A 269,843-nucleotide genomic window follows, 5' to 3' on the forward strand; every position below is an offset into this window, starting at 1 on the left:
TAAGTAATGGAACTTTCTTTATGGTCTTTGCTTTGTTGTGTTTTGTCTGTTAGTTGTAACTTGTGTTGCCTTAACCTCTTAGATTTTTATACTTACATGTCTGTGTTTCTATAGATTAATTTTTAGGATGTATTTTAATGACTTGTTAAAGCCGTCTCAATGTGGGATGCTGCAGATACGTTTCTACTCTGGTCTTGGATTCTCACTCTGGTGCCCACCCTGCTTTGTGCTTGTGCTGTCTGTGGCAACTTGTACAATTGTGTTGTGAGAGACATCAGATAACCCTGCCTGAAGACTAGTCTTTCCTTTTTCCTGGGTTAGTATTCCTCTGGATCAGTTAATTCCCCTCCCTTCAGGAGTTACTGTTCAGGAGATGCTGAAAATACCTCACTGAAGGTGACAGGGAGCGAGGGATCAGCTACTTTGGCTGGAGCCTGCAAGTAGGTTGGTTTAAACCTCAAACCTCATTTTTAATCTTGTCCTTTTTTGCATGGTTTGTATGATTCTTTTTTGAATTCTCACATGTTAAAATAAATCTTGATGCACTGGTCCATTTGTCTTTTACCTGTTTTTTTTTTAAGTGTTATTTGTTACTATATTTTCTATTTTTCTTCTGCACAAGCATTATTTGTCCTTGTTATAGAATATATTTTATTAATTGTCAGTTATTTTGTGTTCCTTTATAGTTTATATAATCTTTCCAAGAGATTCTACTTACCAGTGTCAACTTTGTTGAATTCTGTGTTTTGAAGATTTTTGTTTTAAATTCTGCTGCACTCCCTTTTCCTATGAGTGTGAGACTCAGTGCTCCAAAATCTTTTTCACCCATTTGAGACTGTTTTCACAGTTCTTCAAAAAGTTAAGGAAGTTATTCCAGAAGTACTTGTTCAAAGATGGAGAAGGATAATCCCGCCTTTAATGGTTAGAGTTGTCATGCATCTCAGATAGAAGAACTCATTTGTCTGAGTGTCGATGGTGAAATTAGAGCTTTCAGATAAGGTCGCTTAGCATGAAATTCAAGTAACCACTGAACAGAAAGTTTATTTAAACAGCTTATGCAGATCAGCTCTAGAAAGAAATGAAGAAGTGACCCTGACAGTAAGATAAATTCAGTCATGGATTCTCTCAGTACGTCTCTTCATACAGGAAAGGAATTTCTGTAAAGAAATGAAGCTTGTATCTGGCAGTAGCTTTGGATTCTGCCTGATGCAGTGATGAATGATGAGGCAATTGAGAGGGTTCACCATCTGGCAGACATTTGCGTAGTTTGAAACATCTAATACTTGATCATGTTTAGATAAGTATTCTAGAAATTAGAAAAAAGACTCTAACTTGACAGGATATATAAATACTGTAGTTCTTCGAGAGTTTTTTGTTGTTGAAACACAGACACTGGTGGTAAATCTGAGGTTCCGTAAGATGCTTTGTGCCAAATAAAATGTTGTTATAACTTGCTTCCAACTGTTCAAATAGGGTTTGTGCACATCTTGAGTGATTCTTAAGAGTCTGGCTGTTTCCTCCTTACTGTTTGCCTCTGGTTCCCTGGGCAGAAGAAAGGTTTAGAAATCTGATGACGACACGTTAGTGCTCTGTTCTTGTACTGGTATCTTCTGCTTGTTTCTGAGATAAGGCACTGTGATGAAAAATTAATAGTGTGCGTGATACGGGATAAAATAAAGAGGAGTTAATAAATGTGGATTTCTTAGGGAGCATCTCCCTTATGAGGAAAGGCTGAGAGAGCTGGGACTCTTTAGCCTGGAGAAGAGAAGGCTGAGGGGAGACCTTATTAATACAAGTATCTAAAGGGTGGGTTGAAGGAGGCTGGAGCCAGGCTCCTTTCAATGGTTCCCAGTGACAGGACGAGGGGTAATGGGCACAAGTTAGAACACAGGAAGTTCCGTTCAAATACGCGGAAACACTTCTTTACGGTGAGGGTGACAGAGCACTGGCACAGGCTGCCCAGGGGGGTTGTGGAGTCCCCTTCTCTGGAGATTTTCAAGACGCGCCTGGATGCAGTCCTGAGTAATGTGCTCTGGGCACTCCTGCTTTAGCAGGGGAGTTGGACTAGATGATCTCTAGAGGTCCCTTCCAACTCTGAAAATTCCGTGATTCCGTGATTCTCTTCGAGGAATTGAACTGGAACAAACTGTAGCTTATTTACTAAAAAAAAAAAAAGCTCTTTGTTTTTCTTTATTGTAAATGGATAGTTGCAGTATACAAACAACTTCCCTCATGAATCACTTGTTTCCTTAAAAGCTTGAACTGGGATTATATTGTTTAAACGCATTTGTTGGGGTGATGTGAGCGAGATGATCAATAGTTTTGCATGCACTTACTGTGCCAATTTATTTCTGTAGTTTACTGTTTCCCAAGAATCTCTTACTCAATGATTGCTTATGCCTTAGATGCTCTGTAAATATTTATTAATTTGAATTAATTAATGTAATTATTTGGTTCTTGATTTTTTTTTTTTGTGTGTGCTGAAACATCTTTTGTTTAGGATAGATAGTCACCATGTATATGTAGCATGTAGGATGGAAGTTGGAGAAATAGCTATAGATGTCCCAGCATAGCCAGGGAAGAATGGAGGATTGTCAGGCTGCCTCCATTTGCCCTTTAGTTGTCTTGAATTACCTTCTGTCCCGGTCCAGTAGCAGTTTGCCCATGGAAACCACCAGTATGTGTTTTGCAATGTTGTGTATCTGTTTGTCAGTCTCTGCACCCATAATCTTGGCCCCTACTGACCATTCACCAGGTTCCCTGTGAAGCTGCCACAGCATCCTACATGCTGAATTGCATTTGGCATCTCTGGCAGCAGGCAACTTCTCTAAATAATCCCCATCTTTACCATGAGACCCATCCCCTACTTGCACCTCCTACAGTCACTGCTTCTTCCCACAGCATCCTCAGATATTTATCTAATCATCTTTTCCTTGACAGCCTAGAGTTGAAGGGCTTTCTAACTTACTACGTCATGTGGTGGTTCTGATCCTTCATATGCCTTTCCTTAGACTAAATAATTGTGTTTTTTTTTTTCTCTGAAGCTGAATTCCTGCTGACTTCAAAAAGAAATTATCTTGAGTAATGATTTATAGGGTAAACTGATAATTAATACAGTTTTGTAGTGTTTGATTATGTTGGATGTTTTGCCTAGACTGTTGTAGACTTTAATCCCAGATGGCTGGGCAATAAGGAATTATTAAACATTATTATTAATTATTATTAATACTAATGAGAACCAGGTTGCACTTTCAGTCTTAAAGTGTATGCAGCAGTGTGGGGAAAAAAAAAAAAGTAGACAAATCAGTTTTGTGTGACATGTTTTCAGAGTTAATGCATTTTGTGAATGTGTGTGCTGAAAGGTTGCCAGATTGTTTATTTTCATTATTCATTTGTCTTTGTTGGCTGACCTCTGCATACAGGATGATTCACTAACGCTGGATCTAGTTTCTTATATTTTTACTTTCCTTTACTGATAGAAGGAGCACATTACATTTCTGACATAACTTAAGCCTTGTAAAATGAACCAGTGTAGTTATTAATGGATTTCATCAGCTAATCTAGTGGCTTTAGAAAATGTCAGGATGTGTTGAATACAGTGCAGACGTAGCTGTCTGCTTCACTTGCTTTTATATTCAGGTTTAACTGTGAATCTGTGTTGTGAGTTGCATGTGCAACAGGAAGAATATGATTTTGAAGAATTTCAGCACTGTTAGTATATACAAATGCACGTATATGTTTGTATGAGGATTTTATATGAGGATCTAGGCTTTGGCCACCCATATGCAGATAGGCAAGTAAGGGAAGCCACAGCGAGTGATAATTCTGCAATTTTACAGTAAGTTACAAAATACTGTGTTATTGGTCAAGCTCGTGAGTTTTACACTTGATAGCATTTATAACACTATGTTAATGTATTTCACAACACGTGTAATGAATTCCAACAGTTTAAGGAATTTGCTGGGCACAGTGAATTGAAATCCGTTCATTACAGTGAAAAGCAGAGACTGAGAAGAGCGTAGTGGGGGACACATGAAACCCTTTTCATCTGTTCAGCAGAGCTGCAGCTTCAGATATTTTTGCAGTTGTTCGTAGATCAGAGGCTCTGCCATGGTGGTTTTTACTTGCTATGTCATGAGATTTTTGCATACTTGTTCACTAGATAACTTTTCTTTTAGTCTGTTACGGTCAGGGTACATTTAGGCATAATAGCAAACGTGATCTAAACTGAAGCTACCACTGAAGACGCATGGTGCCTACCAGCCATTCCTAATATTTCCTTTTTGTGGAATATAGTGATGATGTGGCCACAAGGTGAGTCAGTTCATTTGGATGAAAAGAATAGTTTCCTGACAAGTCAACCAGCTGGATCAACTTAACCCTGTGGACTCATGGTCTCTAGATGCATGCGATGGGGGAAACGGGGACTGCAGATCAAGAGTGAGGGGAGAAGCGAGTCTGCCAGCTTTGGTGGTAGCTACCTGCTAGATTGACATAGCTGAAACATCAAATTTAATTTGCAGATTGCAGAAATGTACAAACCAATTTAAGCAGCATTTTTGTCCCCTCCCCATGCTGCTAATTTTCTCCCTTGTGCTGTTTTAGCACGCGTTAGTACAACCATGTATGAACCGGATTGGGAAAATGATCTAGCTGTGAAGTAACTTGAGGAAAAAATTCTTGAGATGGATCAGTTTCCTATCATGTTACAATGGCCACGAGAGGAAGGGAACAGCTGGACATAGACAGGGATCTTCTTAGGCAGACATTATTCTTGATGAGATGGATTGCAAACATAGGCCTGGATTGACAGAGAATAGTGATGCTGGTAGAGAGAAGCAGGTGGACACGTGGCCTCTGGAGCTGAGGAGACAAGTGACCGACAAAACCACTGATGGGGAAGATTTGAGAGAAAGTTTCTAGAGAAAAGAAAAAGATCTGAGAGAAGCAGTTTGAGGAGGACACGTGTGGAGACACTTTGTAAGGGAGGTGTGGGAGAATGATATTGAAGGAAGGAGGACTGTGGAAGAGCAGTCCCGGCCTTGGAATGAGCTTTGTGGACAGAGTCATGGATATAAATGGGTCTCAGATTTTAGCAGCTTTCTGTTTACAGAAGCAAATCAGTGATACTATTATTTTTTTTATAAAGTTTCTCCATAAAGAACTATGTAAAAAAAATTCAAGTTTACACGCATGGTCAGTTTTGTGATCTCAAATACATTGTGTGATGTTAAAGTTGCATAATGATGTTGGTTTTTTTTGCCTTGAGGAGTGATACTGTTTTGATAGAATTTCATTCGGCGACCAGTGTAATAAGCAGTATATTCTTTGCAGTGACAATGCATTCCATTAATTTTTATTCTTGGCTTAGCAATATAACAGGGAGTACATTTATGAATATGTTTTGGTGGCTTGTACTTTCATTGGATTGCCTGGAAGTTTTCTGATGCAAACAGGAAAGATGAATTGGTAGACTGAGGTGTTTTAATAGATGATAGAAATTCTTCAAAACTCAGTACTGAAGACTATTGCTAATACATGTACGTATTTTATACCTTTTACAAGGCTGATATAGCAACAAAGAAACTTAAGAGAACAAGAAAAAAACAGCTGCTTCTCATTCTAGCTCCTCCTAGATCTTTCTGCTTTGATCAGCATCATCGTATGTATATTTGGACTCGAAGGCACAGAATGGTTGCCAGAAGAAATAAGATGGGAACGCTTCTAGATGGATTGCTTGCAGTTTTCTTCAAGTGTGTAGTGGCAAAAAGTTACGTAAGCTGTTATCTGGGGATTTGAAGAGGAAGGAGGAACAGAGAAGAGGGATAGGAAATGGTAGAGTAAGATAATTGCTGAGGTACTTTCCTCTTTTCTGTGTGTATGTAAGAGTGGTGTTTTGTTTTGATTTTAAAGTGAAATAGTCAAGATTAAAGGAAGTGAACTGAAATGAATTTCAGGGTAAAACTTAATGATATAGGGACTATCAGGGAATGTAGCCTTAAATAATTGCTTGGGTGTTGGTTTCTCACTGTATCTCCTCTACTGTTGAGCTGCCGCAGTATTTTTATAGGGTGCTCTGTGAACTGTGTTTGTAACATGACTCCAGTTTAAGTCCTGTCCGTGCCACTCTATCTAACTACTGCTGTCTCCTTCTACACGACTTTCCTATGAACTGTAGCTTTTATTTTCCTTTCTGGTGCTAAATCTCTTGTACAGGATCCGAGTTTCCCATCTTGACTCTCCTCTGGCTGCTCTGGCATGCACACGCGTTTTGTAATGCATGGAGAATGTAAAACTTGGGGCTCTTTGTTCTGTCTCTGTCACTTTCCTTTGTGACCCTCCCTGATCTTTTTCTGTTGTTAAACCAATAAAATTGCAATCTTGTTTGAAATACTAAATTGCAGTTTTGTTTTTCATGCATTTACTATAGTTAGTCTGAAGAAAGAATGCTGTTCACGGGCTAGTGAATTTAGAAGCCATGGATTTATAGTGAAATGTAACTTTTCTTAAATTTGGTTTTCCTTTTTGGTGAGCCTGGAGGAAAAATGATACATTTAGTTACACTTTTGCATTTCATTGTGTGAGAAAATAGCATATCAAATATCCTATTAAGGGAAAGAGTGTGCTTTACTTTTTGCTTTGTGCCAAACTGTTTTTGGATGAAGATTAGTAATCAATAAAAATGAAAGCCGACACTCTGAAACGATTTAAAATAAAATTGTTAATCATAGTTACTTGAGAAGAGTATCAAAATAGGTTTTACACTTTAAATTACTTTCATTATTAAGCTTTCCTGATTTTATCTCTCCCATCATTCCGTGTTGTTTTATCAACTACAGATGATTTAATTACTATGTGTAGCTAAACCGCAGGAATGGAATTGAATTGAATTCAAGAAGGTATTCCCTTCTGCTTATGTAGATAATGCCTGGGTCAATGTTTGTTTAATCAGTTCAGTAATCAAGTTGCTGTACCTAGCCAGTGATTTGCCTCAGTTTTGTGACGTGTTTTGCTACTAAAGCTTCAAAACCATGTTTTCATGCTTGTTTCTATTGAATTTAGCCTGTCTTATTAAACTTTGGCCTTAATTTAACTTTCTGCATTTTCCCCATTTTTAATAATACCCTTAATGCTTGTAAGCATTAAATATCATAAATTGAAATATAAGTCTATTTTTAAAAATTTTAATTCACTATGATTTATTTGGGTGTGTCTCTTTTAGTCTTCTGTTTCCTTTGTTGAACACTCTGTAACCTCTTATTTTCTGAATCCATGACTTAATTCTACCATGCTATTTGCAGGAAAGAAGCTGAGAATTAGTGGCAACGTTGAAGGGCAGGTTAACTTTTTAGCTCAAGGCATATAAGTAAAGGGATCAAAAAGATTATTGATAATATTTCAGTCTTTTACCCTACTCTGCCTTCATGCTTTTTCAGTCAGAAACTTCTGGCAAAAATACTGTATTTTCTTCGCGATTTCATGGTAACTTAAAGTTTAATGAAAACAAAAACCACGTAACATCAAAACAGTTGTAGTTGTGATATGATAGATTTCAGTTCTGAACAGGAAAATAATTAGTTTTAAAAGACAGTGTAGGTTTAAAAAGGATTTCTTTCTTCAAAATGTTTTAACTAATCCTGACTACAAGTCAGAAAAATTATAGAAAAGATATTTCTTTTTTTCTCTTTGTATATATCTTGTATATTCAATTTCAGTGCTACAGCTTCAGTAAAATTAGTTTTCTGCAGTCACATAGCTTTCCATAGTGAAGATAGCTATTTAAATATGTAAAACATGACTGTGGCTTCCCTAAATTGTAAAGTGAGACTTTAAGACAGATTAAAATGTGTATTTTGGAATTCTGTAGGTCTCAGTATAATTAACTTCTGTTGTTTTGTATTCCTTCTCTTTACATAAAAAAAAATTCTGTCTGTTGTAGTTGTGATTGTGGATTTTATGCCATAGATTCTGTTCAATATATATATTTTTTTTCTTTTCTTTACAGAAAACCAACTTTTTGGATGCCCTATGGGGAGATGCATCTTTGACATGGATTATGTGTTTGGTCGTCTTCTACAACCTGAGGCAACAGTGTGTGTGCTACCAATGATAGAAGAATTAATTGTGGCAAGAGACAATCCAAAGGGCTATGTTGCAATAAGAGCCTGGTTTAAAAATGTTTGTATTTCATGCCAGTAATCCAAGGCTGGGAAAGCCTAGTAGCCCAACAGTCGAAAAAAATACTTTTTTTTAAAACCCAGTTCAAAACCAACAAGTAGTCAATGTATATTTTACTGTGTTCCCTGATCATTTAGCACTGAGTCTTTTATTATGCTGAAATCATGGTGTGAGGATTGGTAGACAACGTGTCCCCCCTCTCCCCATCCCCAGCACGCATCTAGCAACTAAAGACTGTGTCAAGATGACCTCTGAGGAAATGACAGCCTCTGTTCTTGTCTCTGTGGCACAGGGTAAAGTGATACCTGCTCAGTCAGCTGGAGATGAAAATACTGAAAATGCTTCGGACACCAGTGTTATAAAAAGACATGCTGCCAGTCCGGGAAGGCAAACCACACATGCTCTCTCATACCTACACAGACTTAAAGAAGAAAGTCTGCAGGGCTCCGTGCCCAAAATATTCTCTCTGGCAAAAGAACAACTGACTAATGACAATAGTAATGAAAACTTCTGGGAGAGGACCAGCTCCGTCCCTGATTCAGTGGAATTTCTTAACATTAACTGTAACGTTGTACAGAAAAGCTACAAGAGTAATATCCCCTGCAGCCAGTTGTATAAATCTTGTGATTCTTTAGCAGGGGGAGAGGCATGCCTGGAAACTGGAATTCCTGTTTCACTGGAAAGAGCCATGCTTGCTCAAATTCAGTTGCAAATGAACGGACCTTCGTTAAGAAGCCAAACGGCAGTAAATAAGAATGACAGCAACGATACTGATAAAGTGGCCTTTTTTCACTTTCATTGTGCTAGTGAAAGGCATATATCAAAGGCTTTATGCAGTTTACACAACGGCTTCATTTTGGATGACTGCTTGCAGCCAGTAAGTGTTGGCGATGGTAGCACCACTGGGTCCCCGGCCTGCACTTGCAGATTAACGGAGTTGACGAATAATTGTGAGAATGAAAATGGGCAGCAGTTGTATGAAGACGCTTTAAGGGATAAGTATTTGTGCCTGGAAAGAGCACCACGAAAGGTTAAAGTGGCATGCTCAGGTCACAACTTCTGTGGAAATAACTTTACTGGAAGAATGCCCTCAAAGCCCTTTCTGAGCCATTTTGAAGACTGTAATGATAACTGTGAAGAAGAGATGGACGAGGATTTTTTTAGAAACAAAAAGGAACGTTCTACTTTATTAATAAGACGTTTCTGTAAAAATGATAAAGAGGTTAAAAAATCAGTTTATACTGGAACGAGAGCAATTGTTAGAACTTTACCTTCAGGGCACATAGGAACCATTGCTTGGAATTACATTCAGCAAAGGAGAAACAACAGTGGCTTGAAGCTTTCTAGGATTACAGCAGAACAGCTAACTATAATTCAGTCCGTAATAAAATGGGACTTGAATTCCTTTCTTGAGAAGTCTTTATGGTATGAGGTAAGCTTTTCATAGTGTGTTGTTTTTTTTTTTTTTTTTTTAAAGTGTTGATACCCTGGTGACCTTTTCGTTCAAAAAAAAAAAAAAAAAAAGCCTCAGACTAGTAAACACTTACTAACACTGAATAGGATATTTCACTTCACTTAACCAGGTTAAACCTCATGTTGAAAACTGCTTTTTAGAAGAATGTCTTCTCATCCTTTAAAATTAATTTTGGTTTAAAATAGGCATGGGGTAAAATGTATAATTTTATATATGTATAAAATTTATACATACATACGTATGTATATATATCTATATAAAATGTATGTAGGTACATATTTGTACATACATGCATGTATAAATTTATATTTTGATATTTATATATAAGAATGTAGTATACCTATATCTGTAGATATAAAAATATATACGCATTTTATAGATACTTTTATTTTAAATAGAAAATGTATATAATATGCATCTGTATTTATAAATATATATGTAAAAATAGATGTATTAATATATATTACAGATATACATAGTTGAATATATATGGCATATATGTGTATATAAACTTTTGATGGATATATTAATGATATAATAATTCCATGGAAGAAATTGTATAAAATGGTAAGTGGCAGTATTAGATCACAGTGAAAAACTTTGTTGCTCTAAAAAAGAAAGCGTAGTATTTTCCCTAACTTACCAATATTTATAATGCTTCTACACTTGCAAATAATGTTACAAAACTACGTAGTAGTTGAATAATGTATATTAATGTGCTGATAACACCCTGATTTGCATTGTCTTATATTAGATTATACAAAAAATTCAAAGTTTAGAATGAAATCATGAATGCATAAATTATTATTGTAGGAATGACATCGCACATCCTTAATAACTTATTTTGAGTAGTAAAAGATTTTCTGTAAATAGTTGTCTATGGAATCTATAAAAGAGATTTTCACCACTGATTCTCAAGGATTCATCTGAAATGTGACTACTGAGAAAGAAAGGCCAGCACACAGCAAGACCAACTTTCAAGAAGAGTAAGAGAAGAGAAGTTTACTGAGCTTAGAAAAAAAGGAGGTGTGATTTTTCTTTTAAAATGTGTGCATAAGCTCTAGGGAGAGGAAAGTAACCAAGGTAAAAGAGAGTGTGGTCAGATAAGCTACGCTTATAAACTTGTCCTGAATAAATGTAGGTTGAAAAATGGAAGAAATTTCTAGTAGTGCTCAGCAGCTTTCAGTAGGACTGAAATGGAGGTAAACTTACTTGTACAGAATCATTTAGGTTGGAAAATACCTTTAAGATCAGGGCAACTTTAAGGGATTGAAGCATCTCCCTTATGAGGAAAGGCTGAGAGAGCTGGGACTCTTTAGCCTGGAGAAGAGAAGGCTGAGGGGAGACCTTATTATGGCATACAAGTATCTCAAGGGTGGGTTGAAGGAGGCTGGAGCCAGGCTCTTTTCAATGGTTCCCAGTGACAGGACGAGGGGTAATGGGCACAAGTTAGAACACAGGAAGTTCCGTTCAAATATGCGGAAACACTTCTTTATGGTGAGGGTGACAGAGCACTGGCACAGGCTGCCCAGGGGGGTTGTGGACTCCCCTTCTCTGGAGATTTTCAAGACGCGCCTGGATGCAGTCCTGAGTAATGTGCTTTAGGCAATCCTGCTTTAGCAGGGGAGTTGGACTAGATGATCTCTAGAGGTCCCTTCCAACTCTGAAAACTCCGTGATTCCGTGATCATCAAGTCCAGCAGTAAACTTGATGAAATGGATTATATGAAGTTCTGTTGTGATAACAGAAGAGTAGACTTGGTGGCTCAAGAGCTCCATATCACAATTGAGCCCTCCAGTAATATCCTCCTATCCTTCTAGAAACTAGTATTTTTCTGTTGCAATAGTTAATTGAAGAGTTCTATGAACATGTGTATGTCAGGTTTTTGTACTAGGTTGCAAAGCTTTGTGGCGCTGTTAATTATTGTGATATTCACTGTCCTTATCAGTGGAAGAACAAACTTGCTGGCACAGCACATGCCCTCTGTGGCACATGGTCAAGCTCCCATGAAGGGATGAATGTGAGCCATGCATATACCTAACACGATATCTGCTTAGTACAGTTGTATTACCATTATAAGCTTTTTTTTTTTTAGGGAGAAAAAGTTTTGTAGCTGAGATCTAGTGTAATTTTCATTTATAAAGGTTTAAAAATGGCAGGATGTGTTTAGGTTTCGTCATCGGGCATTTCCAGTTTGACTTGGAGTTCTTCAGCTTTGAACATGAATGCCTGTTTCACCACTTTCTACCACTGCTACATAATACTGAATGTTTAGCATTTTGGGGTATGAGGGCTTTAATGTGAAGATTTTTTTTCTAGTACGTATAGAAACTCAGAAATACATGTAATGAATACTCACTGAATAATTATTTAAATAGGAAAACTTCTATCTACAGATGAACAAAAGATTAACAGGCACAGTAAAGCACTTTGTGTGATTACCATGCACAGATTGTTTTCTCATGGTCAGAAAAAGCTTAAAAGTTTCTAAATCTTTCTTCTTCCAAATGGTGACTACAAATATTTTTCTTCTTATCAACCTCTGTGTTCATTATTATTTTTCTGTTATTTTAGAGTCAGATATTATTTCTGAAATAATGTTTCTATGTGTTTATGGCTTATTTAGCATTTTATGTGGTTTTTACACAAACATAGAAATTAACTCAGTGGATGTGACATACATGTGGACCTGTTGAACATATGCACTGGGTTAAAATAATTTAATGAATTATGAGCATTTGTAGGAAGCTTTCATGCTAATAATCAAAGGAAGAAGGAGAAAGTAGTAAATGAATGTGGTGATTTGTTCTTTCTTTCCCCTTATCTCACCCTTTGAGCATGCATTCTGTTTGGAACAGCTAAGTGAACAGTAGTTCTGTTCTTCGAGGGGAAAAAAAAGTTGGAGAAATTAAGTTTTCATAGCAGTACTGGTGTAACATGGAACAATAGAGACCTTTATGTTTTAAGTAGGAAAATGTGGGTCTCATTTGTGCATATCCCTTACATAAAAATTCTAGTGCTAATAAAGGAAAGGCACTGAACTGTTGTCTTGCTGAATATATTTTTTTTCTTTCCCTACATAGGAAGGTGGGACTGAGGCTTTGGAATATAAAGAAAATACATTAAATTATATATATTTTTAATGTAGCATATGATTACTGTTTATAGATATTTACATGCAGATTTAGACTTCTCTACTCTGGATTTAATGTATGTGTTGTATGAAGAGAGATTTTTGTTGACCATTGTTTCTAATTTTGCATGTAGCTTTTGTAGTGCAGTACTTACCCTTATCAGATGGATGTGTGTAACATGACTGTTGTATATATTCATGAGGAATTTGCTTGTCTGTGTTGGAACAGTGGAAGGCCCTCACCTTGGTTGATATTAAAGATGTTGCAAAGATTTGCCACAGGAACAAATAATGAGAGTGCAAGCTCTGGTGTCGGCTTTGCTTGGCCTGATGCAACCTGTCCACCGCTTGGTTCAGCTCAGCTGCACCATATTAGCAATCTGACTAATTACAAAAGTCAGAGTTTCTGGAATGATTGAACCATCTGTGTCTGTGAGATGTTAGGTTCACAGTGCTGAAGTATGCTTCCTTTTTTCCTGACACGATGGTGTTTCTGCAGTAGTGGTAATGTAATATTACAAAAGTAGCCAGGTCTGCCGTTGACTAAGATACTAAATTTGAGCAGCTCACTGGACTACCGCAGGGTGTTTCTCTCAAACCAGGTGAGTGTCCTCAAGATCTCCAGATGACAGCTGCAACAACATAGTTGCAATGCATGATAGCTCAATCCTTTAGTTCAACTTATTTTGTAGGCGTCAGTACCATCTTTGCTGTGTCATTACATTCCTGATGCCAGCAGTCTGAGCTTTAAGAAGCAGGAATTCTGCTGGCTTGCTTAACTCTGCTCAGATAGAAGTTTGCGTGCTGATGTATCTTCCACTCTATATAGCTGCTAATGCACAGCTGAAATGCCAAATACTGAGGCAACAATGAAGAAAACCTTAATTGCCCCCCCATCTGTGCCCAGAAAGAATAATAATTTTATTATAGATTAAGTGTAGAAGTGTTTCATAAATACTTTAATGATTTGGTAGAGTGGTTCAGCATTCGTTAGCATCAGGTATTTTTTTCCATATAGTGTCCATAGTGTTTTTATGATTCATGTGTAAAATCAGTGTGATGCAAGGATTTTTTGATTATGCATGGCTAATGTAAGGAGTCTTATATTAAGATTTCTTGATTCCTGTGAAGTTGAACTATAGTCAGTTGGTGGAATCCGTTAACAAGCAGTTAAGGAGAGAAAAAAGATTTGAAGGTAAAAAATTGTTACTATCCTTTTTTATTAATGTGATACCTAAAATAGTCATCTTGGATAATACTTTTAAAGAAACAGAGCCGGGCACAAGTAGTTTTCTGTTTAATAGGTGGTGTTTTTCTGAATATTTTTTTTGTTTAGAATTGATTATTAATTCTGAGTACATTCAAAATTAAAATTAATATTTTTTAATTAATGTAAGTGTTAATTTTAATTCTGAACCTATAGACAACTTAATTTCTTCTGCCCCACTTTCCCCCCCTCCACCAGAGGTGTATCAGCAGCTCTAGTTAGTGTATCTTTATGTTGCATGCTTTTCTGGTATTTCTGAAAATACAGGTAGATTGAGTGTTTCACTGTCAGTCATGGAGATAACATCTGCTTTGATTGTTTTGCCAACCAGTTGCATTAACTAAATACAGGAGCAGTTTATATCAAATGCTAACATATACTTATGCTTATGAACAAAGGAAGGGTTAGTAATACTGTATATTCAGAAGAACATTTTTTTGGTTGCTTTTCTCAGGGGTTGGGTTAATTTTAACCTTTTATTGTTAATGTTTTGTCAGAATGAATAGTATAAACCCCTTTTTTATCTAGTGTAGTATCTTGGAAGACACACTTTTCCGGTGTATTCAAAACATAATTTATATAATAAAGAGGCCTAGGTTTATTCTTAAGAAGTGAAACAAAAACTTGAAAACAACTGATTTACCCTCTGTGCTAATGATAATAAGAAGCACCTGTGTTTCACTCAGATGACTGATCTCCTAGAACAGACACAAAGCTTGTTGGAGTGGCCACATCAAATCACCTGGCAATGTGACTCTTACTAACAAAGTTTTTCTGCCAAACTCTTGTAAGATTAACAACCCGCGAAGCAGCCTAAGAAAGTAAATTCTTACAGGCTTTCACTTCTCCATTCTTTTTAATTGTTTCTGTATGAATTTCATTTGCTGTGATACCATCTTTCTGTGAGGACTGCGGTTTTTCCACAGGTTTTTCCTTCTTGCTCCACATTTAAAAAGATGGAATTCTTTAAATGGACTTTTACTCTCTTCCCTCCCGGTTTTGCACACATACCCAAAATGTAACACTGTTCTTTATGCTAAAGTTTATGCTATACTTGTACTTTTATTAAAAAAAAAAGATAGTTTGTGATTCTGTATGGTGGATTGCAGACAGATTTAGGGTTTGAGATTTTTTGTTTTTCCATTTTGAAATAAAATTTCTGGTCCAACGTGTTGAAAAGAATTTGCAGGAAAAATGACAGAAAGCTAATAATTTGCAAGTGGTTGGGGTTCTCCTCCACTCTAACAATATTTTTTTTTTTTTCTGACTGTGCATGAGTATTTTGCCTGTTACTGATGTTGTCATGTTTTTAGACATAAAGGTTTATGTGTTAAAGTAGGTGGGAGGTATGGATGAGCTGATGAGCTGGTTTTTGATCTACCTGGACCCTGTGTTTCTTTTTTTTTTTTTTTTTTTTAGCATAAGAGTTGCAGTCTTTTGTTTAAAGAAAAAAGTTCATGAGCAAAATTGACTATTTGGAAAAAAAATCAGGGAAGCAAAAGAGAAGCCAAATAGGCATGAAATTATGTTTTCCCTTCAGTAAGTGCTGTAAAAATAAATTGAACTTTCTTAAATGAAGCTCTGTACTTGTATTTGCTTTGGGTTGAGGTACTCCAGTTTTAACGGCTCGCTTTAAAAATAGAAAATTTACCCTCTTTCTGTAGAAGTAGTCAGTTTTATTACCATAATGTGTGATAGAGTTAGAGATAAATCTCTTAATACTTGGTATTATTTTCTAGTTGCCTCATAGCTTTAACAATTTTGGGCCAAATTATGAACAATAAGTTTTAGCTGTGAGCACACTTAGGTATTTAGAGCCAATAGTGTGGGAGTCTTGGCAAGAGCAATATACTATGCCTTCAGTTTTTCCACATTTTCTGACTTTCCTTCTAGTGACTGTTCATTAGCTGTAAAGAAGCATGAAGATCTGTTTTAGAAAATCTTCCTGCAGCACATTAAAGAGTTCATTTTAGAGTGTTAGAGTTGGACAGTCTTCTAAATTCTTTCTCAGTTGAAACTAAGCTATCTCTAATACCTATATGAACTGTTGAAAAGTTTGGGTTGTTTACTCTGGTATGAGTGAATAAAAACTGTGCCATATAAACATCACTCTGTTGGTGAGTGAGTAATTAAAATCTGAATTGATGAGATTTCATATACGTTTTAGTTTATCTTGCTTTTCTACAGTCTTTCAGGATCTTTTAAAAAGAAAGTTTTCTAAAATGAAATAAGCTTGGGTTGACAATAATTGGTGGGCATACATCTTATTGGTATGAAATTTCAAGAAGGACTTACAGGAAAAATCTCTACCGTAAAGTTACACTTGCTACAATATCTAAGGCATTCTCCGTGAGATATGAGGCTGTTTGGTTTCTCTATTCGTGAAAAGTGATTTGATATTTGATATAGCATGGTTATGAGCCTCTGGTCACGAAGAATTTTGCTTGAAAATACAGACTCGTGACAGCTTAAAAAAAGGAATAGCAATTGAACATAAACCAGCTGTTAGGTACCATCCAAGTACATATGAACTGGAGTATCAAGGGACAGGAGAGCTCTGAGGGTGCTCCCACACCACCAAAGCTAATAACATCAGTGCAGCAATTGCAACCAGGGTGACTCAGGGCAATGTGACAGCATACAGCTTTCAGCAGGAATGTCGGAAGTGGGGCAGCTCTAGAAACATAAACATTCAGCCCTGGCATTTGTAGCTACTTTATTCCTTTTTTTTTGGTTGTTGTTCTCCTAATGATTTCACTATAAAATTATGTAGTTAGAAGCTATTCCTTACGTGCAAAACAAGTGTATTTGACAGTGCCTGTATTTTCCTGCAAATTGTGTGAAAATATCAATTTAAAAAATATTTTGAACTGTAACTAGATAGGGTAATTTTTGAACTGAGCTTGAAGACTTGCTTTTGAGATGCACTGATCAATCCCCTAGCTGAGTATGAGAGAGAAAAATATGTTGGATTGGCTTGTGATCATTCTTACTTACAGATAATATTCTTGCCTTCCTATTTGTATGAAGTTCAGAAGAGTCTTTTCATCTCTGGAATTACAACACTTACTCTAAAAACTTAAGATTTCCTTAGTATAGCAAATCATCAAAGATATATACCTATAGATAAGTTTGCTGTCATAGTATGGGAATGTGCAACAGTAATGAAATGTTTGTTTTTATCTTGGAATCAGCATATGTACTTGTTGCAGGACTCTGAATAATCTAATTAACTCTTGTGAAAACAGAAGCTTTTTCTCTTTTTTTTTTTTTTCTTAGCTTTTCCAGTAACGGTAATGCCTGTTGACTGTTGCCAACATTTGGACTTTGAATCCACAGTAAAATAATGCAAACTTTTTAAAAGATGATTAAAAATGATTCCTATGTATTCTGCATGATTTTATTCTCCTGACACTGTAAAAATTGTTTTCAATAAATTAAAACAGATAGAGAACTTCATTAGGAAAGTGTGGGCAAAACAAAGGATGTATTATTAGCTGTTCTAGTTTAATGTTACAGCTGTCTTAGTTCTTAAGGTGTTCAGGAATTCAAGTATTAGAGAATGGGTGAAATCTTGGTCATATTGTAATCTATTTAAAATCTCCTATTGGGATAAATGTTACTTGGAGGGAGAAAAAGAAACGTGCAAAATGGAGCTATTAGCTTCATGGGAACCATAATTTTACATCAAACATTTTAATAAAGAGACGTATGCCAAACTTATATTAAGCACTTTTAAAACTAGTTTTAAACTAAAAAATGTTGTCTGTATAATTATGTGTAATGCATATAATTCAGGTGGGATCATTAACTTGATGTATAAAACTTCCTTCAGTACCCTTCAGTTGCAGAAGCTGTTATTTACTGTTCATGTTACCACACTGGTTGGAAGCCTTAATTCTGGACTTGAATGTGTTGTCCTAGCTGTTTTACGAACAAGTGATGATCTCATCTGTTCTAGAGACATAGAAGCAGTTGTTAGTGAGCTCACTCAGGTTTTGGAGAAGATAAACTTCTCCCAGACACTCTCCATATGCTGTGGCTAAGTTTTCTTTTATCTCAGCAGGCTTAGTAGCCTTGTGCTGCACTGGAGTCTGCAGAAGAGACATATCCTAAGTTCCCAGGGGGGGCGGGGAGAAAAACATTTTCCCACCAGTTCCAACTGTTAATATTTGGTAATCTTAGAGTTATATGCATAAGAATAGAGAAAAAACAAGTTTATTTTTTTTTAATGTATGTGGTCAATCAACACTGAAATACTTCTAGGCTGAACAAAGGTCTGAATGATAATTCTGAATAGTTTATCTTTCAGCAAAAACATAAGAATGTATCTGAGCCGTGAGTTGTTCTCGGTGTGATTGTGAGTTGGATCAAGAAAAAGACCCCTAAGAGAAAACTGTCATCAGTCTTCTCTGTTTTAAATGAGGAATTTATCTTGAGTAACTTTGCAGACTTAGAGCATCATGCTGCAGACTTGAGGCTCTTCTGACCCTGTGCATGTGTAAGACATTTTATTTTATATAAGCACGTTATGGTTTCCATGGGAACCATAACATTGAAGTTCCTGTCTGTTGTTTACAATCTTGGGATTGCACTAGGTGGCTTGTGGGTGTAAATGTTAAAGGGAAAAAATATTTCATGAACCCTCAGAATATTTCCCTTTTATGAAATTAACTTGTATTCTGGCTCACTTACATGTCCTTTTGAAACTTACCTTACTGAAAATACAGTCAGAGAGAACTTCAGGAGTGCAAAATCTTTTGTTACGTGAAGATTTCATTGTCATCTAGTGATTTGCCATCAGCATAAAGGAGGCTTTGGTTTCCTAATGCCAAATCACTCAGCAGGTTGAGGCTGTAGAAAAGATAGATAGAGGTTATCCACAAGCAGGAAATATAACATGGATCATATTTAAAACACAGTGTATTAATATTCTTATTCTCTGGTAGTCCACAATTAGACGGTTTTTTGTTTCTTTCCTTTTTTGTCCTTTAACCCACAGGTTGGAGACTGATTTTATAATAATCTGAACGCTTCCTTTGAGCAACAAAGTTCTTTAGGCTTTCATCTTTAGTAGGCATTTGTGAATCATTGCATATTTAGTTTTGCTTGCATAGTGTTTCTTTGCCGTTGGTTTGGACAAACTGCAAATCCAGCCTTTGTAAATTATGATCGGTTCTGAGTAATTTTTTCTGGGTTTGAACACATTTCTCATCACACTTCAGCTTTGACCAGCTGTTTCCTGTTTTTCTTCCCAGTGGTTTAGCTGCTGAGGAGATAAATGCATCAATGGTTTGTTTCACAATTAAAACTACCTTTATAAAATGATGGAAGACTAAAATAAATAAGTTGGACACCGCTACAAGTAAAGTTGGTGTACCTAGATCTTTCGTAGATTACAAAGCTTTTGCAACACCGGGAGCTGTTTTGATACAAGAAAATTAATCCCGCATCGGGAACACCAGGGTGAAGCTTTGTGTTGGCAGTTTGGGGGGGTGTGATGGAATTTTTTAAGCACTTCCAAATTTTTGTGTTCATGTAAGAAGAGTTTGATTTATCTGATCAATGATCTATATAATGACCTGACCATTACATCCTATTTGTCCTGTTCAAGCTCCGTACCCCTGTTTTTTGGGCTGATTTGGATAGAGTATATATTTTGTAATCATACAAACTAGTTTGGAATTTTAGAACTGAGCCTGTATATGTATTTTTGCAGAATAAAGCAGGGCAGGTTTACCAGGGAAGACAGGGAGGAGCTGGTATATTACCTGTCTGTTAGGACTGGCTTTTGCAGTACACTTTGTTTTGTTTTGTGCATGGTGAACTTAGTCCACATCCACACAGATAGCAGCTACGTTTTGTCCTGGCTTCTGACATCTTTCTTCAGGACCTTTAAATGAGTTATTTACTAACCTGAAAGGTGTTTACATAGATAGAAATGAAAATATTGCCCCCTGTCTTCAGAATTGAGGTTTTACTAGGTTGGATTGTGGAAGGATCACTTGTTGCGCCCTTTTTTTTTATCCTAGTGTAGCAGGCTGTTCTGTGGGATCTAGCATCACCTGTCCCTTGCTCTGCTTTAGTCCTCCCTGTGACCTCAGTGGTCTGATCTTATTTAGTCTGCACCCTCTGGCATGATAGAAAAGTACATAATCAGAGACAGCTGATAGTGCATCAACTCCCATGGTCAGTGATCCTCCCTGGATTGAGGTTTTTAAATATTCCATACCTGTTAGGTCACCGAGTAACCGAGTAGCAGAGGAAGAGCTTGGGTTTTGTCTGTGGTGAAGGTCCCAGCTCCAGAACCTTAGAGCATGCATTTATTCCCCTGGACACGGTGCTGTATTGCTAACTATTTTTTTTTTTTTTTTTTTATCATATATAGGCCTTGTCCATACCATTTTTAGGGCCCTGCAGACTTCTACAAATGCCAGCCTTAATAGCATTTGCCTCAGGGTATGGTCCAGCTCTCGACGTTTGAAAGAGACTCAGCCCTGCAGCTTGCACTGTATTCCCTGTGGCTTTTCCAGGCTCCTTCTCCCCAGGTTTCTTTCAGTAGGTGACTCCAAGATCTGCTCTCTATTTCTATGCTTCCTGAACTTTGAAGTCTCCATGGGGTTTCTCATTAAATTCCATGTGGGGAAGAGGGGAGTGTTCCCCTCCCCACCTTGAAAACTCTAGTTTTTTGTAACTCCTCCTGACTAGTTTTGCTCTTGTTACTTCAAGCCTGTCAGCAGCAGTCTGTTCGTGTTCCCTAGTGCCATTCTTGAACATACCTTCAGCTTGCTTACTCTTCCCTAGGCTGGTTGTCTTTATGGGACCTCCTTTATCCTTCAGTTTTATATAGAGAACAGACTTCCCAATGTGTTTATTTCCCTTTAGTTCTCTACTACTAGATAGTATTCACAATCTACTCTTCGGCCAAGCCTGATAGTTAAGGCTGAAGTTCCTTCTCCATGCAATTGTGTGGTCTTAATGGGCACTCCTGCTTCTATTAGCCTTACATCCAGCTTTGCTGAGCTCATACAGATTTACATGTGGCATCTCTACCATTTATAGCTATTATATTTCGGTTTTAGCTCTTTTTGGTCCTCTTCCTTTCCATGTTTTTTTGGGGGGATTTTTTTTTTTTCCTCAGTGAAGGTTACTAAACAGCATTTAAATTTCACATTGGATGATTTATATGCACATGGTTGTAGTATTACACTTTTAGAGTGAAATTGGCTTTCCAAAAAGCTGGTACTTTTGGCTGATGTTAAATATCCATTTCATCAAACTATCATAGAAAATAGTTACATTTGTAACTTTTTTCTTATTGTACTCATCAGGAAAAAAATAGGTATTTGCTAATTAGTATTAATATTAGGCATTAATGACCAGGTTCCTCTGATCCTTGCTTAATTTTAGTTTCTCCAGTCTGCAAAGAAACACAAGGAAAGCAACAGCCAAGATGAAAGCAGATTCACAGGAAATACCCATGTGGTTGTGACTCAGTGGATCCAAGAGAACAAAAACTGAAAAAACCCTTTTTCATTGAGTAAAAGAAGTGGAAATTGATTTAACAGTACTGGGTGGAATTTGCTAATGAGATATGAAAGGTAGTTAACAGAAAGAACTAGTGAAAAGGAGCCAGTGTTCTATGAAAAAACTTGGAAGGAAAATAAAAGAGATAGTTGACAAAGAGTCCTTTGAGTTTTGGAACTTTAAAAATGTAGAGAGCAAACAACAACAACAAAATCTTATTTCTAAACCTAACCAGAACTAAAGGTTTTACTGTTTTCCTATGGAATTAAGACATATATAAACCAGTGCTAATACCAGTAATAGTTATGTGCAAAGGTTGCACTTTAAGTAGAAATATAAAGAAAATTAAAAGAATTTGGAGAAAGGTTGTTAGTCGTCATTTGATTTCTAAACCATTATGAACTGAGGCACTCTGGCAAGGCTTGATATGATGAGGCCAAGCATGTGTGGCAAGGCTCAGAAGTTGGGCTATTTTGCTAGCTTCTTGGGTTTTTAATTTGATGATGTTTTATAGTTGGTTTTTTTTTTTTTTTTTCCCTGGGAATATTTTCTCCTGTGGAAAGTATCTGATGAAAATAACATGCTTTTTTAAAATGGCTGTTCGTTTAAAATTTCAAATCTGCAAGCAGAGTTACCGAGTCTCAGGTTTGATAAAAATCCATTTCAAATTCTTATCTGGGCAACAAATGAAATTAAATAATGAAATAGAATGAAACTTAATTTTGGAAAGCTTAGAATAACAAAGTTTCTTAGAAGACTAAACTGAGGTATATCAGAAAATTCAACACTGCTTTTGATATTCTCTGTGCTATTGAGTCTCTGTGCTTTCCAGAGACTTAGACTTCTACCTCTCTCCCAGAGAGGAGGGGCAGAGCTTCCAGATTTATCTTGCTCATATATTACCAGCAGTACTTCACATGTGCACATGCAAGAAGAGTTTGGTTGCTTAGGTGACATTTGTGTGTCATTAATAGTATGTGCACCACAGCTTGGAAAGCCATGACTGAGTCGATGATTTGGCCGCATCAAATTTTCTAGGTTTTGACTGAGATGAGATTATTTGCTTCATGTCTGTTGATAAATACTATGGTGGCCCAAGTCTACAACAATCCAGACCAGAGGTTGGTTTTGTTTTTTTGAGAACAGTAGAAAAAGTTGACATTAAATGTAATTTTAAAAAAGAAATCAGAATGAAAAGCCCCATAAGCATTGTATCATCATCCTGTAGTCTAACTTCTGCCTCAGCCACGTCCATATTGCCCTGTTTCATTGCCTCTCTCTCCTCTGCACTACAACCTGCAGTGTAGATAACTTTCAACTTCAGATTTTGAACTGTTGCCTTCTTTGCTGTGGTCCTCTTGTCAGGCATGCTGATTTCATTCAGCACTTGGAGTGGCCTGAGGGCATTTAAGCCCAAGGTGCAACCCCACTAAAGCCATGGTTTGCTGAAACCTTGCTGACCTGGGCAGAGTTGTTGCAGTGGCTCACACCCCCTCTGCTTCCACCAGATTTAAAAGGCGGGAGGAAAGGAAACTCTCTTCCTCCTGTTAGCATACCTGCGCTGCGTCTCTTAGACTTGTCCTGAATCACATCCTAGAGTTTCTGTCTGTGCTGTTTCTGCCTGTGTCAGCTCCAGCTGCATGGGAGGGAATCCCACAGCTGTACCAGGGATCTGGAGCGGCTGCAGCTGCTAGGTGAGCAGGGGCTGGATGGCACAGTGTGCCTGCAGGATAGTAAAACAAGTTCCAGTTTTCCAGATACTTATTTTTGAAAAAACCCTTGCCATGTTGTTAAGCAAAAATCTTGACATTAATGTCTTCAAGACCCCTTAAGACTGGGAAACAACTTCTTAATGAATTGTCAAGGTTACCATTATGGGAATATAAGTAGTTTGGGGTGTATTTGTCTAGAATGAATCAATCATTATTGTGTAACATTGAAAGTCATATTCTTTTTTCTTCTAGGTATTTGCCTTATTATGGTTATTATTTTTTTTTCCAAGAAGAAAAGTCCATAAAATGAAAAATAGATTAGGGACTAACAAGTTATTAACTGGAAATCTGAAACAACACTGTTTCTGTAAGAAACCACACTTTGGGTTTTTTTTTTCCTGCAGTTTCAATTTCTGTACTTTCCTAATTTTTAACTTACATATTGTATAAGCAAGCAAACACTATGAACACATCACTGATACCAGTTTTTCTCTAGTACAGAACATCTGCTTATTGAGGAATATTAACTGATTTTCTCTTTCATCTGGTCTTCTGTAGTTAGAGGATCTCCTCATTAGTATGTCTGTTAGCACACGCGGTCCAGCTGTCCACATTTATTGACACAAGAATGAATGGTGTAAAAGAAATTGTGTTGTGTTTCCTGCCCGAGTCCAGTTTGATCATAGGACTTGCTTGCATCAAATGGCTTTAGGACCATGAGGCTTTGTAGACCCCTGGTTCAAAGGCTGGCCTACTTGCTAATTGTTGCAAGTTGCTACTGTCCAGCCAGCTGTTGATGTGATGTCTGTCATGGTGCCTTTGTCTCAGCCGAATACCATGGATGGATGCAAATGATCTGACTGAGATCAGTCAAAGAAAGCATGGAAGTTTGAACTATTCTTTATTAGAGCTGACCCCCCCAAACAGGAGCGAGACGATGTGAGAAAGCTTTGTTTATACAGGAATTCTCATTATACTTTTTTTGAAGGTAGAATTCACACCTTAGTACTATTCAAAAAAAAGTTATAGCCAAAACTTTTAAGTACAGACATTTAAGTTAGACACCAAAAATTCATGATAGGTCTACTGGATAAAGCTACCATGATTTTAGAGATTCCGAATGCCTTGTATTTCTCATAAGCAGACCAGCAATGTTGAGAAGTCTTAGGGATTTACAGGTTTGATTTTAGAAGTCCCGATTGAAAATTTGGGCCTAAATTCCACTGAAACATGCCCTGAAAATGTTGACAAGCTTGCTTGCTGTTTGACTACAATATCTGCATAACTGTCATCACTGATCACACAAATATATATTCAGTTCATAAGTAAGTGAATATCTGATATGATATCCATAATGATAACATCTTTGTCTTGCTGCAGTCCTTTTGACAATACAATTTCATTAGAGAACCTGGACAAACTTTAGTGGTAGAAGAATCCTTATACTATATTTGTGCTGACCCAAATCTCTGCAAGGATAGTTTTACAGGTGTAACTTTCCTGGTAGAACTGTATTACCATGTCCTTGCTAGGAGAGAAAAGGCTAAAGTTTTAAAACACCTCATAGATAACTATGGATATTGTAAGTGTGGAAATTCATTCATTTTTTCCATACCTTGATTACAGTGCATAGCAGTTCATTTGTTGAAACAGTATAAATTCTAAACTATTATTGAAACTTGTACATTAGAGGAAAAAGAAACAGGAAAAGTCTGATCTTCGCCCATGTCACTGAAGTTTGACTATATTTGAAGCAAAATGTGAGGCATATGCCATCTGGTGGATAGAATTATTAATACAGTTTTATTGGTAACCTTGATATATTTAACAAGCAGCTTTTATTAACGTTTTAAATCAATTTCTGTTCCATGCTGTGTTATCACTTTTACTTGGCACTGGTGGATATTTCTTTAGTCAGAAGTAAAGGGAAAAAAAAAAAATCTGAAAACTGAATTCAACACAAAATGGAATTCCAAACTTGGCTTTGGTGTGTGATTAGTGAACTGGATGCATGGAAGAAAAAAACCCCGAACCCAAATGACAAAGTAACAATTTCCCCCCACTTCAAATATTAATTCTAAAGGTTTAAAAATGTGTGCCAGTTAGTCAAAGATCATCTCTGATACACCTTTCTCAAGCCCCTGCCTTATTGCAAATTATGGTCTGCTTGACATGGTCTTTGCAGAAAGACTGGTTATTGCTCTAGGTCTGCACCGACAGGGCAGGTGAGACTGGGGTAGCCTTTCAGAGCCCGTAGACTCACATTGTACAGCAGCTTTCAGGATCTATTGCCTGCAGGTCAGAATTTCTTTTTGCCAGCCATTTGGGCCACGGTTTTCATCAAGTAGCATTCTGTACAGAAAGCCATGTTTTTAAAAAATGTTAGACTGCTAGTAGATGTGAATGTAGACATGACTTGGTTATTTTAAAAAAACTAGATTAGGCAGATAAAGTAAAGAGTATGACCAGTGTTAAATATTTTTCTTTTCACACAATGGTGCATGGGTGCATGACTTCAGGATATACATTTTAGGATAGTTTACAGAGTAGACATAGCATGGGATAACAGGCAGACCAGTCAATGTATATTGCGTATTGAGGAATCGAACATCCTGTTATCCACTAGAAGACTGATATTGCAGCTCCCTCTAGTCTAGTCTGATCAAACCTAATATCATAAATTTATTTTTTCTAAACTTATTATTAGCATATTAGAAAAGAATTGAAGAAGTATAATGTCGTTCATACTGTGATTTATTACAGATCGGATCAAATAAAAGCAAGTTTGTGCTTATAGTCTAAAAAAAGTGAATTATTCAAATACATTGTAATTAATGCATGCGTGTAATGAAATTGTTATGTCATTGTTCCATTAGCTAACGTAATGGCAAGGAGAGTGCTGAAATCCAACACAATGGAAAAACCAGGTAATGCTATTGCTTTCACGTGCTCCTGATTTCACAGAGCTAGTTCAGGTGTCTGCACTGTGCTGCGCCACATTCCCAGCTCTGAAGGTTTATTAGTTCAGTCATGGTGCACAAACAAGATGGAGATTTAATTGCACATGGAAACATTCATGGTTTGTTTTATTAGCGGCAGCAACTGGCTACCTTAGAAGTATTTAAAAAGATTCTTTTTGACAGTAAATTTACTTACAGTAGACTCAACAGACTTAGTATATGTGACTCCAAACTTCGTGGCTCTGTTATTCTTCTTGTAACTAATTTATATCTCAACATTAAAAGATAAATAATGTTTAAAAATCCAGAAGAACAAGTGTTCACGTTATTTGCAAAAATTACAGTTGAAATGTTTTTGCACTGTAGTATAACAGAGCTTCTTTCTGAACTAAGCTGCTTTGGCACTTTTCTGTGTCGAATAGTTCATGAAGGAACAGCGCGTACGAGCTCACCCCGCTTTTAACTATTTCACTGGCCGGGAAGCACATGTTCAGTAGAGCGTTTCTAAAATGGCTGCAGGTTTATACTTCTTCACATGGTCCTGTATTCTTTCGGAAATGTATGTATGTTACATAGGGAGTAAATTATCTGGTTTGTGCTATGAATCTTACTGTGTCTAAAATGTTTAATATTATCATAAATGGGCTCAAAAAGCCCGTAGCATTTCAAAAGGTTCAACAAACACTGATGTCTAAAGTTGCTTTGAAAAGATCCTTTGCCATAAATTTTTAAAGCTTTTTCCACATGCTGCTGTTGTCTTCCCATGAAATGCTGAATGACTCCTACCATGTTATATTAACAAAAAAAAAAAGTATTTTTCCCAATTTGATTGAATGATGGTCAGTCAAAGGAGAAATATAAGTGAATTCTGGCCCAAAACAGGACAAGAGATTAAAAAAAAAAAATAAAAGGGGGGGTAGATACGCTTTCCTAATGTTTAGTGGGGTGAGGGAAGTGTTTTTATGGTGTTTAAAAAGTATTCAAGGATTCCTCTAGGCAATTCATGCTGAAGCCCTCTTCCACTTTCATTGAAAAGCTGGGCAGAAGTTTTCTTGTTTTCATTTCCAACTTAAGAGCACGGTTAGGGAGGCAGGTCTTTTTCCACCCTGCAGGACCAAGAAGAGGAGTTAGGTCTTTTCACAGGCTTTATGATGCCCTGTAGGTCAATTAGTCTAGGTCTCGCTTTTTATTTAGAAGCATAAGGTCCATGATGCATGTGTCAGACCTTACTTTTCTGAGATTTTTTTCCCCTTTACCATCTTGGTAATCCTCTCAAAATCGTTTAAAGTTGGGTTTTGGTGTTTTGCTGACTTTCTTCTACAAACCAGACAAAATAATCTTTCCCTGAGGTGAATTTGCCCATCATGGAGCCAACCTCCCTGGCTTTTTGTGCTTATATGGCTTGAACAGAGATATTTTCTCTTGGATAGTCTTGTCATGACAGTTATGTTTATGTGAATAGAAACAAAAAGATTTATACCGAGCAAATTATCTGAATATAAAAGATTTATTCAATTTGCTTTGTTTTGTTGCTTAAAATATCCTCTGTATTCATGTATATATTTGAAAAACATTTTAAAATCTGCATGTATGAAAATGTTGCTCTTGGCAAAACAATGAAAAGAAACATTTTTTCATTTAAAGAACAGTGAAAACACTAAATAAGATAGATTGTATAAAAGAAAAATTTAAAATGAAATTAATATTTTTTTCAATCTTCACTGCTATGCATTTCAAACTAGTTTAGGCTTTAAAGTCAAAATATTTACAAAAAGTTAGGCAAGCCTCAATACAGCCTGTGAATTTCAAAAAATATTGGAATATCTCTCCTTAAAGCCTTCACGAGCAGATTTTTAAATGTTGGATATCAGATTCGTTGTTGGAAAAAACTGACTGCCCATTTTACTTTCTACTAATTGAATAAGATTGTGGGCAAAGGTGTTTTGCTTGTTTGTACCTTTGTCATGGCTATAGAAAACAATTTTTCTACCAGTAGGTGGAATCAGATGAAAATCTTAACTATTAAACACAGTGTGTAGCTCTGTTTTCTGATCTGGCCAAAAGAAGTCATCTGAGTAGCTCCAGTTTTGAAGTTCACAAATAATAGCAGCTTTTTAAAAAACATTTAGCTCAGAAGAATACAAATTAGGTTGACATAAAGTTAGCATTTATATTTAAGAGTAGTGTGGCTTTGCTACTGGTTCCCTACATGCACTTTTGGAGAGTACTCCTGGATGGGTTAAAAATGTTCCATTATTATATGATGTTTGCCGCTGTCAGACTGTAAAACTTTCTTCTGGATGTGGTCTTATAGTCATGTTCTGGTGTTTTTGCATTGTCTGAGTGAAAGAAAATCCTGTTGTTTGTTAATATCCGTAGCTGTCCAGGCAGTTTCTTCTGGGCACTTTTTTTTTTTTCCCCGTAGAAATTTAGAATTAAAGTCTTCAAACTACAAATACTGACCTATATGTTGCAGAAAATAAGGTGCCACATACTTAGGAACGTTTGAACTTTGTAGACACTATTCTAGAAAATCATTCTGATTGTCTTTCTAATTTCTTAGAATGAGGTTTATTTTCAGACCACTCATGAAGAAAGTTGTCACTATAATTTCTTTGCTTTATATGAAGGTTTCCCAGTTACATTGTGTGTATAAAGTTTTGGCAGTGTTGATTCTTTGTTAATTTTATGTATCATTATTAAGATAACAGGATTGTCATATATTTGTGTCGCTTCTGAAAAATCTCAGTTCGCGCACAAAACTCAGTCTAAGAGGGACTGATTTGTGCATCAGTTTATCTTTACCCAACTCACTGGAAGAGGTATGCGATCCCTTGGAAAGGTCAAGCAGTAGACAGTACAGACCTGTAATTGTGGCAGTTGAAGGAGAGTTGTTCAGTGAAGAGGGAGATATGGGAAGTTACAAGTTACAGATTTTCTTTCACTTACTCTGAAGTGAAGACTTCAGACTTCTTCCTCTGAATAGTTCTTATTTTGGAGATGTTATTTACATACTTATATTCTCCACTTTTGCTGTGTTTGTAAAACTGTAGCAGTATTATGTACTGATTTTGGGGTATAGTTTTCCCTGCTCCTGGGCATTTTGGAAAGTAAGAGAAAAATTCACCTACCCAGCACTAGTAAAACTTTTCAATAAACTTTAGAAATTAGGAATTATACAGGAAAGAAAATATTAAGATCTTTAGTGACAGACATTTCTGGCAAGGCTTTAACGCAGACTTTCCACTTGGTCTTTGTCAGGTAAGAAAAGTGCAAGTAAGGCTTCAGTCTGTTTTTCTGTATTCCTCTAAAATGGTCTCCTGAATTTTTGTCTTCCTTCTTTTTTACCAGTAATTTTATGAGCTGGAGAGTTCCCATTTATGTTGTTGGAGGAAATAGTTTTCATGGGAATGTTTTTCTCTTTTCACCGAGGAGAAGCTTTCCAGGGATGGTTTGGATCAAATCATACAGAATATTTGTGATGAAAAGCATAAGTTACTGGAGCTCACACACAAAACAGCTCACGCTTTCTCAGTGAAAGGACTGGAGTACTTAACATACTGCAAATGCATGTCTTGGTACAGACGTAGGTTCCAAAATGTCTAAAAAGCTAAAGCCCTTTGGGACAAACCTACACAGACAAATTTAATGAAAGGTATGTGGGAGAACTTGTAACACCAGAGTTCTGCATCTGGGTTTTTCTGCTTTAGGACAGACTTGTCAGGCAGACCAAAGAGGGTATGTTGGATGTTGTCTTCGTTTTATTTTATTTTTTTCTTTCCCCCCTTTTTTTTTTCTTCCCCCAGGCTGTATACTGTAATACAGTTCCTTGCAGATATGCGCTCCGTCCAGTTCCATTCATAGAGAGAAGGAGAAAGCTAAAGAGATATGTATTTAAAGATCTGTAGGAAATATGGAGTTTGCTTCCATGCTACAGCACAAATTTTCTGCTCTTTGCAGTGTCAAAGAAGGTCACTGTGAAATTAAAGCTATTTTGGAAATGACAGGCTCTAAGAGGTCTTATAGTCAGTCTTCAGCGGAGATGGTTTGTTCTCTTTGGAAGGAGAACAAAGCTGAGTAATACTGCACCTTCACCTTTGTGTCAGGAAAATCCTGCAGCTGGGGAGAATGTCATCTTCTGCTAAAGTAGGTTGCACTATTTGTGCCTCATGTGCTGGCACAATAAACTCTAAACTGTCATCCCTCAGGCATTTTGCAGTGGTTTGTTTACCTAAAATTCCTTGACATTATTGAGAAAACGTAGCTTTTCTTCCTTGGACTGGAAGAACAACAAGTAACAAAAAAGCTGTTGATGTGGGTTAGAGGGAGCAACATTGTTCATCTGTTGGATTCCACAGATGAGTGGAATCTCTTGTAAATCTTCTCATACTATTAGGTCCGTATGTTGTGGCACTGAAAAATACACGAAAAGTGTATTTGACAGGTTTTCTTGCTAACCCTGCGCTAAGAGAAACTGAGCAAGGATGGTGCCTGAGTGCACCTTACTGGTGCCTGAGTCCTGACTGGTTTAGGCATGTCAATACTTGCGTTGTGTCCTGCATGCAATACTTGGTGTTCCTGATGAGATCTTAGAAACAGTTCAGGCCTGAAAACTTAAATGAACATAGACTTGTCAGCCTCCTTCTCACAGTCTTTTTTTTTTTTTTTTTTTTTCTTTCTCTGTCTAGGGAAGCACTTTAGGGTGCTGTGAATTTAGTTAGTTCAACAAGCCTGTTTGTGTAGAGAAGAATATGTTTGGGACCATGGGGACATGATGATCTTTAACGCAAATGATAGAGAGCATTACCAAAGTATACATGGAATTTAGATAGTGTTTTGTTCTTCTGCACAAACCCTAAGTCCCCAAAGAGGAAAGAGAATTTCATTGTTTATCTGCCAGAAGTGCACTTAAATTGTATTTGAACAAATCCGTTAGATTTTTGTTTTGTTGGGACAGCCAAGAACAGATTGGCTCTCTTGAAGTATTTCTTTGCATATTGGATCATGCTGCACATTAAAGAAGCTTAAAAGAGTAAAGCAGTTTCTGTACTAGATGGTATCAGGGTTCACCCTATTTGGATAATGACGTGGTCGTAGGCACTTAGAATGAAGATTTTTATTATGGACTCCAGCAGTTAGGAGTTTTCAGTTCAAATTACATCTCTTGTTCAGGCACTTTGTTCTAATTTTTCAAAGAACACTTTTGCAGTGATTGTAGAGTATTAGCTATGAAAGAATGTGAACCTTAGCAGCATATAATATATAGGTAAAGCTACAGATTCTAGGGCTGCTTAGCTGAATCCATTGTATGTTTTTAAGCCGTTATTTTTTACTTTAGTAATGTTCCTTATCAATTACCTTTTTTCAAAACCATTTTTGCTAAAAAATCCTCAATGTGTCCTTTAAAATGTTCATAGACTTGAAAATGTCAATACTTTATGATCTAAATGCCCATACATATTTGCCAGCAAGCTTCAAATTTATCTTGGAATAAATTCTCTTGTAGTTAAGAAAAGCAATTAAAACTACTTATCTGAACTTTATTATATTCCCTAGTTTGCTTAATTCAGAACGATTGTTGTTCCTATGCTTTGCAGTGGAATTAGAATCTGGCGCTGGGACTGGAACGATTATAGTAAAGATGGGCATCTTTTCATTAATATCTCCCGTGTAAAATGGGAATTCTTATTATGAAGAAAGAGGTTTCAATGAAATGAAGGAACAAGTTTGTCATGCAAGATGTCCATTTTCTAAATATTAGCAGATAGAACATCTGTAGACCTTTCTCTCTGTTTCCAGTTAAACATTCAGCAGGCCAGCTAAGGAAGAGTAGCTGGGTTTTGTAACTTGCAGTTGCAAGATGTGTATAATGATACGGGAATTTCTTTGAGGAGCTAATCAGTGCTGCAAACCTCAGCATGGTTAGAAGTGTATTCAAAACGCTTTCTGTGGGAGAGGTATTTTTAAATATGATGTGATATGTCTCTATCAGAGATTCTCAATTTTGACAGATGGTCTTCAACAGAGTTAATCAGTAGCTAGAAAAGAGAAAGCGGAGTGTTATCTACCTACTACGTTGTTCTATCTAGAAACACGCTCATTATTGGGCATAAAGTGGTCAAAGCAGAGACTTACAACTATCCTTCTCATTGATTACCCACACAGACTCTCCTTCCAGCATACTTTTTATGTTGCCCTTTTGCTCGAATGTCATTGATTGATCCCTATTTCCAAATAATGTAATGAAATTGGTGTACGTGGAAGAGGTGTTTACCTCGTCTTTTCATGCTTGGGAATTCCATATAAAGACTTCTGTCAGTTGATACCATGAAAAGGGGTTGTATTCTAGACACAAATCGTAACAGAAAAAAGAGCTAAATTTTAGAATATCTGGTAGTTATGCTTTATCAAGCAAAAGTACACTTTCCCTGACAACAACAGGTAAGAAATTTCTTCTGGCTCCTGTACTTGAGGAAATAAACCACAATTTGGTATTACGGAATTTGGGTACCGAAGCAGGTGTAATAATGTCAAGGCAATACCAGAAAATCAGTGGTTAGAGACAGACAAACTATTTTGTCTAAAGAGCAGTTCTCCTCTTTTAGTAAAAGTAAAGTTTCTGTAGAAAAATAGATACAACATGTTCCAGAAGGCCTTATTCAACAAAAACATACTTGTGAAATTGTCTTTGCTTCTAGAACAGTGAGAAAACTGTATTGTAATGCCAGAGTTTACAGTACTTAAAATGGCTGTAATGTAGTGATCTTTGGAGTGTTTAATGACAAGGTTTTGTGAGTTTTTGCAAAATTTTTGTATAAACTCAGCTATTTCCTGCTATTTTTGTATTACTTGCTAGATGACATGTTATATTTAATAATGATAGTCCTGATCTATTAGTACAATACTGTTAAAACATTTGTTGCAGTTTTTTTCAGAAATCATTGCATCTGTTTTCTGTGTATAGAAGTCATGAACAATGGTTTCTGCAATGTACTCCTTTTTTGTATTTATGGGTATGTTAATTATTGTAAGAGGAGACCGAAGGAAGCTATCAGTTTTTACTGATAGTTGGATGCTTTGCATGTTGTTTACTTTCCTGATGTGCTAGCATGCAACTGTAGCGTATATTTTCATAGTTTTTCTTCTGTGTTAGTTTTTCCATAACTGTAAGGGACGGTATTTTAAAGAGAATAAGGGGTAAGGCATGTCATTTTAAAAATGTTTTCAGAAGATATGCAGCTGTGACATTTACTGCACAGTTTCTGGTACTCAGTGGCATTCCTACTTTTATCATCATTACCTTTATCACACATTTCTTCTTTTTTTTTTCTTCACTGACCTGTTATTCTCACCTATTGTTGCTTTTCAATCAGTGTTTGTCCACAGATGAAGTTATTCGAGATTAGTGTTTGAGGGTAAACTAAATAGTAACAAGGCCCACTTCTGAGATAAAGTTACCCAGGTTACCAGGTATGGATTTATTCAAGTTTATTTGAAGTGTGACCCACTTTAAGGGATCTTTCCGAGGAGCCTAAGGCCATGAAGCCACAAAATACCCAGTGTGCTGTAGTAGATCCATGTTGGCTCCTTCATCTAGACTTTATTCTAAAAGAAAATGGATTTATAAGGCTGTCTCTTTCAGTTCCTGCACTAAGAAAAATTCTCTTTCATCACTTTGTGTTCCTCTGCGACCTTTTTAAAGTAGCGTACAGTCACTCTTGGAATTTTTCGGTCTGCAAAAATTACTTGTGAAACAGGCCTTTCCTTTCCAAATTGTGCCCCCTTGTGAAGAAATACAGTGAGTCAATAAAAAAGGACATCTGCAGCATTACAGCAGAGCAGTGTGCAGCAACCTCAGCAGTATGCTTGGGAACTGTTTCAAGAGGACAGTAATTAGAAATAATCTTCTTGGGTTTATATAATTTGGCTCAAAGGTTTTTTTCCTATTAATCTGTATATTTTCTGCAATAATGTAATTGTATTAGTAGCTTAGAGATGAGAAAACTAACGTGGAAAGAATTATTTTACTTTCACTTACAATGGGTTTACATCATGCCAGTGACATTAGTTTCTGTATTTATAAATTCATTTTAGAAATTACTTAATTGCTAACATTGTAAAATATTTTTCTGTAAATTCATACAATCCCAGGAGTCTAAGGCAGTGCTTTCAGATAAATTTAGCATTGCATCATTTCATTTGCAGTAATCTAAACACAAACTCCAATATGTCAGCAAAATTAAATATTAAATACTTCAGATTTTATTATCTTTGTGTCTGTGGTTAAACTAAAATGCTTATGGAGGTTTTACAATGAACAGATTTCCACTGACTTGGAAAAGTAGACTTGTAGGAGCTGCAGAGGTGAGGCAGCACCATGTGAAAGGCAGCGACGGGATTAAAATTTGGCAACGTACTTCTTTTCTCTCCAGGCTCTTAGGCAGTCTCTGTAGACGAGAACAGACTGTCATCTTGCATTGCTGAAAGCTAACTTGCAGTTTCTGCTTGTGTCTGCTTGTTTCCATTTCTATACAATTTTGTCATTTTTTCCTACCAGTTGATACGATGTGGATGTGGATATGGTGAAACACAAGGGAAAAAGGTATGGTTCATGTAATATAAAATCTAAAAAAGTTTTTCTTACTACAGGAATAACAAGAAGGCTTTCCTTCTTCAGAAAGAAGAATGTGGTGCTGCAGAAAAATATATCCTTGGTATATTAAGCAGGATATTTCTTACTGGAACTTGCTTCTTTTCCAGTCAGTACTTACCCTGCAGATGTAAACAATTAGTAATTTCTAAAAGTCTGTGTCGTTTCCTTTTTATTTAAATTAAGCGTACTGTGTGTGAATGGTTACTATCTTACTGTGTTTAATTGATTGTAAAGCCACTTACAGGATTGTAGTAATTGAAGATACAAAACTTGGATGAACTTCTGTTTACTTGTTTGCTTATTATTGGGTTCTAACTCTATAAATAAAAGTAATACAGTTACAGGCTTTTCTTTTTCTTACTTTGTTGTTTTGATAACACCAACTTCATTAACTGTCTATAAGTATTTTAAAACCCCCAATGAGTACCTCACTGTTGATGTAAATGGATGAAGAGGGATTGAATGCTTGCTATTTTTTAGTAAAGTATATTGAAATCATAAAGTGAGTATATAAGATCTGGTTTTTTGAACATTCAGTAAGAATATAAATGAAAGCAAATTCTGTACCTGTCACTTCACCCAGTGTATTCAATAGAAAACTGTTCAGCAGAAATACAATCAGGATAACATTTGATTATTATGTATATTTTTATAAACACTAAAAATATTGTTTTGTCTTACTCTCCCATCATATGCACTTGAAAATAAAATTACAGGCAGCTCACTATACACTAGTGATAGTAGTGAGGGAAATGTTTCCTTTTCTCAAAATATATGTTATATTTTTAAATAGTTGAAAAAACTTGAAAATTGTGTAACGTTCAAGTGTACTGGACTAGTCTTCCTGTAAAGTACTGTGTTTCAGGAGTTTAAACTATGAACAGTGCTTTCGACTTGGCCCAAGCAATTTATTGTGTAGGTTTGTTAATGAGGAATCCAAGTACCTACTTGTAAAAGTAAAACGATAATGTTCTTTTTTTGTACGTAAGCTCTGATGATTAGAAAGAGTAAGGTGTGATGGTTATACTTAGTGAACAGAAACTCTGCATTTCTGTGACAACTTGTCTTATTTTCACATATAGCTGGAGGAGGTTTGTGCCTCTGAGCTTTTGTAGTTTAGACTTGTAGCTTTACTATGTTAAAAGAAAGTAGGCTGGGAGCATTATGACAAAGCTTTGAGGTCTTTGGTAAAGGGTCCAAATATCTGATTTTTTCCTTGTGTTGCTATAAAGTGATAAAACAAAAGGTAACTGAAGGTTGATACATTATGAATAGTGTTAAAAGTCACGTATACTGTGATAATGTCTGGCAGTATTAGACTGTGGGACTTATTTTCCAAGGAGCCGAATAAATGCAGAGGAAGATAAAATTCCTGTTTTAAAGTGTGTACACAGTGTTAAAAAAGGAGAGGTGTAGGTTATACAGATATAACATATTATTAAATGACCATATTGATAAGTAGCATGTATGTGAATATGGACTCTCGCTGATGTGTTAGTAAGTCCAGAGGAGTAACACTCCATGAAGAAAGCAAATACACAGGTAGTGAGTCAGGAGATAAAAAAAAGAATGACTAGACTAAAGTGTTAGAGTCACACATTTGTCAAGTACATAGTGAAGGAGCAGAGTTATCAAAACCATCTTAACTTAGTTTATGGAATAGTATTTGTTACTATCTTTATTCCTCCTTACTTCTCTATTAATTTTGATAGAGGCCGTGACACTTAAAAAGTGTCATTTTTGTATCAGTTATTTTAATAATACTAAACTAGTGCCCAAACTTTCTGTCTTAAATTTTGATAAGCAACTAAACTTCCATCGTTGCTTCATTTTCCGTTTTCATATGGTCTTTGATAGATAAATCTTCATATACAGATTTCATTGTAAAAGAATGTATTAGTACAGTTTGTAGAGCAATTTTAAAACAGATTTTAGTAGTATATGTCCTGAATGGAAATTACTTTTTTCCACCACAGCATTGCCCTTTTCTATGCTAGTATTATAATAGGTTTATATATTTTACGTAGATATGGGGTTTGATGAGACTTCCGTTACTAAAAACGTATGAAAACTACCATGGGAATAGATTGCCGCTGATACGCTACTGAGAAAATGAGTCTGGAAATTTTCTCTGCTTGTTTATTCTGTATTACAGTAAAGATCTATTAGATCTATATAACCTTTATAATGTATTTTTTTGGTTTTTTGTCCCTGATGCCACTTTAAGTTCTTATTGTAGCACTATTTGAACAAAAAAGGCTTCCTGCTTATTCTCAGAATGATACTACTGTGACAAAAATGCCTTCTAAAGATCTTGGCAGTGTACTTGTCAAGTTTAGAGTATTTGAAACTTCAGTAGAATGTTATGCTACTACTAGAGTTTCATGGAAACATACAGTGCTTTCAAAATTTTTCTGTCCTTCTATGATAATTATTTAAAATAAGAAAGCAAACAACCATTTTTGCTTGGGAATTAACTGAAACATCTACTCTGCATTTTCCTCCCTCAAGTGCACGAATACTTTATTATGTACATGAAAACTTGGTGCAGTTAATTCAAAACAAATCTGTACCCAGCTCTCCCAAAGCTTTTGAAGTTATTTCTCACTAAGATGAAGCTGTTGAAAAAGTTTAAAAAATCCTAAATTGGACATGTGTAATTGTAGATAAATAAGTCAAAGTTTTTTCAAAACCGTTGTGATGGTATGAAAGAGAAGTTCGTAATAGGAATCAATGTTTTATTCTTCATATTGAGAGGTTAAGCATATAAGTACGTCACACATGTAATTCAGTGTAACATAACTGCAATTTATAAAAATGATTGCACTGAGCAGTGTGGCTATGAATTTTGGTAAGGAAACTGTTATATACACAAAGTTTAGTTGAAGCTAATGCTAAAGCAAAATAAATCTCACGGATGACTAAACTGTAGTCCCTGGGTCTCTAACAATCCCCAAAGAATAAGGAAGGCTAATTTAAAATATTTTTGTTCTTCTGGTCTTAAGCCAGATGCCTTCAATTCTGAAAATCAAGCCTAAAGTGACATTCCACTCCAGTGGGAAAAGAAAGGAGAACTTACACTCTGGTCCTGCAGAATCGTATTTGCTTCATTAACAATTAAAAAGTGTAACTTAAATACTGAACTAATGCTCTGTCATTCCCACTCCCTTGTTTGGTCACTCTCTCTTTTCGCTCACTCTCTTGAAACAAGCATATTTACTGTAAAAAAAGGTCTTTTAACTGGGATGAAGAAATTGGAACTTTTGAAAATTGCAGAATATTAGATAATCTAATTTTGTGCATTTCAGGCAAGTAGAATTGAACTGGAAATACAATTAATGAGTCATTGTCCCATGTTTAGATCTTGGAATTGGCTTCCAAAAATCCATTTGGAGACAGAGAAATAAGCTCATCAATTTGAACATAATCATAGTGCTACTATCATTTCATCTTTTTAGCAGTTTTGAATGAAATTCAAAAACTCTTCCAGTAGCAATTACTTCAGTAAATACAGTTTCATTCTAGTATGCACTTGTGTTAATATAAGTATGGCTATTAGTGTGTCTTGGGTATCCACCATCAAAGTTGTGTCATAAAATAAAAACAATATGTGAAAATTGAATGTGCTGTGTTCTACAGGACAGTTATTTAGTTTAAGGCAGCATTTGAACACGCCATCTGGAAACAAGGAAAAGGGGAAATTAGTTCTTTAGGTCACTGCATTGTGTATTAACCTGTTCACGCTGTCTTCTTATCTTAAACTTTCCTAAACTTTAGATACTTTCTATAGATACAGCATGGTCTTCCTTAGCAGCTAATGACTAATGAAGATGAATAGTGTTGAAAGCACTACATTACTGATTCAAGAGCCCAACATCAGTAAAATTGCTTCATTTTACATTGCTGGATTATTGTGATTGCTTAGTTTTAGCCAAACTGTCTTCTAAAAATTTACAAGGTAGCCTTTTTATCTTTTAAGTATTGTTATTAAATGTTCATTTTGAGCAGAGATGAATGGAGAGTCAATTTTTATCAGTAAATTACGATTGAATGTGTGATTTAAAAATTAAGTTCAGAGTATTGATATTCTGCTGTTACTTTGGGCAAGGAATGGTGCTTTTTCTATTTCTAGGTAATTTAAAAAAAAAACACCCTTGAAGTGGAAAATGCCTCTTTATAGAACAAAGTTATTTTGTTTCATGAAATCATGTTCTTTAGCCTGACCTAAAAGTCTATTAAACAATTCAGTCATGAAAACTCTGAGAATTTCCTGGCCCCTAAGTACTATCCAAAATAATCTTATAATTATTCATGTGACCCTATGAACCCAACAGCTGAAGTACAAGCAAACAAATAGGCATGGATTCGGTGTCTACAAAATTAGAAAATGAGGACTAGATTTCCTGTGCTAAGGAAAACGCTCCAAGTTGCTCTTTTATTAGCTATATGTCATGGGTAGGATGCATAAATTATACAGCTGTAGTAATATGCTACTGATCTTTTACAACAATATCAATTGCAATTGGTTATAAATGAAAATATTTATAGATACAGATAAAGTTCTGTTGCACTCTGTTTATGTAATACTTATGTTTCTGACTGTAGATCTAAACTATAGAGTGTTTCTTATAGGTTTGGAAAGGATATTTCAGTATCCTTTAAATATAAATCCACAACGTATAGTACAATAAAATCCCAATATGAGTCTTTGATACAAATAATATTGATTGTATAAATGCAAAGACAGTTTTATTACCTGCACTTTGTCTTTGAGCTTTGACACGTTTAGCCTGAGCTTGAGACCTTCATAAGCAATTTTAAGCAATTCCTTTAGTTGCAGGGATGGAACATTGCACTGTGTAAAAACTGAATTAGCCAGTGCTGTGAACTTTAGCCCCTACCATTGATTTTCTTTTGACTTTTAATATCAGAGACAGAGGAATGGAATAGACTGTATGCTTTCTGAATCAGTGATTTAAGTATATGCATTAATATAATACTTTAAAACAACAGCTAAAGCCACAGTTTTGCAGACATAATTATAGCTAACTTTGGCAAATAGATGAGATTGTAGAAACAGGATGACAGACCAGATATTTAAGGGCTGGCGAGACATTATTTTTAGGTGTTGTGTTTGGTTCTTTGTTTTTAAGATGGTCTTGTTGACATGAGATATCTTGTTGTTTTTTTTTCTGTACTGTGGGTTACACCTCAAACTTACTGCCAAGTTGTGGTTCAGAAATAGGTAACTAAGCTTATCTTTCGAAGTTGTTTAAATAATCAATTCATGTGTGGGGGGATGGAGTTATATTTAAATGTGTGAGTTCTGTGGAAGCCTTTCCTCCAATGGGAAGATTACGGTACAAAACCATACCGATTTCTGCCTCTATCTGATGTCTGTGGGGTTTTTTGTTTGTTTCTCACTTAGAGAAAATCTAGACTCGCCATTGCGCCATATATAGAATAATAGTTGAAAAAAAAAAATAATGTGAAAAGGGGGCTGTTGGATTCCTCTGCGTTGAATGCCCGGCATTCAACTGTCTTGAATGATCTTGTCACACCGTCAGCATGAAAAAGATGAACGTGATGCCTGTTTGAAACCTTTAATGACCTAATTACAATAACTAATTTATGTCCCCTTTGAAGCAAGTAATACTTTAAGGATGTATTACAATTTTCGGTGGCTTCTGTGGTATTTCTTACTATTTTTTACTTGCGTTTGGAAAGCTCGGAGATCTGTTTTAATAGCAGCATCCCATTACGGTTTGATGTTCCAAAGACCTACAATGAAAGGTGGAATTTACAATGAAGATGTTCATCTCTCTTGAGTTGAAATTATTCAATGATGGCACATTTAATATTCCAGCATCTAAGTGGTTTGGCTGTTAATTATTTCAGTCTGCTTTATGACACGGAGTTTTAATCCTAATTACTGTCTATTTCAGATAATGTACTTATCTACAATGAAACTTCTATTCTCTATTGAAAAGTCAACCTGCTAGTTTTTTTGTTTTAAATACTTTTTTATAGCACAACTGAGAAGTTTTATATGAATGGAATATCTGTGTTTTTCATCAGTTAGAAGTATCAAAAGTCATTATTAAAATATATTTTAAAAGTAATATGATTTTAGTAGTATGATTTTATGCGTGGTGCATATACTTTTGTGTTAAAAACTCAGTAGGCAATTTTGAAAGCTTATAGCTCAAGAAATTCCGATCCATGTGATCAGGTGTTCAAAGACGTGACCCATATCGGATTAGTATGACCCATATCGGACTAGTAAAACTATCATCTTCTCAGTAAATAAAGATGTGCATTAGCTTAGCAATTATGTTTAGAATAGGTAGTTATTTTTAGAGTAAAGTTGAAATAACAGCATATTGTTTGTAAGTGAATTTGTTGATAAATGTTTGGAGGAAGTAAATAAGCAGTCATTTAGAAAACATAAAGAGAATACTGGATGCGTGAAGAATTAACAAGAGTAGAACAGTTAACAGATATTTAAGTTGGAATACTAAGTTGAAAAGTACTAGAAAAACATAAAAATTATGATTTAAACAGAAGTCGTTAGCAAGAGAACTTAGTAATCAAATAATTAATAACTATTACAAAAAATATTTTTTCACATATACTTTTGTGCCAGAAGAAATATAAATAGCTGACCTGACTGACCAGAACGTGATATTTCTGGCCTTTTCTGGGTAAGATTACAGAAGTCTCTCTCACTGGCAAGAGCATTGTTTCACATTGCTGAAAAGTGAAGAGCTCCTATGTTGTGTTTGGTGTCATCCTTTCATTTTCTCAATCAAATTGAAATTTCACGTACTTACAAACAATCTTTCAAATGACAGTTAATTGATGTCTATTGTCAGGCTCTGTTTTATATTTTAAGATGATTCTTCTTGGTAGTTATTTGGATCTAAAGTGTGTTACCTGCCATGAGAAGTAACAAGCACAATTTTACTATTCCTTCCCCATTGAACTGTTGGTTCTTTAAGAGCAGGACTTTCTGGGGGTGGAGATGCTGTGGTTAATCTGTGACCCATTTATATCACACTGCTTTTTCTGTCTTCCAAATCCGTGAAGTCCATCTTTCATTTGGTGATGGCTTTAAAAATAACGAGTACTGTTACCTTACAGAAATGGAAAAATAGTAAGTAATAGCAACCAAGTTTTATCAAAAGTGAAAATGACAACTTGTTGGAAGTTTGGGCCTGCTATTACCATTTCTGGTCATAAGTAAGTCCACCTCTCAAATGTATTTGTGTTTTTAAAACTGTATCATTATTTTCTTATGACCACGAATGAAGAGATTTCCCTACTGAAGACATTGATCATGTACTAGAACTCAATGGGGATTGCTGATATTATTTCTGAGGAATGTTGGGTTATGTTTAAGGAGTGCCTCTGCAAGATGGTTTGATCCTCATTAAGTTCTGCTTCTTGAAATGATCTCATCCTTAACAGGATGCAATTCATAAGAAATATTGGCTGGTGAGGTAATGCACATTCTGTAATTGCAATTGAAGCTGTAGAAAGTTCACAGAGCATTGGGTAATGAGTATTAATATTTGGGCACATCTGTGCTTGTTCACGCTTTTGGCAACCGGCCAGCCGCCACTGATACTGCTCCTGTGTTACCAGGGTGAACTCATCTGTTTTCCTGTGTGTCCTCTGCTCTCTGTGCCATGTTGCCCAGTTACAACTTACTCTGTGAAATGTGGTACACCGCAATAATTGGTATTGAGTAAGTGAGCATTATGGCTCTGTAGCATGGTACTCTGTCTTGTGCTCTGTCCTGGCACTGTAAAGATCCACATCTTCCTAATCACTGAAGAGAGAGCGAAAGTTTGAAAAGGCTTTGAGAACAGGCATTGCAACAAGGATGTTGATGAGACAATTGCTGGGAGGGTGACCAAAGGGAACAGGTCACTGCAGTGTTCTATCTAAATTATTAGAACCTGAAGCTCATTGACAGAAAAACAAAGGAAAATATTTGGGCGTCCCACAGTGACTGTAACACTAGATGTTATTAGAAAAGCCATGAGCAAATTAGAGTTTGTCCCAAGTATGCTGGAACAAGCATTAACTCCTGTGATGAAGAGGTGTCTGGAAACCACTATTCCTTTCCTGTGATGTGTTTTTTCCTTCGGATGTGTGGGGGGGAATGGACAGACTCTGCTGCACACACCTCACCTGCCAGTCATACACACGCTGCTGCAGGGAGGGCAGCTTCTTTTGGATTCAGTAGATTTATTCCTGTTGTAAGGAGAAAGTGAAAGTGTATGCTCGACTGTATCTTGGCATTGTGACCCCCATCCTCCCAGTTTCTGAGCAGTGAGGGCATAACATACAGTGTTTGCTTTTACTTGCTACCTGTAATTGTAAATTATGCAATCAGAGATCCTTTTTTTTTTTTAAATCACACTCTTTTTAAATGCATTGAAAAAAATGCAGACAATGCTATTCCCCCCTCCCCCACACTTCATTTTACTGCATTTCCTTTCTTTACTCTTTTACCTGCTCCTGTTGACTGCATTCTAAGCATCCTCAGTGCAATGACACATAGGTTCTTTCTACCTCAGCTGCCTGCTCAGAAATCTTCCCCTTTGTCTTTTCTGATGCTTCCATGCTGGTCTGCTGCTGTGGTAAACAAGCCTTTCCATTTCTTGCCTTCTTAAAGTAGTTCCTGGTTTTCTTTGTAGTGTCTGAGACAAAAGACGACCATCACTGGTGAACCACACCACCCTGAACATGCCTGAACGACCCTATAGTAAATAGTGCATTTGTGGAGTACTGGGCAAAATTGAAGCACTATTGGTTACTGTGTGTATGTGTTTTGAGCAAGGTTTTCTCCCTGCCCTCCTTCAAGAGGGTACACTTCAGATTGTACCATGGCACTGTATTCTCTTACTTTCTAGGCATTTTTTCAAATACAAAACAGCATTTCAGCAGTCTAAGGATACTTTAACGAATTTTTCCATGATGAAAATTAGCATCTCGGCAGTCGAGACACTCTGTTTAAGCACCATGTGAAAATACATCGAGAGCGCAAGATATGAGCAAATTAAGATGTCGAGAACACTGTTAACCACTGATGTTCTGAACAGTCTTTGCAGAATTGCATATATTTCACTGCAGATACGTGTTTATAGCTCCAGCTTTCTTGCTGATGAGTTGCTACTGCAGCTCTGAGATTACCAGATCTCCCAAGGCTATTCTTTGTCATCCTGCCATGCTGTAGCGGATGGTGACCATGTCACACTGTGCCAAAACCGTTCTTTACTGCTGTTTCTTGAACACAAATGCAAACCTGCACTAAATGGCTGTGTTTCAGCAAAAGTTCCTTCAGGTGATGACAGTTCTTTTTTTCCTGTTGGTGAGGCTGCAGGCAGGCTAGATGGCAAGTGCCATTGCTGAATCTGCTGTCAGTTCTGCTTTGCAGGGCAGTCATTGGCTTGCAGAGCCAGCTGAAGGGTGACATTCAAATACATCTCCAAAAAGCGCTGAGTATGAAGAAGGGCATCCTGATATGTAACCCGTTATTTTATTTTATTCTTAATCTGGGATGGTTGTTAATACTTTAAAAATGTTGCCCGTTAGCCAAAAAAGATGCTGGGAGAGGATTCGTGGGAATTTTTGAGCTTGACCCCAACTTGCAAAACTGCAGTTGCTTCCAGATAGCTGTTTATATTTGCCACAGTGTACCTAGGGAGAAACTCTGCTATAGAGTGACATGACAAACAAGAAATCATAGAAGCTTGGGACAGGTAGTGAACCTAATGCAAATTTGAGTGGCAGTACAATTTACTAAAGCTTGTGGATGAGTATTTGTCATCATCTACTGCATCTTGAATAGTAAGTTAGGAATGGAATTTAATTGACCGCAGATTTTATCCCTTGCCCTGCTTGTCTTGTAAAATACCAAAACTTAGTAAGACACGTAGCCAAAAATTTGATCAGCTGTTCTGGTGTGTGCTTATTTGGTCAGAGGCTGATAAGTGACACTAAGAAGATTGTTTTCTAACAGTCTAAATGTCTAGCATTTGTACTCCAAACACTGAAAAATACTTATAAAAAAGCTCAAATTACCTCAGTGTCTCAAAAGTGTTTCTGAAGGCCTCACCTATTTGATTGCTAATGTGAACAAGACATGTCGGTGAACAGAGCTAAAAAATAGTCCTGTTAGAGCAGACCTTTCTGCTGTTCACAGCATCATCTCTGTCTAACACAGTAACATCCTTTCGCTTTGAACAACCTACACAACTGTGTGAGATATGGGGCTCTGGCCTGTGTCTCTTGAGAATCTTAAGTACATGATAGAAAGACAGACAGGTATATACACTATTCTAGACATACCAGAAAGTGCTTTCAGTGTTTGATGGATTTCAGTTCTAATCATTGATACGTAATCAGAAATTGTTACAACAGATTCATGTTTTAGAAAGTCCATCAATTAAAGATTTCCTTTTTCCTGAAAATCAGGAAAGTATATGTACTAAACTTGTGGCACCCCATTCTTTTTCTTCTATGAAAGTCATGTAGGGAGGGTCAATCTTTGATCTTTTTGAGTGCAGAACATTTGCAGTGATGCACATTTGAACCCAGTATTGGAACTCTTGGAATCCGTACTTAATACATAATAACGTGAAGCTTCTGTCCTGAAGCAGATTAACTGTCCTGAAACAGACAGAAAGTGTAAAGTTGTCTATGGTAACTTTATCAATTTGCTTAAAAAAAAGAAAAAAAAATCATTTGTGTATATTTGCAATTTTGCCAGATTTGACTTTTTGCAGGGGAAGTTTGAGTCATAATGAAGTTGCATACAGATGTTTGTTAACTTGCGGTTCAATATTAATTTTTTTTTTCTTTTAGGCATGTCTTTCATCTACATTTTCTTGCAATTTAAGCAAAGCATTTTTCAAAATGTTAATTGGTGACTTTAACAGGAACTATAGAAAATGCGATGCAACCATTTTTGCTGTACCTTTTCAAGTTTTCTTCTATTAAAAGGATTTTTTTCCTTTGACATTGCAAACATCCATCCATACGGAATCGGACTTCTTGCTGTCTTCTTAACCAAATTTTGTAGTGAATTTCTCTGCAGAGATGCCTGAGTTTTATGAGAGCGCAGAGAGGAAGTTGATGAAGGAAGCACTGTAACTAGATTCTGTAGTGCTGTAAGCAAATAAGTATCAACAAGCAAGTAAGCCTTCTCAGAAATGGGATCTCTGGCAAACACAGTGCTGAGAAATGGGTAATTTTTTTTGGAGCTAGCTTAGGTCAGAAGGCTGCAGTGCTTTTCCAGAGCTGGGCTTCAGAGCACTGTCCAAGTGTCTTTGTACCTGTAATGTTTACTCAGAAAAGATAATTGTAAATGAAGAGTGGAGAATTGACTGTACAAAATGGTGCGATTCACTTCTCTTTTTGCACAGCAGGAATTATTTTTGAAAAGATGAGCTAGATTAAAACCACAGTCAGTAATTAATTCTGTATTGTCTTAGAAACCTGTATGAATTCACATGGCCTGACTTTAAATCCTAGATCAGTGGCAGACCTTTTTTCTGAGATTGGTCTGATTTTCAGCATTTCTGCAGATCCCAAGTGACAGTTGTTTGTTCCAACATCTTTGAAAATCAAGTGGTTAGCAACTTAGCGTTGTTTGGAGAGTAATTAAGTGACTAGTTCTCTCACAGTGAACTAGATAAAGGGATAAATGTTAAAAATAATTATGTCCAGAATGGCTTTTGCAATTGTAGCAAAAAGAAATGTTCCTTGGGCTATGGCCTTGCTCTTGTTTAAACAGAATAATGTTAGATGGTATCTTGAGATTAATTAGATGAACGATTTTTCAGGTGAGAATGTTGCAAAAAGTAATTATTAATAGAAATTTCATTAGGAAATTTGTTTATTTCCACTTTTAAAATAATAGCATTTTTTTTTTCAAAAGGTGATAATAGTAAGGAGTATTAGGAGAATATTCTTTCATTTTTGTTTAAAAAAATCCCAACCCCGCAACATCCTTAGAAGAAACTGGCCAGTGGCAAGTGCTGGCTCTAGGTAGGCAACATGTTTACAAAAATTGTCCTTTAGCAGTGATCTTGAAACATCATGGGCTAAGCAGTGTGGGTATGGTCATAACCTGAATGAGATAAATCTGAGAAAAACCAAGGTCCTTCAGAAAAATGATGCGACTAGCAGCATCACCACTATTTTTAAATTTTATTAAATAAATACTCTGAAGTGTGATGCTGCAGTGTCATTGTGGAGGACATAAAACTGAAGTATTGACTAACTGTGCATTTATGCCCGATTCTTTTGTTCTGAGCAAATTCTTATTCTGGTGTGTTTCTTCTTCCAGCCCCCCTCCCATCCACCCAAGTTCACTTTACATGTTCCTTTGTTTCTGCCCAAAGTGCTTTTTTAGTAGCAGACTGCTGTCATATTCCATGTTATAGATATTCAAATTACACTGTTGTGGAATAAATACATGTAAAAGTCACTGGAATGGTCCTTGGTCATGACTTCGAGGAGATCACTGCTAGCTTCATTTGGTTGACATTAATGAGAGTTTTCTTCTGAAAAACATGCAGTGCCAAAATGAAAAATCACCATCAGAATTTACTCATTTTATAAAATTTTTTCTTGGAACAGAACAGATTTGGAAAGAGCAGCATTTCCTGTGATGTTATTAATTGTGTTTAGGCTCGTATGTTCTGTAAAACCTTTGTGTTTTCAAAGGAGATATTTAAGTGATCTTCAAGACATACTGTCCTGAGAGTTATTACTTGTTAAAATACCATTTGGGTTTACAGGCGTTCAAATTGGCTTTAAAAACGTGCAACAAATGAAGGCTTTGTGTCACAGGAATGCTGTGCACGGGCTGTCAGCAGCCTTCCATAATAGAAATGCTCTGTAGGTAACAGCCAGGAAATCACTGTGGTGCATAGTACCAACCGAGCATGTGTACGTATATATACTTCGTACGTTTCAGTGTTTCATTTTGATCATTCAGGACGTATTGACGGAGGTTTATAGAAAGAGTTGGGACAGATGCCGGTCAGAAACAATGCAGTGAATTATTAAAGCCCCATTAGGGCCTATTTTCTGTTAATTTTGTAGCATAGTAGCAATAAGCATAATTTTTCGTGGCTATTCTTTACAGCGAACTTTTTGGGTACACATATTCTTTATTATTATAATAAAGTTAGAGAAGTTAAGGCTGCTTCCTAATAACATAAATCTTTGGTCTGTTCTCAATTCCAATTTCTTGATTTCATATGCACCAAGCAGCTGCTAGATATTTGGCAAAATGATAACATGCTAAGCTAAGTACCTGAGGCAGAAAAAATATGAAAAGAGAAACAAATAAAAGATTAGAGTGATCAGGAAGAGATGCGTTTAAGTAAGAAATCGGAACAGTTATTTTTATGAACTGCTATATCCAGTAATTCCAGTACAGCAGCACCCCTGAACGGCAGCTTCATTTTGGGGTAATAGCTGTCATAAACTGTAGGGCTAAGAATGGCTATGGTGTTTAGGTTTCTGCCACTTTTGCATAGTAAACCTACAGTAATGTGTGTGGAGAAAAGGACATAATGCAATTTGCAACAGTAGTGATGATGAAACAGAAGAAGAGATTATAAGAGAAAAATGTGAAATAGTTCCAAGGCCAGCATGAGTTACTTGTTCTTATAGTTATTTTTAAAGAATATCTTAAGAAAATGTCTGTTGTCACTGTAAGAAAGTTTTATTGCCTGAAGGTTATCAATAAGTTAACTTGTGGATACCATTTTAAGTTATTAGAAGCAAAACTGGAGGTTTTTTTGAAGTAAAGTTTTGATGATTTATTGTATACATTATTAAGAGCGAAAAACCTATTTTGTTTCCATTTATTTTCCAAATATGGACTTGGTTATAAAACTACAAGGATGGAATTCTTCCTGAATTTAATCTTTATTTTAATGCTGGTTTTCATTTTTGAGTTGAAGGACAAGTTTTTCATTAATATTCTGCAAAATTTTGTGTTGCAAGTAATTTTTATTTTCTTTTTACTTACCATTAAAATATCTTTAAAAAATAGAAGAAAGTAAATCTATCAAAGCCATAATGTCCTCTCATTGGAATACCAATGTGTTAGTATATGGAGTTACTTGTTTCAGCTCATTTGCTATTTTAGAAGTAGGGGGCGGGGGGTAGGGGTGGGAAGTATTAGAATGTATGCTTTTATTGTCTAAAGTAAATCTTGAGGTACTATAATTGCATATGTATTTTACCATTTACATGTGTGCTCATTACAGTGGTATAGATAAGAAAGTTCACCCTAAACTCCTTGTAAGTGTTGGTACTTTGTACTACTTAAACAGAAATTTGAAGTATGTTTAATATGGCGACGCTTTTAGATCCAGATATTGTCCTCAGTTTCTTGTGAATTACTGCTCGATAATTAGTATGAGAGATACCACAGCATCAGACTGCAGATAGCTTTGAAATCTTTAATTTGATATGGAAGGCAAAAGTGAATCAGGAGCGATATACCCTTGTGAATCGTTGTTTTTTTACAGTTAGGTCTCAGTTTAGCACTGCATTTTACTCTTTCTGGTTCACATTCATTTTTAATTACAGTAATCATTCTTTGGTAGTGATATAGATCAATGCAACTGCATCTGCCAGGATGAACTGTAAGCCCTGGTTTGGAATCAACTTTTTTGTCTCCCAGGCAAGATTAAGTTTCCCCAACTGTCTGGTGCAGTCTCACCGAAAGGTGATTTTCCCTATCAGTTACCTGAGGGATATGTTCCTATTCTGATTGTTTCAGTTCTTTTCAGTGGCTGGTAAGTATACACTTTGTAAGTCTGTATTTTTTTGTAACCTCATCTGTGTGCAGCAGAAGTAACACATTCAGAGATTTAAAGCATCGAAACAAAAAGTATTTGAAAATGCTATATGAAGCGCAGTCTTTGGAGACAGCTAGTGCCCTGAAGTCTACTTTATACAAAAGAGATTAACGCCATTATTCCATGTATAATCTCTCCAGCAAAACAGTCGCCTATTTCTGTCAACAAATGGTTTCTTTGCTTTGGCAGCTGAAAGAAATTTTAGTTGTGTAGGCAACAGAATGTGTCTTTACAAGTTGCAGAACCCAATTTTAAAAATATTTGGGAAGGTAACCGCAGTTTTGAGAAGTTAAATTATTTTCATTAACTAAATATTTTTTTTTAAACAAGCAAAAAAGACTAATTATGTCTGCTACATGGGACACATTCATAATCCGTGCATAAGGCAGGTTCACTATTTTACAGTACACCTTTTGGAAAGGTGTGTCATACGCACATCCCACTGTTCCTTGCAGACACTTACCTGATTAAAAGGCCTCCAGATAACCTGCGCTCTAAGAGGGCATTTTCTTTCTGAATAAAGGTGGAGATAAGCAGTGTTCTTACTGAGCATCTCGGAGTCCATAAAGCTGTTGTATACCAAAGAAAAGAAGATGAAGAGGCTTCATATTTCTAGAAGCCTCAGACCAAATAAATTTTTTTGGGGGGGGGGATATAGATACCACAGCGTTTCACTGTGTAATGAATCACAGAAGCCATATTTCTGATGGAATTGAGTTATAAAAGTCATAGTCAAGATGTGAAAGATTTTTTTTGAATTATTTTATGTTAATAAATATGTCAGTGCTCTTTTTCAAATCATTGAATTACATTACTAGTTAATAAATTATTTTAATTTGAATAAAATTTAGTTTTCTCCAATAAATTGTTAATACAAAAATTAAAGCTAAGAAATACGTACTTTAAGAAATACTGCATTGTATTTGATTTTCTGGTTTATGGCAAAAAAGACTAAGTAAAAAAATTGCCAAATTTTGAATTTAGTAGCTGAATCAAAGCTGCTGCTATTCTCCGTTTCTTTACCAGGATGAAAGAATTACATCATTGTTCACAGCTTCTGTTGGTAGAGGGTCAGATAGCTTGTGGGAGCAGGGCATTCGAACCCTCTTCGCTTACATGGCAGGGTAAATGCCGGGGTTAGGGCAGAAGCGGAGGTAGGCGTGTGCGCATCCCCGTGCCGGGAGCCGCTTCCCTGCTTGGTGACATGGCTGGGCACATGATGAGGGTGCCGGTGCCACAGACATGCGGCGTGCACAGGCTGTGCAAACAGTTTCTTATCATTTGACTGAGCCCGCGTGTGCTTGTGTTGTAAGACTGGATGCGATTTCTGCCATGTTGATGCATAGCTGTATTTTGTCAATGTGTGGGGAAGGCTGGCAACAAGAAAGAAGCCATTAATCACAAAAAAATTAAGCCATCAGCTTATGTCTTGGGCAAATCTAAGGACTGTTGGGGAACAACCCCATGAAAATTGTCTCAGCACCTGTCCTGGTAACAGTTATAAGGACCTTTCCCTATGTTAATTTTGAGATTGGTAGGTTACACTTTATAATTACAAAGCAGAGATCATTGAAACAAATTATTAATGTTAATCAGTAAGTCAGCATACAAGAATGCAAAGAATCAAGTCTCTCCTTGTATAGTAGATGAAAAGATTTCTTCCAGATTCTTGCTTTGATCATTAGACTCTTTTAAATAAGCAAACATTACTTAGTTGCTAAGCCACAGACTGAAGTTCATTAGTGTGTTAGCACAAATATTGGAAAAAGAGTACTAAACCAATATTAGATAGAGGACCTGTGCGTAGGCTGGAAGTAATGCAATGAACGTGACACCAGAACATTTTGAAAGATTGCTCACAGTGATTAAAACCGTTTCTGTTTGCAAAAACCCGCCCCACTCAGCAAGAAAAAGTGCAAACCCTGCATAGATCTGCTTTTCTGCTACTGATATCTGTAAGACTTTACTGAAAGTATAATAGGTTTAATAATTTTGTGCATATTCTTTATTTTAAATGTTGCCCAGCTGTATTGATGTGGCATTTTTTTGTCTAATGGAGGTGCTTAGGACTGGTTTTCAGTAGAATGCTTGTAACAATAGATCAAAAACCAGAATACCATCTTATTTAAATAGGTGATTGGGAACCCAACTCAAAATCTTCACAAATCAGGTTTGGATTCATAGATATTTCAGGTTTAATGCATAAATGCAGTGTTTTAACTCTGCCTTTTTGCAGAGACTGTTGAACTTTACAAGAAATGATGCTACTTCGGAATTTTTTGATGTTCAGTTTATTATCTTAAGTAAATGAACTATCAGTTCATGCTTTTGCATTCTTCACAGATCTTCGATACAGTGAGAGAAGAAGAAGGAGCAGAAGATATTTTTGAATATTTTCCTCATCTTCTGAGAAAGCTCCCAACGTTTGATACAGACTGTATATGCAAAGGTGATGGTTTTTGTGTAAAACCATGTGTAACAGGTGCTTACTGTCAATATCGTGCCACTTCACAGAGGACTGCACTCTCTAACTATATAACTGGTGCTTTACTAGAAGCAACTACATCATTAGGAGCAAGAAGTGGTCTTTTAAATATCTCCGGAGGATCAACTGGAAGAACAATGCTTAAAGGTAACGAAGATTTAATTTTTTTAACCTTGTCCACTTTAAGTATAAGGGTGTATTGCAAAATATATAATACTATATAATACTCTGTAGTTTATATACTCATATATGAAGTTAACAGATAAAAAATATTTTCATGTTTTCAAAGATTTTTCTTTGCAATCATTATGTGTCATACTGACTAGCTATGTTAGTTTAATAAAGTAAAAATGCATGCAAAACTCAAAAAATTCTTATTACAAAACAGACACCTTTTCAGTTTTTTTTTCTGTTTAGAAACATTCCTGTCTGCATCCGAATTTAATGCCTAAGTCATTGTTAAGGTGTTCCTTTGTGTAGTATTTCTCATTTACCAAGCGCTTCTGCTCATGAGCTGACTTGGTTCAGGACTTGAAAAGAAATATAGACTCTACTCAGTTATTATTGTTGTCATTATACAACTAGCTGTCAGCATAGCACTGTGTGGTGAGTATGTACAATTCGTTACTGATTTATTGTTGGTCTTCTCCTGGATCCATCATCTTTCTAGTATTGGATTATTTCAAATAACATGGGTATTGTCTATGTGGAAAATGCCTATTGGAGGATGGATGTTACATACTAACTTTCCATGCTGATCATCTTCATATGCAATAAGAATACTATTATGTGATTTAGTTTGATGATTTTTGGAATTGAAACAGGACAAAGGTGTTCTTGGTACAAATTCATTGCATTAAAACAGGGTTTTCTACAGAATAGTAACTGCATTTTAAAATCATTTTTAATTAATGCCTAAAATGCTTCACATACCCTCATCGTCTGTGGAAGACAGAGGTATGTACAGTACGGTGTCCTATTTTGGTAAGGTTTTTCCTTTTTATTTTGTTTGGTTTTTATTTGTTCCGGGCAGATGAGTGTTTTAGAAAAATAAACACGTACATTCCTGTGACGGGTCTGGAAAGCAATGTTGAAAGAGCTGAGTGGTTTACTTGGTGGTGCAGCGTGGTGGGCCTTCTTCCTACAGAGTGGGAGAAGAGAGCACAGAGTTTTGATACCCCAGACTTGATGAGACTCTAAGGGTGCTCCGTCCCCTGAGTACAAATGTCAGCCTCCCATGGGGCATGTTGCTGCAGTGCCCGAAAAGCCCAGCTGGTGACTGTCACCATAGAGCTGCAGGCTCCACCTGAGTTCTGAAACTGGAAGCAGCAGCAGTAATTAGCTGAGGCTCACTGGCATGCTAATATGGTTGTATCATTTTTGTGAAGCCTGAGCTAGTGACTGCACGTGTGTGCTCTGTGTACCAGCGCACTTTGCACTAGTTTGGGGATCTCTGCGGTACCTGTATTGCATGGTGTATGCGTCTGTTGTCAAATCCTGAGTCCAAGCAAGCGAGACCTTAAAGAAAAGGCAGAGAGTTGCAATTGCACAGGCAACCTGTGTAGATAGTGGAGATATGAGTTACTGTAGTGGTCTAGGTGTGACTTACTGTAGTGGTCTCTGTTGAGGAAGAGATGTGCTGCAGATTTAGAATATTGAAGTTTTCTGGATGTTCATGATCAGGTACATCACAGTGATTTAATATATCTGAGAAATGACAAAGGCATCACTAACAGAGTCCTCTCTTAACAACATTTACAGAGTGTTACTTGACGATGTTATTAACGGAGACATTAGTAAGGAACCCAACAGTATCCTGAATTCAGAGCTGCGGTTGTCATTCAGAGGTGTGTACCTTTTAAGAAAGAAAATCATCCTGTCCATGCAGATTGATTAAAAAGGTTTTTTTCATCTGTCCAACATCCTCTCTTACTGTTGGATTTTATTTCAAATGTAAGCTAATCTCATCGAAACCCGAGAACTTTTAATTGGCATTGATAACAACTCTGTTGTCAAATGCAATGGAGGATTTGTCACTGGATACAGCATGTGATTGTAACACTTCACTTACTAGTTGTTTGGAGGTGTTGAAAGGGAATATGTTGATCCTATTATGGTTTAATAGTTGTTGTGGTTTAACTCTGATAGGCAGTTAAGCACTATGCTGCTGCTCACTGACTCCCCCCGGAAGAGTAAAAGTGTGAAAATCCATGGATTGAGAGGAAAACACTTTAAAAGATAAAGCGAAAGCTGCTCATGCAAGCAAAGTATAATATCCATTCACTACTTCCCATCAGCAGGCAGATGTTTAGCTGTTTCCAGGAAGGCAGGGCTTCATCACGCATAATGGTTGCTGGGGAAGACAAATGCCATAACTCCAAACGTACGTCCTTCCTCCTCTTTCCCCCAGCTTTTATCACTGAGCACGATGTCGTATAGTATGCAATATCCCTTTGGTCAGCTGGGGTCAGCTGTCCTGTCTGTGTCCCCTCCCAACTTCTGTGTGCCCCAGCCTACTCGCTGGCAGGGCAGCATGAGAAACAGAAAAGGCCTGATGCTGCGTAAGCACGCTCCAGCAATTACTAAAACAACCCTGCGTTATCAACACGGTTTTGGTCACCAATCCAAAACATAGCACCATGCGAGCTACTATGAAGAAAATTAACTCTGACCCAGCCAAAACTGGTACAATAGTGAAGGTGATGTTTCCATCAGCACTTGCGGTTTATAGACCTCCAGAAACAGTTCAGTGTGTTGTGGATTTCATCATTTCTAGCAACCTTTCTCAGACAAGACAATAACATATCTAAGTTAAGAATATCACATGTTGCAGAGAGACCAGGGAGATGAAAATGAATATTCGCTTTGACAGTCAGAGGTTGTGAGTGCCCATGTAATAATTTCAGTGCTGTGCACTGCCCTGAATTAGTATCAGCAACAGGAAATTAGTGTTATATCTTTTAGGTTAGGTTTCTTCATGTTGCTCAACCTGTTGAAGAATGGAGGGAAGACACCTTCTCCGATTTTGTTTCCACTGTTTTGATCAAGAATAGCAAATGTTTCTTGTGACTGTGTTTCACAAGCTGTGACAGGACACGTTTTCAAGTGTTGGCCTGCTCCCATAAAAACTTTAAGTGTAGGTTTTCACGTCTTTGTATTTAATTTATTTTTTAATTTTTGTATTAGAACGCGTCTTACAGTTTTTCCGTTAAAATTGTACTTGAAAAAGGATTTGCAACGTGGGAAGACATCATAGTACAAGCTAAGGTCCAAGTATAAAGGTCCTGATGGAAGTGGAGGAGAGCACAGATGTGATGAAAGAAAGAAATTATAGATGTCTGGTTTGTGCAGGGTGGCGCAGTGTAGAGACGCTTGACCTGTTGCTGACTCATTTAGACCTGAACAGGAGTAACCTCATGATGCAGGGAAATCCCCTATAGCGGTTGGTTTGAAAACAATATAGGCAGCCCCAGTTAATAATCCTTCAAAATATGACCCTTTCTGGTGATGGCACTAGCTGAGACGGTGGTAGTTGGAGCATGATTGCTCCATACTTCACTGTACAGAGGCAGGCATGCCCAAAGGCAGAAATTATACTGATTCCTTGAAATAAATAAAAGGAACCACTAGCAAATGAAAATGTCAACACCAATAGCACTGACATAGGTGAAACTAGAATGCATTGTGAAAACAAAAGATTATATAAATTTATTTTAAAATACCTTCAAAAGTAATTTGCAATGTTATATAAGCATAAATAAAAGAATTCTTGAACTAGCTAGTAAGTGTTCTGCCACTTCACAAATTTGAACTTAAACTTCTTCTGTCCTATAAGTGTTGTAATAGCTACAACCGTTGTAAATAAAAGCTGAAAGAAGTGGTGAATTATTATGAAGTAGTTATAGTAAAATATTTTTGTGGTGGATCCAGTTCTAAAGATCTTTACCTTGTAAAGATGCGCTACATAAAGCTGGTATTGAACACTTGCTGTATTGCAGGTTACTATTTAGTGTTAGACAAGGACAAATACTTTTGTATGTTAGAGTAAAAATTGGTGTAAACTTTTACTGAGGCTCTGAACTGATGGTAAGAGGCAATGTCAGCATCAACTTTCATCGTCTCTCTCTTCTTCCTGGGTTCTTGTTCCTAGAAACTGATTTTACTTTTTAAAAGCCTGTAAAAGAGGAGAACAATAAGGGGTAAAGTTACCTTGGCCTAGTATTGCTGCCGAGTGCTTCATTTTGTCAAATCGTGTCCCGAGTTAGAGATTTCTAAATTGCCTTAGATATCTGTATATGTATTATGCGTATTTGTATATGTGTTATGCACATAAGTTCAACGACTTAATAGGACTTCATCAAAATATTTACCTATAACATAAGTTTACAACTGTGTTTAAAACATGCTGTGATTAATATTTTAGATTTTAATGCCTGTATACGTTGTCATGAATTTTATTTAAACATATCATTACCTTTGTGCAGGCACTATGCAAATATATTCTCAAGTGTAAGTGAATTCTCTTTTTATTTGATTGAAAAGCATGGATTATCTGGGTAATTCTAGTTTTATTTTGTAAAATGTTTGGGAGTATAGGAGGGTTGTATATGTGTCTTATTCTAAAATTACCAGTGACAAATGATTTGAAGAAAAAGGTCTTTTAATAATGCATATGAAACAAGATTTAGTTTAAACGAGTTATCTTGCAATTAAACATAAAATTGTAGGCTTTGGTGTACTGGATTTTCAGACATTTTTTTAAAAAAATAAGTATAGTTCTTTCTGTTCCAAATTAGGAAACGGCTTGGTCAAACCTTTTCTCAAGGTTGGGGAATGTTGTCTACTGACCACGCTCTTTTGGAAGTTTTTTTCTTATGCTGTCACAGAAACATGACATGCTGGAGGTCGTAGAAACTAACAAATGTGTGACTGTACTGAGAGGAAAAGTTGAGTAATCCACCTATGCAGTTTTTTCAGTGAGGGTGATAGCTCTCTTGAGAAGAAGTTTCATGTCGTTAAATGCATGACCGAAAACTGCACGTAATGAGCATGTGGCTGGGGAGCAGGTATAGAGCCTTGTTGCTTCCCCTCATGCCTTTCAGCTTTGGGGGAACTGTATTTTTAGTGCCTTTTTTTTTTTTTTTTTTTAAACTCAGTGGTACTCAGAATGGTATCAAAGTGCTTCACTCACACAAGCTTTTTACTTATTTTTTCCTAAAATTGTGAAAATATACAGGCGTCCCTATTTTTTGTCTAGAGCACGCTGACTTACTGTCATACCTTATCCAAAACAGTTAAAACAGCCAGCAGAGCGCAGAGCTCTTTTTCTACCCTCTCATCTAGTCACTGAAACCCCACAATAGCACATGGAACATGATGTATGGACCTTTACTATTCAGACTGGGAACAGATGCTTTTTACAGAGGTGAGAGACTCTCAGGGAAAGTGCTCGAAACTCTTCCTTTTCTCTTACCAGTAAACCCAACCCCACCCCCCTAGTTTGTGGACCTGTGTAGATCACTAGTACACCAGTATGAGGGAAAAATGAAGTTTTTATGGTAAGAAAGTCAGTAAGCCATTTGGAAAGTTAGAGCTCAGACCAATAACTTAAGTTCACTCTGAAAGCAGTACAAAGCTGATGCACAGGGGACACAGAGTGGGTGGACTACTGAATTCCACATTTCATGATTTCTGAATTGCTCTAAGGGGCAGCCCACATACAGAATGTTGCAATATATCCAGTTTTGTGCCAAAGACATGTAATGTAATAGCAAGGTCCATGTCAAGTAGATGTATGTCTATATGTAAAACCATTCCTCAGCTTTGCTACAAGTTAAGCTTCAGTACAGACATGAAACTGTGGACACAATGTAGACAGTTGTCAACTGTAGGGTAATTGTTACTGCACTCGGAATGATTTTCAAGACAGTTCTTAAAAAGCTTCAAAAGTGGAAGTGAATTTGTTTATTAAAACCAGTCTGTATCGGCTAGTCTTGAAAAGATCTCAAGGGCTGTCGGATTTATGTTTGGAGGACCTCTTCTGGACCAGACAACATTCCACTACTTTTCCTTCAAAATGTTTGCAATTCCTGGAGATAAAGTTCAGCATTCTCTTGCATAATCCCTTTAAAAAGGAGCCAATTACTTTAATGGGGAGTATCCTTCATGATTTAAAGGGAAGACTTCTCAAAACTTTATATGCTCTGTAGTTAGGGATTTTATGCAGTATCTGCCCTGGAAATAGGGATCCTGCAAACACAGAGTCCTTAATGCTGGGATGGGCTTCTGGTTTTATGTCTCCCTAGCACTAAGCACATCGTGAGTTCTTCATGTTCAGTCCTTCAGGAATTATTTAGTGACTTGAGCAATGAACCTTACAGTCGCAAGTAGTCCAGCTCCAGGAAATACTGTTCTAAGGTTTTGTTCGGTAGCTAAGGACCCTAAATGCTCTGAGTCCCCAGGGCTGGAATGGTCTTGCGGGCAGATCAGCTGCCAGTGTTGTTAGTTCCAGAGGAGGTTTCCAAACATACCAGACATCCAAAGCCAGAATTCCCAGTCACGTGGATCTGGGACTGAGAGTCTTTAAAAACTCATGTAGGCCCGCTCTGTAGGAGGCTCATCTCTTGGGTTTGGAGCAGTGAGCCTGCAAGCCCTGCTCTCAGATGGCTCACAGAGCTTCCAGGCTCCCGACTGAGGAGCTGCAACTCCTTTCCCAGTAGCACAGGGACAGTCTGAGAGTGGACTCCCGGGAACCACAGATGCCTGGAGTTCCCACAGCTGGTCAGTGACATTCACATCCTTGTCAGCGTCTTTGTTACTACAGACAACATAATTTTAATGTGTGAACACTGAAGACATTTCAGCTGCCCTGTTTTAGCACCTCTGTATGTAACTCAGAATTTCTGGTTAGTAAGAAGTTTTGAGAATGTCTTTCAATGGGATTTGGATTGAAACCAGATTTCTTCCTGTAGAAAGGAAATCCTGCTTCTCAGCCTGTTTGGTTTCTTACAAATTGATTGTTACAGAAGTTTTTTCATAGTTGTTAATGGGCCAGAACTTTCACTGGAATCATATTTGTAGACTCAGTCATTGTCAGAGTTCATGTGGTGTTGACAATTTTTTTTACAGAAAGTGAAAAAAAGGTTTGGGTCTTTCTTAAATCTTAAGGAAGGAACTAGGGTATGTGAAAATATCTGTGCTTTGTATTAGATGCCTGTGTCCAGAGTCATTGCTGGAAAGAAACTTGTACCCTTCCTTCCCTGTGCCTCTGCCCCCGAACCCCATTACAAGGGTAACTGCTATAGCTTTGTAATCTAAGAAAAAGTGACTAATCTAAGTGTAAAGTGTGAGAAAAGTAATCTAAGGAAAGCAAAAAGAGGTGTCTCAGGAGGGAGCAGACAGCAAAAATTTCGTATCACTATTCTTTTCACTTTAGCATCTTTCAAAGTCTGATGCCACTTTCTTAAGTGCTGCATATCAGACTACCTCCTTGATTACTGTAGTTTATCTTCCAGAGGACAGTTACTCAGAACTTGTTGAAAAGACAGCAACAATTTTTGACCAAGAACAGAAGGAAACTAATTTGTTGTGAACATGCAGGCAGACTATATTGATTTTAAGAAAACCCACTTCATTAATTCCTCAGTATTCAGAGATTACCCTTTTTCTGTGATCAGACTTTGCCATCAGGAAAGACGGGCAGCAAAAAAGACCCAAGTCTCTGTGGCTTTTCCCACTGCTGTTTCTTATACCCTTTGGACAATGCTTATTGTTACAATATTGGTGAAATTCCATCATCCCTGAAGCTGGGGCAGTTGTCTGACAGATGTATGTCAGAAGTCATGAGTGATACAAGCTTTATGTTCACAGATGGAGGAAGGCCAACGTGATTTAGCTGGTCTGTGGTCTGCTTAATCTTTGGGCCCAAAGGTTGAGACCAGCTGAAGTGATGGATAAAGCCAAATGATCTGAGATTAAGACCTGAAAAGATGAAATGTGTCTCAGGCTGAGAATCTAAGGTAAGGAGATGGGTCAGGCAATACGCTGTAGGAGGGGAAATCAAATCCAGAAGATATGTCAGACAGTAAGTAGATAATGTGGCCTGAGGCAAGGGTGTGGGTCAGGAAACACAGGATTTCATGTTACTTGGTTGACTCCAGGACCTAGATTAGGAAGACCGGCAACAAGTGCAGGTCATTTGGTCAGGCAGAATTAGGAGTGACATGGCAGGAAGCACAGATCAAGGCTGAGATGGCAGAAAGACGGAGAAAGACTTGGGAGGACACCTGTAGCCAAGGGACACCTGGGACTGTCTGGAGCTGGCTACAGTGGTAAACTGGTGGAAGGGAAAGATCACTGCAGTGTCTGTCCCAGGCCTGTCACCTTCTGGTCAGGTCTGGTTGCAGCCAGGTTGGTCACAGCAGGGGCAGTAGGAGCAAGACTTAAGGAAGAACCTTGCCAACATTAGTTTAACAAAAACTTCCTTTAATCTAATGTGTTTAATACATTCTGGGCACAAAGAATTAAGCTCTGCCAGCATAGCTTGTTTCATCCTTATAGTCATCTTTCTGGCTTCAGTAAGGTATATTACTGCAAGATGAAAAGATGCATAATTGATCCAGGGAGTAGACTGAAGTTAACTAGTGTAATTAATCTAAGTAAAAAAATTACAGATATTTCAATCTGTTAAATTGGTCCTTTGGACAGAACAGGTATCATACTCCATGGTAAGGAAGGTACATGTTTGTATGGATCTGGATATCCTAACCAGTGTATAGAGCTAAGCAGTTAAGAAACAGAACTGAGTTTCAGATTATTTTGTATACGTTTTAGTTCCAATAATATTATGCAGTTTGGTACACTGTTGATTGTTTACCTTGTGTAGCTGTGTTTCTGCTTACAGCAATATTTTTGTTGGTAGTCTATAGCTACTGTTTCCACCAGCAGAAAAAAGAGCTTAATTCATAGAATGAGTCTGACTGTGCTATTAGAGCTTTGTTGTGAGGAAGGGAATGAAGGACATACTAATGTCTGTAGATGAAGGCTGGGAGCAGAAGTTTGTGCAAAGTGATGTTAGTTTTAAAATCAAACTTATTTTTTATGAAGATTAATTAGTCTTAAGAAAAAACGAAATGGGATTCTAAGTGCAGATGGTTAATCCCTAAACTGCTTGTTATGGCTTATTATTTTAAAGGTCTGAACATTTGTTTGAATGAGCCTTGTAAAAGTAGTGTCCATGGGAACTTAAAAAGTGCAGAATGGAACTTATTCTGTATATTTATGTTAGCATGTCAATCATAAGCAAAAAACCCCAAGGACCTCAAGCCTCAAGATGACTCAAGAGTCATCTCTAAAGATTCCCTTGAAGTTTTGTTTCTAAGAAACAAATTAGAAGAAAATCAACTTTTATAGGGTAATAAGATTTTATTTATATCCAGACACAGTTTTGGGGGGTTAAATTCTAAGATACACTGTACAATTTTCTATCTAGAATCAAGAACATGCTGATTTTTTTCCTTAGGTTTTCAGATATATGCTTTTATAATTGTGTCCCCATGGCGTTCCTTATGTTATCTTATTTAACATGAATTCCTCAGAAATCTACACGTGCTAGTATTCAGCTGGAAGTTGGAAACAGCACTAAATTGTCATTCTTCCAATTAAGAAAGAATATGCTGGTATTGTCAATGAAAAAATAATGGTGGGTTGGCCGGTTTCCATGATCATTCCTCCAGTAGAGGTTTTTCAGACAAGACGTATATTCACCGTATAAACAAAGTGACTCTAAGTGTACCGCTCGCCTTCCAATTCTGCACGGATCACTCTCCGACTTCCTGGGGAAACGGAGAAAGGTTTCATGTGCATTGTTTTTCACTCTTGTGTACTCTAGCAAATTTCATAACTAACTTTTCACTGATGTAGTCCTGCTGCTTGTAAAAGTGATGTAAACGGTGTGTAGACAAAGCTAAGGTTAGAACGAAGAAAAGATGTGATAAAAATGCCAGAGCCTGATAATTGACGGCTGCTGGGATCAAGGCAGAGTTTTGGTGTCTATGTAGTTTACTAACATAGATGCAGCCTGCAAGGCTGTGCTGTCTTAAGTCCTTCTATTTGTAATTTCTTTACGGTTCATCACACTTCTGGAAGCCTCAGGGAGGTTTTCTTCTTCCTTACCTCTCAAAGAAACTTTTTTGGATTGTTGCCTAAGTCATAGCCCTTTGTCCCATTAAAGCTAATGCTGTTGCCTTTTATTAGAGACTCTAGTGCAGAGCGCATAATAGCTATAAAGGTAAGGCATTTGCTAATAAAGAAATCCATGTCGTGGTTTTTGTAATGCTTCAGCTGAAGTTTCCTAAAACAAAACTAACTCCGTTTATTGCTCTTGGCCTGTTTAAACAACACTGATATAAATATAACTTGTACAAAAGCTTGGGTGTAGGCTAACTTATTTCTTAATATATTTAAAGACAAAAATCCAGCAGAATTTAAATCGCTCATGTTTATAACTCTGCTGTCAAAATAAAATACTTTTAGTTTTAGCAGGATGTATGCTCATCCTTAATTTCTAAACTTCCTTCCATTCCAGTCCCAGTGTTCCAACTTGTATCTGGGGAGGTGGGTAACCTGACCTTTCAGTGAGCCAGCCAAATGCATGTCTTCTTCATGGCTTACACAAGGCATGTCAGTTATGCATTTTGCCACAGTTTGTAGCTTTAAACTGAGCAGCTGTTGCCTGACTGTTAGTTTGGACAAGTGCAGCGTGCAGACTTTGTGTGGTATTGGAAGTACCTGCTCTTCTGGCATTTTCAGGAGGAATATAAGATTTGGTGGAAGACGCTTTTGCTGGTAAGATTTGCATTTCTGTGACCCATAGTACACAGTTCTGATTATATGTAGGTAGTTAAAACAAAGCGATGGTTTCATTTCCAGAGTTAGAATTAGATTGGGTACGGGCGTTCTAATCTAGTGTTGGATCTATAACGTCTGCATTTAATAAGAGTGCTTTGAGGACACTTAAAACTGTTGCTAGGTGGAAAATGAAATAGGGATTTAATATTAATAATAGGAATTTAAAGCCCTCTCTCAGTCTGATGTGTGTATTTTGTATTTCAACTTCTTTGAAATGAAATGCAATATCAATATTTATAAGTAATTTAGGTATACTTTGCATTTATTCGGTTCACATTGCATTATTTTGATCTGTAATTATGTTGTGGGACTTTCCTTTGTTTCTTATTCTACCAAAATCCTGGACAAAATATGAATGTCAAATATAATAAAAGTTTTTAAAAGTACTAGAACCAGGTAATTATTTTCTTCCCTAAAGTTTATAAATGACTCAAATGTTACAAGTTAGTAACATATTTTTGAATGTAAATCCACTTCTGCTTTTTTTCTTTAGCAAGCTTCTGTTATTGGATCTTCAATATACAAGTTCGTAACTTGTAACCAATTTGTGTTTTGTGGATGCTTAAGTCAGTTGATTTTTTTTTTTTTTCCCTTTCTGAACAACACGAGTGTGCAGCAGCAGATAAAAAAATGTTTTGCTACTAATTGGTCATAAAGAAACACCTATATTTACATTTATTTTGAACTGGCATGTGTGACTTGAATGAATGTTCATAAAATCTTAGTCTGTGAAAGGAATGTCTTTTATGTGCTAACCCTCCCATTTCCCTAATCTAGCTGTTGGCTAAAGGCTATGACAAACATTCACCATTCAAAGACATAGTATCCTGTTGCAATAGAAGGATTGTATTGGTTGTCAACACCTTTATTTTCACCTCAGTGATTTAAGCAGCACAGAAAAAAAAAAAAAAAAAAGCAGCCCTGATATGAAGTGTATCTGTATTAATTGCAAAATAATGGTGGTTTTAATCCTTTTATTCAGTCAGTGATAACCAATCACTGAGATACCTAGTAGGATTACAAGAAATGTAAGAGGGAAAATGATGTTAGTTGCTATTTCAGAAATGTTAAAATTATAAATTCAGCTCAGACCTTGCCTTTGATAGGCTGATTTGTGATGGTTTTAGCTTTGATTTGAGGTAGAATGATGTAAGCGTGTTCTAGAAAATAAGCTGATATGAGAATTTTTGTTAGTGCATAATTTGTTTAGTTTTTATTTAAGGGGCTTCATATTGACATTGTTTTCTAATGTTTAAATATTCACTTTGGAAATAGTTGTTATGTATAAAAATGCATTACTGTGCATTTTAATAATTCTGAAATAAGTAAACTACTAGTGAGGTTTATCAAGCGCAAATTGAAAATATTTTGCCTACAAAATACCAAACAACAATAAAAGAAGTAGAAATACAATTTGATGCTAAAAGTACCTTGAATTGGTTCTTGTGATTAATTTTAAGGACTTTGCACAATTCAATATTTGTATCCTTCATTTCCCATGGACTTGGTACAATGTATTTCATGCACATTTTCAGCTTTCTTTATAAAACGTTCAGACCTAGAAAGGGGATAGATCTGATGCTGTTGCATTAGGTCTCCTTTCTCCTTGCCTCAATCACCGTTTCAATTTCTCTTTCCTCTGATATTTTGGAGTAAAGCACAGATTTTTGACTTAACCATATCACCGCAGGCAGAAGTGGTGTCTTGTGAGAGCATTTTTCTTGGGGGAGGGAGGATCTCAGTCTGGAAAAACTATAGTTTTGAATGCCTTTTGATATGTCACTGTTAGATGAAGAAGATTTGATCTGAAGTTGTTCACCTGTATTTGCTTGTGAAGAATTAAATTGCAAAGTTCTGCAAAGAAATTGAACAAAGATTTCTTTAATGTGGATATTTCCTGATAAAAATGGAGTAGTTATTGAAGTATCATAAATATGTATGACCTTTTCTAAAAATTATTACAAGTTAGTTTGTTTGTTTGTTTTTTCTTTTCAAATAATTTGCTCTTCTACTGAGTTTTCAGAAGTTGTCAGACTGGAAACAAACCGACCCTGAAAATGTCTATACATAAAGCCATTAAACTACACGAGGGTTTTGTTGACTATAATTCGTTTTGTAGAATATTTTTAAGTAATACTACCATTTCCTACTACATCCAGCTATGGAGCTGCAGCCACTGGAACTGTATTGAGACTTCTGCAAATCTCAGAAGGGCGTAATGTGCCAAGCGTCCGAGTTCATTTTCACGTGCTCAACCCTCCTGAGCTGCACAAGGTCATGCTAGAATTTGTAGGTTAAAGACTTGATAGATCTTTTTAGAGATCTTTAAAACATCGTTTTTATTGGTGAATAAATTAAACAAAAATAGTGTTAACAAAAACCACAATAAACCATTACGGCATTAATAATTCAAGCTAAGAAACCAGTACAGTAACTAATTTGAACTTAAAAAGATAAAAAATGGTTAGTGTGGTCAGAATAGAATGCTTTTGGCATATTTGCTGACAAGAGTTACATCATAGTAATTGTTCTGGCTTTGTGTCGGTGTAGGCACTTGCTTGACTTAGCAAACGTAATTAATATTTAGTGAACTTATTTGTGGTGTCATACATTAAAGCACTATTAGATAGTTTTATTATTATTTAAGCTTAATAGTGTCTTCAAGTTGAGAAAGAAAATGAACATTAAAAGTAGAATTTTCTTCTAGGTTTCAAATCTTCATAATATGCTGCTTTGTAATGGCTGTGAAGTAGAAGGAATCAAATTAAATCACATAGTTCTTGAATATCTCATAGGTAAAGGATTTGTGAATGCAAAACCTCCTAAAAGCTGTCATCAAACCATTCAAATATGTGCATGGAACAGAAAGGAGAAAGAGGTGCTGGCTTCAGGTACTGGTTATATTGAAGATGGTGGTAGGTAGGATTTTGCATACAAGCGTAGTGTTCGGGAAGAAAAAACTGCATGAACTTTCTGTAACCATATATAGAGTGAATTGCTTTTAAAAAGACAACAATTTAAAATTCCTATATGCAGAGATACAACTAGAACTGTGTCTATAACTGGGATTTCTATTTGCTCCCAAAACCAAAAAATACGAGGCTTATTTTTTATGCAAAAGAAACAGCCAATCCCCCCCAAACCCAAAGCTTCTTTTGAACATCAAGAGGAAAAAATAGTCTTGTTTTGTCTATGTGGAATTACATGATTTAAAAAGAACAAGTATAGATCAGCTTCAGAATGAAAAGTTGATACTTTTAATATTGAGAATATCACTTTTGCAAAGGCTGTCATCTGATTGGCCAAAACATTTGGATAAATTCAGTATAAATTCATAAACATTTTAGCCACACAAGTATGAAATAATCTTACCCAAAATTTTGTGCAGAGATTCAGCTTTTAATGTACTCACTTTTGCAAAAATATGCTGTTTTAAGAAGATGTCTTTTATGTATAAAATCTTATATCTTTTAGAAAACATAAATGCTTTCTTCGCATTTTCCATGTGCCATGTAAAAAGCCTGAAAATCGTAGTTTTACACTTACATTTTATTTGACTTAGAGCAGACTCTTGCAGACTACATTCCTGCATATTTGATCTCTTTCTCATATGATTGAAAGTTAAATAACTGTGACCACGTTGGGTGTCAGAAACAAAACAAAACCCCAGTATTTGCATAGTTTGAAAATTCACTACATTTTTTTTAAAAGAGAAACAAAATTGTTCTTGCTCTGTTACTTTTGGCCACCACAATGAATGGAAGTTACAGCCACTTGTTTGATGGTAGAATAAGGTTAGTATTATAATATTTTACTTCTCAGTAATAGCTACAGTAACAAAATTGACGAAATCATGAAAGTAATGGTTTTCTGATTCTACTGGGCAGAAAATTATATCACTTTTTACGTCAGTGTGGGAGGACGGGTGACAAACAACCTGCAAAAAAGCACTTGTTGGTTACAGTGCATCACAAGCTGCCTGTTGGTTAAGTATGCCGTGTTCTGGTAATATGTTTGCTGTTTTATTGGGAGGCAAAAATAAATCAGTTGTATGTGAAAGGCATGCAGTAGTGCTTTCAGTCTTGTCATAGCTGACTGTCCAGCTTCAAGCACTTCAGAGAAACGTTCAGGACATATATCATAACCTTCAGATAGATAATAATTACTGTAAGGAGAAAGTGAGCAGATGTCCTTTATGTCTACTGGGAGTGCGACAAGCACTGGATCTGAACAGCAAACACCTCACTGTGGGTATCGTGATAGAAAGGAGATTTGACAGAGGAGGGGTCCAGTCAAATTGAAGGACTTTTTTTAAATGTCACTTGGAGAAAACGGACACAGGTAGTATTGGCTGGCATAACTAGCAGGACAAAAGCAGCAAAGGTGGCAAGAAGAGAGATGCGTGTGACTGAATACAGAGGGACTACTTTCAGAAAGATCTTACAGGAAAGGGAAGGCTTGAGAGGCAAAAAAAAAAGTTTAGTGATTGCATAGGTGAGAGCACATCAAATTTTAAGACAGAAGGGCAATAAGAGCGTGTTGTTTGGGAAAGTAAGACAGCTCACAAAATTGTACAGTGTAATACCAATGGAAACCTCTAGCTATAGTCTGACATCCTTTTAAGATGTCATTTACATAAACCCAGTTGTCTCTATTTTAAGCTCAGTAGCTGAAAGGGATCAGTGCTAAGGTACAGCCTTCAGAGAATGCCTTAGAACCATCATCCACGTGCACAGCTTTTTCCAGTGGTCAGTGATGCTTGCAGTCAAAGGGAGGATGACTTATTTCTAGTTTGAGTTTGTCTGTCATCAAGGACTGACTATTTGTTCTTTTTATGCCTTTTTTCTGATTGGTTAAAGTCTTTAAAAATGGACATATTTCCATCACTGGAGATGCTTACATAGGTACTACGGTCAAGTCACCTCTCAATTCTTACTTTATCTAACTAAAGTTAAACATTCTGATCTAAATCTTTCCCACTGTACCTCACTGTTCAAGCCTGGGATAATTTTATAGCTCTCTTCTGCATGCTCTGTGGTTTGTCTGTGTCTTTAAAAACACTGAAAAGATACTGCATTATTGGTATCATCAGTGATTTATGTGGGAGGACCTGTTTTTGCCACCTCCTTTTTTTGCCACCTCCCCCTTCTGAAAACTCATAGAAAGCATTTGTTTTTAGTGTCCCTTCTTATTTTTTCAGAGCTGTTGCCTTCAGGAAAGCAGAATTCAATTCCATACACAGGATCTGCCTTTCTTGCATCTAGAATACTTCCTATTACCAGTAGATCTAAAATGTGTACGTTAACATGCTACTTTTTGCTTCACTCTTAACATGATAGTTTGTAATGCTAAACTGCCATGTAACGATCCTGGAGTCATTTGGGTTGGAAGCGACTGTGCTGGTCGTTTGGTCCAGCTCTGCTCAAAGCAAGGCTGACATGTTTTATTCTCCTAGTTGTTTTGTTTTCTTACTACATGAACAATATTGTTGACAAAGCTGGCCCTAATTCCATTTTAAACCTTAACCCCAGTACCAGTAGCAATGGCACCACAAGGAAGGGAAAGAAAGAGAACTGTTAATTTTTACTATGTACTTTGAGAGAAGGAATTAGTTGCATTTGAAGCCTTGAGATTAGGGGAGATACCTTAAAATCTGAGGAAGTAATCTCGGAAGGTACTAATTTTGAGGTTGGTTTTGGATAGCAAAATCATCAATTTTGAAAGCTTTCATGGTAGAAAAGGACTGCAAACATGTTTTCCAGTATAATCTGCTAAAGCTAATGACAAAGACACAATTCATTAAAAAGTCTTGTGACTGTTTAGAAGAGCTTTTATGTAGTAAGTGTACTAATCCTGTGAAACCCAAATGGAATAAATACTTTCACTTTTACAAGATAACTAGTTACACCAGTATAACAAATATAGCTATGCTCTGTTGCTTGAACACAATCTTGTATAACTGTATCTTTGTTAATTTATCTTGCACTTAATTCCCAAATGACATGAACTAAACAAAAACAATTACAGAAAATAATTGCTTATAGCAGGATTTTAGTCGAGCAGAACTATAGTAGTTCTATCTGTAGTAGTTCACTAGTGAGCCTGTAAAAAAAGCTTGCGTGGGTAAATAAATACTTGAAGCATTTATATTTGAGGTAGGAAGAAGAAAGTGAAATTGAGGCAAGTCGTAGATGTTGAAATCTCTGTTATGAAGTTAAGGCTGATTTATTAGTTTATGTAGTCTATTGTTTTACTTCTTTTGGTTGCTAGACATGTGCCTGCCCTGTTTTCTGCAGTTTGCTGTATTCTGCTAATCCCTCTATGGCTTAAACTCCTGAGTCATTGAACAGATTGGAGTTCTAAGGCTAAATTACGCAGGCTCCTCCACTCTGTAATTTAAATAGATCCGAAGGAAAGAAAACAAAATCTTTTCAGTTTTAACTTCTCAGCAGTTCTTGTTATTGTGCTGAGTGCTTTTCATTAAGCTACCAGGACTATAGATACTTTCTTGGACTTTTTGCTTGGACTTAAAGCACACCACCATTCCCACTGAGATAGGTACATGCTTTCGAACAGCTTTTGAGGGCAGCAGAGAGTTTCAGAGGCAACTTACTAGTTTATTTCTTTTGTGTCTGTTGGCCTGGTTAAATCAGGACTATTGGAATAAACCGAATTGAGACAGTTAGTAGAAACTGAAGGGAAATTTCATAAGCCAAACAGGCTGTAAAAAAGTGGTAAAAAAAAAAAAGGCGATGTCTCAAACTGCAAATCATACAAGAAATTATTATTAATCTTATTTTAAAAATGAATAAATAACTAATTGAGAGATTAAGATATTTGCTGTAGATTTTCAGGAAATGTGTCACTTTCTCTGAGACCAGGCCCATGTCATTTACTCATAAGACTCTACTGTTCAACAAATAATTAAGCTTGAAATATGTTTTTGCTCATTCTCCTAACAAATTTGCAGATCAATTTTTGCATACTGATATACAGCTCTAGAAATAATTTAACCAAAGAAATTATTTAAAGTTACTGGATCTGAATGTTAAATAATCAAAGCAGCAGTATCTGAAAGAGTTAATTGGTGGTTCATGTTCTGCTCTCCATTATGAGTGTTTTATGTGAGCGAATGCAGGTGCTTAAGTATATTTGGAGCAGCTGAGAATCTTCTGCATATTTTGTTGATTGCTATAATCTACATGAATTTGAGAATTTATTTAAATCGAATTTTTATAAATTCATATACAGTTGTACGTTTATTCTGTCAATAAGTGCTTTGCTTTCTGGTACATTTTCAAATGTTCTAGTTTGTTTATACAGCTGTGTTTTTTGCTTAGTGAGGTCTACCTCTTTGTATAGGAGTAGCAAAAGTTTCAAGAATTTCTAATAAGCTTAATTTTAGGTCACATCAGTCTTCCATGGAAGTTAAAAGATGCCCTAGCATTTGCAGACTTTTATATACAGGTGAATTTTCCTCTTGACTTTAGTAATTTAAATGTGTATTTATGAAGATTTACCTGCATGTGAACAGTGCACGTTTGCTGACTTTTTTCTGAATATACAGCAGAGAAAACTGTTTTAATAGCTCATCAAGAAAGATGTACAGAAAGATTTAAAACGTGTGAGACGTTGCATTATATATGACATCTGGATGTTCAATCAAAATGTTATTTTATTTTCGGTTATTTGTTTGGAATACTAAATATTTCTCCCGAAAAAGTATTTTAAATATATGCTAAGAGCTTTAATTTTATACAGAATACGGGTAATAATTTCACAAATAGAGAAATCCTTTTGAGCAGTTATATAATCACAAAGAATAATACATTTTCGTAATGTTTGTTGTGTATCCATTTCTGGAGTTCTTGGCTGTACTGTCAAGGAGAGCATTTGGTTTGATGAATACTCTTTCTGTCATAGTTGGATGTGTTGAACATTAGAGTCTGTTGCTAAAACACGTATGCAAATTTTGCCTTTGACCTGACAAGTAACTAGCTCAGTGAGTTACGTGTTAACCCAGCTAAACTGCTTCTTATATGTAATTTTACAATCTACGCTAAATTCTGGGTAGCCCTCAGTAAATTCCATGGATACCTGGTAGCTCACCTGGCCACGTCTGTACTGCACAACAGTCGCGGCTCTCACTGGAGTGGTGAGGTAGCCCTGGATGGCCGGATCCTTCAGTCACTGGTAGAGCCACTGAAGTTAAGTGACCTTGCATTTGATCTGTTCTATATGTCAATGGAGGGACTTTAGAACCATATTGACCTGGGTTTTGCTGAATTTTATTTCTTCTTTTCCTTTTAAAATGCCTCTCAGCATGCTTTAAACTGGGCTTCTGGCACAGTTTTTGTGATTCCAGAAACCTTGCTAAGAATAGCTGGCTAGTAGCAATACTTTCTTAAAAGAAATACTGGCGTGCTTTAATACTTATATAATATCACAAACATGACTTACTATGATGGGAAGTTGTAAAATCATGTTAATCCTTTATAAAAATAGTATATTAATTTCCTTTAGCTTCCCATCATTCTCCTGGGAAAAATGAGCTAGTTAAGGATGTCTGCTGTTACAACACTTTTGAAAGTTTTCTGGTAATTGTTGTAATTAGATGTTTGCCTTAAAAGCTATCTTTTAAAATTACCTTTTAAAATTTGGAAATTGGATTCTAAAATAAGGGATAGCTGCTTTCATTTAATTTTGTAAACTCATTATGCAATCCTTTTCTTTACTCAGTAAATTTAGCTATGGTAATTGGTCTTTACCAAATAGGTATTGTACTACACTGGAAACTTGCATTCAAATTGCAGCTTAGGAAAAAATGCGAGATGAGGGGTAACTAAGAGGGTTGCTGCTATTCTAGACGGAAAGATTGGTTTTACTTTTCCCAAGGTAGAGGGGGAAGTAGTCTACACAAGAAAACAGCTGAAATACTTCCCTTCTGAAACAAAGCTGTGGCAAAAATTTGATTTTATTCCTCTGTAGTCACAGGCTTTCCTATTCTCAGGCTCGATTCCTGACATTTTTTGTACATTTACAGTAATCTAGTTTTAATAGATACTATGGGTTCAGTAATGAGCTTGGAAAAAACCCTATGTCTGGGGGAAGAAAAAAAGAACATATACTAATCCACCCCAAACTAAAACAATAAACATGCATTAGGAAAGCTGCCTGTGGTTCCTCCTGCACTGATCCCTTTGCATGTTGTGTATTGTAGTTTTATACATGAGATACTCTCCAGGTGTCTTTGGCTGCCTGCATTGGCAGACACTCTTAGAGGTTCCCACAGCTTTCAGCTAGCGTGCGTCTCCAACTGCTTGTTTCTTCGGTATTGCAGAACGCATGTGGAAGGAACATGTTACGTTACTGTACTATTTTGAAACTTTTCTTTTAAAGTATTTGTTGAGTAACAAACTTTTTGACCTGAGAGCACGTCATCCTTCATCATTCTTCTCAACTTTTTGCATCTTTTTTAAACGTACGTGTCCTTGGTTCATTCATTTATTCTTCTAAGAGAGTGTCTTATCATATTTTCCTCTACATAGTGAATTTTGGACTCAGAGGTGGATTTGCTGCACTGTAATAACTATTTCTTTATAGTAATATAGAATTCACTATTCTTATTAACTCTTTGTTAAGTACTTTCTAAATTCTGGTACTTTCTATAACAGCACTTTGAAAAGCCCTATAACAAAAGTTTTATGACTTTCCAGTACATTTTTCCGACTGATGCCTTAGTACATCCCGCTACCTTCTCTTTTATGTTTTAGGGCATTTCTTTAACATACACAAAGTTATGTTTTTGTTTAAATACAGATATATTTCCTGTTGTGTTTTTTTAATATCAAAAAATCTTGGATATCAAATTAAATTATAGCTGATGCAGTAATTCTCCCATTCACAAAATGTTCTCATCATCAAGGAATATTCAGAGCACACAGTAGAGTGAGTAACAGAATCCTCACCAAAGCTAAGTGGTGAGGGTGTAGATCAAAGGATTTCTGTTAACAGTTATGCGGATAAGAAGTTGCATTTGTATTATTCAGTGTAATATAAAAAGAGTGAACAAGGTTCCTTAGCAGATCCCACAAAGATATTTTGAACACAATTGAATGATGAACAGTATTTGCTGTTAGCAGTTGTATTCTCTGACCTTTTTCTGTGAAATAATTATGTAGAGGACAAATCTCAAACAAACTAGTGTTACGATCGGATTCTTTTTAGGTAACTGCTAAAAGCAGGCCAGAACGATGAAACCTCTGAATTGATCAAACATTTTTCAAGTGTATTACGTTCCTGTAAAATTCTTTCACTGCTAAGCTTCAGGGCTTAAATCAGGAACATTTAATCAAGTGGTGTTGTTTTTACTGGATGTGACTTGGATTAGTTTTGTTCCAATAATCAGTAAGAATAACAACGAAAATACCTTATGCAGCAGATTTGCCTCCTTTGGTTTATGTGGAAAACCATGCACAGGATTGTCTTTTATATAAAGCTTCAAAAGGCAAGAATCATTAATCATAAAGACTACACTGATCAGATCTTACTTAATTCTCATGTTATTCTTTGACATAGTTATACTTTAATTTCTCAGATTGGCATCTAGTCTTCATCTTGTACCGCTAACACGAGTGGCAGTTCTAGTATTTGCTTCACTTGGTATGACACTGAAACCATAGTGAACATTCTTGTTGGTTTTACTTCAAAGTACTATATTTAATGATTGTTTTCCAAAGTGAAACAATTTTCATTGAAATAATTCTTTCAGTTTAGGCATTCCTATTCTCTGCAGTATTTGGGTAATTGGACAAGACCAGAACAGGCATTCCTCTTTCCCCTCCATCCTTGAAGGGTCTTTTGTCACGTGTGATCTGGCCTTCAGGGTGAGGCCAAAGTAAGGAAGATGATGTTTGTTACAAAATGTATTTCTGAGCGTCTTAAAGCCAAAAATGCAATTTGGGTCTGTGGTAATTGTTAAAAGTTGTGCAGCCAAGGAGCAAACTTCAGCAGATCATTAAATGCAGGGATTGCTCATGTGGAAGACCCAGTGCCCTCAGGCTAGAAAGGAATGCCTCAAAGCTGAGGCTCTGAAACATTGAAAATATTTCTTGTTGCAGATTTGCAATTATTTACATTACGACTGCTATATTTTACTTTAACTACAGTTTGTATAGTCTTTCAAATTTAAAAAGTGCCTAACACAGCAAAAGAAAGTATGAAAAATCGAGATCATGAGCCTCTGCTTTAATGGGTACCTAACTTAATACGTATTCTTTTTGATATCCTTATTTTCCATAGGCGTATGCGTATTCCAAAATTACACTTTTGTTTAACTTTTCTCCTCTCCTATTCTCACTGATTCATAACAGAGTTGTTTTATTCTTAAAACTGAAAAATTACGTAATTTCTACTTCATGTAAATGAAAAAAAAATAACTAATTTTGATCCATCTTGATCAAAATACTCAAATATTGGAACGTGAGCTGAGATTCTTGCATGCTGTTTAACCACTTGGTATTTCTCCATTGCCAAATTAACTCAAAGTTGTATGCATTTTAATTTAATTTTGTTCTGTCAGTGCACAGAAACTCCTGCTTTGATTTTGGACGAGCTTTGTACCAGTTTTTGTGGGCGAGGCTAAAGCTTGGGTTCTGCTTTAACTCAGGCAGTAACTTGTTCATTTTGCAGTGAGAATTGCACAGTTCTTTTTCTAGAGCACTCTTTTCTTCCAAAGTCAACTCATAAATCTTCCCTTTTGACCATTTCTTTCTTATGTGCTGGAATTTATCTGGTAATTTATATATACATTTATTTAGCATTTGAACTTAACATTCCATTTGCTATGCTGTATTTATAGCCGGTATTATAAAAGGTCTCAAATACAGATGCTGCGTAGAGAATCCTCCTGCTGGTGCGTTGCTCAAGTCAAGATTCCACCACCCTGACAACTTTTAGGAGAAAGATTTGTGAAATGTGTGCAAAAATGGAATATTTCTGAAAACATCTCCAGGAGATTGGCAGAGGAGAGGATTTATTAGATAGGATTTCATTGCAGGAAAATAATGAAAAATCTGAAAACAGTTCAACAGCAGGTGTGGCAGTATCATAAGACTCTTTTCAGTCTTTCCACATATGTGTTACACTGTGATATAAAGATGTAGATTTACAAGTCGGCCGTTATTTCCCTTAATTCCTTCAGCCAGCCTTCATGATGAAGCAAAGAAATCTGGTGTCTGCTCTGGCACAGCGCGGGCTGCAGCCTGCCACAGTAAGACACATGGCGTGTGGTACCAAACGGCTTTTGAGATCTAATTTTCAAGCAGCCGATCCGGGCACTTACTGTCTACCGAACTTATAATTAAACCTTCTTCTGGCAGGTGTTCCGAAATCAGGATATAGTTTCATGAACTATAGCAATAGGTGAAGGTCCCCTAAAATAGCAGGGCCCGGGTGGCCCATTGCCAAACATGTAGACTGGAAGCAATAAGGCTGCTTTCTGACTAAACACGTAGATGGTGGATCTCTTCGGACTTTTGGCAAATCATCTCTCCTTAATGTCTATGAACATGTCTATGTTCAGCCAAACCTTGCATAACACTAGGTGCCCTTTGTAGCTGAGGTATCTATTTGCTGCTGTGGTAGCCTCGGAGTCACTTGTTAGGGCACTGCCTTCAAAGCTTATTATTTCAGGTGCAGAAGAAATGTTTGGGGGCTGGGGTTAACCCACAATATTACACTGATTCTTACGCGGATGTTCTGGAGGCGTTGCTAGTCATCCTGTGCCTGCGCGAGGATGCAGTCCCAGCTCTTTGCTAGTTGCCTTGAAATGGAAAGGAGTCAGGAAATCAGCATCAAGTGGGAAAAATTTTGTTCTGAGATCTGCTACTGGTTTTGCAGAGTCAAAATTACTGTTACAATGCAACTGTCTGCATCTTTTTTTTTTTCCAGTGAGTATACAGCCAGAAGCAAAACCAATGGATCCATTTATTATGGACAGGTCTGTGATTGTTTCTATCAGCTGTAGCCAGTACCAGCCAAACTGGATACGGAGCAGGAAATGGTTGGGTAAATGTGTTGACAGTGTATGGTAATTCAGAGAGGAGCAGCCAAATTCTTCTTTTGTATGCTGCAAAATATTTCCGTGAATGACTCAGGCTAGCGGAGTGGTAAAAGCCCTGGGATGCACTGCCAGAAATCTGAGCAGCAGTGTAGATGCAATTACACAGGGCAGTGTGTAGCTGTATGCTGGGAATGATGGGAGGCAGGCGCAGCAGCCTCAGGTGTGGTGAAATCATGGTGATACTTTAAATTCCTTCCATATACTATGTCAGTGCTCATATATATAGTTTAAAACCAGCGTCTTCTGAATCCAACCACAAGTAGGGTTTAAATGGGTTTTCAAGTTCCTACTTACGGATAGGAAATTCTGGAAAGTACAAGGATTGTTATGTAATTGTTAATTTAAAATTAATAGATTTATAAATCCTTCATGTTGATCTTCTTTAACTCAGCTTTAAAATCTGAATGAATGTTTCTCTGTGCATAGGCTTTACTCCCTGAAAGTGTTTACCCACAACTTTTATGGTAAAAAAAAAAAAAAAATTCTTTTGCATGCCTATACATCTCAACTGTCCTCATGAGTATATAATTTGTTTAGTCAACTTAAATTTGTTTCAAGTCAGAAATGATATAGGTAGGTTGTATCTCTAACTATACAGTACTTTTCATTTTTTTCTGGGATTTCATTTGACTCATGCTATAATTCTGAAAGATAAAAGAGAGCACACACGTAGTTTTCAAAACTGAACCCTTTGCCATCCCCTAAAGCAAGAAGTGATTTTGAGAGTAAGTGGTTGTTGTTACAAGCACTCCATATCTTTCTGTTTGCTGATTTCCACTATGCAAGTCAGTTCATGAGTCAGGATTTTGTGGTATATAATCGTAATTTAATTCAATTATACCTCAGCATGGTTGCTGCCTTTTCTTTAAAATCCTCTCCAGAGGTTTCATAACCCTATTCAACAATAAAATCTCAGCCTCAATAGAAATATCTGTGTTACAGTTTTGTAGTGATCTATTTCCAGCAAAATTCTGTTCCACAGGTGATTTCTACCTTTTTCTTTTTTCCTTTGTACTATAGAAATTATTGTTCTTTTCACCTGGCCCATTGTGGTGACTTGCTGCTGCTCCACCAGAGAAGATCACCTTCTCCAATGTCTTCCTATTACCATGATCAAATTAAACTCAAAGCAGGTATTCTAAAACTAGCTGTGAAGTTTGCTGTTTCTATTCCAAACCTGAAAAAGACCTTGTGTCCCCAGAGTGTGCCTGTAATATTATTTGGTCTAAGAAAGGATTATTTTCCACATAGACCCTGGCTAAATTAATCTTTTCTTCAAGTCATCATCTGGAAATCTTCCTTTGTTCAGAGTATTATCTTCCGCTTACTGACGCTCAGGTCGTACTGAACTCCAATTTTATGGAGCGTAAGTACCCTGTAGCTCCAGAGCTCCCCTGCTAATAATTTACAATGCATGATGATATGCAGTTTTAAGAGGTAGCTCAGAGTGCTAGATTTAGGGATATGGAGAGAGAACATGTGCATCTTCTGATTCTTTGATTACTTGACTCATTAGGAAATTCGAAGAAGAAATGTGATCTGTTAATTTCAGTGGTTTCCACAGTTAAATTCAACTTGAACTTGATCCTGTTCAGTGGCAAGCTTCCCACTGAGTTTAATAGCAAGCCCTTTGATACTGGAGTGGGTTGTTTGCAGTCAAAATTGATAATGGTGAATTCATGTTCATTAAACGAGAGAGAGATATGTTTTTAATTATACAGAAGAGGAACAGGAAATTAACAAAAGCTTGTTGGTTTGGTTATTATGGTACTGAGATATGTCGCATCCAAGGGACAGCAAAACAATGCTATCCCAGTCATGCTTATCTGTATCTGAAGCTGGCGTTCAATTAAACTGTCATATGTCTTCTGTTGGGGGGAGTTTTTTTATTGTATTTTCTGTCTTTTTTGAACAGAACACTTCTGTATTATATACGTTGATAGTTGTTCACCTGTGGCTCTTTTTCAATTTTTTTCCGTGGTCTGCTTTTATTTTCCTACTGTAAACATAATCCATACGTTCTCTTAAGGCATACGAACAGTTTGAATGATGTCTGTAGCGTGGCTTGTTAAAAAGGCTTCTATTATAATCCATTTATTGCATTACCTTTTAATATCAGCTGAGAAAAAGAATCCCCTAAGATTTTTGTGTAATTTCAGTCATGGTAGTATAATTTCATGGAAGCAAAGTTTGTTACCAAAAAAGCAACCGAGTTATAAGATGTAATAATAGGTTGAAAAATTACTTTTACTCCTACAGCTATTGAAATCTGTTTTCTGCTTTGCAACACAGAGTTTGCCATAATAAGAGGATCTTCTCCCAGTAGGCTTGTAGAGAATGAGCACTTTTTTAGTGATTATAATTTTCACTTCACCACTTTCAGACTGCTGGGCTTTGAACGTACAGAGAGAATACCCCCTCCCTCCCCCCAGTAAGTGTAGAAAGAAAAGCAACCTAGAAATAAAACTAAGACATATTCCAGTTATTTCTCAATTCATCAAAATTTGTTAAAAGGCAATTTTCATCTTTTTGGCAGTTTTACTCTTTTGAGATTGTGCTTAGTTAAGAAATACGGTGGCTTTACCCTGGGTATATTCCCATATGCATAGCACCTACAAGTATCAAACGTATGAGTTGTTGTGTTTGAGCTGGGATGAAAGTAATTCCGTACCACTGGCCTTACTTGGTCACAATTCACATGGAAAGTGATGTGATTTTATCAAAGTACAAATTGCACAGTTGGCAACTGTAATTTTACGCCGGATTAGCACTTTTGACATTGGTGTGATTACAGTTGGGGCTGTATTTATTTTCCTTCTGTCTTTGTACGAATTCCACGTACTTGCTCAAACCCAATCCTGAATTTCTGCTTAGAGAAAATTGATGGCAGCAGCCCAACATTTATATCGTAGTGTGTATTAATAAATTATCTGTGTGCCTGATGAAATATAATTTAATAAATAAGCACCTTTTAATTTTAGCTTTACAAGAAATAAGGTAAACTTACAGATAATATTACTTTTATTGTTAGGACATATCATATGTGTCACCACCAGAAGAAAACAATTTTCAAGGCTGTCTTGAAACGTTTTTGTATTCACACACTAAAATGCATGCACAGTTTTTACATACTTATATACTTGAAAGTTATTTTTTCAGTATAGTTTTTATAAAGCCTATACATATATAAGATGTATGAAATTCTAAGTTTTGTAGTAATAAAGGCTGAGTTAATTTGAAGTTAATCTGTTGATAGAAGAGCTGCTTACTAAACCTTATAGAAAGTTTTTTTTAAAAAAATAAAAATGAGTACTTCTTGAGACAGTGCTCTTTAGAGCTTATGACAAGCCTTGGCTGAGAAATATGCTGAAGCAGGCATTCTGTATTTTTCTCCCATTCTTAAATTGATTATTCTTTTGTTAGAGAGGACGAGACCTTTTTGTTTCCATGTGTATCAGTAATGATTAAGTCAACCCATGAGTCATTTTTTTAAAGCTATGCAGAGGTTATCTTGTTTTGATTAATAAAAGCAGTGCTTGCTATTTAAAAGATTATCTGCTTCAGCTGTTTATCAGAAGGATAAGCAAAGCTATCAATTCCAGCTTTAGACAACTTGCAAATGAATAGTCAGGGTCCTCATATTCTACTAGTTTTAGCAACAGCTTGATGCGGTAGAGCACAAAGAACAATACCGTTTATTGCAGCAGCTAATGTTAGCGAGGGTTGTATCCTGCCTTAACCCTAACAACAAATTGTACTGTGATTTTGGCCTGAAAGCAGTTCCATTCTGCAAGTTAATCTAAGGAACTGGTCTCTCTTTGAAGCACAGAAAGATACAATCTATTTCCTGAAGAACATAAACTGGCCACAGAAAGCTAGAGAACTTGTGGATGAAACTGGTTAGGGAGTTTTATAGCAGAAGCAAGAGAAGTGCAGATCAGTTCCTGGTGTGAAAAATGATAAAAGTCTTAGACACGAAAAAGAGACAAAAACGTGGTCCAGAGAAAAGACTAGTTAGAACAGGCAAATCAGAGAGAAAGAAAAAAGAGCAGGCTCTTGTGCAGAGCGTAAATCATGGAGGGCGGTGAAGCTGAGACTGAGTATCCTGGCTTTTCTGTGATAAAACACAGAGGACCGGAATGCACTAAGATAAAAAAAATGAGAATCTGGAGAGGAGAAATATGTCAACAACCACGACTTGCAAAGATGTGAATTATGGATGAAAGAAGTATTTCTAGGTGTAGAAACAGTCAACAGAAATAAGTTATGTTTCTACTTTTTCAGTATTTATATCCATGCTTTAGCCATGAGCTATGAGCCTTTATAATTTTGTGTGGCCTGTACACCTCTCCTTGCTGCACTCTTGCTGCAGCAGCTTGTTCCACGGACTCTTTTATTAAAGATGCAGCACTTGTTTAGTTCTTCCAGTTTAATGGAGAATTGAGAAATGCCAGTTTGAAATTAAGGTTTTTTGAATCAGGAGGAGTTTTACTTATTTTTCGATCTTTTTCCAAATCCAGCAATACCAGTGGCTGATCTTGTTTAGCTTGTGACTGGAATCATCTTGGCTTAGCTTCCACAAAAAGATTTTCTTTTTGTCAGCTTCATTTTTCTGTTAGAATGAAACTGGCTCGTGAAGCTGTCGTTACAGAAGATGATGCTATCTCTCAGGTAGTTTCATTAAAGGATTTAAAAATCCCTGCATTAGCTTTCTGCTGGACTTGGTCAATGGGCGGTCAATCTAGTGAAATAAAATTCAAATGAGGTATTCCCAGTAGTTTCTGGCAGTCCGGAAATACATGTTGGAGCCACCGCCTCTGGTCACTGCAGTGTGTTGAGCCTTGTGCTTAGATGGGAGAGGTTATATTAAGTGCAGCAAGCAGGGCATTGGGGAACAGCTCATCTTTACTCACGTATTATCTCTCTTCCATCGGTTACTACTTAACTCTATAAGCAGTGCCCAGTCATGCCTTCCTTTCCTACTATATTGATAGATATAAGGTGTTTATAACTGTAGTTACCAAACAATGCTGAATTAGCAAAGTACCAGTATTTTTATGGCATTGCATTGTCCACGCTGCTTGCTGTCTTGTCTCCTGCGTTAGGTGATCACCTGCAGCCAAGCCATGATCTGACCTGTCTGATCCAACTGTCTTTCCTGACTTCAGCTACAGCTTGATAGCATTTGGGTTGTGTTAGTTGCTGTCTGGGAGCACATCTTCTGGTGCAATTTCATCTGAAAAGGATCCAGTTTATGTGCTCCAGGACTGTAAACTAAAGCGCAGTAAGTGAGGATGTTTGGGAGATTCGCTTCAAAAGTGCATTTGTGATCTAAAATAAATTAACAATGTAGACGCAACCTGTACACCCTCAGTTTCAGTAGTGAAGCACAGGAGAGGCTGGTACAGGCTGTACTTTCTCTGCCTTCTCCTGCCTTCTCCTGGCTGGCAGAGCACCTTGTATTTCCCAGGAAAACACTTGAGTGGGAAGAGCTGTCATGCATGGGGAGTCAGGGAGGCACTGTGACTTCTAGGCAGCAGATGTTTGTGTCATGCTTTCTGTATCCTCCTCTTTCTGAGAAAATGCTGGTTATGACAGTGACAGTTCAGTCCGTATATGCAAAGCACTATGCAAATACACAGTCCCTGTAATATAAAATAAACATTATATTTTGCATTGTTTTTATTTTCGCATAAGCTTCTGTTCCGTGGAAAAGTCAAGAACAGTGCAAATGAGCTTTAAGAGCTGTTCCTTATGAAACCTTTCAGAATTGTTCAGCACAGATTGAAATAGAAAACAGAATTGGAGTCTCATGTAGAATCAAAGCAAACAAGACTGAAAGGAAGCCCAGAAGCTCACTGCGCTTCACCTGCTGCCCAAAATATGTCAGCATGGTGTTCTTAACTGCCTTTTTCCCCCCCGATCTTCCTTGCAGAAGTTTCAGTGACAGCGATTTGTTGATGTCTGCAGATATTCTACAGCACTACTTCACTATCCTTCAAGTTATACCTGTTCCCCACTATGTAACCAGGGTATTGCTTGTTGCAAATTAAGTCTCTTACATTTTTTTCCTCGCCAGTCTAGATACAGAAATAATTACTCTTTGGCTCTATCAGAAGCCTTTTATGTATTTGAAAATTTCTCTGTTCTGTTAGCCCAAAGGCTTTATTTAGGGTTGCTAAAATTTATCTTTTGACTTTTAGTAGAATATATTAAAAAGGGCAATTTTCTGTCTTTTCAACTTCCCACTGATTGATAATGTAGTTTGCCTAAAATGAATGTAACAAGGGAAACCTCATATAGCATATTTTATGTTTATTATAAGAGTATGAATTGTAATCAGTCATTATGAACTTGGGGGGTTTTGTTTGTTTTGGTTTGGGCTTTTTTTTTTTTAAGAGAACAGAAAGGATATTTGCCCCCTCTGTGAAATGACAGTTTATTGATATAAAAAAAAAAAAAAAAATTGACGTAAAAGATAGATCTGGAGTGTACCTCCATTATGTGTGCAGAAAACCTCTAAAGTTATTTCATGAAGCAATGCAAAAGAATCAACTCGTCCTGGGAAGGAAGAAGAGTACTGAATATACTAGTATGACTGTTTATACATTTAAGTAATTCTTGAAAAATTATTGTTCAGAGAGCCCATTCTAAACTTATCTAGTTGGAAGACTCATACTCACTGTTTTGGAATCATTGTGATGATGTTTCAAGCTTCCCACACGGTCTTAGGAAGCTTGGCTTCTTCCTTCTTAGGAAAAGTTTTATTTTTCAAGGGACATCACTGCTAGGATAGTATAAAACTACCGTGAATCTTTTGTACTAACGGATAAAACATGCATACTCCCAAATACAAGCATTTTTCCGGAGGAATGAAAAATGTTTTGTAACTTTGGACATCTAGTTTCACCATGCGCTCAGATCGGGTAAATTGTATCTTATAGAAAGAGGAATATGAAGAAAAATGCTGACCACATGATCATTATACAGTATTTCTTGTGGCAGTAGAGTCCCAATGCCCTAGTCGAAGTCTCCAACCCCTCTGTACTGCGGACTCACGTGGAGGCAAAACAGAGCTACACCCTGCCCAGATGATGCTTTTATTTGAAGTTTTGCCACGGCAGCAGGTGACTGAAGCAGGCATTTGGATAAGTCAGGAAGTGAGCATGTTTTGGCAGGTAGCTTAATCTCAGAAGCCTTAGTTACCAGCTATCTAGCTAATATCACATGTAGTTTTATAGACATATGCAGAAAGACCCCAACTAAAAGAACGTATTAGGTTGTTTAAGTATAAAGTGGTTAGGATATAGTGTATGGCTGAATAAACGAATGAACAGTTGAACAGAACAAAAAGAACAAGTTGTCTAGCTTTTGCACAGCCTGGCCCAAGAGTTAAAGGCGAAACATAATAAATTTTTTATTTGTTTTGTTTTAGAACGTCAAGCGTGTACATCTATGGCCAGCTCCAGCGTCCTTCCCTCCAACGTGGCTGGTATCAGCAAAGAGCTGATCGAACTGCAGCACCTCATCCAGTTCCCGGAGGAGGTTGCCAGCATTCTGACCGAGCAGGAGCAGGAGCTCTACCAGAAAGTCTTACCCATTGACTACCTCTGCTTTTTAACCAGGGATTTGGGTAATGCTGAATGTCAAAGCAAGCTGCCGTCTATTAAAGCTTCCATATCTGCTACTATTCTTTCTTCCCCCAATGGTGAACATAATGCTGTAGAAGATCTTGTGACAAGGTTTAATGAGGTAAGCCAACATTTTTAAATTACTTTTCATAAGGGTTTTTACCCGATTTGTGGGTTAGTTATTTCCTTTATCTCTCAGAGCTGAATTTAGCTGTAATGACAAATTTTTGAAATGTAAGTTAAGATGACCAGGGGATTTAGCTAAATAACTTCCACTGAATTTAATAGGAGTTATGTGAGCGATTTGCTCAGTGAGTTTGGAAAACTGCAACCTAAGTTTTTCCTGCACATTGTAAAGTAAACAGGAAGAAAAAAATTACAGACTTCTGTTTCTTTGTATTTATACTGACAGCATGAGGTATACTTTCAGTCAGTTTATTATTATGTTCAGGAGCTGGAGTTTTATTTATTTGTTTTGGAGTTTTGTAGACTAAGCATGATCTTAGGAGTCAGCACAGAAGTACTATAAACTAGAAGTTCCTGTATTCTGTATGACATAACTACACTAATCCACACTTTTTATTTATTTATTTAATCGCTGTGTGTGTCTTGACTGTTGCTATACAAAGAAGTGCCATTTAACATGACATGTTTCTGTAAGCCAGTTCATGAGTTCTTTACTTAGATTTTGCTTCATTTTCAGTAAGGTGATCTTCTGATGAGTTTAATAGAAAATTGATCAAGGATCAATTTTCAAATCAAAACGTGGCTGGTGCCTAGCTGGAAAGGAATCTACCTGCTGACCCAGCCAGAGTCCTCTTTCCTGTGGTGCTTCTCTTACAGTGAGCACCATAGTGAGAGCAGTGGGAAAAAGGTGGAGTGGTCAAGCTCTAGTGTGACCTGGTGAGGCACAATGCCCAAGCAGTTTGTTAGGGCGTTTTGTGCTTAGCTGTACAAATTAGATTTACCATCATGTGTTCTGACACTGAAAAGTCACAGGATTGAAGAGCAAGTAGGTGGTGAAGAAGTCTTGTCAGAAATGACTGAGACTAGTCCACAAAAATGAGAATTTTAACATTAAAGTTACCTTTTGGTAAAATAGTCAACGTTATCTTTTAGTATTAGAGGTCTGACTTTGCAATTTTTGTAGTCTAGCATTACTTGTGTGGTAATGCTACAGGATAATTTTTCATATAATTTGAATTAATTGATGAATATCCGGTGCGTAGATTGTATAATATTTAGTGCAGTGGATTATTTTAAGTATAATCTGGAAGAACGTTTTTAAACATGGATGTTATATGTTTAAATGGAGTTATTGTACAATATTTACTGCTTGTAATAAATCACTGTTTTGCTATCTGCTTTATCTTATGGTGGAGTATATCAGTTGCCATAGCCAATCGCAAGCGTGAACTTTCAAAATGTCTTTGTTTATAAATGGCAAGAAAATTCTTGTGCAAAGAGTCATGCTTTTGTTGGCAAAAGTTAATGAGCACTTGCTGATGTTTTTGGCATTGCCTATAGAAATTCTGAAGTTTATTTATAATGTGGGAGCCAGAATGACTTTTAGGATGACAGGCTTCTGATACCTAATGGGAAGAAAAGAATTTCATGCCATTGTTCCGTTAAATGAGCTATTATAGTATATAGAGGACTTTTCATAAAGCAATATGCTTTTTAGTAATTTTTCTGACACTTACTACATATTCATGAGGAACGCTTTATAACACTTGTTTAAAATGACAGTCAATAATTGCTATTTTGTTACACAAAGGAACTTCTTTATTTAATAGAAAAAATACTGATATTTTCATGGAAACTTAGTTTGAATGAGGACTGCAGGAGTATTATAAAATAAATTAATAATTAAAAATAATGAAGATCAAAATATTTTCAAATTACTAAAATATCTTTTTAAAAGAGAGTTTAAGTGAAAAATAGGGAAAAAAATTGGTCTTGTTGAGGTAAATTTTACTACTGTTATTTACTGTTTAAATTCCAGTAACTCCCAGAACCCCCCGTTCATGACTGAAGGTGAAAACTCCCATTGACTGCAGAGTGCAAGATCACGTGGTAGATATTGGGAAACATCACGTGGTTCCCTTATATTTTAAATATGCTTGCTGTTACAAAAGTGTTATTTTCTAGGTGTGAATGATTTAAATGTTGTTACTGGTGAGATACACTGAGTATGAATATCTTCCAATTATTTGTGTAAACTTTTCTATTTACTATTGGTTAGTGTTGCTTAATATGAATTACAGTATTTACACTTCAACGGGGTCTCAAAGGTATAGGAAAGACTTACACGGGAGAAAGCACATCTGGTGAGTGGGCAGCCTTAGGCGTTTGTCATGGACATAGTCTATGAAGATTTGCAGAACTGAATCAGAAATAAGCCGCCCTCTGCAACAGGTCAAATTGATACTTGAAGACAATTAACACAGCTGAATGTGCAATAAATAAGTGCTGTTATTTTTCCTACTGAATTCTCATTTGTGGAAAAGCGTAATGGTGGGCATACTGTCTAACACTGGATGAAGCCTGTAACGTGCATTTTCTTTTGCTGTATTACACGGGTAAGGTGTTTTGACTTAAAGTACTGGAAGTGATTCAGTGATCATGTTCATGCTGATGATCCACCAGGAACACTTCATAGCATCTTTTTTCTGTAGAAAGGCAGCATGATAGTAGCTGGAGCTTTTGCCAACTCCAATGTTTCATTTTATCTGTATCTTGTTTTAACATCTTGAGAGTCTTGCAAGATTCTGAAAATTATGGGTCTCTGAGTATTACAATGGAAATGCATTTCTGTCAGATACTCTTGTTCTGAGATCACAACATTGTGAGCCTGATGAGGGGAGCTAAAAAGCGTGAAAATGATTAAAAAAAAAAATCAGAAACCAAATTAAGAAGTACACAGTGAGAAATCTGCATCACAAGAAACTTCACGCACAAGGAGAAAAGTTGCGGTTGTGCCTCAGGCCAGAAGGACTTCGCTTTGAAGTGGGGTGTGTGAGCCCTTTCCTTGACAAAGGTTGAATAAGCTATTGGCCAGCTGGACATTAACCAGTATCTTAGTGTACCAAGTGACAATGCAAAAAATAAGTAGTGATAGGTGGTATAAATTTAATTTGTGGGCCTTGCCTGATTTTTTTTTTGTTTGTTTTGAAAAAAGGAGCTCTATTCCTGCTTTAAAGGCGAGGTAACCAACTTAAAATGTTAGGAGAGCTCCTTTGTTACTGTCTTTGTGGCAAGGTTTCCACAGCCTGCTACACCTTGCCTGGAGCCACACAATTTGTTTTTAACCTGCAACAATCAGAACATAGTTGTCATAATGTCAGTGTCTGCTCGGGGTGTCCTCTGTATTATGGACGAGGCACGATTCGTTTACCCCTGGCAGCTGGGATAGCCTTGCCCTGTTTTGCAGGGCTTTAGTGAGTGCTTTGACCTTAAATTCAGAGGTACATCAAGGAACTCTACTGTAGCTGGAGACACCTTTATTTCTCACAGATACTGGATGAAACTAATAACTGAGTGGCTTTTGTTTCTGATACATTATCTTAAAAAAATAAACAATGAAGATCGGAGAAATAGATTATTAATATTCACAAAAGATGAAAATCTCTAGATCCTCTTCATGTATACATTTTTTCTTTTCAATGTCAAGAATAATAGGGAAAAAAAAGTGTAGTAGTGTAAGTAGCGTAGAGACATGAAATATGGATAGCACAGATTAAAGCTACTGTCAAGTGCTCAACAAATAGTAGCACAAACATACAACTGGCAAATCCTGTGCTGCTGAGGCTGGGAAACAGAAACTGCCTTTGTCTGAGAAGGGCATGGTTATGGCTTAGACCTGACATACAATTACTAGAGGGGATTCCGGCATGATGTATTTCCCTGTGTCTTTTCTTGTCATGGGTTTCCAAGTATCAGTTTATTCCCTGCTGTTTTAATCGAGGTGGCTGCCATGACAAGGAGCTTGAACACCCAATGACTTGTTTCAAAAATACGTTGTGAAAAAGGTCAGTAATGAATGATCTGCTTGAATCCCACAAAAATGGATGGAATACATTCTTGGATTGTATTTCATGTGTATTTTAAAAGTTTTGGGTCATTCCAGCTCTCAAGTCTGTACAGAAATTCACAGGGAAATAAAATATTCACAGGAAAATATGAATCTTATAATCTGGTAATGCTGCAGTTTCTCTGCAGGATTTACTGTCTCTGATGAAGTTTTCAGACAGAGTTTATATGATATATAATCCAGTCACTAAAGAGTTGTAATATTTACATATAGACATGTTTTGTTCAGGCTTCACTTCCCTAGAGGTACTACAGAAAGACGGTAGACGTGGTGGAGATTGCCACTGAAGTTTAAATAACTTCTGTAATGGTGCTATAGAAAGCCTGGTCACTACTGTTTAAGAAATAGTTCATACAACTAAAGTTAAATTTAAAAATAATCAAATAATTAGAGGACTTTTCAACATGTTGAGTAGATGCAGTAGGCTTGTAAAAGGAAAAGTGAAAAATGATGGATAACCACAGAAGGATGAGAGATGCAGACAAAAGGTATTACTGAATTACTATGATTACATGCTATGCTGCAGAAAGAGTATAGACTACTATGTAATAGTTATCAGGTATTTAATGAGGAAGAGAACAGAATTGAAAGAAACGATACCATACTTCTAACGGAGTTGAAATACACATATTTCAGAATTAATGAAGATAAATAAATAGGTTTGTTTAAGAAGAAATGCATCTCAGTGTTCTGCAATTAGCAAGGTGCTAATTCCCATGTAAAGAACAGATCCAATCAATCACTTCATTGGGGTAATATCATAGCGTAGCATCAAACACTGAAAACCAAACAAGGAATTTTGTGGATTTAGAAAAAAAGAGAGAAAATTATATGGTGTTCACCTGTATCTGCAGCTCTTCTGGGCAGTGCGTGCACTATTTTGGACACCTAAATGTGGCTGAAATTGAAACTATTGGAAATGTTCTTTTATAATACTGTGATTAAAACGCAGCTTTTTCCATTTGTTCCTAAATCCTGAAGTTTAGATCAGATTTAACAAATATACAAAGTCCAAGGAAAAGTTAAATTAGTAAAGGGAGAAAGTTTAACTGCTACGCTTTTAAATCCCAGATATGTTCCTAAACTTTCATTGATTCAGTGCTCATCCTCATTTTCTAGGATGGCAGATTGTAATCTCAGCTGACATAAAGTATCATTGTTTTGATTTCTTGTCTCTGTACTGTATAGAAAATGTAACAAAAATTCTTTGTAATATTTCAGAAGACATTTAAAGGAGAAACTGAAAATGTGGAAAGTAACTTTGCTGTTTTTACTTAGTGTGTTGTGAGAGAATTGAGCACTAGAATGAATGGATCCCGTTGATTTTTCTCTCACTGTCTTCTTGCAGCAGCTTGAAGTTTCAAATGGTATGGGTGCAAGGGAATGATATTTCTGTCTCTTTAACCTATTTGACCTGAAATTCTGTTTGTGTTATACATTTTGTTCCTCTGGGTTGTCTGTTTCCTTACCTGTTAGTATCAGTAGTTCTGTTATTTTATAAATGTCTTGAAGAAAACATTGTTTCAGGTACTCTGAATGCATTTGGTTTAAATTTTCAACAGCAGGTGACTAAATAAGATTTTTATGAAATAAGTTTGGTAGCATATTCTAAGTTTGTTTAGATTCTGGTTTTATTGCCAAAAGACAGTAAGGGAAGCCTTTTTTTTTTAAACAATGTACTTTTCCTGTATTTTTAAAAGGTGTATAGTTCCAAACTTGGAAGTGTTGAAATATAGGAATTAGCATCTCTCTAAATCTTTTTCAGATAGAGAAGACTCTTTCGGTATATTTTAAGGATGCATGTTGTCTGTGCCACACATACACAGATAATTAATGAGGGTATTTTGCTATTTGTTTTTTATTTATTGTGAAGATTTTGGGCTGCATGCATTCAGTATCACCAGCTATAAATAAAGCCCATAGTCCTAACGGTTTGATTAAAACTGTAGTTATGTGATAGTGGAGACTTGGGCATGACATATACTCATCAGCGAGACACAGCTGATATTTCATTTGGTTCTAATAATATCAAATTGATCATAAAGTCTTATAAGAGCAAGGCAGTGAATCAAGCTGAAGACAGGTATTCTTTCCTGTTACTAAATGTAATTAAAAGCTGATTGTGAATTAGTGGCTAGCGTGGGAGGAGGAGAGTGAAATACAGTAGCATCTAGCTTTGCAAAATCATTGGCTTTTGGATTCTCTAAGACTGTGCACATAATAAAAATAATAGTAGTCATGAATTTTCCTGCTCTGATAGAGCACTGACTACCAGAAATTTAGTTTTCGTGGACGTATAAAAACTGTAGGAGGAAACTGTTAAGGAGATTCTGCAGAGTTAGCAGAGCCCTGGTAGCTGGGAAGAGATAAGGAAATGGTACCTAAGGGTGTTTTAGGACCCTGAGAACTGTAACAACATAGTTTTTTCCGTCTGTCCTTGTTACCTGCTGTGCCTTTCTCCATTTAGTTCTTTTCTCTGATTGCTGTATGGTATTATGAGTTTGCCCTGCTTCTTTAGCTCGAGTGCCCTGTGGTCCTTACTCGGTATCATATCTTTATGATATGCCACAGTCTTCCAGGCCATCTGTTTCTTTTTCTGTGTCTTTTCTCTCCCAGACTCTTGCACGTTTATGGTTTTTACTCCTAGCCACTCTTCTGCCTCTCACCAGCAAAGCAACCACAGAAACCGAAGTTCAATATACATGTTGTAAACATTTATGTTTCTGTAAACAGTTTAAATAATTTCAAGCATTGCTCAATATAAACATGAAGAGTCTCTTGTAACTTGATCTTTCCGGCCGCAGCTTCAAGTAAAAGAAAAGCAATACAAACTTAAAAAAACCCAAGGCATTTATTTTTCCACACTGAGATATGCATATGAAGCAATTGTGATGTCTTCTATTGAAAGTTGCACCAGATTGAAAGATTATTCAAACAGCTGTCTGAAGGTAGTCCCATTATGGAACTGAAAATGCAAAATGAGAAGTTCTATATATAAGGTGGTTTTTTGGAAAGATTGAGTTGCCAAAAAATAAGCTGAGAAGGTAAAAATGTTTGAACTGCTCCAGTATAGCACTGCTGCTGGGGTGGTTCCATCATTTGCCAAGTCATTCTTATATTCAGTAAAGTTAATTAAAAATATGGCTATTTAGGAGACTAAATGATGATGAGAGTTTTATTTTTAATGGTTTAAATTTCTGAGTTTTCTTCATTGTTCATTCAAAACACAAATTTAAACCCTGACTAGCAAAACAGCGACATATCATTTTACTGAAATAATGGAATGTAAATAAATATTGCGCTCTGTCTCTTAGTTCAGCATTTTTTTGCAATGCCTAAATGGGTTTGCATAATACTTTTAAAAAGATTGTGTTTGTACAAATATTAGACTGTTTCCAGTCCTTGTTTGGAATAGTGTTTAATCCGATTTAAAACGGTAAATGTTCTTTGTAAGGTTATATAATTTCACTCAAGCATGTAAAGTGAACCATCTGTTCGTAAGGTAATGCAATTTAAAATACTCAGATTTAAAAAATGCATCTGAAAATTACGTTGCGTATTATGCCATAATCCCAACATTTTAATAATGAAATGTTAGTGTAACCTATGTAAAATAAACCAATTCTGTGTTATATACTGTGATCCTTATATTCGTCAGTATGCAGTGATGGGTTTGCGCACAGTTCACAGTGCAAAAGAACTGATGGTAGCTAATGCTATGTACTGCTTGTGTTCTAACTAGCCTCATAAATATGAGTCTGCTCCTTATGGTTTTAAAAGAATAATATTCCTCAACAACACTGTTACTTTGCAGAAGGAGTTTGTAATGTTTTGAAAGATGGATTTAATTTTTTGTTTAAAGAGGGAGAAATCGCAGTACACTGATATACTAAGAATTCTGCTTTAAAACAATGTAATGTGCTATAAATACTGCATGATATCTGATGAGGGTTATTGTTTTACATGGATTATTCATGTTCTTCAGATTTTACTTCAATTTCTTGATTTTTATCAAAAAAAATAATTTAAAACCAGAATGGCTTGCTTAAATGGGTACAGATTGTCATGCTTATCCTTTGGATACCTGAAAAATCAACTTCTTGTTTTGTATTCAGAGACTTCTCGTACACATGCTTTATTTCATAAGTATTAAAAATTGCTTGCTTTCTTACTCCAGTGTAGGCAGTAAATAAGTCAGCTGCGATTTATTATAGAAAGACACCCGTGGCTAATTTGTATGTGCTAGGTGTTAGGGAAGGTATGTACTGTAATCTTACTTTGTGGTAAGCCAAAAGGTTTTATTTTACTTGCTGGCAACGGCAAGTCTACCTTCAGGTAGACAGTTGTGTTTGCTGATTTCACCTCTGGAAGCTGCATCTCTCAAGTATTATGAAGTTCCTAAAAAATGTAATATAAAAATAGAAGACATCATTTCTTCCATGTAGCATCACCCACTGAAATATGTAGCTTGGGATTTGCTGTAAGAGCCTTATAAACTTAAGAGCTGCGGAAATGAGTGTAAAGCAGTACAAATGACAAAACACTGGGCTTCACAGGTGGAGATTCTTACTAGCTTCCTCCCTCGATACCACTTCTGCATTTACATTCTGCTAAGCAATAAATTAATTCCCATTCAAAAAAAATCATGGAATACATTCTCTAGCAGCTATTTAAGGGACAGTAAATCATTTTTTATATATATATATGAATTTATAATAATCTTGCATATTAGAAAACTAAAAGAAGAAAAGGAGTAAAGTAAATCCATAGCAAATTTAGGGATCCAGTTAATAATTCAGCAGGCAGCACGCTCTGTTCCATTGTGTGTACTGCATGGAGGAGGATTGCTGTAGAATAAATGGTGAACAGTCCTGTAATTTACACTTGTAAGGAATTTAAGGTCATGTGCCATACCTTGAGGATCAAGTTCCATCATGGGTGTCTTTTATATCCTTCATATTCTGTTAGTAAAAGCAGCTGAGCATCAGTAATAAGCTGTATCCTGCCCCTGACAAATTGGGATATTTTTGCCTGTGTAGACATGACTTTAAATCAGTGGTAGTTCAGGCAGTCAGAAACAACCTCATATTATTTTTTGAATGTTTGATATAGATTTCCCATGTTTGAAAGTTTAGGGTGGATTTATTCACTTTTCGTTAATAAAATGCTGTAAGTTTTAAAAAAAGTATCCCTGGTATTAATTCTGACAGGTGACTTATAGGAACTTTTCTGTCTATTTAATTACCTTTTTTAAAAAAAATACAAATTAAAAGGGAATTCTGAAAATCAGTGCAGAAATCTCTGCAGCCTTCTGGGTATGTGAAGTCCTGAAAAATGAAGCTTTGTCTATCCTAAATAAATGCATTGCTACAATTGTGAAAAATTCCAAGTTAAGTAAGTTGAAACATTGAATGAAACTTAGTCACTGACTTAAAAGTATTCACAGAACGTTTGAAGGTTAACACTGAGTTATAATATGCCTTTCCTAAAAGCATTAGCAATATTTAAGTTGAATTTATTTGAAAACTTTGATCAAAGTAAGATAAGCCTAAAAACCTTATAAAAAGTTTACTGAAAAGAATAGATTTAAGTGCAGTTAAAATAGTAAGAGGTGATATATAGAGAATGTCAATAAAACTAAAACTATACAGATCTTTATGTACTACTGTGCTTGAATTTGTTGCTCAGCTACGAACTGCATTGCCCAGACATCTGATGCAGATCCTGTGTGCTCAGACTCAGATTCGGAGGAGGCTCCTGTACCTCTGAAAATTTCCAATTTAGGCTACTTTACAACATATTCAATATTAATTTAGCACAATGTTGTCAGTGCTTCTGTGTAGTAGGTCACCAAAAAATACTTAAATCTTAACTAAGTATCTATTTGATTTGATTTTGTTTGTTTACTACTTAATATTAATATGTAGTAATCCAGAAGGACACTCATTTTTATCCATCTGAATGAAAAGACCGATGTTATTATCAACGTGAGTGGATCGTGTTTCAGTTTTTGACTTTTCTTATGTCTTGCAATCGTGGATTGTACAAATGAAGCCAGGATACATTTTCTCATACTTTTCAGACTCATCAGCAGTGCAGCGGAAATCTAATTATAGGTTTGCTGTGATGATTTCTGTTCTGAAGGGAGTGTAAAAGGAGTTACGTAAACAGAACTATGTAAGTTGAGTGTGGAAAAAAAGTAAACTAAGGCAATAATGATTAATATGTGGATATATAGATTGTGATCTGATGTTAAAGTGATAGCTAACACAAAAACTTGGTCCAAAAAGCGTTACCGCTCATGCTGATGAATACTTGCAATGTTATTTTGATCTTCTTGGCAAGGCTACTGCTGTGTGCTCTTTTGGCTGGGGTGTGCTGCCCCTGGTCCCGCAGCAAGCTAGTTCAGGCAGTGCCAGAGCTGTGGAGCCCTCATGCTGCTGTAAGGACAGCCTGATGATAAGGCAGCTGGCTACCTGGTGCACCTCATCCTCAGTTTGGGTGCTCCTCGGGTGTGATGCAGCTGGGGAGGTAGCTCTGCAAGTCATCCGGGAATGAACTGCTGGAAGAGGAGGTCCTGTTCTGTATCCAGCTGGCTGAAGTGTCCAGAAGTCACTGCCTGCTTCTGGTGAGGACGGAGCCTTCCTTTGCTCTGTTCACCCTGCTGGAAAGCCCCTCGTAGAGGTAGAGATCACACCAGGTTTTAGTGACAGAGAAACTGTGCCACTCCAGGATACTGTCTGTGCTACTTACTTGCCAACGTGCCTCAGGGTTTTCAATTCAACTTCCGGGTGATTTCCGTATTCACCAAGAAATATGTATGTATACAGAGTTGTTGCCTGCTGTTGTGTGAGGTGCATCTAGCTCACGTGTACACGGACAACATTTGGGGAATCCCAATTCTGAACTTTCGTTTGAATGAAGATCTTGACAATTTTGTTATTTCTTGAACACCATCTCTGCAGAGAAAGCTTTATGCATCCCAGGCAGGAAAAGTGTAGTTTATGCATTATCAGGTATTTTGGGGATCCAGTGGCAGCTATACAGTCATTTGAGAATGTCGGTGATTCCTATGGAGGCATTCCTTTGAGGATGTACTCTGGATTGTTCGTATATTTATCAATAAATCACAAAATTTGTGAGTATGTTTACTAAGTATTGTTTAATGAGCATAGGTTTTAACTATTAAACTTAAGTTTCCTCTAAGTTGTCAAACATGATTTTTTGTGAAAATCACAGTCCTTTCAACTTACCTGAATTGCAGTGGTGTTTGTACATTGTTCCTTTTAGCTATGGCCGCTATGAATAATCATCTCAAACTAATGCCATGCCCAAGCTATTTCAGTGGGCATTTATTTAGAATATTGTTCTTCATTATAAAGTTATTGGATCCGTCAGTTCAGTCTTCCTGAGCAGAATAAAATCTTCAGGGAGTTCAGAGCTGGGAAGCGACCTCAGTCAGCGGAAGTTCAGCTTTGATTTTTCTGCTCCTTTAAAGCCTACTGATTCAACCAGATTCTCCCGCCTTCAAAACTTCTGTGAGAAAAATCCTCTGTGGCATATTAAGTGGATAACTGGGAGTTCTGCTTATTAATTCTGTGTTTGTTTCTTAGCTGGGCTCCAGGAGCACATTTAATTTTGGGGAAATGCCCCCTCAGCTCTGTTATCTGACTGCATTCTCCTCCCTTTCCAGCTGTCTTCACTAAAAAAAAATCTAGGAGAAGAAAAGTTTTGCAGATGTTAGGCACAACACTCGGCAATAATCTCGCTGAATGAAATGAGGTGGCCTTTGTTCACAGCTCCTTTCCACTGCTCCCTCCTGTCTGACAGTACTGTTGCATTTTAATCATCCCTGTTCTGTTCTCAGGCTGATGAAGCCTTCTAAGAAACCAGTTTTGGGGTATCGGGCTATTATGCTTTTAGAGAAGCCCATAATCCCCCTTTCTGGGGGCTGTATGATGCATTCAGATTAATCAACCAACAATTTTTGAATAATTCATAGAAAAACTTGATGGAGACCTGATGATGTTCAGACCCACCAGAAAGGACAATTTATACTCCTGGCTACTGCTACATATGACATAAAAGAACCATAAGTTGAAACAATCTGTAGCATATGTAGAGGAACAATTCTGTTTCATTCCTAAATTCATCAACATGTAAAATGATATGAATGAAATTTTCCATTATCTGCATCTTATCCCAGCCTGCTCCTCACAATTTTCCTGATCTCCAGAAAATACGAAAATACTGACATTTTTAAAGCTGGCATGTTCGTTATTTTTATTGAGTGGGTTGTATTTTTAGATGCTCAGTTCTGCCCCTTATTCTGCTCAATCTATTATATCTGCCTTTGCCCATTCAGTTTTAAAATTTAGAGATTCAGACAATTTCTTTCTCTTTGTTGTTTAATGAAAGATTTTTTTAAAATGTTTTCTACTCTTCCTGTAAGTCTATTCTTGTCCTGCAAGAGGAGTGAGCAGAAGCTTCATGGGAGACTACTGCCTTTTGCACCCTTATTTTGCTCTTACATATACATATGCCATCTCGAGGCTGCAAAGGCTTGTTCGCGCTGACCTTCGTAATTTTTTGTTTGCTTTTACAGAGCATTTGTAAGAGTTCGTCATAACTGTTTATAGCGGTCCTAAACTCTCTATTAAATAAAATTTCAACGAGAGACTGTCCTAGTTTCGAGGTCGCTTCTTAATGGGGAGTCTGGATTCAATTGCCTTTATAGACATTCTTTATCAATTCTGATACTGTTTTCTCCTGACATTACATCTTTACTACCTTAGATGAAAACAGATCTATTTAGAATTATATTATTCTTTAATATGTTTAAACACATATTAATCAAACTGTCATTACCACACTTGGTATTTCATACCACACAAATACTAATTTTTTTGGTGAGATTGCATGTTTAGCATTTGCATTCCCTAACAGAGCTGTTTCTGGAAAATGGGAATAATATCCAAAACCAATATGTAATTTTATTCCAGCATACACAAACAAATCTGTGCCAACCTTGAATCACAGATTTAACTGTTTTGTTTCACAATTTCTGATCTTTTTATGCATTTAATTTATTATCTTTTATTCTGTTTTTGCCCTCATTTGACATGCAGTACTCTGGGTGTTTTTTATGTTTTTCCATACCTTCACGCTCTTCAGGTATGCACTTCATTGTTGATTCAGTTTTTACATTTTGGAAATAACCAATTGAGCACTTCAAATAAAATTTCAACTAAGCTCAAATCTTGATTGATTTGGGCATTATAAAGGTTAAATAGTAACTTAGATTTTTCATATTCTTTGACTGTTCTCCCTCTTTCAGGAGTGAGAGGCTCAGAACACTGTGTCTGTATAGTCTTGCGTAAATGGAAGCCATTATGTATTTTTATATATTTTTAGTGTTTTTTTTTGTTGTTGGTACTAATGCATTTACATTTTATTTCTCATGCTTGTGTTTTTTAAATAAAAGTCTATACCCCCTGGGGGGCTGAACTAACATTTTCTAATTTTTATAAGCCTCTCCTCACACTGGTATTATCTGTAAACACTTGAATCCTTCAGGACCAAAAAATGGAACTCAGTGTCAGTAAACAAATCACGTTTATTGCTTCCTAAGTGTTTACACAATGACAAAAATCAAGACCCCGGGGAATCATATTGTAAAAAGGAACAGTTGGTTTAAATTAGGTTTCCATGTGAAATATAGCTACTTTTTATGGATGTTGTGGGAACATAAACTGGAAAGAAAATCTGCACACTGATAAAATGAAGGTTTGATTTTTGTTTGTTTAAATACTAACAGAATCATGTACTAAGTTAATTTCTGATTCTGACATTAATTAGTTACCAAACAGAAGCTGGTAGTATGGTGACACTTAGGAAGGTGGGGGGTTTTTTGTTTACTTCATTTGTCATCTTTCCAATAGATAATGTGAATTATTTTAAATGTACATTGCATATAGGAATTAGCAAATTTGTACATTAAATCCAACTACCAGGTTTGTGAAATTAAGCAAAAATAAAAATTCCAATTTATCAACTTTCACTGTCTATGATGTAAGAACAAGGGTTATTCAGTGCGAGGCTGAGATTTGTAAGCTATGTTAATGAGAATTTACACTTCAGATCTCTCTGGCAGCTTTAGAAATCAGTGCTAGCTTAAGCTGTTAATTTTCTTCTGTAGCCTGAATGTGTATTTGGAATATCTTATATTAAGATACAGTAGGTTTTTGTTTAATATAAATATTTCTAGAGTAGTTAATGATTTAAGTGTTGTAACGTGAGTGTGTCTGTGTGTAAGGTGTGTTTGCAATGCGTATGTGATTTGGCCATGAGTGTATGAGTAGTTTTAACTCATACCCTCCTGATGGAAGGAAACCAAAAACCCCACATTATCCATCAAGTATGCATGAATATACTCCAAATGACATTGCTTTGGCTGACTGTACTGTCCGTTTTATTTTACAAGGTGAGCTCGTGGGTTACCTGGCTGATCTTGACTGCAGGTTCTATGGAGGAGAAACGAGAAGTCTTCTCATACTTAGTACATGTGGCAAAATGCTGCTGGAATATGGGCAACTACAATGCTGTAATGGAATTTCTGGCAGGGCTAAGGTACTGGCAACTCTCCTTTTAAATGGCTTTTCAGTGACAGATTACACTGCAGCTTCTGTTAAGCAGATGTCTCTGGAGAACAATGGGCTAGACAGAAATCCGTGGCTAAATCACATCATCTCACCCCATGACTTTCTAGTAATCCCTTCTGGAAAAATGAAGCATGCTAAAAGCCTTCTTTTTCAAAGTGCTCTAGAGACACCAACGTTTTTTCCTGGTACACGCTAAATAAGTTATGTTAGAAAACATACTTTTTTTAAAACAGAAAATTATAAAATGTGCAAAGAACATGGGAAAGCAGCTGTGTTTTATCTAATCAACTAAAACTAATGTAACTTGGGGTTGGAGTTTCCAGAACACAAGCGAAACATAGTCATGGTACCATTCTAAAAGGGTCAGTCCTAAATTCTGAAAAAAAAAACCCCAACCCAGAACAACAAAAAAACCCCAACAAACCCAAACGAACACCTAGACCTCTTTTTTTTAACTCCTGCAATATACTTACACTGACTGATGTTGGTATCTCATGCTGTTACGGTCTTATGTAGGCAGACCTGCAGTGTCTTCAGGAGAAAGACAGAGTATGGGGTTAAAGAGAGCTTGTTGCTAGCTTTCCTACGGAATTGCAGGTTCATACAGGGCTGGGTGAGCAGGAAAGCAGTGCCTTTGCACAGGCAGTTCGGGGGGTGGCAAATTGGACTGAACAGAGAAGAGTTAAGATCAAATTTCCCCCATCTTTTGGCTCTGACCCTTCTCGTATATAGTGTTTGTGTAACAAAGCTTTAAAGTGTTTGTATTGTCGCTCTTTGTGGTTTAGTAAGGATTCTCATTGAGCTATTTGTTTACATTTTTGGTATATAAAACACATTTGAAACACTCATAGACACAGGGAGTCTTTTTGAGCAGAGTGTATCCACAGCGTCCAAGCCATGTAAGTCGTGAGGGAAAATGCTAAGCAAATTAAGGGCTTAATTTTATCTCTAATGCATTTGTGCAGCACAAGGGAAAGAGAGCAGAGGAAGGCTAGTGCTGATTAACAGTGTTTCTGGGACAGGAACGGAAAGTGGGGTTAAGGACGTTCTACTCTTAGTATTTCTGCAGACCTTTTGGTATGTCTGGGGCCAGGGGTGGGTAGAAAGGCCATACCATTGCGTAGACATACAGTTCAGAAGGCAAGAGACCTCCCAGCAGTACTCACCGTCCTCGGGGAGCATCAGGAGCTATTTGTGTTTGAAATCAAAGATTCTTTTCATCTACAGCACTGCATTAGTGCCTGAGAGCATGAAAATAAATAATTTATTTTGTAAGTGAAATGGGAAAAAAATCAATGTAAATTGTTTTAAATACATTTAATTTTTAAAAAATACTTTTGCTAAGTTTATGGATTGTTCATAATAGAACTAAAGGAATTTGTAATAAACCAACTGGTTTATCTTTATGCCATTTTCTTAATCTCTTTTTATTTCTTCCCAGGGCCTAAGAAATTTAAGTTAGTGACAGAATGAAAATGTTGGAAAGCCTGCTCAGATGTCTTATGCAGCTGGGCTTATATTAAAATGTAAAATGTTACTCCAGTAGTTCAGACTGCTTGTTTCTCCTTTTTAGTTTTGTTCTTTAATAATTCAAAGGGTGGGAAAATGGTCCATCAACCAGAATTTTCATAAAAATAATGGCCTTGATTTCATGAATTCTTTTCTGAGTAGTGATGATAATTACCTCTGTTACATATATGCTGCGAGTGTTGAACTCGAATGTAAATGATTTTAATTTTTTTTAATAAATGTTGTGGTCTCTTTTTTGCAATAGGTCAAGAAAAGTTTTAAAAATGTGGCAATTTATGGACCAGTCTGATATTGAAACCATGCGAAGTCTGAAAGATGCTATGGCACAACATGAGTCCTCATCTGAATACAGGAAAGTGGTCAACCGGGCACTCAATATTCCAGGCTGTAAAGTCGTTCCTTTCTGTGGTGTATTTTTAAAAGAGCTTTGTGAAATTTTGGATGGAGCATCAAGCCTCATCAGAATCTGTCCACGATATAACTCCCAGGATGAAACATTAGAGGTAGATGAGATTGATATTCTAAGAGGTTGTGTTCATGACCATCCAGTGCTGTATTTTACATTATTTTATTTTATATTATTTTTATTTTATATGAATGCATTCTCAAATTAAAGTTTTCTAAAACAGACTGTTACAAGATTGTTCAGTTATATGGACCTCAATTTAATTCCCATAGTTACTGTAGCAATTTAGATGTGGTTGTTTATACCTCGTTTAATATCGGAGTACTGAGAAATTAACTTTAGTACCAAAGGATGGTGTTTATACTTTGGGTAACATAAGTATGTAAATCTTTAAAGATATAACTCTTTTTTGTTAAATGCTCTGACCTTCCACTTAAATCATTGATAATTGGAAGGTTTTCAGTTCTTAAATATGGAATTCAGAAGCTCAGTGGATCAAGCTTCTTCTCTGTGTTAAAGAAGCAATTGCTTTGAGTTTTATCATTTTGGTTTTAAAAGAAAAATGCCCCTGTTTCATGAAAAGATTAAGACTGAGGCTTTTAAAAAGTTTTCAAGAGTTATTGTAACTGAAGTTACTTGGTTTATGCAGTGATTTGATCTGTTTAGGATTTGAAGTAGGTACAAAATCCCATTAGAAGCTAATAAGAAATATATCTTAAATATTCATAATTCTTGTTAAAATTTCTTCAGTGAGAAGTAGGTGACGTGATACTCTATTTATTAGTATACTAATCTTTTAGATATCTCTAGTTTGTTTCAGATTACAGTGGACAAGATAATTTCTTGCAGCGAGTAGGCCAAGATGGTTTAAATAATCCAGAAAAAGAATCGACAGCAAACAATATCTTTCAAACTATTCGGAGCTGCAATCGCAGTTTGGAATCTGAAGAGGGTGAAGATAATTGTAGTGAAGGGAGCGATTCAAGAAAAAACTCTCTGAAGGACAAAAACCGGTACCAGTAGGTGTCATTTTATTTTCTGTCATCACCTGTATATTACATGTTTTCAATCTTTAATTTCCTTTTACCAAGGTTCGCTTTTAGAAATAACATCTTCCCTTGTATTTATCCTCTTCTGATTCAGAACTTTTCTCCCCTGCAGTTATGCTAAGTATCTGACACTCAAATACTTGGAAACTCTGTGTATAGTTATATTTTCTCTCATGATGTAATTACTTCCTCTCACGATAAGGGTAAATCCTTTTCGTCTTACACATACAGCTTTAAAAATCCAGTGTTACGATTACAATTTTGATCTGTGGTGACAGGAATAGCACGAGGACATATCTGTTATCAGAGCTCAGAACATTACATTCTGCATGCTCGGGCAGTGTTCTGCCCTCTTCAAAAATAAAGGTTATTTATTATCCTTCAGAAGACCTCTTCTTTTAAGGACATGTTCGTTTGAGGCTTTTAAATTATGTCCAGAAAACATTTGTAAGTTTGTACACATTTTGAATTTTCAGGTTGCTGTAGTCCTGCTATTTTGCACAGAAGTTTACTTAATTGTGCCCCGTGTAAAAAGGCCTAGGGTTCAGTAATCTCAGATTCTCACTTCAAAGACCTGGTATATTCTCTACTATTCACCAGCAAGAAATATGGTAAATGCAGAGTTCAAGACATCACTTTCGCATCTCGAATGTTGCTTTGCAGTGAAGTTGTGGGCCGTATAGGCATAGGTTGGTCAGCTTTAATCTAAGTAACCGTGTTAAGGTAACTTCAAATTAAGTAACAGAACTGTACTTTTCAGAGCTGAAGCTTGCATAAAAGAGCGCGCTTAGGTCACTGCTTGAGTTGTTTTATTGATAACATGTATCAGAAATATCCATGTGTTCAGAAGCATCCAATGTATTTCAGCTACTTAGACATAAAATCTGATAAGTGACTGCCTAAGAAGGAACCTACCATCTTCCTGTTTTAAATGCATTTATTTCATTAACATGCAATTCTAAATTTCATTTCAGATAAATAATCATTATTTCCTGAAAGAATGGTTTCTAATAGAATTATTCACATCTGGCTTTAGTTGCTTCTGGAAAGGGAAGCAGTAGAATTAAGCCAAGAAAGGCAGACCCACTTCTCTGTCCATTTATGTTGTCTCTCGACTTACTTCTGGTCAAAGACTTTCTTCCAGGAATTACTTTTGTTAATAAATATGCTTTAAAATCAGCTTGCAAATCACAGTTCAAATGAAGAATAAGCTAGGGAAATCAACATTTCGCTTGGATGAACAAAGTAGAATTTAAATATAAAGAACAATATAGAGAAAATGAAGTTCGCTTTGTTGTGTGTTTATGAAATCAACTCTTGGTAAAGTAGTTATTTATGCTTTATATTTAAATATAATCTAGTAAGTTCCACTCGAAGTAGGAATTAAATGCAAAAAAAAAAAAGCTCATATGACACTGAAATGAAAGTTTTAAATTTAAATGAACAAAACTGCAGATAGGTAACTGAAGTTTCGTTTCCTGATTCAGGCTGCTAACAACTCAGTTATTAGTATCTCTAGTTCTGGTGCAGTAAGTACTGATTTTAACAGTATAATGACTTGTAGAAGGATACCTCTGAAAGTATTAATTTAGCTCAAGTACCTCATAGACTTTGGAAATTCCTTATTCACCTGCCATCTCTCTCCTGGGCATTCAGAGAGCTGGGTGAGGCGCAGGAGCAAATTGCTGCAGGGGCAGAAGGGCCGTATTCTGTTGTCCCTGTTGTATGGAGGCTGCAATGTTTGGTTTATTTTGAATGCTATGAACAACTAGATTTCTAAGGAAGAAGCTTGGGTCTCTTTCTTGTGAGGCCTAGGTCATACTTGCATACAGTATTATAAAATCCAAATATCATAGTTATGTATTACCTGATCATTGTAGTATTGTGATTATAAAGCCAGAAAAAAACACTGTATAACATGTTTCTCATTACTTTAAAATAGCAAGAAAGTTTTTCATTTAGTTTCCCTTTTGTTGATTTGGATTAGTATTGTGGACCGTGAACCCACCAAAGCTGGCAAGTTAGTTTGATTTAAGAAAATGAAATCATTGAGTAGTGGGTATAATTACTTTCCCGGTTGTGTTGGCGAACTCTATCTTGACAGTTCTCAAATAAATAAAGGTAGGTACGAAAGGACAAAACCCCTCAAGTTTGAAATACATGTTTTGTAGAATTGTTAATCAGCTGACCTATTAAGATACTCTAAACTTCGATGCATCGGTTTATTAGCCTGATCTCATCTTCATTTCTAAGCTTTCCTAATTCCAGTAAATATATTTTAAAATAATAGGGGAAAACCTCAAGTTTTTTTCTTTTTCGTATCCCATGCAATTTTCCCCTCTAAATCTGCAATCTGTTTTAATGTTTCCTTTATCCTTTCTTTTCATTTCCTTGCATCTCAGTGCAGCACATGTAAAGAAAGCTGCTGATTCAAACCGAGTTCTGTAAGTGTATCCTCAATAATTGATAGCTGTGTCGCTTTTGCCAGCTCCTGTCGGAGGTTATGTTTGTATGTCTGATTACGCGTGTGCTTGGCTTACCTGCTTCTTGTACATTTTGATCGGCAGCGTGCCAGTGCTAGCAAATGGGAAGTAAGGCATGAACGAAGCTCTGCCATTGCTGTCTCCACTATACTAGACTCCTCCAGCCGCGCACGTCTAGGCTCAGAATACGTTTTCTAGCATTTTTGCAGAGACTTATTTGATTGTTTTGGAGGCGCGGGGGAGAAAGAGCTGCTTTAGTTGTTTGTTTAATTTGAAAATCTTACTCTTGTATAGTACATGTAAATATTTTAACGTACATATGTCTGGTAAGACTCTGGTTAGACAGTTTATACCAGCTCCGTTAGAATGCATGACCTTTATTTTTAGGAACATTTCTTAAGGAACTAGAGCTACAGTTAAGGCTGATACAGTCATTCTGCCTTTGTCAGTCCCCTCACCGCAAGCAATAATCCTCAGACTGTTGACCACTTTTTGCTAAATTTGGTGGAGGGGTGGAGATCTCACTGATTAGTAAATTCATAGAGGAATGGGTAGAAGGGATGTCTGGAATAGGGGAAAAAATGAAAGTAGTTAGTGCCCTGGGTAGAGAAGAGTTTGAGGAAAAGCTAATGGTTGACTGTGCTGTTTAGCTTAGGGAGATAGTATATGTGACTTGGAACAAATCACAACATGAATCATCTTTTGCTCAGCTGGTAGGACGTGGGCAGGAGCTGAGAGCGCTGTGGCGATACAGAGGGGAAGCGCTGAGGGTATTAGGACAAGACACCTTGAAGAATATGCAGAGGAAGCTGGTTTGGATTTTATTGGCCAGATATCCTTAGGAAAATGCGCTTCATTAATTCTGCTGTACACGCAACAGTTTGCTCTTTTTTATGTTCATTAAAACAGTATCAAAATATTGAACGTTTGTGGATTCATACATGTTAGAAGCTTCTGAAGGGAAGAAATTTTATTTAAACTACCTCATTTATTAGTTCAGTATTGTTGCTCTGTATCTACCGTTTCTAATTATGGTCAAATATTTCAAAAATTTCGGTTGCTGCATAGAAGTTTCATGCTAATGTTTTGCTTAAGTAAAATTAAATTTTCTAATGGAAAGTATTCGATAAAATTCTTGCTGCATTCTTGTGAGGAAGGTATGTATTTTAACCACTATTTTACAAGTGTTAATCAGAGAATTACATAATGTGAAAGGTCTGCACATTGAATCAATAATAGAACAGAGATTAGAAGTCCTGTCTTCAATCCACTAGATCCTGCTAACAGTTTTTCCTACAGTATTTGGTGTTTCAGCTGAAGTGATCTTATGTTGTGAATTTAGAAACTGGAATCCCTTGGCTTTAAGGTCCAAATAGACAGTTTTTATTGATAATGTAGTGTTGGAAAGTTCTAAGAAAATATAATTATGCTGTTACAGGAGTTATAATTAATTATAGCAGCATCTATTAATTAATTCAAAATTGCAATAATGTAAATTTCAATAATGTAAATTGTAATACTGTAAAAACTTCGTATGTTCCTGTAAATCCAAATTATATAGTGACGATAGTATTCTTTTTATTTAAACTACAGCAGAAAAAATATTCATCAATCATAGCATAAATCACCACATGTAATACTAAATATAAGCATCTCATCTTCATTCACATACAGATTTATAATCGGAGATCTTTCAGATTCTGAAAATGATATATTTGAGCAGTTGAAGGAGTGGGACACAAATTCAACTGAAGAGCAACAAAAGGCTTTCTGCCATGGGATAGAACTCATTCCCTGGTACGTGTTATCCATCAGGGCTGATGTCCATCAGTTCATGCAACAAGGGGCAACCGTCATTCATTATGACCAGGAGACCCATCTCTCAGCACGTTGCTTTCTTCAACTTCAGCCTGACAATAGTACTTTGACTTGGACAAAACCCACAACGGTTTGCCCTGCAAACGCTAAGGCAAAACTGAGTGTGCTGGGTAATACTGCTGAGCTTGGCAAATACCAGTTTCTTGGTAATACTGGACTGGTGGAAGGTTTTTTGGACTTGTTTTCAGCCAAGGCTGTATATATGGGACACTCTGGCATTGATATGCACACCGTGTGTGTTCAAAATAAACTTTGTAATATGTCCCTTGAAGAAAATGGTATAACACTACTTTATGGACTTCAGACTACTGATAATAAGTTGCTGCACTTTGTTGCTCCAAAATATACTGCCAGAATGCTGTATGATGGCTTGCTGGAATTGACTAAAGCTGTAAGAAAAATGAGGAGATTCCCTGATCAAAGACTACAATGGCTACGGAAACAGTATGTCAGCCTGTACCAGGTAAAAAATGCTGTGATTTTGTATAAGAAAAGATCAAAGATGTTAACAACTTAATGTAATGCAATTAGTTTCTATTATAAGCAAGCTATGATGAAAGGTGAGCACCAAATCTCCAACTTTGTAACATGGCTTAAGTCAGCAAGCTCTGATTCTCCACACAATATTCTGTCAAACCTTGCATGTTTTCAATATGCTGAACTTATTTTTTTTTTTTTTTTTATTATGAAGCTCTTCATATGTTTGGAGTTTTGGAATAAGTATTTTATTAAAGAAAAAGCAATGACTGTACTTGAAAAGGCTGCTGAAATACCGAGTGATGAGAGTTAGGGCCAAAAAAACCCCCAAAACAGCAAACAAAATAGCCCTTTGGTATTCATACAGTAATTAAAAATTGCCTCCTCTTGATGTTTTGTCTTTTATTGGTTCCTTAGAGATGTCTATATTATTGCTTAAGAAAATGTGTCTGTTCTTATTCTCATTGTTTTGTTAACGCTGAGGATTTTTGTAGGAGGATGGAAGGTTTGAAGGCCCAGCCTTGGCTCAGGCTGTTGAACTGTTTGGAGGCAGACGATGGAGTGCAAGGAACACAAGCACGGGAACTCTCACGAAAAGCACCGAGAAACCTAGTGTACAGAGAAACAACACTCTGGGAATAAGCACAGCTAAGAAAAAGAAGAAAGTACTCATGAGGGTAGAATATTTTGTTATTCATGTATTTTGTTGCTTATCTGGCTGATTTGTTTCTTTCCTACAGTTACTGTGTAGCTAACTGTATTCTGAACCAGAGAAAAGAAGTCAAATGATAAGTTTAAAACTGCTTATGGCAGTTTCAGGTTTTGGGCTTATTGTTTTCCAGTAGTTTGCATTTCTTTTCTCATGCTTGAAGCATTCTCAGGACACATGGACACTGGGGCTTGCAGAAGGGGACAGAATCTTGTTGAGACCTTTAGGTGCTATCTCAGTCTAAAGGTAAAATACTGGTAATAATAAAAATATTAAGGTGCAAAGTGATGTTTTGAGGCTGGTATCAATTTCTGTGATCCTTGGTGTTTTCATGTTCCCCAAAACACCACCACAGTTATTCTGCTTCAGGTTAGCACACAGTTATATCTTATGTAGGTAACAGCAACACTGGACTTCGTCTGGCAGTCCTCTCTCTTCCTGGACTCAACCACTTTCAGCAATAGCCAGGAGAGAGGAAAATGCAGGGACCAGCAGCTCTACACTATCCACACGTTCTAGCAGGCAGGCAGGGGAGATCCTCAAATGACAAGATCCATCCACTTTGTGGCTCCTGTGCGCCAGCGGAATAGTGTAAAACCAGGCGCGCCACTTCAGAGAGGCATGATCGTTGTCATCTTCTGTGTCATGTCAAACTGAGGTTAACACCTAATTGTCCCACACTTCACTATGTAACCTGTTAAAGTTGTCTCTTTTCTACTGGTATCAGCCTTACAGGACTCTGTTTCATATGTATTAGCTGATTTATCTCATGATTTTGTTAAGGATTGCACTGATAAAGAAAGGGAATAATAGTGTTTTCGGGATGTTTATTGTGGTTCTCATTATTTCTAGGGTGAAAGTGGAGAGGCCACTGATGATGAAATGGCAACTCGGAAGGCAAAAAGCTGTAAGGAGTATCGTAATAGAAGTGGTTCGGATCCTCAAGATATTGATGAACAAGAAGAATCAGGTAGACATAAAAGTCTCTCAGGGTTTTGCTCAAAGTCTTTTTATACAGACATTTTTTATTGTGTTAAAAGTACATTTATGATATAAAACTACTTTTGCAGTTGAAACTCCAAATGCTACAAACATTTGAATTAATTTCTGTAGTTCATGATTTTTCTTTCGTTTAGTTTCAGTAGCACTTCCTTTCCATTCATATTAAGTGGGTATATAAGTGTTGTTCAGAATGTATCTTTTAGACCGTCTTGGGACAAATCTAGAATCCCTTTAGCGTCTTACTACGTGTTAATGAATTATGATATAGGTCTCTTGGACAAAAGCATTTTTATTGGGCCAGATGTTGTAATTGTGCTGCAAACTTGTTTTCTCCATAGATCAAAATATTATTATTAATGCTTCTCCATCTAACAACCTGCCATCAAGAAGAGCTCACTCTCTGACAGCATCTGGATCTCCTAATTTAGGAGCTACAACATCTTCACCAGCAAGACCAGTGTCCTCTCCTGTGATGTCTTCGAGCAAGAGTCAGTCTAGGTAAGGACAAAATCAATGCTTTGATTTATAAAGAAAAAAGTTACTGTTACTTAGTTATCATCAAATGTGGTTTTTGTGCGAAACTGATGAAATCTGACAAAAACAATGCCAGAAAGGTCATTAGCCTTTTGATAGGCATCTAAAACTCATAGTAGAACAACATAGAACATTTAAGCTGAAATACTATGAATCTGAGGATGGCTTTGTAGCAAGTCCCTGAGCAGCACACTTCAGATTATGTCTGTTACAGAAGCAGATTGGAATGCTGTTCCAAAACTACACAAATACAGAGTTTAACTCTTTCTCCAGATCTTCTCCAAACCATAGTTACAGACGCCTTCTGTGTATTGAAAGTCAACAGAAACGTTACAGATATGTGAACTGAAGTTCTGAGGTTTCTCAGCACAAGTAATTTCTACCTGGGGGAGTATTAACTTTTGCTAACATTTCTGGTGATGATTGCAGTACTGTCTCGGGGAATTGGAGGAACAGATTTGAAGTCTTTCTCTTACAGGCCTCTTCTTGAACATTCATCCTTTTTGTGTCACTTAGGCAGTGCAAAATGTTATGCTGTGGTTGTGCACTGACGTATTGTATTAACTCTATAAATGGTAATCGTGGTGGTGGCAGTAGTTGCAGTAATAATAATATAACAATGATAATATGTCAGGGATGTGAATGGTACTTTATGACATACAAGACGACTGTCTCAACAGAGGCCACGCAGTGCCTTTTAATGGAATGAATACTAAGATATGGTTATGGGTATGAATCTTGGGGTTTACAGGAGAGCAGTGGTAAACAATGGAAGAGATTACTGCTGCTGGTAGAGCATTATTTTTGAAGAGACATGTCTTGCGTAATGGTTTATGTTGTGTATTTCTTAGGGATATTTTTTTTTTTTACACTTAAACAGCTGGGTTTGGCAATAGGTAGGAGTAGTAGAGCCACCTGTGTATATCTGTGGTTGGCTGCTTCTCCTTTTAATACTGCTTTCTGAGACTCTTACTATGTTCCTTACTTTTTGTTCTTTGCTGTAATTCACAACCATGGGATTGAACATGCCAGACTAGGATTTAACTCTGTAAGACATTTCTCTTACTGTTTTTAAGGTTTGGAACAGCTTTCTTTTACATTAAACTGAAGAAATACTTCTTTACTATCTCTGAAAAATGTTTCTCTGTTTTGCAAATCTGCTTTTTGCTTTTATGCCAAAATAATTGTTATTCTCTAAATAAGATTAAAAGGCTCAATGGAGAACTTGCATTCCCAGGGGAAGGACAGCTAATGTTCCTTTAAATCCTCTCAGTCCTGGGTTTCTGTACAGATCCCTGTGCAGTTTAGCACTCTGGGCCTCCCCAAGTTATGACAGGTTTTCCCTGGCAAAGTTGTCTGGAAACTCCACAGCATCGCTTGGTAGAGCTCTTCTCAACTTGATATGACCCTTCTTGCTAGAATTTGCTCAGGATACAGCTGTATGGCTGTTTCATCTGTCCTGAGGAAATCTTCCTCAGAACAGAATTACATGTTTTATCCATTACCTTGACCCAGTTTGCATGAGCTGTTAAGAGACTTGGAGCACTGGAGAGAGTTTTATTCTTGGTATTTACCCTTTGGACCCTTGATAGGACTGAACTGTGTTTGCCAATTTTCATGTGCGTGAGCACTTCACATGTGCTACAAGAAGGAAGTATCTGTAGTGCCTCAACTGTGATCCGTAAGTCTAAGCTATCAAATAGTTGGCGCTCTGCTTTGCTGCAAAATCCTGTGATCATCCACCCTATATGTGTATTAATTTACTCCTGAGTTTTAAAGTACTCCATCTGGTTGCCTCCAAGGTGGAATTTAGGTGCGGTTCTGGGAATATTTGCACCAGAGACTTCTGTAATTAGATAGTATGGATGGAGAGCTTACCTGATCTCAAACCATGTACAATATACTGTCCTGTAGGACACACTCCCAGCAAGCTTTGTACCTTCAGGCAATCCACCCACAGTCATGACATGTCCTATCGCTTTGAGTTACATTTAATAAATGGCAGTCTGTCAGGCAGTAACGTTATTTCAGCCACTTCAGATAGAACACGCACCAAAACCAAAAATGGTGTCTCAAGAGACAGGCAGGCATCGTGGGGTACCAAACCAGACCTGAGCCAATTGCTGGGCAGTGCAGAGCAATGTCAGCTTGAGGCTTTCTGCCCCACTCAGAAGAAATGGCAGGACGGATGCCTTTAGCAGTACATACGGAGGAGCAGACTGGGGCAGTGGTCCACAAGCTGTGGTACGTATAGACTACGAACAGTGCAACATTCTTCCTGGAAGCTGCTGCCCTTAACAGCACTGATACACAAGCAAAGTAAGTTTGGGAACCCACACAAGTTAAACACAGACATCTTTTGTTTCTTTTTGCTCCAATTTTGTTGTCAGTTCCTCACTTTCATAAAAATCAAGTTATATACTTAGTTATACCCAACCAGTTTTGTCAGCAGCATCATAAATTAAGATAAAATGATGTATCTGTTTTCCAAAGTAACAGAAAGTTGGAATGACCTAGATAATGAAATAACCTAGGAAATATAGGATCCACGGGGAGTGCTTGTACGCATTTGTATCGCTCTGGAGAGATTAGAGACAACAGAGTTTATTAATTCAGATTAGGATCTGGAAATACACTCAAACACTGACAAGGCTTCATAGTTGGAAGCAGTGTTGGACATGAGCTGGTTGTGCACATTAGGTGAGTGCACGATCCCTCACAGAACCCAGAGCTTCAGAGAGTGGGGAACAGAGCGTCCCACTGGACTGCACAGAAGCCTTTGCAGCACAGAAAGCTGAGCTGGTAACAAATGATTGTTAGCTGCAGGGCAGCAGCTAGGAGGAGGAGAGCAGGAGAGATTTCTAGTTCCTTTTCTCTTTCTCTTGCCATATAATATGTGCGTTAACTTTATCTGACCAGTAAATTAGATCAATGTCTCCACCAAGTGAGAAGCACTAAATAAAATAAAATTTCTCAAAGTGAAAAAAAATCTAAATATAATGATAGCAATTTAAAAGAGGAGGATCTGGCTATCTTTGTTGTACATTTAAAATAATAATAATAATTCTTATAGGTAGAGAACATCTATAACTCACAACCTTGATATTCCTGACCTCCTTACAAATAATTTATGTTGAGAATAAATCCTTGTACAATCCAGATGTCTGGATAGTTTCCAAACACAGGTAGCCTGCAGCTGTCTTCTGTCATTCTTTCAAAGCAGATGTATATCCAGCAAATTCCCGAGTTCTGTGGAAATCTAGTGCCTTCTGTAAGGTGAAGGAAGCAGGGGAAGGGGTGGCAATGCCACTGGGAAACAGATAACAGGATATGGAAAATGAGAGATGGGGGCTTTTTTGTGGAGAGAGTAAGTTGGCTTTCTCATTAGCTGTATACAGGTGTAATCCAGACTGCTACTAATTATAGTTTGGGTTGCTGGTGGTAGTGGGGTTTTCTTGAGGTTTTTGGCTTTTTTTTAACAACCTGCATTGATTACCCATGGAATGATTGTGGAAGATACTCTTTAGTGATCAGATCTGGTGAAACGCTGAGCATTATCATCTGCTGCTGGTCTTCCATTTGGTACTCCAGTCTGTTTTCTGGAGTCGAGAGACTTTCTTCATCATGGTTTATTTTTCTTGTCTGATAAAAATGTTAGGAATTATTTTAGCCAAAATGTTATATGCAGTATGTCAGTACTTGCCATAGTGATGTCAAACAAATTGAACGTTATCAACTGAAGTAAATGGTATTTTTTTAATACTTTTAAGTCACATTCTATTTTCAACTGCATGCATCCATCCCAGGCCAGGAGTGAACTGAGGAATCTGATCTAGCATATTTATGTAAAAAGTCACCTGCTTGCAGCAGGTGACTGTAAATGTCTTTGGGAACGCGGGACAACGAGCTGGTTCTGTTTTTCCATCACAGCTGTTGGAACTATTTGTACTGAACCTGATGGCAGAATTCATAGATGAGTGGATTTGTAGATCTGAACATTACAGAGCAATAAACTCTGACACATGGTCACCTAGTCTGATATTTTGAAGCAAATACTGTAACTTCTGGGGTTACTTATGGTTTAAACCAGACAATTATCAATATTTGTGCTGGCTGGTTAGATCCCTCCCTCTTCAGGATGCTGGTGCTGGCAGATCCCATTCCTGCAGTGTTTAGGCCCAGGAAGGGGCTCAAGAGCTCAACCCATCATTGCAAATTAGTACATGAAATTCACTGAAGATTTTCCATACTGCTCAAGGGATAGTTCAAGTCAAGGCCTAACTACACTTACTAGTGTAAATCCTCTAGTAGCCTAAAGATTTTGATATGTGGATTTTGGAAATGTACTGGTTCTGCTTCAGAAACTTTGTTCAGCTGCACAACTTAGGTCAACAATTGCAATTATAAAGAAATTGGTTGGGCTTGGTATTACTCAAGTCAACTAAAATAATTGGCACCAAACAGCTAGTTGTTTCTGTGATCATTTTCTGCCTTGCTCTCAAGAAATTCAGTCTGCTTTCCTTCCTTCAGCCCACAAAGCTGAAAGGAAGAAATCATTAGAACCTCATTTTTAGAAGGAAATGGCCTCCACAGGCTACTGGCCAAACCTAGAAGAAGAAGAGGGCTGTAGCTTGATATGTCTTTGAGGTATCTGATGATAATCCTGACTGTTCTTGGGAAGTATCTGGGAAGCCCATGGGCTAGGAAACAGTGAGAGCTGAGTGCCAAGGAAGTGGAAGGGTTATGCTCCTTAAAATCTGCGCCCTTAACGCTCCCAGATATAAGAAACCCCAGGTACCTAAGGAAAATACTTGTTTTTCTTGCATATCCAGTCAGAATATTACTATTTTATTTTGACAGCTTTAAGGAATTCTACGTCCGTTTTATTTTTCCCTTAGCAAATCTTCAACAAAGCTCATAAACAGCCTGCACTACAAGAATACTGGCATTGTTTTCTTTAAAGGGAAAATGAGAATACTTTCATTTGTGCCAGTTGCATCAGGACCTTTTGCACATGGAAGAGTTTTAAATAACGTGCATATACATTATTCTGGTGCATATACATTATTCTGGCAAAGTCTGCAGCTGTCTTGAGGGAAAAGAATGGCTGCCATAAAACAAGAAGTCACAAACTGTCATTATGCATCTTAGAAGATACTGCTTTATTTGCTTCTTCCAGATATTGGTAATAAATGCATTAAGGAGAGCATGAATAAAGTGTTAATGCAGTAATGTGTAATATTTCAATAAGTAGAAATTTAACGTAACCAAACTACAGCAGTCTCTTTCTGATTTAGCACATGGAGCAGCAGTAGCTGGCATGGTCGTGTTAAAGGAGGAATGAAGGGGTTTCAGAACTTCATGGTGTCTGATAGTAACATGACTTTTGTGGAATTTGTAGAGCTCTTCAAATCTTTCAGGTAAAATGTATTTTTATTCTGTACTGATCTCCTTCATCCAAGTTTATAAAAGAGCAAAGATTGAACTTCTCAAATCTTTTCTCAGTGTCCGTAGCCGCAAGGATCTGAAAGACCTTTTTGATGTCTATGCTGTGCCTTGCAATCGATCCGGTTTAGAGCCCGCTCCACTTTACACTAATTTGAAGATTGATGAAAATAACAGTGGATTCCAGCCTGATTTAGGTTTGTTAAAGAACAAAATACAGCTGTTAAACTGCTGAACAGCTTCAGTTATTGGCCTTAAGAAAAAGTGTCTCAGTCAGTCTCATAAAGAACTATCCGTTATAAGTTTGAGGATTGCTGCTGTACATCCACTAATACCTAGTTAGCAGGATGTAAGACAGGTTTTTTGTTCAGAAATTAAGGGGAGGGAAAGTATTCCTGTTTTACATAAGCCAGGTATATTTGTAACTGGTACAGCGGAGGCATAAAACTTGTTGCTGCTCTGGAAGGGCTAAAACACTGAGCAGATGTAGGGAGGGGCAATGAGGAGGCTGAGCCCTGTGTCTCATTTGGTTGGTTTTTTTCCTGTCTGGTTTCCTAGTAGATCTGCTTTATGTGGGACAAGGGGGAAGGAAACCTCTGTCCCCCTTTACGTTCCCCAGTTACCATCATCTAAGTCTGGAGCTTTGTCCACATTTAAAGAAAACAGTCTTTCTGCCAAGAAGCCTGTGGGGATGGTACCGTGCAACTGGTATATAGGACTGGACGAAGATAAATGGTGATTGCACAGGAAGGGTATGGGGTTGTACACAGCGAAGGCAAGACTTTGAGGCTGTACGTGGTGGTGAGAGGAAGCAGGAGGGTCCTGGGTGACAGTGTGTGAGATGGTGTGAATCCGTGTTAAAGGTTCCGGGATTTTGTTTATAGTAATTGAACACTTATAGTCCATTCCCGCTGTTTTCATACACCCCTTAATAGTCTTTTTTTCTATTAGTGAATAGAAACAAGATGGTTTTGTTCAAATTTACTATGTCAGTCCTAAAATATTCAGTCATCTGATGTGTATTATATATTGTATTACATTCTATACAGTATATGTAATACTTTTTTTTTCTTTTAAGATTTATTGACTAGGAATGTTTCAGACCTTGGTTTGTTCATTAAAAGCCGGCAGCAACTATCAGACAACCAGAGGCAAATATCTGATGCTATTGCTGCTGCCAGTATCGTAACCAATGGTACCGGCGTTGAAAGCACATCGCTGGGAATATTTGGAGTGGGAATCCAGCAGCTAAATGACTTCCTAGTGAATTGCCAAGGAGAACACTGCACCTATGATGAAATCCTCAGTATTATCCAGGTCTGTAATACAAACATCTTGCAATTCCCTTTACTTGAACTCTTGTTACTTCTGTTTTCCCCACTAGCATTGTCTGCCTTGTAGTCAGAATAGCATATCTGTGTGGATATCTCCTTTCACACTGATGTTGCCACTACAGTTTACTTGAATTTCAAATTTAACACTGGGCTGTAAAATTGTGCAGATGTCCATAAATAAAAAAAAAAGTCATGCGAATAAACAGTTTTATTGGCTGTGTGTGCTTTATCCAGAAAGGGATGTCACCACTTGGGAAAAGTATTCATGACAGTGTGTTGTTTTCTCCTTCTCTGTGACCACCTTTGATAGAGATTAACTCTAATTTCAAACTTAAAACCCCACCATTTCCGCATATTTTTATTTTATTATGAAAAATTTTGGAGAGCAAACGTGGGTGTTTTGTTCCCTTATGTACAATGGCTGAAGTGATTAGAAAGTATGTAGAAAATTTTGAATTCCTCCAAACATCCATAATCAACATACTCCAAAATTAAGCCTCCACTTAGCAATTAACAAAGGCTAAAACCTGTGTATTTCAACTATCAACATGTAATATAAAATTGCGAAGTTTGAAAGACAGAAATTCTAAAGCAACATCGTTATCATACCACAATTCTCTTTAATTTGAGATGGTGCTGTGTTGTGTTTAAGTACAATACATAGAAGGATGCCTGATTATAGATCCTTTTTAATTTGAGCTTAAGTACTGACTGTGCTTTGAACAGGACATTGGATTAGATGACCTCCCAACATCCTTTCCAACCCGAATGATTCTGTGATGTACAATTACACAGAATCACAGAATGGTCAGGGTTGGAAGGGACCTGTGGTGATCATCTAGTCCAACCCCCCCGCCAGAGCAGAGCAATGAGTCTTAGCATGCTTGTTTAGTGATTTGTAAAACAAGCATGAGCATACTGCAGGTACCTAATTACTTTATCCACAGAAAGACTCGTTTTACACACTAACTGGTTAGTTCAACGAGCAGACTACACTATGAAAATATGAAAAAGCCTTGTTTCTAAGAGTTGTTATTATAGATCTCTTAAATTTCTTCCTTTTATAGAAATTTGAACCCAGTGTGAATATGTGCCAGCAGGGGCTGCTATCTTTTGAAGGATTTGCAAGGTAATTGTTTATGTGTTAATTTATATAGGTATTAAGATGACACCAGTGTATTGATGTTTGTATGTTAGTCACAAAACCTCAGTGCAGCGTAAAATTTCCTCACATCTTCTCACCTCTAGATTTTTGATGGATAAAGACAACTTTGCCTCCAAAAATGATGAGTCGCAAGAGAATGACGAGGACTTGCACTTTCCACTGTCATACTACTACATAGAATCTTCCCACAATACTTACCTTACTGGCCATCAGCTTAAAGGGGAGTCCTCAGTAGAGCTCTACAGCCAGGTATGCAGGATTGGATCGTTGTGTAGTTTTCAACATGAACTTGTTTGTTTAACTGGCAAGTCTCAGAAACATGACCTTTTTGCTTTGAAAATCTAGATGTCCTAAACCCCTGCTTGCAAAACGTCGGAAAACATGATGTGTGGGAAAGCTGCCTGTAAGCACAGTTGTGCTCAAATGCCTTTTCTAAGGCAAAAAAATTGGTTTAGTTTGAGATTCATAGCATTTAGACACCAGTCGGTCTGACCCAACCTACTAAAATTAGACTTTCCCACAGGAAAGACTGATCTAATATTTTAGTTCATTCAGATGTCAAAAACACTACTCAAATACTGTACATTGCACAGCAAAGACAAATTTCAAATGGAACTATAACTTCTCAAAACATTACTTCTAGGAATATTCCACAGTTTTTTAGACTTTATACCTGTTTGGTGGTGAACAGGAAAAGAACTATTTCTTCCTGGGGCTTTTGGTTCTGTGTGTGTTTGTGTGTGTGTGTATATATGTTTTTATATATATTTGGGTGTCTCTATTTACCAAATGCTACAGAAAGCATCAAACTTCCTGCGAGTGGTGTTTTCATTACTCTAAATATTAATGACTCACCATTGAGACGGGCTTGTCATGGGTCCATGTGCTGCTTCTCCTGGAGTTATAAGACAGAGGGGTGAGGCTGTGTTAAGAGTGCCCAAATAACAGGATTGCATTGAATAATGCAATTGCAAAGGAGGTTCCTGTAGGAGTACTGCACAGTGATGTGAGTATTGTGTTGGTAATAGATGGGAAGTGAGATAGAGCTCTACTGGCTCCAGAATTTGCATGATGCAGAAGAGCTTCTTCCTGTCCCTCAAGTTGTTGCCAGAAGCGAAGGGGCACTTTGTTCCGGCTCAGTGTGTCTGGCTCTCACAGAACTGGTGGTGTGCCAGCTACGGACACAACTGCCTGAAATCTAATTATTCAGGTTTTGAATAGGAGAAGTAATTTTTCCTTTGTTTATGAATGTTTTTGCTGGAAATGGTTTTGATTGTTAAGATCTTTGTTTTCAGTAATGCATCTAATTGTATCTTCCAATGATAGGCATGCTAAATATTGGTAGCCATAATAAGCATCTTATAAGCATATTATAATAATAAGCTGGGCTGCCAACAAATGGGTTAGCTTATCTTTCCCTCCATCCTTCCTTTTTGCTTTCTTCAGTGTTTTCTAGCAAGTAAGGCTTTCTAAAATAAATAAATGAAAAAGTAAAAGATGGAAGGGTGGCTGTAAATTAGCTTAATATCATTAATTAAGATGGCCTGGCACATTTCCATTCTAACTATCCTCATGGAAGTTGCTCATAAGGCACTATTTTCAGACCTTCTTCCATTTAAAACAACAACAAAAAGAACCAGCAAGCAAACTGCAGATGCTTTGCCCGTAAGCTGTCATGGTAGACACCTGGAATAAATCGCCACGTTACTTTACAGCTGCCCTGTAATATACCATGAATTTCAAAGCTTTATGGTACTTCTTCTAAGAATATAAACGCTTTCTTAATTTTCCCACTCTTTCTCAACTTAAGGAATGCGGTTAGCTGGAGACTCTAGCTTCTGTGGCTATGTTTACTCCACAGAGATTGCTCTTTCCAGCACTTTTGCTGAATCACTGGGCTTTCATTTAGCTCCGCAATGTCTGTCTTCTGCTTTGATGGCATGAGGCTGTGGCTTATATGTGCTTACCCTGTTCAATTGCATTGTAGGTTCTTTTACAAGGCTGCAGAAGTGTAGAACTGGACTGCTGGGATGGCGATGATGGGATGCCTATCATTTATCATGGGCACACTCTTACTACTAAGATCTCTTTTAAGGTATGCTGGTAATTGCACATAGAAACAAAAAATGAGAAGAAAATCAATAACTTTTTCTCTTAATGAAGGAAAACATTCACCTACTAGAAAAGTACAAATCCTAATGGGCTAAATCCGAATAGAATATGAACTGTGGAGTATGTCAGGCATGAACTCCTCGATTGCAAACATGCTTTTCAAATTAGTTTTTGTAACATATGTACTGTATTTTTCTGTCCTTTTTATTGTCAACGTAACTAGCATAAGTAGCTGTTACCAGTTCTGCTGTAACAAGATGCTAGGTTGATCTGTAGGAGCTTGTTTTGAAAGCAAATTGTCAATTCTTTCTTCTTAGAGGGGAAAACAGATGCCTTCCTTTCTCCCCTTTCAACTAACAGTAAGTTAACCGAATGCTGCAAAATAATCACATGTTCTTTCAATGACTGCCCTTTCTCACAGGAGGTAGTTGAAGCTATTGATCGCAATGCATTTATCACCTCTGACATGCCAATTATCATATCAATAGAAAACCACTGTTCGTTGCCTCAGCAACGCAAGATGGCTGAAATTTTCAAGGTAGGCCATAAATTGTGGTAAATTATTCTAAACACGCGCCTTGGGATTTTCCGTAATATGTCATATGTTCTCGCTATTTCAGAATGTATTTGGAGATAAGCTGGTAACGAAGTTTTTATTTGAGAGTGACTTTTCTGATGATCCCATGCTTCCTTCACCTGGCCAACTGAAAAGAAAAATCCTGCTTAAAAACAAGAAGTTGAAAGCCCATCAAACACCAGTGGATATATTGAAACAAAAGGTAAAGTGCTTCCTCAATAGCAAGCAGTGAGACCTGACTTTTGTTAGAAATAGTTCATTTGTGTTTGAAGTTTTTGCCATTCCAGCATGTACAGCAGAATAATCTAATGCATATTCATGCTTGGAAGACTCACAGTGGATTGCAACACTTTCAAATAAGTAGACAAGACATAGTAAAGTACAGATACAGCATAACAAAATTTTAGATCATTTTAGTTTTATAATACTTCATAGTATTATGATTAGCACCACATGCTCTATGTGATAAACATAAATGAAGTTTGAGTCTGAGGCTATAACATTTGCTATTCATTTGTTGAGAAACAGTGATACACATTGAGTATGTGTGTATATATACAGTATGTAGTAATTTTTAGTAGAATTCTGCTTTGTTTCTTTTTTCGTATTGAAGCCAGGCAAATACTCTCTTATTCCCTTTTTGGGAGGACTCTGCTATTCAAGTGGTACTCATACCTATATGAGAAATTTTTTGGTTTCTAAAAGTAGGGCTGCATCTCTGATAGCCTCAATTTAACAATGTTTATGGTTAGTGAGCAATTAAATTGAATCCTTGAACACTAACTGCTTTTCCCCCAAATGTAAACACAATTGAATTAGAATTGAATTCTTGTATCAGAATAAGTAAATCACACTGATTGTACCAGTATATGGACATTCTCCATCCTATAAAAAAGTTTTAAACTGTTTCCAAAGCAGCATACCTCTGACTGGAAAAAGGCAGTTTGCTTGAATAATGTGCAAAGTGAACATTTTCCCATAACTGATTAGGTTTCATATCTTATTGGGTGTTTTTCTACCACTACAAGTTTTTTTTATATTCAAAACCTTAAAATAGTATTTTGGTTTGATCTTAACAGTCTTTCTTACTTCTCGTTATATATATTCAGTGCTTTCATATAAATAAAATAAAGAGGCAAACAGTGATGAAAACTCCTTTGCTTTTTAAAAATACTTACCAATAATGTAATAAGTGGTTGTGTTGCTGTAGGCTCACCAGCTGGCACATATGCATGCCCAGGCTAGCAATGGGGCTAGCAACCCCACACCTGCCAATGAAGAGGAAGAAGATGAAGAGGATGAATATGACTATGACTATGAATCTCTCTCTGATGGTAACAATATATATTTATGTATTTATTACAGTGCTGTTGTTAGAACTGTAGCAATAAGGCTCGTAAATATTCTAATTCAGGAATGCTGTAGGTAAGTTGATCTTACCTTGTGAGAGGAAGATTTACTAAACATCCTTGGCAGCACTTTGATGCAGTAGTCTATAATATTGTGAAAATAATTCTGGCTGCGTAGAAGACTTGAGTTGGACTTTAACTCCAACCATTAGATGTTGTAACCATGCAGTGTATGCTAAATTTTAGTCTTTATATTTTATAGCATTTATATTATGCAAAAATGATTGTGTTCATTGTGTACTCTATGTTCACCTGTATTGTCTTTCATAAGGAGTTTAGACACCTGAAAGCTCAAGGTTCACAACAGATTTAGCCCTTGCATCTGCATGACTGCCATTAAATCGACCTAAGATGCAGATTCTCCAAAGTCCTCCTTGGTTACTGTCTAGCCCCAGAGCCTCCTGAAGTACCTGTTTTAGTTACGCTTTCGGCATCAGCTGTTCACTTCATGCATAAGGGTAGAGAAGCACTGAGTCCCTGGCTTGTTCAATAAAGATGGCTTTATTAAAGCTGCTCAGTGAAAAAAATGGCAAGGCATGCCTTACTGACTTGCCTTGTAAGTTCATGTGCTGTCTACGCTTCAGCTATCCTAGACTTCAGGAACTGGCAGTTTAGCATAAATCCACCTTTAAGTGCAGTTTATAGATTGAATGTAGTGATTGACATGCCAGAGATGATAAAAAATACTGTCGTTAGTAACTTCCACTACTTTCTTAGCTCCCCGGTTCAGTCAGACATTTGATTCAACTACAGATGAAGGACAGAATGTGCCACACTGAGGTGGCTGAGCTGAAGTCATGGATTTTTTTTGTTTCTCCTGCTGCAGGACCAGTAGATTCCGGTAGAGCAAACAGCTGGAGTCAGAAATATTTAATCCTCTCAAGTTTTGTCAAAGGACATTTGTCAAAAACCCTATGCATGAATTGAACAAGCTGGATGCATCTAAATGGGCTACTCATTGTTTTTAATTAGTAATTTTCAGAGAATATCTCAAAGTTGATCACAATGCATTTACCCACTGAGACGGCAGTGATGGTACAGGTGATACCAAGCTCTTTAGGTGGTTAAATGCTGCATCATTGTTAAACTCCATAAACGGATCACAAAACCGACCAAGGGGACAAAAAATTACAGATGTGCTTCAGTGTAGATAAACATAACGTAATACATTTAAGGGAAAAAACTTAAACCTTGCTTATGTGATTCGAAGCTCAACAATGGCAGTGTCAATTTGGGAGATCATGGAATTATTGAAAGTTCTCTGAAATCCTCAGCTTGGTGTGCAGTGACAGCCAAAAGATGGGGATGATCAGCAACAATACTGAAAACAAAGCATCTTTTTGCTTCTATATAAAACCTTAATGTGCTGCAACTTAAGTTCTGTGTCCGATTCTTGCCTCCAGATCTCGAGAAGGATATGGTGGAGCTAAGGAAGTTAGAGACAAGGGCAACCAAAAAAGTAAAGGGAGTGTGGCGGTGGCTTGCACGAGCCTGAAAAGGCTGAAATTCTCCAGCTGGTAGAGAAGAGGACTGAGGGGTGAATTTGAAGCAGGTTTACTAAATCAGGAAGTGGTGGATAAGGGGAGCACAGAACTGTTACTCATTACGTCTAGGAGGTGCTCAGTAAAGTAAGAGGAAGATCAGTCTAAAACAGGTAAAATAAAAAGTATTTCTTTGTGCTGCTGGTTGTGAACTTCTGGAATTTGTTCCCATTGGAAATTGTGGAGGCAAATGGTAACAGATTGAAAAAAGGATTGGACAAATTCATGGACAGGTTTATGAGCAAATGTTATGGGTAGAAATGTGTGGTCCAACATCCCTAATATTCAGCAACTGGGGATGTTGGGGTGGTACTAGGGAAGTGGAGCATGACTAGTGGCTGGATGCTCTCTTTAAATAGCATCTCCCGTTGCCACTGTCAGAAAGAGAATGCCGAGCTAGATGGACCGGTGAACAGTAAAGTACTTCACTCACTGAACCTCTAAGGCTAATGGGTACCTGTTTAAGTTCTAGGTGCCATGTTCAGAGAAGATGTAAGGCTCGAGAATGCTTGCAGCATAGGACTTCTTTCCTGTTGGTCTCTTACTTACATTACTTGCTTCTGTGTTTAATGATTTAAAAAAATAGTCACAAAATTAATGAATGCAGTTCAGGACCTGATACTGCTTGTGGGATAGCAGTATTATTTGTGCTAATATGAAAATTTACGAGCCGATGCTGCCTTCAGTTGCGCTTTGCTAGAAAGTTGGTCTAACTGGCTTATTGAGAGTACTCCTTGTGTGGGACAGGGTGGAGATAGTGTAGATGTAAATTGCTGTGAAAAACGTAGACCTTTGTTGTCAGACTTGCCGGGAAAGTATTGCAAGCTAACTGCAGGAAGTGATGTTTGAGCAACGTTCTAGTGAAGAGAAGGTTTGAGCCATCGGAAGCTAGCAAGAAACATTCGCACCTTGCGAAAATATGAAGGAATCTGCGGCATGGTTTAGTGCTTTATTACAATGATTATTCTTTGGGATCTTTAATTATATTAATATTTTGGCAAAACTAATCCAAGTAATGGTCTGTAAACTTTCTAAAAGATTTTCAGTTTTATTTTCCGTACTGATACATTAGGTTTGTGTAAGGCTAATAGTTTTACAACTGACACTTAATTTTCATTTCTCTGGCTGTAAATCTTAATTTCCTTTACTCTTATTCCCTTTCTGACTCCATTTCCCTGTAGCTGATGTCCTTAATGCTTCTCCTGCTCCTAACAGCCAGGAAGGTAAAGGCCATTTGGTTGAGCATTTTAACTGCATGAAATCATCACTGCATCTCCAGCCTGTTCAATGTGACAGTGTGACTATATGGTTTCTACTTCATATTAAAAATGCAATCAGATATTTTTATGTGGCATTGTTAACTGGTCAGGAACTGTTAGAAGGTTGCATGTGTGACACTGGTTATGCATAAAAAGAATATGGTCAAAGCATCGGGAATATCAGGAATGAAATAAAACCATTCCTTTTGTGACAGTGACAATGTTTTGGTCCAGAAAGACCAAATTAGTAGGTGGATTATTCTCTGATAAATATGTAGCTTTGAAGAAAAATTTCTATAGATGTAAAAAATGGTTGTTCATGGTGAATGTAAGGAGAGGAAAGCCAAAACTTGTTGTACAAAGAGGTGTACGTATTTGATGTGGTTAGTTGTGTTTGGACTTGAGCAATTCTTTGTTGTTCAGGAATATCGGTTCTTTTCAGATGGCAAGCCTCATTCATTCGATTATTTTGTTTTAACCATCTTCTGAGCACAAAAGGATGGGCTTTCGCAACATATTAACCAAAGCCGAGCATTAAATTTTTAAGGTAGAAAGTTACTACTAAAAGAGAATGCTTTGACCAGTAAATGCATTATTTTGGCATCTGGTTATTCAGATAAAATTCACAGCATTGTCCACAAATATTATTAATTCAAATTAAGTTTCCAGTTGAAACTTTGGCTTTATGTTTATTAAAATCCCCATTAATTTTTAGATAACATTCTTGAAGACCGACCTGAGAATAAATTATCAAGTGATAAACTGCAGTTTGAATATAATGAAGAGACTGCCAAACGAATAAAGAAGGCTGATTGTGCTACTTACAATAATAAAGGAAAGGTAGTTCTGCTTTTTCCCCTCTTTCTTCTCAGCCACACTTTGACATATAACCAGCTTCAAAAGGATTTGAGCAGTTTAGGTAACTGAGACATTAGATAGCAAATGCGCTTTAATGAAGACAAATAGTAGAAAGCATGGAAACGCACCGGAGAACACAGATCAAAGAGAACAAATGCTCAACATACTGTTCAAGAGAAGTCCTCAGAGGTTATTGTATATACAGGCTGTTTGGCTGAAAATTTTAACTGGTGTTGCTCTCAATGGAAGACTCCATTGAAGCTAGATCCAGAAGTTTATTTAGAAATCTAATATCCATTGATATCGATGGAACTGAAGATTTCATCTGAATCTTCAGCATCTGTGTGTATCTAAATAACTTTAAAATACTGCACTATGGTATCAGATAGCCACACTACCTTTTATTGAATCATCTGACAACTGAATGAGTGTGTTGCTGTTCAGTAAATTGTAGCTTCTCCTGAACACAGATTTTTTGTCTAAATGTTTGTAGAACTGACTCTGATTGAGGCCTTTTCACACTACCGCAGTGTCAGCAACAGGTATTGAGGCATAAACCTGCAAGCGGACATGTGTTAGGTAAAGACAGCAAACCATATAGGAAGAATGAGATAAAGGATTGTAAGGGCATAAGTAAGAGTACTTTCACGTTGAGTAATTTTATTGTTGTATGTTCTTGGAATTGTCACTTAGGTTTATGACATGGAGCTGGGTGAAGAATTCTATCTTCCACAAAATAAGAAGGAAAGCAGACAGATAGCCCCGGAGCTATCAGATCTTGTCATTTACTGTCAAGCTGTAAAGTTCCCCGGTAAGTACACTGTCCTGTTTTATCGCTTTAAGCTTTGTAATTCTTGGAGACATTATGTTTATGTTTTGAATTAGTTAGTACAAGCATTTTCAAATTGAAGTAGTCGAGGAGCTTTTTTCTCGATGATTTGGTAATCTACATAATAATAGCTCCTGGCTGAGAAGTAGTATTCATAAATTACGTGAAGACATATTGTTTGTCATATTAAAATGTTTACAAAAGTGAGATTTGCCAGTCTTCACAACTTAGGCAACTGCTTCATTGCCAAATGACAGACGACAGAAAGCTTTGTTTTAAGAGCTCCAAGTTTCCATGTAAGGCCCTACTGAATTAGGAAGGAAAATGTTCTTAAAACCTTGCAGGAAGAGCTTGTCACATTTCTCTAAGTGACCTGTTTAGTGTGTTTCACCTTTGCCTACAGCTGCGTCTTCTGTTCTTTCCTAAGTGGATAGGAGAGGAGAGGAGCCATTTGGGGGTTAAAGCAGCCTCCTCGTGGGGTGGGTGAGGACAGCTGATCGCACACTCACACACTCGCTTTGTGGAAGGGGTTAAGGAAATAGGAGGGCCGTCTTTTGTACAGTAGGAAGAATAATGTTTGCAGAGGAAAAAGAGAGGGAGTTACTGGGCTGGAGATCACCGATAGTTACTTGTTCGGTACTGAAACATGAGGTTGAGTATGTTTTGGCTCATACTCTGTACGTAAATACTTTTAAATTGAGAATTTATTGTTTATTGATGTGTTTAATGTTTTGAATGAAAAATCTGCTTTTTAGTGGAATGGTTCTCTGTGGAAAAGTTAGCAATTCTGCCAAATCATGATCTTATACAAATAGAACTATAATGAGATTAGAGAAGCTAACCAAACATAAAATAGTGTCAAATAGGCAAGATAAACATGCTGAAAAATGGAGAGACATTCTTTTATAATCTTCTATAACTTTAAGAATTGTAGGTGTCACTTGTAAAAATAATAACTTCTAAAAATTCAAATCTGATACTCTTTTTGATGAAATCTGCAATGAGATATCTTTCAAATAAAATATTTTCTTTTCAAGAATGATAGTCAAGATTAAATGGGCATAGTTTAAGTTGTTCCAAGCATTTCAGCACACAAAGAAGTTCTGATGTTCTAAGAAAACTTTAAAATATTTCAGCTTTTTAATGTAATTTCAGTTATAAAAAAACAACCTGCTTTCCTTATTGGGTTTGTTCCTCCTGCTTTAAAGGGGACATGAATAGAACAATTAAGAAAATGAGTTCATTTCACAGATGAACACATGAAGCTGTAGAAATTAGTTTTCCAACAAACTTTGTCTCCTTTGAGACAAATACTGCCTTCTCTGCAAGATGTGTAGACTTCCATGGCCACCATGCTACCGATTGGATTCCTCTGCGCAGCTGGAGGGCGCAGACATTGTACACTGCCGTACCCCGGTATTGTCCATTAATAATGAGAACAAGGCTGGTAGATCCATGACTATGTAGCTCTATCGACTGCATTCCTAACCAGCTCAGAAAAATGCAAGAATTTTGGAAACAGTGAGGGCAGAATTCATGTCAGTGGTTGATGAATGGTGTAAATATTTTATTTTTCCTGTCTTCATATATTTCTATTCTGTGTTTACAGTTGCCTATGTCCCTGAATGTTTGTCACTGCTTGTGACACTTACCCTAGCCTATTGAGTACCACAGACTTCCCTAACTCTCCCTGGTCAAAACAGAATTTGTCACGTGAAGAAAATAACATTTCTTGTTTATAAAATCTCCGGTAACAAGGAACCCACCACAGCTCTTGTTGTTTTAGTGGGTTTTGACCCTTAGAGTCCTTGCTTAACTTCAATTTCAGTCTGTTGGATATCACCATACCATTATCTTAGAGGGTAAAGGTCTGTTCTTTTGGGTTACCCAAGATGAGGGCAGTGAAGCATACTGGAGCACAGTACTGCTATAACCCCCTGGCACATGGCTGGTTGCCGTGGTGCTGAGGATCCTTACACAATGAGTTAGAGAAAGTTGAGTACGTAAAAACAGGATCTGCACAATCAAGTGCAGAGAGCAGGGAGTCACCTGAGCTAACCAGCATGAAATTCCGTCTCCATCTCCATTGTATCAGACTACCTTTCCCTCTGGTATCACTTTTCAAGAAATTAAAGTGAACATAAAAAGGGGCACCCTACATACAAAAGTACCGTAAATTCTTTTTCAAGGTCTGCAAACCCGCAGACTAACTGGCTGTTGGTCTGAAACGCATGGTGAGAAGGTGACAATTACAGTTTAACCTGTTACTTTAGCATGGTTAGAATAAGAAGGACAGGGGAGTTTGCTATCCTCTGGATTAAAAAACTAAAAGCAGTAAAGCGGTGTGGTTATATCTAACACAAGAGACGGGCATTACATTTTGTACCTCGAAGGATATGGCATAGGAGTTGTAGAGAAATACAAAACATTTACACTGTCATTATGGTAGTATGGTAGGATCTATGTGCAGTATGGTGGGATCTAAGCCTGCTTTGACTGGAGAGTTGAACCAGATGACTTCCAGATCCTTTCCAGCCTCCATTATTTTATGAATTTATGAGTCTGTGAATAGGTGATGCTATATTTTGGAGTCACGTTTAAATTGGAATGAAAAATGGAGCTTGTCTCTGGGTGGAGGCATGCCACATGCAAAGCATGGCCCTGGGAAAAGACTGAAAGAAAACTCTCAGCTGAGGCTTACCCTATGGCCATCACCTTGGGTTCAGTTAACCCTGGTGTTTTGATTTGCACTCTCTGGTGATTTATGAGGTTAGTCTGTTCCCTCAGTGACTGTCTCCACAACAGGATTTTGAAACGTGGATCTTGCTTGCCAAATCCATTTGATCCATTGAAAACTGGGATTAAATAGTGCTGGAAGCACACAGTGCATAACTCCTCGTTCTTCTAGTCAGTACGTATTCCTTGATCTCGGCTTCTACCATCTTCTGTGGTTTATGTGTATGCTTTGGCCCAAAGAGACAGTACGTCTCCAACGCTGAAAACATTTATGTATATCCGAAATTGTACTAACCCAAGCAGTTCCATTGAAACTATCAGCGTAATTTTACTAAGTACATGTAGACATGCCATAAAGATTGAGAGCTGAAAATTTACAGCTGTGGTGAGACTTCAGTAGAAGAGAGTCCAATGTATCCTCTTTGTGATTTACATTTGTAGTTGAAATATTAGTATTACATCCAGAACTGTCTTTAGACAGGTGTGAATCGACGTGAGTTCATGAGGGTTGTTTTATGAGTCACAGTTAGGCAAATAACAGTGTACTTGCTTTGTTATATTTTATAACACAAGTACATCTTGGGTCTCTGAGAGCATCCCACACCTCACTGCTGTGGGCCTCAGAATAACTATTGGGCTTTCTGGTTTTAATTTTGGTCTGCCATGTGCTATCTCCAAGTCAACAGAAAGAAACTGACCATAAGGGGGATTAAGTCCGTTTACTTCACTGGGATTTAGGTCATGATTTTAATGATTATTTTGCTAGAATGCATATGTTTGAGTCATAGCTCTACTAGAGCTTTCCACCTCCACTTCTAGTACATATTGGCCCATTAAATGCTTAATGGATTTTGCACACCTGCCATGTTTCCTGTTACTGAAATACGAATTGTAAACAGAAGAAGAGAACTCTGAAAATGTCTTGAGGTTAAACTGTTTAACCAACAGGATTTGGGATTTTTCCTTTACATTATATCTTTAAATCGTATCCTGCATTTAAGTAATTATGTAGGTATCCTATCCTAGATGAATTCCATTATATTCACTGCTGTACAGATTTATTGCTTCTGTAGAAAGCAATTTTTTTTTTAAATTATTCTAAGGATTAATATATTGGGGCTGTTACTGCAGGTTTTTTTTAGTATTAATTAGGACCCGTTTGGTAACTTGAGACAGAGCCACTACCTTCCTCAAGCCAAGAAGTAAAATGGCGAAAAGTTATGTCACAGAGATAACTGTATCTTGTATTGCTTCATATAAGTTTTTATATACATTAAATGTATAAACATATATAATATACATATATAAAGGCATGTACATATGTAAAGATGTTAAAATTAAATTATGGAGAAAAATACCCTGCTTGCCCTGTGTACTATATAACAGGAGTATTCATGCCTTCAAAAATAATGTAAAATATGATGGAAAATGTCATGCCCTCTTGGTCATGTTTTTTGGCTCATTTATTTTACATTTATGGGAACAGGCTTGTCAACTCTAAACCCATCTGGCTCTAGCAGAGGAAAAGAAAGAAAAAGCAGGAAGTCCATTTTTGGCAACAATCCTGGCAGGCTGAGCCCTGGGGAGTCAGCTGCTCTTGCCAAAGCATCTGGAAAAGGTAAAGTTAGCATCTTCTTTCAGCAGTCACGTGGAATGACTGTAATCCAACACATGTACCAGACCAAGTTGTTAAAGATCAAATACTTTACAATGTGTAAGATGTTGAACTTTGGAATGTTTTTTCGTTAGTGCAGCAGCTATTACAGTAACACTATTATAACTGAAATGTTGAGTGTGGAATGTTGAAATAGGATTACTTGGTCAGGAATATGAAGGCCCTAATTTATAAACGATTCAAAACTAACATGTAAGTGATGTATCTTAAAGTTTGTGTTTTAAAAGGTATGAATGAATATTTTCACAGAATCACAGAATTTTCAGAGTTGGAAGGGACCTCTAGCGATCATCTAGTCCAACTCCCCTGCTAAAGCAGGATTGCCCAGAGCACATTACTCAGGACTGCATCCAGGCGCGTCTTGAAAATCTCCAGAGAAGGGGACTCCACAACCCCCCTGGGCAGCCTGTGCCAGTGCTCTGTCACCTGAACCGTAAAGAACTGTTTCCGTGTATTTGAACGGAACTTCCTGTGTTCTAACTTGTGCCCATTACCCCTCATCCTGTCACTGGGAACCATTGAAAAGCGCCTGGCTCCAGCCTCCTTCAACCCACCCTTTAGATACTTGTATGCCATAATAAGGTCTCCCCTCAGCCTTCTCTTCTCCAGGCTAAAGAGTCCCAGCTCTCTCAGCCTTTCCTCATAAGGGAGATGCTCCAAGCCCTTAATCATCTTAGTTGCTCTTCGCTGGACTCGCTCCAGCAGTTCCCTGTCCCTCTTGAACTGGGGAGCCCAAAACTGGACACAGTATTCCAGTTGTGGCCTCACCAGTGCAGAGTAGAGGGGGAGAATGACCTCCCTCGACCTACTGGCCACAAAGTACAAATGGAAGGCAGAACTGTTGGGCTGGGTCCAGAAAAGGGTTTTTAGTGTCTGAAGTAGGACTTCATTGCCTAAAATTCAGCCAAGTCCAAACGCGTAATTTTGCGAACTCCCATGTTCCACCTTGGACGTATTTAGACTCCTCAGGTGATTCAGTTTGTGAACTTGGAAATTGTACTTCTGTGTATGAACAGATATAAAGAAGTATGAAGGAAGTACAGAAAAGGTTCTGGAGCAGGGATGAGACCCACATCCCCTGCAGGGATGAGACCCACATCCCCTGCCTTTCAGGTGAATGCCATAAGCAGAAAGTTGTAGCCTTTCTTGTCCTCATTTTCTGGCTCAAGAAACGTTGCATTTCTTTTCAGCCCAAGGGCACGGCTGCAGTTAGGTTCCCTTCTAGAGGCCAGTGTCCTAAAAATGAAGAAGTCTAGTGCCTGATTCTAAAGGATATAAGTATTTTGCTGTCTTTGTCTCCTAACTCTTCTGGCCTCTGTAGACTGCCTGTTAGCAGACTTAGCAGATGGGTTTCAATCTTGTCTCCCTTCCTCATGTAAAACGTATAAATGAGAAGAATGGAATTTTATTCAGGCAAATGCCAATTAAGTACTTATTTGTGAAAATGGTTGTTAACACTTCTAATCACAGTATCATTTCAATACTTAAACATTATGTTTCCTCTCATGGATTGTTCTTACTGTATACGAAGGAATGTGACACACTAAGAAGTGTCATTTTCCGGGTTCACCTGGAAAAATACTGATTTTTTGGAGTCTCTGGATCTGCAGCAGTAACTCGAAGGTACTGTTTATTTTCCAGGTCCTTTTGATGTGATGCGGCAGACCTGGGAAGATCCGTGCTCTCCTTACAACTCTCCAGCTTCTCTCAGCGCTATCATAAGGACGCCCAAGTGCTATCACATCTCCTCCCTGAACGAGAACGCTGCCAAGCGGCTGTGCAGGCGGTACTCTCAGAAGCTGATCCAGCACACCACCTGTCAGCTCCTGAGGACCTACCCCGCTGCCACGCGCATCGACTCCTCAAATCCTCATCCTCTGATCTTCTGGCTCCACGGTGTACAGCTCGTGGCTCTTAACTACCAAACAGATGGTATGGATACACAAACACACATTTTAATACATTTTAAATGTAAAATAAGTCCTTAAACAGTGAATTTGTATTTGATGTTTGCTTTTACCTGTTGTCATGAGGGAATGTACCTGTCTGTGCGCCCCAGCACAAGCAGGTTCATACCGTGATAATTTGGTCCTTGAGAGCAGCGATCCCAGAGTTCAGGAGCTTTAGGCCAGTGCAGCAGATCTCCTGATAGCACAGAAGTGCCTGGACAGCAACACCTTCCATTTTTATTTTTATTTTATTGCTGAAGGTTGTTTTTTTTCCTGCCAATTCAAGTAATGGTTATCCCTTTCTGATAATTTCAAGTATAAAAAGGTACTGAACTATTTTTTACTTAGAAGTACTGCCTTGGATGCTGGTTTAATGTTGATGAAACATTTTTGGATCATTTTCTATCCTATCTTGTGTTCCTTCACCTTTTCAATAGGGGATCCATTAGGTCACCTACAAAGATACGCAGTCAATGCTTTATCATTCTGCAGTTCAGGATAAACACCTAGAAAATTCTCAGAGAATAGGTGTAGGCAAGCCCGACAGTTGGATAAAGACAAACAAAAAGGGACAGAAAAGAATTAACTCTTCTTATAGTTTTATGTAGTTAAGTATTGGATAGATTGGATACGTAAATTACAGCTCTCTCTGAAAACCAAGAATGAATTGATGGTACACAACTAAAATTAAAAAAAAAAAAAAGAAGATACTTAAGATGTGTCTTTACCTTCACCGTTACAATTTTTCGATTGTACCATTGCTCTTTGTCAGTTTTGGCTGCCTTACTTTCACAGATCTTCCTCTGCAACTTAATGCGGCGATGTTTGAGGCTAATGGCGGCTGTGGATATGTTTTGAAACCTCCTGTTCTGTGGGATAAAAGTTGTTCAATGTACCAGCAGTTTTGTCCATTAGAAAGAGATCTTGATAATAAGGAGCCAGCTATATACTCTTTAACAGTAAGTACATTACAAAGGGCTTTTCATACAGCCAAAGAGACAAAGTAGACGTTTAACTGCAGTCTTTAACCAGCATTACAGTCATGCTTCTGTATGAAAAGATTGAACCTTTAATTGTTGCTTGTAGTTCTGAAGGTCAGCATAACTAAGAGAAATTGGAGGGGGAAGGAGCAAATAATTATCTTTATTTTGTTTTATTGGCTGGCTTGTATCCATAGTTACTTTCACTGTTTCCTTCACAATATTTGTCAAAACCCGGTCCTGAAAGCATTTTCTCTGGGACTACACAACTGTGTAAAATTACACACGTGCCTGGATGTTTCACACGTTTGTGAATGCTTGAGAAGCTACACAAAAAGCCATTATGGAAAACTGTAGTGAATCTTAAGAAAATATTTTTTTAAAGTTATATAAGAAGATCTATAATTCATGGATTTATGGCCAAACAACATTCTAAGAAGCTAGTTCCTTCCAGGAAATGTTTCAGAAAAGTGAGATTCTTAAGAATCAGAATTCTCCCAGCTGTGGTAACTGCACACCTTATTCTTGTGTTGTGTATGCCAAAGCAAGCCAGAGGTCAGTGCCATCACCCCCGAGTAATGGAGAAGAAAATTTGATCCTTTTTGACTACGTTACTGGTACATTCTTTCTGGATTAACTTTCAGATGCCTTGAATGGTTACACTCATGATGTATAGTGTATTTTTTTTCAGAGGAAAGATACCATAGCAACGGCATGGGGAAGGGGGGGTGAAGCGGCTCTGTGTCTGAAATTACTGCCCTGGCAATTACAAAAGTAGGGGAGCGTTGTAATTAAATCAGCATGTTAACAAACTGTGCTTGGGAGTGTGATAAACAATATTTAGCTGAGAATCACGGCAGTAAAAGAATTACTCCACTAATTGGTTTCTCTGTGTACTCCTCGGCTTCAGATTGTGTCTGGACAGAACGTCTGCCCGAGCAATAGCACGGGCAGTCCGTGCATCGAAATCGATGTGCTGGGGATGCCTCTGGATAGCTGCCATTTCCGGACGAAGCCCATTCATCGCAACACTCTCAACCCCATGTGGAATGAACAGTTCCTTTTCCGGGTTCACTTCGAAGATTTGGTCTTTCTTCGGTTCGCAGTTGTTGAAAATAACAGCTCAGCTGTAACAGCTCAGAGAATCATTCCCCTAAAAGCTCTAAAAAGAGGTACAATATAGTTTGTAGTGATACCCAATGCCAAAATGGTCCAGCAGATTCCTGGACTGAATCCTGCCGGAGGGATATTTTTAATCAGCTGGTTGCATTTTTCTAGAGGAGACAAGGGAGCAAATATCAGACAACACACTTTGCCCTGGCAGTACGATGCTGATCTAATCGACTCCCTGAGAGCTGGAGGCTGCCCCAGCGACTTGTAAAAAGTCAGATCCTGAGCTGTTGCAGGGACTGGGGCATCTTGCACGCAGCTGCTCTGATCCCGAGCTGTGGCCGTGTGGTTGTGTTCACCTTCAGACTTGCTGCTCCCTCAGGAAGCGTGGAGTGATTTCACTCCCTGCCTTGTCCTTTGCCCTGCTGTTACTGGTATCACTGGGCAGAGGGGGATTGCACTTCTTGCAGCTGTGGCTGGAAGTGAGGGGAAGGAAGGGTCGGAAAAGGTGAGAGAGAAATGAGAAAGCATCATTAATTCTGACACCTGGGGGAGGGAGTTTCCGTATTGCCAGCAGGTCTTCAGCAGGACGGTAAAAATACTTTCACGTTCGCTTCATGCCACTGTAATACCACACAACAGTCTTAGCATATGAGGAGATCCCACCATAGACATATATTTTCCCAGTGAGAATTTGTCCTTTTTTCATTTATATTCTAATATTTAGCTATTTTATATATGAATATATTGAGTATTATGGCGAAACAAAGGCAGGCAGCTATATGAGCCGCTCAGCAGTTGGGTTACACTGTTGTACAGACAGAGAATGTTAATGCAGTGTTATTACAGTTTAAATCCTATAAGTATGGCAAATTGTAGCTATAAACATAGCAAATTCAAGTTTTCCACTCATGAAACTAGGATGTGGCAAAGTACTTATAGAAGGTTTTTTTCTCTTTAGGCTATAGACATGTCCAGCTCCATAACCTGCACAATGAAGCATTAGAAATTTCTAGTTTGTTCATAAACAGTCGGAGAATGGAAGAAAGTCCCTCTGGAAACACTCTACCTGCATCTATGGTAATTTAATTATTTTTTGTGAATGCCGTGTATTTTTGTCTTAATGACTGCTATGGTCAGAAGACTTCTAGAACCAGACTGTTCAAAGATGTTAGCCTCTAAACCCGCACATTTTTCAGAAGTACCTTGCCTAATTCTTTTGGGTTTTGGTGGAAGTAAGATTTCCCCACCCCACCTGGCTGAAACTGTGGGACGGTAAATCTTTTCAAAGTCTGGCTTATGCCTGAATCATCAGCAATGCATTTGCGACAAAAAAAGAAAGATGAAAATTACCAACAGCTTTGGAATAATGAGAGTAAAATTGAATTCTATTACAGGGAAAGATTTTGTATTTACATAAATACATATTTTAATATGTGTGCATGTGCACATCTATATGCTTATATGTACAAATACATACACATACAGATGTGTGTCTAATATATATATAACAATATGTACGTATGCATGCACGTGATGTGTGTTTTTTTTTAAATAGCCCTTAAAGTTAGGTTACCTGGATTACTTGTGGTTTAGTTACATTAAGCATATATTTTATCGTTTTGCTCGTTCACAAAGTGTTAGATAAAACCTCCTGAGCTCCTGTGTGTGCAGATGTGTTGCAGATGTTCCCTTCCTGTGAATACATGCCAAATGCGTATCTTGGTAAATTACTAGGGCAGAAAGGAAGAACATAAATGGTTTGGAGGGTAAAACAAAGCTATAGATTTTCATCCAGTAATTCGTACACTGAATTCAAATAGTGTGAGCGCAGCTAGAATGGATAATGTGTGATGGACGTCTGCCCTTTGTCCAGCAGCAGTTACATACTCTCACTGGAAAACTTCCTTTTTCTTTTTCATCAGCTTCAGGGTGAGGTGGGGTCTCTTGGGAGGTTGGTTTGTTGGGGTTTTTTAATGCCTCGATCTGTAGTATAAGAGCCATATATTAGCTGGATGCCTTTGCTTTGTCAAGGTGTACACACAGTACAGTTTCTTTTAAGTAACCTAAAATTAACATGCGTGTGTAAAAACATTCAGTAATCAGTTGAATGTTGTCTGAACAGTTGTTTAGCATGGGGGAAAGGAAAGCTGCTGTGACTTACAAAGTGACAATTCATGGAATTCCAGGCCCGGAGCCTTTCACCGTTTTTAATGTAAGCGGGGGGACCACAGCTGCACAGCTGCTCCATCAGGTATGTGCCTGCAAGAATCCCCGCTAACATCATTCTGGCCGTTTGTCTCCCTGCTTTTCTCACAGGCAGGGCCACTGTAGTTCATCCATCACAGCAAGGAGGTGCTTTAGAAACGTGCCACTCTGGAATTAATTACATTGCAAACACAGAGTATCATCAGTGAAATTTTCCCAATCTTGGCTTCAGAGGATGGGTTTATAGTCTTAGAGCGTATTCCCTCCGAGTATTTTAATCTTTGGGCATACGCAGATGAGAAGAACAATCTTTCTGACCACCGGAGGCAGTGGGCTGTCCTTACAACAAGGGCAAACATTTCTGCGCAATTCTTTGAATTTGAGCACCATAGGAATACAGAGTAAAAGTTAGAGGGCTAAGTTCATGAGTAGAAAAACCAGTTAACTCAACAGGGATTGTTATTCTAGCAGTGGGAAAAGACTGTACTGTCCTGGGATTATGAATAAATTGTCTGGCCAGCCAAACAGGACAGAAATAAGCTTAAATAGTACTGCCTTGTCTGGAATCGTTGAAGAGCTTGGCCGGGCTAAAGAGAACAGGACATTACCCCGGAGTAAAATATCTGAATAATAAATAGCACATCAGAAGTCTTGCCTGCACTATCAGAATAGTTATTGATTCTTAAAGCTTCCTTATTCAGTCTCATTTATAACTACTAATTATGCAGTGTTTATATTTAGCATTCTAATTGCTGTGTGTTTATTGTGGTCTGTCTTAGCTCTTGGCTACCACAAAAGGCACCGAGTCATGTGCTGCAGACTATTTTCTGATGGAAGAGAAAAGTTTCATATCTAAAGAAAAAAGCGAATGCAGAAAACCACCATTCCAGAGAGTGATTGGTCCTGAAGAAGGGCTAGTGCAGCTTTTGAACAGTTGGTTCCCAGAAGAAGGATACGTCGGAAGGATTATCTTTAAAACCCGAGAGGAAGTAAGTCTGTTTTGATAAATTGTTATTTACAAAAGTAGCTAAAAATAGCTGTTAGGACCAGGAGACAAAAGGCTGCGGTATTTGTTTTACTCCTCGGCGAGTAATGTCAATGCTGTGTACATCATTTACAAACAAACATAACTCTTAAGTGAGCACAACTAGACTTTACACACCTGTGTGACACGAACCTGACTTCACTCAGCTCTGGGATCAGCTATGTGCTGTTTAACCATTTATCGCTTACTCAGCAGGTCAATGCCACTAGCTTACTGTTTTGACTGATAGTTCTAATTTAATGTAAATCTAGATTTTGACGTGATAGGAAATTAACATAAAGGAAAAAGGACAGGAGTTAATACCAAAAGACCATAGATAACAGACCTCCAGACTACAATTACCAATCAGTGTAGATGTCAGCAACTTCTGCCCTGTTCAGAAAAATTGGAAAGGATTTTAATATTAAAGAAGTCTAAAAACCTCAAAGGTTGATTTAGGCTATCATTATCAATGATAGCCTAAAATAATAAAATAGGTGATTTCTTTTAATTTAAAGGAGGAAGATGGAGTGATTACCTCAGTTTAGACTACCAGCAAAACATCCACAGCTTGAAAACATGCTAGTGCCCAGCCTTGCGAGAGAGAAACAAAAAAGCAGGAGAAAGACACTTTATGATCTCATTTTCAGAGGCACTTCCTTTGGTCAGTTCAGCGTATAATAATGCTTGCTTAGTCTGAACATAGTAATATATGTTCACATATGTTTATATACACAGATTTTACATACACAAATGACAGAGATCCTTTGGGATCCTTTGAAATGAAAAAAATATTTTTTTAAGATTATTTTGATTAAGCTTCAGATTGCCATATTACACAAATCCCTATATTGTTTTCCTCCGTTTTGAATATTTGGAGCAAAAATTACTATTTGTTTGCAGACATAGTAGCCTACTTAATTCAGTTGACTCAACACTTACATTGGCAGTGTCTGTGACCACAAATGTGTCACTGCCAAACCCCGTTCCTTCAGAAAATATGGGGTAAAATCTGTCTTAGTGTATGTGAAAATGGTGCTGTAGTTTTGCCCTGCGATGGTAGCACCTCAAAGCATTAGCTGCAATTTTGACTCTTTCTGCAGAGAGCAGCCTCAGATCTTGGTGCTAGGAATCAAGCTGCAAATTTGCACAGAAAAACAAGGAGTGAGTGGGGCCACTTGTAGGGTGCGATAGGCAGCCCGTGTTCCCAGCTGATGAATTCGCGCTATGCTGCAAGGCTTGGAGCGAAACGCATCATCTGAGAGAAGGTTCAGAGAGGAATTCTGTCTAAAATCTGCAGTAGTCACAGAGCCTGAAAAAGGACAGAGAAGCAGCCTTCCTCTTGTGCCACAGGAAAATATTCGCTCAGACTTGCTGCTCTAAATTCTTTTAGCTGTAGTGCAGGAGCAAGGAGGCAAAAGGACACTTTCCACCATCTCCCATCTTAATGCCATCACTGCACGACTAAACATAATTTTGCATACATAAGGAAATAAAGGTTTAAGTGATCATTTTTGTGTAATGTGGTACTAATAGGCATATGCCTATGTCTCCATTCCTTGCCTACTACGAAAGGTATTTTAGAAACAGGTGTTTATATAGAAAAAGAAGCAATAGTGGCTTGTCAAAACTCTTATATAGAAGAAAATGAAATGGAGTTGGGGCAACAGCAGTCTCCAGTTTTCATGCGATTGATAAAAACCTTTTGTGACCACCAGCTATTAGTTACCTCCCTGAAGTAAATGAATTCGTCTCTCCTTTTTTCTGTAGAATTTAAATGAGAGAAACATCTTTCAAGAAGTGAAGGAAGATGCAGCCATCAGCTCTGAGGATGACAGTTTCTTTGTTCAGGTACATGATGTCTCCCCAGAGCAGCCACGCACCGTCATCAAAGCTCCCCGCTTCAGCACAGCTCAGGATGTCATACAGCAGGTAAGCACCACGTTTCTGTCTGGTTGGTCTGGAACATGTAGGGTGGAGGTTGGTTCCACACAGGATAAGGTGGGCTTTGTTCTCAGCACTAGCTGGGGAATCAATTGGTTTAGTAACCTGAATCTGAGGGAACGCCTTCTTTTTTGTCTTTTTTTTTTCCTGCTTTTAAACAGACTCTTTGCAAAGCCAAATACTCCTACAGCATTTTGAGCAATCCAAATCCAAGCGATTACGTGCTCTTGGAAGAGGTGACGAAAGAGCCAGCAAACAAAAAGTCCTCGACATCTAAACCATCTCAGAGGATTCTCTCTGATCAAGAGTGTGTGTTTCAGGCACAAAGCAAATGGAAGGGAGCAGGAAAATTTATCCTTAAACTCAAAGAACAGGTTCAGGTAAAAAAATTAAACAGGTTGCAGCAGGTTTTATAGATGGTGTATGATCAGCTTAATGGGAACCTACTGTCAATGGGAGGGAGACACGACTAGCATGACGCCGGGTGGGGAGAAGACTACAGCAAAAAGCAGAGTCCTCTTTTCTCTGTGCCTCCCTTACTTTTTTTCTTTGCAAAACTGCATCAGTTACATCCAGTGACACGATTCCCTCACAGCCTGCAAATCTCATCACAACCTTTACCTTTTCCTACAGCTTTCTGGTTTTCGTACTCTTCTGGCTATGCATACCATGGTCCCCATCACAGTAAAGCAGGACTATTCAAATGGGCAGAACTTGAAAACTACTGGCATAAAGTCTCCTTTATTCCTGCCCAGTGAAAATGTTGTTCTGTTGCTGTACCTCAGGCTTTGGGAAAGGGCAGGAGGAGCTGTACTCTCCCTTCCAGCAGATGCCACCAATCCACGGCAGTTGTTGCTCTAAAATAACTGTCATAAGCACAGATTTTTATACACATTTATACCAAGTTTCCTAAATGTATCTTTTGACAATGCGTAATTTTCAATTAATTTATTCAGAACAATCAGAAGAATGTGCTCGGCTATGAAAGCACAGCCGCATTGAATTTCAAAAGGAAGGCCTGCTTAGAACCGCGCTGTGTTTTCGTGTTAATTCCATATTTCACAGCTAACAAACAGCCTGTTAAACCACTTCTACAATCTGATCTTTTTTTCTTTACAGGCAGCACGAGACGACAAAAGAAAAGGCATTTCCTTTACCAGTGAACTCAAGAAGTTAACCAAGTCAAGTAAGCAGTACCGGGGATTCATCTCACCACCTCTGCAGGTGTCCCCGGACAGTCCACAGAGCAAGGACGAAAGGTCTGCCTGCAGTTTGACTTACAGTGACATTATGGAATAACAACCACCACCGCCTACAGTACAGTCTGTTCAGGTATGAAATAGTGATTCTGACTCTGAGCAGTCATTTAATATGTGATTTACACAGCATTTCTTTCAAAGTTGTAGTTGGTTAAACCATAGTGAGGTAAGGGACTGACAGGACGGTCCATGAAACCTTACACACCAGTGTGCACAGGCGCAGTAAGATGAGTAAGACCAGTTATTTATTATGGCATTTGCTATGGTGAATCAGACTGGTGTGAAGGCTGGAGTTTCACCCACTTTCTCTGCCCATTTAAAAAACAAACCCAAAATGTTGCATCCTGGTTGATTTTGTAGTATGCATCTTAATCAACTACCCGTGCTTAATTAACAATGTCCTGTTAGCCTCTTGCTCTGGTCCAAAGTAAATAGAAGTATCCTATAGAGCATTTGTTAGTTTTTATTATATGCATATAATAAAATCACCAGGATTGACAATCTCTTTTTTAGCTAAAACACACTTATAGTGTTAATTTCTCTGGAAATTTTGCCAGAAACGTTTAAACATTTTTACTGTTGTTTCTGTATTTCTTCCATCTTGCTTGACTTGAAACAACAAATGAAATACACAACATAAGACTGTCCTGTTTATATGAAGATAGTACATGTAACTCGTCCACCCACGTACACTAACCAGATATTTGCATAGAGCTACTACAGCATTGAGATATCATCTGAGAAGTTACAGCTTATTGTAAATGAGCAAAACCTTTTTCAGTGTTGATAATCCCGTCTCACATATGGCCAATTTAAGATTGCATTTTTCTTTCCACATACACATAATTATTAAAGCATTATTTGACACACACTGTCATACTACTGTTAAATCATTAAATTAACAGAATTCAAATAATACTTTCATTTGCAAAATATTTCAAATATGAAGGGACAAATTTGATCATAGAACACCTTATTTCTAGGCTACTTTAAAAACCCCAAATCATCAATAAAATCTGAGTTCAAGAAAAGCAAAGTAAATTATGGAAAGATCCCAGTCACATTCCCTTTTCTTCTGCATTTGTTCTCTCATTTTTTTGAAAACTGGAATTTACATAACTGGATCCTTCTGCAGTGCCTTTGAAGGAACCTGCTGCGGTCTGAACTGGTCAGCAACTGTGCGCTATAGATGCTTAATCCAGGCAGTGCTGCTGGATTAACATCTGGGATCTGGGTGTCCTAAGGGGGATGTCGTAGATTGGAAAGATGCCCGGCACCTATCGGAAGAGTCTCCTCTTCCCAGATCTTCACATCTGCAGAGTCTCGATAGGCGGATAAAGAAGTTTTCTTGGACTGTATGTTGTAAACAAACATATGTCGTCTCCCCCCCCGCCTTTTTAAACAAAAGATAATTTTAGCTACTTGCCTCTAGGGAAACTGAAGGCAGAGAACCAGAGAGTTCTTTTATGTGTATTATATTAAAATAATGCACTTTTACCTGAAGATTTTTGTTAAACACTGTGTTAAGTGATTGTAAAGAGATTTAAATATACTGTAACTTCCTTTGCATGTCTGTTTAACTTTGGTGAATATACACAAAATGCTCAAATTATTTATGGTTGTTTATCTACTTTAACAAAATGTACAAACATAATGTACAAAAGCTAAATACACCTAACTGGTAGTGATACTTTGACAAGGAACAACATTTTCTTCTTATAAATTCTAGTTTTCCAGGCTTGTGTTTAAAGAGAGAATATTTATTATCATGTTCCAAAGTACATGCCGTTGTATAATATATTTATCATACGCTACGTTTTAGAAAATGCAGAATTTTTACCTCTCTCTGGATTTAGAGGAAAAAACGTTTGAACTTTCCTGGTTGCTTCTTTTCAGCACAAGACATTTAATACCCCAAACTGACCAAACTCAAAACAATGCATTGATAAACGTAATTAACATTTCAAAATTTTGAATTCAAAATACATTTTTCCATACAGTCAGGAAATGTCTTTTTACTTGTCTGTTAAGCCCAGAGAGTATAAAGAACTCTTACACTATAACTCTTGACATTTTTGTTTACATAGAAACACTGTTGTAAAGTTTTATGTTTGCTGAATTCATCTTTTGATATTTAAGTGAGTTCTGGTTGTCTCTTCTTTTTTTTTTTTTTTTTTTTTTACCCCCCCCTCCGTGGGAGTTATTAATGTGCTCAGTTAAAACAATCCATACCAACCTAGGAAACAATTGCTGAAATCAGTCATCCCTTTGGTTTCCCACAAGTGTATCTGCGGTGCATTAATTGCTCTGCACACATTTGTCTCCCTAGAGCAATCCCTAAACAAAGCATTTCAGTTACCAGGTGTGACTAAATCAAGAAATCCATGAATACAGGGAGTGACTCATGCACTCAGTTATTCCACATCAACTTTAGCACTCGAGCACAAAACACTGGTGCTTTTAAGAGAGAAGCTGCATCAGGCAAAGGCTAAAACAGCAGTGCAACTAAAAGGTGGTTTACTTTTGGTAGTGCAATAATGAAAGGGGAAGAAGTTACAGGCAGTGGTCTCGTGACAACCAACACCCTCAGAGCCCCCCCCCCCAATAATCAGAAAATAAAATAAAAGAAAGCAAAGTCATTAATTGGTATATAAACAAGCAGACAGAACCTGCATTCTGTCACCAGAAGCTATGAAGTCTTTCACTATACACTACAGAAAATTCCTATAAAGTAGCTATTACCAAAGCAAGAAAGTGCCCTCTTGAGGTCATTTCCAGCTTTCATGAAAAATAACCAGACACACAAAATAGTCACATTTACCCTGTGGCACATCCTCACAGAGACCACGCAGTTCCCACTGCTTATCTTCAGTCCTGATGTAGCATAACAGCATTTTGCAATTCAGCAATCATGATCCAATTACAAAACCCCCAACCGCCTCCTAGCTCAGCCTCTTCACTTGCGTATTACCAACTCCAACTACATTGCCTGCCCCCCCAAGAATGAGCTATCCTCCCTCCAGACCCCATCCCATGGCGCATGTGTAACGCAAGACTGATAGGGGGTAAAATGTTAGAAGTGACACTTTATGCATAGTTTTATATGCATAGTTTGCTTTGGAATTACTGGGAAATACTTTCATCAGCCTACTGCACAATTCAACTAATGCCATTTTAAATTTTTTTTTAAAATGTTACATTTCATTCTTTCTGTTCTTTTAACACAGCGGCTGTTTCACATTGCTAAGAGTTTTTTCCTTTGGTGATTTTATGGCATTTTAGAAACAATACTTACTTTCCTGTAGAGTGTGCCCTTACCTGTTTGGTGCTTTTTTTTTTGTTATATTCAGCAGCACTGAAAATAAAATTCTTAATATCACCTGTAGTAGCATAGTGCTCTGAAAAACATGCTTGCTAATTCACTAGATTCAACATACGAAGTTCTTACACACCCATGTTGTCATCCACTAATGGTTTTCTGTCACATAGATTTGAAAAAAAAAACAAACAACAAAACAAACCTTGGGAAATCAAGGGACAACAGTAGCCATGTCACATTGTGTAACACAGGTCTAACACTAGCCTGACGTCTAGTAGCAATTTAAACACAGTGGGTTTGTACTATTTCTGCTAATACAATCATTTTCTAGCTGTGAAAAGTTTATTAATATAACTATCTATCTTCCTCCTCAATCCAATTCTAAAGCTGCTTTTGCTGCTGTTTGTTTATCACAAAGAGAATAGCAAAAGTTTGGCTTTCTATTAAAAAAAAAAACCCAAACTGACTTTATAGACATGTTGACATCTGAAATTGTGTAAGGCTAATTAAATATTTTCATTAATGTACACATATCACTTAATTTCAGGTTTAGGTGTTGGTAGACATCTGAGTAAACTTGGTGAAATGTGGTACATATTTTTAGGTGAAGTTGGAAAGGAATACATTATCCTTCCCGTTGTGTTGGTTTAAAGTATCCTAATAATGAAATACAACATCACTTGAAGTATTAAACAGGTTCTTTTTGTTAACTTTTGTGAAAGCCCAGTTAAACAGATTCCATGTGCTGAGTTATTATTCTAATAGGAAAGTTTATTCTGCTTAGCCACAGATTTTATTTCTGCAGGAATACCTGTCCACACATTCCTATGACAAGACTGACAAAGTAACTTTGTCCCTTTCTGTGCTTTTGGCGGGGCACGGACATAAATTAGGAAAACACATTCAGTTTTACATTACAAACTATTTAGAGGAAGCAGCTTCCAGGGTAAAGTTTAAAAGAAAGGAATGTAAATAATCAGCACCTTTCAGAAACATGCAGTCTCCGGGTGGCAGCAGGCCTTGCGCTGAACAGTTTACAGGTGGAAATCTCACATTCTGGTGCCTATTGGCAAAAATACAGAAGTATTTTATTCTATACTATTTTAAAACCACTGTTTCTTTTCTATGAATTTCTTTTCCTTGTGTAGCATGTGCTGCTTGCAGTAGTGTGACTGTATGGGACAAAAGTTGGGCAGGCACAGATCCTGGCCGCGTTGCAGTACTGGGGCATGCCAGGAGGTCCTTCCTACCGCCTGGAGGGTTTCCTGTTTCTATCTTACTAATCCCAAGTTAACAGTTAGAATAAAAAATACTATGTCAGTTTTAATTTTTAAAACCTAGTCACGTTATTTTTATTACTAGATGAAGTATCTCAATAGCTATCTTTAGAAAGCCATCTGCTTCTAGAAATCACGTGCTTTCAAGAATTAAAGGCTTTAACATCGAAATATTAAGTACTTCAAGAACACATTCTCTTACATTCATAGTTTGTCTTTAAAAAAAGAACTTACTGGTAGCTTTACATTTCAGTGAAAGGTTGAGTCTGCAGCTTCTGAAACTGACCTGTCTGTTCTGCTCTAGCTCTCTGAATGCTTCAGCTAACATTTGGTTTTTAATCACTGGCTGTTGCTATTCCACTATAAAACTCAGTTTACTTTTAGGGTAGCCCACTAAATGTAACATCGGTGGTGTTTTTTTCCTGTCTGTGATAAATATTTTGTAACTTCAATAGTGATAGACATTTGGCAGAGTTAGCAAATTAAACACAAAAATAAATAGCAGTAAATAGATTTCGCTCCAATACACGTGTAGGCTATTTCAGAATGACTTAGTTGTACAGTTGTCCTCCTCTGCCTCTTAAAGCATATCAAAGTATTCTGACAATGCAACATCACTATGTGCCAGTCTTTATATTGTTTGAAACTATGTAAAATGAAAAAATTTAAAAGTGACTTTTTCACCTGGATAATTTTCTCTCTGCTGACTTGAAGAATAAACTTGTATTTGTATATGTTGTAAAAAAAATAAATGGTTTAAGAAGACTCTTTCCTTTTGCCTTCCTGAACTGGCAAAGTACTGGCAAATGCCCCCTTGGAATTTTCAGAATTTAAATCACATCCAAATTTGCAACCACTTAGCAACTAAAAAGAACTACTGAAAAGCTATGGGAATGGCAACCTAAACAGACAAAAACACATGTATTACCATCAGTATTATGTAGGCAGTTTTGTAATCTACATAGTAAAATATGTATCTCCTAATCCATTAATATGTGTCTATTCCAAAAATGTTTGTGAATTTATGTCTAACTACTTGAAATTTGGTGAACTTGTCTGATTAATACTAAAAGTAATTTATTTTTATTTTAATATGTGTTTATAAAACTGTAAATATCAGCGTAAAGGACAAATGCCCTAGAGAAAAAGAAATGTTTTCTAATCATTTTAAGGAGCTTAAGTGACTTGAACAAAAGCTTTGCAAAACTTACAATCACTTGTCATGCAAAACTTGTATCATCTTCACATCATAGACTAAACACTATGAAACATATTAGCTGCCAGCCACACTCCCCTGTAGAATGGAATTCACATAACGCTAATACTCACTTTTAAGGCATTTCATATATTTTACTTACTGCTTGCAAAGCCAACATAGAGCTGAAAATGGATTCTAAATCAACCAGGCAATAACTAATATTCAGGGAATGAAGATTAAAAGAAGATTTAAATTCTTACCTTGAATTTGTCCAGTATTCTTGACAGCGATGGTTTATTGACGACATCGTAGTAGAGCATTCAATCATGATGACAGCTCAGAACTGGAATTCAGTAATCTCAATATGCCAATCCCAAGATTTAGTGGAGGGAAAAAAAACCCACCAAATGCAAAATCATTTCAAGGTAAGATAAATGGTTAGGAGACATCAGAAGAAAAAAAGAAAAAATGCAATACATACATACTCCAAATCTCTAGGTATCTTAAACATCAAAGTCAATATTATATTAACATTTCAAAGATATTTATTAATTTATCAACATTACCCAGTGATTTCTCAGAAACAAATATGTCTATATTTTGTTATAAAGATTAGAAAAGAGATAAACAAAAATACTATAATACATGGTTGCAAACGATTCTAAGTTACTAATGTGACTGTTCATTGTGGTTCCCAAGCTGTGAGAACATGGGCTCGGTGCTTCAGCGGGGAGAGAGAGGCCTTGTAACTCATGTGTGAAAAACTGCTGTTACATTTGTTGTGTGTTTCGATCTTCAAAAAAAAGCATACTTGAATTCCTTTAATGATGGGTGGAAATTTCTTTCAGCCATTGTTTCTCCATAATTAAGAAGCAAATGGAACGTGATCAATAGATACATTTACGACAGGGATGATTCCTTCAAGTGTTTAGCAAAATCCAATGGTTTGTGAACAACAGTCTCACTGACGTGCTGTTGAAGCTGTTTGTTTAGCTCTTCATCTATAAATGCATCCATTTGTGAGAATGTATCCTGAAAATTACAAAATATTAGTTGCATTACTAAACAAGGCCAGTATGTGTTTTCCATGCATAGCTTACATTAGCAGCCCTGTTTCTCTCCCATGCCCCAGTCATCCAGACCAGACCTATGCAACCAGCAGCTCAGGTGTGTCTGGCCTGCCAGTGTCCCTTGGCGAGCAACGAAGCGGTGTGTCAGGCAGTCCTTCGTGAGCTCATGTTTTTGGTGAGGATTTTTTGTTTTGTTGTAAACTGGGCTTTAGAAGAATACCTACTACACAGCCACAGCTTCCAGCTCTGACGGAGCTTACACACTGCTTCCCGTTCAACACACCTTATAAAAATAGATCAAGCATCTCTGATCAAGAGGCTAGTGAAAGCAGTAACGCTACCGGTAGAGGCTGAGAGTCAGAAAGGAATGCGCTGCCTCATGAGATGCTGTGTGGCTGCAGCCAGACCTCTGGGCGGCTTGGTGCTCAGACGAGAAGGTCATACACATGATTGATGTTAATGTCTTAACACTCACACAGTCAAGTACTTCGTGCACCCAGGGACAAATGAGACCCTCTGGTGGTGCACAGGGAAAGAAAACTCCAATTCAGAGCTTCTGTCAACAAGGGAGGAAGTGCTGACAGACAATGGCAGCATGGCACACAGAGAAAAACATGCAGGTCAGATAGGGTAAAACTTAAGATATTGCCAAAATTTGTTAAAACGAACCAAATAGCCAGAGAGTAAGCAAGACCCCAAGGTATTTTTCCCAATTGCGTCCATTGTAACCACCTATGGACAGTTTGTTCTCCCTGTTATCGTCCTCTTCCTTTGTTTCTGCTACCTTAAAGAGCTTGTGCACTAAAGCACTACGGAATCTCTCTCCTATCTGCTGTTGCCAGCCTTGTTCTGTCAGAGCCGCTGACCTAACACCTTAGGCAGGACAGACACATCAAGCAGTCATTGTAAAAGGACAGACTAGGTAAGTACAAATGCATTTTCAGAAGTTGCTGCTCTAAAATGGAAAAAAAAAATTGTGCTCTCAAGGCTCTAATTGACATTACCGAGTTACAAATTGGAGGCACTAACAAGGTTAATAGGTTATAATGTTTTCATTAGGAAGAAAGAAGATTAATGATAACTTTTTAAAGGACACACCACTCACTGGACATTTAATGGAGGTTGGCATCTGGAACACATCCAGTGCTGAGGATCTAAAAAGTGTTCACCCATTTCTCCTCTTTATACATTAGCTCTTTGTTCTCTTCAAATTTACACTTAAAAGCTATAAACTGACACTAATGGGGATCGGTATCCTTCTACATACTGAATCAACGGCTCTGGAAATCCAGCTGTCCTGCCAACGACCCACACTGGGGAAAGAGAGCTGGCTTTTTATTACTGCTTTTTGAACAAACACCAGTTCATCATTACAGAAAAGGGACAAGAAATCTGCACGGAACCACTGCAAAGTGCAAAACATAAGTAAAATAATAGCAACGAGACTCCTCTTGCTGCAGTAACTGATGCTATGGGAGGTGGAACTATTCATACAGCCTTTTTTCCTTCTTTATAGTCACTACTATCTTATGTCAGTTAAAAAAAAGCACTTGACATAGAAAACACAGAATCCAGAAAGCCAAACTAAGTGTGCTAATGCCTGGGCACTGCATAGTAAGCCAGCAGTTACAGGTTATATTAGTGTATCACATGGTTAAAAAAGGACAGAGAGATGAGATGGTACCTTTCTTCTCGGTGTTACTGACGCAACAGGAGGATTAAAGGTCATTCCTTTCATACTGTATGCCTCAAAAAGTTCTGTAGCAGGCCTACAGCAAAAACCACAGTGAAAGAAAGATGGCATTAGATACATTTCCAAATAATATCTCACCAAACCAAGAGCAGCTTCTCCCACGCTTTCTCCCATTCAAACTTTTGACCATGCTTTAAGAGACCGCCTCAGAGTAACGAGCATCACCTGGAAAAGATCAGAAGCCAACAGCTGGGGAACAACGCAAGTAAAATGTGTCTAAATACTCAGTAGGGGACAGAAGAAGAAATGGGAAACAAAACTGTTCTGTTGGCTTGCCAGAGCTCCAGGCAGTCACTGCTTGCCCTGTACATATTTGAAAAAGTAAAAAAAAAAATATGTGGATAAAGGTTATCTAGCTGATAAAATCCACCTGAATTTCCAACAGTTCCTTACCCAAAGGGTTTTATGAAAACTAAGCAGCCATGGGAGAACAAGGAAGACCATCACATGGGTCAAGAACTGGTTAAAAGACAGGAAACGGAGAACAAGAGTCTATGTTTTGCAATGGCAGGAAGAAACTACAGATTTCCACAAAGTCTGTGCCAGGACCTGTGCTCTTCAACACACTCAAAGATGAGCTGTACAGTACCAAGTTATTTGCGGTAGTAAGAATGAGCTGCCTGTGAAGAACTGCAGATAGACTGTATGACATGGTCAGTAAAATGGCAAATGTATTAACAACATACATCATAGAGAAAAGCAATCTCAGTGTCACATAAAACCAATAGGCTCTGAGTTGACCACTATCACTTAAGGAAAAAAAATCTTGTTGTTATGAAAGATACTTCCACGGGATTGTGCCCTTAATGCTGTTTGGAGTTGAAAAGAAACAGAAAACAGAATAGAAAATAGTTACATCAGTGTATAAATCCACAGATCACCCACATCTCAAATACTGCATCCGAGTCTCCAATTTCCTCATCTTGAAATACTTGAATTGCTAAAAGTTCGGGAACAGGCAACAAAGATAATGAAAAGTATGAAGGGAGGGACAATATGATAGAGGTCTACCAGGTCATGTGAGGCACAGAAAGAATGTATTAGAGCAGACTGTTCATTTCACCTCCCAGGGCAAGACCCAGGGGCTGTTAAATGATGCATGCTGGCACTAGGTTCAAAACAGAATAAGGTAGGTCTTAATGTAATGGGCTGTGGACTCGTGGAACCCTTACCAAACAATGCTGTATTTGCAAAATGAGAGCTCTGGTTCAAGGGACACTGAACAGTTTTGAGAAGAACTCCATGAAGAGGTAATAAACAGAGAATGGTATCAGGTTCAGAAAAGCCACCAGGCTGAAACCAGTCGGAGGCTAGGACACCACTCAGAGCATGTGTCTTACGTGCCTGCCCTGTTTTTACTCTTACTGAGGCACCTGCTTCCAGCCACTGCTGAAGACAGAAGGCTGAATTAGATCCTTAGACTGAACCAGGGTGGCTGTTCTGTTTTAACATACTATGGACCTTATGCTGAAACTTAGTTTCCAAGTTTATACTGGAGAGCCACGGTTCAGTGATCTTAATCCATATTCAGATCAGGGCTGCTGATGCAGATATTTTGCTCCTGTGGGAAGAAAGCACATTGCACTTTGAAATTTTTACCCTTGTCACAGCCTGGCAACAAGCCTCAAAAAAAAAAAAAAAAAAAAAAAAAAAGGGCAGCCAACATTCTGTACTGGCAGAAGAACAAAGAAAGTGAGCCTGAAGAACAGAATCTTTTAATTGTATGGATAATTATTTTTAGGGATTCCTTTAATAAAATATGAGCAACAGCTACTTTTCCAGGCACTCTTTTTAAAAACAGAACTCTTTGGTAACTCACCTTTGGCTCAAATCAAGTGGAAGAGCTGCTGAGCCTTCAGTTGGAGCTCCAACAATAAGGTGAGCTGCAAATTTCCGTACTGTTGGATGATAGTGTCTCTGAAAGAAAAGAAAGAAGGCAGCTGACCGAAGGGTAAGGGTAATGTATTTATCTGTGGATTCTCGCATTTATTTCCATTTCAGTAAGATGGAAGGTTCTGCTTTTGGTTTAGATAGAGAAACAGCACCCCAAAATCAGTTTCTGGGGTTAAGTGAATAAGAACACCCAGTCATACATTTATTCACTAGTATGTCATGCTGTGAGCATAACTCTCCAAGGTTAATCTAACTCCTACTCCCAGAAGGCAGAAGAAAAGGCAGAAGAAGCCCTCCTGAAGCCCCAAACTCTAAATCCTTGCTGGAATGACAGATCAAGGTGTCAGTTGCTCTCCAGAGAAGGACTGGACTACAAAGGAACTTAACAGATTGAAAAAGCCTCCAAAGGAGGTTTATTAGGCAACCTGCTGTAAGATCCAGTGTGGTGCTGTCACAGGGGATGTGTAACATCCCCTTTTGAGCTCATTCCTTCTCAATACCACTGTGCTGCTCTTCCTCTTTGTATGGAATAGGGTCATGTGGGCCAGATTTGATTGAAAAGCCTGAAGACCTCTGATCTCTATTTATGTAAAGCACGTAAAAACATTTAGCAGCTATTTACTGCTAACTTTTACTTCCCAAATCACTCAGTTACTCACTAACCTGCAGGAAATGCAGCTCCCACAGAGCTGTGTTCTGAGCATTGCAATGCTCTGGTTCATCTAGTTCTGGGAGATAAACTCCACTGCCTTGAGATTCGTTGTCTAGTAAGAGGTCCATTTTTGGGAATATCTACAACACACACACACACACAAAAAAAAGACTGAGTTGCTTCTATTACACATCCAATTAGAACATGGTTAAGTTCAGGATTCATTCCATGTTATTCAGTCTCAGCAGCATTTAAGGATACTTCATTTTCATCATTCTTGCTTAAGATGCTTCAAAATATTTTGCATAAAACCAGTTTGTCAAACAATTCAATAACCTTTAACCAGTAACCTAAAAATTCTAACGAGTAAAACTTACTTGCATTAATACCCTGTTTATTGCCAAGATCCCAACACTGGAGTTTGGAAGTACATGAAGAGTAAGTGTGGAAAGTCGTTTCAGGAAAGCAAGAGCTCGTTGCTGGGAAACTTGCTTTCTCCGCTTGGCAAACATGACATCCAGGCACTGGAGCACAATCTCTATATCATCATTGGTACGACCTCAAAAGCAGAATTTCATACAAAAAATAAATAACCATTTCAAGGAATACACAGCCAAATACTCTGCTATTGACTGCACACTGGAACCTGAGAAATAGCATGAAAGCTAAGAGGTTCAGACAGAGCACTAATGTGATACAGACATGAACATCCATCCTTTTTTGGTAAAAATAGTCCAGCCTTGAACAGAAAAAATGTATCATTGTTTCTGTGCTCCTTTCTAAGAAAATATTTGGTCCATCAAGAATGTCTAAACATTAGAAGCAGTTAGTGTTTTAACCCTAAGTGCATTCATTATATCACCTTTTATAAATTGTTAAATGGTAAAAGGATTAAGTCTTTTACCCATCCAGAATTCTAGACTGTTTTTTCTCAATCTTTTCTCCTTAGTGAATACAAATTTATGAATTTGATTATAATTATGTTAATTTCAAACTTTATAAGTATCTTTTTCTCCATAAACTATTCAGCTTCTCAAAATTATTAGAAAATTTAGATTAGAAAATTAGGTCAGAATTACAAAAATCAGAAATATAAACAAGAAGATTTCAGAAAATGGAACTTAAATTGAAATTATTTAAAAACTATGTTAGAAAAATTAAGATATTTTTCTCAGAGAAAGAATTAGAGAAAAAATACAGAATTTTTAAATTGCCAGTGAAAGAAACAATTTTAAGTGAAAAAACTTATACTGAGGACAGCATTCCCTAATGAAGTGACAGGATCAGAACCTGTTACCATGTATTGCAGTAATACTTCTAGTATTTGTATTGCAGTAGTGCAATGTGCAACTTGAGAAAAATGTAGATTAAAACGGACTGTACTCTTCTCAGACCTCAGATATCTTAAAGCAACTGTAGTTTATTAAGAATATATTAAGGCTATGATAGCAAATAAGCAGAATAAACATTATCTAGGTAAACAATGAAAATAAGAATCTGGCGTTACCTGCATGTAGGCTGAAGAGTGTCTTGTAAAGATGTGTGTAGAATTTCATCGGATCAATGTTAAGAACATCACCTATTAACATAATCTCAAATTAATTTACTATCAGACATTTACTCCCTTAACTTATCAGACAATATTAAACAAAAGTTTGTTTTTAAAGATCTCTTACCTTGACCAGAGAGTATATGAAAAGCACTGAGAATGCAATGAAGACTCTCACGATAGCTTAAACCCTAAGAATACAAAACTGATTAAGTACCCAAGAGAACACACTTTTCAGAAAACTGTAATAAAAGTAAGCTCAACTCACCCCAGATGCAATAAGAGAATGAAGGACAATCAACAGGTCATCAAAAAATTCCACATTTATGAGATGAGCAAACCTTGAATCAAAGATATTTTTATATTTAAGCTAGAGACATTATCTACAAACTCAGTTCAAACTATTTTGAATAGCCAAAACCCGCACCTTAAAAGCAGAGCTGAATCAAATGCTGAACATCTGTTATGTTCACATAGATGGACGATTCAGTCCCCAACTGCTAATCACAGTTTCCCTATAGCACTAGAGACATGCTCAGTGTTCTTAAGGAAGTAATCAGACAAAATAATGGAATCGCATCACACCCTGCTGGGTTTGCATCACACAAATTTCACATCACATTGAGATATTTCTAGAAGTAGGTGAAAACTTCAGCAGAGAAGTAAAAGAATTTCAACAAATGTTTCAGGGACAGTCTTCTCTCACTGCTTATAAAATCCCTTTCAAAGTCAAAAATCCCTTTAGTGCTTTATGTCTTTTCTAACACACACAAAATAAGGGACTCTGTTCTTACTTCGCAAGACCTTCTAGCACAGCTGGCAAAAGTGGAGACTTCTGAGCTTTCTTCAAGATTCGAAAGTATGTTACAAATACAATATTCAAGGTCTCTGTGTGCTGAAGGGAAGAAAACAAAATAAAATAATTAAGCATGGAAAACAGACATTTCTACTTCACTTAAGCTCAACTGAAAATGCTCCTCTCTGTCCAAGCCTGCCCTCAGGCATTCCAAACCAGTCGTCCTGGCACTGCCATCTCTGCTCTTCTTACGCTGAAAAGCTCAAGTCCTGCTCTCCTGCCCCCTTACTCTGTCCCCTCACCCTCTGCTAGCTACACAGCCTCTCTTCCCCTCAGTCCCTGCCAGCCACACTCCTGCTTTGCCTAAAGGCCACTCTGAGAGGCTGGGAACAGCCATTACATAGTGTCATATGGAACAGGGCACCTGGAGAATATATTCAAATACCTTTTTGCGCAGAGAACAGAAGGAAAAAGGAATGGCTAAGTTGGCTTTCCTGGGTAAACTGAGAGGGCTTGGTTTATTAAAACCTAGACCTCTGACACAGGCAAAATGTTTGTAAGCTGCTAGCATTATCTAGACGTGTGGCATGCTGACAGGTTGGGATGGAGGGGAGAACTTGATTACAACAGGGTTAGGAGCTCCTACTTTGCAAAAATAGGAAAATAATCTCTAAATTACTTACCAGCTTCAGTTTTTTTTCTTTACTTTCTGATGCTTCTGCTTCCAAAAGTTCTCGTTCCAGTTTCTCTTCTGCTTTCTTCCACTGAAAACATACAGTTAATTTTAAGACAACAAATTAAATGTTTCCAATCACCCTGGATATCCAGGTTCCAAAGATACCCAGAGAATAAATCTTCCATGATTATTACATCAGTCTGTGATGCTACAGGGTAACCAGCATAGATATATATTTCTTCCTACCAGAAACAACCAAAGGCATTATCAAGATGAGAGAAAAAATTGGGAAGATAATTAAATTCCCTGTAGAGCCTCATAAATGTTCAAGTACAATGCAAACACTAATCACTGATGCTGAGAGTTAACAACAGCAACCGGAGAAGCACAATCATTGCTAGAACAAATTGCTACATCGTCAGTGAAGTAGAGCATAAGAAGGGACGTCATACCTTTCTTTGCATTCTTGAAAGATTTTTTCTTTTCTCTTTGTAAGTCATGAACTTTTTCTTTGGTGCAATGTCTTCAGAATCTTTTTGTAATTCTACTTCCTTAATTCTTAAGTGAAGAAATACTTTTAACACCTATTGTAAAATAAAATACAATGAAAGGTGATCCACAACAGAGGAATGAAGGGTAAGAAATCCTGCATTCCATTCCAGCTAGTGGACTTTGCTGCTCAAAGGTTCTTCTGTTTACTCCCTGCCTCTTCCTTCATTCTCTGCTCCCAGTCCCTTCCCCACCACTGTCCATTTCTATCCATTCCTCCACTCGCCTCTCTCACTTCAAGTGTCCCTGCCTGACTTAACCCATGTTTCTGTCAGGATCTGATCTCTTCCTCCCAGTCTCCTTCCCTTGCCCCATCTCTCTCTCTGTAATCCTCCGGTTCAGCCCACTTCCAAGCTGCTTGTATTCTGACAGTGAGGTAATTGTTTGTCTGTAGCCAGCAGCTGCACTAATTTTAACTTTCAGATTTTTTTTAAACCATTGACAGAAGAAAATTGTGTAGTACAACAGAAAGACTCTTACCTCAGGTCTGACATCGTAATTTCTACCCCTCACAAGACCAGAAATGACCTTGACTACACCAAGTGAAGCATAGCCCAACTTGTCTTGTTTAAACAGCTTCTTAACTGCCTCAACGCACAGTTCAGAAATCTGAAAAGTGAATTCAAACAGATTCTTCTGTAAAGTCAAGTTCATGACAACAGCTAACTGATAATACCAATGGCATTTACTAATTAGAAAATGGACACGGCCTGTAAAATAGTGAAAAGATAGAGCCACAAGATCTGGGTATTGCGGAATAAAGCTCAGAAATGGATCATTTTTCATACAAAACAGGAACTCTTTCCCTAATCAGAAAATCACTTACCATTTTTGAGGCGTCATTCATGAGTGGAACAATGAGAACAATAATGTTGTTGTGGAAGTTAAAGTGGGGTAGGGCCACAAGCAGCTCACACAGACACTTCACTGCAACCTCTGCTAGACCTTTATATGCTTTTAATGAGATGACATTGCTTTTTTTCAACTTCCTTTGTTTCCAATCTGCACAAAATATTATTTTTAGTGATTACTGTTCAGAATGTAGGGGAGATTCTAAATATTTACATTTTCAGTTATTGCAGACATTCTCCTGCATACTTCATTCAAGCACAATTTCAAAGACAGCAGGTAGCATTCAATCAGAGGGAGGAAATTGTGATGCCATTTACTACAAAAATTGGGAAGCATTAACTGTACCTTTAATTGTTTGCTCCAAATTTTCCAAGTAAAATTTATACTGGCTCACAAGGCCTTCTTCAAATTCTCTCAGTTTCTGAGTTTCTTTTTTAACCTGTAAGCATAAAACAAATGAAATTTTATTTGGAGAGCTGAATCCTGAAATTAGCCAGTTGTGGGGAAAAAAAAGATGTTTTAAAACAAATAACAGATACCTAAGTAGTTTTTTCTTTCAGACAGAAATTCCTGGAAATGTATTAAAAATAAAATATTTACACATATTTCTCTAAGTGTTCTTGTGCTCACAGGGCCTTTCCAACTAGGCCTATTTCATTTCTAGGGACTGAAGTGAAATTTGTAACTAGATGTTATTTTAAGGCCATGACTCTAAACTGCACTACCTGTGTTCAAGAAACCTTCTACAGAATTGGTTAAAAAAAAGCTCCAAAAAACAAGTTACTCTGCATTTGTTCAGCAAATTATTGAATACATTTCAAAGAAATCTGTGCCAGTTAAGTGACAATGCTGCATAATTTACTTTCTTTCTAGTTCTCTTCAGTTTAATACAAAACACCATCTTATTCCAAGGTTTATGATGAAAGTCACCCAGGTTTGGTATACTACTTTCATATACTATTTTTTTCTCCATTATCACCAGCACGTCACCTGCTTATTGAAAGAAGTACATAAGAATTAATGGTTCAAAACAAAGACCTCTGCCCCTGAAAGCATCACAGTTTCAGAATTTCCACAAGAACTTTTGTATTTGTGTCACCCTTTGCTCAAAACTATGAATTCATATTCAACAAATCACTATTAATATTTGGCATAACTTAAAAAAAAATCTGAACTACTCACAATACTCTATAAAGAAATTTGGTATTTCACCTTGGTAGCCTTTTCTGCTTCAGTTAGAGGCCGAATTTTATAAGAAGGTGCAATATCTTTGAATATTTCCATCAAAGAAACCATGACCAGCTTCCGAACAATCACAGCCACATTAGGATCCTGTTCCATCAGCATGGCACGCAGCTCCTTCAACTTTTTAATCTGATTAAGAAAAGAGGCAAAGTCAGCTGAAGACCCCCCCACAAACCAATGTACAAGCCCAATGTACGTTTCAGCAAAAGACTCCCACAAGAAATGTGCCCCGTTTTTAAGTAATAGAAAGAGAAAAAAATTAATTCAGCAGTTACTCAGACTCTACTTAGCACTGCATAAAGAGCCAAGAAATGCTAGATATTCCAATAAGATTTTTATCTTGGGAATGTTCAAACTACCCTGATATTACAAACTTGCACAGAACTACAGAAAATAATTACCATATCCTGAAACACTGAGAACTATCAGATACAAGCATGAAATCAGAGCTTAAATAAGGTCATGCTTAAGTAACAAGGTAGTTTGGACAGGAAATATCACAGACAGTACTTCCTAAAACCACAAGTATTCAGAGGGACAAATTACTCCTGGACGGCACAAACACAGTCACCTGGATCTTCACCTGATTCAGATCCTTTGTACCAACCTATGGCAGCAATTTCACTGTTTGCCACCCCCTGAGAAGCGATACAACACGGACCTTTTTCCTTGTTCTACTCATGTATTTTTCTGCTTTTGCTATTGTTTGATCACTTCATATATTTATTTATTGACTTCCTACACAACACGGGCACATGCATGTTAAGTAAATGCTACCTACATTGTTGTCTGGTTCAGAGAGAATGGCCGATGCTAAGGCAGCTATGCGCATCTTCCTTTCCTGCAGCTTTTGCCTCCTTTGAGCAGCCATTTCCTCGGCAGTGAGAACGGGCAGGGGTTCTTCATTAAAGTCTAGCACAAGGTGTGAGAGTTAGAAAGGAAGCTCACTATGCAAGCCACTTAACAAATACCATATTGCAAACTACAGTTCCAGATACTGCTTTCAGATGGGTACTGCGATAACCCCACACAAGGGTAACACATGCCACTCCACAGTAAAATAAGCTTTAAGAAGGACCTCGCTAGAGCTTATATTAAGCCATAGATTAATTTTTCCTCCACTCCAAAATCCTACACTTGCAAAAAGAAATGGACCGAATGTTTTTCAGTCTGCAACTGGTACTCCCTAAGTACAGCAGCAACACATACTCAACATATGACCCCAACTGTGCCAAGAAACTGCAGCACTCTGCAATTTGCAGCAAATTATTCACCATTCACTTTTTCTTTTAAAAATACATCTGTTTTGTGTTTTCTGAGTATTATTTTGCTTCTAGTATATCCTTCCTCAACTTCAGATTATCTTTAGGGAATAATGACCCAGAATTAGCAGTGTTAAAACTGCAACGACTCTCTTACTGGATAGCAAACTACAAATCGAAATCTGAATTTCCTCGTATTCTGATGCTTTAAGTAAAAATTTTCAAAAACAAGGACAGACACAAAAGCCTACACAAGTCTGTGTCCTGAACTGCATTTCAAAATGATCGCAGAGTAATCAAACTAGAACCACAGCATATATTCTTTAAGTTAAGACCAAGATTTCCCTTCTAACTAACAAATATGACACAACAACAATAAGGAACTTCTAGCAAATATCAGTTCCAGGTGAAAATAAAAATAATTTTGAAGAAAAAGATTCTGAAGCCAGCTGTTTGTCAGGTCCTGGGGTCCAAACAGGTAAGAAAGCCAGTTCAATCACTGTTACGCTTTGGGGGCAACATGGTAGTGAACATATTCAAGAACACCCTAAATACAATACACTTAAATTACAAACTTTCTTAGGGAACAGCAAAGTACTTTTCAGTTATGTCAGTGACTTGGTGTCCTGGTTTCATCTGGGATAGAGTTAATTTTCTTCCTAGCATCTGCTGTGTTTTGGATTTCATATGAAAATAATGCTGATAACACATATTGTTTTAGTTGTTGCTAAATAATGCTTATATCAAGTCAAGGACTTTTTCAGCTTCCCACAGAAGCTGAGAGGGAGCACAAACAGGACAAGCTGGCCAAAGGAATATTATACTATAGATGTCGTGCTCAGTATATAAATGGGGGTTGGCTGGGGGCAGGAATTCGCAATTGCTGCTCAAGACAGGCTGGGCAATTGATCAACAGGTGGTGAGAAACTGTATTGCATCGCAATTTTGTATATTCTTTTATCATTATTATTATTATTATTTTCTCTTCCCTTACTGTTCTCTTAAACTGTCTTTATCTCAACCCACGAGGTCGGGTTTTTTTCCCTTTTCTCCCTACCCTACTGGGCGGAAGATGGAGAATGACTGAATGGCTGCACGGCCAGCTGGGGTTAAACCACAATGACTGAAAAAAACCCCACCAACAAATCAAAAAACACTCAACAAAAAGAAAGCATGACATTTTATTACCCTCTGCTTCCTCCATTTCTTCTGCATCCTCTTCTTCATCGTGTGCAACACTGAGAACTGCAAAAATAGAGTGTCTAGTGTCAAGCATATAAACAACACTGTGGAATCTTAAAAGAATAAATTATATACATCTTAGCTACTACATCATTTCCAGAATCTGTGTCTCACCTGGCTTTTCCATAGTTTGGGGAATAATGCCACCCTTGTCTTTGATGGGGAGCAGATGGATGAGTTCTTTTTCTGGCTCAGTCTGCATGCGTCTTGGCACCTTCTCGTATTTGTCAATCACACTTTCATGTTTTCGTTTTTTGACATGAACAGGTTCACTGAAAAATACAAGGCAAACTAAATGAATTAGCCATCTAATTAGACATGAACCATGTATGACAGTATACTAGCTGGATTAAGTGTCCGCACTTAGAAAAATAAATAATGGCTGATCTTATTAAGTGGAACGTTTGAGTGTGTTCACCATTGACAGCACTAGTCACCACTCAATCAAACAATGTTAATGCGGATCTGTACAGGATCTTTAAATTCAGGACAATACAGTGCTTCCCATCTCCTTTTTACAGGATTCTACATGTAAAGCGAGCAAAGAAAAAATAAGATTTAGTTAATCTGGCAGGTTAGCCAACTTCGTGAATTTTGAAATGCTGTCATATGAATGTAAACACACACACATGCAAAATACTTGATTTTCAATTTACAAAAAAAAAAAAAAAATCAAAATTGGTGTAATTGCTTATAGTACAAGCACAATATGAAGTGTCTTACCTGCATATCTTACTAAAAAACTAAAAGCCAGTAATAAAAAATCACATTGTTGAAGCCACATGGTCTGTCTTCTAACAGGAATACTGCTTTTGTTCTTCTAAGGGGCAGAGTTTCAACTATAGACATGTGAAGGACTCTGAAAGCTCTGGGCTCAGAAACTGCTAGGCTTCAGAAAATAAAAATCACTTGTATGAAAAGTAGTTTTATATCCCAGAGTCTACCCGGATTCCCTGCACACACAACCCAGTCACCCTACATGTGCATCGTAAGGACAGTGCACCAGCCTCACCCTTGCCGTCCCTGTGCAGATCAAACCTTTCCTGTGTACCCAAATCCTACTCAATGAGCACAGGAATTCTACACATCTGTGACTGATCTGTTGAGCATACAGAAAATATAGCTGCTGTGAAAACAAGGGAAATTCTGGGTCATACCAGACATCTGGAAACGCTAGTACTAGCTGATGGGTTTTGAGACGGCACTGCTACCATTCATGTAACAGTGAAGGACTCCAGGACCCTTCAAAGTAAGGCAACAGTGAACAAATCAGATGAAACTTGTAAAGGCAAACATCCTTACGAAACATGATTTCAGCCCTAGAATATTAAAAATTTTGGAAAAGAGTAATTAAAATAGAAAGATGCAAAGTACAAACTATTAAGATCTCAGCACAGCCTGTTTCTCACCTAGGCCAGAGTGCCGTTTTACCTGCCTCCCTCCCCACTGTGCTCCCCCACTGCATGAGCAGGTGCCCTGGCATGGCTGAGGCTCACTGAAAATGTAACCCTTAGCAGTCCTGCCATGAAGTACTCCACCAGCAAGCAAGCAGGACTAGGGCCCTCACACTCAACTAACAGTCCAGTGACTTCCTTAAGATGGCCCACAGCCTCGCTCTCCCCTACCCTGCCTTGACATCCCAGGCAAGGCTTAACCAGGATGTGATCATGAGTGGGTCAGTCCACATTTTTATTTATGCCTACTCCGTGTTAACTTTTACCACTACTGCTGTCACTTTTCTACTCTGCTCACTGGGAAAGCCTGTGTCACACCCCACTCTCCAAGGATAACAGAAATAATGCAGTGTGGTGCACCACCCTTCTGCAGGATCTGTTCCTAACCTGCACATAAGTATGTAAGAACTTAAGTATTTAGTCTGTGCTAATATGAACATATAATTTGTAAGTGAGATAATATTTGACAAGTTCTTGAGAATGATTATATTTCATCAAAGTAAAGCAGATTAAAAAGACAAATTCTCCAATTTAAGAGAACACTGTGAAACAAGCTGAAAGCTAGTAACAATAAAATAGGTAAAAGAGCAACTACTTCCATTGTGGTTTTCCACTGTTCTAAAAATGCCTTGTCATAATGAATGCAAGACATGTAAAACCACATCTTGCAAAATGTCACTAAATAAATATACACAACAATTTTTTAGTTTAAACTTATGTGACATCTAGTTTGGTTGGGGGGGAGTTTAAAAGTAAAACTATTTTAACTCAAGAATTTGCAATGTGGCTACAAAAAACCATATAATAGCGTACAGCACCATTGCAACTCTGGAAATAAAAAACCCTTCACTACTAAATTATTAATTAGTAACGATATTTACTAGGGACTAATTTACTAGACTAAATAATTAATTAGTAACTATAACCAGCATTAGCATATTAATTTGTACTGGGATTAGCAAAAAAAAACCAAACCCTGGAAGAAATGCTCTCTCTTCTTCAAAACAATGAAAAAATTATTTTTGCTCATTTCAACATTTAGCCTGAAACAACTGCTCTACTACTGAAGAAAACCAAAGTTTACAGGGCAAGTTAAAACCACCCTATAGCAGGCAGGCATACAGAGTCTTTTCACAGTCACCAGAAAAGGTAAGTTAAGATTTTCAATCAATCATGTAACCAGACTACTCTGTAGAAGTGTATTTGCAAAGACTTATGATTATACAACTAGGAGCACTATCTTTCTATGCGTTTCATTGTGAAGTCTACCTAACACCTTGCTCCAGAAAACTGGTAATGAATTTTTTGTATGAATGTTTTGGTGTTGCATGTGTTTACAGACATGGCTTCTAGAACCTTTTTTTTTTTTTTTTTACAGCAATTTGCAATCCAATACGGAAAGTACAGTGGCCCAAAGTCCAGGGAACGTCCTGAATACTCTATCTAGAAAAAAAAAAGACTGTATACAGATTAAAGCATTTTTTCCAGTTTGATGAGCGCTATTCATCTCACAGCCAGGGACCTCACAGGAGGGAACACCATGTAGAAACAGTATCCTGAAGGTCAGGCAGAGCAGGTGAATGTACTGATACACACCAATACATTAATACTGAATGTACTGACAGATTAAGGAAACTCTAAACTGGAACTGAAAAGAAACACCAGACTGAAAGTGACCTCCTGATGCATGTATTACATTACATATAACTACACATTAACCACACAAAACTGAACTGGTACTAAAAGTAGACATCACAATGATACTCACTTAGAAGAAAGATCTCTGGTTAAAAAGGATGCCTTTTGAGCCAAATCTTCCATTAATTTTAAGTCATCTTCATCCATCATGTCCAGTGGAAGAGCATCTTCTTCCTCCTCTTCTTCCCGTTTTTCAGCTGTTTTAGAAGATGATGTGTACAGATTAAGATCGGGTACATATATTCAAACTTAACTGCCTACACCTGTGAGACCATTTTACACCTGACTTCAGCCTGGAGTTCATTGCCCTTCATGCATGTATTTTGTGTTATCCAAGAAAACTGCCCCTTTATTGTGACATCCAATAATGATTAAACACATTTCTACCATCTCCAGCTGTCAGATCTTGTTGCCAGAATGGCTACACTTTCTATTTTTCATAACTCGCCCTTTTATTCCTTCAGCAAGAAGAGCAATTATTTGTACACAGAAAAAGAAATGTGCAGCAGGATATTTAGTAACCCTCATACCTTTTTGCTTACAAAAATAACTCTGAGCAAACACTTACCAACTTTTTTTTTCTTGCATTCTTCCAGTGGAAAAGGTTTTCTAGAGATAGCATCTCTGACAGCCTCCCTTAGTTTCTTTTGTTCTTTTCGATACTTCTTAGCAGCGCTCTGCTGCTTGTACTGTTTATTCTTTAATTTGTTGTCAAGTTTTATTTTACTAGTTCTCAGTAACTTGCGAAAGCTTGGAACTCGCTTTGTGTTTTTTCTCTAGGAAACAAACAGAAAACTACAAGTAACTGACATGTTCATAGCCTTTGTGAAATTTCACTGTTTCAGATCTCATTAAGTTCATTATCAGGGCTGACCAACGTGTTTCTTCCAAACAGTATCGTGAGTTGGCTCCAAATTTACCCAACTGCATTACATTTTTGAAAAGAGACCTGTGAACAATGATTTACAGAAACATTCTTTGATAACTTTTTTATTAAACCCTAATGTCCATCACTTTTTAGACACATGAACACTCAAAGTATGGTAAACAGATTGTTAGTGCACAGTTCTTTGCCCTGTGTGCTTCCAACCACTCTGTTTTTCCTCTATTGAGGATGCTGTTCTTTCTCAACACACGATAAGGTACCAGGTACCTTAGGGTACCAGTACAAGGCCACAGCCTCAGGCAAATGTCCTCCTGCAGCACACTTCCCCAGGCTGAGCTTTGCCTCCTGCCCCGAACTCTCCATGACCGGTAGCTGCATGGAAGAGAGGAGGCTGCCCGCTGCAAGGCTCAGAACAGCATGATCAATACAGGCACCAGGTGACAAAACCACACAATGCTCCCACAAGCGTTCGCAATGGAAATGGACGCCGCACAGCTTACCTACTGAGGGGCATGGGACGGAAAGAGCTGCAGAGAGAAGTAGGCCATCATGAGAGTCTTGGGGGGGAGGGGGGGACAAGTGGCTGGACCAGTGTGGGGCTCCTCGAATCTGGAATTGTTACCAGTTCACCTTTGTCTTCCCCTTTTAGATTTGACTCTTGGGGAAGCGCTGAAGAGACGGAAGCAACACTGACGCTCGCCCCTGCGCCTACAGACAGCGCTGAGCCAGAGCAGCTGCCGACAGCGACGCCGCTGCCCGGGGCCGGCCCGGGCTCTGTCTTCCCGCTCCTGCGGCCGCCTCACCGCCGAGGCCGCGCGGGCAGGACAGGCCGCGGGCTGCCCGGCTCTCCGTCACCGCTCCGACACCACGCTCCGCAGTGGGACCAACCACGGGCCTGCATTTCCTCCTCCATCCCTCAGTTTTAGTAAAAAAATCCCCTTCGATAGACCCGTCGCCATAGGAAAGCTACCCCCTCCCGAGGAGCCCGCGGCGGAGGCCCGGCGGCTGCCCCCCCCCCCCCGCCCCATTCCCCGCACCGGCCGGGCCGCCACCGCATCAGCCCAGCCCGGAGCGCCCCGCGGCAGCACACGGGGCAGCGGCAAGCCCGGACCACCTCCCCCCGCTCCCCCGCGTCCCTACCCGCTTCATGGCGGCGGCTCCGAGCGCGTGCTGTGCCGGCGGCGGAAGCGGCGGGGCCGAGCCGAGCCCAACCCCCCCCCCGCCCGGCCGCAGCCACAGCGCCCCCTGGCGGCGTTGGTGAGGGAGAGAGGGGCCCCGCCGCGGCGGGGTGCCGCTCCCGCTTCGTAAGTAAATAAATCTGTTTTTTTTAAATGCTCCACCCTCTGCCCCACACCAAAGCGCTCCCTCCGGGAGTAGAGTAGAACCTGCGAGTTCGCCTCCGAGCCCCAAAAAGAGCAGAGCTGACCTCAGAGCGCGCTACACGGCCCCTCACCTCAGCTCCTCGGGGAGGCAAGAAATCCAAGCAACAGAAGTACGGGGACCTAGTGCAGAACCCAGCTCGGTTTCCGTCAGTACAACGCTGTCCTCCAGCCCCTCTCTTGCCCTACTTAGCAGCGACTTAAGGAGGAATGGGAGAAGAACCACCACGCACGTCTGCTATAAGTTTTATTTACAGAGGAATTGGTACTAGTGGTCTTAAAGGAAGGCTTGATCCTTCTATTTACAGTTATATACAGATTTATAGTTGAAAAGTAAGAAAACTGTACAAGATAACACAAAAATATAAGACAAATTGGATCCAATTAAAGTAGTGAATACATAAGTTAAGAAAAATCTGACATTTAAATTTCAAATTGTAATGTTATGAGTAGCATATACGTAGTTTTTAACCAGATAGCAATGTAAGTTACACCACACTAAATCTTTACCCCAATTATGTAGACTCTGCTTTTAAACACTAGACAACCGGAAGCCTCCTGCACTTAGAAGTACATAATGGCAATTTTGACTTGATTTCCACAGAGGGACCAGTTACAAAAACCCACATGTAAGGAATTTATTTACATTAAATATTAGCAAAAATGGACCAGGAGAGTGCAAGTGTTCCTCACCTGCAGTGCTATCCATTTTGAATTTCCATCCCCTACAATCACAAATTGTTGTAAAGCATCTTTGAGAATAGGAAATGTTTAAAAATATCTGCTGTGACACATGCCATATGACCTTATGTCTCACAGTTAAAAGATGTTGAAGAATTAAGTATCACTAAACCAGATGGTATTTGGATTTCAGTATTGCACACTAATAAAAGATAGTTTCAAAAACAATTCTGTGTCTGCATTATTCTGAAGTGTTAAAAGTGGCTACTCCTTAGACAACATAAAGTCTGCAGATAGCTTTGTCAGGTTCTAGTGTTCACCATTACATACAAGTATTTGTTAGCTGGAAATGGCTCAACAAAATAAAACTTCTGGTGGCAAAACCCTTTCACAGAATACCCACTCCATTTTTAATAGGCTGCACAACCAATACACCAAAACAAATGCTTAACACCACTGGCTTTGAAAGCTGTACAGTCTGAAAATAATAGCCCTGATCTTACCACTGTTTAAAATTCAGATGATTTTTGCTCTAACAGGTTTGGGCACAATACTTCTGCAGTTCCTGAGTTAATTACATTTGCCCAGACTGAAGAATGAAGCTGCAACTTAAAACAAACAAGTAAATAAGACAATACCCTTTCCCAAATTTTTAACCATCTTGCACATAAACATACCAAGCAACCGTATTTGGTCCTCAATACTTTCAAATGGTTAATTTTGGAGGTAATATTTGTACCAAAGCATTTGGTTTGGATAGCAGTTTTGGGGCCTTAAGATTTAGCATTTCCCTCACCCCCCCACAAAAAGTGCCTTTGTGGTATTTGTAAAAAAAGTTATGCCTCAATTTTTTTTTAAAGTACCAACAGAAGTTATTACAAATGTTTATTGCATTGAACTGATTCTTTTGAAGTATTAAATATGAACTCCTCTGCTTCTCAGTTTCATAGGTTTTAGTACTCTGTGTGAAAACAAATCTTCCCACGACAAAAGCTAATACTGGCAAAAGGGTGAAGATTTCATCAGTTCATTACTCCACTGAGAGCTGTGTCATTTATCCACCTCATTTTCACATTCTCTATAGTGCTTTTCCACATAGAAGTGATGTGAAAACTCCTTTGTTATCAAGTGGTTTTCCACATTTTCAAATGACCTCAACATTACAGCGATTAGCTTTTCAGTGCTGGGCTATGGTTCTTGTCCCCTTCTTTGTTGTCCTTCATCAGTGAGGCAAACACCTGGAAAAGTAAATTATTTAATGAATATTAAAAAAGCCAGTCTTATAAAAAAAGATCTATATCAACCACCACAATAGTAGTGTGGAGATTAATTTCTAGAATGAGACACTAGAAAGGAAGTATCCATTGCTCAGAAGTCAGAAATGCAGCATAAAGTAGTCATTACAAGAAGTGCCCCATATACTCATGTGCTGACATGTCTGTTTTGAGATAGATATATATATCTCTCTCCAAGAAACTCACCTGTGCCCATTTTTTATTACTATTCTGCATCTGAATAGCTGCAATACAACTAAAAAGCTTTTCTGATGTAATGTCCTCTGGAAGTTTTGTTAGAAACTGTGCTATATGAATAAAGTCCATCTGTAGGAGAATATCTTCATATAACCGAAGGATTCCTAATCCTGTCCTGAACAAAAATTCTTCTCCATCTCTACAGAAAACGTCCCAGACACGACAGGCCAGATCAAGTGGTAATGACTTGCTGTAGAGTGTAAAAATCCTACAGTTGAGAAAAAAAAAAAAAAGGCAGTTGTAACTTTAACCTATTTCAGAAAGATGAAAATACAACCTCCTTGAAATCTCAGGTACAATAGCTAAGATTGAGCAGATGACAAGTCATTTCGCATGTTCTTATTTTGTCCATATTTCAAAGATCCACAAGTCTCCAGTTTTTGAAGTCAGAACTCCTACTCTGAAACCCATCTCTTTTCATCCTACAGGAAATCCTCCATTTGAAAGCCACCTCCTTTAGGAAGCTCTGGCTAGAGAAGTTACAAACATCTTTACACTCAAACAGGGTATAATATACAAATAAGAACTTAAGCAACAAAGATCATAACTGTGTAACTTAACTCTTCCCATTATTTAAGCCATACAGTTTAACAGCCCTGTTCATCATTTGTTTTCTAAACTGAAGCCACAAATTACCTCAGTAGAAGGCTACATCCCACTAACGTACTAATGAGAATTCAATAACTACATTTCTGTGATACATTTTAAATTTCTATTCATGTTAAAAATCAACTGTTCTATTCTTACTGGTAAGAGTCCAATTGCATTTCTTATTGCAAAGTTTCTTTTTAAAACGCAGTCATACATGGGCAGAGAATTCAGTCTTCTGTATGTACCATATTGTAGAACCCCTCCCAATAAATCTGTAGTGGTTCCTTTGACAGAAAGCACAGTGTTCTCTGTTTCCCCGTTATTCCTATTGGGAAATTGTTCAGGAACCTCAGAATACTCCTTACTACAGAGTACCATAACCTCTTCTACTCTCCCTTTATAAGAGAGGCTTGCTCTATCCCAAGGCCATCTTTGGAACATGTGCAGGAATAACAATTTCCTTTCTCACAGGTAATTGGAAGCAGAATGCTCTAGTACTTTGCACATCAGCACCATTTCCACAACATATCGACCTCTCTCGATCTGCCTAAACTCTCCGGACTGCAGCACACTCCTGACAATGCTGCTATTGTATAACCTGCTCGTGCTGAGACGTGCTGCTTACTGATAAGCTGCAACTTATAGCCAAAGTTCTTCACTCCCAAATACTCAGATGACATGATGTTTTTATAGTATTTAATTCTATCCAATTCAATTTACTTTATTAGAAACTTCTAACCCATATAATAACCCTGTGTGAAGCACATTCTTATCCACACGCACACTGCTGAATAGACATTCCGTATTTGGCAGCGCTACCCACACTTCAAGGATGCTTGCATTACTGCCTTCCATTACAGGCACGTAATGTAGTCTGGTACTCTCTGCTTTAGAAAACTCATTACTTCAAAACATTCACTGTTATTTCCAAGTTTACCCCTTCCCAAACCAGGTCCTAAATTTCACCTTCCTTCTACTTTAAAGTCTGTATTCATACTTTCTTCAGCAACTGATTACACTTATTTCATCAAGTCACTTACAATGAGTCATAAGACAACTATGGTGTAGTAGCCTCCTCTCCCCTACTTATGCTACACACAGCTGACTCTTATCTGCAGCAACAAGACAATGAGGCACACAGGTGTCTTGTGTGCCTCGTTTTCTATCTGAATAGATGTCACTCCTAATCCCAGCTCATAAAGTGTGAATCCTGCCAGAGGAACTGCAGTTGCACAAAACAGTAAAGCATGCTTTCACAAGACCTAGAAAGTTGAGGCACACAAACACCTACTGAATGCTTTTTTTAATGTATTTCTATTGCTGAAAATCCTATAGCAAAACAGAAAGTATTCCGACAGTTCTAAGGCTAGGTTTGCTATGTTCTCTGAACTCACCAGTCTATCAAATATATGTCTGGAGTTAGACTGTATGATTTGAAATGAAGAAACAATTTGGGAAGGTTTTCTTCAAAGAATACTTCAAAGGCTGCAAAGTATTTCAGCATCTGCAGAGACAGTAAAGCACCACATAAGCAGTCATCAAAAGAATGTTTAGTTGTAAAATAACACAAACCCCACCAAGAATTGAGGATGTCAACATAGCACAGTGTGATTTCTTAGAAGTACAACTTGTAAGTGTTTCTGGAGGAAAAATCAGAACAGTAGAACGCGTTCTATGGATTAGAATCTGGTATTCTCAATCTTGTAACTAAAGGTTAAAGTTCTCCATTATTCAAAAGGACAAAAGGCAGTTGTCAATAAATCAACTATGCTTCAAGTCAAAAGAATGTTATAGTTCAAAACCAGAAAACTGTGCATACCATGCTGTGATCCACACGGAAAAAGGCCAGCTGGCATGGCTTGTTTAGAAGGTTAGCAAAGGCAATGAAAGCATCTGCCTCTTCCAGATTGAGAATGAGCACAGCAGCAATGAAGGACATCCCTTGTACCTTCAAGTGGGAGAAGCATTGGGCAAATATAGGTGAGTAGGTTCAGTACATCTTATATCCTTGGAAATGCAAATATTTACATTTTGCAACATATTAAAATATCATTGCATAACATTTCCAGAAAAACAGAAACAATGCGGATAATAATTTTCATGCATGCAGTCTAATTTGGTTTCAGTAAGAAATAGAGTGTTTCTTCAGATGCCGATTTTAGGTGCTTAATGGAAGTTCTGGGAGGTCTCATGATCATAAGTCCTCAGGACTTGGAATGCAAGAAAGTTAAAACCACACAGGCTGGACGCAGAGCTCATAAGAGACAAAACTTGGCCTTAAATTCATTGTTAAGCTCTGGGAAAAGCAGACATGGATAAAGACCTCACATATGGGACAGTTTAGACCCAGACAGATATGCTGGAATTGAGACAAAATTCTGTTTCAGAACAGTCAATACATATCTTTCCACTTGCCAAAGGGTATTTGTTCTCATATGTAAAATGACTTTTAAGTGGTTAGCTGCAACACAAGTTTACATTTTCCCATGATTACTCTCTCAAACACACTTTAGCCTGCAATAAAAGTCAAGAGCACTATTCTTGTAGTTGTTAACTGATGATCTGAATACTCATTATACTAAAAATAATTTTTACCAATTTCAACTGCAGCGATGATTCTTCTGCTGTTTCTAGGCATTTATGCTACCTGCTCCTCATTTAAAAAATGCACTCAGTATTTTAACCAAACGAGGGAAGAGAGTATTGGCATGCATCAACAACAGTCCTTTCCATTTTTGTGGGATAGGTGGGTGTGGAAATAAGACTACATTAAATTTACTGCCATATTAACATTAAAAAACTAAATCTATGATCAGAAATATCCAGGGTAGCCAAAATTAAAACGATAAGACCTATTAATGAAAAATTACTTATTTGCCTTTTAAAACTCCACCCTGGGAACAAGCAGTCTCAGAACCTGCACAGTTTGTAATCTCACTTAAAGATTATGGAAGGGTGTCCAAAAATGAGGTCACAGATGACAGCATTCAGGGCTAAAAACATTTGAACACAAAAACCCAACTAGATATTGGTGCAGAGTCCCAAGCATATCTGATTTAGAGAGGAAAACACACCCTGTGCTAAATAATGCTTTGTTGCATGGATCAGACTTAAAAACTAAAGTTCTTTTTATCCCAGAAGCGATTAGAGCTTATGAAAAGGAACAAAGAAAGAAAAAAGTATCCATTTGTTATTTAACTGCTTCTGTAAGCTGACACCATTCAGAGAGATGTTAGGTTTAGTTGGTTTGTTTGTGGGGTTTTTGGCAGTTTTTAATGTTTCTCTTTTTTTTTTTTCCTGTTGGATTTTTTTTTTTTTTTAAACACAGTAATGTTTGCTGCAAACAATATTATCTTCACCAAACTCAGATGCAGTGATTAATCTTTGACAACAAGACACCAATAAGGAGTTTCTGGATTTTAGGATGTGCAGTAGTGGAGAGTATTACTATGGAAATAGCAGCAGTGGGAGCAACACAAGGACAGAACAGGCTGAGTGTCCGCCAGCAGGTTGTGGTTTTTTTTTTTCCTGTAGATACTCTGGGTCTGTCAGACCTATAATGCCTTGTTAACGCATCTGTTTAAAATCTTCTATACAAGCCAGATAGTATACTCATTTTTGACATTCAGTACATTTTCAGTTATTTAATTATCTCTAAGAACTACCACCATTGTAACTGCTGTGAAAGGAGTAAGTGCCAAAGTTGAATTTTTTTTAAGCGCTAGTAGCATAAAATTTAGATAACCTACTTTAATACACTCTAATACATGACATCTTAAGCTTATTTCCCATGTTATGAACATTTTACAGCAAATACTTACATATCCCACATCCGGTCTGTAACATGTATATGCTCCTAAAACACTATGCAGGAGATCATGATAAGGACCACCCTAATAAAAGGGGAGGGAGGAGGGGGAAAAGGAAAAAAAAAGGTGGTTTTTTTTTTTTCAAAATCACTTTATAAATATAGGAAGGTAACAAGCCAGTATTTTAAGATGCAATTGAGCCAGTGAATTATTGCTTTGTTCAGATCTAGTATAATACCAGTTTTTACTCTAAGCGTTACCATGTATGCTTTTGAGATGTTCAAGGAAAAGTAACAGACCAATGCAGTGGAAATTAGTACATAACAGAAAGTGAGGATATCTGGTACACATCCAGGTTGGTTTTATCTTTTTCAGAGACAGCGGATGTTTTGATTTTTAGTAACACAAGTTACTGTATTACGATAGTGCATGCTACTTTATATACATGTGTCTGCATATATGTTGTATCTGTATAAAAATCATAAAGCCTGAAAATGTGTACTAAAATACATCAATATTTCTGTAGAAGCAGTGCTACTGTTCTCATTTTTGCATGTAATTTCATAAACATTAATAGGAATCACATGCGTTTTTTCCAGGAGAAAAAGCCTTATAGTCCAGCACAGTGTCCTTACTTTATTCTCATGGAAAAAAAAAAAAAAAAAAACAACAAAACCAGGAGATATGACTATTTGCTGTTGTATGTAGAAAAGAACTAATCTTACTTTTGTTGTGTTACATAAATAACTTCTAAAAAGTATTCCATCTTTACCCAGCCAAGTTCCTTTTCTTGGTTAACTATTCAGAAGTTTAAAGTTGTCGTAACTAAGTTACAGAAATCTCACCTTCTGGAAAATATACAGGGATGGAAATGTGCGTGATATATCCAGCTTAATTAGCTCCAGACTGGCCTCACGATCAGCAACAGATGCAACTGCATCTGCAAGCAAAACCAACACTTGTTAAAACTGACAGATAAATTTTACAGACTTCAGAATAAAACTGCCATAGGCACATAAAGACATTTAAGATGTAAGGAAAAAAAAGTCACCTAGTTTTAATTCTTGGAATGCACGTCTATAGTGCTGTCCACTGATACCTGGTATATGCCATCAACTCCAAAAAGTGAGGGAAACAATCAGTAATTACTACCTGTCTACTCATTCTTTACACCATTCAGACTTAAAACCAACAGGTTACCTTTTACTTCTGTATAACCCTCTATCCAGGATCCGACCAGCCTTGCATTCACTAAAATTTAAACTTTGCCCAGCCCAGTCCTCAAAAACCTGTTTTCTTTCTTATATTCTACTGTGACTTGAGTTACTGAGTCTGTTCAAGAGCAGAGAGTGCAAGCCCTGCTCTTGATCTAAATGTGATCCAGTGGGATCTCACTTTTCAAATTTTTAATTCCTAATCAGCTCATTTGGTGGCTCCTTTCAACCAGCAGCATTGAAATATACTACAGACACTAGAGGAAAAAAGGATTAATTATGTCATTATTGCAAGAAGCCAGTACTACTTCACCTGCAAAGTCAAGCCTATTCCTTTCAGTCATGCATTTCTCATGTCCCACTTCTACTGAAGATAACTAAAATATGCAGAGAAACTTCACTGAAGTTTCCAGAATTGACCACAGAGTTATGATCTGCATAAGTTACATTACTTCTGAGCTCTCGTCAGCTCTCATTTGACGCAGATTTTTTTTTTTTCATCCGTAGGACTGGCATTCTTCAAACAGCAGGAAAGAAGGCAGCATTCACTCAAGAACCTCCAGAAGAATTTCAGCCAGCCCTTGAGTTATCTCTCTTCTATCCTCTATGTAGGGACATGATGCAAACACTAGTGATAGTGAGGAGAAAAATACATGTGGCACTGGGGGAAAAGGCTCTTTCAGAGGGCTTAAACCAGTCAAGGGCCACCTGGGAAGCAGACAATCACAGAATTTGATGAATAGGCGAAACAAAACCTGCTCTGCTGAAGCCTGGAAAGCAGCATTTCCTTCCAGTCCTATTAAAACTACGATAGTTGCATTCAGGAGTGAGCGGGACTGCTGCAGGCTGCGTTAGGGGAATTTGGGAGGAAGAGGGCAATTATTACTACAGAGAAAGACCATAACACAATCTAAAATAAAAAGTTCAAGAACTGCTGCTTAATCCCTCCTTTCTCTTTCAAAAGGAACAGGCATTACATTGGATAATTTGGGGTCGTTTCATTTGGGGCAGTATCCATTTAGAGTGATTCCCAAAGAAGATGAGAATCTACAACACAAAGCACAAGAAACTCTGGATTTATACAAAAAATTCACTTCTGTGAACTGCAAAAGAGGAGCTGCCGGGGGCCTTTTGAACAGATCTGACAGATAACTTATCTGTTGACAAATGTCTTATCTTCAAGACAAAAAAAAGGATACTTTTCACACTTTAATGTTTAGCTGCCAAAATAGTGTTAGAGATATTTGAACAGGAAACACTCTCAGAACTACTCAAATATGTTAAATGAGGCTAAAATAATTGATCTTCCAGACTTTGCTACCAAAGATTAGTAATAGGCACAGTGGGCTGGCTTGCTTCGCAACCTGACATTAAAGTCCTATTACTCTAAGTTCTCCCTTATTACTACATTTCCCAGAAAATCTAATAATCAAAATGGACCCTTCCCCCTTTCATTCCCATCCAGAACTGCTACATCTCCAAAATAAATAAGGTACCTACGCTTTCCCCTCCACACTCAGTCCACACCACCACAACAAAAGAACAAACAAATCGCGACCTCACAAACCAAGGGGCATTGCAAGCGTTCTCTAAGGATAAGCATATTTACAGTCATGTACACACAGAATTTCTTATAAACAGTTTGTCTCAGAACTTCAGATGAGTCACAGAGGTAGCCTAAGGAAGGCCCGAATAATTTACAGTCAAAGTAGCCAGTTAGGACTGGCTATGGCAAGCGCAAACGAAGAAAGTACTCCTTGCATTACAATGCCGTTTTCTTTCCCAAAAAAAGAGACCAACTCAAAAAAATAAATAGTTATTTCATAGCAGCTGGTACCGACAGTATTGCATATGACAGCATTTAAAAAAGTAACTGTTAACAGCACAAGGAGTTAACGTTTATAACAAAGATACATCCACCATTAAAAACATCATTGATGCTATTTTTAATGGAAAGAATACTCACAGGAGACAGCAATATGCCGGTGACAATACTCCATTATACATACAAGCACGCTAACATCCCTACTTAATAGATTTGGGAGTAAAGGCCATCTGGGCAGCCAAGGAAACCCAAGTGGGATCTGAAATGTGTAGTGTTACACATTCTTCACCTCTCAGTTCCATAATCAAGAAATAGAGCATAATTTTTTTCTTTCCCAAAATTGTGAAAGGGATACCAACATAAGAACCATCTAAGCACAGCTAAGCAGTAACACATACTGTAATTTAGTTTCTCATTTCTTCGTTTTGTATTTCATCTACAATTTTCATGAGATCTTACCCCTGCTATTTCAGGAATTCAGAGGATAACACATTCATTTGCAAGTGAACTAGCACATGCGATATTTTCATGCATCTTTTATTGATATAGTAAATACCGTTAAGCCTTTCACTCACTGACTTGTTATGAGAAAGCAAACGTATAAGTAGGGAATGATTCAGAGCACTTTCAACAAGTATTCCTAATGCTGCAATTGCAGCTGAACTCGTGAGACTTCTTGGGATTGTAGACGTGAATAGGAGGCTGTCTAGCATTCAGGTGATCTCACCTTCTACGTCATTCTCAGAACTTGTCTCACTGAAGCTTTTCCATCGTTCCTTAGCTCTCGACAAGAAGATTTCATAAAGTTCTGCAAGAAAGCAACAAAACCAACAACAAAAAAAAGAAGAGGTAAGTAAAAAAAGCACCCATCCAAAACAAAAGCACACTAACTATTCTTGGCTTTGGTTTTGTTGCTCGGTTTCATCTTAACCACTGGGGGCAGGGGGAGAATCTATTAGATGGTTACCGCTAACCACTGGAGTACCACTACATGCAGTTTTATAGCATGCACTGTATTATGCTTTCTTCTGTGGTGAACGTGCAAATTACAAGAGGGAAATCGTGTCTTACATAATTCAGATTTTTATTTTTGTGAATAGGCTAGAACACTTCCAGTTCATTAAAATCATTAGTTATGAAATAAAGCAATTCCCCTTTCCACACCCTTAAGAAAGCAAAGCTACAAATTCTCAATTTTAAACACAAAAATTATTTTTTTTGGGGGGGGGGGGGGGGGGGGGGGGGAGCATCACCTTGAATCTGATAAGACTAAAATGTTTTGGTAAGCAGGTTTTGAACCTTAGTTATTTCAATAATTTACCAGGCTATGATGTCTAATTGTAAAAAACACCTGTTACTAAAGTTGTGAAATACAGTTCTTCAAGAAGCAAATATACCCATATATATTATTTTAACAAAAGTTTAAATTTTTCTTTGAAAATAACCAACTTAATTTTGCATTAAAATGTGATCTGTTAAGGCATACCAGGAGTGATATTTAATTCGTTTCCCACAGCTAGACTCCAAACCTTCCCACGTACACTCGGGGGTAATCCCTGCCACCACAGCTCTCGAACTCTTCGGGTAGCACGCCTAGGACAGGGAAGCAGGAAAAAAAAAAAAAGGCACATATTGCACATCTTGTTTTCTAAAAGTCACTGGGCAACTCAGAAGCACAATAACATACTATTTCCCAAATCAATATTCAAGGATCTCTGCTTATTCTGAAGCCCCATTAAAAAAACCCCAAAACATTAAGGTCCCAGAAAGCACATTTCATGTTGCTCTGTAATGAGCTCACACTATATCATGGCAACAAGAACCGACTTCTTCACAAAACAGAAAGGAAAAGGAAAATAAGGTATGTGGTTCCTCTGTTTCCAGAGGAGAAGCAAGCCAGCCTTGCCTCATTTACACAACAGAAATTTACTTACATGCCTTCCCAGTTAGGTAGTATTTCATTGACCCAAATCACCATAGCACTAGCAATATTCTCTTCTTGCTTGAAACGCTCTCTCATTATTTTTTTCCTTTTATGTGCTTCTTTAATTTCTGTTAAGTGTAACGTTAATAATTCTATATTAGTATATAAATTATTAGGTAAATAATTCAGCTATTATCTAATTATTTAGATGATGCCTGAAAGAGATCAAGGGCAAATTACAGCTGTGCATGAGCTAGCTGGGACTATTTCTGTTGATTGTAGGTGTATTTCTCAGGAAATTTTTTAATTTGAGCTATCTTTAAGTTACTCAAATACAAAGCGATTTAGACAATCAAAAATCTGGCTAGAAAACTCTTAGCACTTTTTTCTGCAGGACACAGAATGACTAAAAAGCAAGCACATCATCAGCGCTGTTTTTCCTATAATGAATTTCACACCACGTTCTACCAAAACCTTACTTGTTACTTAGGCAAATCAGAAATAATTATAGATACAATTATTATTCAAAAGTGTCATTCCACATCCATTTTAAAATTATTCAAATTTTGCTGAAGCTTCCACCCAGAAGGATTACGTATTTTCTTTTCTGGAAAGAGGATCTAAAGATCTGAGACAAAGCCACAATGCTGAACGAGAGAAAAGTATTCTGCCTTCTGTTAAAAAGGGATCATTTGCAGATCCCTTTTACTAAAAAGGCTAAAAGAAAGACAGAGCAGTGCTATGTTGACATCACTAAGAACCACTGTGAAATTGCAAGACATTTTCTATTTATGGGTGCATTAGACATCAACGGAGTGAACGTGCCATCCCTGGTATGGGTCAGCCTGATACAGCTGACCAGCTTCATTAAGTTTTTACTGAAGCTTTGTGTGTAGCAATAGTTAATATAATGAATACTAGGGCACATGTACTGAAACACTACACATGGCTGACCCTCCAAAGATGCAGACAGAGAACATGGACCGCAGATTGCATCTTACAAAACGCACACCACAAGAGAAAAGTGAAATGAGTTGTCAAATGCCTTGGATTTCTTATTATGTCTTCCAGAGTAAGCTGCCACAGATCCATAGGGGCTCAATCAGTTCAGAGCTTATATCTCTGACAACAGCCAAGTAAAACATGCAGCGCAGGTTCTTAAAATAGCTTATTCCCCGAACACTAGGCGTGAGACTACAGAAGTAGTCTCAACAACTATTCATAGATTGACATAGTACCAGATGCTACAGATATGTTTAACTTGAAAAACAGATCTAGTGGGAGTAGGAAGGTTTACACAGGTAAAGCTGGTTGGAAAAAAACCCAAAGTTTTCACCCGTCTTCACACTGAAATTGATCTCAAATTCCTCTTAAAAACCAGATCTTTAAGCAGTCAGCTTTATTATACTTTGGGTCTCAGTGGCAATGGCAGCAACACAGCTTGAAAAAAAGGGTCCGAGTACCCAGAAAGTGTCTAGCTGATCACGTTAGACATGTAGTTTAAAAATTAATCAAGTTTGTACTTAAAAATTAAGGAAAGGCTTAAACTGAATTCTGAACCTAGTTAGTGGAATAAGAAAGCAAGTTGATAATTGAGTTCACATATGTACACAATGCGTGCACACATGTACCAGAAAATAACCCAGATATTAAACAAGGTCTTCCTTTACTGTACCTACTAGCCTACAAGTCAGAAATTACTTTATTTTTGCTGCACAGTGAAAAAGAATTATAGTGATTACTGGCGGTTAACATACCTCGTTTTTTTGCCTCTGCCACCATCTCATCATATTCTTGTCGGTGACGTAAAGCCTCCTCCACCGATTTGGCAGGAAGATTTCTGAAAACAAGTTGTTCCTGAATTCAATACACACAAATGACATTCTGAACCATTTCAAAACAGGTTTTAATTTGGCTTTTCTCTAAGGTGAGCTTTAGGGTTGTCGCACTACCAGTGTTTCAGTAACAGCGGTAGAGGACCAACTTATTCAGAACTACCAGATGTTTACTGCATCTGTTCATTAGTTCTACTATAGCTTCCCCCAAAGCAGAGTTATTAGATTTGCTGAACATCTGGAACAATGCTCAAATGAAGTTTGCATGAAATGACAAAAGGGAAATACTGATATTCCATATAAAGTTGTTTATTCCAATGCATTTCTGCACGTGCATATTTTAATCATTAAATATACTTGCATATCAATACTCCATTTGTTCTTATGAAATTCACGATGATGTATTTTCAGTAAAAGGTAAAGGTTTAACTCCCACAAGAGAAGACAGGTTTACCAAAGGAAGAAAGGATAGATCCCCATTTATGTCACAGCTAAAGCCAAGGAAGCGTAATGCAGAACTACAAGTTCACCACCCTAAAATGTGTTTGGTTTTTGGCTGCACAGTGATGCCCTAATTGCCAAACACAAACTTCCTTTTGACCAAGCAGACTCATTCAAAATAAAAAAATAAAAAAAATCAGAACACAATGTTTGGTCTCAGTTTTTTACCCAATCTCTAGTCTACTTTGGTTGAAAATGAACAGAAGACAGTTTTGTCATTTTAATATGCACAAAAGAGTTTTCATCTCCTCTTATACAAGCAGAAAAGATAACTTTATTAGTATTTCCAGGAAGTGAGAGAGAAGTGAGAGAATGTGTTTTCAAGGATGAAATTGTGGCACCACATTACACACTTGGGATAGCACTCCAATTTAAAACAAGTGGAAGCGTCATTTGTAAAAACATACTTATGTTAGTTTGTGAATTGTGATATTTTGAAAGTAGAGAAAAGAATCAGCCAACCAGTTACTGCGTATCTTACTCTCCATCATACGGTAAAAGAAATGATGTATTTACAAAAAAAAATAATCATAGCAATCAGTACCTCCATTCAGGATATTTCTGTCTTAACACTGAATGAGCTTATATACACTAGAGAGAATATCAAAGAAAACACTGTATGTTCTATTTTCCATTTCCTAATTGGAACTGATTAGAGCAAACATTTAACAGTTCCATCACCAGCTTTCTCAAGGTGCAATTGGAAGGCTTTATTCCATTTGCTTTCTTCACAGCATGTGTTCCCAGTCAGCAGGTCCTCCTCTTTCCTACCAATTGCTGAAGACTGTATAGCTGAAAATACTGACCAATTCATGACCCATTTTTCATTACTATTCTTATTTGTACTTAATGCAGCTTTTGTTGCATCTTCATCTGCCACTTCCTGGCCTTCAGCTGTCGTTTTAAGGAGCCATGAAAACATAACTGGAACAGGGGCAAGGAACAGTTTCAGTGAATGCTATCATCTTGGTACCAACAAAGCATTCAGCTGTAGTTGCCAGATACAAAATGCACATTCAGCATTTGTGACAGGAAGGTATTTCTTGTGTTTCAAAGACAATTCTTCCTGTCCCTGCTGTTACCAACCTAATGCTTTTTCTTTCTTTTCTTTTTAAAAAAATTGTCTGGTAAGCCAGGTCCAGGTTTGCTGAAGTGACAACTGCCAGTGTTAAGTCTTCCCGACTGGTCTAGGAAATTTTTTCCAGAACGGGGGAAGGAGAAGGGAGTAAGCACTGAGATGGCAGTGAAGAAATCTATAAAAGTCTTCAAGAGTATTCCTAATTAAGGATGCCCACAACACAAGCAGCTGTGATATACAGTAATGAACTGGTGGCCGGCCTCATTACAGCAAGACAGAATTCCTCATATAGACTATAATATATTGAAAGGTTCTTCTGCAGGTATTAGGCTATTATCTGGGATGGAATAATCCAATGATACTTTCATGTAAGACTTGTGAAGTTTAGCTCATCAGAAGCATATCTAACAAATTCGGTCATCATCAGTTCCACAGCAGAATCATACTTACGCTGGTCGGTCCTCCAGAATCAAAGCAGTAGTTGAAAGTGGTTCAAATTCAATATTTTTACGTCTTGCTGATGGCGGTGGAGGTTTATACATTCTTCCTGTCCGTGCTTCATATTCCTAAACAACATTATTGATAAAAATTAAATTTCAACTTTCAGCATCACTTCTAATTAGTAAGCATACTATTACTTGTTGAACACTTATTAAATAACGTTAAAAATATATACATCAAATAATTTAAGACAGCAAGAAGCTAACGCTACAAGTTTGTTTATAGCAAGGCAGTGCAGCTTTCCAGAACTTCTAAGCAAAGATGAATGACAAAACAGTTTCTTGTACCAACTTAATCTTTGATCTATTCTACTTCAATATTACTACTGAGCATCCAAGGATAATCTTCCCAAACTAATTCATGCACAAGGATATTTAAGTAACATGTGAAGTTCACAAAAAAAAAACACCAAAACACAACACCACCACCAAAAACCACTAACCAAGAACACGTGCCTCTTCCTGTTTCTTTACTTTTGATTCTAGCCACCCTTTAGATCTGGTACTCCTCACATTTCTGAAGAATTCAGCATGACCAAACCTACGTTATCCAGAACTACCTACACTATACTCGTAATGATAAATATTGTTATGTTGTCATCAAGACTGTTTCACATAATTTATTTCTGAGGTTAAAACATGAAATCTACTTAGAATGAAATATTTAACAGCCTTTAATACACAGAAGATTTTGAGCAAGAAAGAATCCCATTCCTTCTTCCACAAGAGCAACTCAACAGAACAGAAATGAGAAAGTCTTCAAGAAAGAGGCTAGACAGAGCCAGATGAAAACTTCAAATCTCACATTCCCTCTCTTTTAGCCTCTGTAAATAAAAAATATACTGCCAAGTTACTGGGAAACCCATTCTTACGATCGAGCAAATCTTAAAAGGTTATCTGTGAGAAGACTTTCAAGCTATTCCCAAACCAAGTTAGCTTGTGGTTTCACACTCTCCTTAGGCATGAAGGCTAAATACTAGTTTCTCAGCAAGTCTTCCACATGCTGGAATTCAAACATAGAATACTAAAGCTGAAAAACCATCTTTTTAAAAGAACAAATTCAAGGTATTTTAGTAATGTACTTTCACAGATCACACATCTCTATTCTTAAGCACATCCAAGTGAGCTCTAACTTGTACAAGTTTGTGGGTTTTTTTTTAAATCTAAAGACAGTTTGTTCTTGTACATCTGTTGCTTTAATAATTGCGTAAGTAAATTCAATCTCAGTTTAACCAAAATATCTTATGTTTAAGTCACCAAAAATAAAGAATTGACCAATTACTAATTACGTGACGTATCTTACCAACGAACATAACAGTCTTTAGAAATTGCTCCCAAATGAATCTCATACCTAATACACAGCTTCTTGTGCACGTTCGTTCTCCCAGGGAGAAGAAACAGGGCTTTAGCCATTCAGTGTTCATTGACAGCGTTATAGAAACAGAGCTGCCAACTTTAAAGCTATTACATAGCTTAGAAGTTCAGGACACAGTTGAATGCCATGAAGTTAAATTGGAAAAAGACCTCTCACAAATGCAATAATGCAGCTTCAGATTGCCAGAGAAGGCACAAAGTGCCCAACGCTGAGGCGGCATAAAGCTTTCTGCTCAACAGCTCCTTATCCTACCCATTTTAATGGCCTCCAATAAAATTTCTGTTCTTCCACATTGGGCATAATACAGTAAATTATCTGAAAAGTATAACCTCAATGATGTCATGCTAATCTCATGTCAAGAAGAAGTTACCATAGAATCAGTAAGGTTGGAAGGACCCTCTGGAGATCATCTAGTCCAGCCTCCCTGCTCAAAGCAAGGTCAACTACAACAGGTTGCGCAGGGCCTTGTTCAGCCAGATGTTTACTATCACCAAGGATGGAGACTCCACTCTTGCTAGGCAGAAGCTACAGCACCCGGTATTCTCAAGTGGTTTCTCCATCCAAGTACGATCGAGGCCCAACCTGTTAGCTTCGGAGATCAGATGTGTTCAGTGGTAAGGCCATACGCATTATATGCCACTATACTTTCCAGATCCTGAGGAGTTATCTGGACTTCTTGCCCTTTTCTTTTTCTAGTTTGTGGGAGTAAGAACAACAGTTTAACTGATGAGAAAAAGTGATTGCACCTCCACAAAATAAGCCAAAGAATGGCTTTGAAACATTCTCAGTATCTTTTGAAGTAGTTTTCACCCTGCCCCCCCTCCCAAGTCTTCAGCTATCCATCCTTTACCCACTGTATCATACTCTGCTCCATGGCAGCGTACCAATTAATTTACCAATTTATTTTGGTAGCACCCTGGAAAGACAGGCACAAACCTAGAGCAACCAGCCTACTATTTCAACTAAAGGAGAAGCTCTGTTGCTTTTCTGTCTTCAAAAAAAAAAAAAAAAAAGCCCAAATGTGTACCTTGTAAAGAAAAGGAGCGAGCAACTGTTTGCTTTCAGCATTTACACATACATTCACACTAAAAACCTAATTCTTTGTAAACACAATGACTTAAAAGTTACTAGCCAACTGTTCTTACATACAACTTAATTCTAAATATTTCTAAGTCTCCAGCCAAGAAGAGTGGTTATACAGATTTCCTAGAACATACTCCTCTCCTGAAGGTTAATTCCCAAGATAACTTTTGATTGAAAGTTATATCCACCCAACATCATTCAGCACATTCAAACAAGTATCTTGAACAACTGGACATATAGGACTGGTAGAATTCTGTTGTAATCCATGTAAGCATGAGGAAAAAAAAAATAAATCGGGAAACTAACATCCACTGTACGAATGAATATACATATTCTTAAGCTTAAAATTATTTAATTCCACCTAAAACCATAGAGACATTATAGGTACTCCTGCAATGCTTTGTACCACAGGCTACCCCAGCATATTCTTAAGTTTGGAATGCATCCCGTGATAGCCCCCGGAGGGTCAGCAGCCAGCCTGCAGTACAGTAGCAATGCCATTCCTCATATTCTTGGTAGAAGTTCTGATTTACTTTCACACTTTCCAGTACTTTGTAACAGAAGCCACAAAATCAAGTTTATTTAGTGGTCAGAGATGACGAATCTCAAACAGTACCAACCTTTTCAACATTCCTACACACCTCATATGTATGCAAGTTAAATAAAAAAAGCATTGCAAGGTGGACATTAGAAATGAAGTCACTCTCACCTTTTTATTACAAGCAACACATTTGAATGGTGCTAGCACTTCTGGCTATCACACATGCTAAGAACCAATATACTATTTCCAAAGCAACAGAGAAAAGGGGTGGGGAGGAGGGAATTTTCAACAGGGATTTCCACAAGAGGCAGAACTCATCACCCAACTGTTTTTGGAGGCAAGTATACTTTATGAACAATGGTTTTTGCAAGAAAAGAACACATGCACAGAGAGCCAAAACATGCACAAAGAGGGAAAACAGTAAGCATTGCTAGAAAGAGTCAACGCAGAAATCAGCATAGCTTCAAGCTCAAACCGTCATGACTCTACATTCCCCAAAACTGAATACATTCCAGAGTATCTGAACTTCCCAATGGAAGATGATTCTTCCTCAAGGTGGCTGTGCTCTCAAAAACTTATTTGAAGACTGGATCCCAGAACCATCAGACATGCATGTAACTCACTAGTTTGTACCGCTAAAATATTCATTTTTTCTGGAATATTTTGTATAACTAGATGTAAAGAATCCAATAGCCTTAACCATGCATTTGATACAGAACCTAAAATTCTCAGCAAAGAATAAAAGGCTTGAGCTGACATGGAATTTCACTTCAAAAGATGTGAGCTAATGCTCTTCCATAACAAAGTAAAAATGCAATTTAAAGTCAAATGTCTTGTAAAATGCCTAACATGCAGGGCATATGCCAGAGGACAGAACAGTTGACAGCTAAGATTCAAATCTATGTAAGACCAGTTTATGTAAAAAAAAAAAAATTTTGGAAGTGTCACATGTATGGGTCCAGTTACAGAATGTTGTTAAATTCTTTATTGCAGCATATCTGATACTTATTGAAAGTTATGGAACATTTCACAATCCCAAAATAAAGAAAAATAAGTCTGAGCTTTAATAGAAAGTAAGAAAAGTTATCTCCTTATTAAGGTTGGAACCTTAATCTCATCTACCGCTGATAATTAACCTGGTAAAAGGCTGAAAGCATGTTTTTCCTGAAAAACGCTGTAACAATATATTTAAGAGCACTTTGATATGTGGAGGAACTTGTATTTCCAGTATTTATTCCTACAGAAATACATATAATAAGCCTATTAACCTACAGACAGATAACACATAAATGGGTCTGGGAAAAACGCCTTTTGCTTATAAACTGCCTTTGTGCTTAAGAAGAAACTGTCTTCTTTATAAAAAAAAAAAAAAAAGGAAAAAAGAAAAACACTACACCAAAAAATCCCCCTGTGTTTTAAACAAAAGAAAAATAAACCTGCAGAGGTCTTTATTGCCTGCACCTTTCCGATACCTAAGTGGAAAACATACAAAACTGAAGTTTCTTTCATCATTCTGAGGAAGAGCCATATAGGACAGCTAGACCATTCAGACCTATTTTAGATATCTCTAAATACAACTGGATTGCACTGTGTAACATATGCGTCATTGCCCGTAGCGGCTTCTTCCAGCACCTAAGCAAACTACCTTAACAGAAAGGAAAACCAGCTGCATCGCAGCATTCCAAAAGCATTAGTTGTAGTTAGTTATGTAGTGTATGCTTGGGGGAATAAAGTATTTAACTAAGCATGCACATAATGATTCCATTTTAGAAAACAAAACTTGCATCTACAGTGCCCAAACTATAGAATTTTAAAAGACTAAATATTGACCATGAAATTTAACATGCATCTTGCTAGGAGATGTTTTGATCTATCTAGGACCCAACAACAAAAGCTGAAGTCCTGGAAATGAGTGATAAAAGCCTTGGATTACAAGGATTGTCAAAGTCCTCACAGTCCTGAAAGTACCAATTATACAGATTAAGCACCACAGATCCAATTATGGTTTATGTATACTGGAGGAGAAAGTGACCTAATGGACAACACTGAATTAACTTTCACCATCTTAAGGCTTGCCTTTATTTAAAGTACATGTCAAGGCATGCTAATACTCCAATTAAACAAAGCATGCACCCTGTGTATGACAGTTTCTTTTAAGACCCTTTATTCCCCAAAATTCTAAGCTTGATACTGAAACAGATTTTATTCAATCAATCGTGACTTCTGTTGAGGAAACAATGGAGATATTCTGCAAGTGGTTTTAAATCTCTCTTCCCTCTACATGCGCATGTCACTCTGGAGCAGATGGGCCTCTAAAAACATCTACGTGATTATTTTCACAATGTTGTATAGCTAATTAGAAATATCATCAGAAAGATTATTTCCATTCATTTCAAGCAGAGTTACCATCCAAGAATGGAAGCATTAATAGAATCTTTTAAGAGGGCACCCACCTACATCACTTAAATTTTCTTTTAGTTTTCTAATCTAAGAATAACTTCTGCTAATGCCTAAGGATTCCCTCCAATGTTGTCATCCGTCTCCCCTCCAGGTTAAATGTTAAAATTGCTGAGCTAGAACTGGTTACAAGGTGATTAAAAACAAAGAAGCGCTTGTAACAAGAGCAGAAAAATTCTGAGAGTCATAAACTAGACATTTTCCCAGAACCAAGAATGCCAGAGCCTATCAGGACAGACAGAACAGTACACTTTCCTAGCTTGCAGGCAATATAGGAACAACCTATACTGAAGAAGGGAAAAATACTAATCTTCACACAGTACAGGAGAACCACCAAACAAACACTGGAAGGTTGACCTAGAAACTCTTCAAAGTAATGCCATCCATCTTCAATTGTTCATTTACTTTATTTTTTTTTCCTCAATTGGATATTTAACAAGTTGCATCAAGTTTCATCTTTTGTTGTTTACAAAGAAAATGAATGAAGCCAGGAGCTTCTGGGCCCAGTAAAGAAGAGCTGAGAGTGGCTGGACCATGCAACATGAACCACAGGCATCACATATCAACTAGCAGTTACATTAACTGCTCTGTTTCACCAAGCCGGAGTAACAGATCCACAGAACTAAAAAGCTAACTTGTACCAGTCCTGTTTAACGCAGGGCGTGGGATCGCATAAAAAGCTTTCAAAGTAATGGGCACACGCAGTGTACCAATTTCAGAAGGATGCCAGTCACAGCAAACAGAAGACACAACAGGTAGCAAAAGTTTCAATAGCTACACTTTTCTAGGGTTCCAATTTCCTATTAGAAATGGTGATTAAAAGCATCCGGAGTTCTAAAGTGCCACTGTTCACAGCCTGTGACTTAGTGACAGAGAAAAAATAAAAATTTTAGGATATCCATTTTCAAAGCTAATACAAGGTGTTAAAAAAATATTACAAATTAAGCCTTTTAACAACTGTTACCATTAATCAAGGAGGCACAAACATAGAAAGTAAATTATTGTCAAGCTCTAGCATTGCCTATTTCCTGCTATTCATGAACATGCAATACGAACAATGACAAACAATACTCTATCACTTTAAATTGTTAGTGAGATTCATGTGAAGTTTATTTGTTTGCTTATTTTACTAATGGTATCTAATGAGTTGATGGTTAGTGCCATAAAATATTCATGCTACTGTGAAAATGTGATGTTTGTTCTATTTTAATGAGCGCTACATAGTCCCATGCACGGCATTGAATACAACTAGAAAGAATATATATTAAATTTCATACCCCTGTGTTTAATAGACTGAGAGCGGATATTGACGCAAGACTGCCAGAACTGTCATCCTAATGAGAAAAACAGAAGCAAAGCCTTAGTGAATAAATGAAGACCATTACAATATAGCAACATGCAAGCCAAAATTTAAATTCACATGTAGAGTATTTATACTCTATGTTTGAAGAAACATGTGGCTGGTTCCTCCTTCTTCTTCAGGCCTCGAAATATACAAAACACACATACAAAGACTTCCCACTTATGCAAGATGCTTATAGACACCTATTGGACTGGGTTTTTTTTCCTGTTTTAATTGAAGTTTTATAGTTTCTACAATCAACAGCTTTGCCGGAGGGGAGATCTTTGTCCATGGCACTTCTCAGGTACAAGGCAAAAGGGGTTCCCTGATACACTGTCTCTCCCTAGTCCACATCACCCATAACAGTTACACTTATTTAAACACTAGCCTTGGAAGATACCCTGTTAAAAAAGGAAAGAACAAAACATTGTCTATAGGCTGACACAAGGAAACAGAAACTGTTTGCTCTGAAAATGAATCTTGAAGACCTTGCCTTCATTCAGCTCGCGTTAGATTGCATCTCACACCCAACTAGATCATCACCTATAAACTAGTTAGCTTTAAAGCTTAAAACGCATCCTCAAGAGTAGTACCTGCACTGTGGAGAAGTGCGAGAGAAACATAATTGGACTTGGATAAGCATTTGGCAGGAAACAAACAGGTAAGTGTTTGGAGTTTTCTGTTTAACATGAGGGGGGCAGAAAACGTCATTAAACAGCACAGTGACTTAGAGTGGGCCTTTAAGTCCCTCACCTTCCCCCTGCCCTCACCATGTTATAATTAGTATTTCTAAATTGAAAGCTCAAAAGTGGACTCTACACCTCAACCTCACTGGTGAGCTGATGAGAACCAAGATACATTTGTAAGGCTTTGAGAAACAGTCACTTAAATTAAAAGTAAGAGTCTAAAGCAGCGTTCTGAAAGCCCTCATACCGCCTTGCGGCGAGGCACTTGGGCAAATGTATGCCCAACTATGGGTGGCCCCGTACAACCACAGCTCTGCAGGTTTCCACTCAAAAGTCAAAGCTGGTTTTCTAATGGAAGAGCCAAGCTTAAAGATGGGGCAGAGGGTGGGGTGGGAAGACACAGCCATTGCTTTTAAGCATTGGATTACAGCACCTGGCAGAAGGAAAATAAGCTTTTTATCATGCCTTCAACATTATTTCCGAACTTGTCTGCAGTGTTCCTGTACCATGCATACCCCAGATTAATAAAAAGCATTTTGAAGTCTTCCTTCTCCCTTGCCATACTATTTTCTCCTTTTCAGTACTGGAGCACCATGCCAACATCAGAAGGTTAAGGATTATATTATAAAAAAAAAAAAAAAAAAACACAAACAAAAAAACACACACCACACCAAAACAAACCACACTTTAAAAAAAGTCCACAAAATACAGCATCTTTACCACCTGAATCTTCTTGCTAAATCTTATCCTTTTGGACTTTGAGACGGCCTGCCTAGGTGATGATTTTGCTATCGCAGCACCTCAAGCTCACCAGCGTAAGTCTGCTTAACCTGCAAAAGCTTCCTTCTTAAGAGAAGAAAAAACAATTATTTTTATCTGTGTCATCTTTTCCTAAAGAAATTCAAAAGCCCAACAGAGAGGGACGCATCCCATCAAAAAGAGGATCCAGAGGACCAAAAAAAAAAACATAGTGTCCCACCAAAGTAAAAGAAGTTCTATCATTTTTATTACCTCAAAATTGTTTCTATATTCTTTGTTTCCCCCAAACCCAGGAATTTCCAAGGACAGAAATGAAAATATGTACAATGCTTATGTTTTCTTTTTCAAGTTTTAGGAAAAGAAAGTTTGCTTCAGTAGTCTTTGTAGTTGACCTCAAATACTTTGTTTTAAAACAAACAAACAAACAGTAATCAGAAGAATTCATATCAGCAGAGTCAACACCTCTGAGGTATGTTCAAAATATTAGTGCCATGCTTGCTGTGGAGTACTCCCCTGAAGATACATTTGTGGCACCAACATAACATTGACATCATGAGAAGCTCTCCTTGTCAAAGCAGCTGGGAAAGCGCTGTTACTAGGTGCTAAACTGTATTTTACATCCTTTACGCAAACAAAAGGAGAGGCGTTTGTCTCACTGAGGTCCTACCAGTTTCACTACCATTTTACTGACAAGATAATCATTGCAGAAGTCTAAAACGCTGGGGAATGTCTTTGAAAGACTTCAACCTAACACTTTGTTTTACCATTAGCATAGCGTTTTACTGATTACGTGTGTGACTCTGGAAAGATGATGGACACTTCTTGAGAATCTGACCACCACAGTGTCTACAAAGAAAACCATCACAGCCTTCTCACTGCTGCTAGTAGACAAACTGTTATTCAGATGTTACACATTCCTTGCAAGACCAAATACTATTTATTGTCCACCCTGGCTTCAAGGCAGTTTGTTACCAACATACTTCTACCTACATCTGCTAAACAGGCAAAAGTCTTGCCTTTCTCTTCTCTCCAGTAGTAGCGCAAGATGAGCTAATGTGACTTCTATCTAGATAACCATCTGCTTAAGAACCACTCCTATGAAAAAGCATTAGCACTGTTCATACCTACGTCTTTCTTTACCTACTCAAATCCTTAGATATGCTGACAAACCTGCCATGTACACTTTTTAACCGTTAGGAGCTTCATGCATCGTTAAACTGAAACAACGAAAACTGGAGAGAAGAGTTAATATTTCAAGTTAGAAGGTCCGAGTCATATGAAAACCGATTCAAAATACATCTGCTCCTCTGAAGAGAAACCTCCAACAACTCTTGTCCCTGGGAGACCATGGGAGTTGTGCTGATTCAGTGAATGCAATTTCTCTGTTAGTTTTCAGACTGGAGATAACAACATCAGAAAAATATGCAAGTCAAGATGCTGTTTTTTAGCCCTCAAGTACAGTATTTTACTTCCCCCGCCCTCCCCCCAAAGATTTCAGAGCTGCCCAAAAATATTTTCAGGTTAGTTCTAGGACAGTGACCCAAAATCAGAGTTAGCATTTAACAGACTGTCTAAAATTAATGCCTTCCATTTTGTACACAGGGTGACAGCTTTTGCAAAAGATGGCTTTCCTTCACTTCTGAATAAGTAATCATTTCTAAATCACTGCAAGCTTTTCACGGTGTGTCATATTTAAATAGAAAAGAAGCTTCCCGCCCCCCCCCCCCCCCTTAATTAAGGCTGTCACTGACAGTGCTTTGTTAAAACTGCTGATAAAGTGAATTTGGTGTATGTTTTACTTTTCTTTATCTTGCGATGTGTATTTCCATATTTGAATTTACTTTAACTCGGGCATATTAGGAAAAAATCACTATGCTGCTTTAAACAAGCATTTTTTAAAAGTATTCAATACTGCTTTAATAAAAAGCAAGAGCTAAACTTAATGACTTGATATTCAGAACCATTTTGATGATGGATTAAAGGCTCCTTTCTTTAACCATAAGCAAAAAAAAATTAAATTGAGCTTGCATTTTTAATCAGAACTTGCACTTCAGTCAATAGACACCAAAACGTTACACATCAGCCCACAAGTCAGTTTCTGCTGTAAATGCTTCTATATTAAAATATTTCAGCAGTCTAATTTAAAGCAGATTTCTGTACAGACTGAAAAGAATTTACCAGACTGATCATTAATGACCACATACTTCTTGTAATAGCCAGTTTTATTAGCTGCAGTTCACGAAAAAAGGCACACTTCCTAAAACCATCAAATGCATTTGACATTTGCAGTCCTAAGGAGCTGCTATTTTCCCTTTTTAAAAAACAGTGAAGGAAGGAAGCCCAGAGGAGGGAGATGTCCAGCAAAAGAGTTGGCCTCACTCACATCCTGCTCGGGCAGCTCTAAATCCAAGGGGAGCGGAGCGTGCCAGCAGCTGCGAGCGGGGAGACACAGCTGCCAAGAACTTTCAAGCTCTGCCCCAGTTCGAGTTAGAGCATCTCACCCAAAGCATGCTGATGGCAGCGCAGCTGCAGGGGACTCCGCCATCTCCCCAGCCAGGCAAGCCCTGCAGGTTGCTTTTTGACAAAAATATTTATCGTCTTCTACATAAGCTAAGAAACTTGCAAAGATATTATTTACAGTAACATTCATTAGCCAGTCTCCGAAGGCAGAGCTGGCTAGCGTCACTGTCTGAAAAATGTCTGAAACAGTATCCCAAATTAAGTTTCCAGATCTTCTTGGAAGTTATTAAAGACATTCGAATCACTACCTAACTTCTCTGCAGAGGCATGTATAGCAACGTCTAGTTGATAAACAGTGAGTGGGAGCCACAAACATTCATTTAAATGTAATTACCAATTTGGTACATCATCATTACCAAAACAAACATAAAGGAGGCTTCCACCAGCCAGGATGGAACCAGGGCATGCGAGTTCTACCACCTGTTTGACTACAGATCTACAATGATGCAATTTTTTTCTTCTTTTACTAATAGGAAAGTCCTTTAACCTTCACAATATTGCCATAAACCTTTGATATAAGTATGACCCTTATCCAAAAGGCTTCCTCCTTCTATTGATTACAAAGTTTTTCCTGTTGCGAGTTAATTTTTCCTGCAAAAGGGCTTCTTAAGAGCTCATCCATCATCTGAAGGATACAGACTAATCATTGAGTTTCCTTAACCAGGGGTTTATTTGCACCCTCCCAAATCTGGCCGCTGGCATCAGCAGAGTCACAGACCTTCACATTCAACCATGAAGAATACCATAGCTGTTCAGGAACTGCAAGATTTGTTGCTAATAAACTACCCTAAACTCCCTCACAGGTAGCTTGACTACAGCTTAAGCCCATTCTACGTGTATAGTCTTACACCCAGAAGCTTATTTTACAAAAGCTAGTAAACAGCACGTAGCCATTGTTCTGACCACAGATGGCTAAAAAAAATTATTAAAAAATGCAGGGTTTGTATTTCAAATCACACTGGATCCCTTGACTTCAATTTAGAAAGTCAATGTGGAAGTTTGTAGAGACTCCATGTAGGATATGAAGTACTCTGCCACATTCACAGAATTACTTGTGAACAGAACACATTAAGCTTTAACCTTATTTCTATCAACCTCTTAAAGGCCTACACTCTTGCCTATATTCTTTTCACTCGCATCTCCTGCATAGTGAGGAATTTAATCCAGGGACTTCAGTCAGCCTTTTTAAAAGTAAAGATACTATTTTCCTCTAATCTTCAACAACTAAGTGTGCCTATATTCATTCTAACCTGGCGCCAGCTTAGCAAATTCAAACATTTTTGAGAAAAGAAACTATTGGCTTTTCTTCAAAGGCATATGCACAAGGAGCAATATTGTAAATTTTAAACACACATGCAAGACATTTGGGTCACCTCTCAATTCAAGAAACAAGTTTCCTCAGTTACTGTAGATCTAACTCAGTGCAGAGTACAGCATCGATCCGAGTCCCCCTTTGAAAAAGCATCATGAGCGAAGATATACAGTTATCTAAAGACCATGCTTTAGCTAAATTAGAAGCTAAAAATATTAGCTATTACTGACACATTACTCAAGATTATATAAATCCAATAGTGACCCTAATCTGGCAACCATAACAACACAAACCACATGACTAGTGGCTACAACCAATTCAATCATGTTTAAAGACAATACATTGTTTTAATATGTTTGCTTTTCTGCCACTTTGGAGAAGTTAAAAAAAAAATGGGAACATTACCATTTAAAAGAAAAACAGTCACTGAGGGACAACGCGATAAGAAAATAAGATTATTTCTGCAGATTATGACTTGGTCTCCAGAACAAACATCTTCATTACTAGAAAATGGGAAGCAGATGACTGGTAGCATTGTGCACACTCTCCATTTCTCAGGATCGAAGAGACATCTGGATTTTAACCACAATATTTTCATAGCACAAGGCCCACAGCATTCATCTGCAAGTAAACTAAGAACACTTCCCAAAAAGGGAAACCATTTAAATAAGGAAAAAAAATATTTGAAGATGTTGAAAAAGCATCCAGTTTACTTCAGAGTAAATCAGAATGGTTTGGGTTGGAAGGGACCTTTAAAGGTCATCTAGTCCAACGCCCAAGATGGCACTTTATGTAATCTCATAATTTCCTACAACACTTTATCGTGTGACAAGTCCCATTACATTGAAGTCCTTCAAAAAGAACCTCTTGTTTTTCACTTTAGTTGCTCCCAAAAGGCCCTCTTCAGCATGAAGCTCTTCCCAAAAGATGGTTGAACACTGCTTCAATCAGAACCATTTGCACCTGCCAAACACATCAGCTTATACAGAATTTAAGAAAAGAGACAAAGAAAGCAGAGTCTACAAGAGAGTCAAGTTACTGTTTTCACCAACATAGGAGACATTCACATTTCTTACGTCAACAAATCTTTCAACTTCAGGATCACATGTTAACATTAAGTTAATGATATATTACCAATTGCTCATCTTTAAAGACTGTGCCGTTTTATTATTATTTTTATCAAGTTAAAAGACAGACTCCACAGGAATGAATATATAGAAATGCAACTTTGTATCAGAGGAAGGAAATCAGATTTACCTTTCTGTAGTACCCCAGTAACTCCAAAACAAGTTCAACTTACAGTACTATTTTGAAACAAAAATACCTTGAGTGAGATTAAAAGTCCAAATGAAATAAGATTACATGTTTCAAAATTCTAAGCAATTTGTCACAAGTTACCCAGATAGTAAGTCTTCCAGGCAACAAGGGCTATGGAAAGAGGAGTTAGATCAACAAAAAAAGGAAAAAAGAATCAGTTTTGTAACACTAGAGTATCCAAGAATGCTTTAAGAGGATAAATTTTACTGTATTAATATCTAGAAAAACTGAATATACAAGTATGATTACGGTTTTATTGCACAAAACAGGCAAAAGTAACTCAGAACTGAACTTCATAAAAGGAAGCCTAGAATATTTCACAACCACTTTACCATTATAAAAATTGTAGCTTATCGTGTTACATAAGGCAAAGTTTTACAGGAAATTAATACAAGTTCTGATGCTTTGATCGAAACAGCTTAAACACTTTTTAAACACGTATCACCTTTTCATAAGCACTGAGATGTACTGAAGAACACACTAGATAATCATAAAATTCAAACTCCTCAAATAACTACTGTTCTCTAGACAAAGCCCCAAAAGAGTCTTCCCAGAGTACCCTATGGCTGTACAGTAACAACGTGGAGATACGAGCAGAGAACTGCAATACCTATTCATTAATTTCTACAAGTTTTGTACCTAGAGTTGTGTGGTGTTTACTCACCTGCTGAATAATTTTGGAATCTTTTGGAAGGTTTTCCCTGGGTGGGACTTTTCCAAACAACTTCCAACCAGGAGCGCTTTGGACAGCAGGTTTGAGTTCCTTTGTCCTTTTAGTGAAAAAGTTTCTGAAAAGAGAGGAGGGTTTTCTTTTTGTTTATTGTAAGCATATAAACAAATGATACTTGTATTCTTTAAACCAAGTTTAGCACTGTAGAGATTTACTGCTCAGTTACCTTATCTTTCTCTTATGCTTTAAAATAATTAACTTGAAGCCGAGCAGCTTTCATTACAGGTGTTTTGATGCTAATATATTTATACTTAACACTCAGTTTTACTTCTGAATTCTAAGCTACTTTATGCAACATCAGAGGTCTTTTAGTAATACCCAACACTTCCTTAAATGTAAGTTAGCAGCATGCACCAGCTCTCAGACTTTTGTCTGGGTTTGTTTTAAGTGTATCTTATGGAGCTATCTGGAGAATGAAAAGAAAGCAGCTGGAAATCACTGTGTAACTTATGGATTTAAAAAAAGAAATGGTGACCTATTACTTCTACTAACATTTTCTGCAATCTTCATACCTTCAACTTTCATAGCATGGACTAGAAAACCAGGGAACGAGCACAGAGCTTCAGTTTAGCAGATAACCTTTGCCAGTGCCTAACGCAATTAACCAGGCAGATGACTGCATTGCTCTATTATTTCTTAGAAAGCCAACAATCACAAGGTCGTATTAGCAACTATTTGTCTAGACACACGGCTGTACTATTTGATTCCAATCACAAGCTCCCACAGAGCACACTAGGTACGAGTGCTTTGAAAATGAAAGAAGTGCATTTCTCCTGATTATTGGAAAATTACTTTCTAGAAACTTACGAATAACACAGAGGGATTAAAAGTTAAGTAGTCTGTAAGGTTACTTCTCAGGATGCTTACAAGTTGACCTCTGAGCAGACAGAATAGGGAGCGCTTTTATTGGAAGATGTTTTTGTGCAGTGCTAACTAGCTAACCTTGTACTTTCACATTCTTCCTCTGGAAAGAGATCCCCAGATTTATTCTTCACTTAAAACATTTGCTATATTTAAAAAATATATTTCTTTCTCAAATTGAATGCATTCACATATTTGCGCAGGAAACAGTCTCTTGGCTTTGCCCAGATAGAAGCAGCAAGCTTCAACAACTGCAATCTGGCTGGAAAGTGCACAGTCGCTCGTAAATCCCAGTGCTGTCAGGGTTTCTGACCATGAAGCATAGTTTTACAATTAGGAACTGTTAGTGTTAGTAAGACATTGTATAGCTTTCAAATACAAACTATCTTTTCAGTTCCCAGAATGCTTTTTGTTATTTGGGAAACAAGCAAACGCCTGTCACAAAAATCCCTTCTGTGCAAGTCTGCGTGAATGGACTCTACAGATACATGTGTGTAGCTGAAGGTCTAGCCACCAGAAAACAGCAAACTGAAGAGAAGGAGAAGTAGATGCTGGTAAAGTGTGAAAGTCTCCCAAGAACTGGTAAGCTCAAGACTAACTGTCCCGCAGAATCCACGAGAACGGAGAGACTCAGAACACCAAGACTCTGCTCGCTCTGCCCGAGCCCATCAGCACACACCACCATCAACAACAGCTTGCTAAAAAAAGGAAAAAGCCTGCATTCAAGAAAGCAGCAGCTGCTATAGGCAGGAAGGGAGTATGGGATTACTTACACACCTGATGAAAGAGAGCACCTTGAGAGAATTTTATTTTTTTTTTGGACGCCCGCATAGATGCTGTTGGTGCATCAGTACACCCCTCCATTTCTGTGGAGGTCTCCCAGATGTTGTTCCAACCCAGTAATTGAGTAAACATGTTTGGAAATAATTGCTTGCACTGTATGAATAGTTACCTGCCATGAGTGCAATCAAGCTGTTGCTATTAATAATAGCTTAACTAATACAAGGTGTTCTAGTAAGCTTTGGTTGTGATTCATGCATCCCAGAACTCTGTTTCCATCAAGGAAACCTGCAATATCTTAGTCCATCCTAAAATAAGCACCCAGAACACCAAACTAGTGGTTTCTGACACGTGACCTGGAAGGAAAGGCTGACGAAAAATTCAAGCCACAGTATCAATGTCTTTAAAAGACTCTGCCCTCAGTCTGTAGGACTCCATACCATTAGTGAAATAAACAGGTCCATCCATAAAAGAGACATGTAAGAAGTGTGCTAACATAAATGACAAAGACTCATTTCACAAGTACAGGACACCTTTCACAGTGCTTTGCATTGTCCTCAGGAGAGAAGGAGGAGTATTCAAAGAATCATCAAGAAAACAAGGCAAAGTATTCTAAAGACCAACCTGTCACCAAGTACCACACTACCGCCTTACCCTTAAATCTGCAACTACTGCAGTGGCTGTATTTGAACTTAATTGAAGGAGGTTTTTTTTCCCAAAAGCAGGTACACAGGAAGATACATTCTGGAATATTGTTCTTGAAATATGAAATAGCTCATGCATCCTGACTTCATGGATAGCCATAACCATCCGGTCTCTGTACATACTACAGAGTACCACCAGGATTACCTAGCAGTTCAGCTCCATTGCTTCTAGCACTTATGGAAGCTGAAAAGATGTATGCCTTTAACACTGATGGCAATCTGTCACTGTATCAAAGTTGTTTGATGATTAACCAGGAAGCTGGCAGATTTAAAAAAGAAAAATGCGTAAACACACAGAAGGTTTTAATTAATATTTCTGTGCATAAGATTTAAGCCTGCTCACGGCTCTTATGAAATTTGATTTATTTTTTTTTTTTTTTTTTTAAAACAAATACAACATTAAAACAAGCTTTCCAGAACACAGTCCCCACCATAATGAATCTTGAGGGTTTGTTTGGGTTTTTTAACATCCTTTGGTGTACTGCATTAAGCAAAGGCTTATTTTGCATTTTACAAATGCACAAGTGAAAATACACAATGTTACTTTTATTGAGTACGTATTCATTGAAGTCTGTTTCTTGCAAAGGCAAAAAACCGGTCAAACTGTACATCATGTGAGAATAAGCCTCACATAGGAATTCTAATCCAAGAGAAATTAATGGGAGGTTTAGAAATAGGCTTTGCTGAAGATGGAAGGACACTTTTAATACATTGTTTTGGCAGCGCACAGTATCACATCTGATGTGTTGTTGACAACAGTAAAGCCTTACAAAAGCCCTGTTAAGGAACAGCATCTGTGAATGCTTACAAGTTGCATTCACTGAATTGCAGGAAGTGTACTAGATTTGATATATTTGTTGCTGCTTAGAATATTCATGAGTTTCACTGACCCCAGGAAAAGTCATCCATTGAGATGGACTGAAAAGTCAATAGCATTTTGGTACAGAATCTCAAAATCCATTAGAAAACTTCAAAATTCCTTTAAAAGAAGCCTACGCTTTAGAACTGAATAATGCTTTCTGTTGAAAGGACCTGTGGGATAGAAGTATTAAGTCAGTTCATTGAATTAAGCTCTAGTTTACAAAAGCCCAGTGGAAAAGTGACAAGCTTTTTCCCTGCTAGTTTTATATAACCACACTGGAACACACATTAACACTCTCAAATGACACTCAAAAATGTTTCAGTAGGTGCACTGAAGAGCTTGAAAGGAACTGAAACGCCACAGAATAAGAAGCCGTTACTGACACATACCAAGACATCTACTTCTACCATGGTTTGGATTACACTATACAAAAACCTATGGGCTCTCATGATCACACAGCTACAACAGCTGTATAACAGCTACAAGTGGTAGTTTGCTTCCTTATTTAACCACATTGCTTCAACTATTCCTGCACAGTGCTCCATGGGCACAAGCAAGAGTTTTACCATACTGATGGTCCAGTAATTCAAAGATGTTAACCATTTCCACAGGTAGCATTAATGTGATGTCTAGTAATGCAATTGCTTGTTTCATCTCCACTTTTGATTTTCAAATCACACTTTTGTTGCAGTTTAAGATAAATTGGTGAAGTCTAAATGGAGTTAGAAATAAGACTCAGAAGGGGATAGATGGAATTTCATATTTTAATGGGATTTTTTTTTGTTGTTTACTTTGGGGTTTTGGCTTTCCCCATCACCACCATAAAACCTGAACACAAAGCTTTTCCACTTTTCAAGCTAGCTACATGCCAGCCCAAGAGGATGACAGATTTCCAAGTTTTAGAAGAAGTTACTGGAAAATACCAGAGACAAGTACTTCAAGCTTGATCTTAAATTTCATCCAACACCAGACTAGAAACCAGGCTGGCATATTTGCACAACAGTCACTCAAAGGAAGCTGAAGTACTTTGAATAGCAGCAACCATAACCATTGGCAGGCAGGAAAGGCACTAGGCTAGATACAACTCCAGCACCCTGCCTCCAGGAATAATTGATTCACCTCTCGGCAAGACCGAGCAGTCTTGTGATAGTTTTCTGTTTGACCAAAAATGTCAAACTCAAATCTACTGTCAAGTTAGATGTCATTTTGCTACAGTTCTTTCAACAACAACAACAAAAAGTCACACATACTGATCTTCCCTTTCCACAACTCCACGGTGTGCCAACAACAGGCTATGAGTATTCTGCTGCTTTGTGCGCCCCAACAAAACCTGAAGTTGCTTTCCTTCCCACTCCATATGCACATCCTTGGGTTTCCAATCTTAACTTTGAGCCTCAAAGGAGCCTGCCAGAAGAATCATCTCTGATGATTCAGAGTTCTGATGTTGTTGAGATATAGTACTGCATTAGTGGAAGCAATCAACTTTATTTATTTCCCATTTTCCCTACGTCCTAAGAAAGTTCAGCATTCTTAACAATAACACTTGGAAACACCGTTCACAACCCTCTATCTGCTCTTAGTCCTTAGCTTTAAAACTATAGATCCTGACTCATCTCTCCACTCCCTCCATAAAACTACAACCTGTAGCCTTTAAACCCATACATTCAACATCACTTGCGAAGTGCCAGCCCCAGCTCTCAACGCTACAGGACTAAAAGGAGACTTTCAGGAGCACAGCTATTCTAACCTGGTAGAGAAGCAGAAGCATGAATTGTACTAGAACCAGAAAAGAAAACAGTAGTTTAAAAATCTGTGAAATGCAACTAAGTTGTGAGATGGCAAGCTAAAATGCAGTCCTCATGTATACAGCTTACTCTGTATTGTTAAAGTACTTTTAATGCGATTGCCTAGAAAGACATCCTAACTGCTTAACCAGTGAGTCTAGTAATGCAGTTTCAATCAGATTTTTAAAAGGCACAGCAAACTCAAAGATAATTAGTCAGCCAAAACAGATAGGTGTCCTAATAGGGATTTGCCTCCTCTGCATCAAAGGCAAGGTTGTGGCATCATTCTACTTCTTAAGTGTTAGAGAATTAAAATCATTAGAACTCCACCTTTGCCTGTTCTGCTGCTTTTAGTTAACCATACACAAATTTCAAGTGCAGAGGAAGGTTGGATCTTACACCTAAGCCATTTAAGATGAGTATCAGTACAAAGCATATGAAAATGAGCCTACCTTTCTCCAACTTGTTCAGCGTACACTAAGAAAAACGGCAAAAATCAAGTGCTATCAACTACTGAGACAAGGATAGGATCTCAGAAGAGAGCATAAAGCACATGATCATAGTTACTATTACTCTTAAGCAGCCAAGCACGCTTCCTTGCGGTTCACTGTAATATACAAATAAATCTAATTCAAATTGCTGCACCATGTTAGACAACAAAAAACTGTGGGCTTCCATGGCAAGCAAACCTTGCAACATTTGAAGCATGGCACCAAAGAAACATTTTTTTACAAATATTCAGAATTCAGGGTTATCTTAGAAATAAATTAATACCGTGTTTAAATCTTGATGATGAAAGCTAGACTAATATTCTCTTAATTTATTTCCCTTGCAAGGTAACTTTGACCATGCTCAAAACGTTTACTCAGTAATCTACAAATAAAATAGTTCCAACAAGTGACCTCTTAAATTACTAAAAACTACTTTTCTTTAGAAAAAAAAAAACAAACTTACTGTTAAAATATTTTCCTAACTTTTACTTTACACACTTGACAGTATGGTTTACTGACATTTTCAATCAACAATCATTTCTTCTCATTGCATCCACCCTTCAAGATATGTAACAGGGAAGCGCTGAGAAAACAAGCTTTGAAAGCAACAAGAACTGACAAAGAAAGTGAGGGTTGATTATATTTTCCTTTTTATTAAGCATCTGGCACCTGTTATTAGACACCGCATAAGACAACTGTCTCATGTTAAATCCAGGGAAGCAAGACACAAACAGGAAGGAAACAGCATCACATCAAGACCGTCCTCACTCTAGCCTATGTAACTTTTCCTCCCAGAATCATGAAGGCTTAGAGGGGGAATCCAGCATGGAATTAGTGCTACAAATGAGCAGAGTTGGACAAAAAAAAAGTCTAGGTTTTCTGCTTGTTTGTTTTTACAAAAATGCAGTTAAAAACTCTGGATGTTACATTTCTCTGCAATAACTGAAGTACACTAAAAATCCACTGATTCCAATAAAGCATCAGAATTTGTAAAATGAATATGAAGTAACAAAACTCATTAAAAACTGTATATGTATTACAATTCAATTGATTCTGCATCTCCAGAAAGAATAGGGTTCTGCTTGTGCACACAGGCTGTTCATGCTCCATCCCTGTGCTAATTTTTAAATAAGCATCCTAGGCACACAAGTATATGTTTGAAATGTATTGAAATTTTAATTAGCTGAAAGACAAACTGATAAAAAAAAGCTACTTAGGTACCTAATAATCTTTATCCAGAAAGCTGTATCAGCAGTGAGTTAGAAGAGTTATGTCCCAGGAATTGTTATAGATGCGTTTTTACTGGTACAGCATTAAAATACATCATTCTGATCTAAAACCATACTTTCAGAACAGTTTGCACAAATTCGGAAGACCCTTGCAAGCCTGCAATTCCATATTCCTTCATGACTATACCCAAGTACATAACAAGAATTATCACATTGGCATGTTTTTACCACGTGTAAACCACAAAAGCTGTTTAAGAACACAACAGAATTTTTCTTCACACTCAAGTTTTGTCCATTCTGTCAAGGTCTTATCTGCAACAATTTGGAAATAACAGCAGAAGAAGATTGCTTGATTATAGACAATTAGCCCCTCTGCTTTAAACAGGACTTTTCAATAATTCACATACAGAAACAAACGCAACTCAACTCTAAGTATAAATAATGAATCATTAAAAGGAAATAAAGCCTTTTTGGTTAGCCACTTACAAAGCTTGCAAAGCAACAAAAGTAGGATTCTATTTCTACATCTTTTCTACATCTACATTTTATACACAATACACCATTTGTAGGAATTTATAAAAGTGTGCCCAAACCAGTTACAATGTATGCTTGAAGTGCACACAGTAATAATTTCTCAGACCAATAGATAGGATACCCCTGTTATTTTAGATTTTAATTATATGACATTGTCCAGGAGCTATTTGCTCACTTTCAAATGCTCAGAAGTATTTTCTCACATTATTAGTTATGGCTGGAAAAACAACACGAACATGAAAATATTGAGAGAATATCTCCCACTTTACAAATACACTTTTCAAGATATCCTTTACTCTCACATTTCAACCTTAATTTCTAAGTTAACATGCAACTTTTTTTAGGTTGAGTTTAAAATTCTTAATGTGGAGATTTAGAGCAAAACATTCTAAATTTATGAATTTATTACACATTCTACATTTTTAGTTTCAATAACCTAGAATAACAACAGCCCATTTTTCAATACATTTATACAGTTGCTCCAAGCACAAGTGTCCAAGTTCTGCCCGAGGAGAGGTGATCCAGCCGATTTTATAGTTCACATCATCCACCCCCTTGCCAAAGGAGAAGCTAGACACCAGCTTCTCTTTAAATTTTGTTACCCTCAAACACAGATCTATTACAGAACGTTTCTAGTTTCAGGACCTTTTATCAGCACAAAGATCTCTTCTTTCTCTCCACACCAAGACAGTCCAAAGAAAGAGTATATCAAACCACCCTCTCCAAAGGAATTTCCATGTTTGCATCTCTAATACTCTAACACTAGTGTCTTCAGTGCTATACAAGCAAGTTTTCCATTTCCCCTCCTCCCCCCAAAAAATTAAAATAATGAAACAAAAAAAATCCTAACCAGGAGAACATGCACCTTCAGCAAAACCAAGCTTGCAGTATTTTTTTTTTTTTTTAAAATGGAACTATGACATTTCCACTGATATTAGTGGTCAACTAAAGCCTCGGCTACAATTAGGTGTACCCGAAATCTAACGAACTGTCAAGGAGTAGCTGCTAAGGACTGAGGGCTGGGGGAAGAAGGTTGTTTCTGGCCTCTTAGAGAGGATGCAAAGATTAACAGAACTATTATGGAACTGCACTGAACGGACTAAATTTGATCAACCCTATTGCTCAAGCTCCTTGTTCCAAAGCAGCTTTTCAAACTCCGCTGGCAAAATAGTTTCACTACAGGTACACACACATTTGGGAAGCTTTAAGAGTTGAAAGCATTTAGCAATATCACAGAACACTCACGGATGAACAGTATTTTAGCAGTCTACACTGTAGTCTTAATGAAGAGCTGTTGCACAGGTCAGCTGTATAAACAGGCTCAAGTATTCCAAAACATACGTAAACAGACACATAGGCAAGGTGACAGACATGGTTAAATTTCAGAATGCTCAATTACAAAAAGAGTAAAGGAAGGTCTTACCTTCACTTTCCAGAGTGAACTAGCAAAACAGAGCTCTATGTCACACTATTCTATCATCTTCATATTTAATCAGGTAGTTCAGCAGCTACACCAAAGACTACAGTCAATCCTCTGTAATAATAACCAAATGTCACTTGCCTATAGAATCTAAACCAAAATCCCAGATCACAGGTCTAATAAGCGGAGAATTTCTACCAGTTGGCTACAGACATTCTGCTATTTATTGCATGGCCAGGAATACCTACTCCAGCAAAGCCACACCTGGTTAACCAGCAACATACTCAAAGCAAAACAATGCTAGAGGAGTAAGAACCTTTCCTCCCACATGCGCACATAACGGCCAAGCTGTTTCAGCTCCACTAAGGGAAAGACCATTTCTCTTCCTTGAACCAGTCATGTCCTACACTCCCTTCTGCTGCACAGATTCCAAGACTCTCCATACCTTGGAAGTCAATTCAACTCACTAATCCCACAGAAAACCATCCACATTTTTTCACTCCCCAGCTTAATGAGCTACAGCAGCTCACAGAGGCTCAAATACATACCAGAAGCAGGGAAGAGACTTTCCCTTTGTTTCCTGACAACAGCAAATTCTTCAATCAGCTCACCAAGATATCTCAAGAAAGTACAACCTAACTACCTAAGGCCGTTCCAGTAGTAACTCATCTTTAGCTAAGGCAAAAATCACCAGCTTTATCAAGGCAGTCACTATACCTATAGTCCAAATGTTCCTATACAAGATACATTTTCAAGACAAAGGTGAGAAAGATTTTCAGCCTTTGACACAGCCTACAAGTCTGAACTGTAAGTTCAAACACGGGGCAGAGTTTTATTTTGAAGACTGTCCCAAGAATTGGTGATGCTTACTATTGTGACCAGCCTGGTTAAACCTCATTTAATACTTTCCCTTTGGCTTCCAGACAGAGTGCCTGTCGACCACCTGATTGTGTAAAAGTAGTACTACAAAGTACTACTGTACTACTTCTGTAGCCGCTCGGTGTATCAGGTTTCTGCCAAGATTAGCAATTCACAATATATTTTATGTCACTGAAGCAGTGATAAATTGCAGAAATACTACAAAACACAAGAACCATTTTTGATCTGTTAGACAGCTGATATTAATATGCAAGAGCCTGATTTCCTGATGGCTTTGTGTTTTACAAAGTGAGGAAGAAATTCCCCAATCTACCCCTCAGCTGCCTGCAGAATTTGAGGAATAGCAAGCAATTTGCAGAACATCTGAAGCTGAAAAGAACAAAATGTTAGAATCATAGAATATTTAGGTTGGAAAAGACCTTTAAGATCACTGAGTCCAACTGTAAACCTAACACTGCCAAGTCCACCGCTAAACCATGTCCCTAAGCACCACATCTATACATCTTTTAAATACCTCCAGGGACAGTGACTCAACCACTTCCCTCAGCAGCCTGCTCCAATGCTTGGCAACCCTTTTGGTGACAATTTTTTTCCTAATATCCAATATAAACTTCCCCTCACGCAACTTCAGGCCATTTCCTCTTGTCCTATCACTTGTTACTTGGGAGACCAACCATCCCCTTGCTACAACCTCCTTTCAGGTAGTTGTAGAGAGCAATAAGGTCTCCCCTCAGCTTCCTTTTCTCCAGGCTGAACAACCCCAGTTCCCTCAGCCACCTAAAGTAGAGATACTTTGTGCTCTGGAACCTCCACTGCTTCCTATTTCACAGCAAATACCTTTGGTCCTACCATGGTTTGTTTGGTTTTTTTTAAAGCATTCTAGCATACAAACAGCTTCATTATGGCCCAGCAGCAAGACAGACCAGAGCCTACATTAATGGATGCATTCAGCACCTGAAGCAATACAGATTGGACTGGGCTTTCAAGGGTCTGAGACCTGGCCAGGGCCAAGCTTCCCCTGCTACAGAAAGCAGAGGAGCTGGCATCAACAACTGTTGTTCTTGGAGCATAAGTAAGATGTGTGAAGCACAGTTACCCTTCTCCCAGAGCATCTTCCTCAGCACATCAAACCAGACCTCAGCGACAGAGGCAGCAGCAGCAAGCCTGGGTTTCAGTGGCTCCAGCAGAAGGGCTGTAGATGTTCTGTTGCTCTCTAACTCTGGTGTCTTTTCTCCTTTACTTCTAGACTATCACTTAGTTTGCCTATAGCCAGCCTTCAGAACCACCCTAGGCAAGGAAAGCCAACTCCCTGATCAAGAGACTCTTTCACTTGAGAGCAGATTAAATAGAAGTTCTTAATATAACAATGGAAATTGAACACAATTTCTTCTTAATAAAGGAGCACCCTGGAGAAGGATGGAGAAAAACTGCAAAGAGCTTCCTCCCATGGGCTACAGGCACTATTTTCAGTCGGGAGGAAAGGATTTTACAAGAACACCAGTCTGCATGTTTGTTTCTCATAAGTTCTAGAAGAATAAACTCCTCTACAACCATCAAAACTAGTTTTCTACTAATTGAAGTCATAAGTTCACCCACACAACATCCATCCACCCCTCACACTGCTGACCCCAATGCCAGGCCAGAAGCAATATGCTCTGAGGGTGGTTGGCACAGCTGACTGGTTTCTGCAGATACAGAACCAAATTAGAAGTCTCTCTTTTGGAGGCTCTCCTTATGCTCAGCCTTCATCCAAACACCTGCAGGATTTTTATATTCGAGTCCTCTCAATCTCAGAGAAGTTTGACTGAATGTGACTAACAGGCTGCAGCTTTACAGAGATCAGGCAGTAACCGCCTAAGCTTCACTTCCTTAGAAAGCAATAATAAAAAGGCTGAGAAGCACAGCACAGTCCGAGAAGCTTAAAGCAATGCCTACCATCCAGTCTAACAAACCTAGTCCCTTCCAAGCTGAACAACAAACAAAACCAGCAAGGGATAAAAAAAGGGCAGGCTTTATATCAAACATCTCAGCAGTTCCCAGAAATTGAAGAGAAACAATTTTTGCATCCATGTAAATGAAATGTGACCAAAATCCTTAAACTCCGTTTTTATTAAACAATCAAGACAAAATAGCCTAATGAATAATTGAACAGCCAGAAGAGCAAAGGCATAAAACTATCATTTTCTTAGAGGCCAGCTGTGATTAAAGCGACCTCCTTTGGTTGTTGTTTTCCATGTAAAACATTCTCCTTTTAGTCATAGCCTATTCAGAAGAGAGGTCCCATTCACTTTGTCACGCTACTCCCAGTTACTTGAGTCTGTAAGAAATTCTGTGACACAAAATAAGCAGAAAAGACTAAGGAATGAAAAAGGCCTTCTGCAAAATGAAAGGGGAGAGAAGATACAGAGGCATTTCAACTTAACCAGAAAGTAAAACACTCCTTAGCAAAACAACCTACAACTCCAACAGTTTGTTGCACACTAAACAGCAATGCCAGCTGTCTGGCTTAAAAAAAACACCCCCCCCCCCACCTCACCCCCCCCCCCCCCCCCCCCGAAACTACAGCATTTCTTTAAGGAGAAATTACTTCAGGAAAAAAATCCTATTAGGATTGTAAGTCTCCAAGTGCAAATACCTGTACCAATGTAGAACATTACACTGTCTACCAAGGAGAGCTGAGAAATTGCTGATAATACTTGGCGTAGTTTAAATTGATGAAGATTATACATATGGATCAAAGGTCTTAGAAGTGACACCTATTTAGTCAGCTTTTTAGGGGAGGAGGGAGGGAAGACGGGCTGCAGACAGAAGTTGGAGCACTACAGCCATCTGATAACTACCCAGAGTTAAATGAGCATACGATTCTTCCGCTTGCGCATCTGAAATTTAACTTTGGTTTGCTACTCAACAGACACCCTAGCCAAAAGGCTAACATGGGTGCGCAGCATCTTACATACTTATGGTGAAACACTGTTGCTAATGTTTTCAGGAACACAAAACTCTTAAAAACCTATACATCAAGAGGCCTGGGAGTGAAACTTTCTCAAACTGGCATTTTCAACTCATAGACCTTGAAGACTTGCTCATTTTTGTGAGCTGCCTGGAGCTGATTCACTAATAAAAACAAGGCTGCTACCATATAGATTTAGGTTTTTTTACAGTGCGATCTGCACTGGTGAGAAAAACTTTAGGTGTGCGGAGTATTTCCCTGATCTTTTAATGAAAAGTTTATATAATTTGGGTAAAATCTTCCACGTACAGAGTTATTAAAAAGTTGGAAGCTCAAAAAAAAGAGTTGAGCATTCATTGCCACAGTTTGCTACAGTTTGTTTTACTTTGGAGATTGCCTTTACTTAAGTTGTCATTATATTTGTTATTCATATGACTGAAAGCCAGAAACTGGCAAATGTGTCAACACAACTTCATAAAAAAAAAAAAAAAAAAAATCATTCTTAGTGAACAGTGAATGAAGAATCTGCAGAAAAGCTTCTAATTTTGATAATATGAATGCTTTTTCCTATTTATGCCATGTTAATTATGTCTCTAACTCAGGAAAAAAAAGAACACTGTTTGAAGTTAGTCACAGATTTGGGTCCAGGTGCTCTTGCCTAGTTTCTCCAGTCAGCTTTAATTCAAATCAATTATAAGTATCCGCTTGTTCACTTAAGTTACAAGATTGCTCAGGGAAAGCAAAAAACTAGGTCCAACAAAGACAGAAGGGTGCCCTCAGAATTTCAGGGGGGGGAAGCTTTATTGTATTCCCTTAGCTCTTCCCTCCAATTATCTTTCCAATATATTGTCAGTACATTTCCTTGACCTGTTAGAAGCACTCTCTACCTTTCCCCCATTGTCTTATCTGAACAGGGAAAAAAAACAACCACAAAATCAAAAGCAAACACACAAGTCTTTCAGGTTGTCAGCAAGGACTGACTAAGATATAGGCACAGGCAATACAGGAATATAAATAAAGCATTGTGAAGTGCCCCCATCAATCTGTTTTTGATCTTTACACAAATAGAAGGTTTAGAAGATCTATCACAATTAGGACAGCTCATTCCACACTTGAGTCTCATTTTTGACTCAAAACCACAAAACAGATTTCTTCCCCATAGATGCACAGTACATCCCCTGAAGTTTCATGCTGATTTAAGAAACAGAAAAGCTATAGAGGCATATAACTAGCCAGCAGTTGTGTGCTGTAAATGTTTAATACCAGAATCAATGGTATTAAAGAAACAGATTCTGGTATTAATCATTGACAGCACACAACTGTAGGCTAGGTATATGCCTATATAGCTCAAAGAACTTCAAGTGCTACTTAGTAATAAATTGAAATAGAAACTACAGCTCTAGAGACTTTACTACATACACCAGTAACAATACTCGAAGTGAACCACTTTACAAGCCTCCACAGTCTCTGTCAAGGACATTTGTAGGAGCAAGAAGATTAGCAGCTTTTGAAGAACTACCTATTTACTGAACCACAGAACTGTGTTTACAAAGAGGGAGAAAAAGATGCAGATTTCAGTGATTTCTCAGTTCTTTGTTCCTCATACACTGACTCCCTTCAACTTTCCATCATCTCCCCAAGCGAAGGTTTTTCAAAAGTCCTGGACAATAAGCACAACTGTTCTGGGTGAGGAAGAAATGATGAGATTAAATACAGTCTTTATAAGCATGTGTGCCAACTACCATATATGCTTATAACTCCTTACACCTACTGCTCACAGCACATCCTGAAGACCTACAAGAAGTGGCAGTTATGAACTAAGCTCTTTGCAATTTTATCACAATTTAAACTTGTTAGATGAATTCTGGAAAACAAGTATTTGGGAAAATGGTGCTTTACTACAGTAAAGTAAGTACCACTGCAGTTGTCAACAGTAAGCTTTGAATCCAGGAACAAGAAGCTTTGCCAACTACCAGACACCTAATTTTATCTAGTAAACACACAATGCACAAAGGAACAGTATCTACACAAGCTAAGAAGATGCCTGGTACATACACATAGAATCATGCCATATAGTTAATCTTTAAAAGAGGTTCAGAGCCACTGTGGCTTTATCTCAGCCCTGGAATACTGCTTACCCTTTTGGGGTTACTGTTCTGCTCTGTACATGCTGCTTTGGGGGATAAAGTATAATGCAATCAAGGTAATTATCATGGCTTTAATTCTACTGTCCACGCAACACTCCTGCTCACTGAACCTTTCTGTATCCAATAGCATTCCACTAGGGCTACCCAAAAGTGATCCAATAACCCAAGAACAGAGCGTTGTGCCTGTAAGCTGCTATGGAAGACAACAAACTGTAAGAACAGTGCCTATACATGACTCTTATGAATCATACACAGGAGTATGAAGCAGTGACAAGTGACTTTCAAGAAGCCACTTAATGCTCTGACTGTAACAGTAGCACAGTGGAGACAAGTGACCATAGTCATGCAGTTTCCCTTGCCACAGCACCCTGCTCCACATACCTCTGATTTACCTGAGGCATCCCACTTCACATGCTGAGAAGAACAAAGAGGTAGAACAAAAAGACAGCAAAACCAATTATTTTTCAGTTAAAAGTTGTTAGCATTGATTTGACAGGCTTAATAATTTGGCATAAGTACAAGTTAAGATCCCAGGGCCAAATATTACACCTAACACCTGAAGGGGGGGAAAAAAAAAAAAAGCTTGAATAAATTTTCACATGATCTTAGAATAATTATTACTGACAATCTCAAGGGCACAGCCACTCTTCCCGTCACAGAGCTCAGGTAAGATGCTGCTGTTCAGAGCTGCTCGCTTTTTCCCCCTACCTCACCTCATCAGTTTCTCCTCTGGTTCAGTGAAATGAAGACAGACAATTAACACAGATGATTTCATGGAACCGCAAAGCAGGCCAGTCTGATAACTGAAAAGCTGGGAACAAACAGCTGGAAACAGCAGCCTCCTAACCCAGATCTGCCACAACTGAACAGTTTGTCTGACTGGGCAATTACAACAATGAAGCTTTCACACTGAAGGCAGCAGGACTTCCCCCTTGCCTTCTCCCAGTTTTTACATAACAGCAAGAAATGTCCACCTTTCAAAAGAATTTCCATATAATTATGACTATTAGAAAAAAACAATAGGTACTACCAAATTTTAGACAGTCTGTAAACTACACAAAGAGCATTACAAGTGCTAAACATCCTATATACGATGCTCCAGACTGCTGAATTACACCCGTTTAGCACATCCAGTACCTCTTCTCATATACTGTGGGAGCAGGTACACATTCCAACAAAACACAAATGAGTTGTTCTTAGCAAGTACTTTTGATAAAACACGGCCACCGGTACAACTCACTTTGGGGAGCAATATCATTTATGGCTCTGTGCTCATTCAAAAATACAAGCCGCCATCCGCAGAGAAGCTTCACAAGGAGGTATAGTTGCTACCAACATTTAATCACAGGAAAATTTTCATACAATTTTAGTCCTCATTACTGAGAGCCAAGGTATTTCTCTAAGAAATACAGAAAACTCCACTTACGATGGCAACGGTCAGTTTTGAATTAATCTGAGCAATTTAAAAAAAAAAGTGAATAGTCTGAGCTTTTAAAGTATCAGAAATGGTCCAGAAGACAAGAACTAACTGCTCAAAAAATGATGAAAAGGATGTTTTATCATCACTTTTCTAAGCAATGGAAACTAAAAACTCTAGCGTCAACTGTATCTAGAGACAAATCTATCAAGGAAGAGAAGTTTGGTTTTATTTAGAAAAAAAAAAAGTAAAAGTGGGTTTTATTAGTAGATCTCACTTTGACTGCTCAGATGAAATCAGTCGTAAGTAACTAAGGCACTTTTATAAATGTATAGGCAGAGCTGAAGCCAATATTGCTCACCAGGCCAAATGCACAAGAGGCACAGCCAGCTGGGCCAGTCCAGGGCTATGAAATTGTCTCTCTGGCAAATTCGCTTTTTCACTGAGGTGTCAGCACTATAGGTTTTGCCAGGATAGCAGCAATTAAGTTTTTCCACGTATTACCCAAGCCTTCACTGAAAACAGCAAACATCAGTCTATACTGACAACAACTTCTACTACAACACCAAGTTCAGTCTTTTCTATGAGGAAAACTCTCCAGAATTTTATTAAGCTACTGCTCTGGAGCAAAAAGCAGCAAGTACCAATGTTACTGGTCAAAGTGTTCAAGTAACGAGGCAAAGGGAAGCTAATATACTGCAGTCCACATAACGTGGGGGGGGGGAAGGTGTGGGATGGAAGAACACTAACAGGAAATAGCAGGAATAGAGGGAGTCTCTCAACCCATCCTTCAAACAAAGTGGAGGCATCAAACTTACCCTGCAACTATCCTTATCCTCGGGCAGGAATCCATCTCTCCCATTCCTGAGGGTTGGAAGAAGGAGCCTATTTCTCAATTTGGGATCCTGCCATGAGATCAAACCTCTCCTCTTCTCTATCAATTTTTTAGTTAATAGATTTAATCTTATTCTGCCTTCTCCAAACACTTAGAGACCCACTGTGCTACCAGAGTGACTCACACAATGACACTAACCCAAGACTTTTGGAGAATAAAAACTGTTAGAAATTTGGAAATTAAACTCCCCTCTTCAAACACAGTAAAAGTAATATATATGCTATAAACTATTATAGTCAAGATGCATCTCCTGCATAATATGTTAAAGAACAGCCCATGCGACAGAGTCCCCACATAATGAAGCTGGATGTTCTGAAGTTTTTTGTTTTCTCTTAGAAATTTAACAGAAGCCCAATTAATTTGAACGCAAAGCCTTGTCCTTTAACCTTCCCACACCACACTTTGGAATAAATAAATAAACCGTAACTACACTGTCAACAAGTGGCAAAAGCTTTATAAGCCTTTGCAGCTTTTATGATGATTCTCAGAATCACCCAAAAGGAACTTCCAACACCAACAATTTTCACCTTATTCCCCAAGCAGTTTAATCAGTACCACTGTGCTCATTCAGACAGTAAAACGCTCTGGCACAGGAAGCAAATTCCAGTTTGAAGTCCACGTAGTTTGCAGCAGCAAGCGTACCTTTATCATCTTACCCTCACGTCCAACCCAAAGCCTATTTCTTGCCATAGCAATATTTACTTAGCAGCAGAAGGTCCCATCGGGGTTAGAATCGCTCGCCATCTTTCGGACAACACCACCACCCCGCCGTCCCTCCACCCCCGCTCCAGCACACCCGGCCCGCCCGCGGGGCGCCCCGCTACCCCCCGCAGCCTCAAGGCCGGGCGCTGCCGGGGGCGCCGGTACCGGCCCCGCCGCCGCCCGCTCCTTTACCTGGTGAAGAACTCGGCAAAGCTGCTGCCGGCGCCGGCGATGCCCGCCCGCCGGGCCCTCTCCGCCGGCTCCTGCGGCGGCGCCGGGGCGGCGGGCGCCGTCCCTCCGTGGGGCAGGTGCTCCGGGGCGCTGCGGCGGCGGCTCACCTCGTAGGTGTTGCGGGAGTTCAGGTTCACGTCCGTGAAGCCGAGGGGCTCCGGGGGCACGGCAGGAGGCTCCGCCGGGCCCCGGCAGGTCCGCACGCCGGGGCCGGCCGGCGCCCGGCTGCCGGCGTCGTCCCCCGGGCCGAGGGGCGGCGGGGGGCTACCGGCCGCCGCCGCGCCCCCGCGCCGCTCCGCCTCGCTCCGCAGCCGGCAGCTCCTCAGCGGCTCTTCCAAGGCGGTTCCCGCGGGGCCGGGCGGGCAGGGGAGGAAGCCCCCGTTCTGCAGTTTCGCTTCCTCCTCCCCCGGCCCCGGCTCATCCCGCCGCGGCTCGGCCCGTCCTGCCCGGGGGGGCGGCGGCGGCTCCTCCGGCGGCAGCAGGAAGCCGACGTCCCCGTTGGTCATCCTCCCGCGGGGGCCCACGGCGTAGGCTGCCCCGTTGGCGGGCTTCTCCGGGCAGCGCTTCCCACCCGCCGCCGCGGCGGGGCCGAGCGCCGCCAGGTACCGCTGCAGCAGCCGCTCCTGCCCCGGCCCGCCGCTCCTCCGGCTCAAGCCCCGGCTCCCATCCCGCTCCCCGTCCTCCTCTTCCTCCTCCGCCGCCTCCTCCGCCGCCTCCTGCCGGCCCGCGGGAAGCACGGCTGCGTTGCCCGGAGCTCCGGCATCGTCCGGCCCCACCATTTGCCGCCGCCGAGCCCCGGGGATGCCAGCGGCGCAGCGGGGCGGGGGCGCGGCCCCCCCGGCGCGGCGGGGGCCGAGGCGGAGGGGGTGAGGGAGGACGCGCGCGTTACCTCCGCACCGGCGGGGCGGCGAGCGCTGGCAGCCGGCGCCGCTCACCGCCTGCGACCGGGACCGCGGCCTCGGCGGGGGGGCGGCGGGCCCGGCTCACGCAGGCGCGCGGCGCCCCCGGCGGCGGCCCTTCCCCCCGGAAAGCCACCATAGAGAGGCAAGGCGGGAGGGGCGCGCCCGCCCTCCCCGGCGCGGCCACATCCGGGACCATAGAGTTGCCAACTAGACAGGATCTTCCCCGCCAGAGAGGTGCCGCGGAAGGCCGCTCCGCTACCGTATTCCAGCTAAAGGCTCGCCGCGCGCAGCACCTACCGCATTCCACCGGCGTGCCGCGCCCCACTCCGCCACAGAAGAGCTCGGGCCGGCGGCCGGGCAGGCGGACGCGCCCCGCGCACCAAGCGCCCGGCCCGGCGAGGCCGCACACGGGGCACCGCTCCCCGCCGCGGCAGAGGGCGCCGAGGCTTACGGAGGGCGTTCCGTAGTTTCATCGTTGACCTTTTCTTGAAGGAATAGCAATAATAATAATTAAAAAAGACGTTTAACAGCAGCGAGGGCGTTGCGAGGGACGCCATGGGTGAAGGTGTGCTTACGGGCGGCGCGGCAGGACGGGGAAGGCGACGGGGCTGCGCGGGGGCCGGCGGGCGCCCGAGGGGGCGATCCCCGTCCTCGGAGCGGGGCGGGCTCAGAAGAGGGCGGCGGAGCACCCACGGAGACCCGCCACCCCTTTCCCTGCGGCGGCGGAGCGAGGGATCGGGCTCGGTGCCGTTCACCTCAGAGCCCGAGCGTGGGCGTCGCCAGCGGGGGGGCGGCGAGCGCGGAGCCGCAGAGCGGGGCCGGGAAGGGGGCAGCCGGTGCGGCGGCCGCGCCTCGGCCGGGGGAAGGAGGGGGAGAGGTGGCCGTGGCGGGGGGAAGAAGGGTCGGGGACATCACCAGTGCGGAGCCCTCGGGCCGGGGCACGACACGGCCACCCCCACCGCGGAGCCGCCTACTGCCCGACGGGCGGCACCAGCGGCCGCGGCGGGCAGGGCCGGGCAGGGCAGGGCAGGGCAGCACCCAGGCCTGCCTGGGGGGGTCTTGTTTAAGGAGATAGGACGTACGTGAGGTTTTCGGGGGTAGGAAGGAGGGAGAAGAGAGAGAGGTTGGGGTGAGCCCTCTCCGGAGCAGTGATGGGATCCTGAAACTCAGGTTAACGCTGGGGAGGCAGATGGAGGTTGTGCAGGAAGGCAGGTGCCTGCACCTCTGTTTCCTACCACATCTCTTATAGGAAAAAAAACAAGCTATTACAGTCCCATCTGCCAAGCGAGGAAACAAAGCCCAAAGTCACAGGCAAAAGAAAAGGCAAAGGGGCTTCAAGTCCCCAGAGCAGCACCAACATAGGTCCCATACAAGGTAGTAGCCTGCCGCTCATCCTAGCCAAACGCCAAAGGTACTGCCTCAACCCAACAGGTTAACTTTTACACTCCTACAGTAAATACTCACAGCTGGTAAAAAGGGAAGTACCATTCGCTTGGAAATCCTTGGCCAGAGAAGTCCTCCATTTGGTAACCCCACCTTCAAACATCCTCCAGCACAGTGGAGGTCCTTGCTTTTAAAGGCAAGCAAATGGGGCATGCCCAGAGAGGGGCCTAACCCACCACATGGAAATGGGGAAGGAACATCCTCTTCTAATGGTCTTGTTTTGTTTTCTTAAAAATTGTGGGCGTTTTAGGAAGGTTTAAACTGGGAATCTTCAAATAAAAAGTTGAAGCATTTTGTTGTGTTATGATTTCTTGTTAGGACTTTGCAATATAAAGCCTGCTGGGCTTTGCTTTAGTAAAGAAAAAAAAAAAGTTGTTTGTGATTCCCACCCCCCACTTCTTGTCATCTGGTAACTGTACTTCTGAGGTCTGATGTGCAACACTGGGTGTTTTACATGTAACCAGCATGTCTGATCTCACCCTTTTTGGCTTATGGATTGGCAAATACTTGGGATCTCAGAAGCTGGAGAAGAAACAATTCTGATTTTGGGTTTTTTTTTTTGCCTTGCCTATCTTGATAGCAGGTATGCAGCTTCATCCTGCTACAGCTGTGCCACATAAAGGACCATTGGCCTCAGCTGCTTGCAAAAATGCCCAGTAAAGCTTGCCAGGATTACTTCTCCTCTGGATATGCCAGCTGAACTGCTTGTGGGAGCACTTTGTAGGCTACTTTGGTCAAAGCAAACCATTAGCAAAGATGAACTAATTAAGCTTTTGGGTTAACTAAAGCTTTTTAATTAAAATTTTTGCTGTAGCTAAGATGGTACATTTTCTGTTCTCTGCTGTGATCTGCATCATCTCAGACACATGGGCTCTGATCACCGTGCCTGCCGAGTGAACATCCACCCTGGGTGCTATAGGGGCTGTCTGTGTGAGGAGACTATGCAACTCATGGGCAGCATATGCCATGGATCCTTTTTCAGACTACGGGTCTGCACAGGTGGTTCATCCATCCACCTTGCATTTCTGTTGTATTTTAGTTAAATTGATGCAGCAAGGAGAATATCCCAAAGAGTACTTGAGTAGTGATAATAATTAAAAAGAGTCTTGGTATTCTACCTATCTTAAATAGGTGACTTCATACACTGTAAGAAGGGATCAACAGTGATTTCACTTAACAGCTACATAGTCATTGTTACCCTGGATAATGTGATATTGTTGTCCCAAATCTGGGTCCTTTACCTGGTGTGCAAGCCAATAACACACAGAGCAGAGGTATTTCCAGTTTATGCCATTAATAGGCAGAAATGCGGTGCTCGCCCCAAAATGGCAGCATACCTTAATTTCAAAATTTTCCATTTTTATACACTGATTATTACACATTCAAACAATTAATACATATTCATTGTTATTCTCTTTAATGATTGGTTGAGATTTCTTCGCTTCCTATGTAAATTATTGCACAGACTCTTCTTCCATTGTTTTCTTTTGAGTAAGTGGTATCATATGGCTCAATGAGTCGGTGGTCGCAATCTCCTCCTGCCAAAATTACCTTTTACCTACTTCTCCTCTAATCTTGGCAGTTCAGGTGGTTTTCTTGGTTTGCTGACCAGACCTACAGTGTATCACTCTCTTGACAGGAACATCCTACTTATCAACAAAGCTACATTGTCTAGTAGTTAGTTCCTTAATCAAATCTTAGATAAATCATGTCTAGTTACTATTTGTCTATTTTAATATTAGGTAAATAATTAAATAGGGTTGGGGCTGTATAGAGGACTTTTAGCAGCAGCAGGTTACCTTGGTTGCTTCAATTTTGCCACATTTTTTACATTTTGGTTTGTGTTTGGTTTTTTTTGTTTTGTTTCGTTTTGTTTTTTTTCTTCTAGTTAATATCAATTTTACTACAACAATATGAAGTGAATCGTTGTGGAAACACAGCAGCGCTCTATGCCTTGCAAGTCAGGAAGGGATGGATGCAGTGTGAATCCATAAAGTATAAATTATCCAGGAGCTCATTCTGCACCAGGACAGAAGAGAGATATATCTGCCTTTACTAGTGAGGATTTTAGGTTTAAGGAAACACTCAGAAATCCAGAGAGGGTTTGTATTTTCAATAAAGTGTTCACTGTTTACCCAGGATGCTGTATGGCAGCGTCACTCTTGAATAGACTCCTGTGATTTAATTAATGCAGAACCTACAAAACAGTACCAGATATTAAACAAGCGAAGCAAAATGAAGACTGGCACTGAGATTGTAATACGAGGTTTGCTTATGGTGAACGTATTTTGGTCACTGCAGATGGGATAGTTGGTAATTATGCCAGGGATTCTAAAGGATAGCAGGTTATTTTGCACAAAATAAAACCACTTGGTTCACTGGATTTGCATTGATTTCCACCTCTAGGACTTGCTAGACAGGCAGATTAGTCTCATAGATTAAAAAAAAACCAAACCAACCACCCCCCAAAAACCCAACAGATTTCCAAATAGTATTTTGGATTTTAAATCACTCCCTTAGGATGGAGTTTAGAGCTGAATGAGGATTTTGAAACTCTGTATTGTATTTTCCAGAAATGCTCAGTCCTGAGGAATACCTCAATGAACTAAAGAATTAAATATGTGATTAGCAGGGTTATGTATTATACATTTCGCATGTAGCTGATAATGAAACAGCTTTGAGCCAAGTATCTGAAAGTCAAGGCAATAATTCACAGAAAAGTGCCTGCTCCTCTGGGCAACTAGTTTCATATCAGAAGGTCATTCTGATTTGGATGGGCAAGGATGAGCAGGTAATCTGGAGTCTGCAGAGGGTTTTCAGCAATCCACAGGGAAGAAGTGGGGGCTAAACAGCAGATAGTTGGTTATAAAATCCAGGAATTTTAAAAGCAGGGTTGCTGAAAGGACTAGGAGTGAAGAAACAAATTTTGAGCTTTGCAAGAGTGCAGTCCAATGTCACAAATATTACAGAAGATCCATGAAATCATCTGGTTCAGGAAATCAAAATCCCACATCATTTCACTGATTCATCTTAGGGCAACGCCCCCCAAACAACCGAATCATCGCAAGTGAGAGAGAGTTAGACTGTGGCCAGAGGTTGGGAATGACTGACCAGAGTGGGAACCTCTTATCTTCACCTTGACATTGAAGAAATTACAACACGGGATTCTACCCTAACCACACCACACCGTAACTGTGCTGTTGCATGGTACTGTCAAAAATGACATTATTTATACTGTAGTTCTAATCTGGTAGTGAGGTCCTTAGTACCCAATGTTTTAGGGATAGTCACATGAGAAGCAGCATAATTTATTAGTGAAAAGAAAATAGCTGCTTCGTTGAATATTGTGATTAATTTATTAAGCAGTGATTTTGTATTGTCCTCAAACTGATTAGGGCAATTTGCATGTAAGAAGATTGTTTGTACTCCTGGCTCTCTAAGGTGACCCTCACTAAGGAGTCAAGGTTACCAAATAAGATTCCGTGAAGAAAGAGTGAGTCACGTTACGTAAACATGAAGTTGAATTCCTTTTCTTTTGTGAAAAACTTTTCTGCAGTAACAAAGCCCCTAGCTCAGTTTATAAAATATCTCAGCTATGGAGAAGATACTCCAGGCATTTGAGATGGCAGAAAGAAGACAGTAGTATCTTTTCTACCTTAGAAGGCTGTCACTGTTAGTCATTGAAAGAGAGAGGAAGCAATCTTCACTGGATTCACTATTGTGCGTTACAAGCAGCACATACAACTTTCAGCTAATCAAGTCCTCACTGAGGGGGCGTACAAATAATATGCATGTAGACTTTGCTCCAAAGAGTTTACAATTAAATATCACATAAGGAACAAAGGCTTTCCAGGATTCCTTATTTAAGGTTTGCACGAACTGCAACCCTGGCCCTTGTTCCAGAGATTTATAGTGTGCTACAGTGACCCAGACTTGATGTGTGAGAGAGGCAGCCTTCTTCGTTGTTAAATGCACCGGCGACAGGGAACCAGACCTGCCTGCATCCTTGACTGAGTTTGACAGCTGACCTCTCGATACCAGCCCTCACTAGGAATGGCCCCTGTCTATAACTGCACCCTGTCACAGGTCTGAACGCTTAGGAAATGTCACACATCGCGCATATAATTAGCACAATTCTAGGTCATTAGTTTCAGCTCTGGTTTCTGTTTTGATCTGCATTGCCCCATCCAGTTATGGATTTTAGTGATGCAAACCACTTTTCACTCCCAAGTTTAAAGCATAAGGAATACCCCACAATAACATAAGCCAGGCAATTGTTTTCAAGGAGGCTGAGAATGCAGGAAAAGGATATAATCTTGGAAATGTTTGTGACAAGGTATACTGTCAGCAGTGCTAAAAACACATGGCTGTGAACTCTGCATACTTTGGTGTGTGGTCCTTGTGGAACTAGACTCACACAATGCCACTGACAGCACTGAGGAAATCGTAAGGCATTCATTCACAAACAAGACCCTGTTGCCGAAATGCAGAATGCAGTGATCTGATTTCCCCACCAAACTGGTATCTCCATGGGGGCTCAGGTCTAGTGTGAAATTTTAAAAGGGAATGACTTTTCTTATTTTCTTATGTAAGTTCTCATCTCTAATTCCCGTCTGCAGCTCACAAATCAGACACTGTCTGCAGTTCTGGAAATTATGAACAAGGAAACTGTTGATTTATAATTTGCTCCCAAGTGCTGAGAAACAACACTACTCTGTAAAAAAACCCCAACAACAATACAGAACAACAAACTGTACAAAAAATAAGCTAGTGTCCATCACAGGGTTCTCCTTTTCAAAAGAACAACATAGCAAGGACTCAAATTAGTTTACCTCTTCTGCCAACCAATGCTGATAACTGAAATACATATTTAATAGTCACACGCATAACCGGTATGTGGCTGGTGGTTTCCCAGTGCTGCTTCGTTGCTTCTGTAATTAAAATATGGAATGGCTTCCTCAAATCAATATATAGGAAGAACTGTACCCTCGGGCTCCCAAACCTCAGACATTCTTCCCTTTGCAATATAGTTGTGCTCTTTGGCAGTTCACTCCAGAGGCTCTCGTTTCTTTGGAAATGCTACTTTGGCAAGAACATCTTCACACACCACTAAGCAGTTTGCACTTTTAATACAAAGCCTTCTGGACAAGATCTCATCGCAGAGCATAACGAACAATTAATTAAGATGTTCAGAGACATGATGTTTGGCAGACTCCTGCGCATGGCAAGCTTTTCCTGAGCACGCTCCCAGCCGTGCTGCAGTCCTAGAATGAAATTACACTGCTTGTGGATCGAACATGCCATATACCCGTATTAAGATAATTCAGCCTGTGGTGCTTTGCTTGTGCATGCTTATGCTTGTTCAAACAGTGCCAGCACCTCCCTGAGCACTGCAGGGGGGGAAGCTATATTTGCCATTGCTCTGCTAGGGGCTAGAAGGCTTTCCAGGCTATTGACAGCCACTGGAAGGCTCTTCTTCCATCTAACCTCCATACTGCCCACTGCCAGACTGGTCCATGTGGGTGACATACCTATGTAGAGACTTCTGTTGCCTTCTGGGTATCGCCATCAAGATACTGAGAAGCTAAAGGCTGCTAACATATCCTGATTTAAATGTCACCAGACCCACAGGGACAGAGAGTGAGTTACCTAGAAATCACCCTTACCTGAAACTAGGTTAAGATAAAAACAAATAGAAATATTTATTATGACATCCAAAACAGAAATGTAATCACACTGATTCTTAATAGAACAAAAAAGAGAAATGAAGAATAAAAAAATTATCTGCTTCTGCTATGATCCAAAGGGATTTTTTGCATTTATTTGTTTTTATTTTACTGTTTCTATCCAGCTAATTGATTAGACATTTACCTAATCCACAGGCTCTGTCCATCTGCCTGCCAGAAACCTCAGGTTGTTTCCAGAGAGACTGCAAGTTTTCTCTTTCTTTTTGATCAAATCCACCCTTTGGGATCCACCAAAGGAGTAGACGCAAGCTGGCGGAGAGCAGACACAGACAAAGCAGAAGAAAAGGACCAGATGAGAGTAAACAGACACCACCAGATCTCACAGTCCTCAGCCTGGGATCCTCACTCGCTCAGGCAGTAACCCTCTGTTGTTAGTGGAGGCTTGTTTTGGGGATGAAAGGGGAGTTGCTGTAACGCAGCAGAGATCGGAGACCTTTTCTCCCTTCCCTGGGAATATTTTGGCCAGTTAGCCTCCATCTGAGTTGTCTGGGGTTTTGGTTTGGTTTTCTAGGACCAACAACAGCTCTTCCTTTATTTATCTCATCCACTAATTAGACCCATTTTGAATTACTTATATTCAGCCTCAACCCTGTCCTGTTTCCAGGCAGGATCCTTAGCATGGTCCTTAGCCTACAGCAGTAAATGTTTTTGTGGGAGCTCATTCAGCTGCGTGGACTCTACGTTGCACTTTTCCTACCAATATTTATTGTCCCATGCGCTGAGATTGTTTTTTATTATGTAGTTGATAAAGATTTGTTAGTCCTTCCCCATGGTGATTAGAACCTTATCACAAATTCCCGTCTCAGTCTTGTGCTCTGTTTGCTTGCTGTGTCACCGATACTAATAAAATCACTTCTATGGCTGATAAAATATAAGCAGCAAAAAAAAAAGGTTTCTTGGAATTCTTCCTTTTATTTTTTGCCAACTCATATTGGATATGTATTCTTTAAAGAAAAAAAAAAGTGTTGTAATGCGCATTGGGGGCAATGAGAACAGGACTCAGTCTTTGCATTCTCCAGAGACGTTCTCTTTGCTTCATAAGCTAAGTTCATGTTAACTTTTTAGGAATAATCTAATTGATCTGACTGTATGCTGCCCTGAGCCTACAGGTGCTATGTATATGTATACAGCATGGGTGTAAAACGTTTGCTGAGGCTGAGCATCAGGTCCTGGGCACTCTGGAATTCTGTCCACTAAGTTTAGTGGCAAAAGAAGTCCACCAAGAAAAACAGATGAAACTTGAAATAGTCTTTCCACCTGAATTCAGTGAGAACTGAGTTGGGCTTAGGGCTGACCACTTGCCAATGAAATCTTTTAACTGAACTTTATTTTAAACTATTTTCTTGGGAGGTGACCAGCATAGAAACTTTCAAACTTTTCAAGGGAAGTTGAAGAAATTGTCACCGGGTGCATAAGAGCAAATGGGAGAAAGAGCTAACAATTTTTCAGTGACAATGTTGGTGTGAACAGACCTTCCTCTGTCGCAGCTCCTGGTCACGCATTCACCTTCCTAATCCCGCCTGCTGGTGTGCCATCTCAGCTGTTTGTGTGGCAATGCAATGAATCAGGCTGAGAAAGTGATATGGCTGAAAAATAACTTTTTTTTTTTTTTTTTTCTGCCATGCTACTTTACAGCCCTAGCAGTTCTGTTGGTTTCACAGCACATGAAGCCGGGTGATGCAGACACATGAATAAATAGCTGGAAGCAGGAGCTGCCTACCTCAGTTTACAACGTGCCGCTTGTGAATGCTGAACCGGGTCCTAAATAGTAGTACGCAAGAGTTTATCCTTAAAAGCACAGGTCTCCCTTACCTTAGGCAAACAGAATAACAGGGAGTGGTTGGAAAGGGTAAGGTTCAATTTGCTGCTCTGTGTTTAAGCTGCGCTGAACTGGCAGATAGTCCCCTGGGAAATGCTGCAGCCAGGCACAGCCGGTACGGCTGGGGCTAACCACGGCCAGTGCAAAAGAGGAGAAACTTCTGAAGTGTATTATTTATTAAGCCCGTTTGTTAGGTATATTTACTAAGAAATTTTTGCCTATTTGTAAAAACCAACATGTAACATTTGGCATCATGGATGGAAAGGAATGAGGAAAATGAGAAAAAAAAATAGAGGCGTATATTTACTATGGAGAAATATCACCTTCTAGTTATGCATTCTAGTTGCGTCCTACACATATCCTGAGCTATTTTCCAGACAACACTGAAAGATTGTGTTGCTGAGTTATTCCATACAGTTTTTATGCAATGTTTATCACTGTGATGTCCCAATCCAGCACCGCATTAAGTAATGGCAGTAAGTGCAGCCATTAGATAATGGTTATGTCTGAGTTGTGGGACAGTGGAACACTTCTCATTTCTCAGTTCCAGGGGCATAACTCATTTTATCCTGACCTGATGTTAAGAGCTAATCATACATCATGCCTCCACTTCTCCATGCAGCAGTTTCCATAGACGGAAAGCCAAGGAAAGACTGAAAGGGACCTGGTCCCCAGTCTAAATGGTTGGGATGTCTCATGGGAAGTACCTGTCATGCAATCGAGATATAGCCAGCACAACTAATATTTGTCATGTTCTACAACAGGGCAAGAAGCACATACTATTGACAAGGACTTTTCTTTATTTGTTTTGTATTCGAACACCAATTTGCTCAGCTTGAGCTAGAGAAGAAGCAATGGAGCACTAGGTGGCAAGGTGTGTGAGGTGCTGGAACTTTTGGGGCAAAGACTCCTGCAGGGCAGATTTTTTTCTGACCAGAGACAGTTCCCAAGCAGTTATTAACCATCACCTTTACCGTGAACATTTTATGTGGCCTTTACCAGCATGAAATCTGGGAAAGCCTTGAAGATAAAGAACAAGAACTTGAATCTGAATCAATTTCCAAAGTCGCCGCTGTAGGCTGCGGAGACCTTATCTGTTATGCCCACATAAAAGTGTCCTTGAACATCAATGCCCAGTTACTTTAAATGCTGCACTCCAGCCATGAGCTCGCAGTAAGGGGGTGAAATAGACTTGCCATTGCTTGCCAGTCTGGGCTAATAACCTAGCTTAGTAACAGAAAGTTCGTGCTGCCAAATGAGTGTTTGAGAGGAATCCAAAGATTGTTCTAAAGTACAGGTTGGATAGATTGTAGGGATGTGGGATCTTCAAAGAAAGAAGAATGAATATAGGGTTGTGAAGCCTTCAAAAGACCTTTATCTGCCTCCTGGCATCATTTCTGCCTTGCTTACATTCCGTGTACCTAATTGTTGTTATTCCTTAAACCCAGGTTACCCAAGCACCAAGCCTGGTGGCAGTGGCGTGGTCATCTCTTCAGGACAGAAACCGCTGCACATCATCTCTGTGTTGTCTGACCATGTAGTCGAACCAGTTCCCATAGTGGCTGCATGCAGACTTTTAACAAGATGAGAGATGGAAATGGTCCTTGTGAAACGCTAAAATTCAGTGGCTGTCATGTGTCACATCTGCTGGGAGCAAGAAAGCTGTCCGGCTTGCTGACAGGAGGCTTCGCTAAATCTCTAAAATAAGCAAACACGAAACAAAACAAAAAGCAATGCTGTGGCTGTCTGAAATCCATTAAAGTAAAAACATTTTGAGTAGAGATTAAATTGCACTTCTTATTGCTGAGTGCTGAGCACTGTCCCGTATGGACAGAAAATCCATTTGCAGTCTGCCCTTTGAAAATATCACACATCTCTCAGGAAACTATTTACACATTGCGGAGACATGGGCAAAAAAGCAAGGAAAACTCACACTGCTGAATAAAACTCACAATACTGAATAATTAAAATTTGCATATTCAGAAGCAAACCAAAGAGATACATTCCCAACTTAGCAGATAGCTTTCTGTCAGAAGTGGAGCACAAATTATTAATTTCTATAGGAATCTGAATAGGATTTGGCAATACTTCTGTCACATCAGTTAGTACGAGCGGATTTCAAAAATTTTTCATTCTGCAAAGTGCTGTGTGTGCCCTCTATTGGAAACATATGATGGATTGCATTTTTAAATCTTAATTATAAAGCTTGTTCTATAAATACAGTGGCAGTCAGTGAAGCATTTGTATCCTAAAGTATACAGAGGTAGCATTTTGAAATAGTCAACACTTTATTATAGACCGGTTTTCACGTTATTATTATCTTGATTACTTTAATCTAGATTAAACACTGGTTAAAATAAGGTAGGTACTGATTACTATAGCAATGTAATGCATTTTGCATTCCTGTTTAAAAAGCAAAATCCAAAAGCTCTTTGCCCCGTCTCTCTGGAAAAAGGCAGCCACTGTGGCAGAATACCTCAGCAGCTGCACACGTTGCTTTGTTCAAGAGAGAAAGTGCTGCCTTTTGTGCTGTGCAACCCAAAAACACGGCTCATGGACAAAGACTGCATTAAAACCATCTTTCTGCCTCCTAAATTACGGGCTGTGTCAGGAGCCAACTCAACCCCGACATTACTGCCGCCAGCCCTGTATGCGGCTTTGCCAGGGAACGGTGCCCAGCGTCAGAACAGCGAGGAGCGCTCGCCCAGGGCTGCCTGGGCACTAACGCTTCTGGTTTTACCTTCTGGATTTTGGATTGTCCCTAAACGTCACACTGGGCATTTCATCCCTGCCCGAGCTGGGAAGGGTACCCGCTCCAAGGTATTTGCCTTTGAAGGTGCTGAGTGAAAAATACGGGTGTTCGGTCAGCGGCGCCCTCCCAGGAAAGTCCCAGGCAGCGGGCCAGGGGTGATTAATTGCCGGCCCTGTTCTTGGATCTGAGCTTCTTTGGTGGAAGCAGCTCACTAGAACTGTGCTGGGGAGGGATGCGCAGAGGGAGCTGATAAAAGCTGGGCCACCGAGAACACCAAGTGGAAAAAAAACAGGAGACTCACGCTAGTTCTGAAGAATATTGGAAAGACTAGTATCTTGATAAAAGAAAACAATATGATGAGCTTATCAGCTGAACGGGCTGAATTACCAAAGCTGATCAGAAAAGTGCCATCACCAAAGGTGACCTATTGAAAACACGCAGCACAGGATGCTCAAAAGATGGATGTTGCCTTTAAACTATGCCTTACCCAGCAGACTACAATAAAGGACAAAGACTCCTTTTGGCATTATCTGTGGTGAAATCTGAGCATGGTTTTTCTATTTAGTAATAATTATTTGCTTGTTTCTTGGCACCCTTTTGACCTTTTGAAGGGAAAAGTCTAGAAATGTTAAATTTCTTTATGTGTATTTGTCGCTAACAGAAAAGATTAAATAGAAATTGAAGTAAGGTAGCTCAGGTTAAACGCACAGTTATGAAATGTTGCTTTGCAAAGCAAACCCTTTCAAATTAATTATTCTCTCTCATGCTGTTCACATTAAAGTTGCAATTCAAATGACGGTTGATAGGACCTCTTACACTGCTTCAGTCTTCACATATTTATTTTTGCAGTTTTAAAAAGAATTTTTAAATCTACCTTTTATTTTAAAAAAAAAACTAACAGTTTATCACTTAAATATAACTTGTACTCTTGTTATTTGCAGTATCTATTATTTAGAGTCATATGGTAATCACATTAATTATATTTGAAATGGTAGACTTCCATAAAATGACAAAACTAATAAAAAGGCTCAAATAAGAGAATAGTGAAGGAGGCAGAATCTTTTCCTTAGTGCTAGCTATTGCTTAAGGAAACCACAGAGACATTCAAACAGATGTGTACCTCTGAATACCTGGAAAGCAATTTGGCAAAACCCCAATGCGGCAAAATGATGAATGCCTGGCGGTAGCTAAGCCGAAGTGCAGTCCTTTTCAATTCTGGGGTCCAGCTGCAAAACTAACTACTGCAAAGAGCCTCAGGACCAGTAACCTACAGCAGGCAGAGGATAAGAAAGGAATTAGAAGGGTCAGTACAGCCCTGAATGGATCTGTGCATTTCCTGTAACACCAGAGGTTAAAGGGAATAATCAAAGAAGATTTAGGCAGTAATTGGAAGGACAATGTTGTCTTCTCTACTTCAGATCTAAGCTGGAAAACACGATGGGAAGACAGCTACCCTTGACCTAATCTTTTCTAGTAGTGAAAATAAAGCGTTCTTTCAGACTGGAGTAGCTGTAAGATAAATTAGAGCAATCCTATCATTTTAAAAGCGCAAGAGTCATCACATCCAGGTGGCATAGCCAAGAACTCTGAAAGCACTTACCGCTGAAGTGGTTAGGCTGTTAGCAAAAATATGCAGCTTTTCTGTGAGACCTGGAGGGTCAAAACAGCGCACCTGTATTTAAATTATAGCTCTACAGTGCCGTCTCCAGGCATTCCCAATGAGGGATTTACTCAAGACATTGGATTGAAAAGGATAGCTCAGTAGGCTCTCAACCAAATGCCTCAATATCTGCTAGAAGCCGGTATCAGGCCCCTAACTAATGCCCACAATCTCTACATTCTAAAACTCTAAAAATATCCAAACTTTTAGGTCCAGGTATTCTTGTGTATGCTCCCTAGGTATGTTCCGACCCAGCCGCAACGAGAGACTCCCGTGTGTACTAACCCTGTCGCTCCCCGGGCACGCCGGGATCCATGGGAAGGAAACTCGGGCACAACAGCAGGAAGGAGCCAGGACCTGCTCTAATGAAGTTCCTGGTCTGGATGAGGGTGTTGGAGCATGCTGCAATACACGCCTACGGCTCAATTTAGGCAAAGCCTGAATGATCCAGTCAGCAGAAGAACATAAACCCACTCTGTTTAGATTACATAAACCATATAATGCAGAGACCCTGCATTCAGCCGATTTGTCAACCACACTACAATAAAGCTCCGTATTGATTATGGTAGGAAAGGATCCGATCGGCAAAGTTTGCAAGGGTTCTGCAAAGAGACATCATCTCTTGCTGAGCCGGTATAAAATACTGTCTTGGTTTTGTCAAAATAGCAACAAGGGAGAAGAGATGGTAATTATTCTTTGACAGTTAAAATTCCGTAAACACAATCCTCCATGGAAGATTGCTAAAAAAGTTAAAAACCTTCCCTTTATCTCTCAAGGAAATCTGCTTAGCCGCTCAGTGGTCCGAACACACATCTTCACCGCTGAGTACCTGTTGTGCTGTGATACCAGCAAATGTTGCGGAAAAGCCATTTACCTGTAGTTATTGTTCTCCCAGCACCCTGACACAGGACACCCCAATTGTGAGTGGGAACTGTCTTCCAGATTAGATCATATGAAAGCATCCCAGCATCCCCACAGACTGGTATTCATAAGTTATCATATAGCAATGCTTGGAAGGCCTTTCCAAAAAGTGAATTTGACATCTCTGACCTTTATACCTGGGAGAGAAGCCAGGCATTTTTCCTAGAAAAGTAATTTAGTTAGGTATTACATCACTTCTAGTCTTCCTTACTTAACTTTAAAGGTATTCCAAACTCAAGAGCTGATTTACTAAACACTTCATAGCGAGATAATGTTAAGAACTATATTAACTTTAAATGATGTGAAGAGCTACAGTGGACTCTGTATCGGACATCACAAATTCAAATGATTTCTGTTAAGCCTGAACAGACTAAACATGCTTTTGATACTTAGCTGTTGATTTAGTTATTCTTTCCTTAACTTGTCTAGACAGTTTCTGAAACAATGAATTATTCAGTGACTTCCAATCCTATCATACAGCTAATCCATATCTCTGTAATAAAAAGGTCATTTATTTTCAACAGTAAATGCTCGACTCATTATAGAAGTAGATCAGGAGTCTCAGTATATGATCACGTTCACAAAACTCACATGGCATTGAAAGCATGAATATAATATATACAGCCAAGATGATAGGTGTACACACACATGTATATGTACAAAATTGAATAGATTCTTTAGCTGTACAGAGATGGATAGATAATCATACTGGTTTCAGATGTAACTTTATTGCTTTCAATGACATTTTCTTCCAAGACATTTAAAATCAGTCCCCAAAAGTAGCTGTAAAGGTAATCACAAACCCCAGTTTAGTCCAATTCACATGCTATCAATGTTTTTTCAGACTGCAAGGCAGACAACTTATTCAGAGCATCATTTTACCAGTACATTGACACAACTTTACACAGTGTCATCACATTCCATTAAATGATACTCCGTCATGAAGTTGGTTATAATAATGCTCGCCCATTTGGACAAGATCTCAAAATTAAACAATTTAATTAACCGCTGTTGGTGTTACATTCTTTTGACGAAGCAGTAGCGATTGGCACTGGATAAGTGTGGCTGAAACGTACGGTCGCTGTGGTTATGAGAGTGGGTGAGGTCAGTGAGATTTGGCATCATTCTGCGTGCAGGTTGCGGGCAGAGCGAGGACCCTGTCATTAACCTGCTGGAGGCTCGTTCTCCCCAGCCGGCTGCAGCGTGACGGCACGGGACATGACAACTGCCGTGCCCTTCCAGGAGGCACCTGGAGGCTTGGGTTGAAATATCAGGTCCTGTTGGAGCGCTGAGTTTTAACCTGCCTCAGTTGTCCGGCCAGCCAGTGTATTAGGGACCTAGAGAGCAACATGAGCTCCAAATGCAATCATAGTAAACAACTAAAGGCTTAATTTTAAGTTCTGAATCACATCTCCTCTTAATCATAATATGTGCTATAAATATGTGAGCACTGAGTCTAGGATGAGATAGTTTTACAAGGGAGAAGTGAGACAAGGGGAAGGAAAGGGGAGGGAGAAGGAAACTGATTTGGGTTTCTTATCTAGGTCTGTCTGACCAGGCTTCCTTCTTTCTCTTCTCGGAGGGAGAGAGATTTTGAATACAGTGACTGCATTTAAAAAGTGTACAATAAAGACACATTATATACATTGCAATATGTTTTATGTATATTGTCGGGTAAGTTTATTTTTTCACAGATGGAACGAGCTTGCAAATATTCTGGAGTCACAAGAGACTTTTTTATCCAGTCCATTCATTAGTGTCTTTTACACGTTATTTTGCTTAGACCTTTCCTATTCTACCCCAAGTAATATTAATTCAAGAAATAGCTTCAGGCCTTAAAATCAAAGTTTACACCATTTTCAACTTGCTGCACACGTTGATTTTCACACAGCACTGTGTTTTCCCCCATGTCTCTCTTCCCTCCCTCTCCAATAAGCTTACACTTCACTCCACCCTGCCCAATATAGGAATAAGAGCAGGGCAACGTTTCTATTCCTGTCTTTGCCACTGACTCACTGTATAGTTTCTTAAGCATTTGCATCTTGCGCTTGGATCCTCTGGTATCTAAGATGATGAATGTGTCTGTTGATGTTTTCTTTAGGATAAAAGCATTCATAATGGCTCCCTCTGTGTGGATTCTCTCGTGTTTAATAAGGCAAGTCCACACTGCAACCTTCCTATCGGTGAGGATATTAGTAGGGGTTCTGACTTCTATCCAGATACTTAATTTAGCTACAACTGTAGGAAATTATTTTTTCTAGACACCTTCCTCTCAGTCAGACTTGGCTTCAGCCAACGGCCTCAAAATTTTGAGATAGGGCACTCACATGAAAATGTATGCACACGAAACAGCATGATCATACACACTTCCCTTTATAGTACATGCTAAAAAGGAGCTACAGATATTTGTAGAGCATAATGAAATCCTGGAAACTGGGGATACACAGAGACACTGAAAACAGTTGTTTTTATAAGGATAATGCTAGCTACCCTCTGTTACAGAGCTTTGTGGCACCACTATCTGCTGAATATGCAAAACCATTGCTCTTTCCTTTTCAGTGCTATATTGCCTTAATACCATCTACTGTCACATTTACAATTCTTCGCAAATATATTCTGTTCTTCAGGGTCATTTTACTGATTGTTGAATAAGAGTAAATGCATTGAGTCAAATTAGCAAGTGCGTAGAAAATTCTTACAAACAAATTCTTACAAATTAAGTTGTTAGTATTGGAATGAAAATCAGACACCTGCTATGTTTTGCAGATGTTGGCAAAATCCACATACGTGGAACTACAGATGGTTCCAAATAAGACAAGGCGTGGACTCGGCTCTTATATTACAGCCTGTGTTATTTTGACAGCTACTACTGTTTTAACAAAGTATACCTTTTATCAGAGAAGATTCCAGCTAAATTGTTAGTTTGAATCATTAGTTAGTCTTATAGACAAACACGTTAACAAGAAACGTGTTCCAATTTTCAGTGTCACAGCAGGAATAACACAGTGGGCTGCATTATGAAGACTGTGGTCTCCAAGGCACAAAGCAACTAGGATCTTAAAAAACACAGCCAAATGTTAACAATCTGCTATGAGCTGATACAATCCAGCTAGTTTATCTTAAATATGCTGATTTTTTCAGGCTAAGCTGTCGGCTTGGCTGTTCAAAATTGGTTTAAAAAAATTCCAGTCTTTGTTCTAATTACCAACACTATCATAACAGTACAATGGAAATCAGATACTTATTGGCTGGAAAATCATTTGTGTTGGCACTAGTGGATGAAATCGTTTTAATTAGAAGTCAAAAAGAAAATACAAAATACCTCATCTAAAAAAAAATACCTGTTTGCCGTGTTAATTAATTACACGAGTTGATAATTTCTATTCACATCCCAATCTTTTTTTCTCATTACAGGGTTACCATATAAATTATTCCAAAGTAAAGGATTATACCTTATTTGCATTAGCATACTTTATTGTAAGTAGGCTATAAATATATGCAAGACTTTTATATGATAACATGTATATAATTATAACAGCAAATGGAAGACTTGAAATACATCAGAAAACATCTTTGGCTGAAAAATACAGAGGCAGGTTTTGGGTGCTCTTGTCTCAAGAAATGCACGAACAACCTTCTGCCAAAATGCAACAAAGCCAAACGAGAGACGTCTTAGGTTTTCTACGCTTTTGGTGTCTTTACGTAAGATTTCAATTCAAAACAAACAAACAAAATAAATAGCAAAATACTGTTTTGGTGAAAACACAGCTTCTACTCAGACTTGCTAGCATTCGCAATGTAAATAGACGCGAGGTGCCATCCTGCTCTTTAAGAAACCTGAAATTTGATCGTGGTCCCCAAAAGAAGGAGATACTCGCAAAGCGCCACATCCTCCTGCCCGCCCCTCTCGCCGGTCCCGACGGCAGACCGAAGACGGGCTCGGCCCAGGGCGATGCTGCGGGCAAATCTCCCTCCGTGCGGTTACGACGGTCGCTGCATCCCGGGGACTTCCCACGCCGTTCATTCATTCCCCCTCCTCCCCCCCCAACCCGAGCCGTCAGCAAAGCTCCGTCCGACCGTGGGCCGCCCGCTCCGCCGCCTCCCGCCGCGCCGCGCCGCGCCCCGGGGCCGCCGCCCGACGTTGCGGCTCCTCCACCCCAGCGCTCCGGGCGGAAAGCCGCGGGGCTGCCCCGCCGCCCGCTCCGCGCTCGGGACGGTCCCCTCCACCACGGGAGGAGCCGCGGCGAGGCCAAAGGCGAGCGGCCCCCGGCAGCCGGCGCGGTGAGTAGCCCCAAAGCCGCCCGCCCCGCCGCCCGCCGCCGCGGGGGAAACTGAGGCAGGCGGCGGGGACGGCGGACGGAGATGCCCCCGCAGGCGGCTGCCCTCCCAACCCCGAACGGCGCCGGCTGCCAGCGGTCCCGCCGTCCCCTCGAGGGGCGTTCCGCCGGCGGGAGCGGCCGGGGGGGCCCGGGGGAGCGCCCCCGATGGGGAGCGCGGCGGCGGCGGGCGGCCCGCGGGGGCTGCGGGCCCTTACCGGGTGCCTGCTGGGCGCCCTGGTGCTGAGCACGCTGGTGGGCAACGCGCTGGTGTGCCTGGCCGTCCTGCGCTTCCGCCACCTGCGCGCCAAGGTCACCAACTGGTTCGTGCTGTCACTGGCTGTCTCGGACCTCTGCGTGGCCCTCCTGGTGATGCCCTGGAAAGCGGTCACTGAGGTGGCTGGTGGCTCCTGGCTCTTTGGCAGCCGGTTTTGTGACACCTGGGTGGCCTTCGACATCATGTGCTCCACCGCCTCCATCCTCCACCTCTGCATCATCAGCCTGGACCGGTACTGGGCTATTGCCAGCCCCTTTCGCTATGAGCGCAGGATGACCCAGCGCCTTGCCTGTGCCATGATAGCCATGGCCTGGGCCCTCTCCATCCTCATCTCCTTCATCCCAGTGCAGCTACATTGGCATAAAGCCAAGGACGTGAGATATCCAAGCTCCTGGCTGCCTGGGACACCCCGCTGTGATGTCAGCCTGAACCGCACTTACGCCATCACCTCCTCCCTTATCAGCTTCTACATCCCTGTGGCCATCATGATCATCACCTATACCAGGATCTACCGAATTGCCCAGGCCCAGATCCGCCGCATCTCCACCCTCGAGCGAGCAGGGGGCCAGTGGCCAGCTCATGGCAAGGAGCCCACCTCCTCTTTGCGGAGTTCCCTGCGCAAGGAGACCAAGGTGCTTCAGACCCTCTCTGTCATAATGGGAGTCTTCGTTTGCTGCTGGCTGCCCTTCTTCCTGCTCAACTGTCTGCTGCCTTTCTGCCAGCCCGAGCAGGAGAGTGACCATGAAGGACAGTCACCCTGCGTTGGCCAAACCACCTTCAACATCTTTGTGTGGTTCGGCTGGGCCAACTCCTCAGTGAATCCAGTGATCTATGCTTTCAACGCAGACTTCAGGAGGGCTTTCAGCAACCTGCTGGGCTGCCGGTGCTTCTGCTGTGGCACACCCAGATCTGCTGTGGAGAGGGTCAACTTCAGCAATGAGCTGGTTTCCTATCACCACGATACCACCTGCCAGAAGGAAGGAGCTGCCTCATCGTCAGTCCCCCCCGCCGCCATCACTGCCTGGGTGCAGCCCGTGCCCCATGCCGTAAGCCTTCAGGGAGAGGACAGCAGTGAGGAGATGTCTATGGAGAAGAGGCCTGTGACTTCTCAGACGCAGGCTGCCCCTGGCAGCAGCCCCAAGAGTCATCAGGTACCAGCCATTTTGCAATTTGATTGCGAGGCAGAGCTGTCCCTGGAAACGATTACGCCCTGTACAGGGCTTGGTCGGTGTGAGGGACCCCATCGCCCCATTCCAGAGGGATAAGTGACTGTGCGGTTCTCACACACACAGCCATCCCATGGGGAGAGTTCACTCTGCCTGGACATGAGATATGCCCGTCTCCCAGCAAACAAAGTCCCATCCCAGAGGGATGGGGACCTGCTGCTCTTACCCCAGAGGGGTGATGGGTATACGAAGTCCACCCCAAAAGCATACAGCAACCACGTATTAACCTCTTCCCACAGCCACCTTCACCCCTTACTCTCTTTCATAGCCAGTATACATTTCCCATGCATTTGTTCACCCCCATGCTTCAATCAAACTTGTGGTATTTATTAAGAATAGTGAGATAACTAGATTAAAATAAAAACTACTCATAGCTTGAGACTCTATAATATAATCTTGCATAGATAAATTAATCTTGGATTTAGCTTCATTGCTGAAACCCATTTTTCCCCCCCTCATGGTTTCACATCATACACGTGCATAGTTCTGGTCTTAAAGGTTTGTGTTTGGGTTTACTTCTGGGTTTATTTCAAACTGTCTGTCTGGATTTACACTTCTGACTATATGTTTAGGCTCTTAAATAAAAATTGCTCTATTAAAACATCGCTATCTTATGTTGAGTCAAAAGACTGCTCAGAACCTTGGAAAACTAAATTGCTTTTATGTCAGACCTCAAACACAGTTTCAGGTGCCAAACTTTTGTATCCAGGCTTAACAATCACAGAATCACAGAATGGTCAGGGTTGGAAGGGACCTCTGGAGATCAAATGATTAATGATTTTGAGCTAGGATCTTCCTCATCCTCAGATGTTAGAAAATGTAGTATTGTATTAGGCTGAAGTTACAGCAGGATGGTGTTTGAGAACTAACACTCCAACTCCAGTGTGATTTAAGCTGCTATCAGCTGAGGCAGCTGCAATCCTTTCTCCTACTAGTTCAGGCAGCCGATCCCTTCCAGAAAGCAAGCTGGTCCACAAAATGAAAAGTTACTACCAGGTCATCTCTCTGAACCCATTTCACTACTTGTAGACATGAACAGCAGCAAAAGGCAGAGCAAATGGGTGTTGGATGGCTTGCAGGAGAGAAAATTCTGGGGGAACTTGACAATCATTCCTGTATATGTAGAAGGATGCAGCAGACATTAAGGAAATACAGCGGCACCTCTCTGTTCTCCACTTCTCTGTCCACCACTTAGGAGTTCTGCAGCTAACCATTTAATACTGTGCTCCACTAACCACCATCACTACCCTGTTTTTCTGTCCTTCACCTATGATTGACCTTGATTCATCTAAGGAAGATGATGGAGATGCAACTGTCCAGAAAGAGACGTCAAGAATGCTTACACTGCAAGAGTTTTCTTGGGACGTTCAGTTTTACATCTTTCAGAACAGTGATCCATGCTGAAAAGCCAGCCACTGAAAAGCCAGACTTTCCTCCCAGTGATCATTCTCCTGCTCCCTGGGAATTTAAATCATTTGTAGTTCTTAAGTTCTTGTACACATTTCCCTCCATTACATTAATTCTTATGAGAAACATTGCTTTTGCTGTCCTGATCTTTTCAGGGATGTGTCCTTCATGGATAGTTGGGTGTGGCTGTAATCTGTTCTTCATGGCCAAGACTGGCGGGACAAGAGGTAATGGGCTTAACTGTAAGAAAGACCAAGGTAAGACTTTGGAAAAACTTCCTAAGAATAAGGATAATTAAGCACTGGAGTAGCTTGCCTGGGGAGGTTATGACATCTCTCTCAGTAAAAGTCTTTAAGATAACATTGCTAAACATCTGTCAGAAATGACATTGGCATTGTTAATCCTGTGTTGGGGCAGAGGCATAGTGCAATAGTCTCTTGAGATCTTTTTTAGTCCTGCTTCGCTATGACAACACGGCTCCTTAAGCACCAAGCTTAAGATGTTTGATTTTTTTTTAATGCAATAATCCTTAGCTATTTTCTTGAAGGCAAAAAAAGCATACAGCTAAGACCTTTAAGACCCCATTGCTGCGTTTCCCTTCTTCTCTTAGCGATTACCCATTTTTCTTAGCATTTAACAGCTATCATTCAGCATGCCTAGTGCCTCATCTGGAGAGCAACCCTGAAATAAACCTGTATTTCCTTAAAAGAGATACAAGATGTGTGTTCTTTGTTTTGATTCCCTTTGATTATTTTCTAGGTTATGATAAGTGAACTGTATATATAATCAGATGGCAAAGGGTCAATCAATTTGTGAGATTTTCCTTGCTACACTGCTTCCTTCTTGCGTAAACCAGAAACACATCTTGTAAGAGTGTCAGCATCTTTTCTCTCCTCCAGAACTCCAAAACCCCCAAATTATATCTCAGAGCTGTGAGACTTCTCGTCTCACCCCCTCCACACTACAACCCATCCTGAGGATATACTGACACACCTGATAAGACACTGTTCTGCGGCGTGACTCCCGTGCTGCCTGCGACCCTTCTGTTTCTGTTGCAAGAGTTTCAGCCGGCTCCATCCCTCAGAGAGTTAACTCTCCCTGCCCACACACATCTTCCTTCCGTGGGCAGGCAGTCTTCTGGCAGTCAAGGCCACACATGAAATTATTACGCACTGGAGGTTCATGTGTTTTTTTTTTTTGTTTGTTTGTTTGTTTGTTTTTTTAAGTGTTTGTACAGTCTCATTATCAGTGCTAAAAGCTGTTAATTAACAGAAGGGAATGATTTACCTTCTCACAAAGTTTGCCCTGCCTATGGGAGCTGTCTCACCCAGGAAGGGGTCTGGACTTAATACATAGAGTGATGGAAACTTAGTGTATGACAGAGTGGGCTGCAGAAATTAAGCAATGAATATATTTGAATAACGTTTTCTCTTAAGAATAATCAGAAATGCATGGTAGCTTTGATTTATGAAACTATATTTGTGTCAAGAATAGAAAAAGCTATTTGTATCAGTGCTTGTGACTATAGTTTAAATAAGGTTCATTAATAGGTCAGATTGTACCTGAAAATAAATGGATATTTACCGGAAGAAAAAAACCACATGGCCCTTACTGAAGCTTTTTAAAGGCACAATTTAAAATTGCTCTTTGTAAGTGATGCTGGAAATAGTTGTTTGTACCTAAGTGACAACAGTCATTACTGATGTGTAGATGATACATATTATAATAGTTTACAGCTGTAAGGTCCATTGTAGCAAGTGCAGTGTAATGTTCAAGGCTGCAATAAATTTCAGAAATTGCGTATTATAAACTGTTTATACTCATTTTAAATGGCATATTACTGAAGGTACTTCATATGAAAGCTGCAGTGCATAGCCCATCAGACTACGTCTTCTGCTGTTGCTGATTAAATAACACATAAATATTGATACTGTATGTATTTTTATTTTCCTACACTGGGAAGGCTCCCGAATGTTAAGCATACTACAGACCACGCAGTTCTGTGAACAGTAAATGAGGAAGATTTATTTCCCCAAGATTTTTTTCTGGTGATCAACTGTGATTTCTAATTGACATTTTTCTCATGACAGGGCAAGCTGCTGTGTTAGATTACACAAGATTCAATTAGCATTGTTAGGTTCAAGTCTGATGAGATATATTAAACTTATTACAAAAAGCCAAAAGTTTACTTCAACAGAAATTAAGAGGCAAAATTATTTTCTACTTACACCCTTGCAGTCACTCAAAAGAAACACCTTCCAAAGCAAAACCTTGGCAGTACTTTATTATCCATTTCTGGGTCACAACTTTCTTAGCTTGGCAGGACAAAACACTCTCCTCATTTGCGATTCATTATTTTAGGGAGGTCTACGGCTATTCCTTAAACACACTTTTTGCAACTCAGATGATCAAATCTACATACTACTTTATTTATTCACCACAATATATGTAAGGCATTTTACTGACTAAAAGCAGTTCAGTTCCACGCCTAGTAGTTCCACATTTACAATACCATTAACATCACAAGGACCTAAAAAATAGCTTTCAAATAGCCTGGCTGTCAAAACAGTCCAACCTCACAGATACCTTATCTAAACACTCTTATTAGCCAACATCTAAACATCCGAATCAAAACATGTTCCAGTTCAGCAAAGTGGGGCTTTTTGATGTATACCAAATGCCTTCTCTGTTCAGGCACATAATTCCCACTCCCTTTCCTTCTGTCAGCCTGCAAACTTCTCACCCAGCTACACCTCCTGAGAGCGCTTATTTCTTTCTACTGCACAACTGAAATGAATACAAACTTCTTGTGGTCAACTGAAAGCTTACACACGTGCGCTGACACGACAGCCCTCCTCACTATTACTTCGCATGTGAGAAATAGGGATAATGTCTCTGTAGCCTCCTTGGGCGGCTGTAGAGATGCTTGTCCAGCTGAGAGCTCTTCCCTGCTGTCAAATTTCTCTGAAATTGTTCATTGGGTTTAAAAGTTAATCATGGGGGTGAACGGAGACAGCTATGTGCAGGCACGTGTGCGTAGCTTCTTAGACAACTGGGCTAAAAAGTAAACAGCATTCTTCAAAGAAAAGGAAACGTAAACTTCAAGGCAGAGGTCTCTGGAGCTGGAGACACAGTGGGGCGAGGACAAGAACTCCATCCTCAGGAAAGAGCCAGGCTGGTTCCCACACCACTGTGTGGCAGAAGTGCCAGGTGACATTTCTGTAACCAGCCATCAGGGTGGTGGTTCCAAGACCAAATGTACTGCCACCAGATACACACAGCACCTTCGTAGCAGGAGGCAACAGTAGGACAGCAGAGATGTACTTGAATGCCACACTGATGCAAAATTTCATCTTGCTTTCGAAGCAATAATTTTTTAAAAGATCAACTACAACACACATGCATCCTTGACATTATGCTTACATTTTTGTGTTCTGTTATTTATTAAGCTTATCTGCTTGCCTGTCTTCTTATTTACGTAGGGCTTTATTTTGCATTACACACAGACTTTCAGAGGTCACCACTGACTGTAAGCAGCTTGTTACAGCTACAGCTCTGCCTCCACGCAGAATGGTTCCAGCAACCGGAAGGGACTGAAAAAGCACACGTCACTTGCCATGAGAAGACATAAAGCCTTGGGATAATTCTACAATTCAAACCATAATAACAGAAAAAGGCATTCTCAGAGAAACTCCCCCTTCGCAAAATCCTAATATGCAAAACCTAAAAAGATCAGATTTCCTCCCAGTCTCCCCCTCCCCTCATGTTAGAAGTCTACCCATGTATCCAATCTGCAGGGAAAGTCTTCCACCTTCCCCATCTTCCTTCTCCTTCACAAATGCACGCAGATCTGCAGATATTGCAGAGGGAAAGGGTTTCCAGCTCTAACTCTTCCCCTCCTTCCCACAACCCGCTGCTCCATCTTTGAATAATAGGCAAAGCATTAAAAAAAAAGAAAATCAAAAGGAAACCACCACCAAAATGACAATAGATTCCACTGTCCACAGTCTAAGCAGCCACTTCTCAGGGTGAAAACCAGTACAGTCAACATGGATATTCAGCTCTATATTTATATAAGCTTTTTGGTTCCTCCACTTGGATGTTTTCAGGAAAGGCAATTCATAAAAGGCTGTGAAAGTTATTTCAGCCTTTTTATATTGCAAAATATATTTCCAAGGCATCAGAGGAAACAATATTTTTCCAGAATTAGTCTTTCCTCCTCCTCCCTTTTTTTTCTTGTTAAATTGCTGTAATTTGTTTTGCTGAGTTGAATACAGACTAAATAACATGGTGTCTGTCCTTAGAAAGTCCATCCAAATATATGTGCAAATGGAAAATAAATTAAATAGTTCTGATTTAGCAACTAGTACATATAGTTGCTATGATAAAGATAAAAATATTAAATCTCATCCACAAGTGAATCCAAAGTTAGGTGTAACTTTAACAAATGCTGAATTCAGTGGAAATATCAATGTAAAGGAAGCCAAGATCATGCCTCAACTGTATTTTATTTTTTTTCTTTACCCTCTGATACTAAGCTGATGCCTTAACATTTCAGTAAAGCTTTGATTTCAGTGAGAAACAGCTGACCTAGGTAGTAAAAAGAGAAATCTGTTACAAAACTCAGTTGCCATAAGCATCTGTTGCTTTGCTTTTGCCAAAATCATGCCTCTTGTGTTGGATTTCAGATGACGCACCTACGCACACCATATTAAGTATATTTCAATCAGTTGAGTACTTCTCAGTAAAAATTCTTTTGTGAAAAATTATCTGTTCTTCATAAACTGTTTTGTTGTTGGTTGTTTTTTTTTGTTTTGTTTTTTTTTTTTTTTTTCTCTCACCTGGGGGCTTGAAGTGCCTTTCTGGATGTTAAGCACTACCAGTCCGGTCCCCCTGGACTCTGATGTACTTAAGCGGTTTCATCACCATGGTTACAGACTCCCACCACATAACTCTCAATTTTATTTACCTCATTCTTATAACTTAACTCACTTTCCTGAATCCTCTCCCCTTTCGTACTGCAAAGGGACATACAGCAGGATGCACCCCTTGGGTACAAACTACTCCTCAATTTTCTGTTTCTTTTAAGAACCGATTTGCATTTACACCAAAGGCAGGCACAGAGAAGCGCAGCAAGAAGATTTGTTAGTTCTGAATTTTCCTAGCATATTTGTCTTGAGAAAACAAAACTTATAGTAATCCTGATCTGGGCTTGTTAACCCTCACCAATCCCCAACTGTATCTAATCATTCAATCATTTTAGAAAACCTAAGGCTTATGCTTGCATTTCCCGATTTTCTAAGTTAACTAGCTACACTACAGGAAAATCGTCTATCAGTGGAACTACTGACAGCAATCAATACAGTGCGGACATGTATGCAGGATCTTTACATGTGCATAGCATAAAATGAATGAAAACACTGAGGAAAATGTAGGTTTATCTTCATCAACCAGAGGAGCAGAATTTCATCTTCAGCCAGTTTTTTTTAGTTTAGGTAGTGAGAAGACATTTCCATTTGTAAAACTTGCAGAAACCGTTGCTAGGTTCCCCTTTTTCTTTAAAGATCATTTTCATAGAGTTTTCTGCAATTCAAGATTTTAATATTTTTTTAAACTAATTAAATTCATCTTTGCACCAACCCTCAGTGAGAACACATCACTTTATTTTACTCTTTCCATATTTAGATCCGAACTGGCTGAATGGAGTTTATATGCACCATTTCATGGGCTCAAATCCTGCGATGACTTCTGCATGAAAAGTAACTACCTACATGCGAGCAAGTTGTCTAAGCTTCTAGTACAGTCAGTGGAGATCTAGACCAGTCAAATGTGTCCAGAGGGATTTATTGGACCAGGTGAAGATACCTACTTTAGGATGAGAGGAAAAACTCCCCAGGCCCTGACTAGCTGAAGGGGAGAAAAAAAAAGACACTGATGGGGGATAGCAACAGACAAGAGATAACATGATTGAGAGCGCAAACTAGTTGCATTTTTTTGCTGTTGGTAACAAAGCTGAATCAGTAGAGATCATACTAAAAACTTGACAAGAGGTAATGATCTTTACTGTGTATGCAGAGCTGGGTTTGATCTTTTGTTTGATGGTCAGTCTGAAAAGTCTAACATCCCATTTAGATTTTAGGAAATAAAAATATGAAAACCAAAGTGATAAGAACGATCAGTTTTTCAAAGCAGTTTAAATAAATGAATGCATAAAATAACATAGAGCATATAGTGTTTACTAATGCCTAAATCAGTAATATAGTCCTCAGAGGCAGCATCACAGCAAATGTTCTTGGTGCACATTTGTTGACAGAGGGAAGGAAATATACGAGAGATGAGTTTCAAGGCAGTAAACGCGCAATGAGACATTATGTCTCTTATGTTTTGGACTATAGCAGAATATTAGTGCTGCCAAACTACATTGTGACAATAAATTAATTGACAGTGGTAATCAATAACCACAATTTTCACTCTAAGCGTGCTTATCCTGTAGCCACGAATTACAGTAGCACCAGACTGATGCCTCTTTGGTGTGCTGCCAGCCTGCAGCTCTTCAAGAGCTTAAAAAAACCCAACCAAACATCTGCACCATCGTAACCCAGAAAGCGCTCTGCTACAGTCACTCCCACTATTACACCTTTCACACCCACAGCAATAGTCAAAAGAAATCCTCTGCTCTGCTAGGTGGACCTCCAAAAAAATGAAAGACTTTGCCCATATTCTCCAAAGCCTGTCCCTTTCCCAGGGCGCTGGCACTTGGGGACAGGGGCTGTTCCGCATGAACAGGACATCCTTGAGGTGCTCTGCTCGTGTCCTTTCATGCAGCGCTGTGGCTGCATTACTGCTGGAACCCTCTATTGCTGCTGCGGTGGCCCCTTGGTGAACAGCGTGGTGCTGGGCCTGCCACTGCCCCTTGTGTGCTGTCTGACTGACAGTGCTGTCCTGCTGTCTTCTTCACAACGTCCTTGAAGAAGCTTGGAAGAGGAGAATCCTTTAGAAACCAAATCGTTCGATAAGTGGCATCAACAACAAAAGCCACGTTTGCGCTTACATTTATGCGGATGTTCCTCCAGTGTGATGTTCTCCTTTCAAACAGTTTTTAAAAGGTAACAGTGACCACTTCTGCTTTTGTTTCCTTTCCCACTTTTCATTTCCAGCTGCGTATTTTTAGGCCCCCTGTTTTGGCTTAACACTTTAGCACTGACCGTAGGTATTCCCCGCAGGCCCAGCCCGGCCACCTAGACTGCTTTTTAACCAGCCCAACAGCATTTTACTCATAGGAAAACTCTTCTTGAAAACAAAGGCATTTTTTATTGATGGAGCTCTAATGAAAGTTCTGTACCATCGATGCATTTCAAGAACCTTTTAAGGCTATATTTTAATGGGTATTAAGATAGCTTGCTCTCAAGATAGCCACCTAAATAACTTCATAAAATGCGCACATACAAGGCACAAGGAAGCATAACACACAGAGCAACTATTACTGGGAACAATAGGCTGGTTTGGGGACACGACAGCTTACTGCAGGCTTCTTTCAAGAAGGGGCTACATTTTGACTGTACTTATGCTACTAAAGGAGCATAAAGTAGCTTGAAAGTTGTTTGTAGTGGAAACCATTTCCTTGAGGTGGGGTAAAAAGTCACTATGATGATCCTCAGAGGCACTACCTTTGCACATCTGGGGCTGGTCCAGGGACAAGAAAACACAGAGAAAGCATAATGCCTTTTGTGCTGCGCTGATATCTGACAAGTCAAATAAACTGATTTTATTTGAAGCACAGGTCACTGTGGTCACTACTACCATCACGTTTGCTTCCAGATAATGCACAATAGCTTTTTATCTGAATATGCATTACCTTTACTTCTTTTTTTATAGAAACAACATTTTATTTTGCTTCTGAATAATCCCCCTTGTGAATTTACGCCTAACTTTCAAAGACAAGCAAATTGGACAGGCAAAAAATTTGAATTGTAAATGTCTTGTTGAGCTTCAGTTGTTGTTTAGTATGTCTTACTTTATAAAGCTGAAATGTGTAATTTTGGGGTGGCGCAAGCTGAGTTCAAACAATGCCTCAAGTCATATGTTTCCAAATATATTTTTTTTTCTCCCTAGGTGTTGCTACAACACGCCTGCTCCCCTGCAGTCCAGTCAAAAGAGTCATTCCTGGGAAACAGACTGACAGAACACGAAGGAAATCTATATACAATAAAAAAAGAAATAACCTTGAAGGCAGAACAGCAGTACAGGGGAAAATTTTCATGCAGTTTAATACTACATGAGTAGTATTGCCAGTAATATTTCTGTATTACTTAGTAAAATCATACATTTCCATTTAGGAAATGCTCATTGCTGTCTCTTAACATCAGCTGTGGTGTGTTTGCAATGAAACAGAAAATTTTCCTCATTAACATTATATTGTGACTTAGGCTATAGGATTTTTGAGGCAGAAGACACATCAATTTTGGCAAGATTATCATGTGTGATAAGAAAGAAAAAAGCGCTCTTCATGGCATGTTGCTCCACCAGCAGACTTCTATAACTTCAGTCTACTGATACATATTAAAAAGGAAAATACAAAGAATTTCATCACCTCCAAGGGATTAATCTGGAAGAGCTGGATGTACCGAGCAGAAGGAGTCATTGTGATTTTGACAGCCTTTAGGTTGAGCATCTAACATCATGAAATCTTGTATCCACAAAATAGATTTTTCCTAAATTTCAGTCTGCCTGCATGCAATCCCACTGCTCTATATTGCCTGCCACCATCCTAGCGTGTGTCCTCCATACACTACAAGCAGTTCCTTCCCTGCCTAATACTGTAGTATTGCTGAGATTCTGTTACCACCTGACCTGGTAATATAACGATCTCATCTCTATGCTCTCCTATTAGGCCAGGGTGTGGCAAAATTATTTTCTATTTCTAATGGAGTAATTTAGGCCCAGAGACCAGGATGCAGAAAGGGGAGAGCAATTGCAATCTGCTAACAGAAGAAAAGACACATTATGTGACCACGTTGGATGTAGAGAGATTGCACAAAAGGGCAAAGTGCGTTCATGAGGTGCTTCATCCAGCAACTGAACTAACGCTCTGCACACCTCTTGTCTCCTGTCTCTGAGAAGCAGCTTTCCTCTGGATGCACTCAGTCCACAATGGGAAGACTTCTTTCAGAAACATGAAGTCTTTAGGAAGATTGTAGATCCCAGAGGGTGTTCCTTTCCAGGCTTAACAAGTCCCAGGTCCTGCTCAGAGGTCACCCAGCGATGTAGTCCACCGCATAGCAGAGGGGACGGTGGGCTGCAGCACAGGGACAGCAGCAGAGTGTCAGGTCAGGACTTCGTTTATGTGATTTTCTCCTTCGGAGCTCACCAAAATACAGTCAGAACCAGCCTACATCTCCAGTGAGATAGGCTTGTCCGACTGGCTGTCAGGATGCCTGGGGTTTTGACATTCTGTTTTGGGGGTGGGAACATGTATTCTACCTACATTTCTGGTTTGCTATATGTACCACAAAAACAATACCTATTTCCTAACTTGCGGAGCAAAGGGGATGAATTAACTAGTTTCTCCACAACTCTTTGAAGCACTAGCACGGGTGCAACAAAAAGATTCCTAGGTTTTGTGATTCACTTTTCTTTCTAAATTGACCAAAAAAACTCTTAGGGTGATTGTTATCTTGCTTAAGAAATACAAGAAGGAACTTCAGTTTATCAGTTGTCCAATTCTGTCCTAGTTTGCTAACCCCTTGGTACATATTGAGAGTAGCAAGGCAACGGGGAAAGTAATTGTGCTCTTTGGGAACAACAGCAACTATGAAATATGAAGGGAAAATTATGTGTTTTGGATATAAATTCTGTTATCATTTCTAAGCTTTCCACAGCTGTCTATGTGAAGTTCTCCACATGCACCAGAAGCCTTTCACAGATGTGTTAGGACTACAAGTGCAGGCTGGTCCTGGTGGCAGAACTCACAGACGCTATGGTGCACCTGGGCTTTTGGGGATCCAGACTGAAGAGCTCGCAGTAGCAAACTAAAAAAAGAAACCAGGTGGGTAAAAATGTACAAGTGCGGTGTTCAATATTGTTTGTTTTTACGGGTAGAATATTCTGTATCTTCTACCACAGGAATAAAATACCATATTTTCTAACACAAAATACCATTAAAAGAACGGATTGAAAGACTGTGCTTGCAGCAAAGGCTTGGTAATGGCATGCACATTTGTATCAAACAAAAAAAAACCTTTTTGGAAACTTGGTGGCCTGCGTAGCGTCAAGGCAAACAAACACCAGCAAAAACATGCTGCTCAGCTGCTTCTATTAATATTAGGTTCTTAGTTCTCCTTTTAATCAGGTTTCTTTCCTTGATGTTTGTTATGTTTGGGGTTTTTTTTGTTTTTGTTTTGTTGTTGTTGTTTTGGGGTTTTTTTTGTTTTTTGGTTTTTTTTTTTTCTCTATTTGGTGCTTATGCACATTATAACTCTACTTAAAAAAACCCACAATATCAAACTGGTTTTAATTTTGTAATCCAAGTGCCATGAATCACGTGCTGTCAGAATACAGGCAGGCTTGTATACCCTGTGTATTTCTGCCTCATAAAAATCACTTTCATTTGTAGGGCAGGGCCAACTTCACCGCTTGCTAGTGTCTAATACACCAGTGTTCTCCTCACTGCCTCAGATCTTTAGATTAAAACACAGTATAAACAAAAAAACCCACACCATTCTATACAACTCTTGATTTGCATTTTTGTGGGGGGAAAAAAGTCATCTACTTTTTAGGTTAGTGACATATTTCATAATTATGTATTAACATTTACTCTTTCTTATAACAGTCCACATCAGCTCACACCATGGAAAGCCAATATCCAGCCTTCAGTTTGTGAGCAGTTTGGTAAAAGAATTAAGCTCTGAATAAACTGAATATCTGAACAAGTTAGGTGTTGGAACTAACTGAAAGCGTTATCCATGTTATATATTTCCTTGGGAAAAAACAGACTATTTCTATTATGTTTTATTTAATAAAATTAAGCCTACCTGGTCAGTTTGTTGTATGTTTAATACATTTGTCATTTAGGTTTTCTGGAATTTTACCTGGAACATGGTAGATCTGACCTTTTGTTATAGAAATGATTTTTAAAAACTTGCATTTCAATATATGGTTTGGAGATTTTCTGCTCAAACTACAAGACATTTAATCTATTTTAAAGAATGCTGTCTTCTGTTTGCAACTTGGTTGTCAAATAATTATGATTTTTGTTTCCTTTTGGACGAGCTCTGCAACTACATTCCCTTAATAAAACCCTCACAACTTACATTTTCAGAATGTGAAATTTCCTCTCATTCCACAAAAAGAAGAAAAATAAGAAGCAATCCCACCCCTCTGAGTTTTCTCGGTGATCTGTACAACACGTTTCCTCCCACACGTGGCGAATGGGGAGTTCATGCTGCAGTACCAGGTTTTACATTACCAGCCGTCTGCCATCCTCACGCTATGCCTGCTGCTTCTTGAATAAAATGCGCTCTCACACCATCTGATACAAGTATTCTCTGGTATCATTTTAATAGCTGATCTCCTGCATCATTTTAGCTTTTTCCTCCCTTTCTACTCTTTAGCTGCTCTTCTCATTTAAAGGATGAGATAAGACTTTCATAGCATGTTGGTGATCCCCACCATGTTGTGAAAGACAGTAAAGAGAGAGTCTCAAGATGTATTTGTTGAGTTATTTTTAACACTTCACATTTCTAGAAATCTTCAGATTAAATGTTAGGTTTTCCCCCTCCCCTCCTTCTGTCTATGTCTAAAACAAGTGGCCAAGATCAATTTAAACGGCAACTCATTTTCATTCTACGCCACTTGCATGGGTTTTGAATTACATAGCAAACGTCCGTATGCACGTTGCAACAGAAGAATATATTTTCTGCTTCTTTAAATCAACTGTAGGATGACCAGCTGCAAGTTCTATGAAAGGCAATGGTCTTTTTTTGGTATTCTAATGAAGTCCTCTGTTTAGCAGTACTTGCAGTCAACTCTTTCTGTGATTTCCTCCACTATTAGAGGGCAGAGGCTGATTTATTTTCAACCAGCTTAAGTAATAGGAAAGGCAAAGCTGAAGTTCAGCCTTCCACAAGACTTAAAAGTTTTGATCAGCTGATAGAAAAGCCTGGAGCAGTAGGGGTGTTTTAGCAGCTCCCATACCAAGCTCAACAAGGAGCATTGTCGATGCCGAGGTCAGTCCATTAATTATACAATGAAGAATGAAGGTAGGAAACAGTGGTCACGTGGGTTCTCTGTGAAAGGAGACAACAATGACTCTTTGACAAACGTTTGAGAAACAGAAATGAAAAAGCTTCATAAGTTTCCTTATGAAGGTAAAGAATAAGCATGGTACCCTTTACATGACTAGAAAAGAAGCATTCTCACAGTGAAGGCAGATTATAGAAGAAAACGTTCAATAGGTGGCATTTTAAATAAGAAAAATTACATGCCTGGGAAAATCAGCATGCAGTTATGTATCTCTAATCAGAAATACAACAAACTGAGTTGAGAATATACAAGTCAAAGAAATGTATATACATATGGTCCAGGGAACAAAGTGGTTCTGACGGAGCAATGGAACCACTACCAGAAACTCAAATCGCAAAGACTTCCTGAACTCCAGTGTGAAAAACACAGCATCGGAGAACACAGGGCAAATATCTCAGACCAGCTTGGGAAAAAAAAAACAAAACTGCAGGGAATGTGAGACGGAAAAGATGATGGAAACATATGTGGAACAGTTCTTGTTAAAGCAAATTAATTGAGGATGAGCCGTATTCTGGGATGATTCTGAAGCGCCCTGCAATGGCCTGGCTTCCGACAGAGCATTCAGCAGCAGCGTGATCTGTTGACTGAAAGATGGGCTTTTGGATGATTTTAAACAGATTCAGCAGCATAAGAAATTGACTTGTAAATCTTCTAACCTCTGTACAATACTATGCATTTTATTTAACTTCTCTATCATTTTGCAAAAGCCATCTTTTGAATGAAAGGCTGGGTTGAACTTCTTTGGAATTTTATTGGCAGGAAAAGAAAGAACCAGCACACAAACACACCAAAAACCCTGACAAAGGCATCATCTGATCCTGGTGAAGAGCTTAAATAGGGTCTAGAAGAGACTTTAAAGGAAAATGTGAGCAAGGAAATCCACGTTTCACTTTGTTCCTTCTATGCTCTTGTAAACAGGACACAAAACTCAGATTTTCAGCTATCTGCAGGTTAAAGGTGCTAATAATATATTAACCAGTAAATAATCTTACAAAACTCTTTTCAGTTGTCGCACTTCTTTGCCAGCTTATGGTGGAAGGAGAAAAAAATGCTTCACAACTGTGCCTTGCAGTGCTTTAGCTCAGAGTGAGGGGCCATATAACTGTCTGCATTCAGAAGATCCTCCAGCATAATTGGACATGAAACATTAGACACCTCCCCCAGTAAAGGCAGTAAATACATGATACGCTTTAGGGATTGAACTTCTGAGGTGCCCAGCAGAGATGGATGGGACTGCTGGGCACCTTCCCAGTGTAAGGTAACTTCTTACTCTGCATCATGACCAAATTGAGAAATCTGTCTCTGCATGGCTCTTCAGCCACCAGTTTTTGTCTTTTATACAGTGCAGAGCTCGGCTTGCCCTGAACAAACCCAGTAACTGAGGTCAGTCTATCTCCCTGTAGACAATGCTTATTACCACATTAAGTACGCTTTTATTCTCTTGAGCCAGTAACAAGAAATAAATAATAATAAAAAAACCAATACGGTAGCTCAAACAAGTAGGTTAAACACAGCTATGCTCATGTTGTGTATTTAGAACAATTAAGATTTATGAATCATCAGTGTTCTTTACACTACCCACTTCTCTGAAAAGGAGCTTATAATGACAGGGCTGGAGACTGTGGCTTCTTTCCACTTGTAAAGCAAAAGTATTCTTGCAATCATTAGCAATTGTTGCTGCAATCCTAGTGGCTAAAATAAGGGGAATAACTTTGATTCTTCATAGTTACCGGAGCTTTCAGAAAAAAACAGATGGTTAACTCAACTGAATTTTCAAAGCTTGAAACCCTGAAGTCAAAGCCCTAACCCAGTTCCTTGTATGGTATCATCAACATGGGTGAAGTGGCCTATTAACAGAATACAGGTTTTTCAGTTCAGAGTTAAAATTTAACAGCATAATTTATTCATTGGCCAATGAGAAGTGTGAGTAAAGCTCTGGTCTGAACTTCTGAAATGGAAAGATGCATAAGAAGGAGACAGCTTTAAGCAGTGATTGAATTTTTACTACTGTCATATTTGCCCTCTTAGTTCTTTTCTTCTTCAGGTTAACAAGCCCATTGCTTGAACTGTGTCATCATAAATCAAATTCTCTACATCTGTGATACTCTCATTGCTCTTCTGCAGACTCAATCCAATTGATATTGATCTTTCTTGAAGAGCAATGCTTAAAACTGGATACAATGCCCCAGTCAAAGCCTAGCTTCAGCTCACACATTACTTCTTGTTTTATAGGTGATATCCTTGTTTATGTTTATGTGTCTGCCTTGTTCGCAGTTGCAGGAAAAATGTTGTCTCACATCCAGCTTGTGATTCACTGTAGCCTTATGTGCGTTTCTGCCAATGTGTTATTTAGGCAGCATCCCTCAGCCTGCATTTGTGCAGGTGTTTCAGACCCGTATCTTACACTTCTCTCCATTGAGCTGAACTTCATGTTTTAGACTGTTCCTCAGAGTGTTCATATGCACTTTCAAGTTGGGTTAGAATTTGGATTAGAGTCCAAACTGCAATCTAGCCCAGCACAGCTGGAATCCCTTCCAGTTTAGTCTCCTGGCAGGAGTCACATAGTAAGCACGCTATTTTGTTTACGTAGATGGACAAGCCCATTAACTCCTCAGACATTTGTTTCAGGCTCTCTGCAGATACAAGACAAGTATTTCTGCCATGGTGCACACTTTGATCACATTTTCAAAGATAACTCCGTAACCAGGTGAATTCTAGAATATAAAGGTTATATTCTAAGGCAAGGGGGACAGTGGGGAAGGAGAAGTCAAAACCCAGTCACAGCAAGTAACACAGACTCACTAGATTATTTTAGCTGCAACCACAGATCAAAAGGATACAGTGATTTTGGTAATGTAAGAATGATCTTTCCCTACTGCCCTGTTTTCAGCTGGGATAGAGTTAATTTTCCTCCTAGTAGCTGCTGTGGTTTGGATTTAGTATGAGAACAATTGAGATTAGAGCTGCAGTGGAACAGAGGGGAAGTTGTTAACAAGCACTGCGGCTACTCATTGATAACACATTGTTTTAGTTGTTCCTTAGTAATGCTTATATTAAGTCAAGAGCTTTTTCAGCTTCCCATAGAATCTGAGAGGGAGCATGGAGCAAGCTGGCCTAAGGAATATTCCATACCATAGACATCATGCTCAGTATATAAATGGGGGCTGGCCGAGGCGGGCAGGAATTGGCAGTCGCTGCTTGGGACAGGCTGGACAATCAGTCATCAGGTGGTGAGCAACTGTATTGCATCACTCCTTTTGTATATTCTTTTACCATTATTTTCTCTTCTGTTACTGTTCAATTAAACTGTCTTTATCTCAACCCATGAGGTTTTGGTTTTTTTTTTTCCCCTTTTTTTCCCTATCCTACTTGGGGGTGGGGCAGGGCGTGTGGCAGTGAGTGAAGGGCTGTGTGGTCCTAGTTGCCGGCTGGGGTTAAACCACAACAGTTCTTTTTGGCACCCAACATGGGGCATGACGGGTTGAGATAACCACCAATCTTACCAGAGCACATTAGAAAAAAACTGTTATAAGCTTTCGTTATGTTAGGTTAATAGTCGCTGGTCACAATGTTGATTTACTTGCTCTCAAAGTTGTTGTGCTTGTTCTTGAAGTTGTGTTTAGGAACACCTTACTTGCTGTATATGTTCCCTGTTGCATTGTTTATCACCTCTGGGAACTTGGTCAAGATTATAATTTTGCTGTACTTTTAACATTGGCTTATGATATCATAAAATTGTTGGTCATGAGACTAATCTGGTATTTGTACTCAACATCACCGTCATCTCCATACTTCAGCAGCCATCTATTGGAAACTATTAATAATTACACTTCCTACTTTTTCTCCTTGGAGAGCCAAAGCACAGGGGAGAGACCTTCCTTCACCTCCCCCTTTTCCTCAAGGCTAACTACAATAGCTCTTGATACACAGCCACAAGCTCCAGATAGAGCATGCAACAAGCCAACACCACACACCACCTCTCCGGCCCCGAAAGACTGTTATGACAGATGGAGCCCAAAGTCATGGACTAAATGAACTCAACAGACCTGTTAGAGGGATAGGTCACAGACTAAGGGAGTGGTATCCGTTTGTATAGATAGATATATACATATAAAAGACAGAAAAAGTGGTGAGGAGGAATAACCCTATGCATCACTACAGGTTAGGGGCTGACCTGCTGGAAAGCAGCTCTGTGGAAAGGGACCTGGTGGGACAACAGGATGACCATGAGCCAGCAATGTACCCTAGTGGCCAAGAAGGCCAATGGCACCCTGGGGTGCTTCAAGAAGAGTGTGGCCAGCAGGTTGAGGGAGGTTATCCTCCCCCTCTACTCTGCCCTGGTGAGGCCACATCTGGAGTATTGTGTCCAGTTCTGGGCTCCCTGGTTCAAGAAGGACAGGGAACTGCTGGAGATGGTACAGCAAGGGGCTATGAAGATGATTAGGGGACTGGAACATCTTTCTTACAAAGAAAGGCTGAGGTACTTGGGTCTTTTTAGTCTGCAGAAGAGAAGACTGAGGGGGGATCTTATCAATACTTAAAGGGAGGGTACCAGGGGGATGGGACCAGTCTTTTTTCACTGGTACCCAGTGATAGAACAAGAGGTAACAGGCAGAAACTTGAACACAGGAAGTTCCATCTAAACATGAGCAGGAAATTCTTTGAGAGTGGCAGAGCACTGGCACAGGCTGCCCAGAGAGGTGGTGGAGTCTCCCACTCTGGAGACATTCAAAAACCGCCTGGAGGGCATCTTGTACAACCTGCTGTAGGTGACCCTGCTCTGGCAGGGGAGTTGGACTAGATGATCTCCAGAGGTCCCTTCCAACCCCTACCATTCTGTGATTCTGTGAAGATTAATTGAAAAGTGTAAGACCAGGCATGATATAGATAGTATAGAATAAGGGGTGGATGCTGTCCTGGTTTCAGCTGGGATAGAGCTAATTGTCTTCCTAGGACTTGCTGTGTTTTGTATTTAGTTTGAGGATAATACTGATAAAACATATTGATTTAGTCATTGCTCGGTAATGCTTATATTAAGTCAAGGACTTTTTCAGCTTCCCGTAGAAGCTGAGAGAGAACACAAACAGGACAAGCTGGCCTAAGTAATATTCCATACCATAGATGTCATGCTCAGTATATAAATGGGGGCTGGCCGGGGGAGACAGGAATCCACAATCGCTGCTCAGGACAAGCTGGGCAATCGGTCATCTGGTGGTGAGTAATTGTATTGCATCACAATTTTGTATATTCTTTTACCATTATTATTTTCTCTTCCATTACTGTCCTATTAAACTGTCTTTATCTTAACCCACGAGGTTTTTGGTTTTTCTCCTTTTTCTCCCTCTTGTGGGATGTGGCAGTGAATGAACAGCTGCGTGGTCCTAGCTGCTGGCTGGGATTAAACCACAATGCCCCCCCCCCCCATACACATATCCCAATATAAAATTGTCGCATGCACAGGAAAACTAATACAGAAATAAGAAGTATCAAAGATGAACATCTGCTTTACTGCAAAAGATGAGTCACAATCATGGAGGAAAATGTGTGTGTAAATATAGGTATCAGAAGAACATGGGGAAGAAGATTAGGGAGGATAAAATTACTACATGGGGGCGCTAGGCAAGTTTCCATTCTGTTTCATTTTATTTTCTCAATTCCTGAACAGTAACAACTTGCATGAGATTTAAAGTAAATTTGTCCAAATCAAAGCGTAACAGCAAAGCATTCATTCAAGCACAGTAGTATTTCCCTCCAAACCTGATACGCTTGAGATAACCTGCCACAAAAGCAACCCCAAACATATTAGACACCTCCATTTTGCATTACGTAAATGAGAGCGAGAATGTGGAACATTATAATATAATAATATATAGCACTTACAGGTGGTCAGAACTTAATCTGAAAGCAACTCCAAGGTTTGGTGGACTAATAAGCTAAGGCACATGATATGCCTTGTGCTCACTGGAGCCACAGAGGGTCTTAAAAGTCACAATGCAGTTCTTTATAAGGCCTCACGGTACCCACAGCCCTAAGTTAGATGCCAAGATTCCTCCTACAGCCCATGGGAAGTCCTCAGCACCCTTGAAAGGGATTTACACAATCCAGCATGCCAAGCAAGGAGCCACGCTAACGGTCAGCTAAGCCTTGTCCTTCGGAGATAGTTATGTACATAACGCCAGGACAGAAGGAGATACTGGCTTCCACTTGAGATTCTTGGTTGTAAACCATCTCCTAAGGTTTGTTGCCTAAATGTAAGCCATTTTAGCTCCTTTTCATGATCCTCTCCCCCTGCTGGTTCCCCCTCCCCAAACAACCAAATAGGGAGAGCAATATCCCCATGCTCTAAGTATGAAATGCTGCAAGGAAGTGGGAGCTCTATTTGAAAATCCCCCCTTCTCCCTGAGATAGTGTAAGGGCCCTGCACCCCACACCTTCTCCAGCAGCTGTTTTCTCAGCCTCTGCAGAAATCTTTCCTTTTTAGGACTTATTGCACAGAAAGATAAGTGAGTCAGTATCAGCCTCTCTCTACCCATCAAGTCCCACTGAGTATTATTTGTTCAAAACAGGACAGCTCTATGAGAAATTATTATAGGGGTGTGGTACCCCCAAGTACCCAGGAGCAACTAAGGCATTCTTCTGGGATGTTTTGGAGAGCCACTGCTCCAAATCAAGTCCTTGCTCTGACCCATCAGGGTTTGCCTTGGAGGCAAACTAGTGTTCTTGGATCCAGCTCATGCTGCAACTAGTCAAGAGCTGGTGCCTCGCAAAGACACAGGCAGCAATGGGTGGCCCAGGGAAGACAGGGAGGGACCCACACTTAGACTAGCCTAAGATGTGATCTAACCACATCCTCACCCGCATGACGATTTAGAACAGAAATGTGTATGAAAGCCTTTCTAATGGCTAAATGTCTGAGTGCAGATGACTCCAAAGGCATCTAAGCACACTTCTTTCTCTGTGACCATAGTCACAAGCATCTCTCCCACGTGTACCCTACTATAAGGACCGGGATCTTTAAAGAAGTCACTGCAAAGGAGGGATGACACAAGAAGAAAGACTAGAGCAGTTGTCACTGTCCCAGTCAGTCTTCATTACAGCAACATTTATCTCGTGGTGAAAGAAGGCTGCGTTTTAGCTTTGCTCTACCAAAACCTTTGCTGCCGCGCCCCGGGCCGGGCGGTGGCTGTCACTAGGTGTCCCCCGCGCACCGGGAGGGCTGGCTCAGCCCTGCCCGCCTTGGGACAGCGGCGGTTAGACCGCCGCGTTACACCGCCGTCTGGATAATAACTACACATCGATGTAAATATAGGTTATGAATATTCACGGAAGGTATGTGCGTACCTATACAGAGAGCTCAGCAATAATCAAAGACACCGCAGCCTGGAGCCCGCCCCCCCCCCCCCCCCCCCCCGGTGCCCCGGACGAGGGGCGACCCCGCCGTGCGGGGCTGGGCTGGGCGCGCCCAGCGGGACGCGATCTTCGGCCGATCCGCCACTGCGGGGGCAGCGGGGAGCTGCCGGGGACTCCAGGGCTTCTTTTCGATCTTCCTAAGAGGGTGAGAGTGCTAAGTAGTTTGACACAGATGTGCAAAGTAAATCATCACCCATGAAACTGAAACGTGGATTTCGAGAGCCCAATTCCGACCAGAGATTTCTGAAACTGGCGTCTGATTTCCCAACCCCAAACGTGCAGTAACATAAAGATTATGTCTACATTTTCTTGAAACTTCGGGCATTTTTTTTTAAAAACACATTCTCCACATAAGAGCCTGTCTCCACATTAACAAAAATTAACCATCCCAGAACAGCCCACATCGATATTTTACTTCCGAGATGAGATTCCCGTGTTGTGACCCAACTCCATCAACTCCAAAGGAAAAGAAATAAATGGAACTATTCTCATCCACCGGCATGCACCGAAGGGAGGCTCTGGCACAGCCGCTGCTACCCGAGTCGGCACCCAGACCCCGCTCCCTCCGCCACGCCCAAGGGCGCCGCAGCCCCGGGATGGTTTTGCGGTCCGGGCGTGTGGCTTCCTCGAACAAAAGGGGACAGTGTGTGTGCGGGGGGGGGGGGAACTTCCCGCAAGTCGGTGCCGTCGGGGCACAGAGCTCCCCGCGCTGTTCCCCCGCGGGCGGCGGGCCGGGGAGGGGCGTCGGCGGGGGCAGCCCCCGGCCATTGATAACCCCCGGCCCCGCCGCTGGCAGGGGGAGACGGCAGACCGCCTCGCACGCCGGTCCCCAGGCACCTCCACCCACCCCACAGTGCGCCGTGAGTGCCCCCGGGACAGAGCGGAAAATATCGGGGTGGGATGGGGGGAACCGGGTTCGGGGGGAAAAGAGGGGACTTTAGGGGAGCGCTTTGCCGGGAGCGAGGTCGGGCTGCCGGGCGGCGGCCCCTCGCTGCTTTGACCCTGCGGGTGCGGGCTCTCGGCTCACGCTGCCCCGGGGTTACGGCTTCCCGGCTGGGGCGGTCCCGGGGCCACGCCACCATCGGGGGGCTGTCAGCGGAGGGGGGGTAAATACAAGCTAGAAGCCCCGGGGGTTACGGTCCTGGAGGGACAAGCCCGCCCCGCGCCCCTCCGCCCAAACCAGCCCCACCGGCTCAGCCTGGCGCGACCCCCGGGGCGGGCGGCGGGTGGGAGCAGAGCGGGCAGCCGCCCGCCCGTCTCCGTCTCTCCGCAGGGCGCGGGAGGATGCGGCGGGTCGGCGGGCGGACGCTCCGTCGCTGAGGCACCGGAGGAGGCTCCCGCGGCGCCGAGGAGATGAGGCCGCCCCTGGCCCTGCTGGCCCTGCTGGCCCTGGGGGCTGCCGCCGGCGGCGGCGGGGCGGGCCCTGAGGCGGCGGGGCGGTTCTCCACGCCGGAGCAGCACCGCTGCAGCTGGGAGCTGCGCTCGGCGGAGGCGGGGACCAGCGAGCTGCGGCTGAGCTGCCGACCGCCGGCGGGCGGCGGGGCGGCGCGGAGCTGCGCCTACCGCGGGGAGCCGCGGCGCTGCCCGGCCTACGGCGCCCGCAGCCGGCAGTACTGGCGGCAGATCCTGGGCCGGCTGCGGCGGCGGCAGCACCCCTGCGCCCAGGGCGGCCCGCTCAGCGCCCGCCTCTGCGGGCCGGGCCGGGCGCCGCCCGAGGCGCAGCTCCGCCTGCTGCCCGCCCCCGGGCCCACCCCGCCGGCCGCCCCCGCGCAGCCCAGCGCCGAGCCGGCGGAGAGCTACTGCGCTCAGCGGTGGCACTCGCTGTGCAGCTTCTTCGTCGGGTTCTGGGAGGGCTGAGCCGCTCCCCGGCCCGCCGGGAGGCAGCGCGGCCGCCTGTCGTGTCCCTCACCCCCGGGCCGGGGCTCGGCTCTGCCCGGCCGGCGCGGTCCGCTCTCCCCACCTGGCCTGCCCTCACCGTCCCTCTGCTTTGTCAGCTTTCCTCTTTGCCTCCCCAATAAATCGGAAACTATTTTGTGACAAGAAGCTCACGTAACTCTCTTCTCTCGTCAACGTCCTGTAATGCCGTTACGCCGCTGCACTGCGCGCGTGAGGCCTGTCAGCTACCTGAGGAGAGGAGGGCATCTGGGGACAGTTCGTGTATTTGAGTACATTTAAGTTTTTCAGAGGACATGAACACGGAGAGACAGCTATTCCCTCCCCCGCCTCAATTTCTGTAAGCCTAAAGGTTAAAGTTGCACTGAAATTGCCCGATTAGAAAAACAGACATTTATACCAAAATAAGGAACAACTGACACTTCACTAAACAGTAGGTCCTAGAAAAAAAACCCACACTTGCTTGCTTACAACGATTTCGCCATCTAAACGAGGCAGTCCAGTCCTGTTTCCACAGAGCAGATGGTCACTGACTTCACACAGCAACATGAACAGAGTTGGGTGAGAAACCAGCTGTGAAAAGACCGAGAACCTCAGAAGCAGCTAGGTACACAAACTGCATTTGGGAGATTAATGGTGTTTCACTTAGCTAATGAGCTAGGGCCAAAGCAACCATCACATCTAGAAGGACATAGCATCAAAGTAGGCAAGTTGTTTTACCAAGGGGGAAGAGGGTTTTGAAATGTTTGATACTTTTATCCACTTACTGAAGCACAATTCTGTGGCATATTTTGGTAAGGAAAGCTCAAGTTTTCCTCAGTCCTGCTTTATCTCATTTAGACACAACCCACTCAGATTCTAAGAAAAAAAAAAACAAAAACAAAAACAAAGATTATGACTTCTATGACTTCTACAGCCCATACCTGACTGCACATCAACAACTTCCCTGCCCCACCGCCCCATCCAGCTGTGGGGAAAGCAGGGCTGCGCCCGAGGTAGGTGTGGGAAGGACCCAGCCCCTACATTCATAAAGAACCTCCTGGGGAGTCGCTTATGCAGAAACTGGAACAATATCTGTCTGCAGAGAGGTGTTTGATTAAGGCTTACATTAATTTAATTGTTCTGCAGAGATACCGCAAATGACCCCTGCAGTCACTCAGGGGGCTGCTTCTCATACAGTATTCCTGAAGCAGAACACTGCATCAGCAGGCCCAGCCCAGCGGAGCGGTATCCCAGCAGCAGCGGAGCACCCATCGTGGTCCCCTCACAGGAGACAGGACCGGTGATTAAATATCAAATCCCTGACAGGTGCAGTAACACAACCACATAAGCCGGGAATAAAGCAGACAGAGCAGTGTGAAAAATAAAGCCCGGTTCCCCTCAGACAAGAGGAGGCGTTCAAAGTGTTCACAGGAGCAGTCACATCAGGAAGCACCAGATGTATTTTCCTTTCAACCTGAAGAATCATTTGGGGAAGCAGCTGGGTTAGAAGAAGCCAGCTAGTGCTCACTGCCTAACCAGCTCTCCACCTCTGCCAAGCTCGAGCGTTACAGATGGACCAGTGTTTAGCCATGCAATATATATGCTTATGGCAGCATTATTTGCCTTGCTGGATTACAGAATTTCACCTTTTCAACACTATTCCGCAAAAGTTTGAATTTCACAGCTAAGCCGTTGGCAAGCTTATTAGGACAGAGTGTGAGTCAGCCTCACAGCTCTGCACAGCAGCCTACAGGCGTGATGCAACTGAGCTAGACCAGAATTTTAACTATTTCAAATTGAACTGAATACAAACAAGGGAGAAATAGTTTCTGACTTACAGTCCTTGCAGCTTAGACGCTCACAATCTGGCAAGGTAACAAGCAGCGTTCACTTTCCTTAATGTAAATTCATAACATAATTGTTCAATTGGAGTTGTTCAAGACTGATGAAATACTAGCCAGGGACAAATTCAGTGTTAGTTTTGAAATTATTTTTTAAAAGCTGAACTACAGCGTGTTCAGAAAGGTTATGCAACAAGAGCTGCTTATTGCTGGTCTTAAATGTGTCCTCTTCAGACAACCTCTAAATGCACCCAACCTACAACTCAATGTGCTTGAAGAAAGCCACATGAAAAGGGGAAAAGTCAAGAAAAGCACCAAAACCGAATCGTTGCTTACATAGCTCCGTAAGTGCATATATAGCGTCACAATCTGTCTTTTAGCCCTTCTATTGCACCATTAATCCCCATGTTTAATAGAGAAGGAGTATTTGAGGTGTACCCCTAGCTTGCAGTCCCCAGACCTGGTTCATATATGAAGCACCACAGACACACTCGAGTATGGTCACAGTGAGGGTGAGGGGCAGGAGTAGGGCAGCCACAAGCATGTCCCACCCTGCGAACCAGCCCTCCTTGGCTGCCCCAGGCACATCTAGGTGCCTGTGGTCCTATGCAGCTGCCCACGATGGGGAGCACTTGCAGACTCTTTCTATACAGTTTTAAGGATGGCTGCGAGGAGGCCACCAAGAGACAATAAAGATCTGCCCAGTGGCTCTCAGATCTGGACTGTTGCATACAGCTCTTGGTGCCAAGGCATTTCCTTTACAGCAAGTAACTTGGATAATCCTCAGCAGCACTATGCAAAAGCTTGATCATCAATGTATGAGACTTACACACATATTTTTTTTAATGACAGCTCCCTTTTCCTTCGTGCGTATGCCATACGAACGGCCACACAGCGGGCTGCTGGCCATAGCCTCGCACGGTATCTTGCAATAATACGCAGCTTTGTTTTACTTCCATGGCACTTGGCACAGCAGCTTTGTGCAGTGCCGTTAGAGCTTGCATTTCACACCATCAGATGCAAAGGTGGTACACCATGGCAACTGATCTGATTACCCACATTGCCCTGCGTTTAAAAACCCAACTAGGAACTCCGAACAAATACATTGTTTTACCCATTGTATTCCCCTGACTCTCCAAAACAGTTCAAAACCTTTCTTATAGCACCACCAAGTAATGAAACACAACAACCCAAGAGACTGTATTCATTGCATTTACTGTGGTTAATAACACTGATGCCTAGAGCTGAATAGCAACAAATACTCAGTTTATGTACTTTGGGTATTGCAGATCGCAAACATTGGAAAACCACAGTCAGATGCCCAGATTTGTTTTTAAGGGGGAACACCACAGGTTTTTGCTTCTTAACTCAACATTTTCATCCTCTCCCATGGTTAGGTGGCAGCTGACACCACCAGCTAAGCCAACCAAACACAGGAAGACTTTGTAGCCAAGACCTTTGCCTCCAACAGAATCTGTTCCATTCCAGCCCTATGACAGTTCCACTACAACACATACTTGTTCCCCCCCCAGATTTAGTTCAGCCACCCAAATCTGCCCACACACCCACTCTGCAGCCAGCCTTACCTCCACTCTCCCATGGCAGCAGTGGAGGTCCTTCACCACTTCTCAGATTCCCGGCTTGGCTGGCTCCTGTCACCTCATCCTTCCCTCCTCAGATCCTCGTGGCCACCCAATGTCCTCAGCAAGAGGAGCCAGCACAGCCAGCCTGCCAGGAGCAAACCCTGGCTGCTTGCCCCGCAGGCCTGATAAGCTCTGCCATCCCAGAGGCAGGTGGTCCCAGGCAAAATTAACGAGAGGGCACCTTCCCCACATGCAGCTGGAGGTTGGGTTGTCATCACAAGGGTGCTGCCAGCTAAATGTTTCAGGATACTAGGTCTGTCCTTCAAGGAAAAGCGTGCAACCTTAAAAAAAAAAAAAAAAAGGAATCAATTGACTTTTTAGCTTCTAGATTTTGAATGCTGAGAGCTCTAACTCTTTGGAAGTTTTCAGGGGTAAAAAAATTTAAAATCAGTGCCATATTGCACACAGAGCATTGTTTATTTTCCTTTGGCTGCCCAGTAGAGATGGTAGCTCGTTTGAATTCACAGTTCATCATGTATTCACAAGACCATACCAGCAGATATCTCAGTGTCTGGAGGTTCCAACAGAATCTCAAGAGTTGGCAATACCACTTCTTGATTTTCCTTTGGAGAGAAATCAGTGAAGCTGAATCTGGGTATGTTTTTAGTGCAGCTGGCTTTAATTACTCTTTTCATACATAGAAAACCCTTGATCTTATTAAATAGCAAACTAATAATCTCTCTTTCACCACTTTCTGATTTTGAAAGTACAATTACTCTAATTTGCGAGGTTAAAGCTGGCAGTAAGCTGTCTTGCCGTTTGCAGCAATCCCTTCCTATAAAGTGACATCACAAAATTAATAAATGAAATAAATCTTTCTTCACCATCTGAGAAGAGCTGCATTAAGAACAGGAGTCTCCAAAGGTTCAGCATAAGAGCGACGCTCACAGCGACGGCAGCTTTAGACAGATGTGGCTGTGTCTTACCTGACCGAGGTAGGAGAAAAGTCCAGTATCCACAAAAGGCCGCAGTGCTCAGCCCTGCCTGGGCAGCAGGACTAGCTCTTGTCCTCTGAACCACCATCCATCTGTTTATTCTTGGCTTGTAATGGGAAACTGAAACTAAAATAAGCCAGTGCATGATGATATACTGCCACATAGAGTATACCTATTGCGATTTAAGGTGCCACAGCGTTACTGAGTTGTCATAAGCATATTTTAAATGCTTACCATTTTGGCTTAGTGGGTGCTGGCTGTTGTACATCCTCAGTGGATTATCTATTGCAGCAGAGCACACATGTACTCACACACACCTATATCACCAATACCGACTGCAAATTATGCTCTCTGCCCTCTTTTCATTTGTGGCACACTCAGGAGCTGCAGGAACAGAGCCCAGCTTTGCTCCTGCTCCTGCTCCTGCTCCCCGCTTCCCAACCCATGTCAGGACGTGCAGAGTTAGGCACAGCACCGAAAGGCAGCAGGTTGTGCTGTCTCAGTGCGGACAAGTAAAGGACAATGCTCCCACAAGTGACACAGGGTCGTTGCCAGCACAAGCAGGACGGTACTGTGGGAAGCAGTCTGGGGAGGGCGATTTAGAAAAAAAAAACAAACTTGAAAAGGCTGAGCCACAGAGAGTTTCACCCAGGAATGTCAGTGGCCATGAAACCTAAAACAAAGTGGGGGACCGCCAGAGGAGGTTGCCAGGAGACGTGGTGCTGGGACTGGCGGCAGCAGACACAGCCCTGGCACAGTGGTGGCTGCGTCCGGCATGGCTCTGGGGTGGCAGATCCCAAACTTTGAGCAATTCAGTCTTTTGTCCCAGTGTGCAACAGGAATTACTCTTTCTTGGGTTCTGCACTAGGCAATTCCATGTGGAAAATGCCTTATACTAGGAAAAAAGCAGGAGGATGGAATAGGGAGAGAGATACCTGAGCAAGATGCCATTATTTACACGTGCAGTGGTGTGAAAATGTACTTAGTACTATACATTGCAGTGTATTTAGTCCCAGATGTCTTGCAGACTGCCCACAGCACCCCAGTGCCCTGGCCAAGTGGTGGGTGCTGGTGGGTGCCCAGGTCCACACTTTGGCACCTTCCATCTCTCCATGTCCCCCCCCTCTCTCTGTGGGAGCCCTTAGCGCTGCCTCTGAGCACCAGCACTTGAGGCGCCATACAGCTAGCGAGGACACGTGTGTAAATCTTGCTTGTTCCAAAACCTGGTTAAACTGAGGCCCCAGCTGGGCTGGAGAAGTTCTTTAATTATTACAGATACCTGTGAGAAACTGGCTTTTTGGAAAAGGAGGTATGACTAGTGTTTTGGGCTCCTGGGATTTACGCTTAGCCTGGGTCACCACCCTGCTTGAGGCTGAACGTCATGCGGGCTGAACGAGAAAGTTCAATTTCCTATGAGACAACGAAAGCCAGAGTCCAGCACAAACCCAGCTTACCTGTCAGGGGCTTGACACAAACTGGGATTTCACCCGCTTTCCCGCACTGCTGAATTCCCATCCCATCCATGCCTTTACAATTCCTCCGAACACTTCAGTTTCAACAAGTGAAATCTGGTCAGGCAGTCTCGGTTCGGCTATCGGCTCTATCGGCCATCCATGCCTGTCTTTGCATGTTTAATGTTTCCACATCTGATGCTTTGACATTGACGTTTGCTACCTGAGTTTAAGACCAACCCTACAGGGAGCCTTTGTAGGGGGAGCCTACAAAGGGATGCTCTGGTTTTGGAGACTTGTGGTGCAACCTAAAAGCCAGCAGGCTACTAACTAATAAGAAAAAGGCAGAGGCACAAAAAAAAAAAAAAAGAAAGCAACCATTCAGGTGGGAGCTGGCTGGATAACGGAACCTGAAATCTTTGGGAATTTCTCTGTAAATGCCTCTGACATATTCTAGGCTCTCCCTTGAGCCGCAGACCCTGTGTGAGACTCGCTATAAGCCAAGCACCACAAGAGGCGAGTGAATGGCAGGCTTTGTCGCTTTGCCAAACACCGAACCCCTTCCTTTGTAATCATTTGGATTTTTAAGAATTCCAAGCTCAGTTCACAAACGCAGTTACATGAAAGAGGCTTTTAACCGTACAGCATTACAGAGTTTAGATTAACTCTGCCGGCCCTCGCGCTCCTTCCTTACGTGGAAGGCATCTGTTAAGTACAAGCACGTATGAAATATCTGCGGCTTTAGAAATAATTCAGCATTTTAGGGCTTAACTGTTCGGGTTGTGCCGGGCTTTGTGAAGCGTGTACAGTCTGCGCTGGCCTCTCGGAAGGCAAATACTGTGCCCAACTCATTTCAAGCACTCAGAAGGTCGGTGACGCCTGCTTCTCGGAGGGGGGAGAGGGCGTGAGAGGGGCGGCCATGCCAGCACAGCCTGAGCTCAGCCCCCCTTCCCGCAGCCTCAGCGGCGGCGTGGCCTGACCGCGGGGCTGGCTCGGCTCCAGCCTTCCCACGGCAGAGACCCCCCCGGCGCCTCGAGCCCCCCCGGCCTCCCCCGGGCTCCCACGCTGCCCCGGCCGGCGGGGACAAACCCGCAGGGTCAGCTCGTGGGGTCTCAGCGCACTGAGGAAACACAGATGCTTCACTGACAGCAAAAAAAATATTATATTTAGACATAAATTTTATGTCTTTATAAATATAAATGATAAGTATTTATCTATAAATCATATTTTTAATATATATATTTCAGAGCTCTGTCCTTGAGGCTGGCCGTTGCACCCTGGATGGGTTATTAAATGTTAATAACCGCATATTAACCATTAATAAACACATGCCCTGGGCAGAGGGCTTGGCTGCCGGCTTGGGTAGCGCTCAAGATGCACAGCCCCATCGCTGCGCTGGCACCTGAGTTACAGCCACTGTTGAGCTGTTGGATCAGCTGGAGAAGCTTTATGTCCATCTCTCAGAAGAAATTTAGGAATAATTGCTCCTTGTAAAATCAGGCTTCTTGGGATTAAGTTGTAATTAATTTCACTCTAACATGACATTATTTTCTATTTAAACTGTCAGAAAATGAGAAAAAGTTTGATGAAAAGGTCATGGTGAACATAGAATTAAATCCTTTCTTGTTACATGTACTGAAGTTAAAATATCTATTTAAAAAAAAGGAAATACATAGAAAAAAATCTGGCCCAATAAAACAGATCCAAATCCTAAAATGTAAAATTGTATGTGACATATATTTAGGCACACATTGTTAATTTAATGAAAAAGCTCTTAAAGCATTTTATTCTGCAAATTATATCCAGAGCACCTATTTAGTCTGACTGCTGGATTCAACAGATTTTCTTGGATGAATAAATGAAAGTCTTACGTCCCAAAATGTCTATAGGGTTTGAATTCTAAGTTGAAAGAGAGCAAAAAAATCCTACTGGAATTGACTATTTTTTTCAGACTGCGCTTGTAACTGGAAAATACATGAGATGTATCATCCTCAGAGGCAGTTTAGTGAAAAGCAGGAGAAAAACTTGTGGCTGACTTTTTAAAGCTGTGCTTCTTTTCAATTAAAAAAAGCACCATGTTCTTCCCCCAAAGTCATCATCCTTAGCAGCAGCATGATTTGCACTAACAGGAATAAACATAACTTCAACCTCATGTGTTTTCTTCTTCTTTTTAACTTTAAGAGCAAAACCTTTGAAAATTATGCATAAATTTGTCACTAGTATTCTTTTGATGGGAAAGGAGTAACAAGACAGCCACACAAGAGAGTATTATTTCGTGTTAGTCGAGACAAGATGTTGAGGATTTAGAGCTGATCTTTTGTCTCTGCTCAAAGACAAATGGTATAAAATTTATATGCATGCTTCTGTCCTGACAGCAAAGGGCTTCGGCACGACTCTCGCTGAGAGCTAACGGCTCTTGGGGATGCTGCTGCTCTCTGAAGTCCCTCACCATGAAATGGCCTCTCGCGATTCATCTCCTGTTAATAGCAGCTCCAAGACTACAGTCTCTCTCTTTTTGTTTTGTTTTGTTTTTTTTTTCCTTTTTTTTTTTTTTTTAAGTTCTTTTATCCCCAGCTGAAGCTGCCTGTGTTCTCATTGGAGCTGAGAGGGTGTAGTGTGAAGGTTTTCTCCCCTCGGCTCTATTCTCTCGCAGCCCTCAGCAGACGTCGGGGCAAGCTGGAGGCCCTATGGAAAGCGGGGCCTGATGTCATCCCACCCAGTGCAGGGCCAATGAACGTCCTGCAGCGCCCGGCTCCGCCACACACGTACACATCAACGGCATCTCAATAGCTTCTGGGGGCTTTTTAAAGCTTTATTAGTCCACGGTAAATAGCAGCGGTAATGTGACGGTTTGTTTCAATGGACGTTTCTGAGCCAGGAATTTTACGGTGCCATAGTTCTGTAGGAAAACAGTACCGGGAAAGAAAAAAATAGTTTGGTTTAAGAAGTTATTACAGCTCTAAGGGAGATAAAGGCTCCTGTTTTCCTTCCTGGGAGACAAGGCAGCCCTGGGGCCAGGGCCAGCCGTGTGCAGGGGTCAACACATCACTGGGCCACCAAGAGGTTCCAGTTGACCTTTTCTGTCAGTGCCAGGATGGTGCTGAGAGCCCGAATCGCCTATTGCTGGCTGCCACCTTCCTTTTAATGTGCCCACGTGGCAAACACGGCTTAGGAACCAAGTAAGATCACAAAATTAGGAATGCGCACCCAATGCCACCAGAATGTACACATTCTGTCACGGCTTGCTCTGCCTTTTATGCGTGTCCTCACCTGCCATGGTCCCACAGACATTTCACTGCCTTCTTCATGCTCTTGGCTGCCCAAGGAAATTAGACTCAGATGGTTGTGTACGTTTCTGCCTCTGTAGTTCCTCTGCCCTCTGCCCACAACTTCATGGTGTGGTGGGACTCTCAGAGATGCTAAATCCTTTCAATTTATTTAAACTAAGATGCCGGAGCAGAGTAGACTTTGTGTTGGAAATTTGGAGCTAACGCCTGAATGAGGTTAATGAAAATATTTCCATCGTGCGTCACTTGCAGCAAAAATAATTGGCTCTATAGAGAAGGTACCACCTAACATTAAATCAGAGTGGAAGTGAGTGTAAAAAATTCAGGAGATAAGGCTGGAAAAGTCGTCATTTCCTGAAGAAGAATAGCTCATTTATTTTTTATTATTACATAGTCTAGGTAAGGAATGAGTATGTGCAAGTACTCTTTGTAAATTTGAAATTGGGATTTGTTGGATACACTCTCTTTTTTATGCATCTTGGAAATCCCATTCACCGCATGTTTGCGCAGTTAACCCGGTTATCTCACACCGGTGCCCCAAGGCTGGAGAACATTGCTTACGCCATCAACTGTGCTTGGCAGAAGCTGGCCTTGCAGCTGGAAGAAGCAGCCTTGTCCTTCCCCTTTTTTTGCTATTGCCCATGTTTTCGTGTCAGTGCAAGTGTTTATGCAGCCGTATCGCAAAGGAGATCGGGGAACCGGTCTGGGTTGAAGCATTCGGGGGCAGGGGAGGTTTCGGCTGGGTCAGTTCCCCCAGATGGTCATATCAGCATCAGAGGAGGGATGGCACAGGACCTGAAGTGAGTGTCCAAAGGCAGGCGAGCCTGGCTCTTTCAGCGACAGGACTGCTGAAATCCCATTTGAAATGGTTGTAATCTACAGCATGAGCTGTTTGTTTCTTGCAACTGAATTAGGGGTCCACAAAGATCCATTTATTTATGTTTCCCTATATCTGGTCTGAAGAAAGGGTGATTTCAAACTAGCTAAGAGCAATGTTTCCCTTAATTTCATGTACAATGAGTTACACAACAGAATTAAGACGAGCCAGTGTAACCACCGAACTCCCCACGCACATTCACCAGAGCATCTAGAGGGTGCCAGGCTGTCCCAGCAGCAGCACGGAAAGGCCACGGATCTCTGACTCTAAAGATCACCAGAAACTTGGAATCTATGCAGTTACACAGAATTAACTGCAGTTCCGTTTGCCTTCTATCTGTAAATGCTCCGAGTTGTATTTTCTGGGCTTGGTCCGGCCACTTGCTGTTGTTTCCGAGCCCCACCGGCAGCGAGCCGCCTGTGCAGCCGAAACCACCCTTCCAGCGTCCTGCCACAGCGCGTCTCACTTACACCGCTTCTTTCTGTCCAGAAAACAAAGCTGGAGGGCAGGAAAAATAGCTGTGGGGTTGATCACGCAGAGAAGTGATCAACTCTTGAAGAGAATGTGATATTTTTTTCTGTGATGACAAAAATCATGGCCTCATAGCTTCCCTGCTCGGACCTTGATCGGAGGCTGAATTAAACACGGTCCTTGACCTTACATTTAATGGGGCTATAATGGTGCATCTAAGCTGCATTTTACATCCTCCACTGTCACCGTCACTCCTACCCACACCTGAAGGCCAAGAGCCACCGTGTGGGGCTTGAAGGGACAACAGCCAGCCTCAGTGGCCTGTGCTCCTGTACCAGCATCTCCCAGCGCTGGCCATGCCCTCACCCCACCAGCCCTCACCTGCTTGGCCACCCCACGGGGGCCTCGCAAGCCCCGTCTCCCACCCCTGCCCTCAGCCTTGCCCTGGTGCTGGCCGGGCCTCCACCTCTCCAGCCCAGACCCTTCCCTGTCCACCAGGGAGAGGCTTTGTGTCCTGTGCCACCACCCAGGCAGGACACTGGGGAACTGCCGAGGGGCGCGTGGCCACTGTCCCTCAGTGCAGACACGGCAAACGGCAGCCATCTCCAGCCGAGTGACAAGCACCGGCTATATTTTAGCACCACTGGATGACCGGCATTGCAAAAAGAAAAAAAAGAATCATGCAGTCTGCCTGGTGTGGGGAGGGAACAGGCCTTTAATGCTAACAGGGGTTTTGGTAAAGTTTTTATTGATGAAATTAAGCTTTCCAAGACTTTTAGGTAATCGCTCGAGCTGTAGAAAGGTAGCTTGGGTCAGATCTTCTCTCTTTAACTCCTAGGGACAACTTTTGCGGGCTCCCATAGAAGTGCATTAGTCATTCAACTTTGTGCGCATGAGCTCATCCCTAGGGAAGAGCATCCTTCCCCGAGCCAAAGAGCTTATTACAACTGCTGCTGCTCTGGATACGCATTAAGGTTGTAACTGGAAGGCGGCAGAGCAAGAAGTACGATTTCTGCTGGGTCTGTTAAACCAACGCAGCTGTGTCACTGCCAGTACTGACTGAAAACCAGCAGGATGTAAAGGGAGAAAGCCCCCCACAAAAATCTATTAAAACGAGCCACGACCACAATACTGATGTGGTAAGTCAGGGCAATATGCAAATGGCTGCGTGTCCCAGAAACCCTAATCCTATCAAGAATGCAGAAGACGTTAATTTGACCATCTTTCACAGCTCATAAATCTATCTGTAGCAAAGCCGGGCTGCCAGATGTCATCCAGCAGCGCGGCTTTGAGGCTGGCAGCCTCAGCAGCAACGCCTGATCATGCCTCAGTAAAGCCCAATAAAGAGCATTGTTTGTGTGGCCTGAGAGCAGCTTCTCAGGTTTTGCTACAATAGAGGAAAACAGTGGGAAACGGGGATGACTGATTGGCAGAACTGGTGGTCTCGCTTGCGCCGCTTTCCCCATACGGAGCTATAGATTTCACGTGCATTTTACGTTGTTAGTATGCAGATAAATTAATCTTGTTCTTAACAATTAGCAGTATAGGCTCCTCAACTTAATTTCTCGAATCCTAAACTATAAATACAAGCTGGACATAGTTCCTTTTCTCTCGGGCAGACACTCCTTATTTACTTGAAACTACTTAAAACGGCAAACAGCTCTTGTTATGATGTGATCGTACTCTTACGATTTAGCATCGAGAATAGAAACATCCTATTCCGAAGCAAGCAAAGTTCTCTGCATCAAAGACCTCTAGAAATAAAAACTGACTTCATCCTTCTCAAATACAAGGTTTAAAATTACCAGCTGCAATTTAGTTTCTTTAGTATCAACCAGGATTAATCTAACTTGCTTTTACAGGGTCTGTATCAAAGTGGTATTTTTGTGTGAAGTTACCCTGGCGCGAGGGGGATAAACCTCACTTTTTTCTAAACCGAAATGCCTTTCGGCTTCTCACTGGATATTGTGACTATCACAGAACTCTGGGTCCAATCACCTTGTTACAGAATTGGCTGAAAAAAGAAACCAGGCAAAATTATAGAGAATGCTGTAGAGAAACGTCCGTGGAGAAACAGGAATTTCCAACATACCAGATACCAGCATTTCCGATACCGGGCTGTCCGCTATCTATAGGTACAGAGATCCTCATGGAAACTGCTGTTTGGTTAGGACATGTCATCACTCAAACATTTCAGATCACAAAGCTCCAGCCACAGAGAAGAGACTTTTAGCACATCTTCAGAGCAGGCGCAGAGTCTGTAGCAGGGCAGACTGAACCAAGAAGCCGAGGTCCCCACCGCCAGCAAGTCCCTGCGCTCTGTAACAAGGGAGAAGGTGCAAAAGGCCACCGATGAGAGCCCGCGTCTTTCAGGAGGATTCGGGCTGCAACACCATTTGTTTTGTGACACCTCCGACAGCGAGGGGCTCTGCAGCCACCTGTAGCAGTGACGATGGGCACCGCGATGGGCACCCCTCGGTACCGCTCAGGGACGAGAGGCACATCATCTGTCTGCCCGAACCTTCCTAACTACCCACAAGTCCCTCCCGATGTGAACAAGTAAAAGCTTAGCTCAGGATGTAAATTTTAGAGGTAAAATGCGTGTACAGCCTTTGCCCTACAGTATTACATGCCAAACCCCAGTCTGATCCCAGTATAAGGGAGAACTAGTGATAATGGAGTGAGGCTTTTTTTTTTTTTAGGTAGCCTCAGTTAAATAAAGTAATTCCACTGGGTTAAAAGAGACAAAATGCTAGAAGAAATAAGAAAACAGACTATAAAGTAAGCTTTAAAACTAAAGGACATACTTAATGCATTTGCTTGGGAAATCCTGGTCATGTTTTACCTC

The 269,843-nt window shown here is 39.3% G+C and overlaps 5 protein-coding genes across 5 annotated transcripts; 3 read left to right on the top strand and 2 right to left on the bottom strand.

Moving 5' to 3' along the window:
* The first annotated feature begins 8,386 nt into the window (after positions 1 to 8,386).
* Positions 8,387 to 143,626, top strand: PLCE1 (phospholipase C epsilon 1). The gene is made up of 33 exons (XM_082486127.1): positions 8,387 to 9,610; positions 52,148 to 52,436; positions 83,756 to 84,072; positions 98,528 to 98,673; positions 100,480 to 100,738; positions 101,452 to 101,660; positions 104,093 to 104,134; positions 105,848 to 106,514; positions 107,023 to 107,205; positions 108,090 to 108,207; positions 108,578 to 108,737; positions 114,071 to 114,193; positions 114,279 to 114,415; positions 115,297 to 115,535; positions 116,620 to 116,681; positions 116,801 to 116,966; positions 118,705 to 118,812; positions 119,251 to 119,367; positions 119,450 to 119,608; positions 120,617 to 120,740; positions 124,331 to 124,455; positions 125,167 to 125,284; positions 129,525 to 129,656; positions 131,355 to 131,645; positions 132,458 to 132,621; positions 133,553 to 133,814; positions 134,714 to 134,832; positions 135,878 to 136,006; positions 136,740 to 136,949; positions 138,755 to 138,916; positions 139,090 to 139,308; positions 140,048 to 140,260; positions 141,323 to 143,626. The coding sequence occupies exons 1-32, from the start codon at positions 8,423 to 8,425 to the stop codon at positions 140,225 to 140,227; spliced, it is 6,924 nt and encodes a 2,307-aa protein (XP_082342253.1). The 5' UTR covers positions 8,387 to 8,422; the 3' UTR covers positions 140,228 to 140,260; positions 141,323 to 143,626.
* Positions 143,627 to 145,908: 2,282 nt separating this feature from the next.
* Positions 145,909 to 164,728, bottom strand: NOC3L (NOC3 like DNA replication regulator). The gene is made up of 21 exons (XM_082486353.1): positions 164,699 to 164,728; positions 163,241 to 163,448; positions 162,743 to 162,869; positions 159,635 to 159,792; positions 159,467 to 159,523; positions 157,798 to 157,928; positions 156,984 to 157,145; positions 156,117 to 156,210; positions 155,746 to 155,921; positions 155,400 to 155,528; positions 154,823 to 154,954; positions 154,378 to 154,458; positions 153,693 to 153,793; positions 153,167 to 153,239; positions 153,026 to 153,089; positions 152,857 to 152,928; positions 151,727 to 151,908; positions 151,361 to 151,489; positions 150,624 to 150,721; positions 148,736 to 148,820; positions 145,909 to 147,013 (listed from the first exon to the last, which is right to left on the bottom strand). The coding sequence occupies exons 1-21, from the start codon at positions 164,705 to 164,707 to the stop codon at positions 146,882 to 146,884; spliced, it is 2,400 nt and encodes a 799-aa protein (XP_082342479.1). The 5' UTR covers positions 164,708 to 164,728; the 3' UTR covers positions 145,909 to 146,881.
* Positions 164,729 to 166,787: 2,059 nt separating this feature from the next.
* Positions 166,788 to 213,214, bottom strand: TBC1D12 (TBC1 domain family member 12; the record flags this gene model as incomplete). The annotated part of the gene is made up of 14 exons (XM_082486651.1): positions 166,788 to 166,856; positions 167,100 to 167,358; positions 169,136 to 169,245; positions 169,561 to 169,689; positions 171,563 to 171,634; positions 172,396 to 172,490; positions 175,317 to 175,397; positions 176,076 to 176,182; positions 176,524 to 176,641; positions 178,271 to 178,353; positions 180,378 to 180,493; positions 187,161 to 187,217; positions 194,484 to 194,607; positions 212,397 to 213,214. 14 exons carry the CDS (start codon positions 213,212 to 213,214, stop codon positions 166,788 to 166,790), a joined length of 2,238 nt encoding a protein of 745 aa, XP_082342777.1.
* An 18,949-nt stretch (positions 213,215 to 232,163) lies between these two features.
* Positions 232,164 to 233,537, top strand: LOC309674296 (D(1)-like dopamine receptor; the record flags this gene model as incomplete). The annotated part of the gene is made up of 1 exon (XM_082486312.1): positions 232,164 to 233,537. The coding sequence occupies one exon, from the start codon at positions 232,164 to 232,166 to the stop codon at positions 233,535 to 233,537; it is 1,374 nt and encodes a 457-aa protein (XP_082342438.1).
* Positions 233,538 to 255,382: 21,845 nt separating this feature from the next.
* Positions 255,383 to 256,617, top strand: FGFBP3 (fibroblast growth factor binding protein 3). Its single transcript, XM_082486354.1, has 2 exons — positions 255,383 to 255,475; positions 255,889 to 256,617. The coding sequence occupies exon 2, from the start codon at positions 255,969 to 255,971 to the stop codon at positions 256,470 to 256,472; it is 504 nt and encodes a 167-aa protein (XP_082342480.1). The 5' UTR covers positions 255,383 to 255,475; positions 255,889 to 255,968; the 3' UTR covers positions 256,473 to 256,617.
* Positions 256,618 to 269,843: the final 13,226 nt, after the last annotated feature.

Source organism: Vanellus vanellus, assembly GCF_965231255.1.
Source record: "Vanellus vanellus genome assembly, chromosome: 7".
Taxonomy (NCBI): Eukaryota; Metazoa; Chordata; class Aves; order Charadriiformes; family Charadriidae; genus Vanellus; species Vanellus vanellus.

Coding starts and splice junctions, on each gene's coding strand:
- FGFBP3 (XM_082486354.1), top strand. CDS start 255,969: ATGAGGCCGCCCCTGGCCCTGCTGGCCCTGCTGGCCCTGGGGGCTGCC.
- NOC3L (XM_082486353.1), bottom strand. Junction 152,929..153,025: donor TCATATACTCTCTGGTCAAG/GTAAGAGATCTT, acceptor TTATGTTAATAG/GTGATGTTCTTAACATTGAT. Junction 147,014..148,735: donor CAGTAACACCGAGAAGAAAG/GTACCATCTCAT, acceptor TGTAATTTTCAG/GATACATTCTCACAAATGGA.
- PLCE1 (XM_082486127.1), top strand. CDS start 8,423: ATGACCTCTGAGGAAATGACAGCCTCTGTTCTTGTCTCTGTGGCACAG. Junction 116,682..116,800: donor TCTTTTGAAGGATTTGCAAG/GTAATTGTTTAT, acceptor TCTCACCTCTAG/ATTTTTGATGGATAAAGACA. Junction 119,609..120,616: donor TGGATATATTGAAACAAAAG/GTAAAGTGCTTC, acceptor GTGTTGCTGTAG/GCTCACCAGCTGGCACATAT.